Source organism: Ornithodoros turicata, chromosome 6 (assembly GCF_037126465.1).
Source record: "Ornithodoros turicata isolate Travis chromosome 6, ASM3712646v1, whole genome shotgun sequence".
Taxonomy (NCBI): Eukaryota; Metazoa; Arthropoda; class Arachnida; order Ixodida; family Argasidae; genus Ornithodoros; species Ornithodoros turicata.
This window is the reverse complement of record NC_088206.1, coordinates 62,411,957-62,667,869: the sequence shown is the minus strand read 5'-3', so window position 1 is coordinate 62,667,869 and position 255,913 is coordinate 62,411,957. Positions and strand designations below refer to the sequence as shown.

At 45.7% G+C, this 255,913-nt stretch overlaps 5 protein-coding genes and 1 long non-coding RNA gene across 6 annotated transcripts; 4 read left to right on the top strand and 2 right to left on the bottom strand.

Annotated features, from left to right (window-relative positions):
- Positions 1-3,721: 3,721 nt before the first annotated feature.
- Positions 3,722-5,010, bottom strand: LOC135396928 (large ribosomal subunit protein uL22m-like). Its single transcript, XM_064628167.1, has 2 exons — positions 4,875-5,010; positions 3,722-4,432 (listed from the first exon to the last, which is right to left on the bottom strand). Exon 2 carries the CDS (start codon positions 4,417-4,419, stop codon positions 3,766-3,768), a length of 654 nt encoding a protein of 217 aa, XP_064484237.1. The 5' UTR covers positions 4,420-4,432; positions 4,875-5,010; the 3' UTR covers positions 3,722-3,765.
- Positions 4,998-10,533, top strand: LOC135396927 (breast cancer metastasis-suppressor 1-like protein). The gene is made up of 9 exons (XM_064628166.1): positions 4,998-5,377; positions 5,809-5,899; positions 6,006-6,133; positions 6,207-6,286; positions 6,402-6,498; positions 6,671-6,760; positions 8,194-8,258; positions 8,481-8,511; positions 8,667-10,533. Exons 1-9 carry the CDS (start codon positions 5,248-5,250, stop codon positions 8,675-8,677), a joined length of 723 nt encoding a protein of 240 aa, XP_064484236.1. The 5' UTR covers positions 4,998-5,247; the 3' UTR covers positions 8,678-10,533.
- A 609-nt stretch (positions 10,534-11,142) lies between these two features.
- On the top strand, positions 11,143-12,741 carry LOC135396926 (alpha-ketoglutarate-dependent dioxygenase alkB homolog 4-like). Its single transcript, XM_064628165.1, has one exon. It carries the CDS (start codon positions 11,184-11,186, stop codon positions 12,129-12,131), a length of 948 nt encoding a protein of 315 aa, XP_064484235.1. The 5' UTR covers positions 11,143-11,183; the 3' UTR covers positions 12,132-12,741.
- A 16,041-nt stretch (positions 12,742-28,782) lies between these two features.
- Positions 28,783-98,581, top strand: LOC135396925 (protein phosphatase 1 regulatory subunit 37-like). Its single transcript, XM_064628164.1, has 12 exons — positions 28,783-28,901; positions 57,807-57,904; positions 74,052-74,097; positions 74,272-74,372; positions 76,822-76,941; positions 77,270-77,420; positions 79,201-79,346; positions 80,850-80,981; positions 82,305-82,446; positions 84,839-84,999; positions 87,895-88,771; positions 96,476-98,581. Exons 1-12 carry the CDS (start codon positions 28,877-28,879, stop codon positions 96,565-96,567), a joined length of 2,091 nt encoding a protein of 696 aa, XP_064484234.1. The 5' UTR covers positions 28,783-28,876; the 3' UTR covers positions 96,568-98,581.
- A 226-nt stretch (positions 98,582-98,807) lies between these two features.
- LOC135396924 (uncharacterized) lies at positions 98,808-104,096 on the bottom strand. The gene is made up of 3 exons (XR_010423563.1): positions 104,018-104,096; positions 100,254-100,480; positions 98,808-98,925 (listed from the first exon to the last, which is right to left on the bottom strand). It is a non-coding gene; the product is annotated as an uncharacterized LOC135396924 (long non-coding RNA).
- On the top strand, positions 99,277-220,165 carry LOC135396923 (beta-1,4-glucuronyltransferase 1-like). The gene is made up of 7 exons (XM_064628163.1): positions 99,277-99,383; positions 100,036-100,175; positions 100,273-100,465; positions 101,002-101,191; positions 101,257-101,911; positions 212,277-212,492; positions 218,302-220,165. Exons 2-6 carry the CDS (start codon positions 100,116-100,118, stop codon positions 212,469-212,471), a joined length of 1,293 nt encoding a protein of 430 aa, XP_064484233.1. The 5' UTR covers positions 99,277-99,383; positions 100,036-100,115; the 3' UTR covers positions 212,472-212,492; positions 218,302-220,165.
- The last annotated feature ends 35,748 nt before the right edge of the window (positions 220,166-255,913 follow it).

Sequence of the window (255,913 nt, the reverse complement as noted above, 5' to 3'; positions counted from 1 at the left end):
CACTTGGTAAGCAAAAATTACACTTAAAGACTGCTCATACAGTCTGTACAGAAGGTATGTGAGAGTGGAGCATACAATGAGCTTCAACAAGAAATCAAGCGAAATCACTCTCGAAAGTGCAGAATGAGTCTGCGTAAACAAAAATGTCATCTAAATAAGCACAGATACCGTATTTCCCTGTATGCAGCTGAAGGCCTTGGAAAATGGTTTGCATGATGTGCTGGAATGTCGAAGATGCGTTCCTCAGACCAAAAGGCATTAAATTGTTGTAGTGAGTTACTTGTAGTCTTCAGGCCGCAGGCTGACCTGGAAGAAGGCTAATTCTTGCCAGTAGTCTGGTGATGCAAACAATTCACGTCCGGTAATGTCACAGATTATGTTGTGTGCATGGGGTAGAGGTTGAATAACAGTGTCATCCATGGGCACTCTGTTTTCCGTTGACGGCGGCAACTGGAAAAGCCCAGGGGCCTGTAGCATTGTGCCTTGTTGTAATAGCTTCCTAGTTTGCTCTTCCAGAAATTTTCTGTCATCTGGAGCATAGCTATTAGGCAGTGAGGCAGGCTATCTGCAGCAGTGAGGAGTGGTGTTTTGCACGTGGTCAATATGATGCTGAATACTTGTGTGGTGTCCTATGTCACCTAGATAATGCACTTCCAAGACTGATTGAACTTCAGACCATTGGCTGTGTGACAGGTGAGCTCACAGAAAGAGTGGTGGAAGGTTGCTGCGGGCTCTAGTTGGGAAGGAAGAGAGGCTGTGCTGAAGACTGTGTTGGCAGGGAGTAATTCTTGATGAACGGCTTGCCCGATAGACTCCTGTTCAGAAAGCTGAGGATCTGGGAGACAATCTGTGATGCGCTCGTGCAGTAGCGCTGTAAGCAGCGTGGTGCACATGTTGGCTCTGGGGGTTCGAAAAAGCGAACCTGCCTTCACTTACGATGAGAAACAGGACTTTGTCAAGGACTTTGGCTGATCGAGGCAGCAGCACTTGCGATGGCGACCTCAAGCGTGTGCTCTGCCGATAGGGAAGACCGAAAGTGTGCCGACTTCGTCAAGCGGATGTTTTCCCTGAGCCCAAGACACGGGCTTTTTCAGCATGAGGTAAGTCCATAAACTCCTCCTGATCCACTCATCCAGACGGTGTTTCCAAGGCGGTTCGTACGTGTCACTCACTGAACGTTCTTTTCCTAGTTTTCTCTCCTGCGAAGTATGTACATATTTCTCTGTGTCGCATGTTTTGAGTTGCCTTATCAATTTTCCCGAGGGGCAAGAACTGGTTCCTCTCGACAACACTGAAAATATCGTCGACAGACGCTCTCCATGATGCATGAACGCGGGAGGAAATGGTGCCGTGACGTCTGCCTATGTAGTATGGCGTATGGCGACATGTTGCACGTGCCGCAGGATTCTTTTGACGTGCGCCGGAAATCTCCGACACACAGTGCTGGAAATACGGTGGAAGTAATGTTTATCTCCCCTACATTGCTATCGTCCTCGGCCGGGATTGAATCCGCAATCCTGAGCTCAGCAAGCCGACACGTACGTTACCGACATAGCTACCGAGGCCGGCGCGGCAGTTTTGAAGTGAGGTACGGCGATGCAATTGGAGACAGGGGTGTAGTTCCATAAACGGGATCATGGTTTATACGGTACAGTACCCGTTCCTTGCGGAATAGGAAGCAATCCAAGCACGCACACACACAGACGGAACGACAAAACAAACACACTTCGCATCACGCTTCACATACAGCGCGAAGCCAACGAAGCCCAGTGGGGGAAAAGAAAACACGACTTGGATTGGATTGGATACCCAAACCCAAGCTGCCCAAGCGGACTGTCCCCCCAAAATACGCAGAGTGCGCGCATACCACCATGGTGCGTGCGGTATTTCAGCGTTTAGTCAGTTTCGCCTTTTTAGCTTTTCCTGTGAATTTCCTACAGGTTTTGTATCTTTCCTTGACGCCGTTGATGCATTGGGCTCAGTGGCGTAGCCAGACCGCCAAGGTAAGGGGGGGGGGGGGGGGGGGTTCGATACGACCCCCCCCCCCCCCGCTGATACTGTGTGCGACAACAGGCACATACTTATGCACACTGCAAAGTGCGGACGAAAAAAAGAAATATTTGGACGTTCACAATACGATTACATGTATAGGTATAGGCTGCCATGACCAAGGAGATGGTGTCACGAGATTGGAAGTATTTTGAAAAGCTCATACATTGAACACTATTCAAGAGTGCTGCTTACATAGACGCCATGATATGCAAGAACTTTCGCGATTGTCACACTGCCCCCCCCCCCTCCCCCCTTTTATATTACGTTCTCTTCGGATTTGCACGATTTGCGTGAGTTGGTCCGTGGCAGATAGGGGGGCTCGAGAGCCCCCCCGTGGCTACGCCACTGATTGGGCTTGATATGCACGGTGGGTTGATGGTTGAAAGTGTCGCTGACAGAACCAGTGTTTTGGAAAGATTCCAGGCCAGACCACGTGCCCCAGACTTTGACTCTGGGAAAAGATATCGCTCCGTACAAGTATTTTGCTTTCCTCCATTACGCTTTCTCAGCTTTTCCTCTTGCCGGTCTAACCCTTCTATCCATGGGCCTACCGAGTGGGGGGCAAGTGCTGGGGGGAGGGGGGGGCATGCCCCCCCAGAGCCCCAAGGTGGCTTGTGAAAATGGTGCGCTCTTTAGTCGTAGGTCGTAATGATTACTCTCAGATGTCATAATGGGAACCTCTGACCACCCGTACAGTCCACCTACAGAACAAGTGGCGGTAGGGGAAGGGCGGGGCACGCTTGCCCCTCCCCCCCCTTCCTTGGAAAAAATCCTGGTAACAGCGATGCTTCTAGCGCTTCTAGCCTCTCTCCATGCTCTCTCCTTGGGCCATTTCGACCTCAGGTTCCATGCCATGCCTGGTTGTTGTTGTCCTGATGTGCTCGAATCATTCCAACAAAGGGTGGAAATTTTACCGTTTTTCAAGAAATCAGCAGAGGCGGCAACTCTGGATGACAAAAATTAAGAGAGTCGAATGGAACTAATGAAGACCTCATACGTCTTCAGCGTTCCTTTGCATGCTACTTATTTGTTGCTCGCATGTGCCCAAATTTTTTGAAACACGTGCAGCATGTTGTCTAGCTTTAAATACGATATTCGAACAACATTTTCAATGACACTCAAGGAAATATGAGCTGCAGAACTACTGACAGGCGATTTCAGACAACTGTGTCGCAAGAGCACATGAATGTGCACAGCATGTTGCAGAGGAGCCAAACTGAACTGCTCCAGCATCAAGTATATAACATGCTGATGTGAGCAGCAAAGTAACGTACACTGAATTCTTCTAGGAACACCACTGTACGGGGGTTGCCATTGCACCCCATGTGGAACTGAAAGTGCAACAGGGCATGCTCTGTGGTGGCAGCTCAAAAATTCTTTCTGGCTGATTGATACAACACTGTCAAAAAAGTTGTTCTTGGGGACATGGCTGAGGGGATCCACACTGTGTGCTTGTGACCTTTGTGTGAGTCAGTTCTTACATATGCCATGTTTTCTAAGCTATGGACTGGGCAGCAGTGCATACTAGGTTTAATCTCCAATGGAACGATGCAGTGTGGAACTATTAAAAAGTGAAGGTATGGGCAGTGCCAAAAATCTGTTCATCTACATTGTATCTATGTGTATGAATACATCTAATGTCATTCAAACAAAAATTAATGAACTCAACCCAAGCACAGAACCTGGTTTACTAAGCTACATTCCAAAATTGCCCTACATCCCGTGGGTAATGCGCCTATCTCGCAGCTCTTGCATGTACTCTTTCAGCTTATCTTCTGCAGTCTTGGGTGGGCTGTAAATGTACTCCGGTGGTTTGCCTTCCACCAGCCTCACAAAGTAGTGGCAGTACCTGTACTTCAAAATTGTGATCCTCCTCCGCGCATTTCTCCGCAATCCTTTTATGTACTGTCCTTTCCCCACAAACGAATCTGCAACCCACAAGTTTGACTTGTATTCTACGTGGTGGTCCCTCACGGCCATCTCCTGGGCTTCCTTCAAGACTTCTATCATGACTTTTGCACCTTTCTTGTGGATGAATTCAAGCTGCTTAATGGCCTCGTCTACAGACATGCCGCGGACGAACTGCGAGAGGGCGAGGAGCTTCTTTGGAGAATATTTGATCTGGTTTCTATAGTGGCATACCCAGGCCTCGCGTCGGGGTTCTCCGGGTTGTTGAGGAGGGTATACTATCTTGTTCTGCGAAGGCCATTTTCGAGGAGTCGGAATTGGTTCTTTGAAGGTGACAGGTGATGTCGCGAAGTTTGCGTTCAGAGTTTCTTGAACGAGATTAAATGATGGGCTGAGAGAGGTCTTCAGAGCGGGCGTGAAGATGACACGCTGAAGCGCCGACCGGCACAGTGAGAACATTGCACTTGTTGAGCTGGAATGCAATGAGATGATGGGTGTTAATAAACCTGCGCAAATATCACCAGCAAGGCAAGCCACATTCCAAGGCACCATTCGTAACCTCGCTGAGGTATGCTAACGACGAGGACGTTTCTATTAACGACATTAACGTCGACAAAAATACACGTCGTGCAATAAGTGCGTATATTAGTTCCCCCATCTGTTTTGTCAATGAAATTCATTTTCCCAAATGGTACGTTTTGCTTTCTCAAGAGATATGGTTCCTGCATTGTCCAGGATCCCTGGAAATCCTTGTTTTAATTGGAACACGGTTCATCTCGACATCGTGGCCGGCACGCACATGTGAATACTACCACGATCCGTGATACTATCCTTACATATCGAAAGAGAGAACTATGATTACAAAATGAAGTCATGCAATCAGGTTCACAAAGTTCACTCTGTTGAACACTTGCCTTCTTTTGTTAATATGACATTTTTTATGCCCCACTTTACTTGGGAGCCGTGGTTAGGAGCTAGAGTTTACTGTTTACTTCCAAGGGGGAAAAAAATACGATGCAGCCGCCATTAGCGGAAGTACAACTTTGCTAGGTGGCGCCAGCGGCTTCCGCCTCAAAATAACAGCGGTATTTCCGTGGTATGTTTCGTTGATTTTTTTGTATGAGCGCCTGTCTCGCGCCAGTATTCGTAACTTTGACTGGTTTAGAACCAATTTTGGTGTGAAACGACGACACTATCGTGTTATTTGTGGCGTATGGAAGGTCGATTCGCATCGGCACAACGCTTGAGCTTTTTAGGAGACGACGGCAGGCGGGCAGGTAGCCCAAGATGCCAAGTGTAAAAGGGGACTGCAACGACAGCGAAGGTGAAGAAATGGATCAAGAAACGCCCGAGAGCGAAAAGACTAGCAACGACGATTCTGAGTCGTCGTCCGGATCCGAGGATGAAGTTAGTTCAGGTATGCAAGCCTTTGAAACAGTGTTTCTGCATTGTGTTTAGGTCCCTTCAAATGGCATGTCAGTCCCATATTCAAACTGTCCCTGTGGTTTCCTTTACCACATTTCTGAAAGATCTTGTAGGGTACCATTGTGGATTTTGGGCTTGCTCCACTCTACAGACAGGAAAAAATCGAGTCAATCAAAACAATCATCCAGTAAAAGTGACAGCGATTGCCTTCCCCTAATCGCTCGTGTTCTTAAACGTCTAAATCGATACACAGCGAAGTTAAAACCCCTTTGTCACGCCAATCCTGTAAGGATTTTGCTACTGCGAGCTCTTTAAGGTAGTTGGCAAGTGTCCAACCACCTTAATAATGCAGTGTTACCTTATTGACGTTTAACTGCAAGGGGCTCACAAATGCATTCACTCACAATTGCGTTGCTGTTACAGAAATGGACGAGGAGGACTGCGAGAGGCGCAGGTCCGAGTGTCTCGATGACATGGCTGATCTTGAAAGACAGTTCATGCATTTGAAGGAGCAGTAAGTCTTAACCTAGACAGCTTTGTTTACATGCGTACTGTAAAACCATACGCTGCAGTAGTGAAAGCATTGGTATAACTTTACTCTTGTTCTTGGTAACTGTAAGGCTGTACCTGGAAAGGGCAAATCAAATTGAAGCTAAACTCGAAGAAGTTCGAGCTGGCCGAGCTCCTGAGTACCTGCAGCCTCTGGAGGACCTCCAGGATAACATGCGCATACGGATAGAAGTTGCCGGTAAGAGTGTTGGCGGCCGACCTTCCGTTAGATACCATTGCGTTGAAACCTTCTTCTTCCACGAATATTCCAGGGATACTTAAAGAAATGAAACTGAAGAACATTAGGAGGAAATATGATGCGGAAGAGACTGCAGCTTTACAAAACTTCCAGGTTTGTTTTTTTTATTTACGGCGCATATTGTTTTTAAGCTTTCTAGAAAAGGTCTCAGAAATGGTAGTTGCGACCTGCGGCTAATACGTGCCACCATATTTGCTTATGACATCAGAGTGAGCAAGCATTGCTTAGAGACTCAATTCAGTCTGAGCTGGAAGAGAAGATTCGAAGGTTGGAGGAGGACAGGAATAGCATCGACATCACATCAGGTAAGAGCCAGTTCATTCTAGTCCATTCTTTAGTGAACAGAGCGTGGAAAGGGAAGTCTGGTGAAGAGTTGCTAAAGGGTGTCCGAGACAATCTAGGAATGTGTCGTATAGCTTACTTGCAGTGTCATAGCTTTCTGCGCCGTCTAGTGAGTTTTGACCCATGTTTCTACAGATCTCTGGAGCGAACAGACCAGTCACAAAAAGAACAAGAGAAAAACAGAATTTGGTACAGACAGGCGGAAAAAGCCAGTCACTGTGTCAGATATCCTTTTCAGTGATGTGTTTTTCGTGTGTGTTCTTTAAACGAACAAGGTAGTGACATTGGCATTGCTCAAAATCCTGCTTTATTCATTGAGCATTCTGTCAGCAGCCACCATGCACACCACCATGAAACGCTTCTCCGTAAATTTACAAAGACTCCCTGAAAAGGCAGTGATGAGCAGTGTAGTGTGACGTTGGATGCCTGCCGCGATCTCCTGGCATGTCATGGCACCGCAGAAGTGAGCGGCCAGCCAAAAGGTCTCACATCCCACTGAAAATTGATTTTCTTTTTCGTTAATGTTTCTGCAGCAGGTGAAAATGCAATATGGAATTCTGCTCTGCAATGACTTCTTTGATCTTTTGGCATTTTGAAACAATGCCTTGCACCCCCATCCCCCTCGAATTTATGCGCTGTCTGCTGCTATGCCTTTTCACTTGTATCCCTAAACCAGACTTGTACCTTAACTTGAGTAGAGCATTTAAGGTACATATCTTAAATACTTTTGCGAGTAACTTGGTATCTTGCAAATACTTTCAAGGGTCGGTAATAGTAATCAAACCTAAATACTTTTTGCAACAACTTCTGCTCAGTTCCCAAGTTACTTTAAAGATACTTCTCTGTGCATGACACGGAGATCGTGCAAAAGATTCCCTTTTGTCTTGGCAATGTGCTTTGTGCTGTGCATATGCTTTAGCGTCTGAGATATTCGGGACATCTGCTTCCCTCTTGGGAAGGGGTAGCGTGCAGCGCCTCGGGTTTGGGAGCATGCATGAGGCGATGTGTTGTCCTGAAGGGTATGCGGGTAAACCATTGAGACCCCCGTCAGGCAGGATAGAAGACCGTGCTGAAAGCCGTAGCGAGAGGGGGCACATAAAATATTAGTAACTATTTACAACGTTAAAGCAATGATAAGGAGGAAAACGACAGTAAGTTTTGTTGTTTCTGTAGAGCATTTGTTTGTATCTTTAGAGCTGCTGTTGGGTATTGGAGGTAACGTGTTTAAAAAAAATGGGACAGGCTATGGGATAGTAATCTTGAAAAGCAGTTGTTCCTGCAAGCTAATAAAGCTTCTTGGTAATGCCATTTCCAACTTCACACTCTTCATATTTCTTTGACAGCGAATTCCAACTGTGACATCAAAGTATCTTGAAAATAACGAGATACTTTTAATAGTCTGTCTCAGGTATTTTTCAATGTTGAGTATTTAGTGCTCTATTCAGTTACATCTTTTTTTGCCCGGTACCCAGTAAGTTAACTTAAATACTTTTTTGTGAGCATCTTGTACAAGCCTGCTCTGTAGACTCATCTCTCCAGACTCATATCTTATCCCATATCTTTTCTTGTATCTTAAGACATACAGTATGTGTATTTCTGTGATTATCTGAAAAGTTGAGGCCAGCATTTTATGACACTTTCTTGACTGATAAATCTACGTCCATACATTGTGTACATGCTGCATGAAAATGAGATTCTCGAAGACTGGACAACCATCAGAAAGGTGAGTAGCTCAAATGTAGATCAAAGTTTTGTCTTTTTCTTTGTTCATCACAACAAATCGAGAGGTACAGACAGATAGGAGCGGACACTGGACAGCTCGTTGTGTTTAATGGTTTTTCTGTTCCTTTTGTTACCTATCAATGTAGCAATACCATGTTAACAGCATCCTCTCTCTCTCTGTTCTTTCTTGTGTTATTCTTACAGTCCTCCACTTTCATTTCAGGCTCTCAAGGTGGCCAGACAAAAGAGCGAGTGTAAGAGAAGCATTTTACACAAAAAATGCATGCTGCCATCAAGTGTTTGACGTATACTATCCACTAGTCTGCTGTATAATGTCTTCCTGTAGTGCCAAGTCCGTTATTCGCACCTTCTTTTTTTAAGTCATGGTTGCTAATTCTTTCTGTTGCAGTGTTCTTGTAAGGGATTATGAGACAGCCCTCCCCAGTCAGCCACATCATCATCATCCACCCATCCATCATCACCATCATCATCATCATCACCTGAATTGTCTGTACAGCACATCATTACTGTACATATGTAGCTTCTGAAACTGTTGCCTGATCAAAGGTACACGTTCTCAATCTAAGATGTGTCTTTTGTATGTTCGCCATGGAAAGAATAGAGCCCCTGCTCTGCGACACGAAAGAATGTGTTCTAAAGAGGACGGCTAAATTGCAAAAAATGTCTTACGTGGAGACTGTTGCCTATCATGTTATAAACAGTGAACTTTTGTATCTCATGGAGCATGTCTTCACACCTGACTCTGAACTCATTTTAGTTCTGTAGTGTTGACATCTCTTGCTTTTCTCGCACGGATGGGAAGGCTCAGTAGATGCTTCGGAGTTGAGGGAGTCTCAACTCCATGGGCAATATGGCCAAGTACAAAATGTGTAATGTTCGCCACAATTACAATAATATAGTGGAGAATTTATAGGTGGGAATGGGTGCCGAAGAAGATACCATCATTGAGTGAACCGGTGTCGCACAGTTAAATTTGGCTCGTCAAACAAAGACGTTTATGCTGCATTACGGTTAGCGACAAAAACATGGCTAAAGACTGAATAGATTCACCACATCTCTGCTATAGAAGCCTGAAGTTTACTTTATTTGTTTTTGCATATGGCAGCCCTCGCTTCAGTCATGAGGCCACAAAACAAAGGCAATTAGGTCCCATTCACCGGTTTTCTCAAGACTGCATGCTCTCGAAGCACGATGCACATAATTCGGACTGTACACAAGACAGCAAAAACATACAATTCTAACATATTTCGTAACAAGGTTGAAACTGATGGGGGAAGATATTTTCTTTCTGAGTATAATAGTAAGTACCCTTGCAACTTGTAGTCGCGGCCTGCATGTGGATCTACGACATGGACAGGAAAATTATGGATGCTTTTCGTGCACCATAGTCGTTGACCTCATTTTGAAGGTGAAGGTCAACTATCTTACCCACCCAATGACAAGGCTCTTACTCAAACATTATGATAAGCAGGAAAAAATATTTTTGTTGAGATCTTCGTGTGTATTGGGATCAGAGCTGTGTGGTTTGTTGTGTCCCGTAAAATGAAAACAACGTTCTAATAGTGAGAAGGAAGAACATTGCAGTCTGATCGTTGAAGCATATATGTTGGTAATGCATAGTGTGGCACATGCTACACCTTCCAGAATATCTTCTGGTGCAAGGGCTAGGTGATCACATTCAAAGCTGATGAACCAGACATTATCAGCTTGTAGGGTATGTAAAACTGAGGCGAGGAGCACTGGAGTGTGCAATGACCACACAGATCCTTCACGAGAGGGTACAGTGGTCAGTTCAGTTATTTCAAATCTTCTTGCATGGCTTAGTGCCACAATTGATAGCTTGACGGAGTATGCGATTGGTGCCATACAACAAGACATTGTCCTCATTTTGGTGTGAAATACGGGGAAGCATCCTCTGCTCAATCTTATTGTCCACTTTATTCCAAATGTCGTACTCCATTGACCATCCTGCTGTACTACTTCATGCAGAACTACAGTGAATACATGCTTAACGTTAGCACTATTTATTTCCTCACATCCTGCATTGTGCTGTCTTTTGCCAAGCAGGAAATAGTACTGCAAGACTTGCATTTTAATACAAACATCAGTTGACATGATTAAGCATTTGTTATTTGCGCATAGAATGGTGCTTGCAATAGGCAAAGCAAGTGTAATTCGAGGGCAATACCATGTCAACAGCATTTTTTAAGTGTACATATTTTGTAGAGCTAATAAAATTTGTATTTTATCATGCATTTCTTACTATACCTGTTTTAAGCTATTGCACTAGGAAGACGAACAGGTTTGCATGTGAGAAAGATGTTGCCAGCTAAACAGCTGAAATTTAGCGTGCTGTGTGTTTATGTGCTTTGATGAATGATGACACTAAGTTTGTTCACCGTGCTGGAAAGGTATTGGTGTCGAGAAACCTAATACATTCGTACAGTCATATTCGCATATCCTATGAGTTTGGAATGTTGAATAGAATTGTCTTTTCGGCAAGGCCTAGACTTCTGCATGTCCCTTGTTTTTACGTGTGAAACCCACGGCTTTGCCGGTGACGTGGTGGCGGTGGGTCACTTTCGTTACGTAGTCGCGGTATCTCCTGGTTCAACCAATCGCTGCGGCTGATGGCGTCCTGTCTCCATGGTTACAGCCGCTGAAAACATGGCTGTGATTGGTAAGACTACTTCACAGTCGGGCCTTTTTAAGTTGCGCCGTGTCGCTATATTTACTCACGCGATTTTCTCGCAGCAGAAAAGTTGGAAAGCAGCGCAGTTTCAATGTACCAATAAAAACGCGATTGTGGCGCCCTCCCGTTTGAAATTTGCGAAGGAGAGCACAGATGGCGCCACCATCTTGCATAATCCAGAGCCGCTGGCATAATCTCTTGAGCAGAAGTGTTATGGAGGCGAAATGTGCCTGCAAAGGCGTGAGAACCTGTCTCTTTTGTGAAAACTTCAGGGCACCTAGCAAACACGCGATTTCAAAATCTAAAGTACGACATCCTTTTGTATTTTGCCCTCTATGTGAACTCTGTTGGCCAGGATGGAGAGAGAACCCGACCACCGGGCTCGACGGAGTACCACTGCGAGTGCCGGGGATCGCGGTGTACGAAGATTTCCTCACACCCGAAGAAGAAAAGGACCTCGTAGAAGACATCGACCGTGGAACCTGGGTCATGTCTCAGTCGGGAAGACGCAAGCAAGACTACGGGCCCAAAGTGAATTTTAAAAAGAAGAAGGTGAAAGCAGATGGCTTCAAAGGATTGCCCAGATACTTCACCCATTTGGAAGACAAGATGCTTCAAACACGCTGCATATCAGACTTTAGAGCTGTTGAATTGTGCAATTTGGACTACGAGCCCGATAGAGGATCGTGTATTGACCCACACTACGATGACTGGTGGCTGTGGGGATCGAGATTAGTGACCTTCAACTTGCTTTCGGACACGGTGCTCACATTGTCGAAGTCTGAAGAACATTGGAAGCTGGCGAATGAAAATTTGATTGTTGAAAGTGATACGATATTTAATGATGCAGAGCAAGAAGTTTGCGAACGTACCGCTCATTCCGCGAACTGTGATCAGTGGAGTAAGGAATACAAAGATAGGGTTTCAGTCACAAATCCACCGCGGTTATCGGTGGTACAGATTGTCTTGCCGCGCAGATCCATGCTTGTCTTGTGGGATGATGCAAGATACAAATGGCATCACTCGATTTTACGGGAAGATGTGGAAAAGAGACGAATGGCGCTCACAGTGAGAGAACTTTCTGAAGAGTTTTTAGAGGATGGGGCATCGTACGGGGACGTGGGGGCAGAGTTACTAAGCATCGCCAAGATGCGCGTGTGACGTGCATTATTTAGGGCAAGGACACAGGGAAGATTTTGTGGAAAAGTTAGGTCGTGCGTGTTTCAAGGCTGATTTCTCCTCTGTTTGGCCTCCTAACTCATCTTGTTTTTTGTCCTTGATATAAGTCAGTTAGTCTTCAGTTCTTCTGTCGATAGAATTTGTATTGATCTGGACTTTAACTACGGTCATTGGACAAGTGTTTTATTACAGCACATTTCGGGAACTGTTATAACCAGTGTGATATTCAAGAAAAATTCAGTGTGATATTCAAGAAAAATTCTTCCAGTTGTGTGTTGATGTGTTACAGTGTCATTACAGTGTCATTACAGTGTTGCTCTTTGACGAATTGCATCTTTGTGCAAATTTGCCAAAGTTTTCCGTGCAGTGAAATAACGCAAATAGTTCAAAAAGCAAACTTATGTTACATTCCTCACCAAACGTGTCGTCTGCTACCGAAACGAAACGCAGGGTAGGCCCATTGTAGATGAGTGCTGAAGTTGTGCTAGACGAAAGAACCCGCTTCCCTTGGAATTCGTAGCCTTCTCTGTTTCTTTAAAGCTGCCGCTTCATATCGATGATGAGAGATAAAAATGGCTTCCGGAAACTGCCACTGTTTACTTTGTTTCTGTTCGCCCAGGTGGCGCGGCCACCGCCGCGCCTTGCGGCAATGATCGCGTTGACTTGCGGCATACTGCTGGAGCCGCGAAATCATTGAACAGCACCTGGATATCGTACGCGTCCAAGCGCTTGCAAGCAGGCAGCATGAATGAATACTGAGGGCATGTCTTCAATCTTCACTAGTATGGAGGAAGCCAGCGATGATTTCTTCATTTCTTATGAGAAATCTATGTCGGCTCCGACAACCCCGACTGAGACTTCAGTGATGCTCGCTCATGGCGTCTCGCACAAACGAAGAGGCAAGGGCCACCGGGTGAATTTCCCCGAAGACGACCGCATAGTCACAGGTTATGTTGAACCTCCAAACCCGTGGGGAAACAGTAAGTTGCCATGTGCTGTTATTGTTTTGCACCAGAGTCGATCTATCATTGCCGAGCGTTCTCTTTGCACCCTCTCTCTCGCGCGCGTCACAGCTGTAGCATCGCGGGTGTTTCTATTGATCGCCGATGAGCTTACAAACTTCACACAAGACGTTCAAGTCTTCACAGCGGAAGCGTAGTATTTTGAGCGCGGTCAACGTGTTATCGGAAGCCAAGAGAGGTTTTTATCAACATGGCTTCGTTATCAGTCAGGCGGGACACTCAACGGGGCTTGTCTTGTATGAGTTGGCAAACGACAAAAAGAAAAAGAAAAAAAAAAGATGCATATTCACAGATATTATTTTCTCGTACGACAATTTGGAAAGCTTCACAATGGGCGATATCTGTTTAATGTCAGCGAAAGTAGTGTTTGGTAGAACGCGAGCCACTGCTGGTTACGACTTATATGAGTAAGCCGAAGTGAATAGTCACGTTTGTGCAGTGCAGGCAAGATGTTCTGATGCACCTGGTTCTGTGCAAGTTGATGTTTATCCTTGCACAGCGTTCGAACGAGACGGCATTATAAAAGTACACTTCCCGAGTCACGTACAGCACTGCAGTATACGGATGAAGTCCCTGTGAAAAACACACTGCTGAATTACAATGACTTGTTGAGGTGCACCGAAAGTGCATGAGAAGCCTTGCAGGTCAGCATAGACAGTGTGCCACGTGCACGACAAAGTTGATTGATCGAACGGAAGCTACCGTTTGATTATTGTGTAATAAGCATTCTTAGATTCTCCATGGGTTCCCTCAAATCTTGGACGTGACCAACGGGCTGTTTGCAAAGACGTATGCATATAACAAAAAAAAAGAAATAAGAAAGACAAGTGTGCCGTGAGGCACCTGTGACAAAAGAGCATGTGGCATGAGTGAATGTGGGACAGAAGGAATAACAAATCACAAGCGCACGTTGTGGGGGGATGAATTGCATGTTATTTGCTGCGATATTTTCACGGGGTTTTCGTTCTGGCCTCTGAAACTGAATCGTAACTCAAATAGTACGTTCTGTTACTAATAAATGTATTCAATTATCAATTTTGCGAAATAAAAACGCGCTTGCGTGCCACAGGTTTTGTTCTCACCTTGATCCACAACAAATCCATCTGCAAACCGTCTACAAAGCAGACGAGTCGTCTGCTGCGACCCACATTCAGTGAGTTCAAGGGTGGTGACTTTTAAAATACCCAGGCTTGAAAAGGGGGTCCCGAAATACGTAGGACTACGAATTCCACAATTTTGTGTTTCAATTTTTCCGTTTCGCTGCTAGCAGCATCTTGTGAGCGATGATCTAACGCTTCATGGAAACTCTGGAGATATAAATACAGAAAGGCACCGCAGTGAAGTGCTATGTTTATGCTCGCAGTATACGTGACGTGAAAGCCCGATGCAGCTCGCGGAACGCTCGACACAATCCGAGTGCGAGCAGGAAATAACTGTGATGGGGAGCTTTATGTGATGACCGTAAATATTGTTAGGCGTCCGCCTTTAATTGGACGCACTTTTCTCGTGCACAATTGAGATGTGTTTGCTCGGGGAGAGCATGGTGCGAGAATATAATTTGGTCGATACTGTATAGTGTTTTCGCGCATAAGTGCTGGTTGTTGGATCATGTTGATTGCTCGTTGGCATGTTTGTTTGGAATTATCGAACCGGGTGTATCATGTGGTATATATACAGTAAAGAGTGCGTCGTAAATGTCAACAGCACGGTTTTACGTCAGGTCCAAAAATGTCGGTTACTTGGTAAATGCGTATCTTTTTGATCGCTGTAAGGTGATGTGCAGACATGGTACTTTTGAGATTTTGATGAAAGCTCGTTGCTCTTTGTAAGACACTGAGCAACAGGCTTTTAATTTGGGCTACTGCGAGAAGCGCCATGTGAATATGTTGCGAAAAAAACATTAGAGATAGGAAGTTTCCGGAAAGTTTGACCTGCTGAAAAGTGTTTAAGTGCCTCTTTTTTGTTGTTGTTGTTTTCTAAGGGAAAACATCTCTTCGTCTCATTCTTGTTCTACTTAGGTTTCTTGGTGAACAAATTAGAGAACAAATTATACAACACTCAAGAGCCACGCTTCTTCAGGTACCTGAAGTACCGGAAGAAGCGTGGTCCACCGCGCGAAAGCTAGTACTGTAAAAAAGCGTAGAAAGCTTCAGTGTCTACTGTTTTTGAGTGTTTGAAGTTGGAGGACCTGACGTTTCCCGTTGTGCCATAAAGCACCAAAACCACCTGATGTTTCCCTCCCTTCTACTCCGTCTACTTGGGAACAAATCGTAGTCTAATATAGTTTGCAAATATAGATTTTATTTGTTTAGCACATAAATATGAAATACAAGAAGTTTAGGTCGATGTGACCATTAGCGCGAAGCTTGAGCAGTATACAGCGAACGCATGAAGTTACTCTGGAGAGCGTTCATCGTAATAATAAAATGTGGAACAGATTTTGTTTCGCCTAGCTCAAGCATGTAAAATATAGGGTAGTATCAAAGACCAACTTATGACAAAGGATCGACCAGTGCAAGAGTTGACTAGAACGACTAAACAGATAATTTAAGCATAGTTTATGCATTTTATTTTGCCAGCACTTTATATTTCTTAATTTTCGGAATTAGAAATTTTCGGCAGTTTCCTTCTTTCTTTTTTTCAACAACAAACGAAGTAGGGAAAAGTCTCGTTTTCTTATTTTTCCCGTTTGTTTTTATTTTCTCGAGGTCCCGCATCTCTAGGTGGGGGGATGGAAGCGTTGAATGATGATGCGTCTGTTCATCATTTTGTTCCGCGCACAGACAGTCTTCTGCGCAGCCTGGAATGAAGGCGAGAACAGCTAAAAATAACCAATGAATGGGTGATGTATGGCTGCCCGGCGGCCCCGCAGTGTTGTCATTGGTCCCCAGCCGTGGTGGACGCTGGGAGCAAAGGTCTGTCGTCTGCTATGTAATGATTGCAGGATCGCGCTGCAGAGAGACACCGATTTGTGGGGTTTCTTCCGCTACCCCCGGTATTTACTTTGGATTATTAATGCTGCCAGAATTATTAACGCAGTCCAATATTTGTCACGTACAGCGGAAGTTCCACAGAGGTTCATAACCAAGCTTCGAAGTCGTCTGGCCCTTCCTTATTTGCATACCTATGCCCATAGAAGAAGGCCACTGCTTAACGGTGTAACAAAGAGCCCGTGAATAGCAGTGGAGGACGCATAACATTTACACGAGCGCGGCGAGGAAAATTCCATTACTCGACGATGTAGCTGCTGTATTATTTCCCGTTCTACGTTCTGACACTGAAGATCGTATATCGCGCCTATCATTTTGCACACTGTTGTCGTGCTTTTTGTTCTTCGCTATAGTAGCGATCCCGTTTACGTTTTTGTGCATATGATACCTGAACTTTCCTGGAGGGGTTAGGCAGACACGGAGAGCGTTTTCATCACATAGCGTGAGAAGGATTGGGAAGCTGGAATGTCGTTGAACTGTTTTCTGCAGACTCGAGAATTATTTAGAAATCATATGGGTGTGCTCTTTGCACTGAGGTTTTTTGGATGGTGTAAATACCACTCGGACTAGAATGGCATCTGGATTAAATATTTGACGCTTAAATTGTCTTAAGGTTAATTCGATTAGTTGAGCTTGCACTTGGATGAATATGAGTGGGGAAAAGTGTAGGAGTAAGCACGTTGGCGTCGTGTCTTTGCTTTAACTTTTTTTTAACTTTCACCTCGTCGATTGCTTCTGGAGGCTATAAAGGAATGATGACTGAGAAAGTGGGCTCCGACCAGTAATTTTTCTATTCATTGCTTGCCTCGGGGATGGGGGACTTAGGCAACGCTCTGCAGCTCTGTACGTCATGAGTGCAGCATTCTTCTACTGGAAAGTCTCGTACACGTGATCTTCTATCTCTGATGGCTTCTGCATCTTCCCTGAAAGGAGGGAGGCGAGAATTGCCCACGGAATATTCTAGTGGAAGGACAAGCAAAAAAACTGTTCATGCGGTTAAAAGTCTTCCGCCTGTTACGTTGCGCATTAGCCCGGTGCCGCAATATGGGGGGTGGCGTACTCGGAACTTAGCAGACGACACCATCTTTTCCTGTCGTCTGCTACGGAATATCTTGTGGCAGCGCCGTATGAGATTCGCTACGGCTAGCAGTGCACGAAAACGCATGACGTTAAGCGCTCGCGCTTACGTGACAACAGAAAGTTAGGACGTTTTTCGCATCTTCCGCTGGAGTATTCTGGGAACCGTCTCTGGAGTGAATATACGGTAAATCATCTTTCGTTTTCGCTGCGTCTATCGTTTTCCCACAGTCTCGCTAGATGGAGTGAATTTGTGAAAATGCCTAAAATATCGAACACAAGGAAATAGACCTGTGGAGCTAGTGGTGGCAGTTTAATTCCCTTTGTCGTGTCACATATCTGGCGGCGCTGATAAGCGTTACAGCTTTCTTTTTCCCTCAGTTAAAAAAAAAAAGGTGGCAACACTGATCTGCGTGCTGCCCGCTAATTTTCCTTCGCGTTGTCGAATTTTATAGGGATACATATGTACATTTAGCGATGCATACATATCTTTCCGCGATGCATAGCAGTCAACAGAGCGTGCGTGAGATCGTCACGGAAGCAGCCATGCATCGTATATTGCGGCGCCCGTTCGTTCTATCTGGAAAGCGGTGCTCGGAAGTGAGTAAATAGAGGCGTTGGGACGTAGACCCATTCGCGATGCATGGCCGACCGCCTTTGTTGCAAGTGGGAACGAACTGGCGGAAACATCTCGCGTTTTGTATACGAGCATGTGTGCGAACGCAAAATGTGATTGCGCGGCATTGAAAAGTGCTCAGCATGTTTGGGGAGCAGGGTATAGCAACGGTGGATTTTATTTCGGTGTGGTCAGGTTCGTGAAGAGCGTATTTAGCGCTTTAAATTTCTCGTGGAATAGGGCATTCTTGTCACTTGTCTCTCGGATTCCCCCTGTCTAGTATGAAGCGGTTTCTCTATGCTGTCACGGCAGCGCTGAGAATGAGCTTTAGACAAACACCGGCGTATAGTTCCCTAAGAAGTCAGCCCAGGACGCATGATTCCATTTACCTTTCTACAAGAGTAACTGTACCTAGTTACCGCTTTTCGTTAAAGTAACTGCGATATTTTCCATGTGTCAGTCCCCTGGTGTCACTTTGTTGAGACTTCAAATACCTACCGTTTTTTTTTTCGACCAGGAATACCGCATACTTTTTTAAATCTCATACGTAGCCACAGCTTGACCTTATAGACTAACTCACACAGTGCTGTTAGGCCCCGTGGGAAGTCCTGTGTATAAGCCGCAGCAGTGGTATAGCCCGCATGCTTGGACAGTACAAGTGCTAAAGCAAGCCTTTGAGTTACATTTATTCTGCTTTTGTTTTTCTTAGAAAGTAACTGTCAAGCAACTAAGTTACTTTAACGCAGTAACTGTAGATGTAATATATAGTTACATATTTAAAAAGGTAGCTGTGACTCAGTTGCTATTTGCGCAGACCAGTTGTAACTATAACAGAGTTACTTTTTGTGAGCGACTTTCCCATATGGCTGATTCCTTCGTTCCTTCCCTCGAGCAACATACCGCCCTGGCAACACTTTCTCTCATCGGAAATTAAATGACGCACCCAAACCGCAGCGTCGAACAGTTGCGATCCTAATTGGGGATCGACACGCAAACAATAAAAATAGGAAGAAGTTCTTCCCCACTTCTCCTTCTCTTCCCTGCAGATGAGCCACGAGCGCATTCTCTCTCTCTCTCATGAGCTTCTAATACCAACGTTATCCTAGACGAGAAGCAAGAGAGATCTTATACGACAACGGGGCCTTTCGAATGCGGCCATCCACTATCACATCATAGAGAACGATGGGCCGTGGATCGAGGATGGGATCCAGGATTTTCCTTAGAGGGAGGTCTAGCCTTGCGACACTGAGCGACGCCGGCGAGCGAGGCCGCCATCTTGGGTCCGGCGCGGCTGCGTCGCCTAGCAACGGCACACCAATCTCCCCCTTCTCCGCCGGAGAAACACGCGCTGCCGAGCCAGCTCGCAACCGAGGAAACCGGCTTTTGGATGGAGGGGACTCAACATGGACGGCGCGTTCTTCGAAGGAGAAACCACGTGACACGATCGGCCCAATCGCAGACACCGAACGGCGGCTCCGGCGCGGAAAAGGAATGCGATACTCTGTACCCATATTTAGTGACTCTAGTCCAGCCTTGCCAGCATCGCCGATACATGATATAGGTCAATCAAACACTATGTGAAGACAGAAATAAGGAGTGGGTCATGACATCCTGACCCCCATCTCGATCCGCCGGGCTGGGGTAAGTTGATGTCGAACGATGGCCTATGATGTCACAGGGGTGACACAAACCCGCCATTGTTGTAACTACCCTCAAGCGGGTCCTTTTGGCAAAACTGCCATCTTGTCCTGGTCGCACGTCATAGAAAACGTCATTTTGAGGTCATGTGACTTTGTTTACATGTCGTTTTGCCGCTTACCGACATATTTTCGCCGTCATAACACCAAGAGATGACCGTATTTTGCCAGCGTAAACTATGCGGTGCTTCTTCCGCAACATGGTAGCCCATTGGTACATCGCATCGGCTCGGTAAGTCTTAACGCGCAGTCGTCATCACATCTTTGGAAGTTGTCAACAATACGAGGCTTTATGTGTAAAATTGCGCGTTTTACTGCGAGATTATCGGATAAAAATAATTACCGTGATCGAAAAACATCCAAAACGTCGTCCAGAAACAACAACCGCATTGTTTACAAACGGTTTGGCCGCCGATCACGGGCGCCGCCATCTTTAAGGTCACGTGTGCCTAGACGTTTGCTGTGACGTGAGACCAGGACCTGTCCAGGATGCATTGCGTTCGCCCAGCACGCTTTCGTCTACGGAGCAATACATTGGATGCCATCCCTGTGTATGATGTGATGTGATGTGATGTGATGTTGAAGTCGAATGATGGATTTTGAAGTTAGTCCAAGGGTGGGTTGTGACGTTTTCAGTGACGTGATGTTGAATGAATTTCTAGAAAAGTGTCGACTTATGCATAAAGCCTGTATTGACGTGACGCAGCGTTCACTGTCTTTGTACCAAAATTTTAGGTGTGAAAAATATATATATATATATATATATATATATATTTTTTTTTGTGGTCTTCTCTCAGTTTTAATCATTCACGGCGCGTCTCGCGATGTTTTCATTTGCGCCCTCGACCGTCAGTGACTGAAATACCGCTGCTCGTTCACGTGTAACGCAATCCACTCACCGTATACGCTCCTACAAATGCGTAACGACTTCGCGAAACCCGAACCCTCGTTTTGCAACAAAAGCTCTTCGATGCGGACAGTGATGCTTTGGAAAGGCACGCTCGTAATGGCTGCGTAAATTTCGAGCACCGATTCCAGTTTCCTTTCTAATTATGCATTCCCTATCATATTTACCGCATTCCCGACGGCGACCCAATCTTCCTGGAAATGTCACGGCCCAAAATAGCAGAGTCGCGTTTCGTCGATGGTAAACAGAAGGTCTCAAGAGACCCGCTCTCGTGAAAAAAGGTGTATTCACACGGAATAAGCGAGTGAAGTAAAAGGGGGAAAAGGAATAAAAGGCGAAAAGAACTGTTTACGAGGACTTCCGCGCCGCGTCCCGAATATCGGGACCGGCGTGCAGTGCGCATGCAGACGACACCATCGGCGCTGTCGTCTGCTACGGAAGTAGAATATCTTGTGGCTGAGCCGCAGGGGATAATGGGGAGCTTTAGTATAGCGTTTGTTGGAAAGCGACGGACGCAAGCCAGCAGCTTTATTTCACGGAAACGGTATCCTAAAAGCACTGTGCGGTGCGGACAGATCCGTCGCGTCCGATATAGCGTTTACGTTTTGCGTTTCCAATAAACGCTATACTAAAGCTCCCCATTATCCCCTGCGGCTCAGCCACAAAATATTCCGTAGTTCCGCAGCAGGTGACACCACAGGCGCTGTCGTCTGCTGCGGAACTACAGAATATCTTACGGCTGAGCCGCAGGGGATAATGGGGAGCTTTAGTATAGCGTTTGTTAGAAACGGAAGACGTAAACGCTATATCGGACGCGACGGGTCTGTCTGCACCGCGCAGTGCTTTTAGGATAGTGTTTCCGTGACGTAAAGCTGCTGGCTAGCGTTCGTCGCTTGCAGCGCCGTTACGGCTAGAAGTGAACACTTTAAAAAATTGGGAAAATCAAAAACACATGGGAATTAATTTTTATAAGCGTGCTTTGTTATTCCTCATAAAAATATATGCCATCGCACGACAACTCACGATTTTCTTGTGAGTTACTTGGGAGACGTTTAGCAGACAACGGAGTATTCCTGCCATGTTCAAAATGCTCACCCAGTTTCTTGTCGGCCGCAGGAGCAACGCAGAGCCGCAAAGCCAGTTTTGCGTGGCCCCGCAATTTTCAATATATAGAGAGCTCGCGCAAAACGCAAAAGCTGAATTTACATTATGGGCATGCGCAATAGCGATAACGCTATTTCTCGCGCACGCAAAGCTCCTGAACCCGCTACTCTAAAACTCCCTATTACTATATGGTATAGGTTGTGATTGGATAACTCTTGGGTTGCATCCGTTTATTGAACTCTAGGAACTCCGGGTTCCAAAGTGTCTCCTCTAACTCTAAGTGGGCAAAAGACCCTTCACCACCCTGATGTCACTGCTTGAGGCGTGCATCTGTTCAGTGGTCTAAATCTCGCCAACTAGAACAAGTATTTTTTTCCCCTCAAGCATCTGGTGTGCAACTTGTAGCGTGCATGGTGTAATCATTCACATATACCGAAGTGTCACGACCCTTTTTGACTCCTTGGAAGCAAAATTGCGTGGCGCTTCAGAGACAGGCCCAGCACGACTGCGAAATTTAGCGACAAATTGGCTCTGTCGAGACGTGTGGGACGATACACACCTGTACGACTCGCTGGAACATATCCGTTGCGTGTCTGCCGGCTTCCGAGAAATGACGGGGGTTGAAAATAACGCGCTCGCGCGTGAGCGTAACCCATCCACACACGCGCCCGAGCGAGCGAGCGAGCGGTGAGCCCCGCAGTCGCCACGGCAGTTTGATGCTGGCGTGATCGACGCTCAGATAGTTGACGGGACGGACCCATCTGCACGCGACACAATTGCCGGGGGGGCCTAGCAAAGGACACTGCTTCCGTGTCGTTAGAGAATTGCGGGAAGAAATTTGTTTGAAGCGGCGCGTGTAGGTAATTTTCGTAAATGATTGATGTGCCGAGGGGCAGATCTTTCGGCGTGATGTTGTAACGGAAAATGATGCTGAAATGGCGTTTCCTATTTTTCTTTTTTTTTAACTGATAGGTTTATAGGGCCATTCCCAGCGAATTGCATGATATTTGTTCCGTGTCGCATGGTGAAACCAAATGACAATACATGCGAATGACATTCGCTTTTCCCTCTCGCACGGACTGCGTACCCTCTCGCAGTAGCGAGGTGGCAAAAAGAACGATACTACACTAATGAAAAGTTGTAGTTCAATATCTTGCAACGGATTTAATAGTTTTTGACACGAATGAAGGAAGGCTTAACGCCGTTTTTCGGAGAACTGCTCTCGTTTCCAGTCGCCACGTTGCCAAGTGTGGTGCAGGTTGGCTTAATTCTTACCGCTTCTTACTTATATTTACTTGTGATACTTAGCCAACTGAGCATCGTCGAAAACGCAACAATTTTGTGAAATTATCTAATGTTTCCCTAGTTTCGAGAAAAGGAAATAAAAATATACCGAATGTACCTATATACAGGGTGTCCACCGTAACTATAGAAGTCATTTTTAAAAATAGAAAAATCAATTTTCCCAGTTTTAACCAATGGCGATGTACTCTACGCATAACGGCCCACCTTAAGATGGCTCAGGCAAGCTTCTGTGGCGATGCATTAATTAACTTTCGTTAATTAACTTTTTAATTGTCAACGATAGAAGACTGGCCCAATGAGAACATCGGACCCCTTGGAGTCACTGGTAACGTTGCCGTTTTTAGAACAAAAAGTGAGGCAGTTATAACGCGAGGAAAGGGCCCTGAAATAAGGTGCTCTGGTGGTCATTTTTCGACGCTCAAGTAGAGACGCTCTCGTAGAGAGAGTAGAGAGGCATGTAGAGTTTCATGTCATAGGCACCCCTTCCCAGCGCCGCATTTGGAAGCTAGATCTGGCGCTATTGATCGGCCCGGTTATTGCTTACTCAATTTCTGCAATACTTGTTACTTCAGCTTACCTTAGTATTTTTATACAAGCGGTGGATGTCCCACGAGAGATGCGTCTTTCTAAAGTTGGTTATCATCATCATTCTACACGTTTTCATATGAGCTGTTTCTGTCGTCAGCTACGGTAGTCATACGTGGTGGTGGTGGTGATAGGGCTTGCCGTTGTCGGCCTCACGTATGTGGGCAACGTCACGACTGACGCCCTGGGGGAATGTGCGTCCTGGGCCGACTTCTAAGGGAACTGTGCCGACATATGTCTGAAAGCGTCTGAGGAAAACCCAGGAAAAACCCCAGACAGCACAGCCGGCACCGCGATTCGAACCCGGGTGCCTCCCAGTCTCGACGTGACATGGCCAGCACGCTAACCACTGAGCCACGGGAGCCACGGTAGTCATACGTCCGCTTCTGCGCGTTCAAAATTCAAATTTCTATTGTCCAATCACGATGCACGTCTCACGGGCCGGTGAGAAGCGCCCCTAGCGGATCGCTCAGACAGGCTTCTCCTGGGTTTTTCTCCTGCCGTTTACTAACATGGTCGTTATAATCTAGTAGGTTTACACGTAGGACTTTGACACGTTTATTCCGTGTATGCTAAAGGGAGTCTGGCCATTAGGAGGAGCCTAAAAAAGATGCTCGACCTGTCAATCAAACTTAGACTCTTTTCATTGGTTACCGTTTTCCATGGGAGCTGCCATGACACCAAATTTTCTCCAGGATAGAGGATGGTGCTTAGAACGGCGAAGCGGAGACTTCGTAACAAAAAATTTTCACAGACTACTTTAATTTCATACTGTGAGTATATATCCTCATGTACGCGTCTGCAAATTCAGCTTCAACTTTCGCTCCGCCATTATTATTTACGCGAAAATGGGATGTTTCATCGCTAACGTTAGGCCTACACTCTTAAAAATGAACTTCACTGCATAGCACGCTACAAGCCAACCAATGATATCGTTATCTGCCCTGATTTGTTGAAAACGGAAGGCGTACGCCGTTTTTGTGACACTTATGCTGTTCATAATTGTCACAAAAAAGGCGTGCACCTCCCGTTTTCAACAAATCGGGTCAGATAGCGATATCATTCGAGATGATGGTTGGCTAGGAGCGTGCTGTGCGGTGAAGTTCATTTTTAAGAGTGTAGTTAACACCGTGATACCATGAAAATAGCAAGAAGGACGACCCTCATACGTAGGATTTTGCATTATATAATTGCATTTTATTTATATATACAGCTGTGCTCATTTTTGATTCGATCTTCTTACATTACGTGATTTAAAACTTCATACCGGCAGCCGTGTGCTACGGTGGTGGTGGTGTTGATGGTGAAAGTACTCGCCGTTGTCGGCCTCTGCTACGAAGAAGCGGTTGTACCGCTTTCCTGGCCAATCACTTCTGCGAGCAACAATTTCTGCAATTCTGGGCCTTCCCAACATGCCTCACTCCATGCAGATGGCGTTGATAAAAGTGGGCGCAAAATCCGTCGGTTTGGTCTGTCGCCAGTGACATCCGAATCAATCGAGTTTCACCAAAATGGTGGCACCCAGTAAATAAGGGTGAGGTATAAGTACTGGGTGGATGTAATAATAGACAATCGTATTTCGACCTGTGATTGGCTAGATACTTCAAAAAGTGGGTGGAGCCTCAGGTATGGGCAGGTCCCATTAATGGCCAGACTCGCTTTGGCATACACGGCACTGCCGAACAGTATCGTACCATCGCGGCACAAGTGATCTTCCGGTGAATATAAGGGAGAATTACGGAAAATAACCACCAACTCCGAACATCGGCCGGCGTGTTATCCACACTAGAAAGGTGACTGTGTCGCCCCCTCTTAGTCGATCTCGCAGCTAATAAGATACAGCTATCGGAATTTTGCACCCGTTGTTAAGTGCTTTTAGTGCAGTCATTCACTCATAAGGACACGTTGAGAATCATTGGACGCTGAAAGCAGTTCATTCAGTCTAAGTGCTATATCACGTCATACATGCGTCAGTAGTGATATCTCACCTTACACTTCATACCGACAGTCTATAGGCGACAGGCCACCGGTGGTTTGAAGGGAAACACTCACGCGAAATAGGTAAACACACTCTTTCGATTGTAAATACCGGAAAAGTTTTCATGCCTGCACCTTTCAGAGCAGAGCAGAGTTTGGAAAACTTCCAAGCGAAGTTGTGAAGTCGGTTGCGAAAGTTTCCATATGCGATATTCTCTTCTGTCGCCCTTATTCGATTATATTTCCTGCAGCAGAGCTGCTCTTCTTCTTTTCTTTCCTTTTTCAGCTATATATCTCACTTTGGGTTTCTGTTTACCATAAGATTTACAACATCCGTCTGCTTTCTCAACATTTCATGACGACATGGTGCCTATCGGGTTTTCTGTGAGGAAAGAAGCTGCCATACGGGGCTTCGCTGTTTGCATGGGCAGGAAATGGTGGCAAACATGCAGTGTGCATGGTACGGTGTCTGGTATAGTTGTTAACAGGAAAGAAAGCTAGAATGTTTGCGTCATCAAGAGCTCACTCTGAGGAAAGAGGAGATCGGGAGAATAAACCTCTCATTTTTACTGTCCTCGCGTTCCCCTTCTCACCGGAATATTAGTCCAGTTACTACCCACGGGCCTTGAGGGTAAATAAATAAATTAGGGGTGTGCCAACCGAATCCGCGAATCCCAATGCAGGGATTCGAGATTCGCGAATCGGAATCCCTGATGCCCAAAACGGCGAATCGAAGCTTTCGAATCCACCAACCACGTTTGTTTGTTTCTTTTTCAAATTGACGCCTCCGCAGTCCGCCGAAAGCCTCATTGGCCGACACGTGTTTTCTTGTTTGTTTGTTTGCTTGTTTGCATTGCTCTGGTCTGAAAGAGTTCAGGCAGGAACTGTTACATTACAAGCTTACAAATAACCTGGTTTTGCTTTTGATTGTTGCTTAGTTTTATGGAAATAATTCAGACACGAGTATTTATGCATTTCTTGTAGTCGACGAACAACAGGTTAAATAAATTACGTTTAAGAGGAACTATATGGGTATATTTTCTCCTGACACTGAAGCATTATTTAATTTATTTTTCATTAAACAAGTGTATCATATTCTGCTTCAAAGCACTTTGCACTAGAAGTGTTTTTTTTTTTCTGGCTTTTTGATCTCTTTTTAAAGAAACGATTCGAAAGATTCGAGATTATTAAAATTCGTGGACTCGTAGAACCTTCCTTGGATTCGGGTTCGGATTCGAAAAAATTTGATTCCTTCCATCTCTAAAATAAATAAATGGATCCCTGTTGGCAAAAGTTGACAACAAGCTTATCATGATGTTCCAGGAGCAGACCATCCATCGTCCCTATACAGTGTCGACTGCTCGAAGAATCTCTCTCTCTCTCTCTCTCTATGTGACGTCCTCTTGAAGATATGCCAGCATCGTTCCAAGTTGAATAAGTTCTTTCTGTGTCTGCTGCTCCGTGTGCTGCTATGCAACTCACGCTCGATACTTTATTTCGGTCGGCAGAAGAAAGTACGTTGCTTCCATCGCGACTGTCACAGGTTAAAGACACTGGTCCGATAAACATCCGGAAGGTCGCGCATCGCAACGCAGTGTCAGAGTGCTCCCGGAAGAAAGCACAGCTACATAGTGGGCTGCCTGGTGTGTATACATGCTAAAGGGAACGCGCGTCAGCGAGAAAGAGCCGAGACCCGAGAGGCATAATGCATACATTTCCGCAATGGCGGAACATCAATGGCGGGCAATGGCGGGCACTGAAACATTGACAAGCAAACCCAGGGCGGGGCAATAGACCTCTTCCTGTTCGTAAACAAATGACGTCATAGTGTTCGACAGCGCCACCAATTTGGTAGACTTGGAACTACGCTCGAAGCTAGGGGACGAACAGGGTCGCGCCCTAAAGCCAGGGTCGGAGGGGGGGGGAGGGGGTTACGATCGTCCCTCAAAGGGACCTTCGGTCCTACGTTTCTTTCAATAGGAAGCAGCGAACAAGTGCCCATTCGTGGAACCCAGCCCTCCCTTTCCGGTTTGTTTCGGTTTCAGTCTGTCTACCACCGTCATGATGACGTTTCTTCATATCTGAGCCCACATACCCATTCACCAAATGCTGCTCCAGACGAAGTCAAACGGCATGCACGCTCATAGTATCCAAGACGACAGTGCAAGGGGCGATGCGGGGATAACTTGGGTGGGGAAGAAGCCTGACCAACGCTCGAGCCCTGATGTGAAAGACTGCAGCTGACGTCTTGGAGAAGTTGTCTGTTGTCTGCCTAAATAAGAATGAAACAACCCCTCGACAGTTCAACCTTTGTCCAATTTCCCGATACTTGCCTTGTCAGTGGCAACCGTGCGAGGGAAAATGTGGATGGTATGCAAGAAATATTGAGATGCTTTCGCTGCTCGCACTTAAAAATGAGCTTCACCACATGCTCTTAACCGTCTTTGTTATTTTTGATTCTGCATCGCCGGAAACTTGTACATTGTTTTTTCTTCACGTTCTACGACTTCACCACATACTAGTACGCTCCTAGCCAACCATCATCCCGAATGGTATCGTTATATGCCGTGATTTGTTGAAAACGGCAGGCGTGCGCCTTTTTTGTGACACTTATGACTTGTCACAAAAAAGGCGTGCACCTCCTGTTTTCAACAAATAAGTGCAGATGACGATATCATTCGAGATGATGGCTGGCTAGGAGCGTGCTATGCGGTGAAGTTCATTTCTCCTGGGTTTTCCTCACACTCTTTCAGACATATGTCGGCACAGTTCCCTTAGAAGTCAGCCCAGGACGCACATTCCCCAGGACGTGCTATGTGACGAAGTTCATTTCTAAGAGTGCCCAGTCCGTCCGTCTCTTTTTCTATGTGCGCGTGTATGTTTGCTTGCATGTTTGTTTCTTTGTTTTATTCGTTGGAGGGCAAGATGCGTGACTCACATCTAATTCGGTACTCGAGCTCATAACTGTTAGACATATCAAATCAAATTTTCGTCATCATCCTACGTGGCACAATCCACATTCATGTTCCCGACTCTTTACGCTGTCCTAACCCTATGTGCACAGTTGACAGCTCCGTGGCGTGTCCTTAGTGCCGCTTCACGCGAAGGTAGCTGCATATATTACGCACAAAGAGTTTAACTATTGATCACTTCTCAGTGTGGACTCGCAGACCTCTCCTCTCCATCTTATGCGACAGCGTGTGACACGAGTACGACGAAGAGGATGTGGAGGGGACCCTTTTGTTTTTCTCCCTTGCCACGAGGAGCTCTGTCTGCTCTTCGGAGAAGTACGTGTGCAATAGTACCTTATCGCCACGTACTCCAAAGGGGGGAGTCCAAGACGATAGAGGTGCACATAACAGCTTTTTTTGTATTCTGCTCGGTCTCTGTATAGACGAGTGCTCTTCTTCTGCTCGTGTGCGCCTATTAAGTTGGATTTTTCGCGCCATGGAAGTGCAGTTTGACGAGAGGGGTAAGTGGTGAGGGTGAGACGGAAAGAGGGATGGGCAGAGAATGATATATAACTGGGGTTCCGCGTTTTCGTTTTTTATTTTTGGGCGGATTCGGCGTATGTTTATTGATTTTCAGGAAATCGGCGTTTTTCGGTGTTTTTCCTGGCGTTTACACGGTTTATCCGACAGTTATCGCAGCATGAAGCTCATCCAACATGGCATTGCTCGCTGCGGTGGCGTTTTACGGCTAACGAAAAAAAGTAGACGGGCATTTTTCACATCCATCGTATTTCTGTATGGTATTCTGATCCCCATCAACAACTTGCTGGGCATGCGCAGCAACTTATCTCTGTCGTGTCCTGGAATGTCCCTCTGTATTCGGTGTTTTTCGAGTAAAACCGAATGAGGGAAAATTTACCCGGCGTATGTTTTTCGGTGTTTTTCGGTTAAAACCGAAAATGCGGAACCCTAGATATAAGGTACCTCGTTTTGCGTCGTGCTGCTAATTGTGCATGGAAACAGCACGATGTCTGCGTAAGGTTGTAGAGCGCACTTTGTTTGTTTGTTTGTAAGTTGTTGTTGTCGTTTACTGGAAGTTTTTGTGCACACGGCGGAAAGTAACTGTTGCGAGGCTGGAACAAACAGAAAACCAAACGCAACAGAAGCCTCAAATGCCTTAGGACATGGACAGCATAGAAATATGGTAGTCGTCGAAAAAAATCCCGGCGCTCTGTCGCTTTTGGACGACTGCCATATTTGCCATATTTCTACCGGAACTTTTTGTTTCAAAGTAGGTGTCGGAGCTTGGCGAAATGAATGTGAGTAAGCTTACGTGTTGCGCGCATGCGCCAATGGAGTCAGTTTGCTATGACACTCCGTTAAAACAGAAAATGAAAGCGGATCGTTTGGAACAAAAAATATTGCGTGCTATGTACAACAGAGCTGCAGTTTCTGGAACACGTATCTTTTCTTGACTATTTGCATGCGGTCCTCTCATTTTTGTGTAGTATTTAATGCTCTTAGTGTGTTATGAAAACACAAAAACTGGACGTTCTTACCATTCGTTCTTACCATTCTTACCATGCCGTGACCGAAATGGTTAATCCCAGGGGGAATAGAGCTTACGTTGTCTTGGGGGGTAGATGAAGTATGTTTTGTAGTCATTCCGCGCTCGTGGGCTAATATTTACTCTAGGCCTAGCCATCACTCTTCACGTGAGACGTCCTCACGATTATTGGTCTCTTTGAAAGGCAACGTTCAAGGCACGGATGTATGCAATATATACACCTTGGAAGAACAAAGAATTGCGTCGTATGTGTACATAGCGGCCGTGGCTCGCCAGGGGAGAGGTATGTAAATGTTGACGCAGCTCGTTAAGGGAAGCTATATAGTGGGGACCATGGACAACCAAGAAAACTGCCACGTGTCAGCCGCATCGTTATCAACATAAAAAAAAGAAAACGATAAAGATCATATAGCTGGGAAACGCATATGGTTGGTTGAATGGTGGCGCTTCTTATGACGATCGGTCTGCGCGTGCGCCAATATGACGCGGCATTATAGCGGCATGTTGCAATCGGGGGAGCCGTAGGTCTAGTGGGGGATCCAATTGGGGGAGGGAAATCACCCCTAAAACGACAATTTATACATTGAATTTCTCTCCCCCCCCTCACTACGGGCTCCCACAGAGGAACAGCCCCCTCCCCCCCAAACCGAGGGTCTGCACCCGCCCCTGCCTAGGTTGTCCTGATTTGTTGAAGACGGGATGAGTACGCCTTTTTTGTGACACTTATGCTGTTCATAATGAGGCTTGTGCAGTGACGTCATGTTTGGTCACGTGACATTGGAAAACATATTGCAGTCTGAAGTCACAGTAGGAGGGCATCCCGTGAGTTGTTGCGGTATGCGTGCAATTACGAGAGAAAATTGTAAAAACATACGCTGCTGCCTCATTCGGCCCGAAGAAAGACGCCTCTGAAGCATCCTCATGTTTTCCCATGTCACGTGGCTCCAAGGCGCGCAAAGGCTGCGCGTGACGTCACGTGCACAAGCCTCATTGTCAAAAAAAAAAAAGGGGGGGGGGAGAAGCATACGCCTCCAATTTTCAACAAATCAGGGCAGGTAACGATATCATTCGAGATGATGGTTGGCTAGGAGTGTGCTATATCTGGCGAAGTTCATGAGTTCATAAACAAAGCAGTGTGACTGGCGCGTATTATTTTTTAAGTAATAAAGCGTCAAGTCGGAAAATGGCACTTGTACGACTGCCCTTTGAAATATTTGTGGTAAAAAACAAAACAAAATTAAACGAAATGTGCAATATATATTACAATATATATATGACAATTTAGTACGAAAATAACCTACCCGCAAGCTATATAGAACGTTTGCACAGTTTGATGACAGCACAAACAAACGGCCTGCACCGCCTACACTCTTAAAAATGAACTTCACCGCATAGCACGCAACTAGCCAACCATCACCTCGGATGATATCTGTTCATAATTGTCACAGAAAAGGCGTACGCCTTCCGTTTTCAGCAAATCAGGGCAGATAACGATATCATCCGAGGTGATGGTTGGCTAGTTGCGTGCTATGCGGTGAAGTTCATTTTTAAGAGTGTATCGCTTGGAACTGAACCTCCCACGCCGGGGGCACAGAGGGACATGACAGAACCTGCGCTCTAAAAACGGAACTTCACCGCATAGCACGCACTGCGCCAACCACTGCCACGAATGATGGGTTATCGCTTCTGATTCGAGGACAGAGGGAGGTGTACGTCTTTTTGTGTCAATTATTATACTTCCAAATTGACACGAAAAGGCGTACGCCCCCTTTGTCTTCGAATAAAAGTCCATAACCCCATCATTCGTCTCAATGGTTGGTGCAGAGCGTGCTATGCGGTGAAGTTCAGCTTTTAGAGTGTATGGTAAACGGTCATCCCGAGTGACATATCGGTCATGCCCCCGATTTTCTGAAAACCAGGGGCGTGCGCCTTTTTTTTGTGGCATGATGCAGTTAACAATCTTATAATGTGTCCGGTAACGATCGGGATCGGATAACAATCTGGTAATTTGGATATATGAAAATTACCACAAAAAGGGTGTACGCCCCCCCCCCCCTTTCTGTCTTCCAATCACCAGCCATAACCCTATCATTCGAGGCAACGGGGTGTGTGGGGCGTACCCATTTTTGTGGCAATTTTCATAGTATATCCAAATTGCCACGAAAAGGCGTACGCCCCCATCTGTTTTCGAACCAGAAGCGATAACCCTATCATTCGTCGCAATGGTTGGCGTACAGCGTGCTATGCAGTGAAGTTCTGTTTTTAGAGTGTACGTCTTCTACCTTATTCTCACCCCTTCACTTTGACAAAATTGCCTGTTCCATGACCAAATCCAGCCCATCGAATATTTCTGACCTTTTTGGAAGACGCAAGATTAACTCTGCTTTTTTCTTTTCTTTTTTTTTCTATATAACGGCAACCCGTCTTACCCGGCGGACGTGGCGAAGAACGAGTGGCTGTTTCTTTGTTCTTCTTTTTTTTTTTCTGGGATGGAGATTACGTTTTAATTAACCGAGCAGCCCGCAGACTGCTCAGTGTCTATAATACAACGAAGCAGCGCTACCTACCCAGCCACTATACCGCGCTCCCACCTTTTGTTTATTTCACGAAGAGTAGAGGCGTTTAATTATGCAATACCCCAGAACGTATATAGTTGGCTGAAGCGCGTAGGCTATGTTGGTCGGGAATATGCTGCTTGTTTTTCGGCGATGCATGAATCGGTAAGGATAAGCGAGTCGGTGACAGCGCAGTTCGTTAGCAGGAGTACGTGGGATGTACTGGTCCAGCTGCAGCTGCTGTCTGCTAATTTATGGAGGATTTCTCGCATTAGCGTGTACAAAAGGGATTTGTTAGGCAACAGGTACAGGAAGCGTTAATACCTTTCGTTGCATGCTCTGTGGTGCATGATCAATGTGTCTTCCAGCGAACACCGGTTTTGTTATGTAAAGTCTAGTGTGGTAATAAGAATAGAACATGACGAGGCACCGAGGTACTACTAGGTGAACTGCTGCGACAGTTTGCTTTGTGATAACGTTCGGATGGCTGTAGGCTTTACTGATGTCAATACCACTTCGATAAGAGCAAAATGTTTTGGGAGTAGAATTTACATTGAAGGGTTTAATTACCTAACTTAATTAATTAAATAATTAAAAATGAAATTTCGTCTGATTAGAAGTTTTCGATTCAGGAAAAAAAAAAGCTTTCCATAGGGAACTTTTATAGTTGCTGTACGTTCTTAGTATGACAAAAATATTCACTTATGCGCCTGTGGAAATCACCATTATGAAAGTGATTAGTGAAAGGAGGATGAGTGAGAGAGAGTGGTTGGTTTGTCCCTTCAGATGACGCACCCTTGGAAGTCGCTGAGAAGGCGTGTTAGCTTAGCTAAATTGGTAGAGCCCTGGACCGGCAATCCAGAAGATGTGGGTTCGAGTCCTACAGCTGGCTAACCTTGTCAGTGACTTTCATCTTTCAACATTATATTGTTGTAGAATGAGACTACATCACCAGAAGACATTAATTAAGGCACCGAACGTTCTTGTCTTCGCACTCTCATGGAAATTTCAATGAAACTTCATAGAAAGTTTTACACACATCATCGTCTTGAAGATGGAATAACAATAACAACAACAACAAAATGTTCGATTCATTATCTCCGTGGAATATCCATAATCACATTGACGTAGACAAAAAAAAAAAAAAAAAAGAGAGAGAGAGAAAAGGTATGTGTTTGTGTGTTCCGTGCTTATACGTAGAGACCAGCATTTACCACAACCAAACGAAAGAGAGCACCCGCTGTCTTGCGCACAAATCCGTGAGAAGGCCCGAAACGCACCGATTTTCGTCGGTTTGAACCGGGATTATATTCAGCATGGCGTCCAGCGTAGCGACAACATCCAAAACGCGCACATGATTTATTTTTCAGCAATGTGTACTACTGTGTGCAAGTCTTCATAAACAATTCAACAACCCTCGTCCATATTTCTTAGATCTCACCAAGCTGTGTATACGCATGCTTCCTACACTGCACACGCAGAAAGCAACGCACGCTCTGCGAGACTCAATCTTCACAAATAACCCGCCATAGCAGTTTCCTCTTAGGCCATAAACGTCAGTCAGCGTTGTAGCAATTCTCGAGCGCCCCTTTCGAGCATTAGCAGCACTGCAAGGGACATTATTCGCCGCTTGATCTTCGCGAGAACGATAAATCAAATAGCTAACTTAAAGCGGACAAAAACAACAATAATAAAAATAAGAAGTGGGCAGCGATGCGTTGGAGAGGCTTCGGAACGTACGTTGCTCGTTTATCATCGTATTCGGTATGCGAGTGCATATGGGGTGGAAGAGGGGCGCGAGAACCCTGAACCCTGAGTACCCATAGTACACTAACCGTCTCGAAGCTCGCAATACTTTTCACGGCTTGCAACAGCGTTGTAATCGATTTTGAGCTTGGCCCACTAGGCTCCTCCCGCTCCCTCGCTTGCAGCGACTTATTTGGCCCAGTTTCGTTCTCGTCGTCTGCGATCGATGTTCGTGGTCTCGCGAGATTCTGCTGCTTCGTACCTATCGTTTTTTTTTTCGTTTTTTTTTTTAAAGATGTGTTTTTGCTTCTGCTGCATTTTTCTTTTGTGTGTGTGTGGGGGGGGGGGATTATTGTCGTCCTCCATTTTCTTCTTCTTTTTGATGCATGTAAAGGGAGAAGTATATTAACCAAAAGAGAAGCTAGTGCCGTCTGCTTGGTGAGTAGCCCACGAAAGGGGGAGTCTTCCTTCTGCAGGGATTTCAGCGGATTTTCGGCAGGTGCAAAGCAGGTGTCGAGTCTAGAAGGAGAAAGAGTATAAGTAATGCAGGACCCGCGCTTCAAATGTTCTGCGAAAAGCGAAGGCGCCACAGAGCAGCCATTTTGTTTCGTGTCTTTTCCAGAATGTTATTTGTTGCGTTGCTACAGCTCACCGGAAAACGGAAGATGCGCAAAACGTCATGGCTTTCTGCCACGCGAGTGCGAGCGCTGCACGTCGTGACTTTTCGTGCTCCTCTAACATAGCAGACGACGGGGCCGGTGGTGTCGTCTGCTATGTTCGCGGTATGTCACTCTCGATATTCAAGCGCATTGCGCACATATAAGACGCGACAGAACTTCCGCTCCATGGGCAAAATTTAGTTTTTTAACTTTTTCTTTTACTAGAATATTCCGAGTGGACGTCGCTCCTGAGAATACACGGTGAACGGGACAGATAGTAGCCTCGACGTCTTGCTTTCCTTTCTGAGTGGGTCGCATATCTTCCATGTGACGTGATGTATATCCCCCCCCTCCTCCCCCGTAATACATTCCCAGCTGACATCATAGGTCAGCATTGATTAGCGTTGATGCACGTGTTGCTGTTACAGGACATGATTAATGGAATCGTGGGCCAACATTGCGTCCTATGTTTTGGCTTCTAGCGATACGAAATGTCATCACTGGGTGAAATATCACGCGTCAATAACGTGATTCCTGACTGTTTCGCGTCGATAATATTGGACGTGGCTGGACGTTATCTCTTTAGCTCGGCTATGTTGTCTCGAAAGTATATCTAGAATGTGTCTGCTTCCAGGGAACTGACAAAAATTAAGAAGTTTAGTGTGGCTGGAAAGGTAGGACGGAAGTAACTGGAATCAAGCCTATGCTGTAAATAAATAAATAAATAAATAAATAAAAAAGTTTATTTTCATATTGTCACTTAAAGAAGAAGACACGAAGAAAAAAACGAATAACTTCCTGGACCTAAGCCATAATTTGTTGATCACAGGTTTATTGACTTCTTTGTGTTAATCGATGTAACGTAAGGACTAGTTGGCGTTTTTGAGGAGTTCCGAGGATGAAGAAGGAATAGGACGGACAAAACGCCGCGAGGGCTGCCTTTGTTCTTTGTTTCTTACCTTACCCGTGTTATCCCCATATGCCTTTGCCTTATGCATACCTGTTGACTGCGTTTTATTTATTTATGTATTTATTATTCGTACTTTTGTGTAGCAAGGTATGAAAGCTTACGATTTTGACGTTGGAGGGTGTATTGGCCATTCCACAGTTTAGATCCGCAGTAGTTTAGCGTGCACTCTTAAAAATGAACTTCACCGCATAGCACGCTCCTAGCCAACCATAATCTCGAATGATATCATTATCCGCCCTGGTTTGTTGTAAACGGGAGACGTACGCCTTTTTTGCGACAATTATGAACAGCACAAGTGTCACAAAAAAAGGCGTACGCCTCCAGTATTCAACAAATCAGGCCCGGTAACGATATCATTCGGGATGATTGTTGGATAGGAGCGTGTGCTATGTGGTGAAGTTCATTTCTAAGAGTGTGTGCGAAACACATGCCGAAGTGGTATGTCGTAATCAGAGCCGTCGCGACGCGAGTTTGCGTCCGGGGCAGGGCAAATCTGAAGCGCCCCCACCCCCTCCCTCCCTCCATCACTGCTGTCAGAAGCCTTGTAAACAAAGGAATGAAAACGCCCATTTACACTGCCGAGACCGTCAATTCAAATTCTCTTCACTCCTGCTTTATACTGTCCAATCAAACCTTCCAGGGCTTGCCGTTCGTCGCCCTCTCTGGCGAAGGCGGCTGCCCCTCTTGCACCCCCGTCGCTACGGCTCTGGCCGTAATATATTGAGAGACAAACGGAGAGTAAGTCATGAGACCGGGGTAATAGAAATTAGGATTACAAACCCTGAGGTATACTATATAAAGAAAGGATTTCAGAAAATCATCGAAAAAGCTTCGAAGTGTGGGAACTTGCTTATCAGAGAGGAGGAAAGGGTCTCCAAACTGTTTCGATTTCTCCTCACCCTGCCCTTTGTCCACGCGGTGTCAAGTTAGCGAAAACGGAACCTGAAGCACTGTTCTCCCTTCCTAATAATAATAATAATAACCTACCAGGATGCAGCGCATGCGCAAAGAGTTCTGGGATTTCCTGAATTCGTCTGTTCGCACAGAAAGTATACGAATGCAGCGAGCAAGCCTGGTGCCCAAGAGATGCTTTCAATCTCGCACGTCAGAAAAGCCCCTTTCTTCAGCTGCCAATCTGTGACGTAGCATCATCCGCCCAATAGTGAGGCACGACTCGCCCTCTTTTTCTTTCTTTCTTTTTGCGGATGTATTCGGCATCGCCCATCCTGCGTCTGACGCAGAGCAGTCGAGCCTTGCTCCCTCGCTGTAGCAGACGATTCTACAGGTAGTCAATAGAGGTGCTCGGATGATCTGACGTCACAAAACGTCAGAAGGAGCCGGTGGGTGTCGTCGCAGCTGTGTGCACTCCTGTTAGCTAATTTCTTCGGGAAAACCAAATAGCTGCGAATGCCGAAGCGAATAATTCTCGATTCGATTTCCGAATTGAATATGGAATTTTGTATACGAATTTCGAGTTTCTTCGAAACCGCATATATTCGAACAGCTTCGAAGCTGCACACGCCAATGCCGAAAGTGGCACAAGAAAAGGCTTAAAACAACGTGAGCGCTTCTTCATATTGTGATCCGAATGAATATACATCGCGCACACATGCTGTACACATGTTTGTGTTAATACATGTGCTGCGTATGTATACATATATCCAGTTCGATGTGATGTGATGTGATGTGAATAAAGAAAAAAATGGGGATGTAAGTTCCAGTTCCAGTTCCAGTTCGAGTAGACAGCTATTTGCTTCAGTTGTGTATCTTCTTGCTTCGTATTGGCTTCGGTTTTAAAATAACTATTAGCACACGCAACTTACAAAGGTATTATGGACTCATGTTAGTGGAATGCGCCCTTTATCACAACCCCATATGATGCCCACATGCGCATGATAATCGCTATTGCTGCGGTTGCATGACACAATTTGGCAGTCTAATAACGCTTGCGCGTCATGCGACAGAGGAACAGCGTATTAGCGTACGATATGGCAGTGATTTCTATCCGTGCTGCGCATATCGCCTCTTATCGTTCCTCAGTGACGCATTTGGCCATTAGCGATATCTCTGAGAGGCTATATGCGTGCAACCTGACGGCTCAATTCGTAAAGTGCCGGAGCGGTTTAGAAAATAAATAAATAAAATAAAAACCCCGCACACCCGCAAGTGGCAAATGCGTCCGTTATTTTACGATATATGACGCGAAAGGTTAATGCATCAAACGGAACCTTTGTTCAGCATTACATTTCCGCATTCCCGTTCTGTTGCATCGAGTAAACACAGAAATTACGGTGGAATCAAAGGTAACATTTCCTGTTTTTGATGAGCGTGCCGACCAACAGCTGATGCAGCCCATCCGTCTCGCTGTTTTCTATAGGCCGTTTTATTACATATTTATGTAAGGAAATAAAACTTCGACGGGGCTTGCCCCTCGAGCGTCGCAGTAAACGGACACTGCAGCCAGCGTACACTTCGTAGAACGTCACCGTCCACGATCTGTTTATTGTACACTATATACACTCGTCCCGAGGACGCAGCTTTTGGGAGACCTCAGTTCCCCGAAACGTCTGGGAACGGCGTCCACCCACACACCCGGCCAACGGGGTCCTTTCGCAGGCCATCTCGGCCGACTTGAAACAATTCCTCACATTTATATATCTATTACAGTCGAACTCCTTTACAACGAAACTCAGGGGACAGCGAAAAGAATTCGCAGTAAAAGTGTCTCGTTAAAGAGGATGTCCATTATTGGACCTATAGGGCTCCAGCGCGACCGCAAAAAAATTCGCTGTAGTGGTATTTTTGTTAAAAAGGTGTTCGCTATAAAGGAGTTTGACTGTATAGCGAAACAATTTCTGTTTTAATACGACATATATCGACATGTACAGGAGCGGGGAAGATGCAGACTGTGCATGCAGCTGGTTTTCCATCGCGTATTTTAAATGCGTATAAATAATGCACTTCTCCCCATTTCGAGCGAATGTTCGTGTTCGCTATGTGCTCTGTGTGGGTGTAGGATTTTATATCCCGTGCTGGTCGAATGTTCTCGGCTGTTTTTCGAGTGCCAGCCTATGTGCGTCGCTTAGTACCGTATCTGCACGCTTCTTCAATGCTACGGGTATATAGAACCCGGCCGGGGGGTCGCTAGCAATTTGGTAGCGCAGTGCTAGTTGCTTAGCAACGTCGCGGACGTTAGCTGTGGGATGCCGTGTTCCAAGCGTCGGAAACTTGTAGCACCTCACGTCACATCTCTGCGCAAAACGCGTTTCAGGGGTACTAGTATTTCGGTAAAGTCGCTTTTTTTTTTTTGTTCATACCAAAGAGAGCAGCCGGAGGTGATTGTTCCCTGTACCACTCTAAAAACAGAACTTCGCCATACACTCTTAGAAATGAACTTCACCACATAGCACGCTCCTAGCCAACCATCATCTCGAATGATATCGTCATCTGCCCTGATTTGTTGAAAACGGGGGGCGTACGCCTTTTCTGTGACACTTATGCTGTTCATAATTGTCACAAAAAATGGTTGATGATGGTTGGCTAGCAGCGTGCTATGCGGTGAAGTTCATTTTTAAGAGTCTATAGCACGGTGAAAGCCAGCCATTGCACAGAAGGATACCTTTATCACTCCCGATTTTGAGTGTCTGCACAGTTCCCCCTGAAGTCGGCCCAGGACGCACACTAACCCGCCCCCTGTCTCCCACTCCTTCCCGCTGTCCTCTCTCTCTCTCCATCTGTTCATACATCTCTACGCCGCTCACAGCCACAGTTGCTTCGCGGCGCTAACACGGGAACATAAAACAACAAACAAAAACATCACTCCCTATTTGTGGAAAGCGTGGGGCGTGCGCCTTTTTTTGGAACTGCGTAAGTGTTCCAAAAAAGGCGTACGCCTCCCGTTTTTAACCAATCATGGGGCAGAACGATGTCATTCGGGACGGTGATTGGCTAAGAGCGTGCTATGTGGTGAAGTTCTGTTTTTAGAGAGAGGCTGAGTGATTAGCGTGCTGGCCCATCTCGCGTCGAGACTGGGAGAGGTACCCGGGTTCGAATCCCGGTTGCCGGCCGTGTTGTCTGGGACGTTTTTGCTGGGTTTTCCTCAGACACTGTCAGGCATATGTCGGCACAGTTCCCTTAGAAGCCGGCCCGGGACGCACATTCCCCGCAGAGCGTTAGTCGTGACGTTGCCCACCTCTGTGAGGCCGACAACGGCGAGCTCTTTCACCACCACCACCACCACCACCATCTGTTTTTAGAGTGTAGATAGGATGGTTAGCCGGAAGTGAACAGCCGACTTTTTTTTTTTTTTTTCACTTTTTCTTTACTCGAAGAAATACACGCTGCCAACATCGTATTTATTTATTCCTTCATTTTCTTTCTTTCGAACACTGTCCTCTTTAATTTCTCACAGAGCACCATACAGTCTTAGAAAAAAGGGTGGAGCAGTTATACCTTTGTGGTGTACACACTTTTGAAAAGGGCTACCTACGAATGATGGGGTTCCCGCTTCTGATTCGGTGAGCGAGGGGGGCGAACGCCTTTTTGTAGCAATTTGGAAATATGCTATGTTGACCTAGGTAGTAACTATAGAAGTTACCACCTTTTCACACCCTTTTTTTCTTAGAGTGTACACAGTGAAACGATAATGTACGTACTATATGTCAGAAAACTTTTTTATGATGATAATGATTTGTGCGTTACATAAGCACAGGCAATACTCTACCCAATTCTCCGCGGCGTAATTTGATGAGAATAAGATGGACTAAATGAGGACTAAGTATCACGCAGTAAGGACGCAGTGATCACTAATAAGTCCTTACATTCTTCAGAAATGTTAGCAGTGCGTATATGTCGGAAATGCGCGAGTGACTGTACTGCCTCATTGGAGTGCCGGCCGGTTACTACTATCATTATCTTCTATATTCTGTGTTAGGTAATGTTTAGGTAATGTTTCTTAACTGCGTGCATAAGCATCATAATATGTTATTCCGAGGTCCAGCACAGGAATATAGAGAACAGCATTTATGGTGGACGATAACTTTGAGTAAGTGCTAAAGTGGTAGATTAGCTATGTTGTCGTTGCGCGCCAGTCTATCCTTCAACAAATGATAGATAAGCGTGTGCCTGGAAGTGTTGTGCATTTCATGCAAGTGAGGGCATTACCTGGAACAATTTTGGATAACGATTCGTGGACGTCGACATCTCGGGCTTTCTTATCTCGCGTTCCAATTCGTGAGTTCAGACACGTCTCCCGATAGTGATGATATAGCTTTACGTATACACGCGGAAAGATACATTTGTGGAGGTTATCGTAGAGCTCATCATAGTTACCGGGTTTATTTTGCGCGGAGAACACGCGAATGGACACGTGCATTTTGGATGGGCTGGCTTTTTCCGCTTCAATGCTTGCCACAAGTTCCGTGGTGTAATTCGTGTAAAAAGAGATAGAGTAAAATTTGCCTTTTTTTATTAATAAAAAAAGTCTAATTCGTGGTGGAATCATCGGTTACTTACGCATTTGGACATTTTTGAGTTGAGGTAACCTGAAACTTGCCGTATAGTTGCAGTCACACTCCCATGCACCTGTGTGAGTGAGAGTACGCTTTGGGTTTCGCGTGAAGAGTCGAATTTTGGAACATATACGGCAGCAGACAACGAGAGTAAGGAATGTAATATAGTATATGAGGCGGGTGGGCGGCGATGATTGAATAGCTTGGCGTAGTCGGCCACGCTTAGGTGGGTAACGTCACGACTATCGCATAACAGGGGGTACCGTGCGTCCTGGGCCGACTTCAGAGTCTTAAAGCGTCTGAGGAAAACCCAGGAGGAAACACCCAATCAGCAGAGGCGGTGCCCGGATTCGAACTCTGCTCACCTTTCAGTCTCGGCAAAATATATATAAGGATTTCTCTCTTTCTCTCTGTGTGCTCCACCCATTTCATTCCCATCTCGCTCACATCATAACCAGTTCCGTGCGAACGTTCCAATTTTTCGAATATATCGAAGCGAATACTTATATTCGAATTCCGAACCGAATACGAATTTCGATATTCGAGTTGCGAATCGAATCGAATGCCTCTTCCATGCGGAATATTTCCGAATACGTGCTGTTTTCATCGCTTCCGGTGCCAAAACGACATCCGGTTTCACAGCAGACAGGCTCTGCGCGAACCACTCTGCCGATTGATACAGCGATCGCTTCTGATTTCAGGAGAGAGGGGGTCATATACGCCTTTTTGTACTCCTAAAAAGCCTGTACCCTTTGTACCGTAGAAAGGCGTACTCCTCCCGTATGCAACAAATCAGGAAAGCGAAAGATATAGTTCTGAATGGCGGTTGGTTCCGAGCACCGGAAGTCTTCGTGGCACCGGAAGTTGTGGCGGGGACTTGTTTATGTTTGCCCGAGAATGTCATGTATAGTTGCCGCGCAAAATCTCACGCAACAACAAGCATTTACTATAGAGCAAAACCGCCAGAGTGCACCTACACTCTTAAAAATGAACTTCACCGCATAGCACAGTCCTAGCCAACCATTATCTCGAATGATATCGTTATCTGCCCTGATTTGTTGAAAACAGGGGGCGTACGCCTTTTCTGTGACAATTATGAACAGCATAAGTGTCACAGAAATGGCGTACGCCCCCCGTTTTCAACAAATCAGGGCAGATAACGATATCATTCGAGATAATGGTTGGCTAGTAGCGTGCTATGCGGTGAAGTTCATTTTTAAGAGTGTAGGACCTCGCATACCACGCTCCTAGCCAACTTTGATCTCGGATGATACCGTTATCTGCCCTGATTTGTTGAAAACGAGAGGCGTACGCCTTTTTTGTGACACTTATGCTGTTTATAATTGTCACAAAAAAAGGCGTATGCCTCCCGTTTTCAACAAATCAGATCAGATAACGATATCATTCGAGGTGATGGTTGGCTAGAATCGTGCTATGCGGTGAAGTTCATTTCTAAGAGTGTGGTGCAGGCGCAGCATTCTATTTCATCCTCGAATGCACCACGTTTCCTGTACGTTCGCCCTTTATTTCCACTCCGCCTCTGCGTGCAAACCGTCCCATTTTCCAACTGTTCGCTTCTTATTCGCTTCGGGTCTCCAGTTATTCGCTTCATATTCGCTTCGGCTTGCAAACCGCTATTCGCACGGGCCTAATAATAACGCACGTGAAATGGGGCAGCCTGCGGTGAAACACACCATCGTGTATCTGTTGTCGTTGCAATACACGTGCGTGCATGTGCCACATATTCCTATCGGCCCATCCTCCGGTCTTCAAAAGAAGGCACATTCGGAACAAATTCTCGTATATATTCCGAATGTGCCGTCTTTTGAAAACTGGATGATGGGCCACTAGGACACGCGCACGTGTATTGCAACGACAACAGATACATGATGAGGGTGATGATGTTTTTCTCCGCTGGCTACCCCATTTCACGTGGGTTATGGTACGAGTGAGATGCGAATGAAATGGGTGGAGCACACAGAGAGTAAGAGAGACACCTACATCATTGAAGAACGTGCTGTTGGCTATAGCACGGATATACAGCAAAATAAATTGTGTTCCCCGTGAGATTCGTTATATCGAGGTTTGACTGTATAACACTTTTATATATATATATATATGCGAGGGGCGTTCAAGTCAAATCGGGACTTTCTGTCTCCTGAGTGTACAAATGGCTCGCGCTACTTCTTTTTCATCATTTTCACACGCGACAGGCCTCGGCGTTCACCACGTAGTGGTCCAAAGTTTGTGCAAAACAGAAGACACGTGCTAGACAAGATGGCCGACAACGAGGTGAGCGCGCACATCGAACAGCGAATTGTCATGAAGTTTCTCGTGAATGAAGGCATAAAGTCATCTGAAATTCACAGAAGACTTCAGGCCCAGTATGGTCACGATACACTTAGCCGCAGCAAAGCGTTTGAGTGGTGCAAACGGTTCCGAGACGGCGCCGTACATCAGTGCAGGACGATCCCGGCCGGGGCGGCTCAGAGCCCTGTGTGAGAGTTCCTGAGAACATCCAACATGTGGAGCGCCTGATCCTCAAGGACCGACGGATAACATGTCTCGAACTGGCTGGAAAGACGGACCTTTCTGTGGGAACGTTGAACACTATCATTCATGGACACCTCCAGTTTCGGAAAGCCGGGCCTCATCACCAAAGGAGTCCTCCTCCTACAGGACGATGCACGCCCGCATACCGCGCATCTCACGACACGCACCTTACAGGAACTTGGGTGGGAGTTGCTGCCACATCCCCCTTACAGTCCAGACCTCGCCCCCCAGCGATTTCCATCTCTTCGTGCCACTGAAGGCATTCCTTGGGGTCCGCCACTTCAGCTGCGACGACGAGGTCAAGAATGCGGTCCGATCATGGCTGCTGGTAGGTGCTAGGATAATTGTATATATATATACAAGTAAGTGAGTGAGTAAGTGAAAAATGACGAAAAAGAAGTAGCGCGAGCCATTTTTACACTCAGGAGACAGAAAGTCCCGGTTTGACTTGAACACCCCTCGTATATATATATATATAAAGAGAGGGGGAAAGCTGAGTGACCCCTGGTTTGCCAATCCCGAACGATGCGCAGCTACCCAGGGCCGACGAGCCGCAAACACGGCGAAACACGTGTCCTCTGGTGCTGTCGCATCGTTCAATGAGTATCTATCTATATATATATATATAAAGAGGGAAAAAAAGCCATTAAAGAAATAAGTAAATGACGCTAGATTATGTAGTAAAGACAGTTATCTAGTAAAAACACTTCTAGCGTCATTTACTTATTTTTTAATGGCTTGTTTTTCCTCTTTATAATTCACTGGCTTGCACTGTGGCATTGAGGAGTGTTCAGTCACCCTCCCAGGTGTATATCGCTAGCTGAGTGACCCCTGGTTTGCCAATCCCGAATGATGCGCAGCTACCCAGGGCTGACGAGCCGCAAACACGGCGAAACACGTGTCCTCTGGTGCTGTCGCATCGTTCCATGAGTATCTATATATGTTTGTAACTCAAACGTTGCCATGCCAGTACTGGACAGCTGTTTCGGCCTTGTTGGGCCTCATCAACAGTACGCAGGCAGGCGCGCCTGCCTGCGTACTGTTGATGAGGCCCAACAAGGCCGAAACAGCTGTCCAGTACTGGCATGGCGACGTTTGAGTTATAAACATATGCTATACGTGCAGCCAAAGAGCTCTGGCTATTTTTTTCCTTTTATATATACATATATATACTCTTAAAAATGAACTTCACCGCACAGCACGCTCCTAGCCAACCATCAACTCGAATGCTATCGCTATGTGCCCTCATTTGTTCAAAACGGTGGGCGTACGCCATTTTTGTAACACTTATGCTGTTCATAATTGTCACAAAACTGGCGTACGCCCCACGTTTTCAGCAAATCAGAGCAGATAACGATATCATTCGAGGTGATGGTTGGCTAGGAGCGTGCTGTGCGGTGAAGTTCATTTTTAAGAGTGTAGAAGGTGTTACATGCAAGGTATGATACATAAAAATACGACGGAAGCCTTGCAGAACCCTTTGCATTACCGTTCACAAAGCCTGTGGTGACTTTACGCTGCAAGACAACACACTAAAAACCGAACTTCACCGCACAGCACGCTGTGCGCCACCCATTGCCACGGATGATGGGGTTATCTTTTCTGATTCGAAGGGAGAGGGGGCGTACGCCATTTTGTGGCAATTCGGATATATGAAAATTGCCACAAAAAGGCGTACGCCCCCTCTCTCTTCGAATCAGAAGAGATAGGCCTATCATCCGTGGGTGGCGGTTGGCGCACGGCGTGCTATGCGGTGAAGTTGTGTTTTTAGAGTGAAGTGTACCAGACATTGTACGCAAAAGAATCGGTATCGCCCGACTTGTGGTGCAGCTGGAAGTCTATCACGCTGAGTCCCCGTGGAGTTTCTTTTCCGTCCATTCAAGTAGAAGACGATGCACGCGAGACTCGAGAGATACACACACACTGAGCTCGATAATACAGCCTAGAATCTCTGCGCTTGTAAGGAAGGATAAAAGGACGAAGTGCAAGAGTAAGGCAAACAACTTGTGTATCTGGAGAGGCAAGGATATCTACCCTGCCAACGGCAGAGCGGCTAAAAGAGGCAGACCTTTCCGGCTAGGAAAAGAAAAAGCGAAGGAATGAAAAGAAACTAAATAGAGAGGGTGCGTCGGTTGCACTGTGGTTTTGACGGGTGGTGGCCTTGGTTATCTGAATGCGGTTGGGTAATCCTCTGCGCGTTGCGGCTCGAAGCCGATACGTTTCGGCAGCGGTTTTGTTCTTGGCAAGCGCGACTCAGAGGTGCAGTCAAGTTCAATGTGGGCGAGCTCGTTTTGACGCTGAGCAAAATGCACGTGGTGAAACGGAGGTGGACATGGCTGTCATTGTCTGCGTCATCTGCTGCTGAGAGGTGCACCGTTGTGTTTGGTGTATGTAAGGGATTTGCTAAATGGAACACCCGTTACCTTAAAATAATGTAGTTTGTGGTAGTCTGGGAGTTAGTTCGCACGACGTGTAGACCTCGACAAAGCAACATTGCACAATGAAATTAGGTCCGCGTGACTGCACCACACACACACACACACATGTGCGTATGACGTCACTGAAAGAGATAGATAACAAAAAAAGAGGACGCACAAGTGGCACAAAAAAGTGAGAAGAAATGACACCGCACGTTTGGTTAACAATAACATACATTTTTAATATATGTGTATATACACAATCGAAAGGTGACACTCATTGGCACTAAAACAATTACAATAACGTAGGACATAGAAGAAGTCACGTGGTAATGTGACAGTGAATGTGTAAATCCACTCGAGTCTGCCGAGTAACGGGACAGCGAGAAGTGGAAAAGATGGAGACAGGAATGATGTGTCTGTCATAGTTGTTGCACGTATAGCCGTACAATGTGGTTTTGGGGCTGCGTGTGATGATTACCCCACACGTATATCCAAGGCCCGTCTGATGTAGCACACAGCTGTCCTCAGCGAACCTGGCGTAAACACCGTATCCCCCTCGATTGTAGTAAGCAACACTCACGAAGAAAAAAGAAATTTCTATTTAGTTTTGATATAGACCTTTTCGACCATATTAGTATATTAAAATCCCCGTCCATATTATATCTTACCTTTCCCGGCGGTACGGCAGTACGCGCCTTACGCTCGTGACGTCGCCATAAGGTCAAAATCTTAGCCAATCGCGAAGCTTCTAGGCTCCTTGCACGCATTTTCGTGCGGAACGGTCAAGTGAAATGTCGTCTGCTACCACTGTCGTCTGCCAGGGGAGACGCCGCAAGCAATTATTTCGCCCTTTTTATTAACGTATTTCTAACTGCCTTGATACCCTGAGCACTGTGGGTACAGCTTTAACTTCATTCGCCGTTCACCAACTGTCTCGAACGTTTCCAGAGCACGCATTCCAGTTCCAGAGAAGTGATCCTGGCGCGCTCTTCCGCTTGTTTCCGCGTATAGCGAAACCAAGACCATTAGCATGGCACATATACCACCACATCCGGAGCTGCCACTAGACAGCGAAAAACAACTTTGGAGCGTTACACTGCTCGCTCGCTGATGGCGCTGCCCGTGATCTGCTCAGGCAGTGCACAAACGGAGGACACGTTGGCTTAGTTTGAACCTAAAACAACGTTGGAGGAGACGGCGGCGGTTGTGAAGCCTCTTCCTTGCGACAGCGAATGGAATGCAAAAGATGGGAATTTGTAAGAGACACCACAGTATGAGAAAAAAGGGTGTGAAAAGGTGGTAACGTCTATAGTTACCACCTAGGTCAACATAGCGTTTGATAAAGGGTTCAAAAGAGTGGTAAAAGCAGTTATCATATATCCAAATTGCTACAAAAGGGCGTAGGCCCCCCTCGCTCACCGAATCAGAAGTGGTAACCCGTGGGAGGGAGGGAGGTAGCAGGTAGAACTTTGCAACCTTTTAGGCACAACATATGCGACAAATATTACCTCCTGAAAGGTATAACTGCTCCACCTTTTTTTCCGAGAGTGCATAGGAGCTCTATACTGTGAAGATGGCTGCCTTAGAACACTTCATTTCCCGCGAACCCGCGAATAACTGCCCATATTCGCGTTGAAGTTGTCAAGTACTAGAAAAGCACGATAACAGTTGTAGAAATATTACAGCAAGACTTGCGCTTGTCTCATCCTACAGTTGGCAATACAACAGTTATAAAAATATTACAGTTTACTGCGATCGGAGCATTGGGTACCATACTTTGTCTGTATTTTGTTTCCGAGCCCACATTTCGAAGGTCGTCCTGCCAGCACCCAACAGGAAGTACGTCACGGAAAATCACAAGCACCCGGGCTCTTGTCGTCTGCTTCCATGCACCCATTTAAAACGGGAGCGCGAAAAGCGACTCGGAGTCTGACACCCTCGGGTGCGCGAGTGGCGCTTGTGTGAGGGCATACCAGCTCTCCGTCCCAGTGTATTTCCTATAGGGACGTTCGGCTGGAGTTTGGCACGGCGACACTGGCGCCGACTTTCTTCCCTGGTGGCGGGCGGAGGAAAAGTTTTCCAGTATATTCTACAAGCGTAGAAGACAATGTTGTCGATTTCACACGTCATCGCGTGAATTCTGCCCTGTGTTCGACTTATACTTTAGTGTATGTGTACAATGCCTGATGAAATTACTGCAGGAAACTGCGAAATAACTGAAATAAATGCCGGAAATAGCTTATCCTTGCCACCACAGGTCGCACTGATGGCAGTGAGCGAGGGCGCCCCCTGGGCAGCCGAACGGGCCAATGAAACATGTTTGCTGCCTTTTCTCGGTCACCACGGCGCAGATTTTAACGCCTATGGTTTCACTATAAAGAAGACGACGAGATGAATTAAATAACGTAAAAACAATTCTGAACCATGTCGCATGTATTTTACGGCAACGTCACAAATGTGAAAAAAATACACATTTTTTCTCGTCCCTCTTTGAACAGGTTTTTATTAAACTTCTATAGACATCGCAAAAAAAAAAAAAGCTCATTTATTTTTTCTCGAAAGATTTCAGGAATTTATGGACTGAAACACTCGTGCTCCGGGGCACTTAACGCACCCAATATTTCATCCTTCTATTCACACGAGCAACATCTCCACGGAATATTGCAGTGGAATCAAAAGCAAAAACTGCACACGGGGCAGAAGTTCCGCCGTGTCTTGTATTGTATTGAGCAATCGAATCGGAACTCCGGAAGTGGCGTACCGCGCACATAGACGCACCATAGCAGACGACATCGAGCCTGTCGTCTGCTACGAAATATCTTGCAGCCTATGCTTGCAGCTGAGCCTCAGGATATTCCCCATGGTTGGGACGAGCACGAAAAGACTGATTTGGAGCGCGGGACAACGGAAAGCTACGACGTATTGCGCATCTTCCACTGGGATATTCTGGGGAATGGCGCCTCTGCGAATACACGGAAAGGGGAACAGTCCTCCGGCATTGCCTCCAGTTATCCCGTTCTTTGGTAGTTTGCGAGTATACAAGCGCTCACCGTCGTCAACAAGCAAACCGGTGTCAAACGTGTTGAAAACTGCGCCAGGTCGTGTTCTCGTGGCAACGACGATGAAAGGAAAACTTTGTTCCGTAATCACCGACGAAACCGATATCATGCTGAGCAGCTCACCGGGAGGTCTTTGGGGGACGGCGGGCTTCATCGCACACAGATAATTATGGGATCAAGCTTTGCTTTGTGCGTCCGTACTACTTACCGTATAGATGGAGTGAGTTGTTTGCGTTCCGTCCTGCACTCACCCGTGCCGCATTGTGTGCGATGGAAGACATCCTGACGTAACTACGTAACGAGATAAGAATATGAGAGTGCTCGAGGCCATATATGAAAGAGAATACGTTTGAAGTTGCTCGTAGTATTGGGCGAAGACGTCTTCGATTTGTATTTTGCTTCTTTCCTTTGCTACGCTGTTACTCAATTACGATGGAAAACTGTTTAGTTGCGTTCTTCTCTTGGGACTAACGCGATAGTGTGATGTGATGTGATAAAGAAAAAAAAAGGGGGGGGGGGCGATATAGAGTGCTAGGGCCATGTCCTCGCTGAGGGCATTGATTGAATTACTCTGGGAACGCCCCTGGGTCTACGCCTTTTTGTGTCAATCATCCAAATTGACAAAACAAATGTGAGCGACCACCTTCCCTGGGGTCATTGTCTAAGAAGTGCACAATAGACAGGAAAAAAAAAAGGAAAGGGAAAAAATGTGTACGATTAAATTTGTGTTTTTTTCATTGTTGCGTAAATGATCTGCACATCAGCGCTGTAAAAAAAAAGAGAGAGAGAGAGAGAGAAAGAGAGAAAAAAGAAGGCTCTTCGCAAAACACAACAGTAGCTTTTTAGTTTCGCGTTAGCTCCGCGAAGCAACTGTGGTTGTGAGCGGCATACAGACGTGGACTGATGAAGAGAGGACAGGGGTGCTAGTATGCGTCCTGGGCCGGCTTCGGGGGGAACTGTGCCGGCATTTTTCAAAAAAAGAAAAAAGATCCGGAAAAGTGAGTGACATGAAATAAACAAATTAGGAAGGCGCTCATCCCGCGAGGATTTGGGCCTGTAATTTACACTGGTGACTTTTGATTCCTTTAATGAACTTTATTTTGATTAGCTTACACTACGTACTTCAAAACGTAACAAAACGTAACTTCAGTGCATGACACGCTGTGCGGCAACCGGCAACCGCGAGAGGGGTGTACTCCTCTTTTGCGGCAATTTGGACATACTATAATTGCCAGATTCGTGGAGCCTGTTTGAGTGTGTTAGATCTTCGTAGTGATCTATTGATCTACCAGCTGTTCATTGGTGTAAATCTCACGACACGCGTAAGCACTCTGTACACAAAAAACAGCTGGGGGCCCTCGAGCGGGGATAATTCTGCGCACGAAATATGCAAGCAGTTGCCCGTTAAGTTCCCGAAATCTTCTCCGACGTATCTTCTGTTTTCTTTTCTTGTATTTTTATTTATTTATTTTTGTTCTGCCGTAGCCAGGGGAAAATGGAAGGACAGTATACAGGCCGAAGGCTTCACACAGCGGTCTGTGACCAAAGCAGTTTTGACTTTCTTGAGCGATTCAGGTCTTATGGACAGCCTGTGAACTCCTGTCGTGCAATCTCATTCTTCACTGCCCCATGCACTCTCGCCCTCAACGCATTAACCTCATGTTTTTTCTTCTAAAGTCATCTTCTGTAATCCATCTCATCCTTGTTTCACGGTTCGTTAGTTTATCCTTTATTTCCTAATTCTTTTCTTTTTATTTATTTTCTTCTTTCATTTCTTTTCCTTTTTCTTTGCGGAATAGCAAGCCGACGTCCCGTTTGGCTGACCTTTCCCCGCTTTTTTTCCCTTTGGTCTAATAAATACATCCCCCCCCCCCCCACACACACACGAAGGCTCAGATTGGCCGTTCAGATTTGCTCTGTCACCAGGCATTGACTTTTGCCCATCTCACCCTGCTCTTCAAGGCAAAGAATATCTGAGACACACACTTGGGAGTACAAGATAGAAAATGTGAGTATAGCTGCACCCAACCTCTGTAGTGGATATCGCCACGCTACACTCTTAAAAATGAACTTCACCACATAGCACGCTCCAAGCCAACCATCATCCCGAGTGACATCGTTCTCTCACATGATTTGTGGAAAACGGGAGGCGTACGCCTTTTTGTGACAATTAACATTTCTGCATAAGTGTCACAAAAAGGCGTACGCCTCCCGTTTCCAACAAATCAAGGAAGGGAACGATATCATCCGGGATGATGGTTGGCTAGGAGCGTGCTATGTGGCGAAGTTCATTTTTAAGAGTACACTCTTAAAATGTTAAATGTTAATTGTCACAAAAAGGCGTACGCCTCCCGTTTTCCACAAATCATGTGCTTAAAATGAACTTCGCCGCATAGCACGCTCCTAGCCCACCGTCATGTCGAACGATATCGTTATCTGCCCTGATTTGTTGAAAACTGGAGGCGTAAGCCTTTTTGTGACACTTATTCTGTGCATAATTGTCACAAAAAAAGGCGTACGCCTCTCCGTTTTCAACAAATCAGGGCAGATAAGGATATCGTTCGGGATGATGGTTGGCTAGGAGCGTGCTATGCGGTGAATTTCATTTCTAAAAGTGTAGGGTAATCGCTTTCCACGTCGAGACTGGGAGGTGAGGCGGGTTCGAATCCCCGCACCGGCTGTATGCTGTCTGAGCTTTTCCCTGGGTTTTCCGGCAGATTTTTCAGACTAATGTCGGCACTGTTCCCCTGAAGTCGGCCCAGGATGGATACTAACCCCCACGTCCCTCACTCCTTCCTGCTACGCCCTCTCTCCATCTGCCCACGCCCGTATAACACCGCTCATACACTCTAAAAACAGAACTTCACCGCATAACACTCTGTGCGCCAACCATTGCCACGAATGATAGGGCTATCGCTAGTGATTGGAAGACAGATATATGGGAGCGTACGCCTTTTTGTGGCAATTTTCATATATCCAAATTGCCACAAAAAGGCGTACGCCCCCTTCTCTCTCTTCGAACCAGAAGCGATAACACTATCATTCGTTTCAATGGTTGGCGCATAGCGTGCTATGCGGTGAAGTTCTGTTTTTAGAGTGCAGCACCAGTCGCTTCGCGGCGCTAGCGCGGAAGGGAAAAAAAAGAAAAAGGGAAAAAGAAAAGAAAAGCACCAGTCGTTTCGCGGCGCTAGCGCGGAAAGGGAAAAAAAGAAAAAAGGGAAAAAAAGAAAAGAAGAAAAAGGGAAAAAAGAAAAGCACCAGTCGCTTCGCGGCGCTAGCGCGGAAGGGAAAAAAAAGAAAAAAAAATTCGCCACGCCTGTAGTCTTACCACTTGCCCCCTCTCTCGCTCTCTCCTTCGCGTTTCTTTTTCTTCTTCATTTTTTAAATTTTTTTTATTTGTGTCGTTTTAAGAAAAAGATAACATTGTACAGAAAAGAGACTGCAAGGACAAGCCAGTTAAGCCTTTTTTTTTTTAAATGCATATAGAGCGACAGTCGTAATAAATTCTGCTGAAGTGAGAGAAAGGGCGAATTATAAATGAAGAGAAGCTCATGAGGGAAGGCCACAATAGTGGCCAGAGAAACACAAAAAATTTATCCGCGTCGTTCGAGAGACAAAAGAAACGGAGGCTGCAATTCCGCCATCTTCCCGCGCCTCGTTCTCAATCCCCTAGACGAGGGGCTTAGACTTAAAAAGAAACTCGCGTATGACGTACGTGGGAGGCGACAGATGATATGCACTTCTCTAGCCTCTATGGCTTAGCGCTAAGACTTTCATAATTGAAAAGGTGCGCGCGGCTCGGTTAACGCGCTTGTGAAAGCTTTTCACGGAGCTGAGCGTTACTCTCGACGGCAGACGTTGTGCTGCACGGGAAGTTTCGGGTCTCACTTGACAGTGTTAAGCAGCGCGACATCGGAGTGAACCTGTTTCTTTTTCATTCGAATTATTTTTTTTTGTTTACTTTTCGTTTGCACGCTGCTCACGTTCGCCGTAACACTGCTGTCTTCTCGTTTTTATTTTTTATTTTATTTTCACTCTGTATAGTTACACTTTAAAGATGGCGTGATCTTTATGGAGGCTGCTTCACGTCTACATCCTCTCGTGGAGGAGTCGCTTTAGAAGGGGTTCGTTAGATGTAACAACACGACAGTGGTTCCCGGTCATTAGCGGTTGCACGGCTCGTAATTAAAGGACGCTCAATTAATTAAAAAAAAATTGCGGGGATAGGCTGCAGAGCGCGGCTTGGCAACCGTCTGACGTTCACGTGATATGAGTATGGCCATGCAACCGGTAGCAGACATACGACGTCGTCCTGCACGCAGAACGTTTTCTTTTTCCTTTTTTTTTCTTCTTCTTCTTATATCTGTTCTATTGATTGGTTTTCCTTTCGCCTCCTTTCTAACGTGCGTAGAATAGGGCAGCTGACATAGTAGTGGTTGGAATGCTTTTTACGAGCACAAGGAAAAAAAAAAAAAAAGAAACAGAAACGTTCATCTGCAATAGTCGCCGTCCTTGGTGCCAAAAATTTCACTATGGATCTTTTTCATATTTAGGCATAGCCGAATACACTCGGAGGAAAAATAAGTAATCTTTGTCCTTCTGGGGTCTGAGATGCATTGTGACAGTCATTTGCCCATTTCGGGACTGAATGATAAAGAGAGTCAAGATAGTAAAAGTCAAGATTAGGGTGTGATAGTTTGTCGACAAGGAGAGACCAGTTACGTTTGCAATTTTTAGGTAAGATTATTGTGATAAAACTGCAAGGATCGATACTTGGAACCTGCATCGTACATCTCACCGAGATTTGATCGTCACAGGAAAATTCAGCCCTATACAGATGTAGAACTGATGTCTTCAGACGTACTAATTACCTGAAATTCATTAATTAGCTCTTTAATTAGGGGATTTCGAGCAAAGGCGAGATAGCAGATTGAGAGACTATCCTCGTTGAACGCCATTCCACGTTTTAAAAATCCTGAAACAGGCACGCGCGTTAAAATATCAATCGCCGAATTTTGATACGCAACTGAGCCGAAACGGAGGCTTATCTGGGACGGAAAGCGGCTTATCAGGCCTGCTGAGCGGCACCTACTCCAATCATTTCCATCGCTCCAAAGCACGTGACCCTCTGACGTGATATGAGCGCTGTTCTCCCCGCGTTCCAGGTCGCCGCGGTTTCGGTTCATTTGCATATCAAAATTCGTAATTTATATTTTAACGCACGTTCGTGTTTCAGGATTTTTTTTTAAAACATTGATTGGCTTCAAACTACACTCTTAAAAATGAACTTCACCGCATAGCACAGTCCTAGCCAACCATCATCTAAAATGATATCGTTATCTGCCCTGATTTGTTGAAAACGGGGGGCGTACGCCTTTTCTGTGACACTTATGTTGTTCATAATTGTCACAAAAAAGGCGTACGCCCCCCGTTTTCAACAAATCAGGGCAGATAACGATATCATTCGAGATGATGGCTGGCTTGGAGCGTGCTATGCGGTGAAGTTCATTTTTAAGAGTACGGCAAGCCCTATCACCACCACCACCACCACCACCACCACCATCATTTTTAAGAGTGTAGGATAGTCTCTCAATCTGCCATCTCGCTTTTGCCCGCAATCCCCTAAGTAAAAAAGATAATTAATGAATTTTAAGTAATTATAGTCATCTTGTAGTTGCGCACTTTCTTCGAGAGGATGTCCGCCTGGGCCTTAGAACTCAATTGGAAAAACGACATCTACGCTGCTCTAATTAGTTTTTTTTTAATAAAAATTCTGTAAAGGCTAAAAATAAACACACTGTACGCTATCCCCGCTGGTAAAGTTCAAGGGCAAAGAGCTCCGAGTCTTGGTCTCAAAATACGGAGCCTTCTGGTGAGAGACGCAGTTCAACCTGCTGCATATAGGCGGGAGGTGCCGTATTGCGGCAACGCACTGCCCGCCGCGTAAGTGGCTACGTGAAATTAGCCGCACAGAGCGGTTAGCCCTAATTGCATCCCGCATGCATTTGAAAGGAAGGCTCGCCAGATTAGCCGGTCATTTCGTCGAAGAAGACGCGGGAGAGGCGCGAACGATCACGCGGCCTTAGTGAATAAGGCAATTAAATGTGTGACTAGGTAATGGCGTAATGTTTTTCAGTATTGACACGCGGAGGAAGGCGACGCAGGGTTAAATACAAGTTGGTTCAGACGCGGGATGTTTGCGGTTACGTGCGCATGTAGCCTGTGCATGTTTAATAAGTATAAATGCGTAGATTGTCAAGGTCGTTCGGCTGGATATACAGCGAAGGATTACAGCGGGCTCATTGGCACACCTGAGTAATGCGAACGATTCATTTTGTCATTAAGTGGTGAAAATAATCGTAGTTCATTATCCGTGTATCCACACGTGCCACACTACAGCGGAAGATGCGAAAAACGTCATGGCTTCCTGCTTTCACGTGATGCGCGAGAGCTCAACGTCGTGTCTTCACGTGCACTGCACCGTGGGGAATATCCTGCGACACAACCACAAGATATTCCGTAGCAGACGACAGGAAAAGACGCTGGCAGTGTCGTCTGCTAAGTTTGCAGTACGCCACTCCCGATATTCCGCACCGTGTGAATGCTCAACATGACGCGGGACGAAACTTCGGCTCTGTGAACGGTGTTTTCGCTTTTTTCTTCCACTAGAATATTCCGTGAGCATGTTGCTCTTGGGAGCACACGGTATTCGGAAGGTGTGCCGTATCCCGTATGCCGTGTATTCCGAAACGTGTCTGAGTGGATTACGTTCTAGTGGATTAAAAAAAGCCGTAGTCGGGGGGATATGAAGATTTATTAAAGAAAAAAGGAAAGGTCAGCCAAAGGTCAGGTGAGAGCGTGCGTGTTGGTAGATGATCGGAAGGTATTTCTTCAAGATAACAATTCGAAAACACGATAGGCAGATCGCCCGATTCCTTTCAAGCGGCTGAGATCACATTGATTGATTGATTGAGATATGAAAAAATGTGGAGATGTGAGACATCACACTGGTGAGCCCGTTTGACAGCTTCTTTTATCGTGTCGTTTTCGCAGAGTGCTTCTGATCTAGTAAAACCCGGTAATTATTTGATCTGCGGAAAGCATCTATGGAACATATTTTTGCGCAGACATGAAAGGATCACTGAAAGGGTGATCTTTGTTGTCTTGTCTACCCTTTAGTTTAAACGTTTTTGCGTCGAGTGAAATACCTCTGCGTAATTCACCTTGTTCCCTGCATGTTTCTCGATCAGGAAAAAATATTAAAAAATACGGGAAAGGTACATGCACGTGGGAGTCGCAAGCAAATAATAGGACAAGGGTAACGTGTCGGTCGTACTGAAACATAATTAGGCAGAACGCAAAGAAAACACGGCCGTGTCGTACTCTGTGGCCCGTCCGTGCTTTCGTTGCGTTCTGAGCAAATAGATCGTATACAGTCGTAGTACTTTGTTCTGCTACCCTGCATGAACGTGGAACTACACTCTTAGAAATGAACTTCACCGCATAGCACGCTCCTAGCCAACCATCATCTCGAATGATATCGCTATCTGCCCTGATTTGTTGAACAGTGGAGGCGTACGCCTTTTTTGTGACAATTATGAACAGCATAAGTGTCACAAAAAAGGCGTACGCCTCCCGTTTTCAACAAATCATGGCAGATAACGATATCATTCGGTTGGCTAATGAGCCAAGGATGGTTGGCTAAGGAGCGTGCTATGCGGTGAAGTTCATTTTTAAGAGTGTACCGAAGACAGCTTTCGCTACACCGGTATCCAAACTAGACTTGCGAATTCTCAGCAGTAACTCGTTAAGTGTATGCGTTGGAAATTCTTCTCGCATTACTTTCTATAGTATATATTGCACATACCCTTCCGTGATGCCAATTTTCTATGTAGGGAAAAAAATGAGGAAATTATTAGCAATTAGAATATGTTCTTCTGGACAGTCTTCTAAGTAGTCTTGAACTGGCGCATTGAAATTTGAAATTGAATGTTGTTGACTTCGAATACGCTCCGGTAAAGCGTGCATGCTGCGAGAGAGAGAGAGTGCCGTGTGAAATGGCCCGTATCAATGCCTGCTGTTTACCACATTCCCTTTCTAATTTGAAGCAAATAAGATTGCCATGAGAATGCTACACTTAAAATGCAGAGACTTAAAACAAGGCAAATTAAGAAAAGCCAGTGATCTGAGAGACCGCAGTGAACGAAAAGTCAGTGAGAGCCGCGCACTCGAGCCCGTACCTCTGTGATTGACGGTCAGGTGTGCTACCAATTGAATGATTTCACCAGTTACATGACACAGACGTCGCGCAGCCGACGCTCGTGTGTGTCGTGTTTTCCTCTGGAATGACGCTGTGTGTAAGGCACGCTCCCTTTCCTTTCTTTCAGCGTCCATGCTGACGTCAGATGATCTCTTGGAGGCGTACCGGAAGTCGTGTGTCAAACAGGGAGTCAAGCCCATACCCTGCGTGGTTTCGCAAGTGAAGGTAGGTGGTCTGTTTTCCTTCTTTTCCACGCTTTGTCCAAGGTTATTGCATCTGAATCACACACTCTCGCACAGGTCGTGCTTAGAGAAATTTCGCATCGCGGAGAGTAACTTCTCGGTCGTATAGATCGAACTGATCGATGAGGACACTTCTTGCCCTTTCTTTAATTTATAATGATCCGATACAGAATGTACTGGCTATACGCGTGTCCAACCTAAGAACGACAGGAAATGTAGTCCGGCAACCTTAACAGAGCTACTCCGCTGGGCCCTGGGAGTATAATGTACTACGCCACATGTCGGTTTATATCTTGTCGCGACGTGCAGCGATGCGGCTGCTATTTTCGGCCAATAGGAACAAGCGCAGGGCGGGGCTTAAACATGCCAAGCCAAGCCAAGCCAGAGCCCGTGTTGAGCCAACACCTTCTAGATAACAGAGAAGGCCTCTGCACTCTTTCAGTTGACGTCACGTACCTGGTCCTATACTGTGGCTGCTGGCGATAGATAGATGTGACGTCACCGAAAGAGCGAAGAACAGAAAAGCTTGCTCATCGAAAATGTATGGCAGCCGGGCCAGGCGTGTGACGTTAAACCGTGTTGAGGCTTTCTCTGTTATCTAGAAGGTGTTGGTTGAGCAATGTCTTGAAATGCAGAGATAAAATAAAATGAAGTGAAAATGACCAGCACTTCGTCCCGTATATTACGTATCAAATGTGTAGGTATATATATATATAAATTCATATTTTATACGCCTAGGTGATCTATGGGGTCACTTGTCGCCAACCCTAGTGTCTATAGTCTTCGCTTACCCGACATTAATTTTCCCATTCTCTCTCGCTTGTATCGATTTTATGTCCCGCAACACTTTTGCGATCGCGCAGCGCGCATTATACCGGAACTGGCGCCCGCTCGACCACTATACCGGGAGGGTGCCTCGAGAGCGTAGTGACATAAATCTTGGTTTATGCCAGTGGTTGAAGGGCAAAGTAAAGGAGTTGTTGCGGCCGCAGGCCGTGTTGGGGGCGTGCGGCATCGATCTTCTCTCTGCTATAAATGGCTTCGGTGGCAATGTTGCTGAAGATGTGTCCTCTGCTTCCGATTCGATTCGTGTCTTCTGCTCTGCGTGCACGGCAGTTCGGCCTTGAACTCGGGTAGTTGTTGCGAGATGAGTCCGTTTACGGTGTATCGGTTCCAGTTACAGCGATGGTGTGTTCTCGTAGCCGTCTGCTATAGATTGGCTTCTGAATCGAACATGCGGCAAAGCGTGCGCTGGATGGCGCTTACCCTTCGTGATGTAGCGCGATAGTCGTAGCTCATGCGGCCTTGAGGGCAAACGAAAGAAATAAACCGAGGACGCGTGCGTGGTTTAGAGTATAATTAGCTTATTAGTGCACGGTTTTATATTGCTTATTTCTTTCTGGTTTTCGTGGCTTATGTACGGTTGTGACTTCACTTTGTGTTTCAATGTAACCTATCCGTTGAACATGAGACAACTGATGTTCTGAGGCTGGGACACATAGAAAGGACAAATACAGTCATGTCTCGCTTATTCGGAGTTCAGATATCCGGAAACTTCGTTATCCAGACTACATTACCGGGAACGAACCTGCTACCATTGGATTTTGTCTCGGTTATCCGGAATTCGTTATCCATATCCGGCCAGCAAGTACGGGGAACAATCTTCCAGGACCGAGGATATTCTGATTCGCTTATCCGGAAAAGTGTCGACGTCCTCTGTCCCTGGCATGTGCTGTGTTCGAATTATTGCGGAAAAGGGTCACATCTCACGGGGCCATTCTGCAGTGCTTGACCTTTTCTTCTAGGATCACTCCTTTTTGGTGTGTGCGGGCACACTGTAGAGATAGTAGACGATAAGCTAAAGAGGTGCACCGCACCCACGGAGCGCAAGAAATCCACACGTCAATGTCCAGGCCGTCTGAAAGCATCGCCTGTCTTTTGGCCTATGCCAAAGGCATTTGCAAGAAGACAAAAACACATGCGCAGGACCAACTTTCTCAGACCTTGCCCTTAACCGAACTCCTCATGTAAATATCTCATTGTCACACTTGTAGATAGCTTTTAACTGCCATGCTCGCTTGTTATCGTCATCCCCCTCTCTCTCTTATCCTGGTCAATCTCATCGCTCATACCTCATACCTGTAGATAGGTTTTAACTATCACACACTCTCTCTCACATCATCTTTCCCATAATCATCTCCGACACACTCACCATGGGTTTGGCGCTCTATGGCCTTTGTTGCCTTTGTGCCATTAAACACATAATCAATCAATCAATTGAACAGCAAGGCGACGCAGCGGGTGCTGTAGCAATTACTAATATTATATCACACGCGTGCCTACTAATTTCAAGAAGCTCACTTCGCATGAATTTTTGAAGTAACGGTATTTTCCGTATTTTCTTTTCTTTTCTGGTGTATAAAGAGGTGTCCCAAGTTTTTCCACTTTCCGCGGAAGTATGCTTGGTCCGGTTATCCGGAAATTCGTTATCCGGACGGAAAGGGACGACTCCCGAAGTGTCCGGATAATCGAGACATGAGTACATACAAAACCTCAAGTGCCTAGGAAATTAACGATGAAAGATGGAAGTCACTGAAAAGGTTACCCAAATGTGGGTTCGAGTCCTACAGCTGGCTAACCTTTCAGTGACTTCCATCTTGCCTCGTTAACTTCCATCTTTTAAAGTATCCGTGTTGCTGCGACTTTAAATTCTCGGAGGCAGAAACGCTTCGTGCTCACCAGCACAATCCCAAATAAAATATATATTTCACGGTCGTATTTGTATATACGTTCAGGGTCAGACGTTTTCGGATTAAATGCCTTTCCCGGGTTCGGAGGGGATTGGGTGCTATTTTGAAATTTGTAATTCGTGGTGGAAGCGGATGCCACTGTAAGTCACATTCAGGTACATAACCGTGTTTTTCTTTTCATTCCGGCCAGCAAGACGGCTGCAGTTAAAAAGCATTTATTGGTCAAATATACGTTTACTTTTTGTAGCTTTTTACCTGTACTCCCCACCAACACTTTTGGTGAAATCAATTATTATTATACATACCTCGCCGCTTATAGTGACAAGCGCCACATGTTGTAACATCAAATGTGCTTGGCATAGTATATTTAGCACAAAATCATATTTACGTCAGACATGTACGTACAGATAACTACTAAATGTACTTGTTTCCAAATATTGTATTTGGTGTTATTTTTGTTAAGTGTGTGCATGTATATATGGGCGAATTGTTTATGTAATTCCACTTCTCCATGTAATGTATCTTGACCTTTGGGGTATCTCGAATAAATAAATAGATAAATAGTACACATGATACGTGATACAACGTGGCACGTGAGGTGGGATCCTAGGGGAAATCGGGTTTAACCCGAATCGCTCCTAAACTCGATTCGGGAGGAAATAATCAGGAGGAATCGGGTTTAGCCGGTAAAAAAGTGAGGCCCTATTCATATACCTTTTGCAACATCCAGCACCGTTTAGCTACAAGCCAAACGGACAAGAGCGACGTCTTCACAAAATCGACTCTAATATTTCGTATAGGTTACAACAACGGATGCACCTACCGCTGGAAGTACCAATTCACCGGGTCAGTACGTGAGAATGTTCCCATTCGCAAATGCGTTTCTTCGCAAAAAATGATGTTGCAACCTCGCCAATGTACTCCACCTGTGGCGCGAGAGAAGATTCCCATATTCTGATAGAATGCCAGCGCTACCGCACGAGCCGGCTGGCGCTCCGAAGAACCCCTGGACAGAATCGATAAAAAGACCTTTTGATGTCCTGAAAGTGTTGGATGATTGGCCCGCTCTCCGTCAATAGTGCGTTCGCTTACATTTTTTCTCGAGGTGATAGAGGAGGAGACATCATTGCAACGCCTCACCAGCCACGTGTGCTTTCGTTCTGGAGCAGCTGGTCTCACGCCAGGGGTGGATTCAGGGCCTCGCTTTCAGGAGGGAGGGGGGGCGGTTTCTTTGTTGAAGCACGTAACTGGGGATGATAGAGGGGGAAAAACTATATATAACTTAATGTTTTTTTTTTTTGGGGGTGGGGTGGGGGGGGAGGGAGGGCGATCGCCCAACCGCCCCCCACCCCTTGGATCCGCCACTGTCTCAGGCTAAGTGAGGCATACATCTCCATTGCTTTTCTCTATCATCGTCATCACGACCACAACGTCATCTCGTGGCTCGCGTACTGGTAGCGGGAGAGATCACGCTGCTGTTACTAAGCATATATTCTACGGGACGGCTGACTGTACTGTGCTGACCCCCTTGGTGAAAAGCAACCCAATCAGAGGAGCGAAACTGTGATTGACAGGTCGAGCCTCTTTTTGTGACTCCTCCCAATGGCCAGACTCCCTTTTAATATACAGCTCTGGTGAGACCCTCAGGCCAACGCCACCTAGATACACCTCGTCTCCTTCCTTCGCAACGTGGACACATCTAGTCAGAATTCGTCTGCTACTGCGATTTGCCGTTCTGCGAATTCAAGAACTCGCAAATAATCACACATTTATCCAGCCCCCCCCCCCCCCCATCCTTCCCCCTAACAACCCCCCAAAAGCTGGAGGAGATCCCCCTAAAATTTTGTGACATTGCACAATATTTCGTCAAAAGCATGTAAATCCCCCCCCCCCCCCCCCCCCCAATGACGAAATTCTGGGTAAACCACTGATCAAGCTAACTTCGCAAAGTTGTACGTATAGACTAAAAGTGAAACATACTTTCCAGAAAAGCATTGAGACCATTATGCGCTTTATTTTGTTTCCCGTATAGTACGCGGGGACGTTCACTACTCGCAGACGACAGTGGCTGTCCATGCGGCTGACGGTGGCTCGTCTCCATGGCTACGACCACTGAAAGCACGTTCGCGATTGGCTACGGCCGTTGAAAACACGATCCTCATTGGCTGACGCTTAGTTGTTACGTCACGGCGACGAGTAAGAAGGCTTCCTGTATCTAGGTGGTGTTGCTCAGACTCTTTCGCCGCCAATACTGAGATGCGAGTTTTTCTAACGAAATCTTATATGCCCTTGAAGGTGTGCAAAGCACTTCATGTTATACGGGCAACATTGTTGCCCCTGCGGCGCAAATGACCACAAGCCTCGCCTGTCGATATTTTCCGCGAAGGAACTCGACGACCTCACTTAGCGGTTGCAACGATTGCGCCCGTCTGCTTCAGCTAATTACCTCAAACGATTTCAGACACAGGCTTTTGTGGTTAGAGATGGCTGCCTCGCGGCTGACGGCGTCCCCACAGATCCGGCCAACGAAGCACAATCGTGATTGGCGGACTCCCAGTGGTTACGTCACAGCTTTTATGCGAATCAGCCTGTTTACTGTATATGTATGTGGTGGTGCAGTGGGACACCGCTGCTCAGCGCGAACGTCAGATCAAGTGGTGCGGACTCAATCAGGATGAGCCTTAGAGAAGAACGATTGCTACATCTGCGGGGGCTGCAAATAAATAATGCAGAAGGACGTTACGGGCATGATGAAAGGACAACGAGGAGCTTTTCCCGCTCAGAGCCATTGAACGTTTGCTTGTCCTTCGGGACGGCCTGTCTCCTCTCCATTTCTCTGGGGCCCTCGACAGCGACATCGTTAGCCTGCCGCGAAATTGATTCAGTCGTCGAAAGGGACATCCAGTAAGATAGTAGAGAGACAGTTATTTATAGATTTATTTATTTATGCATATAGCCAGAGGATAGAAATTGCAGAAAGAGAGAGATCGCTGTCTATTAGAGCTTGAAGTCACGTTCTTGGGAATATATTATTACGCACCCGACAACTCCGGATACCCTTGCGGAAGCCGAGCTTCCAGCATTCTGATCCATACTTAAAAAACGATAAAACCCCAGTGCCGGGGAGACAAAAGGACTATATACAATACAGTGCAGTATGTTTGTCGACCAGTCCTTTTTGTCTCCCCGGCACTGGGGTTTTATAGTTTTTTACGTATGAAAAAAAAACAAAAACCTTCAAACCGCGCAATTTTTAATCTTTTCTAATTCTGACTCAGCTGGGCCCCATGGCACAACCGCAGCGAACAGTAGGTAATATTTCCTCTTCTAGTGCCAACATCGATCATTACCAGTATCCAGGGATGGCCAATAACTACTTCTACAGTAGTTTAACTATAACTACTAACTACTTTGTGATTGAGTAGTTTAACTAGTAGTTCAACTACTTTTCAGAGGAGTAGTTAAAACTACTTTTTTAACTACTGCAATGTAGTTTAATTACATCTATAACTACTTAACGTTGTCCACCAACACCAATCCCTTGTAGTGTTCTTGGACACCTAAATATGAATCACGAGCAATAAGAAACTTTGGCGCAAGCCATTGCTACGATTGCCAAATACAAAGCTTGCGGCGGGATTCTTTCTGTGCCTACGCGATAAACTAAGTTGCAGAATTATTTCACAGCAAATGAGGCTTCACTAGACAAGCATTAAAAGTTAAGATTTAGTACACATGCACGACACAATTGCTGTGCACCTCCGTTCTCATCAAACAAGTAACTCAAGGTAAAGGTCGGAAGCACAATCGTGCCGTAAAGCTTGCGGCAAAATCGGAAGTAGTTGGCGCCTTCAGTAACCTAACTACTGTAGTTAAGTACTTAAAATAGTAGTTTAACTAGTAGTTGCCACTACATTTCTGCAAGTAGTTGATAACTACTTTTTAACTACAATCAGGTAGTTTAACTAGTAGTTTAACTACATGTAGTTAACTACTGGCCATCACTGCCAGTATCAATACCAGTCTCAATACCACTGTGCCAGAGTATACGTACCTGAAAATGGGTACATGGACAGCATATAGGACATGTCTTCCAGGACGGTACATGTTATCGAGCACGTGTTGCAAACAGGGCGACCTTGCTCGCGACCGGAAGAGTTCGATTTCTGCAAGGTTGTGGTTGAATTCGTGTGGTTTATAGGTGACTTTATTTTTTGTTTGACCGGTCATCGCTTATTCTCAAGCAGCATGCCATATTCATGGCAGTCGTAGAATTTCCAGGGTGGAGAAATTATCGATGCCATTTGTTCCTCAGCACATTTACGGTGCTTGGGTAGGAAAATGCTTCCCACAAGAAAGGAACCACCTGTCTATATGATTGGGGACACCCTTTCATGCAGTTTTCTGAAACCACTGCTAACATAAAATCAGCAGTTTGGACAAGCGTTAAAATATCGGGTTTTAGTATATATCGGAAGGTGTGCGCGATAACGGTTTCGAAAACTTGGTAAATCTATCGCCGTATAGGGTTTATTCACATGACGTCATCCGTAGGAGACCGCCACTGTCGCTAGTAGGTAGATGTGCTGCCATCGGCCGCCACATTTAGGTCTTATCTATCATCTTATCTATCATATTGTAGGTCGATATCTAGGGTTCCGCGCTTTCGGTTTTTATTTTAGGGCGGATTCGGCGTATGTTTTTCGGTGTTTACTTATGTTCGTGAAATCGGCGTTTTTCGGCGATTTTTCTGGCGTGTACTTGGATTACCCCGCAGTTATCGGCGAATATAAATCGAAAACGTAATTTTAAAACTGTGCGTCACAGCGGAGCCTTAAAACGACCAATACAAAATTAGTCCCCGCGAGACATCACTAAAGGAACACTTTATTGCTCCACAGCGAAGTGGTGGTAAACTAAATCGTGAAAGCAGAGTTAATTTAAGCTTATTGCAACGATTAATACCCCCTACCCTTTACTCAGACATTCATTTCCATTCGGTGTTTTCCGGTTAAAACCGAATGACGGAAAAGTTACCGGTGTATGTTTTTCGGTGTTTTTCGATTAAAACCGAAAACGCACAACCCTACCCATATCGCACTCACCGTATATTTGGTGTTTCAAAGTTATTGTGCTGTGTGATTTGTAGCATACCCAAAGTAATTTCCATGTTTTCGACGTTAATTCGACGTTTTTCATCCAAAAAGCATACGGCAGCGAACGAATGCGGGAACATAACTTGGAAGGACCTATACAGTATGGCGGCGAAGTGAAGTCAGTAAATAAACCTTATTCATTTGAAGTGGCTGACGTCACGTTGCTAATCTTTGATCCGACAGCTGCCTTTATCATATGGTTTCGGTATAGAGAGCGCTTATACGGTCTCGTATACTGAAAATCCCTTATGTGTCCGACTGTGCAAAGTCACGACACTTTTTATTCACCGGTGACAGCCCTTCGTTTTTTTGCAGGATCTTCGTAACCGTAACAAAGCGTATAGTAACTGGAAGGATCCCTATACAAACACAGTCATGCTTTACCCATGCACGATGGAAAGCAACAGTTCTGAGGCTGGAACAAAAATAGATGAACACAACACAAGCCCACACCAATACCATACCATACCATACCATACCATACCATACCAGCTTGCGTGGCGTAGTGGTCAGGATGGTCGCCTTCCACTCAGGGACTGGGAGGTGACTCGTGTTCGAATCACGGCACCGGCTGTGCTGTCTGAGGTTTTCCCTGGGTTTTCCGGCAGACTTTTCAGACGAAGTCGGCCCAGGACGCATAGTAACTCCCTCTGTCCCCCATTCCTTCCTGCTGTCCTCTCTCCATCTGTCAACGTCTGTAGGTCGCTCATAGCTATAAGCTTATAGCTATAGCTATATTCGTATAGCTCATAGCTATAAGCTATAAGCTTCGCGGCGCTAACGTGAAATAAAAAAACATGCATACAACACGAGGACGAGGCAGCGGCATCTGGTGAACACGAAGACGCACTCGGTTGGCAGTCGAGAGGTGCATGGTTCGATCCCCGCTCACTTTTTCGACGACTACCGTATTTCAATAGGGAGTTTTAGTACATAGGGAAACTTCGGAAGGTGTTCACGATGGCAGTTCCGAAAACCATGATAAGCCACTCACCCCCTTTCTTCTTCTACTTCTTCTTCCCAGGAAGATGGCCGCGATCCGCAAGGGAGATTGGCCAGGGCAAATTCATTATGACATGAGTATGATAGTGACACTAAGGGGTAGAACCGGTTGGAGCCGGCAACGAATGAAATGAGATTATCTGCGATGACGGGATTCCATTTGTCGGTATGGGACGCACCGAACGAGAGTAATGCGCGTAATGAGAGAGGCACGCTGAACCTTAGCAGTGGAAGGGTGAGGGACCGTAGGCGATGAAAGATGAAAGTCACTGAAAAGGTTAGCCATCTGTAGGGATCGAACCCACATCTTCTTCCAGCCTCAGAACATCAGTTTCTCTCTTGTTCGACTGTAGGCGAAGGCGGCGGTAGGTACTACAGTCGAGAACGAAATGTTGGAGGGTTTCGTGGTGACCGCATTCAGGACACCCTGGGGAAGGTTGCACCCCACCGCGATGGAGGTAAAAGTAACCCTCTTTCTTTGGAGCGAGTCACATCACATTGGATTTGATAACTTCTTTTATCGTATCGTTTTCGTAGAATTCTTTTGATGCACTAAAACTCCCTAATATTTCATACTTTATCCATCGGGGTCACGAAACCCCCCCCCCCCCCCCCCCCCCCCGTTTTTACGAAGAAGAAAAAGAAAGGCTGTTTCTCCGTTTGGAAAGGGGTGCGCCTCGAAATAAAGTGATCGAAATCCCCGCTGCAAAATAAACTACTGGAAATAAACGTTATCTGACTATAGAATGCACAGTCGCGCGCGGGAACCTGCCAACAACGAACTTAGACTAACTTGGACAGAAAGATGCAAACACCAAACTTGGACTAACCTAATAATAAACTAACCAACGTGGTATTCCGTCGTGTCTGCCCCGCTAAGCCTAACGGCCGCTAAAATTTGGCTTTCGTTCGCTAAAACGACTTGGACAGACATCGAAAACCCGTGAATTTGGGTGGTTAAATAGTGATGCCGTCTTTTTAAACACGGCATATACCATCTTACGAAGAAATCGAGCATTCTCCTCGGGAATTTCCAGATCGGGTATTTCGCAACCGGGAATATATCGAGGTCCACCCTTGGAAAGGTCCGCGATGTATTGGGCGCAAAATTTACTTCGATGGCTTCGAACTAATTTTATTTCCTCAATTAAATTATGTAATAAATTTGATTAAGCACAGTAATTCAGCCTCCCTACCTACACCTAACCGTCACGCCAAAATGTTACGTGAAATTTCTCATTTAAAGCCCTTTTTCTCTTGCATTAGATGGAGTAAATAAATATTGTCAAATATTTTACACCGAACTCTGTATGTCTCACTGTATGGCGCCTATATTTTATTAACAGTAATTTTCCCTGTCCAGGAAACTATAAAACGCCATACATTCGTCAAACCAGCCTGTCTAGGAGCACGAAGACATTATTACACCATGTGTAATACATAGAATAAGCTATCCTGCTCTTTACCAAATCTCATTTCGCTGAGGGCCTGCTTGTTCCATTTAGCTTTACGCCCAATTTCTTTCTGTTTCGTCCAATAACTACCTCAATTTATCTTATCGCTAACGCCTGACGGCCTTCTCCAGTCTCGACCTATTTCTCCTTATGTAACACCCACGTGGTAATAACATTCGTGGATCTATAGGTTACCGTTTTGTAGTGTGACTGTAAGCGTTGCTCTAATTAAGATAGCGCGCATAAAACGGCTTTTCTTGAGCCGGTAGAAATCGGATCCTTTCAGATTGGAGCGTTTAATGAACTGACTATCCTCTGTCGTCTGAAAAGGAAAAATCGAATATTGGACAGAGGATCCGTTTATATTGGTGTCGTCTCCTGGAAAAGGATCGGCCCAGGGGTGATGTTGTATTTTTTCTGTGCGCTAATTCATGGACAAGCGTGTTCTTCTACGAGGTCCCGTCTGTCGCAGTATAGCAAGCCATGTACTATTATAGTATCCGTATTGCAACTTTAGTTGGCAACAAAAGGGCTGATTTCCTAAAACGTCACAAACGAACTTGGCTCAGCAGAATCTGAAAGCCAACACACATCCAGTACCTGGACAGATATTGATGTACACTGTCAAGCATTATCTTCAAAGTTTCGTGGGTCACAGACGTAACACATTACAGTCGTATTGTGGTGTAACTGCTCTTTCTGTAGTGCGGAAGTACAGGCTCATTGTTATTTCAGGAGCATGGGCGGCGTACGTAGATATGATTTCTGCTGCATTGCATGTCATTGACCAGCTGCTTGAAATCACGATGGAACTAAGGGGGAACCCCTCCATGTCGGCCTTTTTATCACGAGCAGCGCGCGTTTCCGCTTTTCGATGAAACACAGTGCGTGAAATAACATCCGTGTGACTTTTGCGAAGCTGTAATAAAGATAGTCTACCCCCGTAGCTAAAGGTAAATATGCACTCCGAGAAAAAAAAAAGGGGGGGGGGTAAAAAATCTTGGGGACTAGGCACATCTCACGAGTAACATTCGCGAGAATACCTCAGCGGACGATACGCAAAACGTCATAACTTTCTGCCGTCACGTGAGCATGAGCGCTCAACGTCATGTCTTTTCGTGCTCCTCAATTCAAACCGTGGGGGATATCCTCGCAGCTCAGCCGCAAGACGCTCGGGGGCAGACGACAGGTGTCGTCTGCTATGCCCGCGGTACGTCTTCCCAATATTGCGGCGCGCTGTGTGCGCCGCCCTGTGGGCAGTTCCGTCCTTTTTCTTCCAGTAGAATATTCCGTGGGGATGTCGCTCGTTTGAATACACCACGGAATACTTCAAGTTCTGCGATTATATTCCCACACGACAAGCTCCCATTTACGCCCTACTTCCGCCGTCAAGACCGTCCGCGTTCACCTGGGCGGCAGCAGACGATTTATTTCGTAGCAGAGGTAAATGGGCGAAAGCAATGGCGGACATGGCTTCGGCTGGCAGGCAATAGCCCTGGGGTAGGGGTACGATTCGCGGCAAGCTATTTATCATATTGATTTTATACGCGGAACCATTAAGAGGGTAGTCGTCGACCCAAGTGCGGGACGAGGTGATTGCACTGCTCTGGCCTGCACGATTATGTCGTGTTAGCCGTATAGTGTGCCGTGAAAAGCTCTACTATGAAATGGCAGCGCAGCTGTGTTCGGGAGGAACGTATTTGGTTGTGCACGCAACTTTCTTGCATGATCATTAATTTTGTTGCTATTTCTGGAGATTCATTGCAATTTTAAACTGCTTACTGCTCCTGATACACTTTTCTGATGACTCTCTCATGTTTCATTCTATAGCCCGGAATGAATCTAAGCGACGTCAAAAGTGCAGTTTAATTGAACCCTGCTTAACTACGCGTTAGGTCCGCCTCATTCACTCCGCCCGTAATCCTGCGCTCACTCAGCCTTTCGTGCTGCTAATTAGCTAAAACGTCTGCGTATGTAAAGATAAGCCCTCTGTTACCTTTTACTCGCCGCTCCTGGCCCAATCACCGAGCTTGGCATATAAAATGCGATGCAAAAGAGAGGCGTGTGTTATCGTCTGCGCGCAAAGAAGGAGAACGCAGAGGGCGGAAACAGTTGTTTGAAGTAAGTACGCTTGACTCGCACAGATGTTCTCTCGTACGACGATCGGGTCGTTTCGAACTTTAGAAACATCGGCGAGTGAAGGAACACGGACATCGTTCCGAAGTTTTCCCGAGTTTAATATGCCAATCCAAATGATCTGCTAATTACTTTCCGGTTTTGGGAGGTTTTGTCGTTCTTACAGGAAGTAATAACCGCCCTTCGCGCGAATGGTTCAGCGGAAAGTCGAGTTCTCGTCTGCAAGAAAAAAAGAAAAAGAGAAACCGCCGTGGACAGAATCTTTACACTATTTCATCAAAAATGCAAGAACCAATTAAAGGAAGAACAAATAGCTTGCAGTGAAATGCAAGCTGGCTGAAGGTAAACGCAAAGAATTTTCGTGGGCCTCGTTTGGGAAGATGCAGACGACAACGCCATGGTATTTGGCAGTACTTTCCTGTCGTCTGCTTCGGAAAATGCAGGTCTCTACCCGTTATTGAGTTCATTTTTACTGCAATTTACTGATTGTTTAAAAGTAATTCCCCTTTGCGTGTGCAAAATTAACACAATAACGTTGAAAAGACTTCGCCGTCTGTTGGTATGTATTACAGAAGTGACATCAACTTGCAGTTACAAAACCGCGTCTATCTAAATATAACGACATAAGCACACATCTGCTGCCTCAAGTGAGTTCCTTGTAGCTTTCCTGCAACATTACTCTTGGCAGAAGTAGTACAGCATTGACCTTGAAGTCCACTCGCGTTGGCAGGAGTATAGTGATGTCGGAATTCCTGTTCCTTGCGTGCGGTCAGAGGATATCTGTTTTCTTTTGCTTATGAGCGTTTGCTTGACAGAATGGGCGTGTTCGAGACCCTCGAGGCGAAATGAAAGAGAACGGTGATTACCGTGTTTTCCATTGTGTAACGCTGAGCCTTCGCGCGAGATGCACTTGAATGAAGCAGTTGCGAACACAAGGAAAGGGATTGTGTTGCTGAGAGCAACGGGTTATTACTGAACATAGAAACTGTCGTTACTGATGTTGGCATTGTTCGTGAATCACAAGGCAAGAGGATGTCTGTGCGGCGAATGCATTTGGTACGTTTCGTGGTTGAGTTGGTTTTGCTGGAGATTCCGTGGAAATGTAGTGGGGCCGAACGTGCAGCCAAACCGAAACGGAACCAATGGCATGGCCAAGCGGGTTAAGGCAACACCTTCTAGATAGCAGAAGGCCTCTGCACTCTTTCAATTTACGTCACGCGTCTGACCCTGCGGTGGCTGTTGCAACACCGCTCAGGTAGAGAAAGCCTGCTTACGCGCCGACGTGACGTAACAATTAATAGTCAGCCAATCAGGATCGTGTTTTCAACGGCGGTAGCCAATCACGAACGAGCGTTTAGCGGTCGTAGCCATGGAGACGAACCACCGTCGTCTGCGAGCAGTGATGGAACGTCACCGCGTACTAAACGGGAAAATCTTATAATAAAGCTCAAAACGGTCCCATATCTTTCTCATGACTGATTTTCTGGGAAGCGTGTTGCACTTTTTGTCTACAGATTCATGTCTACAGGTTCCAAGTTAGCTGCAATCATTTCCGAGTTCTTGAATTCGCACTACGGCGAACCGCAATAGCAGACGAATTCTGACTGTATACGTATGTCCACGTTGCGAAGGAGAGGAAGGAAGGAAGGAGACGATGAGGCTGAAGGAAGGAGGAGGAGGAGCGGAGGAGGAGGCGAGATATATGTGACGTCACCGAAAGACGACGTCGTAGGTGGTGCCCCAGGTCGTGCTGAATACCAGGAGGTGGTGGGTTCGAATCCTACCACCTGCTGTGCTGTTTGAGATTTTCCCTGGGTTTTCCGAGATTTTCCAGACGAATGTCAGGACAGTTCCCCCTGAAGTCAGCCCAGGACGCATACCAACCCCCACTCCTTCCCGTTGTCCTCTCTCTATCTGTCCACATCTGTACGCCGCTCATAGCCGCAGTTGCTTCGTGGCGCTAACGCGGAATAAAAAAAGAAAAACTGAACGAAAGGAGCAGAAGAAAATGGTAGCTAGATACCTAAAAAAAGAGGCTTCCATACTGATTGTTGTCCCATAGTGGTTTCGTGGTTTTTGGTTGTAACTTTGGATTGCGACGTTAAATCGGCTTGAAATTTACCACGATGAAACGTGCCAATTAGAGTTCCACGCGGACACAGGAATTTTCCACCTGCGCCGAGAAAATGGGTAGCACGGCGCGCCGGCATGACACTGAAGGCGATGCGAGACAGCTTTGTTGTAGGGCAGACCTATCCAGCGCCGCAACAAAAAGCACGCCGCCATGCCTTGAATGAGGCATGAACGGTTTGACGAAGAGCCGTGTCTCGAATAGCTAATCACCTCCTGCCAGGAATATAAAAGCCGGCACAACAGCTACGCGTACAAGCAGCTTGTTAAGCGCAAAATGGTGACATATCGCTCATGTAACGACCCTCTTCCGTTCCTCTAACTTGCTTCAAAAGCAAACCGGTCAACTACGACGGCGTCACGACATCTATATTGTATATGAGCACGACACTCCCTTCACTACCGCAAGCGCAGCATCTCTTCTGCTGCGGCGCCAAGCTGTCTTCCAGAGACGATGTCGTCTGCAACCGGCATTTTCCAAGGTCGCTCCGAGGAACTAGGCCTAACTCGCCCCCTCGAGCAACCATTAATTTTTCCAGCGAATAGCGACGTCACACATTGTACCGCTTTCCTCGTGAGCTGTTTTCTTTTTTGGACCTCTTCTATGCTCCCTTGCATGATAACCCTTTGATGCCGCTCGAGGACGGTGGGAGGGGGCCTCGCAATTAAGGGAGAGGAGGAGCGTGTCGTTATCCCGAACGAGGTTTTCTGGGTACCGTGAGTAAGCTTAAAGGGTTGCATGCAGCATGCACATGATGAGGGGTGTGTGGAATAATTTTATGCCGGGCGTGATCTTTTTATGTATGGTGGCTTTGTAGCCGGGTGCAACGAACTCGTGTCGTCTGCTAAAGTGTGCTGGGGAAGCGCCCGCGCATGTTGCGTACCCTGCCAGGACTGCAGATTTGTGAATAAAAGTTTGATTAATCGTAGAGCACCACTTCTGGTGATGTAACACCCCAATCATCGTCGTAAAAATAAAGTAGTTACCTGTGTTTTTTATATTCATGTTGTCACAATAATTACTATGAAACGATTTCCTCACTTTCCTTTTCTTTTTTTCCCATGTGATTAGCCGAATGGTGTCACCGATAGTGTAATGAAGATGTAGCGATTGATATGTCTGGTAGGTAGTGATAGCGTTATGGATAGAGGGTTTCGTGCAAGTATTCCGCAACTACGTTGGCTCCTCATGGTTGAAGTACATTAAAGATATGCATTAATGACCTGCAGATTTGTTTGATATCGTACTTACTTTTATAATTTAGCGTCCGTTACTTATATTACTATTATTTAGAAGTAAGAGTTTATGAATTGCTTGTACAACAAAAAAATGCAATATTTCACTTTGATTCTTGTATGACTGTATTTGTTAACAAAACTCTAAGGTGCTACGTATTTCATAGCTTCCCCAGGTTTCAAGTATGATACCTGTTGCCATTGCTTCTACCATATTGTGCATTGATTGCAACTTGCAATACTTATGGTTTGCTCTCTCTTTCCAGTCTATGTCACTATATAACGACAGGACACAAGACTTAAATCTAAAAGGTAAGTTGTGGGTGAGACGGTGGCAGACCTTCTAGTTGTATGTTCGGCTAGCCACAATAATACATATTCGCCTGATGTTATGTATGTGTGTGCAGTATGTGTACATATATGTAGGGGGGAAAAAATAGGTAGAAATGAAAATTAGATTTAAAAAACAATGTCTTTGTTGAACAGGTGAGACGCTGAACGCCAAGCACTGCGAAGCAATGGAGGACATATTCAAGGCCGTACAATTCAACAACATCAGCCTCGAGTCATGTAACCTTGACGACGAGGCAAGTTAACGTTGCTCCATTATTAATTTCTTTGCAGGATTAATCTGGTGCCAACTGAGGTAAAAGTTAACAAATGAACACACTTATCGGCATTCATACTCATAAAAGCACTGAAACCTGCGAGACAAGGGCAAGGATGACATAAGATGGGAGCACTAAGTGCTGTGCTGTCTCTGTCCCCTTCTCAGAGGGAAAGGCGCTTCACTTTTAAATATTGATTTGTTCATTTTTGACAGCACTTCCACAACGGGGAAACAAATCCTCCTGAACAAACGTGAACAACTGACGCTGATTTAACCTTTTGAGTTCCTTCGACTGTCCCCAATCAATAGAGTCCCTCATCCACCAGCTTCGACTTTTCTGTCTGTCTGCTCTATATACGATTAGGGAAGCGGGGTCTTCTAGCTGCTCAGAGTGTGGTGCAACCAAAGACGCAGAAAATATCCTTATCAGAGCCGTCGCAATGCCAAAGTTTGCCCGGGGCACGATAAGCCTGAAGCGCTCCCCCCCCACGCCCTCCTACTTCAGACAAAATGCTCTTCCTAGGTGAAGACGAAAGAAAGGCGAAAGAAAGAACGTAGCACTCCGAAACGAAAATTTTTATCCGCGTGAATTGCAGTAGTTGGTCGCACAATTCCGGTGTGCTACGATGAGAATACATGTGCCGCTTTTTTATAACGCTGTCCCTTCTTCTTCTTCTTTTTTTTTTCTCAGTAATTTATCGGAGGAACACCGAACACAATTTTTTGGGGTGCGGGTGACACTGATGCGGGCTATTGCTTTTGCCCACCGTGCTGTGCAGGCTTGCCATCCGGCGCCCCGTTAGTGAAGGCGCCCGGGGCTGCTCCTCCTCTCGCACCCCCCTCGGAACGTCTCTGATGCGTATGTCATGTGTGCGGTACTCTGTCACTTGAAGTCACCTTCAGTCTTTGCTCGTGGCACCGTATAGCCGTCCATTTAACATTGTGGTGGCTTTGGGTGCTTGGCCCTTGCCCTATCATCTCCATATGGTTTTCTTTTTTCTTCCATTGTCATTTCCATGCATAAAACAGTCCCTATCCAGTACTGATAGCATAAGCGAGTGAAATGTTTGCATAATAATATGTGTTTGCAGAATGATTCTGAACGTAAAGGACAAATGAAATCAGTCCAGTTGTTATCTTGTTAAGATTTTGTCTCTGTTGCTTACATTCACTTGCTCGATGTTACTGCAATCCTTCGTTGCTGCGCCGATAAAATAGCACACAATCGTAGTAGGTTGATGACGCATAAACAAATGACAAATGAAGCATATGGTTGAAAAAGTGGATCAGGTGGTTCAAAGACAACCTGTTCGGTGATAAGATTCAAACACACCCGTTTTGCACCATCTATCAAGAAGAAACTGAGGAGTCTTCTTGATGAGGAACTCCTCAAAGAACCGGCTTCCGTGGCATATAGTGGCTAGGATGATCGCTTTCCACACCGAGACTGGGGGGTGACGTGGGTTCGAATCCCCGCACCAGCTGTGCTGTCTGAGGTTTTCCCTGGGTTTTCCGGCACACCTTCCAGGACAAATGTCAGCACAGTTCCCCCTGAAGTCGACCCAGGATGCATACTAACCCCCCCTGTCCCCCACTCCTTCCTGCTGTCCCGTCTCCATCTGGCCACGTCTGTATGCCGCTCATAGCCACAGTTGCTCCGCGGTGCTAACACATTAATTAAAAAAAAAATCTTCTTAAAGAACATTAGAATTCTGTGCTCTCTGAAAGGTTGACGCGTTACACGATTGGTGGTCAATCCATAGCCGTGTACTAGGCTCTGGTTCAATCCAATGTCCAATCCAGTCCAATGGCCATTGGCCTCAAGGATCATAGAAGACTGCCCGTGTGGTAGGTGTATTAAAGGTGTTGTAAAACGATTCTCCCACTTTTGCAAAGCCTTGTGGTCCGAAAATGTGACCTCGCATTCGAAAGTTATCACACTTCGAGAATCTGGCACTGTGAGACAGGCTGTGTCGCTCTCTAGCACAGTCTCCACATGTATTTATTGTAGAAAACGATTCACATGCTCGTTCTTCATGAGAGGCGTTGCATTTCCCGTGGTAACTGGCTGCTCCTCCACAGGCAAATTTTCCATTTGGGGTGGCGCTCTGTCTATAGAGCCTCCTAGAGAGTATTTTTTATAAATGTTATTACAAAAATGGTATGATTCAGAGACAAGTATGGCTTTGTATAGCGAATATGTGGACTACAGTGTTACACACAGTGCATTAAACAGACATCGTTACAGATGGTTCTTCAACTCCTTCAATTTAAAAATGTGTTTCATTGAGCTCTTTACTTTCATTGCATTATGGAGATCTCCAACATACGGTACAATGACGGTATTATAGAATCTTCAAATTTCCATGCAGCTTGCATATGTATGTCGCTAAAGAATGTCTAATGGAACTTTCTTTTTATTGCAGGGTGCAGCTACAGTCTTTGACATGATTGAATACTACGAATCGGCAAAACGACTGAATATCTCGCACAACAAAAGCATAGACTCTAGAGGCTGGCAAGCATGCTCAAGGATGCTCAAACGAGTAAGATTAATTCTGTGAAAAAGATTTACATGTCACAACGTTCTCATTGACGTGAAAGGTTGCCGAGGAATGAAGTACCAATGTATCGCATGAGCAGGCACTTTTTTTGCATTAGATCTCCTATGTATTTACTGTTCCACTGGCTACAAACACATTACTGTGAGACAGGCATTAGCACATTAGCTATTGCCACAACAACGCTAGTCTCCTCTGGCGCTAGCCTGACTTTTAAATTCGGATCTTTTATTGTACTAGAAGTACTAATTCTTTGGTATTATGTGGGCTTAATGAACTTCAGGATTTATTATATGCATTCCCTTTTCCACAGACATCGTGCTTACAACACCTAGACGCAAGAAGCACAGCACTAAGTGAACAGACGCTGTTGATTCTTGGAAGAGCTCTTCGTTTGGGGTCTCACCTACACTCATTACATCTGGAAAACTGCTCACTCACTGGCAGGTCATTAGTCATATTGGGTAAGTTCTCCAATAGCAAAAAAGAGATATGTACAAATGGGCCGTAAAACCAGTTAATTTTGCGGCCCGATTTTTTTAGAGAAATAGGTACTGTGCACATATTTGCGGCCACTAGATTTATCAAATTTCGAATGCTAAAAATTGTGTCATGATCGGTGATGAGCCTGAAACTGCCCGTACAACCATTTGATAAAGTGTTATTATACATGGTTGTTCTGCAGAGTATAGTTCAGATACCAGCATAGTTTTGGAAGCATCACTTCTAGCTCCAAATTTCTGCACACCATTAAAACTACTTGTGAAACTCCCGTTTGAACCCAACATTACCTTAACGGTGTTCGTGTAGAATGTGTAAAATAATTAAGATTTCTTGTTATTATCTTTGAGGAGCTCCTTTTCTGGGGCAGTCATGTACAGATGCTGTGCTGGGAGTTAGCGAAAGTAACAGGAATGTTAAACAAAGTCCGAATATTATTTCCAGTGCGAGTGAAGTTAAATATTTACTATGCTCTATTCTGCTTTAAGTTGGCTTACTCTCTCTTGATGTACGGTAAAACAACAGCAACAAACATCTCCTTCATTTTCATTTCACTTCACTTTTATTGAATGCCCATTAACAGCACAAAACCCTACTTAAATGGTGCAATAACAATTTCATAAACACACTACATGACTCATAACAGATATTTTTTTTTTTTTGCATTTTACTATTTCACATTAGTCTAAAAGACTTGCAAGTAGAAAAAAATATAAATTTCTGCGACTGCAGCAATATTGTACGTTCTCTGTAGGCGATCATCCGGTCTCTAAGACGAGCACAGTCAGATGCTTTGAAGACAGAAGGGTGTTGAGAGTGCCTTGTAGGAGCATTAAAACCGAGTGATTCAACCAAATTTGAGCAATTCAAAATTTCATACACAGTTTTCTACAAAAGTATGAGATCACGTCACTTCTTACGGTTCTAACGTACCGTGCCGTTTTAGTGCTTGGTAGCTGTTGGCATATTTTGTGTATGCTTACCTTTGTGTACTAGTGGATATCTTTCTTCAGTACTGTACTAAAGTGTCTCTTAACTCCCGGTGTGCCTTTGTCACGACGGAGATTAATTGCTGTTTTATGGAGACACATGGTAACTAAATAAATAAAATTATAAACTAGTAAGTTTTTCAATTTGTTAAGCTTGCAACAAATAGGGACTCGTGAACATTAAGGGTTTTACAGCATATATCAGAGATGTTACAAATGGTTATGTTTGTGAAAAGATGACCAATCAAGATGATGATGATGGGGAACCTTGTACGGAGGGCATCTGCTTTTACTGGAGTACTCTGTGATAAGGATTGCCTTTAACGGCAAAGATATAAGCACAGCAAGATTATATAGCTTTAATTTTTCCCATTTATGCTTATAGGCTCTTGTGTAGTCAGGTTTTATGTTTCTTGAAAATCTGGGAGTAAAAGTCAGGTTTTACACCAGAAGGTATAAAATAGGGCAAAATAGGGCTTATTAGGTGGAAATCATACATACTGGGTGGAAAAGCAAATTTTGGGGTGGAAAATAAATAAAGCAAAAGTTTCGAATTTTATGCCGAGTGGCTGTGCGGAATGTGCAGTGTTCCCCAGTTCCTGTATTTGTGGCTGAATTTGCACTTTAGCAAGCTCATTTTCTGAGTTTTTTCCCAAATTTATGATAATGTGCAAATAAGGTCTAAAAACGGGTTATACAGGGTTTAATAAACGTAAAACTCGAGGCTCTACTCATGTTCTTTGATTCTGTGCAGTTGCGGCACTAAAGCTCAACCCTGCCCTGAAGGAGCTGTACCTGGGCGAGAATGGGATGTGTTCAGCAGATGGCCTGCAGCTAGCCAACTTGCTGCGGGCAAACTCCCACCTTGAGTACCTCGACTTGCGGGGGAACCGCCTGCAGGTACCTGCAGTAGGCATATTGCTTAGGTAGAGACGTACATGCAGCATTCCAAACAAGAGCAACGTACTTACTAGGAGGGCAGCAACACACAGTGCAAGACATTCCCTTTGATGATGCTTTGCTAAAGTGTATTCTGCTAGAACCCAGCCAGTGGTTTATCTAGAATTGCAAGCATAGAGGGTGTTGCAGTTTTTGTTTGTTTTTTGTTTGTGTGTGTGTGTGGGGGGGGAGGGAGGCATTACATTCACTTGTAACAGCTTCGTGTAACATTACCGACTGACATTTTATACTGACTTGTATCTAAAACTGAAACAACAAAGGCACCCAGTAGAGGGTGTTGGAAAGAAAGGAAGGTGTGTAGGGTTGTGTACAGGGGTGTGTGGATAAATCACTTATCCAAGCATATTTTACCTCTGATATATTTTTGATATGTATTTACCATAATACAGCAAACTTCCACTAATTCGGTCCTGACAGGAACGCGAAATTTGATCGAATTATCCGAAAGGTTGAATTAAATAATAGGCGGAAAAATTAACGAGGTCAATGTCACTTTTGTTAGCAAAAATTGCCTGTGTCCATCTGCTGTCGTTTGTGCTTGAAATACGCATATGAAAATATGCCACGTAGAGCAGTGTTGATGTGATGGAACAGCGTGGACGGCGTCTTTCAGCGGCGTCTTTATAAGATGGGAGTTTCAGGGGTGCTGAGGCCGGCTTCAACGTTGGCCGCACTTGGTCACTCACACTGCACTCTCTCCGCGAAGTCGTCTTCAGTTTCGCTTCCGCCATCTTCCGCGCGGCAGGACACGTTACTCGCAATATCGGCGTCCGTAGGAGGCACAGTCACTTCAACGTTGTCCACCACAAAGTCATCGAACCTAACATCGCTAAGGGCACGCTGTACATCGGACTCTTCTTGCACCAACAGATTCTGAACTAAAAGCCCAGTGCAACGTGAAACAAAAAACAGAGAGAAAATAACAAGAAAGGGGACGTGTCCTCCTCACCTGTGACGCCGTAGGCTAGCTATTGGCTGTGCTGATGCAATGCCAGCATGTAGTTGGCAGTCTAAAACACTGATCCACAATGCCAGAACAGCCAGAACCGCCACCAAATGGATATTATCAGAACTGTTCAGTCAACATCTGCTACTGGAGCTTGTTGCTATGTGCGGTGCAAAACAGTTGACGCAGGTGCCTGGTTTTTGGACGCATCGGTCGAATTATGTGATGTCGACCGCTTTCATGTTCAAAATAACAAACTTTTTTGGAAACAGAAACATATGGGCGTTCATTTGACGGGGCTTTAGAATTCTATCAAATTAAGCGAAAAAAACAACGATGAATTATGTGAAGTCTTAACGGAAGTCTACTGTATACACACTAAAAACACAGCTACGTGCCTCTTAGCCTTCACCTGGCCAATGTTCTAGCACATGCAGCACCTAAAGGTCAATTAACACAACTGTAGGAGTCTTAACATAATGTTGTCTTATCTTTAGGATGTTGGTGTCTCGCACCTGGCCGATGGACTAGCACGACAGCCCGAAGGCTCAGGCGACGGACTCCAGACACTGGTGCTCTGGAACAACCACATCACACCGGCAGGGATGAGGCATGTTGCCCGGGCCCTGGTACGCTATGATTTTACTTAGGGCCCTGTGTTTTAGGGTAAAACCCGTTTCTACCCCCGGATTTGCATCATCATCACTTAGGGAAAAACCCGAAAAATCTTGAAAACAAACTTTGCAAAGTGCTAATTCAGCCACCAATACAGGCACACTAAGCATTGCACATTCAGCACATCTGTTCCTCATCTTATGTCAATCTAAAATTCGAGAATCCCTCTTTTTTTATGTTTCACCCAAAAATCTACTTTTCCACCCAATATCACCCGTTTTTACCTTGTTTTGCAGCTCCTGAAATCAAAACCCAATTTTTAAGTCCTAGTTTTGAAAAAAAAGAACATAAAACCCGAAAACACAGGGCCCTAATTATACACAAACTGCCTTCACAATGTGCTGATCACCTGAACATGGAAAAATTGGTTGCTAGGCCCCCCGAGCTGCTTTGTAATAGTATCAGTGCAGGAACTAATTTTGACTCTAATTTTGTACGGCAAGCTTTATGTCCAACTCAAACTCTTGCCCTGACACAAGTTTTGCCCCCAAATGTCTCTAATATTGCAAGCTACGCCAAAGAACCAGTCTACAAAGACATCTGTTTGTGTCCCTCATCTCATTTGTCACCTATGCTCGAGCTGCTCTAATCATGGAGTTTTATCTACAAGCGTGCCTGTGCTTATATACCCTGTTTTATCTACCCAGTGACATATCTTCTAAATATAGAGGCCTCTTGCAGAATTTTACAGCCCTGACCTTGATAGTCTCGATAATTTTACCCTGACATAACATTGTGTGTACACACGGGTGTTGTGGCAAATTTAGTTTCCTGGGCTCACCTCTGCTAATAGCACCAACACTCTACCCTAAGAGCTCTACTATCGTGGAAAACTGAAACAGGACTGAGGCTCATCATTTCTTGCCTTAACCAAATTACTGCAAGCAGTGGTGTAGAGCATAACGTGTGGCGACGAAACACCCCAATCACATAATCACTAAAATAAAGTTGTATTAAAAACAATTAAAAACTCCCAGTGCTGGGTAGGACGAGGACAGAGGATAAAAAGGACAAGGACCGGCACTGACGCTTGCTCTGCTACATGTGCGATAAAGTTGTAGTTGTTATTAGATGTCTATGACAAAGTTAATGGGGTAGGAAATCCAATAGGGAAAGTAGTCAAAGTGGTTTGGAACTTGCAGCCTGCAGGGTTTCTTTGTATACAGAGGCAAAGATGACTTCACACTTCATTAGGGTTGTGGATCCCATCAGGAGGGACACCCCTACTCAGTAAGCAGTGGATGACCTATGGATGTTCAATTGTTCCCATTTTCCAGATTGGCACAAGATCACTCATCACTCTCAACCTTGGCCATAATCACGTTGGAAATGAGGGAGTACACACACTCAAGGATGCACTTCTCAGAAACAAGACACTACACAATCTGGGTCTCCAATGCACAAAGATAACTTGTGAGGGTGAGTCATTCCCGTTGTGATACAGCATGCCTTATCTGTCTGAGAGCACTTGAGTCATTGCCTATCAGATATTTTAAGTGACAAACACCGAGTAGTCTGTCATTAATTCAAACCCTGAGGGACCACAAATTTGTGTTCGAATTATTGAAAGTTTGAATTAACAATATTTTGCCTATATTTTTGTTGCATGACAAAAGTATGCTTCCTCGTGTTTGTATCTGCCCACATAAAGTATCATCGAATGTCCTCACTTGAAGCTGAGGATGACATTTCAGTATTTCCGATACTCGTGGTCGAAGACACACATATTGAAAGATTAACTCTTTCAACGAACCTGAAGCAGGGCGTTTTGTTCGGATACGGTCGCGCGCAATGAAGTTCAGCCTTCCCGAACACCGCACTGTGCGTGCACTTGGGAGAGGGTAAGCTCCAAAACCCATACAGGTTTGAAGCGAGATGAGTTCAGCCCGTATTATTGGACGTGGAAATACATTGGTTCTAATGGCGTTTGACAGTGCCAACAGTTTTGTCGGAAAAATTTGAAAGTTCGAATTATCGTCTGGTGACTCTATTTCCTCCGCGAAGACATCATGTGCAGCATTCAAGTAACTCACATTCAGCAGCAGTGGACGATGTCTATGAACGGGCAACTCAACAGTTCAAGTTTTGTTTGCGCTTGCGCATTCGGCGCATGGTTCACAGAGCCCCAAGAAATGGCGCAACCAATCGAAAACAGCAGCTACTTCACACTTCGCGAGCTTCGTTTTTCTGCTTCCTGCGGGCAGAGACACTTTACGAGGGAACATAAAGTTCGAATTAAAGGAGCACTAAACAGCTCCAGGAATATTCTCCAGTTATTATGCTCTATGAAAGAACGTGGCTCACGATATCCAATTATGAAATTCATTTACTTCTAGCGAGCGCCTTTACCACGAAACAATGCCACTCAAAGAGCATAATCCGCGTGAGTCTCTCCTTCCTACTCGGAGAGCACCTACGTCACACGTCTCGCACGTGTAGCAAAGCTGCATTCCAGTCACTGGAGATGGGGGAGATTTCGGACTCCTAGCCAATGATGGGCCTCGTTGACACAAACAGCAGCGTGCGGGGAAAACCGGTTGTGAGAACACCGCTGTGACCTCGCGGAGCAATACGGCGCTGAAAACACAGTGTGCGCATGAAATGGAATATTGTGGGCTTTTGGTACCTTCTGATCTGGCTACCTTGGGTTTGACAAGTGTAAATATGTTTAGAATTGACCTCACTACCCGATATTAAAACAGAATCAGTTTATTTATAGGCGCCCCAGATTTTGAATGGTTGATGGTGCGCGACGTCAAAATGACGTGTGGCTATTGTCGCCAGGGCATCGCAGGGCGGGGCATGAGCGCGAAAGAGTGCAGTGAATATTCGGTTGGTTTGGAGCCATTATTTACTTTTTTGCGACAGAAGTTTTGCTAAACGCCACTGTAGGAAACGAATCACACTGCATTACAAAAAAGTGCACATTGCATACCTGTTTATTGCCCCTTTAAGCAAAGGTGGCATTCGAATTAAGGAGTATATCATTACACTGAAAACGTAGCGGGCCAAACAAACATTAGAAATGTGTTTGAATTAAGCAAACGTACGAAATATTGGGGGTTGGAATTAATGCGAGTCTACTGCATACAGTACTGCAAGAATTTGAAATGGTTTGCTTTTACAAAATACAGACGATTTGCATGTCTATTGTGTTATCACGAGCAGTGTGTACTATCTGTGCATTTATTTTATTTGATATTACGAGTACTTGCTCAGATACTCAATACAACAAATATGAATCCCGTCAGTCAACATTATGCGTTTTCACGAATTTTCGAAAAACGCCACAATTGCATAGATCTTGTAACATTCTGAAGACGCGAGATTTAATCTGTAGCGGCACTTTAAATGTGTGTTACAGCCCCAGTAAGGTATCCTCGTGAAAATATGTCATGTACGTGCACATTAAATAACACTGTAACTGATGAATAGAACCTGAAGTTTTAGGGTTTAACCCGATTCTTCCCCGAATTTGCACACCAAATTGAAGGTTCACTCTTTAGGGTGAAACCCGATTTTTACCAGGCAAATTTCCTTAACTGGGATGTCTGTAGGAATGCACTAACTTACTTGTTTGGCAGCAAATGCAGTTACATCACCGTTTGTACCAAACCACTACATTTAGTTTGAGTAACTGAGCCAGATTTCTCTCCGAATTTAGCATACTGGAAGTGTTTTCACCTGAATTCGCATGAATTTAGTGCACATGTTTATTTACCCGATTTTTACCCCCCCGAATTTAGAAAAAAATATTTCCCGAAAACTTCAGGCTCTACTAATGAAGCCTTGTTTGCCGGCATTGATGTAGGTGCAGTGGCACTGGCCGAAGTCATAGCCGACAGTCAAAACCTAACACGGCTGGACCTGAGGGAGAATGCAATTCGAATGGGAGGCGTCATGGCTCTGGCGCAGTCGCTGCGGCTGAGCAAGCACATCACGCGTCTTGACCTGGACCCAGTGAAAGCCAGTGTATGTTCCTTTTGCTTATATCAGTAATAATGACACATGGGTACTATAAATGCTGGAAAGATGTGGGTAGTGCACATGAAGAACTGAATAAGAAAATAGGAATCTGGTTTCAAACAGTTGATGAAATGAGTATGAAATGCAAAAGAAACGGGATTCTTCACTCGTGTCGTTCGTGATTTATGAGCAAAAGAAACCGCAGTTTATGCGTTCCTTCTCCCTCTCCTTCTCAAGAGGGCCGACAATGCGGAGCGGGCTCTCATTGGTCTCTTCAAACGATTTTGTCCAATCATAGCGGGAGATGGTTTGAGGAGACCAGTCCGAGGCCTCTCTGCGTTGTTGCGCTTCTTGAGAAGAAGAGCGATAGGGAAAGCATATATTGCGGTTTCTTTTGCTCATAAATTACAAACGACGTAACCAATGAATCCCATTCCTTTCGTGTTGTTGTGAAGGCAATGTCATCTTTCGTTCCACAGTGTGCTTTAGCGCCCCCTTTAACCTTTTTCCAGACAAGTTGCAGAGCACTAATAGTAGTAGTTCTGCAGACAATCTGGGATTTAAGAAGACTATAGGCTTTTTGAATTAGTGCATTAGTGTACCATAGAACTCGCTTTTCCCTAACACCCATCCCCACACAAGCAGAGGACAAACGTGTGGGCACTTCATTGGTATACATGTTGGGGACCAATGTGACGGCAGGCACAGGCAAGAAATGCACGACAGGCAAATAAGCTAATGCCTTTGGTTTCGCTGTTGGACAGCTTGTTTTAATGCACGCAGGTGAATAGTTTATGCAGTGTGTCATTGGGAGTTACTTGACAAGATTTGGGCAGGTTGGTACATGCTTATGTTGTGGGCGGGAGAAGACGATTAACAAGCACAAGGACATTCGCTGCTTTCAACCTCTTTACTTCACATACGAAAGACGAAATGAGGTAAAAGCAGGTTACCGTATTTATTCGATTCTCGGCCGATACTTTTTTCAAACTTTCTGGGTACGAAACTACAGGTCCGGCTTAGATTCGAGGACGCGGTCGGCGCGACTCCGTCCGGTTCCATCTGGTTCCGCCATCTCCGTGCGCCGCCAGTCATTATTGTGCTTCCAACGTGTTCACGACGGTGGTACCAGTCATGCGATGCCACGACATTGTGGCATTGAAACGCAAAGCCATTCTCGCTGCCGAGCAAACATTAAACTTCCGGCCACAGCGAGAATTCGGCGCCAATGAAAAGAACATGTGCTGCTGGAGAAAACAACGCGCTGCTGAGCCAACTTGCGAACTTGGTAGCGGCAGCTTGGCACGAAATTCGCGCAGAGCCGATCATATGATCAGTTTTGAAGTGTTAAATTTCCAATGCGCTGGACGGATCCCAAGACAGTGAGTGCGCTGTGGGTGGAGGACATCAACAAGGAGTCTAGTGATGATAACAGTGACGACGACAGTGAGTGACATGCCGAGTACCGATAATAAATGCGTGTTTGTTTACATTTGTTCATAACTTTGTGCGAATCGGCTTGCATTTGAGGAAGTTTTTTTTTTTTTTTTTGCCACCATCGGATTTCCAGGGGTCGGCCTAGAACTGGGACCAGCCTAGATTCGAGTAAATACAGTAATTGTCTTGTCTCGCCGCCCACAACACAAGCATTGAGACTTACTGATTGAAAAGCACTGATCCTAGGAACTGAACATTATGCAATGAGTAAAATTAACTCATGTGAATTCAAGGTAAAATATTATGCTGATTGTGTGATGTGTGTGATGTGATGTGTGCAGCTCATGCTGCCCTTGCTCATGGGGTAATATTTCATGCTCTCGTTGTGTTCACACTCGAGTGCTGCAATTGAACCTTCCAAAATTTGTACGAAGCAACATATACCTATAAAATTAATAGTCGCAAACGGTTAGTGGAAGATAAACAGGTTACAGTTGTCCCATTTCCTGCGATATTTAGATTGTCGAGATATCGCTACAATCCCATTCTTAAGGCCACTTCCCACATACTATAGCGATTTGCTACACAGAGCTATGTTTTCCTCCTCTCAGTGCTGCAAGCTTGTCGAAGTAGAGCCCTTGTCAACTTTTCTCGTGCTATTTTGAGTGCCAAGTCTGCGTTAACCAATCGGGAGCTTCTTTCAGCGGTGACATCGCGGAAGCTGGGGTTTCTTTGCTTCCAGCCACTCGAAGCAACAAGGCGGGAAGGCGACGTCGACGACGTGAAAATGGTCACAAGTTTCATCTGCCAATGCATGGCAATCACAGCATCAAAAGTGTCACCCGCCATGCTGCTGCGAATTCCCGATGTGGACAATAAATAGAGCCTGAAGTTTTAGGGTTTTACCCGATTCTTCCCCGAATTTGCACCCCGAATTGAAGCTTCACCCTTTAGGGTGAAACCCGATTTTTACCCGGCAAATTTCCTCACTGGGATGTCTCTAGGAATGCATTAACTTACTTGTTTGGCAGCAAATGCAGTTACATCACCGTTTGTACCAAACCATTACAGTTAGTTTGAGCAACTGAGCCAGATTTCTCCCCGAATTTAGCATACCAGGAATTTTTTTCACCCGAATTCGTGTGAATTTAGTGCGCATGTTTATTTACCCAATTTTTACCCCCCGAATTTAGAAAAAAATATTTCCCGAAAACTTCACGCTCTAACAATAAACAATCACAGTAGTACCGGTGCATCGCGTCGTAACGAGATTTCCCGTGACCCGAGCAGGATAGCGCCACGAGCTCGGTTGTATGTGGGAACGGAGCGCTGTGTGGGGGGACTGGCCCCTAGGTTGTACACAGAGATATATGCAATGTTTGGGCGGTTTAATCCAGCATTTTTAGCACTTAAGCTTCATCGTGCCAATATATCGTAACACGCCATTGCTGCCATGCTTTTCAGTTGGACAGCGAAGAAGATGCGGCAAGCTATGCCAAACTTTTCCACGAAATCTTAGACCACTGTCGCAAGAACCGGAGGCCGAGCCAAGCCGAGACCCCAACGTCGACCTTCTTCAACGGACAGCCACCCGAAGCACCAAAGACGACGGTGGCGGAAACGGTTACCACTTCCAGCAGCGCACCAACCACACAACGCCCACCGTTGAACAGCAGCCTCTCCATCAACACGGTCATCAACGGGAACCCCATTCCTCCGCCGAGTCCCAACAGCAGGTTCCGGGTCTCCAGGGTCTGCCTCGAAACAGACGCAGAACACAGCAGCGAATCGTCTGGCCGCCACAACGAGGAGAAACTCGAACGCTCTCACAGTGCTCCGGCGTCTGTGCCATCCAGGTTCACCGTCACACCCGTCAACGGATTCAGCGCAGTCGACGAAGAAAAGAAGGAAGGGAAAGACGATCAAGACTTCATGGGACACGAGGTGTCGGAACCAGTGCCAATACCGCACCAGCGATACGAAGGTTCCGCGGAAGATGCGGACAACTTTGACAAGGAAGAAGAAGAAGAAGAAATGGCGGCGGATTCTCCATCCTTTGGACGAACGAGTCCTCCCTGGTTCATGTATCCAGCAACGGCCCACCAGAAGAAAAACGGGGAGGAGAGAAAGAGGAAGATATCTTTCTTCCTCCCAGAAGGGGAGGAGGTGAGGTCTTCAGTAACAGGGATGCGGAACGATCGCAGGATGAGCACACCGGCGATGCCAGTGACTCGCTATGCGAGCAAGAAGAAGTTGACTCTGAAGTTGTGCAAGAGGCTGGAAAGCTTAGATCTGCGGAGTTCGGTGCCACTGTCGCCAACGAGGCTGCTGGAAAGCTGGGGTGAGTAATAACAGTACACAGAAATACACAGAAATACCGCGTGTTTTACGTAATGTGAAAAAAAATCTTACAAAAAATCTAGTTGTCTGAACACTACCGGGTCAACGCTGTTTATCTTGGGGGAGATTTTCCGGTGACTTCTGAGCACTTTTACGAAATTTAATTTCTGAGAAACTCAATTTTCCCAATTGATCTCCGAAAATCGCCAAGTCAACCTCACATTTACGACAATCTCCCATCTCCGCGTTACTATCTATGCATCTACCGTTTACCACATTCTGTTGCAAAATCCGTTGGCTACTACAGTGGTAATAGCTCCAAAAGAAAGCAAGAACGGTAGTTTAGAGGCGCGCTAATTGCCAGCTGTGCTCGATCTCCGGAAGAAGCCGAGGAGGCCATGTATAAGGCCCCTGGTTTTCTGCTGCGGCAAATTCAAAATTCTGCGGCATCGACTTGTAAATTCCGCGATTTTCCGCTGCAAGCAGTCAACGGCTGCCTCAAAAATGGGAAACACTTTATTTTCTTGGATAGCGTGGGGACAAAAATATTTAGTAAAATTACAGATTGAAAGCACTGTTGTGGCTCAGCATTACATACATGATATATTGTGTTCCCCTCTGACAAAGGCAAAGGTCTGTCACTTGCAATCATTTTATACCTGCTGAAAGATCTTTCAGCATCTACAGAGTTTATAGAAACTTTATAGGAAGATTATAGGAACGAGCTTACAATACATCCCCTGTGGAAGTTACAGGACGCCCTTTTTGCTTCTGGGCTGCAGGGATTATTTAAGAGTCTTTAAAGGCAAACTCCCAAACATCAAATCAAAATCTCCCACTGCCACCGGAACTGCACACGGGAGGAACGCCGCCCCTTCCTGAGGTGGAGTATGCACAATAAACTTGGGCTAACATTATCTTAAGCTAAACTACAATCTGTCTGTGCTGGTCCTGCAGCATGGGCGGTATCGTAAAGCAGGCTTCACCGCATGCAGGGAAGCTTCAGGTGAAGCCCACGTTTGGGAGGTGTCGTTCGTATAGTTGGATATTCGGAAATCCGAATATTGGGTATTCGATTCGCGAATGAAATACTTCAAATGATTGATATTTGACCCGAATTTGAGTACTCGAATATCCGCACACACCGAAAAATAAGGGATTCCGTGAAATTCCGTGCCAAACGAACGATTCCGCGATGAATTCCGGATTCCGCGATATTTCACGGAATCGTGGAAAACCTGGGGCCTTAACATGTACCTGCCCTTTCACTTTTCCTTTTCCAAGCTTCTGCTGATAACGGCAGCATGGTGGCAGCACAAAGTTATCTGAAAGAAGAGCGAGGAGGAAACAGGAAGGGGTGGATGATGCATTAAGTTGATGGAGAACTGAGCCTGGCCAACAATTTGCGGGCCTCGAAGCGACATATTTCGCGGTTTTTATTTATTTTTTTTCAAGCTATTTCCACAGCAGCAGGGAATGTATTTTACAAGGCAGTGGGGAAAATCCGACATGCGCTTTCTGTTTCCGTAAAAAAAAACGTGAGGTTGGCTTGGCAAATTTCAGAGATCAATTGGGAAAATTTGATTTCTCATGATTTAAATTTGATAAAGGTGCTCAGAAGTCATGGCAAAATCTCCCCCCCGAGATAAGTAATGTTGACCCTGGAATGTTAAGGCAAGTAGATTTTTAATACGATTTTCTTTTTATGCTAGGCGAAACATCCTGTATTTAATTTGAAACTGTGTGGCATGATAAGAAAGAAAACCGTGCCTTTTGTAGTGACCTGTGCACAGGTGTCATACAATGATACATTGTTATGCAGGACATTATTGATCCAACTTTTCTTATCTATAAGATAGTTTCGACTATCCAGCCTGGCTTGCCTGGTTGAAGTCGTACGATGTTACAGAACCCACAACTACAGTGAAATCGCAGTGATATTATCTTAGATGATATGACTTGTCACACAAGCCAATTCTTCCCATAGAAAGAACTTTTCGTCAACATACAGTCCACAAACAACATGACATTCCAGCATGAGAGCAGGAACTGCAAATGCTGCAGGTGTTGTTCAACCACTTTGTGCAACAATTACTATATACATTAGTTGTTTCAGAGGTCAATGGGCGTGTCAGTTTCAGGCGAAAATCTAAGATGTGGACAACACTGAGATCGATTTGAAAGATGCACTTCTTAGATGTGGTGTGGGAAGATATATCGCCACAAGCTGGACAAAACTGTTTTTGGAATTTAAGTGCTTATTAGGAAGGCGAATATATTATCTCTACACCAAAGGCTAATTGAGGTATCTTTTTAAACTGCTAGGAAATGTTTGGTAAACAGTGTGGGCACATTACATACTGGATGGTTTTTGCTAATAAATAGCCACTAGCCATTTATGAGATGACAGCATCTACCAAATGGAGCACAGGCTGCTTAAAGGGGCACTAAAATGCAAAACAACTTGCTCTCAAATGAAAGTCCGTGCTTCAATTAGTCCAGTTCAAACAAAATTAGTTCACACAACACTACCGTTTAGAAGAGAAACGCAATGAAAACAGAGTCGTCTTTGGTGGCAACGAATGGGATCTCCAGGAGGCAAAGTTTGGCGGCATCCAATGCGACAGCAGGAGGAGCGCGCGCATACCTGTCGTGGGCGTGTGGATTTGGAACAGGTCCGATATGGTGTGTTCCGATCGGGTGTTCCGTAGTATATGCGCGGCATGACGCGCACTGCTGCGTTTTCCAATACCGGTTCACTGAATTGTAGCCCACAACAGTTATTGCGAATGTTCCACTGACAACATTTATCTTCACATTTCCTTCGGACAGCGACGCCAGTCCGCTTCACAACGAGCACTTTGTTTTTCACCGGGACAGCTGCTTGGTGTGGCATGCGCAGCATAGACTAAAAGCACCGATGCACGAGCTGAAACGACGTTCTCTGCTTAGCGTCAAAGCAAGAAAGAGTGCAGTATAATTTTGATTGTAGCTTCACAACAGAATCAAAGTTTTGAATTATGATAACAAGTGCTAAATTAACTTAACGTGTAAAGTAATTTGAAGTGAACTTGTTTTTGCATTTAGTGCCCCTCTAACGAGGTTTAAAAGCACGAATCACACAAACATCGCACAGACTTAAGCGTCAATGTTTTCTTTCTCCAATGAAATCACATAATCGGGGTTTCAGTGCACAAAATTTGTTATCTGCGTTTATTATCTAAAAGCCTCAATTAATAAGCCTCACTCCCCCAAAGCAAGGCATAGCAATGTGAAGAGCGGAGGCACGACAAGCTCAATTAGTGACCAATATGGTCAACAATTGCAAGCAATGCCGTTTTACTGTGAACAGTTTTCTCCCTTTAATATTTGCCATGACACCCCTCCAAATGTTATTGTAACAAACAAACCAATTTTATTACAAAGAAATTAAATTAAATTACAAAGAAAGGAGAAGAGCACCCCATTAAGTAATACCTGCTACATGGGGAGCCTTTAACATACAAATAAATCAATGAATTAGGTTATTGTTCAGCACCTTTTAAGTAATTCTACCCCACGGTCTGTGCACATATTAGGAAAGGCAAAAACTGAAGTACATGGACTATGTAAGCTTGCTTCCAGGTCGCTATTTCTGCTGCTTGTTTGTGAATTTGTCCTGCCTTTCTGTCAGAAATGTTTGTCTATAAAAATCATGATTTTCACAAATTTTTATGTGCGGGGGCATTTAACAAAATCAGGGCTCTTGTTCCATGCATCTGCCTGTAAACTCTGAAAGGTGGACTGTAGCTGGTAACAGGTATTAAACTACTGGCTAGCATCATGTATAAAACGAAGTGAAACAAAACTACTATCTTTCTTTTTTTCATTACAACATTACACAATTATGGAGAATTAATTTTTTTCTAATTTTTTTTATGATGCATAGAGAAAGGGAACCAAAGCAAAAAAAGAAAGAAGGGGAAAAGATAAAAACCTTTCAGGGTTAAATGTAGCTAGCACCCAGAACAGTTCCATTAAAAAATGTCAGAACTAAAATTGGCATAACTGCTGCACATTTTAGTTTGAGTTTGAGGTGCTAAACGCAAAATCTTGCTGGACAAACAACGGTACGAGGGGTGATAAAAAAGTGTGGTGAATGTTTACGTACAAATATGTTTATTAGAGTGAGAGATAAGTTCAAATTAGTCCCCATTGAAATAGTCCCCGGTGCTGCAAACACACGTTGTCCCACCGTTCCTGCCACTTCCTTAGGCAGAACGGGATGTCCTCTTTTGTGAGTGCATTTAGCTGCGCTGTCGTGGCTGCCTCGATGTCATGAGCTGATGCGAAACGTGTGCCTTTCGGGGTCATCTTGATTTTCGGGAACAGCCAGAAGTCGCACAGCGCCAAATTGGGGGAGTGAGGTGGATGAGGGCACACGATAATGTTCTTATTCGAAAGAAACTGCCATATTATAACGTGCAACAGGGCGTATTGTCACGATGCAGGATGAAACCGGCTCACCTCGCCTCATCTTTAACTCTGCAGTCAAAATGTGTTGAATGGAGTCGTAAGACATGCCCAGATCCTAGGAAATTTTAAAAACAGTCAGTCGCTGGTTTGATTGAATCATTTCACTGACACTTTCAACATTTTCCTCAGTTGTTGATGTTGAGGAACATCCCGACCTCTCTTCGTCTTCAATCTATTTGCAACCATGACAAAATCGTTCAAACCATTTTTAGACAGTCTTAACGGTGATGGCAACTCCACCATAAACAAAACTGATCATTTCATGCTTTTTTGAAGTTTGAAGCAAAACTTCATGTTGACGTGTTGTTCCTCATCCATGACTTCCGACACGCTCTACAAAAAAGCGCCTGCTTCTTACCGGAGCACAAGACTGACTGACTGCAGTGAGCAAGTTCAGTCTTGTCACACATTGGCACTGATATACAATGCGTCACCACCCCAAAGCAGTTCGCGGAATCTCCCTAAGAGGTCACTCTCCGGCAACATTCACCATACTTCTTGATCACACATCGTATATAGTAGTATGTCCGAATTTTTCCAAATCTGAAAACTGCTTTTGAACACTTTTGAGGCTGATGCATGAAACATGTTTATTCCTGTGATGTTTCAGATCTAACTACTTAGCACATTTCCGTTACATTTGGTCTTCCTGCCTTCGGTAACGGAAGTCGTCTCTGTCTTTGCAGCGTTCCCTGAGCCTGCTGTGGACTTTAAGTTTCCGTCGGAGTGAAGTGCTTCCCCGGTGTGCTGTGTGACACTTTGCAAACTGTGTTATTTGCCTCCCACTGCAGTTCACCATCGTTCCTAGGCCAATCTTAAGTTATTCTTCCTATGATACATAACGGCTTTGTTGTTCACTTTGTTTGAGTTGCTTGCACGCACGTTGCCATGTTGCTCAGCTTTTGGTGCACTAAGACGCAATAATTTAAAAGTTACGTTGCAGTACATATGCAATGCTTCAGATGCCATTTTTTTGTGCAAAGGTGTTCGAGGTGATGTCATTATGATGTTCCTAAAAAGACTGAAACGCACAACTTCAATCATCACACAACTTATGAGTGGTCAAAAAATATTTAAAAAAAAGGCTCAACATGGTCTCACATTTATGCTTTTTCATGTTGGTGCACGCTGGCAAAATCGTTGCAGTTGGAGGAACAATTGTGACTTTGCCATTAATGTTTAGAAGGACCTTATGTATTCCAGATAAATATCACAAAAATGAGAGAAGAGGATAGCGTGTTTTCCCAAGAACAAAAGTAAAAAAATAAAATAAAAGTAACATGTGAGTACTATACAGATACCACATGCATACTATACAGATGTCACACTAAGCATGTTGTCAATCCGAAAGTTGAACTGTTGAGTCATACATCGCATGCACATAATATCACATTATTGCATATTTCAACTTGATCAATATCTCATAAACAGCTTTGTTTTTGTGAGCACTAAAAATTAATGCATACGTCTCATTCAGTGACAGTTTCACACACGGTGGGCTTAACCAGCGGCTTCCTTGTGGAAATTGTCAGCAGAGCAATTTCAATACAGCGAGAATATGATGCCTTCACGAAGAATGTTTGAATAGAAGCCCAAGTAACTTGCAATCCTGGAACTTGCGCGGTGCTGTGCAATTTTTTTGTCTGTACGCACTTTACATATCAAATTGCACATTATTTCTTAGTTCTGTTTCAACACAAACAGTGATGCTACCCTAATGTTATAATATGCGGAAGTGATGCATAGCTGAAAAGCTTATGGGAAGAAACATTCATGGTTTGTGGCCAAGACAGTACTTGTGTAGGGAACTTGTTTTACCTGTACAAGTAGTGGCTGACACAAGATCAAATAGTCAGAACTAGATACTCTACCTGCAATGTTGTTTTGTGTCTTACCTATCTGTCATGCTGCATCGTCTCCTCTGTGTCAGTATGGGCTGAATGCTGGAATTTTATTCGACTGAAAAATTTAATAGAGACTGAGTGGTGCGGAACAGCAGGACTTACACGGTTCAGTTGCAATAGATTATTGAAAAAGACGTGCCGTTGAGAAAGATTGTTGCGCATTTTGGCACTGATAACCTGTCTGCATTCCTCTACGGACACGAGCATGCTTTAAAGTTAGTGTTTGTGGCTGCTTTTGCTGCTGGGCATTAAGCTTCTGCTTGCTTGCATCAACATGTGCTCAAGTGTTAAGTTAGGTGTGTATGAAGCATTGTGTTTCCAGCAGACAGACACTGTTGGAAGCAGAGGTACTTATAATTAAATGCTTGTCGGTGATACTGCAGGCCTGTAACAAGCGCTGTACGCAGTTGATATCATCTTCACTATCACTGGTTACTGTTACTTCTATAGGCGGACCTATAACCATTACCCGTGATACGCTGAAAGTTATAGGGCATGTATTAGAGATCTATTTATAGAAGCAAGAACTGTGCAGCTTTTGAGCAAAGAACGTTAACTCTGATCTCAGAAGGCTTTGTTGAATTTTTATGTCAATGCTTCACCTTCTTTGAGCAGTGGACAGCTTGTCGTTAAAACCTTAGGTGTCTTAAGAGCTCCCAGGGCAGAATTTTGAAGCCCGCTTTTCCTTTCATTTTCATTTTCTTAGCTCTCAAACTGTCACTTCCTTGAACTTCGTACCTGCAGTTGTGTCTGTCCATGTATATTAGATGCAAGAGCCGGAATACAATTATTAATGGTTACTGGCCCTTAAACTCATAGGTTTGTTTCAGCACAAAATAAATAGCGAAAGGAATGGCGGGCTTAAGAATTCGATCGGCCTTCAGTATCTACCAACTTCCCAAAGGATATCCTCAGTCTTGTGTACCTCAACATGCACTGGAGTTCTGAATGGATAAAATGGCAACATGAAAGCCTTTCGCACCTCTGCGGGTGCTCTTGATTGACACAAAATTGAGGAACCCCCTACTGGAGGAAATCCCGAGGCGAGTTTGGGGACCCGGTGCCCAACTGTGCTAGAATACACGTTCCAGAACCTTTAATTTAAGACTACACCTTACACACGTTTTGCGTGCCGCATGAACTTCATGCTGAGCGCTCGCAGCACTCTCGATGTGACATATTTTCTAAATGTATGCTGTGTGTGTTCAACTGTCGTCCCCCCCCCCCCCCCCTCTTTACCCAGTCTTGCATTTACTAGACGAACAAACTTTATACCTGCGTTGCAGTGACAAGTTTGGTGTCTGAGGAACTCCTTACGGAAAACCTTCCAGACTGCTGTGGGTTTCTGCAGCAGTTAGCTCTCATGGACACCGGCTAAACTCGTATGACAGTGCTCAAGACGTTGCATGCCAGAGAGTAACAACAACACTACATTTCTGTTATGGGACACCTGTACATCTGTGTATACTCCTGTGCAGGGCTTGCAGCAACCGGACATGAACAGTTCCTGTACTTTCTGAGATCAAACTGTCTCCCGTGTGTCTTACGTGTGCCGAACCTAGAAAGGCTTTCACAAACTTTGATTGTGTTGCATAAGATACGCTCTATTTATTTATCGGAGTTTACTGTCAAGGTGTTATAGTTGACACTAAAACAAAGAAGTGAAGCTAAAAGTAAAGCTGATTATTGGAAAAATAACCGTGACACACCTCTTTTCAACCGAAGAAAAGAGAGTTCGGGTGTCATTAAAATAAATGATTATGTGAATGTTCTTAGACTAGTTCCGTGGCGTCAAGTAGTTAAGTCATCACACGCTCGTCACCCGTAGAAGAGACGAAATCCGTAAGCATGTTTTTCTGTAAAGTACTCCACACCGTCTCTGTATTTCCCTGGACTTGTAGCTGGTGGTGCCAAACAATGCAACTTAACGGAAGAAGTGCAAGGGCGCAGGCGAACTGGTACATGATAATACGAAGGGAACCCAGAGACAGGGGAAAGAAAATACGAAACACACACGATCTCAGCAGAGGTAGATCGTGTGTGTTTCGTGTTTTCTTTCCCCTGTCTCTGGGTTCCCTCCGTATTATAATGCAACTTAAGCATTCTCTGCAAGTGCATGTTGTCCTGTCACCTTGTGACCATTGTAGATTATGCTAAACTGTGTACATAGAGCACTTTAAGACACCTCGCTTTGGTGGGATCTTCTCTGGCAAGTTATGAGCGTCTAACCTGGACGATGCTTTGGAATGCTTGTTAAAATATTTTAGAGTTTATGCCGTGTTCACACAAACACCAAGACTGCCATGTCTACGGACTGCTTAGCTCTATAGAAGGCAGACAATTTGTCACAAGAGGCAAAAGGGATATTTTTACAGTCGGTTTCGAAGCATGCAATAGCAGGGCTTCGCATAGCATAGCTTTAGTACTTTTGTGCTCTTGCGAAGTCCTTTGCATTCCTAAAGACACATGTTTGTTGACATAAATTTTAATGATCAAATCTTGGAAAGAAAACTTATGTCTGCAGTCGTTCTCCAGCTGCAAAAATTAGAGATTTAGTATTTAAAAAAAATGCTCAGCATTGTTTGTTGCCGAAAGGCTGGTTAGATGACCTCAGGGGTCACCTTTGGGGTGCTAGGTGGTCAACCGTTGTTACAATGTGACTATTACCATATTACAAAATGTATGTGTGCTGAAAAGCATAACAGGTGATGCAGAGTGTGTTTTGCTCTGCCGTTTAACGATATGGTGTTAGAGTTTGTTAAGAGTTATTACGCAGCATAGGTAACTGTTGTAGAGGTAGCTCTATGTTTGTAAATAATGATGTAGTTAAGTATTGTGCAATACCTCTTATGGTTTTGTACATATAAGCCGGTTGGTTTTTTAAAAGCTTTCACGCTGTTATAGAACGGTGCTGGTTTGCTTTTTCGTAAATTAATTTTTCTTTCCAAGTGCAGCTCTTTTCGTTGCAGACATGAAGGAACAGAGAGTCAGTCTAATCTGGCGTACATGGCCAGTGATATATTGATGTACAGATGTAAATGAAACAAGAACGTGGTACCGGTGAAAATATGTGCCCCATGAAGGTTTTATCTTTTCAGGCAGACTCTTCCAGTTGTGATCTGAGAAAGGCTATGCCTGGAGTGTGGTCTAGTGTACAGGTTATGAAAGACGAGAAGGCCGTTTATTTTATGATGTGTGATCCATCATGCATTGTGAAGCTGTTGAACTACCTATCCTACAAGGATTAGAGCGTGTTTTTATTTTGTACAGATGAGGTGTTTGAACATTGTGAATACTTTAAGATAGTAGTTCCAATGCTGTTTTGTTGGAAATATTTTCTGTATGTAGTTTTTAAATTTGAACTGGAAAATATATATGTACATGTACGTGTAGATATGTTCAATAAATAAGCATAAATTGCAGAAGTGCTGTGAATCATTCATGTCAAATATGTTTGGGCTTTTTTTAAGTTGTGAATGTGTGTGTAAAATTCAAAACTTAAAGGTTATCCGGGTACATCGATAAAAATTGAGGTGATCGGGAATATTTCACAAAGCAATATTCTCATTGAAGATCTGATATTGAACCAATAAAAACAATATTGCTAGATTCCAGTACGCTAATGTTTGTTTCAATGCTGACCTCATCCTCTGCCTGAAGTTTACAGACCACTGAAGTTCTTCGCTTCTTCTGATAAGGGTAGGTCATTCTTAATCGTTGAAATCAGTTGTCGTCTCTGCAGTGAAAAAATAGTTAAAAAGAAGAGTAAAATCATTGCAATATATCTGTAAAGCTGTATTCACTGTACGACATGTCATGTTGCGGTAAAGAACCCTTTACAGGACCTCCCCGTTCCTCCGACAACGATGCGCTTCTATTCTTTGTTCTTCGGCGTCGCGACAGTAAAAAGTATCTCGTAAATTGCAAAATACCCTCAAATAATCAATCGCACAATTTCAAATAACGCGCGTTCTATCAAAATCGAAACAAATCTGATAATATCCGCGGCCGTCCCTCATGCGCATGCGCGAATGAGGCTGACTGACGCGCCACAGGACGTTCAATAACGTATTTACGCAGACGAAGGGCAACTACTCGTGTTTTGGCTGTCAAAATGCGCGGAGAGCGTCGGAGTTGGTGCATCTCCACGCCACCCGACAGTACCGACGCCGAAGGTCGTCTGATAAGCAATACGTGAGTGTTTTATATTCCTGTCGGGTCTCAAAGCAACGGATGAGCAAAGCAGACGCACGTATACGCTTATACTATCCGTGCCCAACCCATTTCGTGTCTCCGTGAGGAAACCTTATGATTGCAATTAAGCTCTGCTGCGCGACTTCGGAGTTTTCGCACGGCAACTACTCATCTAAATGAGTAAGGAAATGTTTTATTAATGTATGCATCTGTGCTTGCGTGCTCGTGGATGCAGACGAGAGACGGCTTTTGGTGGAACGCGCGATTCGTTAGTGAATGTCTTCGGTGGTGTTGCTCATTGTTATTCCATTTTATTCGTTGCCATTGGGTCACATTCTTATGATAATCAATTCCTGTTTGATAAGTCGTGCACGCATCTTTCGCGTTGAGTGTTAGGAACACTCAACGCGAAAGATGCGTGCACGACTTATATGGATAATTCATTCACGTTTTTGTGGTCACAAGTTTACATCTGCAACGAGTTGAACACTCAAACCTGATCAGCGACTCGCTTGCGAAACGGAATGCGAAATAAAAATAACCACAGTCGCAATAGTTTGAAATGAAGCGGTTTTGTGACTGGCTGACGCTTTTTCCGAGCAGCAATTCCATCACCAGGTTGTAAATACGAATTTTTCTTTGCATATCGTAGACTGAAAAGTTACATCGGCATGTGAGACTCATCAGCATAGCGCACCACTTGGTCAGTGCGACTGACATGAAACTGTCACAATGCCTGCAATCTGGAGGAGCATCATTGTTCTTCTTGTCCTCGTCATTGCCGTGCTGCAAGTAAGTTGACCCTCGTGTTCGCACATACGCTATCCTACTACACTATACACTCTGTCATATATACTATGTTATACCTACTACACTCTACACTATCCAGGTGGTGCACATCACTCTCCTTTCACGTCTGGAATCGCGCAAGGGCAGTGCTCGGATTGGTGAAACTCGGTCCCGTCGAGATGCGGATCAGGACCGTGCCGAGATGCAAGCTGTCATCCGACGCAGCTCCGTGCTCGATTCCAGCGGAGAATTCCACATCGTTAACTTCCTCATCCGTGCGGACAGCCTTCTTGGTGAGCTTCACATTCCTTTAATTGCAAATTACGCAAAAATGAGCTTTTGTAATTACACCAAGGCTCGAGCATGGAGCCGCAGGAAACAGGTGTCCATACTTGATAAAAACATATACTAGTTCTACAATCCATAATTCTATATGGATGTTGCTCTGTAATTCTGCATCCCAAGAGATGAGCACTGCATGAACTTTGTTGCGAGTTTAAATAATTGTAAAACATAATTATTTAAGTGATACTCGGTGCTGTACGTGCTGTCTAAATGTACTTTTACGGCGATGCCTTTTGGTACAGGAGCTCTCTGCAGCCTACCAGTTGGAGTAATTGGCGTCTCATAACAACGTTAATAAGATTTTACTGTTTTATATACTCGCCTCGGTCCAGTAGAAGAAAATAGCAACAGATTTATCGGGAAATTTTCACGAACACTCCGAGATACCGTCGATTAATTTCGTGTCTGACTGTACTGTGGTGGCAATCGTGCGTCCTCTACGAGTGCTCGTCATACCAGGCTCTCGTAAATACGTTTCTCGCAGGTTCCCGTAACCACGTGCGTCCCGACGTGACCCTCGTCACGCAGAGTACGGCCAATCACCTGCATTACTTGGAGGCGCTGACTTCGCGCTGGCGGGGACACACCACGGTTACGGTGTTCGCACTGCGATCCGACCTAGCAATCGTCGTCGAGATCTTGGTCCACCTCAGGAGGTGTTTTCCTGCACTCAGGTTAGTCCGTAAAGAATCTTTGTTACTCGTTGGACTACGCACTCACTCATTCATCCACTCCTCAGGTATAACACAAGCTTCCATCTAGTCTACCCGCTCAACAACGGTGCCCAAAACGATCCTCCGCCCCTCGACGGCGCCGAGTCCGACGGCGCCCAAGCGTCTCCCGACCCTCTCGGACCGTCTCCGCCGTGCGACGGGCTCTTGGATCAGTTGAGATCCCTACCTTTTCCCGAAAACTATGCTCACGGCATAGCATATCCCGTCAACCTGTTGAGGAACGTTGCCCGCCGGAATTCACTCACCGAGTTCGTACTCGTCCTCGACATCGACCTCCTCCCAAACGATGGACTCCACGAGGATTTCTTGCGTTTCGCAAACGAGAACAGGCTCTTTGTGGAGTCTCACAAGGACGACAAGACCGTTTATGTTGCTCCGGCGTTTGAGGTGCGGAGCGGTGTCCCGGTGCCGAGGGATAAGGTGGGATTGTTGAAGCGGCTCGAGTCTATGGAGGCTCGGCCGTTTTACTTGGAACTGTGTTGGAAGTGCCAGAAACACACGGACTACGAGGCGTGGCAGAGAGAGCCGCAGGCTGAAAAATTAGCCGTGCTCTTCGAGGTCCTGTGGAGGGACCCCTGGGAGCCGTTCTACTTTGGGAGAAATTCTGCTCCGTTCTACGACGAGAGGTTTCGGCAGTATGGATTCAACAGAATTAGTCAGGTGAGTGCACTTTGCATACACTGGCTCATTCGTTCCGGCACATTTTGTCATTAGTGGCGGCGCTGTCATTATTGGAAATCGGGTAAGGGAAATACAATAGTGAGTGCAAGCGGGTGCAATGTGTCATGGTCTTCTTCACTGTTGTATGGAAGTCACATCCATAATGGCACCAAAGGTATGGTGTCATGTGTTCTGTAACGGAGTTCTTATGCCAAGAAATACGCCGTATTTGCATTTGACATAATGGGCACAATAGTGCTTCACAGTAAGGTTGACGCCTGTCTAGTATGTGCGTACACGGCAGTGAACACAACAGTATATGTTTTTTTTCTTGCACTATGCAACCTGGCGAAATAATTTTGCTCTCTTTATGACATGTCTTGTAACTTTGGAGAATTTGCTGTCTGCCCGCTGAGAATTGGCGGCTTGGTGCACTAGGGGGGAGGGGGGAACGACTGAGAAGGAAAGATGATGGTGGTACCGGAAATGGAGTGGAGTGTAATTTCTCGTGCTTCGAGATGCAAGTAGTCCTCGCAGAACTGCCCACCACACAAAACGTGTGAGCATCTCTCAGTAACCATCATTGGGATGCTCACTGTATCACGATAACTGCCAGGATAATTGGCAAAGTTACCTGTTATATTCGCTGCGAGGTCGACCTATAGGGGGCGACACTGTCGCCTTTCCAGTGTGGATAACATGCCGGACGATGTTCAGAGTTGGTGGTTCTTTTCCGCAATTATTGTGTATATTCACCGGAAGATCACTTGTGCCGCGATGGTACGACACTCTTCGGTTCCCCAATGTTCCACCTACTGCACTGAACGCGGAACAAACATGTAAAAGCAGACAATGCGAGGAAGCTATCCACACTACGATAGTTCATAGTTCGTGCCTCCGCAGCGCGCCGTCACCGTTCAGTCTCGGAGCAAATAGTTCGGGGTCCAGCCCCGAACAGCACAACCGACATCTGCGTGAGATACTCTGCACTTTGTTGTACGTGCTTACTTGTAACACAAGTTTAGCCATGGAGGTCGAGGTGGGAGCTGCTATAACAAGCGTTATTCTAATCTGGCACTGGCCTACTGTCATTCTGAGTCATTGTTTCCCCAGTAGAGTTAGTTTCTATTCATGTCCATTATGTGTAATTAGTGTGGTGGGCATTCCTTCTAATGTAATGAGGCTTATCAGATGCATCACCTAAAATGACTCGGTTGATTTTGAACTTTTGAGGAATTTCAAGAAGTTAGAATTATTAAACACCGACATAACAGAGAAAAGGCATCTACGGCAACTTAAACAAACAAACGATTTGTGTGGCATGCAGCTTCTGCTTTAAATACAAATTTGTCATAAAAATGGTGACGACTATCAATAGTATGTGAAATACTATGTGACCGAGAAGAAATTGTGCAGTGACATAAAAATGAAAGCAGCAACATTGCCTGACACATTGTAAATAATCTGACTACCTAAAAGCCTAACATAGACATCCCTGGTGGTGCTTCTGAATAAGTTCTGGGGGAATGTGCATCCTGGGCTGACTTCTAAGGGAACTGTGCTGTATGTCTGACAGCGTCTGAGGAAAACCCAGGAAAATCCCCCAGGGCACAGCGGGCACCGGGATTCGAACCCGGGCACCTCCCAGCCTCGACGTGACATGGCCAGCACGGTAACCACTGAGCTACGCGAGCTGGATATCTGCCTGCGCAGATTGAAGCCAAATTCCGCATTAGTTTGGCCGCCGGACGAAATCTCTTGGTCAAAACAAGAAATTAAAGGCGCGCATACGAGTGTTCGACTTTCACTGTGCTGGTATCTTCAGAGCATCATCAGAGTATCAGTATCAGAGTGGCACCTTCAGAGAGGCACTTCAGAGTATTGCCTGTACGGTGATGAAACGCCCCATTCAACGTCATGAAAGTAAAGTTGTCGTCGTTGTTGTATGGAACGCCTTCCTAATCAGTTTTGTGAGCATAGCTCATCCGCGAATTATCTCGCGGGTTAGCAGAGTGCCGCTCCAAAAGCGAGAGTAAAAACAAAAGAAAAACGGAAAGAAGGCAAGAGAGAATGGATCAAAATAGTAAATGTAGAATGTAGAAGCACCTCGTCTGGTGTGTTAGCGGCTAATGGGGTTACGAAGCAGCGTGGGAGATTCTACATGACATTTACGAGACGCCGTCGCCATTACAAAGGCAGTCTGGTTAACCGAATAACGCCTTTTCTTTCGCCATGCAGACGACGCGCTGCCTGAAAGGTTGTCTCCATCTTTGGGCGTGAAACGCAAAATCTCACTCTAGAAGTCACACCTAACGGCCTTCGTGAAATGGCCGCCCTTTATGGTCTTAATTACATCGTCGTCGTCGTCCCCTTCAATTTGTGTCAGCCTGGGCACAGTGCGAAAATGAAAGGTGCGAGCCTGTGACAAATGAGATAGGCCTAAGAAGCAGAGCAGACGACAGGCTCTAATTTCGCGCGCTGTAAGGAGCTCGTAAGAAAATAGCAGAAACACGGGTAGTAGTCGTGCTCGGGATCTTGTAGTGCGAGGGGGATCAGGTAATGGAACGGCTGATTGCGTAGCGTATGAGCAAGTTTTACTGGGATAGGGGTGAGCGCTTGAAATGAACGGTTTCGGTTTCGACGCCGTTGATTGGTGTCAATTCCGCGTGGGGAAGATGCTGGCGAAGATAGTACAGAGATAGTAGACAGGGACTTGAAGATGCAGCAACGAAAGTTATTCTCACAGCCATCGGAGTGTGTCGCAATACTCTAAAATTTGGAAACAATGCTATTTTTTAAATATTCGTATATATATAGCGAATTTCGATATGGTAACACTCGAGCGGCGTACTTTTTCTTCAGTGCGGCACCCTAGCGGCTGGCGGAAGCGGGTGAGTTCACTGCTTCGAAGGGGTGGAAGCGTGCGCTGTTAGCGACACACAGTTGCACTTCCGGTGTCGTTTGGGTGTGTCTGCGCACCCTTCCACCCCTCCGAATAGTGGACTCACCCGCTTCCGGCGGACGCTGGGGTGTCGCACCCAAGAAAAGTACGTCGCTCGCGTGTTCCGTAAACTTTTGTCCCAACCTGTACATCTTACCTGCCACAAAAAGGCGTACGCCCCGATCTGTCCACAGGTCAGAAACGATAACTTATCATTCGAGCGTAACGGTTGATACAGATCGTATTATGCGGTTAAGTTCTGTTTTTAGAATGTAAGGTGATGTATCCTCCCCAAAATGGCGTCCTGCTTTTGGTGCTGCCTCCGACGCACGTTGGATTGAAGCGGCCGTGTAACATGCACGCTCGAGCCATCGTAACTACATCGACGCCGCGCTCTACACCGCATGAACAATACATAATAACGAAAATGTTTGTTGTATTTCTACATGTGCTACATGAACTATGTCGCGCAGTTTAGAACAATGCGCCTTCGAGGCGTGACCGCCACTGTCACCGCCAGCCCTTGCTGGCCACATTGGGCTACACGTATTTTACATGCTGCAGACCTGAGATTACTTAAACAACACACACACACACACACTCTCCAGACACGCACCACGAACAATGTGTCTTGTCGAGCTGTGTTCTAATAAAGCAAGATAGAGCAAGCAGGCTAGCTTGTTTGAAGTATCCATAGCTAGTACTCCTCGCTTGCGGTGCTGTTTCCAGGAATATTTTTTTCTAATTCACTAACTCTGTGACTCATCTAATCATCAACAGTGCAAGATTTTTGTCCTAAAACTCCTTGCGTTAAAAATCGTGTTGGCAAAACAACAATCGTGTTTGCTTCGTCCGACTTCACACTTCGGTCTCAATGATTATTAGCCATAGATCGAGGATTTACCCGTCAAAAACAACTCGTTACGAGTTAAGTTACCGTGTCAAAAATGTAACTACGAAGTTCTAAGTTCTTCGAAGTAACGAAGTTCTTCGGCCTGAAATGTAACTCGCAGTTACGGAGTTACTTAAAAAAAAAAAAGAACGAGTTACTTCCGAGTTACTTCGGGCACAAAATAGCACTACACAGGTGCAGCGCGCGTGAGCAGTTGAGTTAGACCTTGAGTTGCCTGCGGAGGAGTGCAACACGCTTAGATCGTTTTCGTTTTCGATGTCCAACAATTCGAGCGCTTTGCATCTTACTCCCTGTGGGCGCACAATGGCTCATTTCAATGGCAGCGGTTCCTACTTTCTGAATAGAATACTGGCATTGATTGAGCATCACGTTTCGTGGCATTTTATGCCACGAAAGAACCGGAGAGAAAGCAAGAAAATATGTGAACGTGAGTGAAAAGTGAATTAAAAGTAACTTCGCACTTAGCTTAAGTTACTTCGCCAAAGTTACCCGAAAAAGAAACGAGTTCCTCTGAAAGTTACCATGGCGCAAAAGTACCGAGTTAATTTGCAAGTTATCAAAAAAAAAAAAAAAAAAAGAACTTAGTTACAGTAACGAGTCACTTGTAACGAGTCACCTCGAACTCTGTTATTAGCTGTATGGTGTATTCGTATACAAGAAGTCCCACTGTGCAGCGACTGTGGCTAACAATTCCTCCATTTTGTTTATAAATCCGGCCATTTTATATTTGGACGTGGCGCACAGTCTCCTATTAAGCCCAGACACACACTTTAAATCTGACGTATTTCTCGTGATCGATCTCTCACAGGTTTGCTCTTCTTCTTCTTCTCCCCCCCCCCCCCCCCCCCCCGCTTCCTCCATCATCTGCTCCGCATTTTGGTGAACAACGATCTGCTTGACACGGTCTGCTGCTGTAAAACTGTCGTCTGCTATGCTTTTTCTTCTCCACCCATACTCTCTCTGTCTCTCTTCTTGTCTTTCCCGGAGTTTGTTGATTCGTTGTGACATAGAACGCCTTTCTTTCGTTCCTCCTTCCTGGCGTGCTTTCTGTTGTTGAATGAAGTGGCTACACATTACGGGTCATTTATCTGGGGAGCGAGGGCTACAACTGGCTCCGGGGAGATGTAGCCCTTTGATGGATTAACCATCGGGGGCACTCGGCAGCGTTCTTTGGAGGAGGAGGAGCCCCATGTACACCAGCAGCATCGTGTACGTTCTGTTTAGCTGCTTTCTTCCTTGCGTGCTGTACCACATCTGCAATATCACTGACGATATTTACTTCTCTCGGTACAGCTGCTTGACTTTGCTAGATGGGCACTTCTCCCGCTATTCGTCTCGCGTGTATGCGGGAGATGAGAGCAGGTGGGTTAGGGCCCACTCTCTGCGCCGGACATCACGGACATCACACACCATCACATCATTAAAAGTGATGTGATGTTTAATGATGTGCATTGATGTGATGTGATTCTACACTTAGCTCTTATTCTTTTTGCTTCATTATATATTTCATTAGCACGCAGCTCCAAGTTCTGTGTGGAGTAGCGGACATCCATGTTGATGCAGCCTACATAATCGCGTTTTCCTTTTTATTTATTTTTTTTAATTCACGTACAGGGAAACGTTGTTTATTGGTAAAAACGCACACCGGAATTACAACGTTAAAAACGACTCAAAGCTTGATGTTTCAGTACTGCTCCCATCGTCAGAAACAAGTGTGTTGGCTGAGTTGCTTACTTATCTATTAACGGTATGTAGTAGCCCCGAAGATGGCCTGAGTGCTTGTTGACAGAATGGTTTATCTTTTTGATGAACCATGATTCGAGTTGTTTAACAAACACCCAGGCCCTCTTCCGGACTACTATATACGTACCGTTAATACATAAGTAAGCAATTCAGCCAAGACACTTGTTTCTGATCATGGCAGCACTACTGTTCCCGAAACGTCAAGCTTTTAGTTGTTTTTAATGTTGTAATGGCAGTGTAATGGCGGTGATCTTGCGATATATTACACGGTCATCTTCTGTTTCACCGTGAGCCGATGGTGCAGAACGCGATCAAGTGCTTTAGAAAAAATACAGGGATGGATCATCAATTAACTTTCTCTCAAATGCTGCAAGAAGTATCCGAGCAGTCGGGTTTTTCACGATTGTCCTTTCGGAAAACCGCAACGACGTATTTGACAGAAATATGAGATGCGCTCAGGTGCCTAAATGCAGAAGATAAATTACCGCTAAGCAACGCGATTTTTTGGCGATCTTTCGCAGTTGCGCTGAATTTTGACATCATTAACGACAGGCGAAACCGTTTTGAACGTAACATATGCACTTTTACATCCTGTGCACAAATTTCGTAGTTTTATTTCAGACCTTATTTTTTACTTTTTCGGCAGCGTAAAGAAAAGAACTGCTTGGAAGTGTAAAACGCGTCATTTAAAAATGGAAGAGGGTTCTCAGTGAAGGAGTCCTGCATCACCTAGACAATTTTTGTAACGCCAGGTATTCTGTAGCTGTCGCTACTTCCTTTCCCATTGTTTGTCATTGTACGCTTTAAACAAAAAAGTATGTTTGCCCCCCTCTCCACGCGTAGGGAGGAAACGAGCGACGTAAAAAGCCCACGTAAAGCACGGGTGGCGCCACTGCGAGAATGGTTTTTGCAATCTACCGTTTGTATTTTGTATCTACCCATCGCTGTCCTTCACTCGTCCCTCTACACGCCTACCTTATACTTCCCCAACAACAATATAAGCTTTAAAGTTGACTTAAATTGATTTAATTTATTTCCATCATAAAAAAAAATTGCCTTACATCGTTCGAAAGACATGACAGAATCAAAATGTTTAGAAACGGTACATACGGGGAAAGACCCGTCCCGCGCTCTGGCCAGCAAACAGACATGAACTGCTTTAACTCGTTAATGCCATTCGTGCGTTGGTGCACGGATGGTTTTAATGCCATTTATCGTCCATTTTTTGTGTGCTTAAATTGCGAAAAAAAAAAAAGAAACGAATTACAGATTTATAAAATGGCTCCCAATTCCCCCGCATCCGGGAACGGAATTTATAACGGGAAAGACACACCCTATCTATACAGGGTGTCTTTTTTTTAATGGAGACAGATTTTTCATTAAAAAAACTATAAGGGCTATAGCCATGCTGTTTTCACTTCTATCCTCTCTGGGCAGGCGGACGTTCTTGGTCATATGTTGCTCAACCGTCAAATGACTAATTACCTAAAAATCGTTAATTAACTCTTTAATTATAAAGGCTACAAAGTTGTCCCAATGAGAACATCTGTTCCTTTCGGTGACCTGATATCGTAGCCGTTTTCAGAACAAAAATTCGTTCGGTAGATCGTCCGCAAAAAATTCGTGAAGGAACACCTTTTTTCTCTCTCTTTATTTTGTTCATTGCGCATCTTGGGAGACGCGTCTTTCCTTATTTTATATTCTGTATTTTGCCTACGGAATGTTTGAGAGACGTCGATTTATAATACGAAATAAAATAATTCTGCTTTTTTTTAGTCCGTAAACGTGTGCCACGGACTTATAGTAAATGATATCATTCGAGACTCGAATACCACTATAGACAATGCTGCCGTTCTCCGTGCCCGTGTGTCGCACGTATATATAAGACTGAAAAATCGCTTCGGATTGCCTATATATACCGAAATTCAGTTCCGCCGCATTTCGCGTCCACCCGAAGGGCTGCTTGCATTCCGACTTGAAACGTTATTGCTCCAGTTGAATCGCCTCGAAGACCGCGTCGTTGCCATGGCTCGAGCTTACCCCAAATGACCGGGGTTGACCAGGAATGCAGATGAGAACACTCCGTTCACTCTCTATGTATGTATGTGGCACTATACCGCATTTGGAAGAGAATCTACGAAAATGTTTTCCGCGAAATAATCCGATTGGGGAGCCGCAGATCGTTCCGAGAATTGCCCCGGGGCGCTCGATCGTTCGTGTTTTCCGACGAAATGTACTCGCATATAGCGACTGCAAAATTTACTATTCCCCCAGCTGTATGTGTAGATTTGGGACGCCGTTTGTATAATTTTTGGTTCGACCTGCTGCTCAATACGTGTCCGCACATGTGCTCAGCACCTAAAGGGTGCTGTTACAGAGACGCTGTGAAAGTGATCGGTAAAAATAGCCTGACATATCGATATGCGAAATCATTCACCGCACGTTTGGTGCCAGACTGACGTGGTTTGCGTGAAGTTTTGAACTTGTATACTTTGACTGGATCCGGCGAAGACAAACGCCTGCCATCCCTGATAGACATGCGAAAAACCGATGGTATTAGCTGGATTTTTTTTTTTTTCGTTATCTCTTTCCCTGTACTCACGCAGATGCGAAAGGTCTGTGTAATAACTTAGTGGCGAGATAACTACGTATACGTCGAGAGCTTTATGAGGGCTTTATGGTAGAAATTGTGATAGAGTAATAAGTGGCATACCCCTCGCCTGCTTCTAAAGCTCTGATACAAAAAGGTCGAGTCAAGTGAAGCAACACTGCGAAAAGAAGCTTTCTAATAATTATTTCTCGCGCACATTTTTGTCGGTGTATGACGAAAGCAAGTGACACAGCTCCCTAATCTTAAACATTTCACGTTCAATTATTATTTACTTGCGTTTACTTTTTATTATTTACATGTAACATGGTTAAAATACATTGCTCTTCACACGGATGTACGAAAAAGTATACAGTACACTACAGTGCAATAAATCAATCAACATACAGTAGTGTACAGTATATCGTAAGGAGAATTCGAAGCAGTCTTTTAATCTGACTGTCTAACTCACGATGGTCAGGTAAATGCCTTCTCGTAACCTTGTATTCACACGAGAGACATTCACCAGAATATTCCAGTGGAAGACGCACATAACTTCGTAGATTTCTGCTGCCGCGTCATGTCGTCGTGCTCTTCTAACCATGGGGAATTGCAGCTCGTATTTCGTAGCAGACGACCACGGTGCAGACGTCGTCTGCTATGTGCTGAATAGGCCATGCACGATATTCCGGCGCCGTGCGAATGCTCACCACAAGACGCAGCGGAACTTCCGTCTCTTGAACAGTTATTTTGCTTCCGCTAGAATATTCCGTGAGGATTCCGTCGCTTGTGTGAGGCTCGCTTTCTTTCAGCGGTCTCTGTAGTATGTATAAAGAAAAAAGAAACACTATACAGGTCTCACGAAATCGTCGTTTGAAAGCTTTCCATTTCGCACTGTTACTGTTGGCCTGCTTTCCCGTCGCAGAAATGTCTCCGAACACTTCACACCAGAAACAAGAAAGAAAACACGAAAAGAGGTAGATCTGGATAAGCGCCTATCGACCAATAGGATGAGAAAAGGTGTCGACACGCGTTGAGCGAAAGATCCTTTATTCATCCGAATTCATTTGAACGATGTCTCTTCAACACTCTCCACAAGTGCAGTACTTGAAATGCAAGCAGCAGGTGGTGGAGGATCCGACTCGTTTGTAGGGAAGACCTCGGTATGCCCTCCACGCGCACGCGTTGAATACTGAGCAGGCAGGTTAGACTCTGTTTTGTGTGCTTGCCGTGTTCGTATTTACAGCTATCTGTCTTTTACCTTGCTTCCTATTGCCTTCCGGCTCCTTTCTATTTGCTTGATTTGTTTGTCATTTCTTTCTTTCGTTCTAACTTTCTTTGTGTGAGTTCGGTCTTTTCTCTCTCTCTCTTTTCCCCCTCTCTTTTGTCTGCAGCACTCTGGCGATGTTTAGTGTGTAAGGATTCATTGAATACTGCGTGACTGCGTGGCTGAACTTTATGTTGGTCTCGGAGGTGTGTTTGTTTTTCTTCTTAGAGCCTCGATCGGTTTCCTGACCTTCCTTTTGTGAGCCTCTCGTGAACGGAATTCTTTTTTTTTTTCCCGTCTCTTTCTCTTTGCCTTTTTTTCTTCCCCTGTTGGAGAGCTTTCGTTTCAAACGGAATTGGCTGCGCCCGTTTGAAGTGCGCTCCGTCGAAATTATCATGCAAAAGGGTTGGAATTTATGTAAAAATTTCTGGTAGTTTCGATGGAGTCTTTTCCCGGTCTTAGTTATTTTTGTCTTATCTCTCCTTTCTTTTCCCCTGCTGCTTTTTTGTCACGGAAGTTCTTGGTCGCTTCTGGTATGTTCTTCACTGTTCGGGGATGTTATCAGTATTTAATAGTTGTCCTCGTGTTTTTTTGTCTCGTTTACCTCAAATTTTGTTTTGTTTGTCTGTCTTTGACACCTTGCGGACTTTAGCTGTTTCGAGTAAATTGGTTCAGTGATAATAGTCGCGATAATTTTTCTTTTTAACGTGTATATGCGTATATAGATTTTTGGTAACTTTGCTATACGTATCAACTTTGCTTTGGGTGCACCGCCATTGGCCATTTCCCGTATTGGCCTCCTGCGCTGCAGATAGTGTGTGCTGTCTGTAGCTTTGTGTCATTCACCTTGCTTTGTACAACAAATGAGTCTGTTCGTTGTGCTTTCCAACGAATTCATCTCAATGGGCGCACCTCTGCGTGGTCTGCCGTTTGGTGTTCATAGCTTCTGAACTGGGACCTGGTCAACTTCCACTAAGGCTGCGTTCACACCGGGCAACTTTTCCCAGCAACTATGAACAATTTTGTCGTGGTGTCGGTGGTGGTTGCTGGTCAGCCGAAACCAGCAACCACCACCGACACCAGTCGCTGGGAATCGCTCGCCGAGCGAAATGTTCACAAGTTGCTGGTGCATCGGCCAATCAGCGATAGGAGCACTGCGACGTGACTCCTGATGGCATGCCGTACTACTTGGTATGGGTTCAAATCCTGCAGGCGTAGCTGAGAAACAACTTTTTTTTTTTTAACTAACGCCACACAAACATATCAATAGGTGGCCGGTTTCACTTCAATTCAGGCAGGCAGGTCCCATCGACCTCTTGGATTTTCATTATTTTTTTTAATATATTTAGAAGCTCATCGTGCATGATGACCAACAGCGGTAAAATGAATAATTTCTACGGAATAGTGTTCGCGCAAAAAAATCCAGAAAATCCGGCCCTGAATTAGAGTGTTTCAGTTTTGCTGTGTTTGCACGCGTATATTTCCCGAGTCTTAAAAGATACTGCAGTGAAATTTTTTATGCTTTAGTATGCCTACAGGCCAGCAGTCCGAGCGCAAATTTTGGCGCGCAGGAGCAACGCTCTGTGATATAAAAAATGGCGAACATGCTCTCTCGTGCGGTTTTGTTCCAACTTCGACGCGTGCTTTCTCTGACTGTAGATATTCCTCACTACCCTATTAGGTATCACTTCACTCAGCTTTTAATGCTCTTTCATCTGGTATATATACCGTGCGTGTACCCCTACAGGTATCTGCTGAAACAGGCAAATGTCAAGGTATATTTCGAAAAAACAAGGATTTTGAGCGTCCGTTTCTCGAAAAGGCCCTTTTTTATTTCTTTTATATTTTGCCAGGACATGGCCCGATGTTAGACCTTTCATCTTACGTAAAAAAATTCTGCTTCAAAATGCGTACACTGGCGATTAGCGCGTTAAAACGCGGCCCTAGTCTGCGTGCGTACTTGTCGGAGCCCGGCTGCCGGTACCGCGGGATGGCGGGCCTCGTGTCGATGCTCCCTTTGTTTGAGCAAGGTTGTCTGGCCTTAGCCTTACCTGAACTATTCGTCGGCAAACTTTTGACGTCCTGCTGAAGAAACAATTCACTTCTGGGAGTTAGTGATTTCCAACAAAGCATCAGAATGAAATCCTACGTTGCCGTAAAGCCGTATTTCAAAGGCTAGGTCAAACTTAATGGTCAGCGAAGGTAAAACCTCACTCTTGCAAGCTTCGTACACGGTGATACCAATACTGTACAAATAAATATTGAGTTCGGAATTGCTTTTTTTGCAGGGTTCGCGCAAGTTCCTGCGAAGCTTGCTTTACTTCATTTTACGATATTTTTAAGTTATGCAGAGGGCTTTTAGCACGAAATGTGTATGCTGTGCTGAACTTGCAGCAGTACATTTCTTCTCAGAGCTAGGGAAGTGGGCGGGTTCTCGCATTTGTCATAGTTACATATATATATGTATTGGCATCATCGTGGAAAGACCAGCCATACATTAGATACGTTCACAGCAGAGTCATACAGGAGACACACCTAATGCACTTCGATTTCGCTCAAAACTGGACAGTAGCCATGCCTAACGAAATACAAGCGTGCCACTGCGGAAAACAGATTTCCATATTCACATGTGTGGTAACAGCTGGCACGGAAACGCACCGTTTTGGTGTGTGGTGAGCGAAGACTTCTGTCACGATTCAGCACAGTCACTGTTAGCTTCCATAGCTATTGAAGAATGTCTCGACGAGAATGTTCCTCTTGCAGCTAATGATTTACGTGTCAGATGGAGCGGCGAGCCATTCTAAAAATGGGCATAGGCTCTATGAGCTCTCCAAATCTACTTTTGCGAGCGCGACATGGCTATTCAGGAACAGGTCACGACAAAAGTGCGTGTGACAGGATCGGTGTGACAGGAATCAAGCACCATGCCACGAGACCTAACTTGCGTTCACTCGAGCAAGAGGTCATCTTTGAGTCACAAGATATGATAACGTGCTTGCCAAAACACCTAACGCGCGTCCATTTACTCCATGTACGGGCTGAGGACGTGGCTTCTTTCCGAATGCAAAAGAAAAAGCAATGGGTAAACCTATACCGCATCAAAGTGGCATACAGGGTTCGCATGCGTGGCAAAGGAAGACACCGGAAAGTCTAGGCCGAGAAACATTTATAGCTAGTACCGTGGACAGTGAGTGCAGAAGAGTGAAGTTTTCATAGAAAATAAGTGAAATCATTTGTCGCTGTCATTGCAGAATACTGCTTTTTCGCAGTCTTGTAAATATATCGACATAAATTACCACTTTTGATAACACAAAGTTGTCCCTTTCTTGTACGACATCGACAGGAGGCCCGCCATCCCGCGGTACCGGCAGCCGGGCTCCGACAAGTACGCACGCAGACTAGGGCCGCGTTTTAACGGGCTAATCGCCATTGTATGTCTTTTGAAGCAGAATTTTTTTACGTAAGATGAAAGGTCTAACATCGGGCCGTGTCCTGGTACAATATAAATGAAATAAAAAAAAGGCCTTTTTGAGAAACGGACGCTCAAAATCCTTGTTTTTTCGAAATATACCTTAACATTTGCCTATTTTAGCAGATACTTGTTGGCGGTATACGCACGCTATATATACCAGATGAAAGAGCATTAAAAGCTGAGTGAAGTGATACCTAATAGGGTAGTGAGGAATATCTTCGGTCAGAGAAATCACGCGTCGAAGTTGGAACAAAACCGCACGAGAGAGCATGTTCGCCATTTTTTATATCACAGAGCGTTGCTCCTGCGCGCCAAAATTTGCGCTTGCACTGCTGGCCTGTAGGCGTACTAAAGCATAAAAAACTTTCACTGCAGTATCTTTTAAGACTCGGGAGATATACGCGTGCAAACACGGCAAACCTGAAACACTCGAATTCAGGGCCGGATTTTCTGGATTTTTTTTTTTTTGCGCGAAAACTATTCCGTAGAAATTATTCATTTCACCGCTGTTGGTCATCATGCACGATGAGCTTCTAAATATATATAAAAAAAATAATAATGAAAATTCATGAGGTCGGTGGGACCTCCCTGCCTGAACTGACGTGAAACCGGCCAGGTATCTTTTTTTAAGATAATGATGATCTTTTGGCGAAATAGGCTGATTAGGTTTGAATAATGGCAGCGCAGTGGCGTTACCGCTTGAGGCAAGTTGGCTCTTCCCACTGCCGTGCTGTAGAAGATCTAGAGCACATTCTTCTCCATTGCCCACACTACCAACCTTCCCGAACAGTACTCTCCGGATCCCTTACCGAGCTAGACCCTCGCCCCTCTCTCTCTCTCACACACAAAACTGCTTGGTCCCTGGCCACATCCATCCCACCAACGCTCTGCCCTCAAAGCTCTCTTCACCTTTCTGTACACCATAGGACTTCGATCCTTATTGTGTTAAGGGGCTCATTATTTCATTCCCCGCATCACCGCCAGGAATGGGATAGAGTATCGCCCCTGGTGACGAAACTCCCCATTCATCATCTTGTAATAAAGTTGTTGTTGTTGTTGTTGTTTAATGGCAGCTAAAGATAAAGGCACCGTCAGCTGGATTTGAACCCGCATTCCTCCGATTGCCGTAAGGCTGCTTGTGGGTGGAGCAACCAAGTTGCTAGATGAGAACGCGGTCTCGAACTTGGTCATAAGACGTTTGTCCGAGTTGCCCCGCGTGAACGCAGCCTTAGCGTGTCTTCAGAGAAGAATGTGTGGACGGGACAGCATTGGCATCGTTCGGGGCTTTCTATGCAATCGTGTGAATAGACAGCAGTTATATATAGTGGCTGGCCTCGTCCTCTTCTGCTTCCCATTTAATAGACACTTCACTATGGGTCGTTACTGGGGGACCGAGTCTCCCATCCACGTATATATACGACGGCGCGGACAAACGCGTCTGTCTCTTCTTTTCCATGTAGATTCTATTAGATAAGACGTCAAATATGATTGACAAGTTCAATTTCTTGCTGTCAGCGCGTGTGCTACATGGGCGACGAATACCCCCATGCCTCTGAGGAGAGAGACATTCACCATGCCGGTTGTCTTTCGTTCGACTGTACGAAACCCAGAGCAGCGTCGAGGGGAAAAGGGTTTGCGAAAGGAAGTGGACTGTCGGATGCACTTAAGCCGAATCGGATGTGCCCTCTTGTTGGATGTTCCGGGGCTGTGGGAAAAAGGATGTTAGCTGCGATCTCTGGATGGACGAACTTTCGGTTGCGCTAAAAGCTTCGTGTGCGCTAATTTAGTTTTGCGGAAGGTGAATTCAACCCTGGGATTTTTAGGTCATGTTCCAGGAATGTTTCTTGGATTGGATTGGATTGGATTGGAAAGAAAAATAATATGGAGACTGTGGTTCCGGCAATGACCACTAGAGGTTGAAGTGACGGGAAGGAAAATAAACGAGTTAAAAAACAAAAGAAGAGTGGGATAATATTTTGCGTGTGCGTGGCTGCTATGGGCGTGACCGCTTAGTTCCACTTTCTTCCTGATAATCCTCGCAATACCTCTCAAGTAAGGATGGGCCAACCGAATCAGCGAATCCTATAGGCAGGGATTCTCAGATATTCAATTCTCAGTACCTAAAACGGCGAACCGAATCTTTCGAGTCCACCAACCACGTTCGTTTGTTGCTTTTTTTAAAATTGGCGCCCACGGAGTCCACCGAAAGCCCGATTGGCCGGCGGGCGTTTTCTTGTTTGTTTGTTTACATTTTGCTCTGGACTAAAAGAGTTCAAGCAGGAGCGCTCATTACATGCTCAGAGGTAACATGGTTTTGCGTTTGGTTGTTACTTAGTTTTACGGAAAGAATTCAGCCTCGAGAGTTAAATGTATTTCCTGCGGTCGATGACCAACATGTTAAATAAATTACATTTAGGAAGAAATACGGGTTTCCTCCTGAAAGTGAACTATTATTTAATTTGTTTTTCATTAAACAAATATATCAAATTCTGATTTAAAACACTTTCCAGTAGAAGTGTTTTTTTCCACTGACTTTGTATATTTTTTTAGAAAGGATTCGCAGGATTCCTTGGATTCAGATTCGGATTCAAAAAATTGTGGATTCGTCCTATCTCTACCCTCAAGCCTCTCAATGACCCCTGTCTCTTTCAAGTCTCTCTCTCTCTCTCTACTCTCTACTCTCAAGCCTCTCTCTCTCTCTCTACTCTCTCTACTCTCTACTTTCAAGCCTCTCTCTCTCTACTCTCAAGCCTCTCAATGACCCCTGTCTCTTTCAGTGATCGTTCAAGTGACAGGGGTATTGACTGAAGCTCCTAACGGCATGTATGTTCCATACTAACTGTACCGTATGTGGTACATGCCACCAATAAAAAAATTGCGAGTAATATAGTCCCATCAGAAATTAAATTGAGAATACGTTCTCTCCGATGGAGTGTCAGGAATATGACAAATTTGTGTCCTTCTATTAACACAGTTTGCAGTTTGGTTTTATCGATGATTACTTTCTTGCTATTTTATTGGCTTTGTTTTGTTTTCTTTCTTTCCTATTTTGAACGCTACCGTTCAGCGCCGCTTGCAACATCGTACCTAGTTGTCTGACATTGTTTTTTTTTTTTTTCTATTTCCTTCCGGAGACGTCATTTCCTGTTTTTGCCTCGTCCACTTCCGTCGAGCTCTTTACGCGGCACGCTCCCGTCGATGGACACGACATCCTCCGCCGGGAGGCGCTGCCGGCCGGAACCGGAAGCGGCCGTGAGTGACGTGACCCAATCGCATTTCCGTTGCTCATCCCAAATGGGAGGCGGTGGCGCACGAAAGTAACCCGATAGGAGAGGATAAAAAATGTGATGTGACCGGAAGTGAGCAGAATGGGGAAGGTCTGGATAACGGTTCCCAGCGTGCTCGTCTGTTCCGGTACGTGGAGAGGAGATAGGAGGGGTAAGCACCATCTCATGGCGGTCACACACTGATTAACACCCGGCAATGCGAGACGGTGTATCGATGGAAAACCCTGTTCGCAGGAGCGGATGCTTACCTCTTTTCCTCTTCTTTTTTTTTTTTTAACGTAGAAAGCTAGAGGGATCCGTGTTAATCGGTTCGGGCTGACCTCGGTTTGCGAGAAGCGGGTTTGGGTGTTTTTGTTTTTCACCTCGATAGTAAACTACAAAGGAAATTGTAGCACGTAAGTGTTTCTTTGCGGTGTTATGCGTTTGTCGACTCGAAGTTGAGGTTCGTCAGTTAGCGCTGAAGCTCGTACTGTCAGAGAGTTAAAGAAAACTACTGCCTTGCGTCAGTAAAGTGAGTTTTAGAAGCGACCGTTTCAGCACGAAACAAGACTCGATCCGAAACTGGTTCTTGCAAAGAATTGCGAAGTTTGCTTTTGCGAATAGAATGCAACTATTTCGGTGCGCAGTGGGCTTTCTTCCGTATTGACGAATAAATGTATAAATTTCAAAAATTCACAAATTAATTTGTAGATTTATAGATGCACCGCAGATTCACAGAATTTCACAACATCTGGTACGTCGCCTTGTAGCCAGGGTTATATAACTTTCATCACCACGGTACAGAGCTCCAGGAATTTTCGCGGCACCCAGACCCCTTATATATATATATATATCTTGCAACACCTCCCACAAATATCTTCGAGAAGGAAAAAAGACGCCCGAAAAACCAGCAGATATGGGTGCCCCCTCCCACGCACGCGCACACGTACATCCCCGAGACGAAACTCCCTGAAGAGCACTAAGGAAGTGCTGACCTCTCAGGATACTCGTTAAAGGAGTTTTCTCGTCAAGTGTCGACGTCTGGCAGCGAAAGTTCATTGTTTGAGCTGCAGTGGGCGAGAGAGCGCACGGTCTAGTTTCAGAACCAACACATGGTAGAGGGAGAGAGAGAGAGAGAAAGAAGGAAAGGGAATGCATATAGAAACGAGTGTGAGGCACGAAAATGGATGCCAATGCAGCCGTGGTGTCGCTGCTGCCACTGGAATGCAATGCAATTATAACTGGCGCCCGACTGCGTTGTCGGGTGTAGAGGCACCCACGTTTTTCTTTTGTGCGATAAAGTTAGCGTTAGATCGGAAAGGGAATTCGGCTCCAGTTGGAGAGTGTTTAGAAGAATGCGCTGTGTTCGGGCCTGGAATCTCGACTTCCGCAGGGCGGTACTTTTTGTAGTTCGGTGGCTGTGCATTGTTGTACAACATTCAGAGACGAGGAAACTGGGAAAGATAGTTACTGCGTAATGTTGTCCTTTATGTTGTTCTTTATAGTGTTGTTAAGAAGCCTTTTGTTGGCATAACGAAGCTACGTCGCTAAGAGCACCCAAAGTACCGGGGATAAAAAAGAAAACAATCGACCACAAGATACCCATAAACGTGCGGCCTCGCGTCCGTTGTGTAATTGGAATACCCAGAAATCCAGCCGTGCCGCAGGCGGTGTGCATTTGACAGCCGCTTGACAGAGTTTCCAATTGGAAACAACCAGAACATCGATAGCATATACATACATTCGATTCTGCCTCGATTCGGGGCTGCTACTCGAAACACATTAGAAATTATTGGCAGTATGGGCATTATCGGCTAATATAATCCGATATGTCGTCGTACATGCAAAGTCAGCCAACTTTCGCCCCCCCACCACCCGTGAAAGCCTGGTTTCCATTGTTGAACGTATCGTGACACCCGAGCGTGTGCAGTTCGTCACATCACGCATGCAATGCACTGCACGCAAGACTGCTGGAAAAAATAAATAAATAATTATTTTTCTACGTGTCGTACTTGGCCCTCGGTGCCCGTCATACTATGACGTCAGAGGCACGAGAGCTACGACAGTTCCCATTGGTAGTCGTAGGCACGTGACCCCTCTCGCCCTGCCTCAGTGGCGGAGATGGCAGTAGTGATATGAGAGCTGGATAAGTTTCAGTGTTCGCGCTCGATGAATTTTACTACTCGTATTGGATGAGTTTCAGTATTCACGCTGGATGAGTTTCAGTATTCGCGCTGCTGATTTTCTACCTCTTCACTGCGAAACTTGGGATGCAGGTTCGCATCGGTGCAAATATGTGTCTATCACACTTATTTGGCATAACTTTGGTCGAAGCGTCGCAACGCCCTTTAACTCACTGTAATAACTGCGAGCTTATGGTCTACAATATACGAATATAATTTTAAATTAATGACCACCACTCTCTCGAGATTCTAATGCAATATATACCCATCACTTCCCTGCGCAGATTAACCGCCAACGCATAAAAGGGGCTCGGTTGTGATAAATAGTCAGTTGTAATGGATGGTATCCGTTCGCCAAGCGCAGGGTCTCTTATTAAAGGAGAGGCCGAGATTCTTTGTTCAGCATCAGCGTTGTTCGTCCGCGTAATAATAGAGTGCAACAGAGAGAGAGAGAGAGAGAACAAAATGAAAGAAGCAGAGAGAGAAAAAAAAAGAACTAGAGAAAGGAATTCGCGAAAGAATTCTCTTGCCCCAACTTGGCGAAATATGAATATATGGGTTGGCAACATTACACGGGATTTATCTTTCGTGATATATTCCCGGAATTTTCGCCGGCGCTCGTTAAGCGGGAACGCACCTTTTGTGGAGGGAACGTCTAGTTTTTAGGTTTTTTACACGAAGGAGACGGTTATAAATGCGACTGTGTTTCTTCTTCTTTTTTTTTTTTGTCAGTAAGGTTATTACGTATGGAAAGAATGTAGGACAATTTCTTCTCCGTGAAGTCCGTGTTTTGTGGGGATGGGCGGAACGTTAGTTTTGGTTTCGGTTCCGCCACGCCTGCCTCAACGAGATAGGAGCCGCGCGCACAAGTTGAATAAAATGCGTAGAAAATTAGATTTTTTCCGTGTGCCTGTATTCTCACGCGATTTTTTGGGATGTTTATGGGTATTTATGTTGTTGCAGCGAGTTCTTTCGTAATGGAAATGCTGGTGCGCAGTTCATCTCTGTTCTTTTTTTTTAGGTACTTTTACGGGTTCTTTTTCTTCCACCTCTCTTGCGGTGAAGTGGGCTGTCAAAGAATTAACTACACTGTCTCTTCTTACGTGAAGGAAATATGCGGAAGAAATTCACTTTACTTTCTTTTTGGACACGGTAATTCGAATTCTTTACGCTTAGACCCTAGACTCTTGACATTGGGCGCGTTTTCTTATTCAGCTCTGGTAACTCCGAGTTACTGTAAGCGGACGAGAAATCCCAGAGTAGCGGAAATAAAGTCGTAACTTTGCGGCGAGAAATAGCCAGAGTAGCCGGAGGGTAGCAAATATTCTCTATACTCTGCTTCTAGGGAGGGTAAGTTGGGGTTACGACATTCACACACATGCGCGTGTGGCATTGTCGCCTGGTATACGCCACAGCTGAGACTTAACGGCCGCTTGAAAGTTTCACGTGCACGCTTTGGAATCGAGGGGGGACTGAATTCACACACTTGAACACTTCCACGGCGTGTCCGCGAAGCTTTTTAACTGTTGTATTACAGGACATGTTGCACAGCACGTGGTTATTGTTTCTAGGGTCGTTTTCGGGTTCCCCTAAACCCGATTCCGCCGCGAATTCCATCAGTCGTCAACTGGACTAGATGTACACTCTTTAGTAGCAGTCGGTATGCAAATTTTATTTTAAATAATATTGGAATGTAACGATAAATTATAGCGAGGCAACATTAAAATACGAGGCTTGTTGGAAAGCGGCGTTCGAAATATCGGTGTTATTCGCCCCGTCAGCCGTCTTGAACGTGGGTAGCTACTACCTTTCGAAAAAATCCTGCCGTAGCTGACCACTCTAGGGTCACGTGACGTTACGTCATAGCCCAACTAGCAGATTACTTGGAGTAGCCAGAGTCGAATAAGAAAACGCGCCGAAGTTTATTAGTGGCCGGGAATATTTGGGTCCGTAATTTCTGCCATAACAAAATGCCGTAATTTGGTGGGAAGTGACACGTATCAAAATAAAGCAAGTCAGTACTAACAATAGAAACAACTACGATTTCACTGCCATTACTGGCCTGAATTTGCGGAAGCTTATTCATGGGACGCGGTTGCAACGAAAAGCCCAGTCACGGACTTTACCGTGCAATAGGGATCGTGTTTATCTCTCTCTCGCTACACGTTTCTTGTTCTGTACGTCACGCATAAGGGCATATCAGTTACGCGTGATCTTTCCTGGTAGTTTGTGAGGGTTGTTGGTTATTAATGCGCGCCATAAAGTGTGATAGACGTTCGCGAGATTGACAGTTGATGTAGAGCAGGCTTTCCCGCAAGACACGGCTGTGTACGGTGAAGCACGCTTTACAGGCACTTCACGGATGGGCGTTGTGTGTGTGTGTGTGTGTGGAATTAATCGGTGTTTATGGGTATCGAGATATCCATCAGCAACGACACACGAACACATTATACAGTCGCGGGAAAGTAGCTCAAAGTAGCTCATAATATATGCACCATACTGTATTGTTCTAAACAATAAAAACTAACTGCATCTTTCGGGATTATGCCTAGGGCCCTGTGTTTTCGGGTTTTATATTTTTTTATTTAAATTGGGGAGGGGGGGGGGGGCATTGGGTGTTATTTCAGGGCAGCAAGCAGACAAGGACATAGAAAGAAGTAAATAGGACAACAGCAGATTATCAACAGAGGTTTAATCATAGGAAACAGCTTCTTAAATACAAGCATCAAGGTCACTGACTATCAACCCCCCCCCCCCCAACACACACACACTGATGGCGTGGACCTATCAATGCACCCAGCGGACAAAGGTTATGTAGTTGGCTGGGAGATTGCACGCGCGCGCACACACGCACGCACGAGATGATGATGAGGTGCGCGATTCACTGCCACAACAACTGTACAAAATCCATTTGCACATCTGTCAACGTAACTGGAGGGTAGCTGACGCATCTAGCTTTACGCAGGGTTATTTCAGGGGCCGTAGAACAGGGTAAAATCGGGCAATATGGGGTGGAGAAGCAGATTTTCGGGTGAAAATAAAATAACAAAAGAGTGCTTCTCGCGTTTTACGTGAACATGAGATGCGCAACATAGCTTCCTCTAGTGCCGGCATTTGCACTTTACCAAGTAATTTTCGGGGCTTTTTCGAGTTTTACCCTAAGTGACGATGATGCAAATCTGGGAGTAAAAACAGGTTCTACACCAAAACACAGGGCTCTAATTATGCTTAACGCGTTCAAAATCCGGTGACTTTATAGGACCATCATTGTTGGTCATACTCTGTGTGTCACGTGATCCCTGTGAAGCTACGGACGGACTTCACGGTGGCTCGTCCTGTAAAGCTTTAAAGCTCTCCAGAAAGTAAAAATAACGAAAAACACATGAAAAAAACAAAGAAAAAAGAAAAAACTCTGACGTACGATCGCTTATGACACTTTCCAGAACGAACGCACACCTAAAAAAAGAAAAACCCTCAAAATGTCATTTTGCACCTTTATGCTTTATTTCTACTAAAGGAAACGAACGCAAACAACGTTCACATATAGGCTGATTTTGACATAGCGTGCACCGGGGCTGTACCTCCTCGGCTGCTCGACGATGCCACGCGATGACTCCTGCCAGTTTTCGACCGCCGCTAATTCTGCCTTTGACGCCCGAGCTGTACAACGGATGAACACGCGCGTGCGGCTTCCTCGACCTGGCGTGCGCTCCTTTCGCGTGGAACCGACGAAATGAACAGTTCTCCTTTGATGTGGTTTGTGTGTGTGTGTGTGTGTGTGTATGTGCCTGCCTGCAGGTTGAAGGGGCCGCTGCATTGTCCGCAGTGTTGTCGCTTTGAATAAGTTATGCGTTGGAGGGGGTGAGTTGGGAGTTTTGAATGAACGCTTTTGTCGGGCGAGCTGGCGTGGCTGGGAGTGATTGTAGGGTGGGGCAGCACAGCGTCGGAGACGCGGCTTAATTGGTTCGGGATGGGAGTTTTGCTGGCACTTCAGGTGGTGTTCCTGTAACGACTTCGCTTTATATTGAAGTATAGAGAATAAATGAATCGCAATAAATATGAACGGGTGCTAATAAAAGGCGATAATGTTCGGTTGCGCGCGTATTCTCGTGCAGTATTTGCGATTTTATTGTATGTCGTGTCGTTGTACGTATTTTCAGTATTGTCGTGCAGTTTTATTGTATTTGTATTCGTCGTGGTGATTTCATAAAATATTCTTCTTGAAAAAGACAAAAAAAAAGAACGTGAAAGGACAATGCGCGACACTTTTAATAGAAGCTGTCTTTGTTGACAAAACGAAGAACGCTCATTCCTGTGAATCGACCAGGACGACGTTCATGTAACGGACCCGCGCAGTGTGAGGTTGACGATGGTACGCACATCATGCGCATTGCACGTGTTTCGCGTAGAGGCTTCTAGTTGCGCGTGCTTTAATGTACGACTGTAATTTCGGTATGTCGCTTAAAGCAAAAAAGTCCTCAGCGGTCCAGTGAATCCACTTGTCTGGTAACCAGCTCGCGTGACGTAGTGGTTAGGTTGATCGCCTTCCACGCCTAGACTGGGAGGTGACGCAGGTTCGAATACCGGCGCCGGCTGTGCTGTCTGAGGTTTTCCCTGGGTTTTCCGGCAGATGAATGTCGCCAGTGTTCCCCCTTGAAGTCGAACCAGGGCGCATAATGACCCCGTTGTCTCCCACGCTTCCCTGCCGTCCTCTCTCCATCTGTCCACGCCTGTTACGCCGCTCATAGCCACAGTTGCTTCGCGGCGCTAACCCGAAATTGAAAAAAAAAATCTTCTGATCAATGTTGCCGGTTCGGCCGCTGCCAAGGACGCCGAGTTCCTTGGCGTCTGTTTTGGTTGCATATGTCGTCCTCCCCGAAGAACGTTACATGTCCCCTGCACAACGAAATTGGGTAGTACACTCAAAGAGAACAGGAGTGCTTTTAGTCCCTTTTAGGACGAAATGCACGAAAACTCATGCGAAGCTCAGGAACTGTTTGCAGTTCCGAAGATCGAATTTCGGGGCCAATGGAGAACAATGCGGGGGACAATTGCTCTCTTGGGGACTAGAACGCCACACTGTCTTTCCCGTGAACAGTGATTTATCCAGGCCTCTCCCCCAATCCCCCAAGTTTAGGCGACCCCCCCCCCCCCCCCCGATGTTTGCGATTCTGGATACACATTGCCTGTGAAGGACCTCCTGAAGCGAGTCCTATGGGCCTGTTGCTCTGGGCCAGGTGGCGCGAGTGAGCAGCAACATCAGCGCCTCAAATCATGCAACACTCCCCAGTTTAGCAGACGACGCGGCACTTTCAAGTACACGGTTTCGAGTTGTTCGCGCTTTTCAAGAAGCACCGCTTTTTCTGTTGATTTCCTACAGGTTTTGTAGCTTCCTTGGCACCATACCGTTTGACACACCATGCAAAACCCGCTGATGGAACTCCTTACTGTTGGGATCCGCGGCCGTTTGGGCCCGAAATGGCGCTGTGCAAACTTCAGTGCAAAAGCCCTATACGAGCACCCCCTCTATGTCCTGCGAATGAGCAGACTATTCATCAGGTCTCCACACGTTACCTCCTCTCATGCAGAGAGACACACTGTCATCGCTTATATGTACGGTAGTAACCAGCTGATATGGGTATCACCCCCCTTCCCCCCTCCCCCCTTTCCGAATTGCAACGCCTGAGATCACAATCACGCGCAAATGCCTGGGTCGAATTATGAATCGGTCAACGAGGCCAACACAGCCGAATGTTTTCCATTCAGCAGAAAAGCTTCGCCTATTCGGGGGATTCCGCATGCCGACATCACTGCTCGCGGGATCAAGTTACACGCTGCTTTCAATGGAGAAATGCGACACGCAAGGACTGTGTACAATACGCATTTATCCCCTGCGGGATGTCTGCTTTTCAATTCCACCATTCCGCATTAAAAGTCATCCTCCGTTCCGTCCCTCGAACACGAGCCTTGAAATTCCGCATAAATTTATATTAGCGAGGGAATGCGAAAAAAAAAAAAAAAAAAAAGAGCGGGCGACGGAACATGTAGGGAGAAGATATCGGTTTATTACAAAGTAGTGGCCGGAAAGGAAAGCACATTACCGAAAACGGACAGCCGCTATTAAAAGCAGCTCTCTTTTACTTTATTTCATTTATTTTTTTGGCTCGGAGAAGCATCAAAGCTGTCTGAGAAGAAAGAGAGTCCAGTATTAAACATGCGAAAAGCCTGGATCCCGAAGGTTGTGCATTATTCATGGCTTCCTGGGCTTTGTCCCGACCGGAGAAATGACGAACGCGCCATGTACCTATTGGGTATTATAATATAATAGGAGGCAGTCCTTTTAGTTTGTGTTGTTTACGCGTTCTGGAGGGCGGTACGCCGGATATGTGTGTGTGTGTGTGTGTGTGTGTGTGTGTGTACAGGGTAATAAGAGCGGCTCTGGGAGAGACTTAATAAGATGAGTACATTGTTTTGCACCGCAGTAACCTTTCGGTGGAAACGGAAGTCATTGAATATTTTAACGGGCATTATGTCATAACTGTGCGTCGCAGGTTGATCTTTACCGTGCGTTGTTCGAATAATTGATGGGAACGTGACTTCGAACTCCCGTATGTAGATATGTGGTGCTATCGATAAGGTGATCGTTCATATATCTGGATAAGACTCTCTGATGTGCGTCAGTACAGGTAGTGATGATGATTTGTTTATATTCTTACCCGTTATTATGCGTTTGTAAGAATTCGCCACTGTGTGCACGGGGTAGTCTTTGTGGGGTTGTCTTGGTTGAGATACAAAGGACAAGACGAAGGGTATCGCAGCAGCTGAAGAGAATTGTTTTGTTGTCCTTCTCATTGTCTTAACGTCTTGGAGGCTCTCATGCAGGACGCTTTAAAAAATCGTTATACTGTCGTTTGAAAGAGTGAAAAAGAAGAAGAAGAAACGTCACTGAAAAAAAAAAAAAAAAACACGAAGAAAAAGTTTAGTGTTACAGTTTAGTTTTGGAGCACCTTACGTTTTTCACGCATAACTGTACTACTGAATACAAGGAATCCCTCGCGATGTATCGATGCACACTACAATCGTCGAATATCGTCGAAATAGTTTCAGCCGCTGGATCACGTCACGGGAACGTTTCCCTTTCAAGCGGCGGGTGGAAGACGCCGCATCATTGAGAGCTAGAGATCACAGGCGGCGAGCGCATTTTACGATGGAGCCCGCCCCAAAAGCTCATTTTCTCGTTAATTTGGTTTCTTCGCTGATTATTCTTTCCCACACTTCAGCCAATCAAATTTTCCGTACCTCCGGAAGACAAAATCTGGCCTGGGGCTTTGAGAACAAAATATCTTATCGTGTGCGCAGTGATATAAGGCTGCAGTCTGAGAGATGTGAACGTCTGTTTATTGAAGTGCCGGATTGTCCGAGTTTTCTTTGTCATGTCGCATAGCATACCCGCATTCCTTGTGTGCTTTTCCAAATCGTCCGCTCTTAATAGGATGTATCGACGGGGCTCCCTCAAATGCAATGACAATGTTCTTCTTCTTTTTTTTTTCGAGATGGAAATAATGTAATTAATCTCACGTCATCCCATCCGACGTCACCCAATGAGATAAAGTCTCTCGCAGGTAATCTCCGCGCTAAAAAATCAACCGTTCATAATAGCATTTTCCGTTCTGGGCCGTTTCCAATTTTGTCTGACCTCCTTAATAGAGAGTTTTAGTGCGTCGTACGCAAAGGCGATAGCGTACGTAACAGATAGCGTTGGTGGTTCTGCGCATGCGCGAAGCTCTCCTTACGTACGCAAAGGCGATTGCGCACGATGTACTAAAGCTCTCTAATGACATGTTTACTGAAGGGGTGTTTCCATCGAACCTGAAGATTGCAAAAGTTGTACCAATTGATAAGAAAGGCCGAAAACTGCATGCTGGTAATTATAGGCTTATCTCAGTTCTTTCATCTCTCAGTAAGGTGGTTTAAAAAGCGTGATATTGACTAGACTGCAAGGCTTCTTTGAAGATCAACAACTGACGTCCCCGATGCAGTTCGGTTTTAGAAAAGGCAAATCCACAGAACAGACACTCACTAATGTTACAGAACCAATTATGAAAGATATTGATTCATATTGATTGATTATGATAAACATTGATTCAAGGCTACATACAATTAGCTATTCAATTCAAGGCTACATACGCATTTAGAAGGCTCATGTCAAAGGAAAAACGGCGGTGTCGACGTGCGGACACGAGGAAGAAACGAGAAGGAAATATGAGAAAAGACGAGGAAAAAGATACTATCAGCTTGAACGAAAACAACGAAGACGGCGGGAAACGACACGCGAGTTATGTTATCTTTAGATATGGCCTCCTATATACTAGTATATAGGAGGCTATGCTTTAGATTCATCCTTTCATTGGAAGAAGAAGAAGATTCAGACTGCGGCTCCGACTCTAGACTCTCATACTCCTGACCAATCGCCCTGTGTGGCTAAGGGCCATATCCTTTGTGGCAGAAGAAGAAGAATAAGACTCTCAGAGACTGCGACTGATTCTGATGTGCCCATCCAAATCAAGGGCTTCTCCTACATCACTGAAGCCAAACGTCCTGGAAACCGAAAGGCCGGAGTTGCCATCTACGCTAAGGATGGCATCGGCGTTACACCTCGAGAGATTCGGAGCAACGTTCACGAATACGGTGAGTCCTGTCTCCTGTGTCGTATACGCCTTCCCACAGATCTCAACGTCGTTACTGTATACCTCCAGCCAGGGATTACACACAAGCAAGCGGCAACGGCTGTAAACCACGTGATGGACCGCGTTATGCTTACCCAGGAGTGGATCGTCATAGTAGGAGACTTCAACGAAGACGATGTGAAAGACTTCCAGTTCGCCTTAGATACGCGTTCGCTGTGCTTTCTCCGTTCTGCCGTCGCCAAAGGTTCCATGTCCACTGACCGAGGAACGTGCGGGGACCACGTCTACCAAACGACGCCTCTGGGTCGTTACTTAGAGCGGCGCAAGTCGTCAAAAAGCTTTAGGAAGATCCATTCGGGGATCCCTTGGAAATGCGTCAGCACAACCCTTTCGAAACGCCTTACGGTAACTCCTTAAGTTAAACGCTAACACGAACCTTGAAATGCAAAAAGAGGAAGAGAAAGAAGGAACTAAAGAAAAGAAGTAGAAGAGAAAAGAGGAAGCAAAAGAAGGAGCAAAAGAAAAAGAACAAGAAAAAAAGGAGAGAGAAAATGAGGAAAGAAAAGGACACAAAATGATAAAGAAAAGAAGCAAAACAGAAAGAAGGAAGCACAAGAACGGACCAAATGCCTATGATAACGCATTTCCAAACGATCCACCAATATGGATCTTTCTAAAGTTTTTGTTGTTGTTGTCGTTGTTGTTGTATACCTCGCAGTCCCACTTTGACATTCTTTAAAAAAACGTATATAACAGTATGTATAGTATAGTATGTATGTTTATGACAGTATCTATAACCTTGTGCCACGACTAATCTATTAAAACCACATAAAATCTATAATATCTACAATAAAATCTACCTTGTGGCTACCCGCGTATCTGCGTCCCATGGCTCACGCGCGGCAACAGTTTGGCGGTGCTCCGACGGCAGTGTTGCTAGCCGCTGCAAGAATCGATATGCAGAGGCGGCTGAATTGTGCCGGAAAGTCGCCGCTAACAAAATTACTGGCCGCCGCACGATGGGAAAGAAATAAAGGCGATCCAGTTGCTGACCCCCCTCCGAGGGGTCATTGCATTAAAGAACCCATTATCCCTTGGCACGCCCTTTCAAATGAGTGCGACCGAATATCCGATGAGATTGCGTGTCTTACTTTTCAAAACCGCAAGTTCGTTACGCTTTTCTTTCTTTCTTCCTCTCTCTCTCTCTCAATCATGTGTGGCGTGCATAAGAGGAGTGTTAGCAATTATAGCTTCAATTGTTGAAATAACTTGTGGAAGCTGAGTTTTTTGGAGAAGAACGGATAAGTACAGTAGTATACATTATATGTCTTTTTACACCTTTGGGATGTAGTTTTTGTCTTGTACCGCGGCATACACCTTTGGGTGTGTTGTGGTGTACATTTCATACTGCAGAGGACGATATTTTGTAAAACACCCTTCTCTATGGTGTATTCTATAGAAAACACCACTTCAAAGGGCATATCCTACAGAACATACAATTTCATTAGAGGGTATGCCATTCAAAGAACTGTTTCAGATTTTAATAGCACTCAATATTCCGTGGCAAATTCGCATGACGCCGTTGAATATGGTGACAGGTAGCCTTAGAAGAAAAAAAAAAAAAAAGTAGCGTGAACAAGGGGAGTCAAATCCGAGATGAAATGTGGAACACTCAGAAAACAACACTGAAGCTTTCTAAGTTTAATATATACAAGCTTTCGCGTAGTGGACCACGCCACGCTTCATGAGGTACAAGACAAGTAGTCCGCTCATACAAGCCCCTCAAGAGTCCAAGATGGTCGGAACTGGTTCCCTTGAAATTGCGTTCTCTGTATTTATCTTATTCTTTTCAGTATTTTCAGTATCCCCCCTTATTTTCCGATCTGTGCCCACGTGACATATTTAAGGTCTGACTTTTTCGGGTAAAACCCGATTCCGCCCAATTGGTCCCTCCCGAATCAGTTTCGGGCCAATTCGGGTTAAATCCGATTTCTCCCAGAGCCCTAATGACGTATTACGTTGTATCATGTATCACGTGCACTTCTTAGCAAACTGTGCACACATCTGATGAAAATATTATCTGACTGCAACAGTAAATTATGCGAAGCACATTTAATGTTACATCATGTGCTGTTTGTGCCTGTAAATCGCCAGGAATGCATGTTTGACCAATATGTGCACCTCAAACTATACCTCACCTCAAACGTTTAGTGGACCGAAAGAAAAAAGTAACCCGCGGATCCAGGAAAGGAAAGGCATTTAACCCTAGTCAGACCCTAAAACCCATTTAACCCTAAAAAGTCAGGCCCTAGACATATTGTAAACTCTATACTTGTATGAGGGGTGTACTCTTGTAGATGAAGCGTGATCTACCACGCGAAGGCTTGATACAGGGTGTTTACTTTTATTCGTTAGAATTTTTATTAAAAAAAACTAGCAGAGCAAAATAGATGCAGTTTTTGCAGTTGAGTTCTACGGCCAGGCTGACATCCGCTCGAAGAAAGTACGCAACTACAGAGATGACTAATTTCTTAAAATTAATTAATTAACTCTTTAATTAGGGGATTTCGGGCAAAAGCGGGAGATAAGAATTAGAGACCATTCCAGTTGAAAGCCATCCCACCTTAAAAAAAAAAAAAAAGAAGAACACCTGAAACACGCACCTGCGTTAAGATATCCATCCCCGAATTTTGATATGCGAACGAACCGTTACCATAAATGTTTGGTTACCGGTAACCGCAAGTATTAAAACGGCGAATCCCGCGTAACCGTAACCGAAACCGTTTTCAGAGTTCTGACACTGAACCGTAACCTTTGAGTCTTCGACAATGAAAAAAATAAATTAAAATAAATAAAAATAAAAAAGAAGAAGAAGAGCAAGCGAAGAAAGCTCATTTTCAGATTATAACCTCCGAAGATGGGAAGTTAAGCATGAAATGAAATGAAACGTTTATACTGTAGGCGCGGTAGAAGCTGTGTCTGCTCTCTTCGTGTTCGCGCTACGAAGCAACTGTGGCTATGCGTTTACGTACTCAGACTTCCTAATAATGCTTCCTCGTAACGTAAACCCTCAAAGTTATTATTTACATATGTGTGTTGTTAACATCACATATATTACGTAATATCCGTACAACGCAGAACATACGATTAACTGGACGCTGAGCGTTTAAGTCTTCCCTGATGCCTTCCGTTCGCTGTCTGGCTTTTTCGACGGCTGCCATATTTCGCTCTATATCTATCCGTCATAACTAACGTAACGTCGCGTCCCGCTACTCGACGGTAGACTGAAATTAAGACTGTCATAAACGCGTAAATAACTGCTTTGGCAACAACAATAACACCCGTTTCGTGAGTGCGCTGGTAACAACGTCTCTGCCAGCGCGTTTTTGTTGCTCTCTCTCTATATCTCTTCTCAGGAAAGCCTTTTGTGAGCGCGCTAATCCCATTAAAGGGAACCAGACCAGCGCGCCGAGAAACATGGGATTAAGAATAAATTCGAGCCAGTCCCACGTACACATGGGGATTCCGGGTTCCTGCCGAAAAAAAATATATGTATATATATATATATGCCGGTAGCTTTAAGTCAGTCGAAGTGGGGCGGTCGGATACAGCTGTACGAACGTTCCATTAAGAGATTACATTTGTTACAAAATGTACCGCCTCCTTCACTCTTCTCTGCCAGATGGAAGATTACCGTTGAGAACATCGTTAGTAGTGAGGGTAATCCGCTTAAGATTGGGGGCATGCACTACCTAGTTTGGGAGAAAGTAAGAAGAAGGTATGGCAACACTGAGCTTGTTTCCGTATATATATATATATACGAAGGAAGGTGTAATAATGAGAGGGGGCTTAGCGGGCCTAACGATGTGCGGTTTCTCGAGGTTTCTCTAATGACTGATGATCATGTCTGGACGCCATGTTCGAAATCGATAGCTGGAGATGGTCGAGGATGGTTGTCCGATTGAATAAAGGTGTTGAGACGATATGGTGGGTATCTTGCAGCTGTGCGCTACGTCGACGAAATGTATCGGGAATAAATAGGGAGCTTTATAGTAGAGGCACTCTATACGAAAACGGCACGGTAAACCGTGAAACCCACCAACAGCATTGTGATGCTACCCGTGTCACCTATACCATATCGTCATATCTAGTAAAACTCCCCGTTGTCGTAAGGTATGTTGTCTTTCGGAAAGGCTTTTGTTTCTCTTAGTGCGGGGAACCTGTTCGTCAGCCCCCTAACATCTGTTCAGACTTGTACAAAATACTGCGCAAAAGTATTTAAAATAAGATACTGAATACTCCACAAAAAAGTATTTTAAATACAGTAAAAAAATGCTCAAAACTGAAAATAATTTGAATAGAGTACTAAAGGCTCTAAGAAGTATTTAAGATACTCTTTAAAGTACTTTAGTATTAGCAGTAAGTGAAACGCGTATTCTGAACGTGTCCGTACAAATGAAAGGAATAAACTTCAACTGGAGGTCTTGGTGTCAAGTAACCTTTGGTGAAATTTGGTGAACCCAAGTAAACTTTGTTGACGTGTTCTGACCCAAAACTTCGTAATCCCTCGTGTATGCCGGCTTGAGACTTCCAACCTCTAGCTGGCGCGAGTTTATTGCTTTGGTGACCAAGGAAATAAATGCCGAGATTCGCTTGTACCTAATCCCCTGGGGATTCACCTAGCAATATGATTAGGAACCGTTTTCTGACGAAGTTGGCTATTGACAACAACGCTAAGTGCGGAACCAGCCTATTGTACAGGAGGATAAATGACAGATTCCCGAATGACAAAAAAAAAAAAAAAAAAAAAAAGAAAAAGAAAAAAGAAAGGGTGTTAAGTTCCAGCGAACTGAAAATCTGGACAGAGTGGGAAGTGTGCTTGATGAGGAAGGACAGTATTTTGAGTACGGAGTAGCAGATACCGAAGAATGCATTTTAAATACGTTAAAAATACTTGTCGCAAAAAGTATTGAGCAGAGTACCAAAATACCGGAAAGGGTATTTGAAATACTGTATTTTGAGTACGTACTCAAGATACGTACAAGTCTGGTTCTGTTCAGCTGACACTTGTAATATTACTTGGGTTATTGGGAGCAATCTAAGCAACATTTAGATTGGGAGTTTTTATATGGAAGGCGAAGAAACGATAGGGGACAGAACGATTAGGACACGCAGGGTTTACTTCCATGGAAGCTAATCCCGTGAAACTGGTTAATGGGGCAGTTTGAGTAGATTGTAAGCACTTCACTAAGGATACGATGCAATAGAGGAAGCTGTCAGATCAAAAGGCCATCGTGTCATCCACCGTCAAAGGAATAAAGCCATGGAGTTATCACGTTATCGGGAACACCTTCCGATCTTCAACAACTCCGCAATGTCTACGCTCGGAGCTCCGTCCACCTTGAAGAGGGTAGAATGGGATCACGCAGCTGTCATAATTCCAGCTCACTAGAAACGACTGCTATAAACAGACGGTCACGCAGGAAAAGAAGAAGTGGAAGAAAAAAGAGCTCTCGTTGGGAAAGTGTATCATACCCAGATTTATTTTGACTATAATCCTCCTCCCGTAATCCGAATGGAAATGTGCGTCCTCCTGTGCACCATTTCAGTAAAAGATATTTTGGGACGATAATCCCGTGACAAGAATAGTGAAAGTATGGTTTTCGTACACTCTAAACGAGCGCATTATCATGCAAAAAGAAAGAAAGAGAGAAAAAAATGCGGTTTTACGACGCGTTTTTGACCTTAGCGTCGTTAGCCGTTTTCCATTTGCCGTAAAATTTGGAGCCGCGGGCGACGATCCCATATAATGGTGGACACGCCGTATCCGGTTTGTAAGTTGCCTTAACGGTTATGGCCCACCCACCCTTTTAGTGGGGCAATACAAGGAAGAACAGCTGTTCAGACGAGAGTAAGCAGACGCAGCGCTGTTTCCTACCCGCGTCTTCTCTTTGTGCTTTGTTGAGATAACCCTTTTTACGACTACGACCTCGTGTTGCTCATTCAAGCACGACTGACGTGGCTGTAAAACATTATATATATATATATATATAGTATAAAAATATGCGAGCTCCTTCCGCTGGGGAGGTCCGCGAGGCTTCAAACGTATAGGATTCACTTTGGTGACTTTTAATTAGTGATGGGACGAATCCAGAATTTTCCGAATCCGAATTCGAAATCCGAATCCAAGGAAGGTACTGGGAATCCACGAATCTTACGAATCTCGAATTTTTCGAATCCTTTCTTAAGAGAGAGTTTAAAAAGCTATAAAAAAACGCTCCGACTGAAAAGTGCTGTGAAGCAGAATATGATAACTGTGTTTAATGAGAAACAAAATTAAATGATAGTTTACTTTCAGGAGAAAACATACCCATAACACATATACATACCCATACATACCCATAAACATACACATAAGAGAAATTTATGCGCTAAATAAATAAATGCCATTTATTACTTCCTCTTAAGTGCAATTTATTTAACAATGTTGTTCATCGACTACAGGAAACACGTAAATTCTCGAGCCCGAATAGTTTACATAAAACTCAGAAACAATCAAAAGCAAAGTTATGTTTCCTTCAAACTTGTCACGTAGGAGTCCCTCCCTGAACTCTTGCAGTCCAGAGCAATGTAGTGGTGGTGGTGGTGACGAAAGCTGGCTCCGGAGCAATGTAGGCAAACAAGAAAAGACCCGCCAGCCAATCAGGCTTTCGCCGAAGTCCGGAGGCGCCAATTTTTAAAAGAAACAGACAAACGTGCATGGTTGGTGGATTCGAAAGATTCGATTCACCGTTTTGGGCACTGGGATTCGGATTCCCAAACCTCGGATCCCTGCCTAGGATTCGCGGATTCGGTTGGCACATCCCTACTTTTAATTTGATATAACTAATTCATTTATATTATTAGTTTAGTGATTAATTAACTGGAAATTAATAATTGAAACATTAACTTAACCTAATTAATTTAGCCGTGCACTATATCGTAAGGCTAAAACGTCCCATGAAATTTCTAAAGCGTCACCCACACATACGACCCGAAAGTCGTCACTGCTCGCGTCAAGAAGCGTCCATTCTACACCGACTACGCCTTAATGCCGCCAGGACACCTCTACTTCTCTGCAAAATGGGTCTTCTCCAGTCGCCCAAATACCCCACTTGCGCTGTTGAAGCTGATGTGCCACACCTTCTCCTCGACTGTCACAGATTCGACACCCCTCGAGCCACGCTGAGACGACGCCTACTCGAGCTGCGGTGTACGGGCTTTTCTCTGGCCACTCTGCTCGGCCCAGTACGAGATCACACACAGCGGTCTGTGGCCAAAGCAGTTCTGACTTTCTTGAGAGATTCAGGTCTGATGAACAGCCTGTGAACTCAGTCGTGCAATCTCATTCTTCTCTGCCCCACTCTCACCCTCAACGCATTAATCTCATGCTATCCTTTTAAAGTCATCTTCTGTGATCCATCTCATCATTCTTTCACCGTTTGTTAGTCATCTTTTTTTTTTGTCATCTTTGTCTTTAATCTACCTCATCCTTCTTTCATCATTTGTTAGTTTTTCGTTATTTCCTAATTCTTTTTATTTATTTATTTATTTCTTATTCCTTCCTATTTCTTTCTTTAATTCTTATCTTTTCTTTTTATTTATTTATTATTATTTCTTATTTCTGGAATAGCAAGCCGACGTCTTGTTTGGCTGACCTTTCCCTCGTTTTTTTTTTCCTTTTCGTCTAATAAATATATCCCCCCCCCCCCCGAAAGTCATAAATTCGACGTTACAAAAAGAATGCACTTAATTTTCGGCTCTCTCACCCTCTCACTCACTCACTCACACACACACATGATTTCAAATTTGAGTGCAAAATATGGTTTAGTGATAAGGATGTTGTCGGCTCAAGACATAATAATAAGAAAATCTTTCCAGAGGGTTTCTGCGGGAACTTTACGTGGAGGAGGAGGAAGAGGATTTCACCCTCGTTTTCCATCTTCCAAATACACTACAATTTCGGGGAGGGATTTGAACCTTGTCTCCCCTCTAACAGGCTACGCCACTAAATCTGGAAATTGATTTTAAAATACAGTTATCGCAAAGAGATGTAGAAACCTTGTTCTAGGAATACACCGCATTTGTTTACCTCTATTCTGGAGGTAAAGCGACGTTTATTTATACTTGCATTGTAGTAACAGCGCAAAAAAAAAAAAAAAAAAAGGAACGAAAAAGGAAAACACAACACAAGACAACACAACACAGAGTGCTCACACTTTAACGCAGAAACACCCTCAGACGCCTGCACGTCTTATACGAACAAGCCCAAATGGACGTTTTAGTGAGCTTACTTATAGGTCCCCGATATTATAGTTTCGAGAACCCGTCCTTTTTGCGTGAGGCAATCCACTTTGATCCCTACCACTAATTCGTATTGCGCTGCAGGAGTGGTCGGGACGCTTGCCGACCTGACTCATGTGTCCAATCACGTCAGCATGTTCGGTCAGTGAACAGCAAACGAATGTGAAGAAAATGGCCGTGATGGGAATAGTGTTTCCGCGCAACCGCCTGTTTTTAATGAGGGAGAGCCAGTGTTTCCTTCGGCGGCGGAAATGGGGGGCTAAGTCGAATTGCTTCCGGAGAATTGATCGGACGTTTCCGGTCCCCTGACTCTGAGCAGGTAATATGGCGTGATGAATCTGCGGGCCCAAGATGAGTAGACGACACATATAAGTACGATGCATCTTGACCTTTGACAGATGAATCCGTGCTCTCGACGCAGATGGCATTGGCTGGGATTGAGTGGTGCAGTAAGCCTGTGCGAGAATGTTGTCTGTCGACGTTAAAATCCCACTACAGAGTAAAAAAAGGAGATTTATTTTGTAAATCAACCTCGCCCAAAGACAGAGTGTGCAAAATGAAAATGCCGTCAATGAAAATTATGCGCTTTCTAGACTTTTCGAATGAACCTGCAACACTTGATAGTTTCTGATTTCTGCAAAGGTAGGTGACGTCACCGGGTGCTCCGTCGTCTGCCTCTTACGTTGGATTCCAATGGCGGTTGGGAGCACTTCTGAAGCAACGCGGACTGCTCCGCCAAAGTGGGCAGATTTGACCGGAACTCCCGCGTCACGTGGCATGTGGTTTGTGCTTCCGGTTCCTGCCACTTCCCTCCTGTCGCTCTCGCTAACATGGCGGAAGCTCCTGCTGCAGATGTTGCTGACGACGCTGCTTGCTGCGCTCTGATGACGAGTCTGGGTGGCTACTTTCTCTGACTTTCTTATCCGGTCAACGCAGTGTGCGGTAGTGCTCGAGCTCTCCCACCACTCCTGCTCGCTCTAAAGGGTGTACCTATCCCAGATACAGGCTCTTGGAGCCTCTCCTCATAAAGTCGGCTGACTGCTCCAAATTTGCCATCGGAATTCAATGTTAGCAACAGCTCGGGTCTCCGCTCTCCGCTCCCCGTTTGAAGACCGCCAGCACCTATGGTGAGGCGGCAGAAATCGGCCTTCTAAAGAGCAGTGTTGCCGGACTCGTTGGTAGATTGGCCATTCCGTGACGTCATACTTCTCAAGGCTAGAAATTATGTATGAAGGTCAGCGATTGGTCCGTGAAGGAACATTTAGTCCGTAGTGGAGATCACTGTGTTTTAAGACCGAAGCAAGTGCACCGTGTGTGATATATGGGAAAATATAAATAATAATGTGGAGCACTTTTACAAGAAATAGATGCGGCTATATTCGTCTTCGTAATATTGTTACAAAGATTGGTTGCCTCTGGGCCAGTAATTTCGATGCAGACGACACTGTTTATTTGTCGTCTGCGTGTTATATATGTACTGCTTTTCGTTCATCTGCCCTGCGTACAGCCAATACAATGAAGCTGCGTTCGCACCATACGTCTGACTATACGCCGGAATACATTCTTATATCTCGTCGCGACGTCCACTATCGTTTTCCCTCTTACATGCCAGCAGTCCGGCAGACATCCCCGAGGAAATCACGAAACAGAATCTTTCATATGTCCTATGGCAAGCCGAGTGACGCTGTCTCTCAATCAGCAATGTCAACTCTCTATATAAGTGGGTGTGTCGACACGGAGACGTCGCTAATGTCACGCACGTAGACATACAGATTGAGAAAGTAGGTTGTGCTCCAGAACGCTCTCGTATCAATTCGAATCGAATCAACTTGTCACAGCTGAACCAGTCCTTGAGCCCTCATTGCCTGTTCCTAAAGTTATGTGATGTCACACAGCCATTGATAAAAATAAGTGTTGTTTGAACACAAGTCCACGAGGCAATGGATTCATGGTGCATCTGTGTGATATGCATGCGCTCAGTACGGTGCACCTTTTCCGGGCGCGCATCGCTGCGACGAGATGTAAAGGCTTTTGTAGGCTGTACTTAATATACGAAGGGTGTTCAAGTCAAACCGGGACTTTTCATTTTTCGCAAAAGTCCTTGTCCGGCACGTGTCTTCTGTTTTGCACAAACTTTGGACCACCACGTGGTGGACGCGGAGGCCTGTCGCGTGGGAAAATGACGAAAAAGAAGTAGCGCGAGCCATTTGTACACTCAGGAGACAGAAAGTCCCTGTTTGACTTGAACACCCATCCATCAGGCCTTTTTCGTTGCCATTAATGTTCCGATGTGCATGAAAGATATCGTATTACGGGCTTGTAATGACGCTCCACTCAAGCAATAATTATGTTTCACTTTTGGTTATAGGCACGCTCGTTCTTTCTCTTTCCCGTGTATTCGCGCGAGCAACATTTCCGAGAATACTCGAGAGGAAGATATGAAAAACGTCATAGCTTTCTGCTGCGGCGTAAGCACGAGCGCTCAACGCGTCATGTCCTTTCGTGCATTGCTCATCGTAGCAGACGACAGGAAAGCTTTCCTGTCGTCTGCTGCGGACACAGACGGTGTCGTTTGCTAACCGTGTATTCGCACGAGCGACATCCTCACGGAATACTCTAGTGGCATAAAAAAAGCAAAGCACTTCTCGCGCAGCCGAAGTTCCACCCCGTGTTATGTTGAGCATTCACACGGTGCCGGAATATCGGGAGTGGCGTACTGCGCACTTAGCAGACGACACTTAGCAGACGACGTCATCAGCGTGTTTTCCTGTCGTCTGCTACGGAATATCCTCTGGCTGTTTCGCATGATATTCCCCACAGTTAGCTGTGCACGTGAAGACACGACTTTGAGAGCTCGCGCTCACGTTACAGCAGAAACCTATGACGTTTTTCACATCTTCCGCCGGAGTATTCTGAGGAACGTCGTTCGTGTGAACACACGGTAAAAGTACGCTCTGGAACTTCTGCCCCGTGAGCGGTCCTTCCGCGTTTTTCTTCGTCTAGAATATTCCGTGGGTATGTGTACCTCGTATATCTCCCGGCGAATGAAGGTCAGGGTGCTGAGTGGCACGAAGTCTCGCGACATTTTGCAGAACAAGTTCAATAACGAAACTTCTTTGTTAGCATTTCTGGTTCCCTGCGGTGTGCGGTAATTTTCTCTTATACAACCCAACGGATGCGCGAGCTTCCTTCAGTGTCGAAACCCAACGGCTATTACTTTTGGCGTTGTCCAAAACAAACAAATAAACAAACAAAAAGTGCTCGCTTCGATCGTAACATGACTCTGCCAACCACAGCTGCTAACGTCCCTCTCTTGTTTCTTTTCTTTTTTTTTTCCTGTTTTTTCTTTCTCCTCCCCGCGGCGGCCATCAACTGTCAACCTGATTTGCATATCCGCAGCGGCGCCTAATATTGCTCTCATTCCCCCTCAAACGACGCCAACTCCAAATGGTGTGAAAGAAAGAAAGAAAGAAAGAAAGAAAAAGTACATCCGAAGCGCCGCGCAGTCGATATTAAACACGTGGCACGAAAGGAATACTATATATGCCTAACAGAATAAGGTGGAACGCGTGCGAGGAGATTCTATACCATGCTGTAGGATACTTCACATTCGAAATGTGCGGTCTTCTTTCCTTTCTTCTTCTTTTCCTTTTTATACCTATTCCGCGTTGTTTTTCTTTTGCGAAGAAAACTCCGTCTCGTTATATATTCGTTTTTCTTTCGGCGATCGTACAAAGCGCGAGGAACTTGACGCTCTGGCGCTGAAATTATTGAAACCTGTGTCCGGTATAGTAATAAACGGGATGGGATAAAATGTCGTGGAAAGAAACTGCAATAAGGCGAAAACATGGACGAAAGGCCTTCTCGCGAAATATTATACGATGTTCATCGCATCCTCCTTTCTTGGTCGTCTTTCTCAGAAGAAAAAGAAGTGGAAAGGGAGAGATGCGGAGATAGTGAATGTGGAAAAGTCTGTGACGAAAACTGGAACTATATATTGTAAACTTAATGGCGCTCAGCATGTTAGACCATCGCTGATTGTATACAGTTGTCCTTCCGCGTTTTTTACTGGTTCATATAGCTCTTGGAACGTTGCCAAATAACAGTTACTTTCCGTCATGTACTGGAATACGACAAATGTAAAGTACAAACATACGACAGTCCATAGTGATGGATCTGATCCCCACCACCGTTTCTTCCTTGCTTGCTTGTCAATGTGATAGCACGTGTATTATGCCATATTCTGCATGTGTCTCTGGGAAGGTGCCATTGGCATACGTGGCGCGGTTTGGCATTTTGTACCTCTGACTTATATGAGGTTAGCAACTCGCAGGTAGTGGTGGTAACGCTAGCTTTCCTTATTCCTCTTATTTCACAGTGTATGACAGTGCTCAACATCGCTAGCAGTTTCCAGGAAATAAAAAAAAAAAAAATTAAGAAGCTTCTTGTGATTGGGCCTTGGGCCCAATGACAATGACATGAATTGGGCCTTGTGATGTGCCCACGAGTCAGCTTTGCTCGCCAACGAATATTCCGTTGCAAAAACAGAATCTGTAGAAGCTGTCTTACGCTGTTCATACTCACGTCGCTCGAAAAAAAGAAAAAAAAAAAAAGAAAGAAAGAAATACAAAATTAAGGGGGCTTTCTTCGTTGGAGAAGTGCTCGAGGTTTTGTACCTAGAATTGACTTCGGTGACTCTTACACATTATTTTATTATTTTTATGCAATTTTAATTGAGACTAAATTAAGTAACGCAAGTATGATTTAACTCTACACCAAACTCTAACGCCAAAACGTTGCATGAAATTTCTTAAGTGCCCCGCCATATACATAAACGATAGGAAAGAAGCAAAGTCAAAGTAAAAAAGAAAAAAGAAAGGATCGTGATACTTGACGCTGTATTGATTCTAGCGGACACAAGGACGTTTTTCTCGTTACACGTGCGCGAATAATATTGTCCTTCGGGAACGAAAAAAAAAAAAAATGAAAAGGACCAGAAGGTGTCGCCTTTCTTCGGAAATATAATCTTTCCTCCATTCCTTAAGCGGTCATTTTCATATAATGTGGAAACGTGATGCAGTTTTTCGTAACAACTTGAAAAATGAGACATTCCCTCTCTCGTGGGGATTGCAACCTTCCTTCCTTCCTTTCTCTCTCTTTCCCTTTCCCTCATTCCTTCCTTTCTCTTTCTCTTTCCCTTTCCCTCTTTTTTTTTTTTTTAATTCAGTCTCGGGTTTTAGTTCCCCAGCATATTAAAAGTTAACGTTCGAAGCGGTTCAGCGAAGCTATGCTCTGAGTTCATGGACACCTGCTCCCGTGGCATAGTGTTTAGGCTGATCGCTTTCCAGGCCGAGACTGAGGGGAGGTGACACGGGTTCGAATCCTGTCACCGGCTGTGCTGTCTGAGGTTTCCCTGATGGGTTTTCCGAAGACATTCCAGACGAATGACGTCGCAGTTCCCCCTGAAGGCGGCCCAGGACGCATACTAACCCCCTGCCCCCGCTCCTTCCCGCTGTCCTCTCTCCATCTGTTCACGTCTGTACCCCGCTCATAGCCACAGTTGCTTCGCGGCGCTAACACGGAATTTAAAAACATTTAAAATCTAAAAATAGATTGGCATCAGTCGAACATAAACGTAATTTTGGAAGCGGAAACGTACGAAAAAATGATTTTATTGTCCAGCTTACCAATAATGGGGCGGGGATTCTCAGTGTAAAGTTAGCTCAAGAGATAATTAAAATTTGTCCAGCAGCGATGCCATCACCATGTGACATAGTATAGTAGGCCAGTGAAACATAGCTACCAATTGCCATTCTATATCATCACTGCAAAGTAAGTTTACTTTTACGCTTTTTAGCGTGCAAAAGGGACGTTTTTGCGAGCATGTACCTGTTTGTTTTTTATTCCGTCGACTCAACTGAAAGCTGTAATAACAGTGTTCGAAAAGATGTTTCGAGGTAATCCATTTGAAACAGCGTTTTAAACAGAATACAACCACTCCGAGGTGGTGCTTTGTGTAGACCCAAGCAGCACAATCTGTTGGCCCAATATTGGTCCAATATTGGCGATACCGGCCGAATATTGGACCAAGATTGGACCAATATCGTGTCTCTATTGCCAATATTGGACCAATATTGCGCCAAGATGTTGTGCTGGTTGGGGTATGAGCCTCTTCGAGTGGTGCTTTATGTTGAATACGCCATTTTTCGTGTATTCATACGAGTGCCATCCTTACGAAATGTTCTAGTGGAAGAAAAAGTAAAAAACTGCTCTCGGAGCAGTTTCACCGCGTGTTACACTGAGCATTCGCACGGTGCAGGAATATCGGGTGTTCCCAGTTAGCAGACGACACACTCTGCGTCTTTTCGTGTCGTCTGCTAAGCTTGATGATGAAGCTGATGAAGACACGGGTTGCGAAGCTGCAGCACATCCGGCCCACCTGGACATTCCATCATCGTCGGTCAGGGGCGCGTTGTTGACATCGCCTGAAGATCGCAGCATCGTAACGCTGTCCGTTCTCGTGCGATGGGCGGTGATCTTCATGCGATGCCAGCAACGCGCCCCTGGACTCATGTAGAGGAACAACATCTCCTCTACATTCAGTGTCCGGAACAATGAACACCTCAGTCCGGTGAACAATTCGACCCTTTTACCATCGCCATTCCAAATTTCGCACCAGCTTCGATAGCATGCCGCCGAGGATCAAACCCTGGAAGCCATCGAACTCAACGACGCCCTACATCTTCCCAACGACTCGACAACCCATCCACGATAACTCTCCTGCGACCCCGTTCGAGCACGTCGCTCCCGTGCCGATCATGGTACCGTCGCTGTTCCAACCTTCACTCGACTCGATTCGCTGTCAGACTCCTGCCTCGACACGCTTCAAACCCGGTGATGATCCACGCGCCTCGACGGCACATTTTTTTTCCCCACACTTCCTGCACTCGGCAAGTCAACAGTTATATTGCGAAGTACATCCACCGGCACGCAGGCAACTCCGCTGCATCGCCAGTGCCGGCCGTGACATTAGGGCCTCATGCTCGCCTACCGGTTCCGGTACGTCGCGGCAGCCGACGCCACGGCGCTATTTCTCTAGCGGGCGTCTCGGCACACACCACATCTATCGCAGCCCCCCCCCCCCCCCCGAGACATTTTGAGCTCTCGGCCCCGTGCCAGTTACGGCACAACAGGGATCGACTTCGACAGCGCCCTCCGCTCCTTCGCACCCAGATCTCTAGTATATCTCGCCACGTGCCAGCAGTCTTCCGCTACTTTCCTGCAGTATGACGCTATGGCGCTATGACGTGCCGCCAATGAGTGACGTGCTGTGTACGCCTTCGGTAGCGCGTCTCATCCTGGGTCATCCTCGCTTGCCTCCTGCGGTGGGGAGTGATCAGGCGGCCCGCGGATAACGACGAAGAACGCAGAAGAAGGCGCTGAGAACTATTCTAAATCTGGAACCCCGTCAGTCAGTTTCACATGAATTCCGGCTCTTGGGGATACATTCAGTATATAACCTTTTAAACTACAAGGTCGCTTTAATTATGCACAACGTGTTTTATGTCCCTACCAGTAGATATCAGCTGGCCATGCAGGTCTCTGAAACACCTTACTCTCTTCGACACGATGTAACCAGACTTCGGTACCCCACCTCACGAACTAACTGTGGGTATGTAGAGGAGGTGTTGTTCCTCTACATGAGTCCCGACCGACGGTGATGGTATGCCACGGAGAGGCGATGACGGTGGCCTGTCTCCATGACCGCGCCCGTGGAACTGAGGCAGGTGCTCCAGGCGCGTGGCCATCTTCGTCGTTGTCCACCGGCCGCTACATCACTCCCCCCTCAGACGCGGAGCGGCGATAAAGCAGATGATGTCCGCGACTTCACTGGAGGGGGGCAGCGAGGGCGACCGTGGTTAGCATGCACGGTTGAACAGGATGACGGTCCGGCAGACGGTGGCGAAGCATCACAGCTGGTGAGTGATCAGATCCGGTAGCCCGAGAAGAGCGAGGAAAAGAGTGAGGCGCTGGGGAAGTGGAGGTCCTGGGGTGCCGCTACCGGTACGGGAGCCGAAGCTCTGAGAGTCCCAGAGGAGGAGAGGGTGAGGTTGTGGGAGCCGTTGAGAGACGCCGGCTGAAGCGTGCCGTGGCGTCGACTGCCGCGACCGGCAGGTGAGCGCGAAGCTCGGGTGTCGCGGCCGGCAGTGAAGGAGCGCCGGGGTGCGGTGAACATCGGACTGAAGCGAAGGGTAATGAAGCTGTGATGCGCGTGTGTAGTGCGAAGGGAAATGAAGTGTGATGCGCGGTTGGTAGTGCTTTGTAGGAGCTAGAGGTCGCTATGCAGCAGTCTGCTTGTCGAGCGCAGGAAGTCATTCGAGAATGAGCAGATGATGCTGAATGCAAGGCACGGATGAGAGTCGTGGCAGCGGGTCTGGACAGCTGAGGTTGAGGGTACCGCCGTGTCATGGAGCTACCGTACCGGTCGGATAGGTAGTAGTAGAGCGGCTTCCAAGCTGCGCGGCAGCGTGCCATCAGTGCTGGACATGCGGGAAGGTTGCCAAATTTGGGATGGGAAAAGGGCCGAATTACATCGAACTTAATGTTCATGGTTCGGGTCACCAAATGTAGAGGAGGTGTTGTTCCTCTACATGAGTCCCGACCGACAGTGATGGTATGCCACGGAGAGGCGATGACGGTGGCCTATCTCCATGGCCGCGCCGGTGGAACTGAGGCAGGTACTCCAGGTACGGCGGCGCGTGGCGATCTTCGTCGGTCTCCACCGGCCGCTACAGGTACTTCTCGTTGATAACTTCTGGATGTCAGATCTGGAATGTACTTCTTGGCCCTGTGCCTCAGCACCAACAATGGGCCGTCACAAGTGCTTTATTGCACTTTCTGAAGTGCACTGGCCTGGCCTCCAAGCTCTGAGATGCGCGCTCCAGGAGTCTCACCTTTTCTCTCTCTCTTTTTTTAAATGGAATAGCATGCCGACCTTGGTCTGGCAGACCTATCCTTTTAATAAATGTATATCCCCCCCTTTTCGCGCAGAACCTCAGCTTTTCCTTTTCCCCTCGTGCACGTAGAACTGTCCGATTGGATTACTCTTAAATAAGGTACCACAACAACTGCCTGTGGGGTCCACGTGGCTTCGTCCTTTTCACCGCACTGTTGTGGCCCTTCTGCGAATGCTCCCTTATTGCTGCTTTCTCAGTGACAGACGCTTTGTCACGTGCTTTCTCTTCCTGCTGAAGACAGGCCTTGCTCATCGACCCATCTAATACTCTACTCTCCCCGATGAACTCCTGCACCTCACCGCATCCCCATCCTTCAACATCTTCTATCCTCCATCCGTCCGTCCTTCCTTTGTGTTTTGTTTTGCTTTGCGTTCTTCTGCTTTCCCTTTTTTTTTTTTTGCTATAGTGGTGACGACGCCCACTTCTGTGTGGCCAACAACGGCGAGGCTATCCTGCCATTACCCCCCCCCCCCCAACCTTTTCTTTCTCTCATGCGCAGTGACGTACTGTCGTAGCGTTCCCGTGCCCGACGTGCTTTGCGTCGTGGGAGCGAAATATACGGACGCCGTGGTGCTGCGATGTTTTACAGCCGACCACTAATGCATACCTTACCCATAGGGGCGAGAAAAAAAAAAGCATGAAAATGTGCGACACGGATGGGATAAATCAGCAGAAACATCACGTACGTCAACGAAGTAACCACAACATCGAGCACTTTGGTTACTCCGCGCCGACCGGAGAGCGGAGGAACGCTACCAACGGTGATTTCTCCGCCCATTTTCCCCTCCCCTGCGCAGAAGTTCAAATTACACAGAGTATCAAGAACGAGTCTGACACTCGCACTCAACTTTTATGCAAACGACTCCTGTAGGGGAACACCCTCTCTTCTACAAATGAAACATGTCTGTCTCTCAGTTCTGCTCGTGACACGTCTTCCAATGTTTGCAACTAAAGGGAAGAGAACAACTTATGCTAGATGAGTTTCCGTTTCAGGACGAGATCGTAGAAACGTTTGATTCGAGTCTCGAGACATGGTTTACTCGGTAGGCATTGGAAATACTGACCCGTGCTGCGCCTCGAAGGCATTACATTTATAACAGCGCATGTTCCGCCCGAACCGTTTCGCGAACCGGTAAGTGCTTTCGGAACCTGTTCCGGTTTTGCTGTGGCCTGATGCTGATGATGCAAAACAATATTAACAGGCACCGGATACTCGTGCTCCGGAGCTGTATAATAGACCTCTCCCTGTTTGCAAACAAATGACGTCATAGTGTTCGACAGCGCCGCCAATTTGGTGGAGTTGAACTGCGCTCGAAGCTCGGGGTTACGATGGTCATGCTGGAAAGGACGTGACCTTCGGTCCTACTTTTCTTTGAATAGGAGGCAGCGAGCAAGTGCCCATTGGTGGAATCCAGCCCTCCCCTTGCGATTTGTTTCGGTTTCAGCCTGTCTACCAACGTCATGATGACGTTTCTCGGGTAGACGTCTATTGCTCACAGCGGAGTTAGTGACAAGCTCCAGTTTGGAGACTACATCGCAAAACTGGGAAAATGGTTGCATAACACATCATTTGAGCCTTATCTCAATACTCGCTCGGCGTCTCCGCGAAGAACATCGTCGTTGGCAATTTGACGCATTTTTATTTACCTTCCTTTAAACGGGAATCGAAACCGCTCCTAACCGGAACACGAAAGAAATATCCTCCTCCAAACCACGGCTATAACCGAAAGTAAAAGGAATGGGGCCCTAGTGGAAATTGGACGTTTTCGCAGTTTGCGACTTCACCGATTTCCAGCTGTTTATTTTCCATTACCGTTCCTTCTTCGAGAACAGATAAGGGGTCGCGAAGTTTCAGAGTGGAGGAAAATAAAGGAACGAGTTGCCACGGATATTTCCGCACGTTCTGTCGGGAAGAGAAGACGAAGAAGAAGAAAAAAAAGCGTCTTTATTACGAGCAGGGAAAGCGTCTTAATTTATCGCTTTCTCTCTATAACGAAACGCTCTTATCTCGAAAGGATGTTTGAAAAAGCGCCTCTCTGCGGACGAAAGAGGAAAAAGTCATATTAAGACTAACGTTGCGTCGTCGCCGTCATTCGGGCTCCCTTTTTCTAATATCTCGATATATATATATATCTCGCTGGCTGTCTCAGCGCCAAGTCGTTAATAACGTGTCGAAATTTTGGAAAGGTTGCGCACGAGGAAAGATCGAAATTTTAGTTTATATGCAGCGTCGATGTAGCGAGAAGGAAAAGCACGAGAACGTTCGGGGGCATGGAGTGTCGTTATGCGAGACGGCTGTGAAAGGGATGTTCGACGACTCGCGAGATACAGAGACAGGGTATATGTTATGGGTTTCTCTCTCGTAATGAGCAGGCTTGTACAAGATACTCACAAAAAATATTTAAAGTAGCACAGAAGTCAATCTTAACACCCTCTTTTCTTTCTATAAACCTGTTAACTAGGCCAGTAAAACGCACCATGAGACGTAATTCACCCCACAGAGTCATAGTTGTCGCAGAAATTTAATTTAAAGTATACGCCGCAAAAAAAAAAAAAAAGGAAAAGGAAAAAAGAAAAAGCAACCGTGCGCAACGGTGGTGGAGAGCTGTACCAGCCTGTGACCTTGCGCTGACGCTACACCGTCCGCGCTCGCTGATTGGTTCAGAGTATCGTCTGCCAGCCAGCTCTTCAGGGCTCTGAAGAAGCATTGCCCACAGGGAAACTCCCGCGGGACAATGCAATCATCCATGCCTACGGTCACCCTTTCAATTCCAACCCCCCCCCCCCGAAGGAACAGGCTTACCGACTACAAAAAAATATCACACACAGGCACAAAATGAAAGACAGGCGCTGACCTCGACTGACCGCACAGACGTTATGACGTCATAGGTCGTCCCTCTCCTCCTCGTTACACCCCGGGTGGTGAGTCGATAGTGAACGAGCGGCGCTGTGTTTGTGTACGTTTTTTTTTTTTTTTTTCTGCGGGAAAAGAACTGCATGCATCAAAACTTTTTCTACCGTTCGGCAAATTCACCCATACACGTTTATCGGATGTCTTAAACTGAAAATATTTTGGATGGCCCTCTGTACTCCTCACGGTTAAGTTACTGAGTACCGGGCAAAAAAAGGTAGCCGAATAGAGTACTAAATACCCAATCTTGAAAAATATTTAAAATAGAGTATTAAATGCTCTTAAAAGTAACTCGTTACTTTCAAGATGCTTTGACGCCACAGTGGGAATTTGCATTAAAGAAACACGAAGAGCGTCAAGTTGAAAATGGCATTACCAAAAACCTTTATTAGCTCACAGTGGTAACTGCATTTCAAAATTGCTATCCGATAGCGTGCTCAGTGCTTTTTTTAAATACGTTACCCCCAATATTGAACAGGTGCTCCACAGATGCAAACGAATGCTCAACCGAAACGACAGAATTTACTGTAATTTAACTGAGTAACTGTAACTGAGTTTTGGTGCATCGTATACGCTATCGCCTTTGTGTACGTTAGAGATAGTGTTGGTGGTTCTGCGCGTGCGCAAAACATAGAGATCTTCGCGCAGTGCGCAGAACCACCACGCTATCCCTTACGTACGCAAAGGCGACAGCGTACGTTATACTAAAACTAACTAGTGTGGTGGTTCTGCGAAGCTCTCTTGATGTTCTGCGGACTGCGCGAAGCTCTCTTTCTGTTATGGGCGTGCGCAGAGCCACCAACGCTATCCCTTACGTACGCAAAAGCGATAGCGTGCGATGCGCTAAAACTCTCTATTATTTTTACGTGCCCTCTCTCGTTACGGCTTTCGACGCCGGTCTTCTATACTGCTTGATAGGGGTCTCAATGGTTTACCCGTATACCCTTCAGGGCAACGTGCTTCATGCGTGCTCCCAAACGCGAGGGGCTTCACGCTACCCCTTCCCAAGAGGGACGTGGATGTCCCAAATATCTCAGATACTAAAACACACGTACAGCACAAAGCGCATTGCCGAGACTAAAGATAATATTTCGCTCGACCTCCTTGTCACGCACAGAGAAGCATCTTCAAAGTAACTTGGAAAATGAGAAGGTATTGAAAAAAGTAAGTTATATTACTAAATACTGACTTTTGAAAGCTTTTGCAAGATAACAAGTTATTCACAGAAGTATTTAAGATGCGTAACTGAAATACTCTACTCAAGTTACTTTCCATCATCATCACTTTCTCATCCCTTCCACAAGCGCAATAGGGCAATGTACCGCCATAATGGCGGGGAATGACCCACCACTTCATCATCCCATTTATGTGTGTGTGTGTGTCAAGTTACTGTACAAGCCTGGTAATAAGCAGACTCTGCAGTTCTACGGACGAGGACGCCATGGTTGCTTCGGTATGCGCAGTGACGGTGTCTCTCTGCACATGAGTGGAGGTATACAGTGTGGAGAAAACACGTGATGTCTGTCCACTCACAGGGCAACAATGAGGGAGAGTTCCTGGGCCTCGCTTCAAGATGTCCTTTACTGGAAAGGCCGAGCGCATCTCACGTTGAGCCGTACGTTTATACCCTTATTTGGGGGAAGTACCAATGAGGTCGCTCCCCACGCACGCGGGGAAAGAGAGAAACTGCGGAGGTGCGTAGACGGTAGTCCTGATTGCGTAACGTACTGTACTTTACGACAAAGTGTCTGCACACTGTCAGTGCGTTTACTCGAGCGACATTCCCCACCGTGGGGAATATACTGCGGCGGAGCCAAAAGACACACGGTAGCAGACGACACAGGAAAAGACGCAAACGCTGTCGTCTGTTAAGTGCCTACTAATGGCGTGAGTATGCTGTAGTGATGCTCTGTAGGATGCTCCAGCTGTAGGGTGGGACAAGCGCAAGTCTTCATTCATTCATTTTATTCTTCAAGGCGCAGTAGACTTGTATTGTTGACTCTATGAGATGAGCCACAGAAGATTGTGTACTCATCTTCCTAAACTTTCCCTAACCATTTAGCCCGCTTGTTATCCGTATCTTGCCTGTTTCTATCATGGAGTCAACAACTTTTAGTCAACAACGCAGTAGACTTTTTTTTAGAAAGATCTAAGAAAAGATCTTCCCGGAACAGCACCGCAAGCGATACTGCCTCGGCGACCGTTTTATGGGCCGCGTATTCAAAGACACGGCCCACCCGGGGGCGGACCGTGTTATCAAAGGGCCCCTCTCCGCTATGTGAGGGACCGGCTCCCATTTGCCCCCCTCCACCGCTTAAGCGGATTTGAAGGGAGACCAGAGCATACAGAGTGGTCCGCCAACCATGATAGAAATTCATAGTAAAAAAAGTAGGCCCCGGAGAGACATACGGTGAAGGGATTTTTTTCTGCCAATAACTTTTGCCACATATTGGTAACATTTTTATTTCATGTCATTTGACGAAAAGTTAATTTCTTCAATTGAACTCCGAAATTTCCGAAGGCAACCTAACGTTTTCTTTGCGGAAATGGGTTCCCCGTGGTCATTTTACTCAGTATAGCACATAATCCCACTTGTTGCCACTCGTTACCATGGCAGTTGCCGAAATAAATTCGCCGAAAATCCGTGGAAATGAGCCTTTGGCTCCGCCTCTTTTTTGACGGCTCGTAGTTGGAGCGCAAAGCTGCGAAGAAAGGAGGTTACATTGACACGCCGCACTAGGGGGAAAGGGTTACAGGCCTTACCCACGGAACAAACACGCGCGGTGAATGCGGGAATCAGAGCTATCTTATAAAAAATGAGGTCACCCGACGGCTTGTAACCCCCTCGGGTGCGTTTTTTTTATTCTACTCGGGTAACCCCCGGGTTACGCACCACGTGACCCGAGTGAGATGTCACGTGACCTGTGGGTAGGTACCCCGGTTTAGAAATTTTCGCCCATTACGAGTTACGCCCGTCTCAGCGAACATGGCGGTAGAGGCAGACGACGTTTTTGACGGGGACATGATTGTAGAAGTTGCGCCACTTGTGCTGCTTGACGCATTTGACGAAGGGGAAGATGATGACGAAGGAAGAAAAAGGCATGCATCCAATGAAACAACAGCCGTGCTAAAGCCACCGAAATGTGCTCGGAATCCGAAAGTTAAAAGACGCGGGACTCTCACTTGACGTCGTGTGACGTCATAACCCTCTGCTACCCACCTGCTGAGCTGGGTCAGTGAGAGTAGGTACCCAGAGTAACCCTCGAGCGACGAGAGTTGAATTTTCACCGGTAGGTTATGACGTCACCTCCGTCACCCTCGATTTTTCGCCCAGAAAGGGTTACCCCCGAGTTACCCGGGTACAATAAAAAAACGCACCCCTCGTGTGGCGTGTCAATGTAACCTGCTTTCTTCGCAGCTTTGCGCTCAAACTACGAGCCGTCAAAAAAGAGGTGGAGCCAAGGGCTCATTTCCAATTTTGGCGAATTTATTTCGGCAATTGCCATTGCATTACGAGTGGGATTATGTGCTATACTGAGTAAAATGACCACGGGGAACCCATTTCCGCAAAGAAAACGTTAGGTTGCCTGTGGAAATTTCGGAGTTCAATTCAAGAAATTAACTTTCCGTCAATTGAAATGAAATAAAATGCTACATTGGGGTGGGGGGTCGAGGTAGCTTGCCGTTGGTGGCCGCACTCAAGTGGGCATCGTAACGACTATAGCAAAAAAAAAGGAAAGTGGGAGAGGGGAGTTGAGGACTTCAAAGTGATGCATAGGCAGGATGACCGACACTGACGGGACGGAGGCACACTGTAGGGGAGAGGTGCACTAGAGTGGTCTTTCCACTAGGCCCGTTTCTTGAAGAAAGCGCACGAGTCCGCGAGTTTTTGAAAGTCGTTCCGCACAAGAACCTTCGGGGAAGAGGACGTCCGTCAGTATGCCAGGCCTGGCGTGGGGAAGATGAGTTTCCCGCATAGTATGGTATGCACGGCATTCTGTCAGGATATGCGCGATACTCTCCGGATGGTTACAGTGTCCGCAACTGGAGTTCTCCCTGGAGCCGATCTTGAACAGTTGCGAGTTCGTGAACGCAGATCCCATGCGTAATCGATGGAGCATTGTCTGCATACCACGGGGAAGATCTTTCGTGGGGAGAGAGGGTCGGTGATTCTGCATGATGTCCTGTATGCCAGGATGACGCACCTCAACTAGCTGTTTGACGACCATGTGCCTGTCAGTGTCGGCCGGGACTCGTAAGGACGGGCTGCAGCTGTGGTGTGCTGCAGACAACTGCCATGGCGATGTGCAGCGAATCGCGAGTGCCGATCAGTTGCGGTGGAGCGGCCATGCTGCAGCAACGGTGCCGCGAGTAACAGTTAACCAATACGACAAGTTCAGGGGCAGAAAAGTAGGGCAGCATCACTAACGAGTGACCCTTAAAAAAAGAGAAAAAAGAAGTCGTTTTCACCGCTTCCGGTTTGGTACTAGAACGACATCCGGTTTCACAGCAAACACGCGCCAACCACTGCGCGATTTTTCTTATAACCGATTTTTTAAAAATAATTTTGCTTGATAACGATTGGTACAGTTATAGCTTCTGATTTGAGGAGAGGAAGGGTCGTATACGCCTTTTTGTGGCAGTTATTCAAATTGCCACAAAAAGGCGCACGCCTCCAGTTTTCAACAAATCAGGAGAGCGAAAGATATAATTCTGCACGGCGGCTGGTTCCGAGCGTCCTTAGTCGCGGGAGGACCGGAAGTTGTGACGGGGGCCTGTTTATGTTTACCCGAGAATGCCATGTATAATACAAGGGTCATAAATGGATGTCTCCCTACTGTAGGAGAAAAAAAAAACATGTATTTGTATGCTATTTGTTTGCATTCAATAAATGATCCGTATTATTCAATACATGGTCTGTTTTATGAGTGACCTGCATCAAAGTATAGGAGCAGACGCCAAGTTCCCTTTTGTTTTGGTCAGGGAATTCGCTTAAAATAGTCAGCGAAAACTTGGAAAAGTCAGGGAATTTGAAAGCTACAGTTTGGTAGACACCCTGGACAGCTACAAATAGGGCAACATGCAGGCACAGCTGAGTACAAGTTCGCCTTATTCATATAACCGACACTCCTCATGGGTAGCAATGCACGCCGGTATATCAGGATCTCGATTCTGGTAAAGAGAGTGCGATGCTCCATAGACGGGGGTGTGCAGCTGGTTGTGAACTGGAACACATTCATATCCATAACATGAGTCGTAAGTCAACTGCACTTACAAAGGGTCCCGTTCGCTATCATTTGGACACCACCTACACACATTTCCTCGCCCATTTGCAAACATGGCGCGCATAAATTACACCACGTTCCTCCAGGGAGCGAAAGGTCAAATTTCGTTATACTTTTTTTACTCCTGACATTTTCTAATCTCATGTTCCGCAAAGTTGTCTACGCGAAGGTCGTTTTATAATAACGGGCGTTTTCTCAGAAACTACTTCCTGACAATTTATCGCTACACGCAGGTAAGCGGATCATAACGTTCATGCAACCAGCGAGTCTATCCTCCATAAGCATATATAATACTCTACGAGCTTCTGAACATTCCTTTCTTTTTTAACGCCCAAACACACCTAGCCAAGCGTATAGCGACGAGGGAAAGAATGTCGGCTACACCTCTTTTATTATTATTATTATTATTTTTTAGAAGAACAAAGTTCGTGCTAAATTATATTCCAGCAGACGTCTCGCGGCCGTTGTGTAGGTATACGAAAACAAAGCAAACAGGTATTTGCCGCAATTTATACCAAGTTTTTTGTTTCGTAACTGGGGCCAACTGTTTGCCGTCCGCTATTTATGTCGTCCGCTTTTTTTCTGCAGTGTGCGCTCCGCACGTGTTTATGTCCTCTGCTTGTTTTTAGCAGTCTTTCGCACATATTTATATCGTCCGTTTATTATATTGCGGGACGCAAGACACGCGCGGGAAATGAAAGAAAGTGCCCGTATGTGTTTGCAAAGAAGACAGAGAAGTAAATAGCTGAACGTAATTTTGGAAACGGTGCTGGTATTGTGTGCGCGAAAAAGTTTCGGGCAGCGCTGGCGAGATGGATATTGGACGTGAAGGAGCGCTGAGGAAGTTTTAATAGGTTGCGACCTAATTTCGCGCACCTTACGGCTTTTTGAATTGCGCCGCAGCAGCGTTAGAGGAAGTCGGAGGGACGCGCTAATTGTAATATTAATGGGCGAAGTTTATGAGTTGTTTAATTTCGTTTCCCGGACATCTTTGAGGAGTGATTTCGCAGAGGAAAGCACGCCGGGAAATTGCAGGAAAGCGGACATGGAACAAGAGCTTTGGTTCTGGTCTAAGGGAAGCATCTTTGATAAGAATTGATTAACTGGCCGTGGTTTGATGAGTATGGCTGAGTGGGTCTGTTGGTGCATATCTATACGAAGAGATTGGAGCTGTAAGGACAAGGGACATAGAGAGCATACGCACAAGGGACCGGCTGCTCCACTACAACAAGAAGTTATTTATTTGCCGAGGCAGCTGCTTTTATACAGGTTTGTCATGTGAGCAAGCTATAATGTAGTCGATGTGGATGTAAACCAAAGCTGGAACAAACACTGGTAAAAAGCAGATTCAGGTCAGAAGATGAACGGGAAATTTTTTAAGCATTCCTAATTTGGAAAGGACAGTGAGAAAAATGTAACAGTGAACCCTCAATCGCACTTAGTCAAGATGAACTGATGTACGTAGATGGTAAGTACAGTGAATGAAGGAGATATGCAATCTGTTCTGTGTTGGTTCCAGTGTGTGTTTATTTGTTTCCCTCTGGTCACATGACAAACCTGTATAAAAGCAGCTGCCTCGACAAATCCCGTCCCGGTCCCGTGTACGTATGTTCTTTATGTCCCTTGTCCTTACAGCTCCAATTTCTTCGTATGGCCGTGGTTTCCAGCTAACTGTGTATGCCATCCGCAACGTAATTAACGCGCTTACAAAGTAAATGTATATGGAAAACTTCACGAGGCAGGCTTCGAAACATTTGCCAGACCGTCCGCCGGAAACAGCGACTGTGGTGCCACCTATAAATTTCGCTACATTATTTTGTTGGGGCCACATTAACTCCACAAAGAGCGTACTCTCCCTCTCCACTCTGCCCGGAGGAAGTGCGCCCTGTCAAAGAAACGCACCGCATTTTACTTCCGGTCAAGCTGGCACGTGGCGCCCTCTCGAGTCGTACGTCATGCGCTCACAAAGCGTCGTCTTCTGCCAGCGACTGGGCGCGGCCATTTTTCATTGGAAAAAATTTTTAAAACTGCGCTGCCGTCTGCGTTGGACGTTTCCAGCGTTCGTTTGCAGAGAGATATTACGTCGGGCGACCTGAGAGGGTGAATTGTTCGATCTTTGTATCTAACTTTCCCAGTTGAAAGAGGGAGAGAAAGAGAGAGAGAATGGGAGAAGCGGACGTGAGTTACGATTGCGATAAATTAATGACTTATTTTCAACTCCAGCCAGCTATGAGTTATATTTTTCTCGTATTTTTTAAATTTGTTTTTAAATTTTTTGGCAAGAGCAGATTTTAATCACACTGTCAGCCGCGTGTCAGGCTGAATAATTCGGGACTTTCCTTTTGCGTTTTAAAAGGTAACATAAATTAAAAATACCAATAAAAAGGAGCCCAACGTGAATGTAGCAGCTTGGAACAGCGGCCTGAATTACGACTCTAGTCTGATTCCTGTTTTTTTTTCTCTTTTTTTTGTTTGTTTTGCCTGTGTGTCTTTGCTGCAACTTTTCGGTCTTCCGGTAAGTTGTTCTGATGTTCCATTTCGTTATTTATTCTATTGTCTTTATATTCTTCTGCTTTCACCTTGGAGTATAAGCTTTATGGAAGCGCAGTGTCTCGTTTAATAATCGAGGCTTACTTATTACTTAAGTCATCTTTCTTTTGTTCCGTTTAGACTCATTTGCAAAATCAATGTAGTTTATTTCTGTCTTGTTTTTAATTACCCAATGTGTTGATCAGTTAGCCTGCTTTCCTGTGCGTACTGCAACTCACTTCCTGAGATGTAAAGATTAAGTTGCGCAGCAGTTGTGGTGTATGAATCTAATAATAATAATAATTTTATTTTTGTTTAGGCACCCAAAAGCAACCACTAGGGTCTTCTTATTGATGCACCACAAAATGTTATACATGAAAAAGACATTCAAATAGACAAAAAGGCAACAAAGTTAACAGTGAAACATCGAAGTTAAACAGAAACAATGGCATTAATACTTGTAAGAAACGCATGAGAAGGAGTGAAAATGTCACTGTCATAATGTTGTGACGCGGAGTTCAAGTTTAGTTGTAAACGGTTGATTGGATGAAGCTTTGCAAAAGAGTGAGGATAAAGAACTTCATTTCTTGGAGACGATAGCATAATTAAAGTTAAAGATTGTGTGCCCTGATTAGATAACACTGTTAAAGACTTTAACTAAAAACATAACGGAGACTGGTGAGTACTTTTGTCATTCGGAAGTGACGTTATACTGATCTAAAAACGTGACTACTTTAGAATTGCTGGAATGGAATCTTTGTGAAAATATTACGCCTAATATATCATCGCGAATACGCCCCAATTAAGAAAAATCCACGTTTTGATTATCTCCATATTCGTGAACCCATTTGAGGCTGACCTCATCGGCTGAAGCTCGCTTTGCCTATTCCTCCTCTTTGCATGCCCCGTTACCATGGCAACTCACGCTGTCGTGGATCCCGAATTCGCATCTTTCTTTCCCTCCCCTTGTAATCTGTTCTCTGTCTCCGTGATAAATGTTCCGTTACCAGCTCGCTACAGTCGTATTGAACGCGAAAAGAAACTGCATATCTGTTGCTTCCTCTCTCTCCCATGTGTCGCAATAATCGTCGAATGTATCGGCACCGCAGCGGTTGCAGCGCCTCCGTCTTCACCTTACAATTTTCTCCGCTTTTCTTTTCGTTTCATCTCGAAAGTGGCGCCATAGTTTTTCTCCTGTCAAACCCGCCCGTGGAAAAAGTGGGAGCAATATGTTCCCCCTTTGGGAAAAATTATCTCGAGTTTAAAAGATGACTTTTGGTTTTCTTTTTCTTCCGACTTCCCGTTCCATCGTAATTCCCTAATTATGCGCTTATTTCCAGATCTTGCTTCACACGAAATATTTTGTTTCGGTCATAAATGGTAGCGGGAGATTTTTGGTGTTTCCAATATGAGGCAGTTTTGTCCGTTTCTTCCGGCAAAGTGTTAGGTTATACCTCGCATTTCTCGGCGGCTTTGCTGGTGGGCGTAACAGCAGTTTTGCCTTCTGGTTATTCCCACTGCGCTTCTTGCATTGCAATTTGTACTTCAACCACTGATTGGCGTATCATGGTCAGGTGACCAGATCGCCTTTTCCATGTAGCTCTGCCAGTACATGGCTATAGCGGAAGCGCTTTCGCTAAAGAAGTAGCTTTTGCGTAAAAAAAAAAAGACTAATCATAATCGATTTTCAGCTATCTCACAGTCATCTGTTTGTCCGGGACTGTCCGCTTAACCACATTTTATCCACATTTCATTCTACATATTACGCCGATTCTCGCAGTCAGTATGGATACAGACGTTGTTTATATTTGTCTCTCATAACAGTATCCAATATCCCTCCATACTAATACCCCAAGGGGTTCTCGACCTCTACTGACACCTTTGATATCCCCCGTTCCTTCTTCGAATCTATTAGTAATACACCAGAGGTTGCATTCGCTCATCGATCGGTCTTCCTTGCCATTCGTCTCGCAGCGCCGCCTATTCGCAGCCTGGCTTATTATACCCAAGGTGCATGCGCCACTTGGCGTAGTCGTTCTTAATTATGTCTTCGTCCTGTTCCGTCGTTAATCAGGAGTGTCAAAGCAAGCTTTCGTGCTGCCGTGGCAAGTGTTGCAGCGACAACATTCGTTGGATTGGTGTCACGTAAGACGTTTGGTGAGGCTACATGCGTCGTGCTTAGAATGAGGCAGAAACATGAGGAATGCTTCCTCTTTCCATGTTCAACAACCTGTCATGTGTCACAAAGTTGATCAAAATGGTTTTGCTCCCTGTACAGCGTGCTCTGCTTGCATGGTCAGCGTGGTGTACGGGAAAGCTTATCTTCTCTTCGAGTTTGCTGTTAAAGGGGCACTAAAATACAAAAACATGTTCATTCCAAATTACGTTACACCTATATTAATTTCGTACTTGTTATCGTTATTCGAAACTTTGATTCCGTTACGAAACTGCAACCAAAATTATACCGAACTCATTCTTGCTTCGGCGCTGAGCAGTGAACGACGCTTCAGCTGGTGCATCGGTGTCTTTTAGTGCATGCTGCGCGTGCACGTGCGTGCCACGCCATGGAACAGTCCCGGTACAAAACATAGTGCGCGTTACGAAGTGGGCTGGCGTCGCTGTCCGAAGGAAGTGAAGATAAACGCTGTCAGTGGGAAAATTCGCAAGAACTGTTGTGGGCTGCAGTTCACTTAATCAGCATTGAAAAAGTCAGTGCGCATCAGGGCGCGCATACACGGAACGCTACGATCGGACCCGTTCCAAATCCACACGGCCACGATATGTATTCGTGCGCTTCTCCTGCTGTCTCATTGGATGCCGCGAATCTTTGCCTCCTGGGGATCCCATTCGTTGCTGCCAAAGACGGCTCTGTTCTCATTGCGTTTTTCTTCTATACGGTAGCGTTGTGTGAAATGATTTTGTTTGAATTATGCTAATTGAAACACGGACTTTCATTTGAGAGCAAGTTTTTTTTTTTTTTTTTTTCATTTTAGTGTTCCTTTAAAATTCAAAAGCACGAAACTAGAATTAATGCGGAAAACATATCCCCGAGTTTGAAGTGAAGGCAACGGAACGAACAAACAAACGTACAACACATGACATGTTATATGTTTGTTTGTTCGTTCCTTTGCCTTCACGTCTGATGATTTTCCTCCCTGTAGAGCGTGCTTTGCCGGCATGGCTAGCGTGGTGTGCGGGAAAGCGCAACTTCTCTTTGTGTCCGCTGTTTTTCGAATACACCCGACTGGAAGCAATGCTTTTGCTACAGTTGTCATCGTTTTCGTAACATTTTTAAAATGTTAGAATCGTGATGTCTAATTAAGTCAATTTTCTTATTTAAATCAATTCCTCCCACAGTATCCCTTTCTCGAATACTTGCGCATTGCTGAGGAGACAACTGTTCGTAACTGGTTTTCACACCAGTGGAATACTTGTTTAGTATTTCTCTGGTATTAATTCCCGAAGCCGCTCCAATTGAGTTATGCGACTACATACGACCACAACATGCCGCCACGCGTGCCACTAAACGGGACGTTAATCATTATTTCGGCTCGCGAACTTGTATTGATCTTTCGTTTAAACATTTACAACGGAACCGTACAACGAGAAAGAGTTGCCGCGTATTTCGCCAGCCCTTGCAGTGATTGGGAACGCTTTATAAGTAGAGCCGCGTGAATGACATTTCAGTGGCTCTTAAAAATTCAAACGGAAATCGAGGCTCACTGGAGGTCGCCCTCTCGAATCGTTCGAATTTGTCATTGACCTATTGTGTTCTATTTCTGCCCTTTTCTACGGCAAGGCGCGCTTCCAAAGCTTCGTGAGGATAAGCAACATCAAAGCACGAGAGCTGTGATAACTGTAACGTCAAGTTCTCGTGCTTCATCTTTTTTTTTTTTTTTTAATGTTATTTATTTCCGTTGCGAGACGGTAGGCTGTGACATTCGCTGTCTTTTCCCTCCTTTTCTCATTTTTCGACTTTCTCCTTCCTTTATTTATGTATTTATTTTTCTTTTACGAGCGTGCACTACTTGCGCCACTTCCCGCGCTACTTCACCCAAAAAGATTGACAATACTCTGCCTGTGGAGGGAGTCATCGTCGCGGAGAACTTGTCGCGGGATTTCAAAGAAATCCCCGAATGAAAAAGGGGAGGAATGGCGGGCGGCAGCGTAAAAAGCGGTCCCAATCTCAGCGGGAGAGGAGGGCATTTCTGAAAAGATGATGTTCTCCGCAAGCGTGGAATTGGAAACTTTAGAATTCGAACGGGCAATTTATGGGAGTTGTTTGAAGATAGTGGTCCTCTGGGCTTAAAAAGAAAAAGGGGGAGGGGGGGGGTGTCTCTTTCAAATAAGAAAGGGTCGCGCATTCTTGTTTGCTGAAGGTATCTTCAACGAGAGCGTCGTCGATAGTGCTCGCGTTTTGTGCCACGTCGTCTATTGTGTACTTTGTCGCTTATTAGGGCGCGCCTTCTGTTGCTCGTTAGGCGACGAATGTCGGCGAACTTATTGAGGTGCGGGGTTTAAGCTTTGTTCAGGCGGTGTGAACGCTGTATGTATCAGGGATAACGTGTGTAGCGATTGGAATTACTGTAAAAAGTATATAATGTTCGTGAATTTCGCGATCGCCGTTTGTAGGGTTCCTGGTAGGGTTCCTGGTAAGTTAGGGTACTGGTAACTATGGTATGTGACAGAAACGTACCGGTGTTTGAATTTACGACGTATGGGTTCCAACGAACTCAGGGTACAATTTGTTACCGCGCTCCCCTTCTTTCTGGTGCACGATAAGTAAGTACACCCGACAACATTTGCAACCATGCACCAGCTCCCGTGGCATAGCGTTTAAGATGATCGCTTTCCACGCCGAGCCTGGGAGGTGACACGGGTTCGAACCCTGTCACCGGCTGTGCTGTCTGGGGTTTTCCCTGGGGTTTCCGGATACTTTCCAGACAAATGTCGGCACAGTTCCCCCTGAAGTCGGCCCAGGACGCATACTAACCCCCCCTGTCCCCCACTCCTACCTGCTGTCCTCTCTCCATCTGTCCACGTCTGTGCGCCGCTCATAGCCACAGTTGCTTCGCGGCAACACGGACTTAAAAAAAAAAAAACATTTGCAACCGCTCAACGTCGATTCCATCCTCACTTCGGCATCACTTGGTCGTCTCACACTGGTTCTTGACTCTCGAATGTGTACGGGCTTGAACGTTTGTTCAGCAAGGAAAAGCTTCGTTGTACGGGATAGTGGGGGAACAGTTCTTAATGGATAGTCAAAGGCTCATACTTCGAGGATCTTAAAATAAGGTGCGCTGAGACCGGGCTAAGAAGCGCGCAACGGGGCATTCCGCGAGCATAAAACCCTCTGAAGTGAAACTACATATAGTTGCTTGGACCCGACCCCACTCCGTCAATCCGATTGTGTTCCGGAGGAATTTCGCTTAATTGTCTGCGTTCGTTCGTTCGTTCGTTCTTCCCGTTTTCGCTCGCCGGTCATCAGGGGAGAAGGGCGACGAGGAACAGGTTTACAAGGTTGCCAACCTGACTGCTAGGTGGTATCTTGTTACATCGAAGTACAGGTGTATTTTCGTCCGATATGTTGAGGTGTTATGCGCGGGTATAAGGTTCCACACCTTCTGCTCGTGTCTGCTGATACATAATTTATTTGTTTATGAACGTATCTCGAGGGTCCCCGTGGGGGAGGGAGGCGTTATATAAAGGCGGGGGGGGGGGGGGGCGGTCGAGTATTATTACGAATTACAGGTTTAACTCGAAAACGAGCTGTAGGCACATAATCAATCAACCCATCAATTAATCATTTAACTGACGCGTATTAGGCGGTGCGGTGTAACGCAGTGGGCCGATTCTGAGAAAAGAGAGTGAAGAAAAGAGAAATATGCTGTGCGCCCATTCACTTTTCGGCATACACGTAATGTTTCGCAAAAGAGAGTGCGAAACAATGCGGCATACGAAAGGGTTATAATAAACGTACTCTGGATAACGTAGCCACGTCAAGGCATCCCATTATGACACAGTCTACGTGTATTGGTCTCCGCGCTTTTAATCACGGCCCGTGTTACATAAAACGGCTTTACGCAAATAGCGGCGGGTTCCTTTCTTTCCAAACACGAATACAGAAAAAAAAATGTACGACTCTAGGAAAGGAGGTCAGAGTAAAAGAAATAAAGATAGACGAAGAAGGAGGGAAGGAGAAGAAAAGAGAGCATATAGTCTCTCGATAACGAATCGCTATCTTCCGCTAGAGTGCGTCGCATCGCAGTTAAGTCCCGATTTCGAAGCGAGAGGAATCCAGGATAAGGTCGATTGCCTGCATTGCGATACGAGTGCTTTCCAGAACGGGTATACTGTAGGGAAGAAAGGAAAGGGTAGTTTCGCTGTTTGTGTGGAAAGGAGGAAGGGAGGTACTTTCAACAGGAAGGCGTTTGGTCGCGTTTGGGAAAGCAGCTTGAAATGGAAGCGTTTAATTGCGTGGCACAGTGGCGTTCTTGACGGGGCGTTCTTCGCGCTAAAGCTTTGCTTGACTTGTTTCTGTTCCGGAGGTTGTCTGAGGTCTCCTTCTTTTGAGTTAGGTGGGCTGCCGAGGTTATTTTCGTCGTTATTAGTGGAGCGTTGGAGTAATTAGTTATTGTAATGTGATTTATCGTGTGGGTTATTGGATTAATCGAAGCTCAATGTCGCGCAGATTGGTAGGTTGAGTAATGCCTAGTTGGAACCTTTTGATTTCGTTGGGGGGGGGGGGGGGGGGTATGTTTATTAAGAAAGGAAAAGAGAAGATTGGGTTACTTTCGGTTGTTTGACTGAACTCTGTTTGCAATGTTTGGTTTGTTGAAAACTTAACGCGATTTGCTATTGAATTTCAGAAACTATACGAGTAAACGTGTTTCTGCTGGTGTTATTTCGGTTTTGTGCTTTGGATCACCGAGTCTCTTTGAAGTTCCTGACGTCCATTCTTATCTAGTTCGAAATCGAAATCTTAATGCGTCTCTTGCTGGCTAGTCATAACTGGCAAAAAGAAGAAGAAAACAAATCGTGTAGAACGTGTAGATGGCGCAGCGTGTGCGTTATATTGTTAGATGTTCCGATTTTAGGTACGTACTTTAACGTGATTATAGTGTTCGTTTCGGTTATCTTTATTTTATAAGTGATTAAAAGAGTGAACGCAGCTGGAAATGCAATTCTTGTCATCTTTTTGTGCGCTGTAGAACGATTCTATGGCGCCAATCGGACATTTTCCTCATTACGGACCAGTGATCACTAAAGTCTACCGGACAGACACATACACATGAGACATACTTCACGAAAATTGAACAATTCCTCGCAGCGCTATATACCATTTTGAAAATGGGTGGGGAATCCCATATAGATGCTGAATGTTGCCACGCCCCTTTGGCACCCACGCCAGGAAACACCTTCAAAGCAAACTTTGAAGTAACGTCTAGTTTTGAGTGGAGTCTACTTTGGAAGTGTAAACACCTTTTAAGTAAACTTTGGATTCCAGTTTGAAGTAAAGTTCACCTTGCAAGCACATACCTTCTGTTGCAGAACTCTCAGAGGGCAGCACAAGAACGGGGTTTTTCTTCTTCTTTGGGAAAACGTTTTAATGTAAGACACATTGTCATCGTGAATAAAGGTATGAGGTATGTTCGGAAAAGGAACGTGATACGACGAGGAGGCTTGGGGCTCTGGGAAAGACATCGCTGCGACAAAGCCAGGACATAAAAAATTGGTGCCGAAACCCGGGAACGCTTCACGAACGGAGTCTTTGTCTGTAGTGATCTACTGGTTGTTGGATAAAGAGAGCCCTACGATCGACTATGGAACGTCTCAAGGTGAAGAGGACGTCGCGAAGGAGACAAGCTACGAGGCTTGTGGGAGAAGCCAAGATGCACTGAGCAGCACTCCTAATGATCGGAAGACCGTCGAAAGCTTGTTGGAACGTCTACGCGTGAACCTTGAAGAGCTGAAAGAGATCAATTCCGAGTTTGAAGGACATCTCAAGGATGATGAATTAGAGGTGGAATATGAAATGGCTCTGGAATACGAAGAAAATTCTATAAAGGAAATGTCTAACCTACGTGTCGCCTTGCAAGAGCTCACCTCAGTGTCGACGCCTGCCACTCAGGTGGCCGCTCCAACGAATGTGGCACTACTTGGGACTCAGTCTGCCGCTCACACGCCGTCGCTTCATGGCAATCACGCTGGGACCCGCCTGCCAAAACTTCAACTGATGCGTTTCCGAGGTGACCTATCGGAGTGGCTTCCCTTTTGGGAACAATTCAAAGGAACCGTACATAACAATAATAACCTTTCACAACCAGAGAAGTTCTTCTACTTAAGGTCACTGTTGGATGGAGCAGCTGCAGCCGCCATATCAGGTCTACAAGCTTCGGAGGTGTGCTACAACGATGCCATTGAAATCTTGATGGAAAGATTTGGAGACAAGCGTCGCATTGAAAGGCAGTACCTTACCAAACTGAGGACATTGCCTCCAATTAAAACTCACAAAGATTTTCGAGGGCTTAGGAAGCTATATGATCAAGTCCAAGCAAACGTGCGAGGTCTCAAAGCACTGGGTGTGGAAAGCAGCTCCTTTGCAACAATGCTGACAGATACTATCCTTTCAGCGTTGCCTACTGAAATGGCCATGGAATATTATCGTACTGAGAAGAGAGGCCAGCAGCTTGGCACAGCAAGTTTGGAAGGCAATGGAGACGAGACCAATGCCGGAGTGAGTACCGCTGGAAGAGAGATTGTTGGAACTACGGAGTTAGATCGAATTCTAAAGTTTCTCCTAATTGAAATCGAAAGCTTTGAGCACCTCAAGTTCAATGGATGTGCCTATGACGACAACGAGATGAGAGGACATCAGAGGCAAGGTGATCGACAGAATTCAAACAATGGTGGATTCAAGACACGACCGGCAGCGTCAGTTCTCCACACCACTGCTCGGGAAATGACCAACGATTGCATATTTTGCAACACCTCGCGACACATAACGGAGCTGTGCGACGCAGACATCCCGCTGGCAGAGAAGAAAACTACTCTTGCAGCTCAAAAGCGATGCTTCCGTTGTACGAAACATGGACATCATGCAAGAATGTGTAGGAAGAAAATAACCTGCTCTGCATGCGGAGGAAGGCACGTAAGGACGATGTGCGATCCTTTGTGGAAACCAAGTGAACAGACAAAAGTGAAAGAAGTCGTCAGTACTAGCATGCACACGAGTGGGACTGGCGAAGATGTGAAGACAGGTACTGTCGTCTTACTTCAAACGTTCAGGGCATGGGCCGTAGCTGAAGGTCGCAGTCTATATCTCAGGGGAGTCATTGACGGCGGTAGTCAACGAACCTTCGTGCGCCAAGATATTGCCAGAGAACTGAATCTTCCTTCTGCCGGAGAAATAGACGTCACGATAAATACTTTCGGGAACAGGACTTCCAGAAGGGAGAAGCAGCGTCGGCGTTTGGTACAATCTTATCTCGCGTGGTCAAACTGTGCTTACGCAGTCAATACGGAGGGGAAGTACTTGTCTTTGAAGCAAGCGAGGTTCCATTCATTTGTGAAGATCTTGTGACATGCCCATTGGATAACGAGGACGTGCGTACTTTTCTTCTAAGTGAAGAGAAACTAGCCGATGAGTGTCGCTTCTCAGGGGTACGGACAGAAGATGGAATTGGCGTGCTTTTAGGCTCTGATCAAATGTGGAAGATCATGACGAGGCAGGTGCGGCAAAGCAATGCCCAGAATAATCTTGTTGCCATCAACACTGCTCTGGGTTGGACTTTTCAAGGACCGGTATCAGTTAGATCTTCACTCGAGAACAAAGACAGCACTCTAGTTTGTGTGCTTCGCACTGATGCCACTCACGAGGCGTCATTACAGATGTTCTGGGAAATTGAGCATCTGGGTATTACGGACGGAAATAGTAATGATGAAGGCGACGACAAAGTTCTTTGTCAATTTAAGGAAACCGTACAGAAGGTTGGCGGAAGATATGCCGTCACTCTACCTTGGAAGAACGATTTCGTCCTTAACGATAATTTGGAAGTAGCCGAGAGTCGGCTGAACGGACTCCTAAAAAAGCTAAAGAAAAATGGTTTGATGGCAGAGTACGACGCTGCGATGAGGAAGTACGCAAGTGACGGACATGCGGAGAAGGTACTCGTCGAGTCAGAGAACGGCAAACAACCTCAGCAAGTCTATTACATGCCGCATCAAGCTGTGGTCAAACAGGAATCAGAAACCACAAAGCTTCGTGTTGTCTTCGATGGATCCTCGCATGCACCTACCGTAGCTTCACTGAACGATTGCCTGGAAAAAGGACCCAGTCTGAATACGGATCTTCTGCCGGTCTTGATACGTTTCCGAATGTACCGTATCGGTCTGGCAGCAGACATTGAGAAAGCCTTTCTTCAGGTTGAGGTCCAAGAAAGGGACAGGGACGCTTTGAGATTTCTGTGGTGTCAAGATGGTCCTACGGAAGATATTTCTCAGAATCCGGTGGAAGTATGGAGAATGAAACGTGTACCCTTTGGAACGACAGGGAGCCCCTTTCTTTTGGCGGCCACACTGAGACATCACCTAGACAACGTCAAAGGGCATTTCCAACGGACGGCACGGCACATTGTCAATAGTTTCTACGTGGACGACCTATTGACGGGTTCATCAACGGTGGATGGAGCAATAACGATATACAACGACGCTTCATCTATCCTTCAGGAAGCTGGCATGAATTTACGAAAATGGATTTCAAACGCAGAAGAGGTACGAAAACAGTTTGGTGAGCAAGACACCAACAGTAGACAAGAGAGGACCCCGAGTTGCAGGGAGGATCGGAAAGTCCTCGGTATACTGTGGGACACGTACGGTGATACTCTCAAGGTATCAGGCAAACGCATGCTAGAGGATGGCGTAGCGCTCATTAGCAGTAAACGCGGAATTCTGAGCGCAGCAGCGAAGCTGTTTGACCCTCTGGGCATGCTCTCTCCGTTCAGCATTCGAATCAAAATGCTGTTTCAACGTTTGTGGGAGGAGAAGCTTGATTGGGACACGCCTTTGACCGGAAATATACAAGAGCTGTGGCATACCTGGTGGTCGGAGCTGCCAAAGTTGGACAACATCGCACTAAATAGGTGTCTCGTTCCAGACGGAAATTACAACTTCAAGTATGAGCTTCACATCTTCAGCGACGCTAGTCCTTATGCATACGGAGCCTGTTTGTATTTAAGAGCCATTGCAAATGGAAGAACAGCGAAGGTCGGGTTTGTGTTTGCAAAGGCTCGGGTGGCGCCTTTGAAGGCCCTAACTTTACCACGACTAGAGCTTATGGGCGCCCTGTTGGGAGTGAGGCTATCAAAGAAAATAACTGAAGCTTTGACGCGACTGAAAGAAGTGACCTGCGTATACTGGACAGATTCGTCAATCACCCTTTGTTGGGTACGAGGTTCTCCGTTACGTTGGAAACAATTTGTAAGAAATAGAGTTATTGAGATCCAGGAAAAAAGCGACGTATCAGCTTGGCGATTTTGTCCTGGGAAAGAAAACCCAGCTGACCTATTGACCAGGGGGGAGTCACTTGAAACGCTTGAGAAGTGTGACACATGGTGGAACGGACCAAAGTGGCTCGAACGGGACGAAGACGAATGGCCTGCTCAAACGGTGCTTCCGGAAATAAAGGACCTTACTGATCAAGAGGATGTGCACAATGACGCCACTACGTTGCAAAGTTCTGTCAATATAGGAGTTCCCGCTGTACTGGACCTCGACCGATTCAGCAGTTTGCGTAGAGCTCTCAGAGTGACAGCGTGGATCAAACGGTTCGTCGACAATAGCCGACCAGGTAACCCACGGGTCTTTGGGGCACTCTCAACAGAAGACATTAGTTGGGCAGAGAACTATTGGATGAAACGAGCTCAAGAGGAAAGGTATGGACTCGAGAAGCAAACCCTGAGTCTGGGAAAGGCGTTAGAGAAGAACTCGGCTGTAGTGAAGCTAGCACCTTTTCTTGACAACGAAGGAATCATGCGGATCTCCGGACGTCTTCATTTCTTGGAAATTTCAGGAACAGTAAAGCACCCGATTCTGCTTCCACCCGACCATCGATTTACGGTACTGACTGTGGAATCAGTGCACCTGAGGGTTCTGCACGGAGGAGTGCAAGATACCCTAACTGAACTTCGGGAGCGATTTTGGATTCCAAAAGGACGACAGATTGTGAAAAAAGTAATCTTTCACTGCAGGGGTTGTACCAGGTACCGCGCCAAAGCAGCGACAGCAAGAATGGCTCCATTACCACAGGATCGAGTAGAAGCCGGTACGCCATTTGAAGTCGTCGGGATTGATTTTGCCGGTCCTGTTTTCTTCAAAGGAGCAGTACGCGACGAAAAGTCCTACATTTTGCTCATCACATGTGCGACAACTCGAGCCATTCATTTAGAGCTCGTATCTAAAATGTCCACAGAATGCTTCCTGCTAGCCTTCTCCAGGTTCATTGCTCGGCGAGGCATACCTAAAGTGATATACACTGACAATGCACTAACCTTCAAGAAGGCGTCGAAAGACATAAATATTTTCTGCCACACTTTGCAAAGACAGCGTTTTCACGACTATTGTACAGAGAAAATGATAACATGGAAGTTTATCATGACATATGCTCCATGGTGGGGAGGGTTCTGGGAACGTTTGGTAAAAACAGTGAAAGGGACCCTCCGGAAGACACTGGGCCGTAACAGATATGGGTTTGAAGAACTGACTACAATCTTACAGCAAGTTGAAGCAGTTGTAAATTCAAGGCCACTTACCTATCTTGGTGACTGCCCAGAAGACCTTTCCCCTCTAACTCCCGCACATTTCCTGACGGGAAAGAGACTCACGTGTTTGCCAATGGCTCCTATACCAACGCCGCGATCAACGAGTGCACAAGTTAAAGCTAACTGGATAAAGCACGAGAGAGCTATTGACAGCTTCTGGAAGAGGTGGCTGAAAGAGTACTTGCTACAACTTCGTTCAGCTCATAGTTGGAGTGTACATAAGTCTTTGCCACTGAAGGAGGGCGATGTGGTGTTGATCAGCGAAGAAAAGGTTCCTCGACACATGTGGAAGATGGGAAGAGTTGCTACTGTGTTTTGGGGGCGGGACAAGGTGGTGCGGGCCTGCGCAGTGAAGCTGCCAGACAAAACAGTACTGCGACGACCGGTGCAGCTTCTGTATCCTCTCGAAATGGTGTAAGGGTCTCATTGTGCTTTTTCGGGGGGGAGTATGTTGCAGAACTCTCAGAGGGCAGCACAAGAACGGGGTTTTTCTTCTTCTTTGGGAAAACGTTTTAATGTAAGACACATTGTCATCGTGAATAAAGGTATGAGGTATGTTCGGAAAAGGAACGTGATACGACGAGGAGGCTCGGGGCTCTGGGAAAGACATCGCTGCGACAAAGCCAGGACACCTTCAAAGTACACTTTTGTTTAACTACCCAGTTTGGAGCATAGTCCGCTTTGGAAGTAAACAGCTTGTGATAAAAAGTTAACAACATCGTAGCGACTGTTCATTATCGTACGAGCATTCACGCAGCGGATTGCATTTCATCAGGTACTGGAACCCGATGAAATGCAGTCCATGGCCTGAAAGCGTGTACAGCTCCGGTCAATCTTAACAATAACACTGAAAAAATGTGGTCTCGTTCCCGAGCGCGATTACAGCAACCCTTGGGACCATGAGGAAATCTTAATTTAACAGAATTATTCTGTTAGCTTAACGCAAGTATTTTTGTCCACTTAACATTCCCCTAGTGCCCCAAGGGTGGCTGTTATCGCGCTGGGTAATGAGACTGGAATTTTTCCAGTGTTATTATTAAGGTTGACAGGTGCTGCACGATAATAAACAGTAGTTTCAATTTCTTTATCTTTTTATCACCTATGTTGACCGTACTTGACTCTGTTTCCACGTCCCCCGATTGCCGAAGTAAACAACTTCCAAGTAAATTTTGGAGTAACTTCCAGTTTTGAGTAAAGTCCACTTCGCAAGCAAACACGTTCGAGAATAATGCTTGCTCAAAGAGCGCAAGTGACTATGGAACCACCAGCTCCCGTGGCATAGTGATTAAGATGATCGCTTTCCACGCCGAGACTGGGAGGTGACTGGTTCGAATCCCATCACCGGCTGTGCTGTCTCAGGTTTTCCCTGGGTTTTCCGAAGACTTTCCAGACGAATGTCGGCGCAGTTCCTCTTGAAGTCGGCCCAGGACGCACACTAACCCCTCTGTCCCCCACTCTTTCCTACCGTCCTCTCTCCATCTGTTCACGTCTTACACCGCTCATAGCCACAGCTGCTTCGCGGCGCTAACACAGAATTAAAAAAACAACAACAATGGAACCTAGTTATATTACACCTCACGCATTATGTTTCCCTGTCGCTATTTTCCCCCGTTTCCTATCCTTATCAGTGACAACAACGCGTCCTTTCTTGCTCCTCCCTGTCACTCTCCTTATTTCCTTATCTTTCCCATAGGAATTTTATGGCGCGTCCCGCGCTAATATTGGCCTCCTGGGTTCGATTAGCTGTCTTCTTAGCACGGAGCGCTCTTTGAACGCACTCTACTTTGAACTGACACAGTTCGCTTTCTACTGCCTGAGACCTCTTTTGATGTCATATAGCGTGAAGACCGCGTTGGCCAGAAATGAACGCAGAAGGGCGAAAAAAAAAAAAAAAAAGGAGGCAGACTTTATTGAATTGAATTTCTGTTGATGCGTTTTCTTTCTTCGGCTCTGTCTTATTGCAGAAGGTATATTGTGTCTTCCCTTCGAAGGATGTGCGAGTTGTTTGGCTGCTGAAGGTAAGGTATTTCGAGGCTATGGGAGGAATCTGTAGAATTGGGACCTTCTACTCCTCCCTTTTCGTGTATACGTATATGTGTGTTGCCGAGAAGCCAGAAATGTGGCCGCTCAGTAGTTCTTATATCTTTTCTATTATTATCTTCTTTTTTGCTGTTTGCCTCTTCTGTTGTGTGGCTTCTCCGTTTTCTACCTTTCTTTTTTAATTGTTTCATCTGTAGTTGCTGTGGGTGAAGACGAAAGGAGTCGGAGAAAGTTTAGAGAATAAGCATTTTTCTCTAGTAATATATTCTGGACTATATAGGGCCAGAAAAGAGAAAGGGCGAAATGAGAGAGGAAAGCATAGGAAGAAGGAACCGGAAATTGTTTGTGCGATGGAAAGGATGTTTGCGCTCTTGGTTCTCTTTGTGTGCGGGAGAGGTTCATGCGGTTTTCTTTCCTTCTACTTCTTCTTTATTACTATTATTATTATAAAGAGCTACTTAATATTGATGCCCAGTTGCTGTTATTGACGTTTATTTCAGTGTTTACGGATTACGCTTTCTACTTTTCCTCGTGCTGGCACTCCCTCTAATTACTTATCACTGTTTATCCAGGTATATATTAGTGTTCATTGCGTTATTTTTAATCTTTGGTATTTTATACCTGTATTTGAATAGTGATAGCGATTTAACTGGATGCAATTTGCACGCTTACCTTTGTAACCATGTTTCGCAATGACTGCGTGACCCTGCTTACGCAAGCTTGTCCTTTTTTTCTTTCACTCTATTAAACATACCCCCCCCCCCCAACCCACTAGCTTATTAGCTATTTGCTCTAAACTATTTTTTGGTAAATGTACTTAGTAAAAAAAATTATGATTAATATTGTTATTACTTCTCCTGTCGATTCGTTAACGCATGAAATCGAGGTTTAATACATGGAGAGTTGTATACACGCACATATTTATACACGGGATGATGATGATGATGATGATGATGTGACGCGATGGTCGATTCACGACCGCTATGGCGGTTCACAGCCCCATTGTTTGAGCGATAGGGATGAGAGAGGGATGACTGATCAGAAGCGACCCGTTTTAGAGCCTGTCCTTTAGACGGCTGCGTGAATTTTTAACGCGGCGTTTCATACCATAACACGCGTACGTCTCGCTCGGCAGAAGCAATCCCTGTATCTTGCAGGTACTCTCGACAGTCCAACGCGCGGAAAAGAAAGCTAAGTGGGCACTAAATATATATAGAGAGAGGTGCAAAAAAACGGGAACGTTTCACTGCAGCGCTGTCGCTCTTCCTCGATGTATACTCCCTGAAGACATCCAGGCCAGCTAGCCTTCAATCAAAACGGCCGGCACTTCTTCCCCCCCATTCTGAGATATAAGCGCACAATGGCCGGCGTTCTCTTCCCTGAAAGCCAGCGGTATGGCATTTCCTGATCAAAGATTCACTACCTCTGCCATAACCAGTCTCCGCGCCTGACTCAATAATGGAAGACAGATGCGGCTGAATATATTACCTCGCGTTCGGGCCTAAGTAAACAGGCGTATATCGTCCCCCTGGCCACGCGCTCATGTATTCACTATGCGGCCTTTGAAGGCTTTCCTGGCTTATTGTCGCCTGTTGCGGAGAGAGACAGGTGCGGGGAACGAGGGTGTTGCTATCCGCAATTTGGGAAACGTCAGCGCGGGGGCAGTTTTTTTTGACAGAGTGAATGCAAAGTGGATGAAGCTGTCTCCAAAGGTTTTCGATCTTCTAAATCTGCACTTCTAGGTTGAGAAAAAGGAAATCGGTACGGCGAAAAGGTTTCCCGAAGACATGTCGTAATTGTGGTTGTACGTCGTCTTATAAATTCGCGCTTTGAAGTTGTGGAATAGTTCAAATTGCCTCAAAGAGTGCCGCAAAGAGTTCGAATGCAAGAGATAAAAAAAGATGTATATAGACGATTATTACGATGCACTTGCGAGGCTCGAGACCAGATGTTTGATGTTGTAAAAAGCGTGAATAAATCCTTTGGGACGCAATTAGCGTGATGAAATATATAGCGAGTCTAGTTATTTCCTCCAGTTCCCGTTTAAAAAAAAGTGAAAAACAGACGCACATCGTGATCAGTACGTCCTGTACATTCGAGGACGATTTCATTTAATTTCGCTCTTAAACTTTGAAGCAGCCGTGAAAATAAGGCCATATGCGTTTTACAAGTGTGTGTAGTAAAGTCCGACAACAACTGGCAACAACAACAACAACAACAACCTTATTTTAAGATGATGAATAATCGCCAACAGCTTTTGTCGGATCTCAAAAAAAGAAACATTATCAACGTTAGCAGACTGCTAGGCGAGAACGTTGCTAGGCGAACAGATACTTTGTGGGGATTGGAACTCGGGTGCTCGAAAAGGCGGAAATTCGTTTTTTTCAAATCGTGCGAAGCAGCCGCGAGAAATCTGGTGACGTCATACGGGGCGTCCATTAAAGGGGCAGTAAAGGCCCCCTCCATAACTTGTTTTCGTGTTTGGCTGCGGCGTATACGTACGCTATGACGGCTTGTCTCTGCACAGGCCAAGTTTGGAGGGGCCACGTCACAAAGTGTCTGCCCACTCACAAGGTAGCCATAAGGGAATATTCGTAAAGCGGCATAGGTCCACAGAGGGAACCACGTGCGGCTCAACCTTGAATTGTTACCCCGTATTTGGGAGAGGGACCAATCAGGTCGCTCCACGGGCCAATAGGGAAAGAGGGAAACTAGGAGGCTGCACAGACAGCTGACCTGTGTACATAGCGTATTGCGCAAAAACGATGGTGGTAGCTTACCTTTTACCTTAGTTTGAGAGAGAGAGAGAGAGAAAGAGATGCCTCTAGGCTGCAAACCCTTTGAAACCTTCCCCTCCTTCAGAGATCCCGAAAGTGATTGAGTGATGCTGGTGCCACGTCACCCGGTGACGTGGAGAGTCCCCGCTAATAGTGCCGCGCCGTATCCGAACGAATTTTCAGTAGGAAATGAGACCTCGCCGATGCTCACTACGATGATGGTACATCACATGGACTCAGAGATTTTCCATGCAGTTGCTGAAGCACGGTCTCGAGCAATGTTTAATGTCACTTCCTTGCAAGTACCGTATTTTACTGTGTATAACGCGCGCGTTATACAGTAAAAAAGTGCACCGAAGAGGTCCTGCTCGTTATCTAATGCTGGGCGTTATACACAGAAATATTTTCCTACAGAGTTCCTTTTTCTGGTCGGTGTCGTACAAATTCTAGCCTCTTCCAGGGTGTGCTGCGAGTTTCTCACAAATTTCTAAGGGTCAGTTGACAAAGCCGGCGAAAGCGCGCTCAACTTCATAAAAATTCATGATGCTGCTTAATGATGCTATTGAGCGGTCAGTAATCCTGAATTCAGTTCAGAAGGCTGGCGTGATTAAGGAGGGACGCGAAACTAAATATGTTACAAATGAAACATGTGCATATATTGTACACCGCCTTGGTTTATTGTGTATAGCGGTGGCAGTACAGAAGCTTGTAGCAACATTGCGATGCGCGTTATACATGGAATCTCTCTCTCTTTTTTTTTTTTTTTTTTCAAATTCGATCCGTTTTAGGGGTGCGCTTTATACACGAGTGCACGTTATACATCGGAAAATACGGTATATAGTTGCACTATAGTTTCGAGATCAACTAGTATGGGTGCGTCGTGCGAGAACTAGGACCATGAGCGACGCCACAGTGATTGGTCTGTGAATGCACCTTCGTATCCAAGCGGATCTCTGACGAACCACGCTCGGCGCGCGTCTAAACAAATCCACGTGGATAGCACAAAATACCAAAACCGGTCCGGAGTGGGGCCGACAGGGTCGCGCCATTCGTACAGTCTCCCCACTGGTCCCCACTTCTGTCAACCTCATACTGCGCCATATACTGAAGACGGAGACAACCCTCTCCGGCGCCTCAAGATCTCACGCATGCGCATAGGCCATTGTGAAAGAGGTGCATTAAAGCACATGAAGGGTTTTTACCATGCGCGGAAATCTCACCGTACACCGTATTTAACGTCCTTTGCGGAAGACGGCATGTCTGAGCATTTTGTACCCTGCCACAAGCTGCTGGCGTCTTCGGCCGGTCCCGAACCGGCAACCTTGGGATAAGGACACGCTTCCAACTGATCCATCGAGGCCTGTCGTCGTTTTGGAATTTTTATTTTAAATATATTTCCGCTTTTAAGTCGGGCGCAGAGCCGAAAAAAATGTCTTTATCAACCGCCGTATCTGGCATCAACCTATACGGACACTTGCACCCTCTTTATTATGTGTTCCACCAGCCGCGATTTTTTTCTCTCGGATAGCGTCTTCCTTTTTTTCTTGTCGACTCTAAATGGGCGCCTGGTGCCGAATAGGGAATCAAGACCTAATGAGGAGAGACATTAGGCCTAACGCTGGTGCCGTCACGCAAAAGAGAGATTCTCGAGTCCGCCAAGGCGGCCAATCGATCCGCAAATGTAAATAAGAAAGCCAAGTGGGGAGACAAAAGAAAGGAAATGAAAGAAAAAAGCAATAACAATGTGGAGGCAATCCAAAAGGGCGAAAGCAATACAGAATGCGAGAGTGGAGCCACCACCACCACCACGCCCACCTACTCTCGTGACGTCATAATCGTATTGATTATCACGCGACTTAAAAGTAATTTCGATTCGTACCTTGGGGGCCGTAGAAAATTGGAGTAGGAGTGCGCCACAGAAATGCCGTGCCACAAAATTAGACTGGAACGCGTTCGCCGTGGAAGTTATATTTCCCCAGCGTTCCCGGTGCGTCGACGCCCTAACTCACGCCGTCAAAATCTGAAATCTTCTCGGATTCTTCATACTAGTATGGTGTTCAATATTTACATGTTTCGTTAGAGATGCATGGAAGTGACATCAAACGTGGCTCGAGACCCTGCTTCAGTCGTGCGCAATGATTTTTGCCGTCACTGCGCAAGTAAATTTACAGCGAACGTCCTGAAAGAGAACTCATGAGGGAGCTCATGGTCCTAGTTCTCTCACGACGCATTCATACCAGTCGATCTCGAAACTACCAGCAGCATGGCCGCTCGTTGGTGGTAGCCAAGGTCGTGCTGAAGACAGGGAAGTCGTGGGTTCGAATCCTACCACCGACTGTGCTGTCTAAGGTTTTCCCCGAAGACTTTCCAGACGAATGTCGGCACAGTTCCCCCTGAAGTCGGCCCAGGACGCATACTAACCCCCCTGTCCCTTACTCTTTCCTGCTGTCCTCTCTCCATCTCTCCACATCTGTACGCCGCTCATAGCCACAGTTGCTTCGCGGCGCTAACACTGAATAATAATAATAATGACGATCTCGAAACTATAGCGTCATTTAATTCCGCGCGGACCACTCACCACGGTATCGAAAATACCCACACGCGAAATACTGGTGTAGTTTCACTGTTATTCGACGAAATACATGACAAGAGCAGACGCCGGATGTTGAACTCCCGCTCTGGAAAAACGAGAAAACGCCATTCTGTAACCGGTCAATGATGGCACGCCTTTAAGAAAAGGAATGCCGCGGCCGTGCGGGCGTCTCATTAGAGTTACGGGGCGTCTGGACGGCGCCTTTCCTCCTCCTCTGCGCGCCGCCTTCTCACTCCTTCGCGTACGGAGTGACGTCACGCCGCTGGAGCTTCCGCAGCCGCGGAGGCAACGCTGATCTTTAAAATTCGTTCAGTTAATATCTCAGCACTTTTGGAACGAAAAAAATAAAATAAAATAAATAACCAGGTAGAGTGTTGGCCGATGCCGAACACGGTGGCGTTGGTTTCATACGTGGGTATCCGGATGCGACCGTCCCTTTAAAGCAGAATGTTTTCTGCGTATAAGGAGTGAACTCCGAGTGTCCGTCCGTCTGTCCGTGGGGGTGTCACGTGATGCTTGTCGCTTTTTCCCACTTCTTTCGGAGCAGGGTGGTACCACGTGACGTCGTTCGCTTCGGGCGACCCAATCGCGTGCGCTGGGTAGCGACAACTAAAAGTGTACGCGTGCTAGCATGTCGTGATCAGCAGTTACTAGAAGGCATTTCTCCAGCCCGTAGATTACCTCTCTACAACACAACAAATATCCTTGTCAGCCTAGAAAGAACCATTCAAACAGCTATTCACAGGACCCGACTGGGACAACTATATATATACAAGAAAAACACTTCGCAAAATGAAGCCAGCAAACTCCCCACTCTGCAGAACTTGCAACGTCCCTGAAGATACGCATCACGTCATAATGCATTGCCCAGTGTTTGAGAAACATTGAAGAAAACTTCAAACGACACTGGAAAAACTTGACAACCGTCCATTCAGCTTCTACAAGATTCTTGGGCCTTGGCCCAGCCCTCAACAACAAGACAAGGCAATGAAAGCCTTCTGTGCATTCTTGAAATATAGCGTCATATCCTGCCGCTACTAAGGAACAAGTTGTAAACAAGACACGATAGTACATGTGATGCTCACTACAGAGTGTTACGTATGATAGTCACTGCCATATTGGTGAAACTCACAAGAAATGGAGCTGCAGGCGCCCTTTTGGGCAGCCACAAAGTTCCAACTCCCGTCCAGTTAGCTAAGAAGATGCAGATGGAGCACTGTTCTGTCTACATATGAAACTCCGAAGGCCATTAAATCCTGGTATGTTTCAAAGTGGTTGAGCATCGTGTAGCGGAAGGTATAACGCAAAATGTGCGAACCCGGTAGTCGAAACAATCCAAATGGCGGTGTTGAGAAGAGCAGTTCAGACGCTGCTCACCAGACGGCAACGTAACGCGCAACACTGAAGCGGGTGAGATCGCATTGAGCTGTCCTGCAATAACATTCGAACGATAGCAGTCGAAGAAGAGAAATTGCCTCGTCCACTACTACGCTGCAGTCACAACCGCTTCAGCGTTGAGCGTCTGGGGAGCAGTGTTTCAGCTGTTCTCTTTGCAGCACTGCCATCTTCACTGTTGTTTTGTTTGTTTTTTTGCCTATTGACACTGCGATGCTCCACCACGTCGAAAAAATTGCTCGAATTCAATCGCCTTGTTCCACCTGCGTCAACTCACGCTGAGTACAGGATGCAGACACGGGTACACTTTTACAGGTTGCTGCCCTGTAAAGGGGTAGGGTGCATTCTCCATACGCAGATTTGGTCGGGTTTGACCAAAGGACCTCTGCAATTTTTTATGAATACGTATCACGTTAGCTCCGATGCCCTCTATGGACTAAACAGTTCCGTCGATAGGCTTAAAGGGACCGAAAAGTGAATATAAACCTATAGAAACTATATGTTCAGCGAAAAGCTTGAACCTTCAAAAGTTCAAATATCAAAGAACTCCGCTGAAATCGTTGTAGTTTTTCTGTAATCGAATTTTCCATAATTGCATGTCCAGGGACCTAGTAGGAAACCGAGCAGTCTGTCAACAATTGCATGACCCCGCGCCATCTGTCGAGGACGCATGTAATACGCGCACTTCCGGGCGCTAATCCGGCGAAAACGAAAATGGCAGTGGGCATTTGTAACCATTTTCTACGTCGAGAATGTCGAGCCTCTTGAACATGAGTGCGCTGGAATTCCGCATTCGAGAACTGTCGCTCACACAGAACTGTTGTTCGTGCGTTAGCGTGCTGGAAAGTGTGTTCTTCGCAGCAGAAGATTCCTCGTCCAGAGATTAATCGGAGTCACATTCGTCCTCAGCAGTAGCTCACCGTGCCGTGAACATGGACTGCTTTGTGAAATTTCCATGTATCAGGCAGAAGCACTTGTGTAAGCCGAAACAAGCGCAGTTTTTTCGTCGTGCAGGTGTTAATGTGTGAAATGCAAACCGACGGATACTACGGATGGATACTACGTTTTTTGCTGCCGAGAGGTAGAGAATGCGTGTGAAAAGCAGACAGACGATTGTATCAGAACTAACGAATATTTCGAAATACTGTGCCTTGACACTGAAGTACTGCAAGTGTCTTTTACGTACATCCGAGAAACCGAAGAGCATGGCAACATACACGGCAGCGCCGTGTGGTCTTTACGCGCTACTTGAACGGCAAACTGGACGGAAAACCCTTATTTCTGCAGGAAATTCCGTTATACCACCTGTCGGCCATTCACAAGAAGGATATGGGGTGCTCCAAGAAAATACAGTAGAAAGTACTCCACTGGATCTCGATCTGCGTCATGCATGCTATTAGGGATGCTTTCCCATCAGTGCGCTGACCTGTAGAAATGCTGTCAGCATATTTTCATTTCTTGGTTGCTGCAAGTTTTTCTCATTGCTTTTTCTTTGCCGTCACAGCATATTATAATTACTAGTTTGTTCCTGGACGGTTAAGTAACCTGTGGGCATAGATGTATTTGTAGGTTATACTCATGTCTCAATTGAGTCTCATGTGTCATGTGAGGAGTAAGTAAGATAATTTTCATCAGTGTCATTCAGCTGAACTGTGTTCATAACATTTTAGTATACTTCTTAGTGACCATGTTTCCAAATGTCAACTAATAATTGAACCAAGATTGGAATTCAGCACTTAATTAACTCTGTTTTGCTAAATGGAGTACTTTTAACTGATTCATTATCACGTCACTAACTAACATTTGTAAAGGAAGACTTGAGGGCTGACTTCAAGTATTATTAACCCTTGATCTGGGTTCAAAGTTAATCATGCACCATTGGTGTGCATAGTACTCCAAAATGGCTAAATAATTTATTGCATAAGTTATCTGTTACTGTAATTGAGATGTACTTTTGTAAAGTACTTTTGACACCCCTGCAAATTGAAACTGGCTTCAGTGTACACTACAAATGCATCGTAACATTTAATTGAAATATAATATAAGGGCAGAAGCAACATTTTGTCACAACTCAAACTATATATTTCTTTTTTATTGTCCACGGATTTAGGAAACAGAGTAGGACTGCCTGCCCTCTGATGTTTTGACGTACTTGATAGAGTTGTAAAACCTGCAACAAAATAAACAAGAGAAGTATAAACAGTTTCGTCTTTCCCTTTTGAATTTAACAAGCTAGTTATATTTTACCATTTGTTCACGTTTGTATTCTCTGTTGGTGAAAAGGTTACAGGAACAATAATGCTGCAGATCGAACGACGACCTGTCATCTTGATGAAGATCAGAACATTTCTTCAGGCATGCTAAGTGAGACAAAAGAAATGTACAATGAAGGTTGTACAAAAACAGCAAATCTCCGTCGACTAAAACTTTACATATGTGGATGTTACCACATCGTGCAGTTTCCATCCAAAAGTAGGACTAGGCAAGGTTGTTTAGTAGGTCGTTGGCATGTTGATGTGCTATACCGTTACAGCACATCAATATAGATGAGGGGCAAACACAGTAGACAGCGTGATGGCTGCCAACTCAAGTGAAGATCTATTCAACAGAACAAGAAACTGAAAACATGAGTATAGAGAAAGGCAGTGCCCATGCAGTGTATGGTGAACCACATTAATCTCTGAGAAGGTAGGATCGGAAGAGCAATAAAGCGAAATGACAGTTGCGTCTGAGATAGGGGAACTCTGCAAATTTAGGACCAATATGATGTGGTAACCTTCACACTGTAGCTCTGACACACATTGAACAATTCCAGTAGTGGGGCTTCAAAGACCACGAACGTTTGCTGTTTCACTGGGCATCCAAGTGTAGAGGATGCATCTATAGAAAATTAATTAGCGTTCCTTAGTCATAAAGTCATGACTACATCTCAACAGGAAGTATTCTTGCACCCTTCAAACAAGCTAGTAGTTCTCATCGGTTTCTTCTCCCCTTGTTGACGTCATACTAATGTTCTGCACCTGTCCAAAGACTCAAAAAAAAAGTCACAAAGTCTGCAACACGTAACAAATCTAGTGCTTCAATCTGTGGACTTTGCATACCTGCTTTCAGCTATTTCTGTCATGTCAACTTGAGTGCCTTGATCACAGACACACCAAACAGTTTTGCGCCACTTCAACACTGGAAGGCCCCTAAAATTAAGTTTGTTGATGTTGACTATGTTGAGTACGGGACAAGTAGGATAACATAAGTTAAATGGAATACGTCGTCGCTATATTATAATTTATACATGTGTGACGCCTGTACATACCTAAGACGTTGTGTTGAACTCGTCACCTCGGTGAAGCAAAATCAATGGGTATTGAGCATCAGTATGCTTCGGACGTCTTCGCAATTCGCCTTCTACGGCATCTTCGTAGTCACGCCCGCCGCCGATGGTGAACATGATTTTTGCATCCCCGAACACCAAAACTACACCAGGCATATGTAGGTCTCTCGAATAATTGACACAACAACCACGAACATGTCATTCACTTCTCTTCGCGCGACGAACACGACCACCCACGACATAAACAATAAACGCGATAACACAGACGGCCTTGCGATGGCGCGGCGGATCGTAGCTCGTAGCGGCGAAGTAGCTGAATGCTTTGTTAACGTTTGTTAACGTAAAAGCTATGGAAGTGAGCGTCATTTTTAAAATGGCGTTGAGCTGTAAGATAATGTGCGTCAGCTTTGTGCTCTAAAAAATTAATTCTCACGTGGTAAGGGTTGACCAATCCCTGGGAGCCTTGGACCTGAAACCCAAGTTGCTCTTTTTCGCCGTTCGCTGGCAGCACCGTCCATGTTCCGGCAATCTTCAAAATATTTATACGTAAAAAATATGCGGAATTGAGAAGTAATGCTTTCTGTATCTTATCAAACAACGATGTTGTGCACGACAGTGGGCAGAAATATGGGGGTTATTTTTCACTTTTCGGTCCCTTTAAACAGTCCCAATTTTATGTCGTCTCGAAAATTTTCTCATTTCCGGAAGGAGGAATATCGTGATAATGACCATGCCGATTGCCCCCTATCTCTAACGAGACTTCGTCCCTTCACGGACGTTCCCCTTCCCAATCGACATTCGAAAGGACAAAGAAGGGACAGAGACATCCATAAAGATGAGCCAAGGTCTGAACCAGTGCCATCTGCCACCGATGGGACACGAGAAGGAAAAATACAAACCATCACCCTGGCGGCGATCTGCATTACTAAACGGTCGTGGCGCCACCATAGTACAGTTGCCTGCCTTCTGCTGGCAACAGCTGCGGTGGTTGGTGCCGTGTGCAGTGTGGATGTTGTTTTGTCCGACGCATTTGTGGCGCGCGTGCCTGTGGAATTACTGCTTTCGCGCTCCTTCTGATTGATCTTCCCTAACGATTTTCTCAGAGAGAGGGTGTTTTATGGCCAGTTTTTTTCATTGGGAAGTTTCTTATGGGAAAGTAGGGTCTGCTCTGGTGATCAGGCCAGTAATCACGGTTCACTGTTGCATCGACCGGAATGAGGATAGGAACTAAAAGGAAACGAGGTATATAAAAAATCATTTTATTTTTTTCCGCCACCAAACCTAACCAATGTGTAAGAAAGTGGAACAGGGATCGAAAGCTAAATGAGGTGCAATTGGAATGAGTCGGCCTTTAAGTGGATTTAAAAAAAAAAGAATATATATATATATATATATATACACACACGCGGGCGAAGTATGCAAAACATAATGACCAGGCTCCAGTGTAACATGTTGTAAGTGCGCTGCTATCACTGGAACTCATTTAGTTTGGAATTAGTTCCTGACGTTCTGACTAGGATACGAGGTGGCGCTGTACGCTGTAATTTTGAAATGATCAAGACGTGGACTAGGTCGTGGCAAAATTAGCATTTTCAGTACGTGTGTCGTGTCGGTTAACACGCAGAGACCACAAAGAAAGGAGAATCGTAGGAAGCGGAATTAAATCGTGTAATATGTGTTGCGACAGAGGCTCAATTGCTCTACTGCTATATGCTGAGGATGTACGATGACCTCGACGTCTCTTCGCGCAGTGACATTGTTAAATCACTTGATGTATTAGGTTTATAGGACGAAACAGCAACAATCTTTCAAATAACGTGTAAAACTGCGTACAAAAGACTCATTCAAATAGCGTGTAAGTGGGAGAGGGAAGTCGACGTCACCTCATGACGTTCCAGTCCCGATGGGAGGGCTGATCAGGTGACTCGTGACGTAGACCGGCGTGGCCGAAGTGGGCAGTGTCAATATCAGGAGCAGACGGCGACTCCTCAGCAGTGGCAGTAGCGAATTTTCCGTGGCCTATGAGAGCCACGCAGGGTCTGCTGACGTCACGCGAAGAGATCGTGCCGTAACAATGACTGCTTTCTCCGGGCGCTTTTGTAAATTTGATTGCGTAGCCACGTACAATACAGCGCACAGCGAAAATATTGTGCAGGGTGGGTCCTGATAGAATGCTTGATGAATGAAACAGGGCTTAGAGCCACGATATATGCCACATCGCTGCTCCTTAATGATATTTATTCGAGGGTTATTCGAACCAACATATGCCGTCGAAGTTTCGCAGCAACATCAATTGCCCAAGCGGGACACCTTCTCGGCCCTACATTGGCTGGATATTGGCATTGCTGGTCCAGTATTTTACTGGTATTGAACCAATATTGGGCCAACCACAGAAGCGACGAACAGGCGTTAAAGAGAGAGAGGGGGGGGGGAGGGGGAGAGAAACTTCAAAGGAAGGAAAGCGCTCGTGAGCTCCAATTTTTCGTGGCGACACAACAACTTTTGAATAGTCGTGTTCACTGTAAGAAGGGCAATTCGGGTGCTCCTGGAGAACTTTATAATGTCTTCTTGTTAACGTTTGAAAATAACGTAGGGGCCGAAGGAGTATCTGCCACGTTTCGTCCAGTATGCTTTCCGTTCCGATTCGGTTAAAACATAGACAGAAAATAGGCAACGCTGTTCTTGTGTTGAATACGGCGATAGGAAAATGATTTTAACCTGTTACGTTAGATGCCAAATACATTACTTGTAGGTAGACTGCTTGGATAGACTACGCTTGTATGCATATCTGCTCACCTCATCTCATAGTCATTCATGTAATTTTTGTTGTTGTTGCCCGTTGACTGTAATGGCTCGTTGTACGTAATGGCCGCGAACATTTGGCTAAAAAAGTGATATGAGTACACTGTAAATGTAACGGCAGTTTGGGCATAAAAGCTTACTGGATGTACTGTCTCGTTTTTGAATTGCAATGGAATAGAACCAGTTAATTGATGTAATGGAAGTGCGCGCTACAAAATTCAAACGGGCCCCTTTCTGAGCCTGGCGCAGCAACATAACGTTGTAGTGGATGAGGCAATTAAACATAGAAGGACAAACAGAACACCAGCCTCACAACGCCTAGTGTAATTTTTCGCGTAATTTTTGTGGCCTAGTGTAATTTTTGGCGTAGCACCCCTGGCCGGCAATCAGAGGGTTTGGGTTCGAATCCCGCTTCTGGTGCTCTTTCTTCAACTGTCATCATTCAATTGCAGCACCAAACCCTAACTGCTTCAGAACCAGAACGTCTCCTGAAGATCCTATTCGTTAACGTCAAGGTAACTATGGTGCAAGTGATGTGGAATTGCGGGCCTCAACTAGTGAAGCAAAAACCTCCGTTTTATTTATTTATTTATTTTTTTTTGTAATACCAAACCAAACCAACGGCTCTGTTTTCATTTCGTTTTTCTTCCAAACTGTAGCGTTGTATGAAATAATTTTTGTAATTGAAACGCGGACTTTCATTTAAGTTTTTTTTTTTTTTTTTTTTTGCATTTTAGTGCGCCTTTAAATGCGACGGGGCACATGAGCTGCGATGCGGTTTCTCGTTCGCACTGAAGGGCAAGGGAGAAAACGCATTTTGGCGTAGCGACAGAAGTGGCTTCAAAATTTGTTTCTTCTTTCTTTCTTCCTTATTTTTTCTTTTTTTGAGAGTGGGGGAGGGGCATTTCATCGCTCCACATTGACTGGACCCTTCTTTGGTTCAGCGCATCAGAAGGAACGGTTACAGTAGAAGGAACATACGTTGTTATTGTGTCTAACTTCTATATTTCATAATTGAGCAGTTCACTTGACTTAGAATACATCGCTATTTATTCTAATAAAAAAAAAGCATTTCCCTACTTTATAAAATTATGTCCGTAGTTAGCGTGGACACTATCGCACGTTTGTGGTTGAGAGGTTCAAACCGATTTCCGACGCCAATGCTAATTAATTAGTGGGCCGGATTGCGACATTTTTGCGAGGTCGCTCACAAACCGTCACACCTCGTGCGGAATTACCCCCGACCTCACACGCCCACGTCAGCAATGTTTTTCGACTCGGATTTCGTTTGAATACGTTTACGTCTTTCTATCAGAAGTTCGATTCCAGTTTTCATACAGTAAACATACGGTTCCCATTTCCTTTTTTGAAACTTTCATAATAATCCTCCATTTGTGCCTCCATAAATCCGCGCAATCTACGGCAGTCTGACTCCCCAAACGCGCTTTAAAATACGACGAGGCTTAGGAGAGAAGCTGCCCCGAAAAGCGCGCGCGCTAGCTGGCAGATTTCTCCAAATCTGGCGTATATTTGCATCAATAATCCTCCGCGCGCCTGCAAACCCTGTTTAGAATCCGCGATGGTCGACGCCGATTGTCGTTATCTCAGCGCTGCATACGAAGCGAGCGAATCTTCATTCCGTTGCATATATCGAACACAGTAAGCGTTCCTGCTGCTCAAAGCGCCCCGCCGCGGCAAATCCTCAGAGTAAACACTGGGGATGAGGGCATGCTGGTATGTACGCCAATTATGCTCTGGGGAATGTTTGTCTGACGTTGTCTTTGTTTGGATTTTGAGCCTTTCATTTCTCTTTGGGGGAAACCTGTACTTCTTTAACATGAGTAACGGAATGTTCTTTTTGTAAAAAAAGGGGGAAATTTGCCGCGATTTTGTGATACTTCTTGCGAAATGGATGAGGAGATATTCTGAACGTTGTGGCACCGGTGTTGCTCAGCTCTATAGGATTACGGCGCGCAAAACTTTTTTTTTTTTTTCATTTCGGGTCATTTGTTGCAGTAATTAATTGGTTTCGGTTTACATATTTGTCGCGGTTGGTAGCGGCGAAGTGCAAAAGGATGTAATTCATTGGTGTGATTCATTGGTGTAAGGACGTAATTCATTGTAGACATGAGAGTAGAAGAGCGTCCTTTTGCGCTTCACCGCGACCAGTCGCGCCAAAAATATGTGAACCGAAACTAATTAATTACTGCAACAAATGACCCGCTTCGGTGGCAGATTTTTCTCTAAAAGGTGTCTACTGAAGGTCCCAAAAGGGGTAGTACCCATTTTAATGCCGATGGCGCCCTGCTTTAGAAGTTATGTTTTTTCGCGAAACTCATTTGAATTTTTGTTTAAATAATGAGCGACTCCAACTCATTCACACGGCGCGCAGGTTGTAGGTAGTATTGGATAGATACTTGTAAAAAAGAAAGTTCTTCGATTGGTGCACCCGTTCGCGAATTATTTAGCCCGGTGATTTAGCTGAGGCACCCTGTAGAGCTGCTAACAAAATAAGATAATAACTTGAGGTCCCGGAATTAGAATTAACTATGGGACCTCTTTCTGTACAAACTGAGCCAAACTTTGTACCCCTGAACGTGTAAATAAATAAAATAAAAATAAAAATTTTCAAATTTGCTTTGTGCTCTAAAATTCGTTCACGGCTCTGCAGTTTTCGCCCCCCCCCCTTTTTTTTTGTTATTGCGAGTCTGCTTTAGCTGCGAAGCCGCCATAAAATATGCATGACGTGCTCGCAACTGTCACAAGCGGAAATGACGTCACTATACTTCAACTCCTTCATCTTCCAATTCTCAAAGCGCCGCGGCACTGGAATGTTTTTCCGTCAAACTTGGCGACTCAGAGAAGCGAAACCGAAACAAATGTTCCGCGTGGTTTTATATTCGTAGTGATCGCTTCTGAGACAAGAGTAGACTTTGACAAATGGTAGCAGCTGAACCGAAGGCTTACAACGCAACAAGAAGAAGTAGCAGAAGACGAAAAGAAAAAAACAAAGAGAGAAGGACCTAGAAGGAGGAAGGCAAAGAAAAGAGGTTGAGAGGCTACATGAGTGCCCTAGCGGCCGTGATTGGAACTAAAGGCAGTGCTTGGACTTTGGTGAAGGATCTTGGTTAGAGATTTTCCTCGTTTTGCTTTTCTGTATCTTGTGTTATTCCTTCTGGCTTCTTCTTTGAGCACCTGGGGAGATCTGCGGGAAACAAATAGTGTTACTCAAGGAGTATTTCTCTACTTTTTTATTGCCTCGTGTCTTACCTTTTTTTTTTTTTTTTCACTTCGTTTTCCCCCTAATCCAAATGTTAGTCGAGTGTGCTATCTCTCCCGTAGAGACTGCGAAAATCCGGAGAATTATGGTTGCCAGATAAAATGAAGATTAATGCCGTATTCGGATCAGCCGCTTCACGTCACGTCGGCCTCACGATTAGGAGTTTGGACGGGATATTTGTGTGAGGGTCTGCGGATATGATTAAATTGACCTCGCGGGCAAGAGGTGAAAGGGGATTTGGCGACAGAGGTGGAGAACTCGGAATGGAAGCGAGGATGATCAATACTTGACGTCGGCTAACAAGATTGATGTTTGCGCAAACGCGTTACTATTACGCGCCGTACAAGGGCGCGTTGTACAACCCATGGGCAAGGAGTGTTACGTTGAAGAACTATCATAGTTACCGGCCCCCCTCTGAAGCATTTTAAATGAGCTGCGGAATGCCCCTTCGTTTGTTTTTCAATTTTGACGGCGCAGCCAATAAAAATGAGCCTGTAGCGCGCTCGAGAGAGGAAACCCTCCACTCCTACAAAGAGCGCGTAAATGAACGAGGGAAGTGACGTCACGTTGTGACGTACTCTGTCCCGACTGGAGGGCCTATCAGGTGGAAGGATGGAAGCGACCTCGCGAAGTGACGTAGTATTATCTATATTATATTACATAGTATATCGACGTGTATTATCCACAAGTACCAGAAGATACTTTCCATTCCGAAATGGGCCTGCAAAGTCCATGGCAAGGTTTTCCGAAGGCCCGTCAGGCAGTGGAGTTGGAAGGAAGTTTTTATTTGCTTCCGGATGCCGAATTGTGAAAGAGTTCTTCTTAGCACTGCTATGGTTGATGACGCTGTGGTTGACCACAAAGCCTGCTTCGGAGGCTACGCATTCGATCGCAGAAGAAAAGTGAAGTGAGTTTGGGGAACTCACTAAATCGCTATTGCACTTTCTGCCGAGTGTCGCTAAAAGATTCCGTGTGACAGCACACGAATGCACTAAGCGCAAGTGTCACCTTCTTGAAGGTGACACTAAATTAGTTCGTCTGACAGAGGTATAAGTGTTTCTTCCTTGCTCCTTTGGGCGGGTTTATCCTGAAATCCCACAGTTAAGAACGGAGTTCGAGGTAACTCGTAAGTTCCTTTTTTCGGTAACTTCTAACTTAACTCGGTACTTTTGCACCGTGGTAACTTTCAATGGAACTCGTTTCTTTTTCAGGTAACTTTTCTAAAGTAACTTTTATAAATTCCAAGTTACTTTTAATTCGCTTTTCACTTTCGTCCACTTATTTTCTTGCTTTCTCTTCGGCTCTTTCATGGCAGTTTATGCCACAAAACGTGATATTCAATCAATGACAGTCAATGACAAGAACCGATGCCATTGAAATGAACCTGAACCATTGTGTGCCCGCAGGACGTAAGACGTGAAGTGTTCGAATTGATGGACATAAACGAAAACGACCTAAGCGGCTCGCACTCCTCCTCAGGCAACTCAAGGTCGAACTCAACTGTTCACGCGCGCTGCACCTGTGTAGTGCTATTTTGTGTCCCTAGTAACTTTGAAGTAACTCGTTCTTTTTTTTTTTTAAGTAACTCCGTAACTGCGAGTTACGTTTCAGGCTGAAGGACTTCGTTATTAACTTAGTTACATTTTTCACACGGTAACTTAACTCGTAACGAGTTCTTTTTGACGGGTAACTTCTCAATCTATGGTTAAGAATCCATAGGTTCTAAGCCTCTAATTAAATAGTTAATTAACGAATTTGGGATAATTAGTCAGCTAGTAGTTATCTACTCTCAGGGAGAGGATGTGCGCCTGGCCGTAAGTAAGTCAACCGCAAAAAACGGCATGTATGCTGCATCCCTAGAATTTTTAAAAATAAGATATCCTGGTGCCGCTAAAAAAAACAAAAATAAATAAACACCCTGTATATAGGTCTCACGTAACCATGAGGTAACCAACGTCGCTTCATTTTGTGTTGCTCCAGCGCGTCCGCCCTGTTAAGCCTAACCGTCACAAAAATATGCGTTCCACTCGCTTTTTTATTTCTTTAGATAAACGATAACCCCCCGCGAAACACGCGAAGCCGGCACATTGCTCAGTGATATCATGCTTTTGAAACACGATCATTTTCAGACCTCGCAGACGTGTAAGCTTTGATTGTTTGGGATTTCGGTATTGTGGATTTTGATATCTGGGATTTTGAACTCTGGAATACCGTGGCATGCCCCTTTCAGCGGATGCCTAAGAAGAACCGAGCCAATCAGTCTCCACCGACACCTCCATCTTTTAGGACAAGTGCTATTCCGTTCAGACATGGCGCGCATCGAAGCAAGGCGCACAGACGTACAGGGGGATTAGCACGGGAGTAGATTACGTGCAGGAATTAAAGCTGCACTTGAAGAATAATCCCCAACCCTTGTATTGAGCCGAGCGCTCGTGCTCGCTCTGGCGTTACCTCCTCGGAGCATTGAAGACGGATCTTCCCAAGTGCGCGCTCCTCTACAGGAAGAGGAAGGTGACACTGAGCCGGCCGTAATTTTATCCTGAAAGGCTCGTTCCCTGACGCCGGTGGGCACCAGGGTGGAAAAGAGAAAGGAAGTGAGTAAAAGAATGAAAAGGAGAGCTTGTGGTGAACATGCGATAAGTGGTGCTGTAATAGAGAGTGTCGTGCGCAGAGATATTTATGTGCAGGGACCGCTTTTGGACCTTTCCGCTCACCTTTAATGTATTTCTTTTTATTTTTAGGAGAAAGGAAAGAGAAAGTGACTGAGAGGAACGTTCAACGAAACAGATAGTAGAAAGATTAGGAGGATTACAGGTTGATTGATGAATGAAACGTGCGAAAGTGACGAGGAAAGTTTCTTTTTGCCTACATTGGACTAAAACGTGGATTTACACGAGCGACACCCCCTAGAATACTCCAGCGGAAGGTGCGTCATAGCTTTCTGTTGCCGCGTAAGGGCGAGCGCTGAACGTCATGACTTTTCGTGTACTCCTAACCGTGGGGCAGACGCAGCTCCTGTGGTGCAGCCACAACATATTCCGTAGCAGACGACAGGGAAAGAAGCAGACGGTGTCGACTGCTTTGTCTCATGAATCCTCTATTTTCCTCTGGCTTGAAACCCTGCCATGCCGTAGTATCTCGTAGTTATTCCGTAGCAGACGACAGGAAAAGACGCAGACGGGGTCGTCTGCTTCGCCTGATGCATCCTCCATTTTCCTCTTGCTTGAAGCCCTGCCATTCCGTAGTATTCCGTAGTTATTCCGTAGCAGACGACAGGAAATGATGCTGGCGGTGTCGTCTGCTTCGTCTGATGCGTCCTATATTGTCCTAATGAATGTGACAGACAAATGCAGTAGCATTAGGAATTTAAAATAAAAACAAATCCTCGTCCGCATTGTAAGCAAGCTTATAGATGTACAGTTTGAAGACAGCAGACTGGTACGAAGCACCTGAGAAATATACAGGGTGGGTGCTCTAAAAGGTCAGTCACATTTTCGTGCAAGACGTGATACCTCCTTGACGCACAGACTTCCTCTGCCTCAGAGTAAAGGATTTATGCCACAGAAACCTACGAAAGAATTGTGGTTACCACGCGCTGCGTAGGAAAATATATACGACCACGCAAACTTTCGTCTCCATCCATCGGTATAGCGCATAGGAAATACGAGGGGTGTTCAAGTCAAACCGGGGCTTTTCATTTTTCGCAAAAGTAAAATGAACTTACAGGCGAGAAATTAGTTTCATTTTTCAACGTAATCTCCAGCTACACTAATGCACTTGTCACCGCGTTTCACGAGGGCTTGGATGCCAGCAGCGTAGAAATCCTTACCGGCGCGTAGCAGCCATGATCGGATCGCATTCTTGACCTCGTCGTCGCAGCTGAAGTGGCGGCCCCAAAGGAACGCCTTCAGTGACCTGAAGCGATGGAAATCACTGGGGGCAAGGTCTGGACTGTAAGGGGGATGTGGCAGCAACTCCCAGCCAAGTTCCTGTAAGGTGCGTGTCGTGAGATGCGCGGTATGCGGGCGTGCATTGTCCTGTAGGAGGAGGACTCCTTTGGTGATGAGGCAGGGCCGCTTTTGCTTCAGCGCCTTATGCCCATCCCTGAGAGCCTGGCAGTAATATGCACTATTGATGGTGGTACCACTGGGCAGAAAATCAACACAAACAACGCCAGCCTTGTCCCAGAAAACCGTGGCCATGATCTTACCCGCAGACGGGGTGCGTCGGAACTTCTTGGGAGCTGGCGAGCCCGGATGCTTCCACTGTACGTTTTGATGCGCGTTTAGACTCAAGAGTGAAATGGTGCACCCACGTTTCATCGCACGTGATGGTCCGATCAAGGAACGGCTGTCCTTCAGTGTCGAAACGGTATCTTAGCTCTTGGGAGATTTACAGGTCTTCTGTGCCGGTCAAACACGGAGAGCTGCCTCGGGACCCAACGGGCACTAACTTTCCGAAACTGGAGGTGTTCATGAATGATAGTGTTCAACGTTCCCACAGAAGGTCCGTCTTTCGAGCCAGTTCGAGACATGTTATCCGTCGGTCCTTGAGGATCTTGCTCTCTACAAGTTGGATGTTCTCAGGAACTCTGACACTGGGCTCTGAGCCACCCCGGCCGGGATCGTCCTGCACTAATGTACGGCCGTCTCGGAACCGTTTGCACCACTCAAACGCTTTGCTGCGGCTGAGTGTACCGTGGCCATACTGAGCCTGAAGTCTTCTGTGAATTCCAGATGATTTTACACCTTCATTCGCGAGAAAGTCATAACAGTTCGCTGTTCGAAATGCGCGCTCACCTCGTTGTCGGCCATCTTGTCCAGAACGTGTCTTCTCTTTTGCACAAACTTTGGATCACCACGTGGTGAACGCGGAGGCCTGTCGCGTGTGAATATGTCGAAAAAGAAGCAGCGCGAGCCATTTGTGCACTCAGGAGACAGAAAGTCCCGGTTTGACTTGAACACCCCTCGTACATGAAGACGAAAGCTTGCGTGGCCGTATTTATTTAGTTACGCAGTGGCTGGTAACCACGACTTTTTCGTAGGTTTCTCTGGCATAAATTATTCACCGTGCGGTAGCGGAAGTCTGTCTGTCAGGAAGGTGGTGTAGCGTCAGTGACTGACTGAATGTGACTGACCTTTTATAGCACACGCCCTGTACTTGGAAGTAACTAGCTCAATCTCATATTCATATTTCTCTAAAAGAAACAGCAGACATGGGAACTGTTTATGCCCAACCCACAACAACTTCAATCGATGCGTCTGCGGTGTTTATCGGCGTCTTGGAAATCCATCTACAACATTTCCCTCCCTCCTCTTTTGGCATGCGACAGGCGAGGGTCGTCGTAATGTAAGGTTTTGCGCGGCTGTTGGAATTTTCAGGGAAGCGGTACAACTGCATGGCGAGCAACTGTCATCTGCACCTGCTGAAGCGGAAACTCTCGGGAAGGGCCGCTGAATGTCACTATGTGTATTATGCGGGCTGGAAATCCACGCTCGCTGGCTGAGCGGGCCGCACAATATACCGCGGCCCTAAATAGGGCTGGGAAGCTGAGTTCGGGGGAAAGGAGTGTCGGTGAAAGGTTATTTGCGCTAGCAGCGACATGACGTGGTGCTGGCCGTTCTGAGTTCTGGCGGACGCACCTAGTTTCGATGTTTCCGCAGTATAGTCTAAAAACTGGGTGATGTTTGAGCTTTCTGATTCCCAGGCCATCCGCGTTACCCAGTAGGATTTGGTTTGTGCAATTAGGTTTGTGCTTCCTTCGTTTTTGGCTTTCCGACATTTACGGCAGTAACGACATTTTACTGTTTATATTTTTCTGTTTTCAAATTTTTGAAAATCCTCGTGGGCTCTCTGCTTTATCCAAAGTTTGAATCCTTCTCGGGATTATTCATATAGTTATTTCTGACTTTTTCTTTTTATTGTTTTTTAAATATACTCTTTAAACTTGGGAGTAGTTAGGGGACGGATTAGTATTCTAGCGATGAGGTAAGGGCAAGGAATATGACCGCTCTTGTGTCAGTTCGAACCGCTTTTCGACAACAACACTACGTGGACACCAATATGTTATTATTATTACATATTTATACATACAACATCGAAACCACGCATAATTCTATATGGGAATCGGCGAAAGTAGATCCCAGAAAGATTCGGAGCCAAATCCTTCCACAAATATATGGCGCTTTTGATCCAAGTGGTATTCCAACATTATGTCTCGAATCCACGTGCATCCCTCGAAATCCCCATTCAAACAGGGAAATAAAAGGGACTTCATTTCGTTCCGTTTCAATCCGCCCCACATTTTCTTTTCCTTCCTGAACGACCGCAGGTATGTAATGACGGACATTGAAAGCGGTTTCTGCACAGCGCGCACATGATACGTACGTATGCATTAGCTCGTGTTTCCAAACACGGCTGCCAAGCGGAACGGAAAAGTGTAGGAATGAAAAAGCAAAAACCGCACTTTTGCCGGTACGAAAGCAAGCAATCGATGAATGCCCGTGCAACCAGTGTTGCTGGGCGAAAAGGAAAAAAAATCGCTGTTGTGCAAACATTGACACGAGTGCGGTGTTGGCGCCGCCGTGAAGGCGTCGTGGCTGCCCATTATGAATGCATAGTGTTTTTTTGTCTCTTTCCTCGGGGATTTTGTCCCTCCCTTTCTTCATCTCTCGGAGCTGTGTTTGTCGTCTTTAGCACGAGTTGAGGTGAAAACATAACGAATTCGCCTTATGGGAGTACGGATGGGATTTTCATTGGGTTGGCATCCCCTTTCCGCAATAAAAAAATAAAAATAAATAAATAAATAAAAACAAAAAAATAAAAAGGAAAGAAAAGAAGGGGGGGGGGGGGCTCTTTCTATTGCGAAGGTCCGCCGGATTTTTGGTGTGGAATTTGCACTGATGACTTTCGTGACGTTACTTGCGTTGATGTGTTGGTTTGACTGGTATACCTCGCAGCACTATACAGGGCGTCTCAGTTAAATCCCCGGGCTAAATAATTCGCGAACGGGCGCACCAATCGAATAATTTTATTTTTTACGAGTATCTGTCCGATACCATCTACAAGCTGCGCACCGTGTAAATGAGTGGGAGGTGCTCATTATTTAAATAAAAATTCTAATGAGTCTCATACGAAAAACATATACAACTTCTAAACCCAGGGCGCTGTCGGCGTTAAAATGGGTGCTACCCCTTTTTGGGACCTTCAGTGGACACCTTTTCGATAAAAATCTGTCACCGAAGCTAATTTCGCGGAAAAAATTAGTCCTTTGACGGAGTTGACGAGGAAAGGGGTGCTGAACAAATTGAGCTGGAGCCGCGAGCTCGCTCCGTGGCCAGATAAGGATTTCATTCTATCGACCGATGCTTCTGAAGTAGCTGTAGCAGCCGTCTTGTCGCAGGAAGGGGCAGGTTCAGAGAAACCTATTGCGTTCCTCAGTAAAAAGCTGTCACAGACCCAAACGAAGTGGGCGACAAACCGACAATAGAGCGCGAAGCATACACGATCGTGTGGGCGCGGAATTTGTTGCAGGAATTAACGTAACATGTCGCACATTTTTATCGAAAAGGTGTCCACTGAAGGTTCCAAAAAGGGGTAGTACCCATTTTAATGCCGACGGAACCCTGATTTAGAAGTTATATTTTTCGCGAAACTCATTTGAATGTTTATTTTAATAATGAGCGGCTCCAACTCATTCACACGGTGCGCAGGTTGTAAGCGGTATCGGACAGATACTAGTAAAAAAGAAAGTTATTCGATTGGTGCACCCGTTCGCCAATTATTTAGCCCGGGGATTTAACTGAGACACCCGGTATAGTAGACGGTTCAGAAACAGAGCTGGAGAACCTTACGCAGACGACATTGACGACTGCCGCTTGGTGAACGAACGTGTTTGAGAGAGTTGGGAAGAAATTGGTGGAAGACACGTAGACGCCGAAGGTCGTTCTGCCAACAACACAGTTCGAACAACACAGTTGTTGTTGCTGTTGTTGTTGTTGACAACGTGTGTAGTTGTCGACAACGTTCTGATGACTAACAAATGGCGGCCTGATTGACCTGCAGTGCGACGCACCGATATAAGAGGAAGTTCGCTGAAGTTGGTGCGGCTTCGTTTTATTCTTACGTTGTACGAAAGTATCTGGAGATACGTACGTTGTCGCCGACAAACCTGTCCATGTTCGGTACAACATACGTCTAATAATAATGATTCTTGGCGTTACGTCGCGAGATAACAGTGTCAGCATACGTCTGCGAGCTGGCGTTTTCTGTGATGATGACTCTGAGTGAATGATGCCACGTAATGCCATGCGTTGTGTTTGTCCTTCTGTGTTTAACTGAACCGCCTACAACGTTCTGACACTGACTGATGGATTGAGCTTCTAATTCATGGTGAAGTGGCATTTTGGTTCCCCTTTCATGTCTATGTTGAAAGGGTACTTGTAGAGTCTAAAAACGTTTCTATCCAGGTCTAAAAGGATAACCTCGTACAACAGGGTAACTCACTCAATCCGCCGTTGTTGATAGAGGTACTATATAACGAATGGCTACAGCGTGAGTATTTAACGAATAAATTAATAGGACTCGATAACAATTATCCCGGCTAATTAATAAAATCTCGAAGCCTTGGGTGACAGAGGCCATGCACACGCACACACACAATCACACATTCCTCGAACCAGTGGTTTACCCAGATTGCGTTCTTATGGGGGTGTTGTTCTCCGCAAGGGGATGTATTTACATGCTTTTGACGAAATACTGTGCAATGTCACAAAATTTTTCCAGTCACCACGTTCTCCAGATTTTGGGGGCGTGTTAGGGGTGTATGTGTTGGGGGGGGGGGGGGGTCTGGAAAAATGACTGCCTCGAACCCCCGTGGTTGATGTGATGCGTGACGTATTTCATGGTGCTGTTCAAGTGAGGTTCTCTCTCTCCCTGTAGTATTCCCTATTACTGTTCTGCGCGCTTATCGGGAACTGTGTTTCGGAAGCTCTCACAATCAGTGTTTCCATACCAGTCCTGTATGTAGTTTCAGATCAGTGCCGGACTATACAGTGTACAGGACTACTTTTAAGCACGGAGAATACCTGGCTCTTTGTATACATCAAACGTTGCTATGTGATATAGAATTCCACTATAGCCAAAATTGCGCTCTCTTTCGGCTGTAAGATAAGAGGATAGCTGCTTGCGCAACGAACGTCTGCTATATAACTGTTGCAATATTGCAATACACGAAGGCATTATTTTGAGAACAAGGCCGTTCGACCCATTTCGCTCAAGAACTAAACGAGATCATCTGTTACGTACTCGAACTATACCATATACACTCACAAGCGTACTCCGTATTTGATTATGATTTCTTTGTTCCTCGCACAGGCAATTGCGTGCACCACGCAATCTGTTGTCTAATGTTGAATGGCCAGGGGTGGCGTAACAGTATACGGCAGGGGTGCCGAAGTGGCCAGCGGGAAACAAATAGAAAAATATTCGACCCAGGTTTCATGAACGGTGGTGACATTATCACTAAGGCCTCTGTACATGCGTATTTTATCTTGCGCTAATTAGTGAAAAAGTAACACAAAGACAGCCAGGGAGCGTCGAACTTTCAACCTCAACAACAACAACATAATGATGATGAATAGGGAAATTGGCCACATGAGGTGCGGCCCACTACCCCAAGGCACAATAGGCAGTATGAGATGTGTCCTGATGATGAGGTGATGAACGATACTAAATAGAGGTCGATAGTCAGTGGAGTCAGTGAGACATCAAACAGAACGATCGATTGCAGGCGTCATTTTCGCGTCTGATTTTTACTTGATTGATATTACTAGTAGACATTCCTGCCCAAATTTCCAAGCCAACCCTACATGGCCGACTTGTAATATTGGTGTCTCCAATGCCACCCGAAACGGGTCGGTTCAGCCGAAGCGTTGGTGGTCTCCTGAATGAATACGAGCAAAGATTCTTCGAGTGCAGGAGACTTGAAACTGAGATTTTTGGCTCGCTGTTTTCCGCAGTTGTTGACAACGTTCCTGATGACTAACAAACGGCCTGATTGACCTGCAGTGCGACGCACCAAAAGAACAAGTTCGCTGGAGTTGGTGCGGCTTCGTTTTATTCTTACGTTGTACGAAAGTATCTGAAGATACGTATGTTGTCGCGGACAAACCTGTCCATGTTCGTTACAACATACGTCTAATAATAATGATTCTTGGCTTTACATCGCGAGACGACCGTGTCAACGTGCGTCTGCGAGAAGGCGTTTTCTGTGATGAACCTGAATAACTCCAGGTTACGCTCGCCACTGACAAACGAACAGGCAATCACTCTAACACGATCTTGAGGCAACAGTTAAGAACAAGAGGTGCAAAGTTTCCCATGACCGAGCAAATAAAAAGGATTGCTGACCCTGTGATTGAGCAACGCTAAGTAACCCAAATATATACGTTTTACGTCGTTCTGTGCTGTGTCATAGCGCTGTGCGTAAGGACGTAACGCCGCCGAAGCCCCCTGGTCTCTACAGATGCCACCCACCTTCGTAAGTCTTCCGAACCTTCTGGAACGAAGAGAGAGAGAGAGATCAGGTTCCCCCTCAAGTCCTTCGAGCCAATTTTTATGCTCTGGTAGACGAGAAGTTTTCTACGTCTGCGGCAGCATATGCAGATGGCGCATCCAGAAATGGCTAGTTCGCCTCGGCATTCGCCATACCATCCGAAGGCTTAGTGCAAGGACGACGCCTTTCGCATCGAACCTCACCAACAGCTGCGGAACTCTATGCCATACTTTTCTTTCCGCAGCACATCGTTCATTTTACCCGGCGGGAATGGGCTGTGTTCACTCACTCAAAAGCTGTACTGCAAACTATTGAAAATTGTGGCATACGAGGCCTATCCGCACCCCTAGTGATGGATGTGTTAATGGCTTACCACCTTGTCTACGAAGCAGGGCACAGGCTGGTTCTTCAGTGGGTTCCAGCCCATTGTGGTGTCGTATAGGGAATGAACAGGCCGACAGCTCTGCTGAAAGAGACCGTCGTTCCATAATTCGACGCTTCGTGACTCCCCTGGCTTTCCGCCAATGGACAACTGACATTCTCCCCCCCATCTATGCTGAGAAGAGTTGACCCAACGCTCGTTTTCCGCGAGCCACTAAACACCTCTCGTCAAGATGCTGCGTTAATTCATCGAGTGCGACTCGATGTGGCTTTTACAGCTCAGTGGCGTTACCGCTTCCGACAAGTTGACTCTCCCAGATGCTGTCACTGCGGTGCTCTAGATGCTAGAAGGTCTAGAGCACATTCTTCTTCATTGCCCACGCTGCCAACCTTCTCGAACAGCATTCTCCGGATCGGTTGCATCTTAATCGGTTGGACTCTCGCCCCCCAACCCCCTCTACGAAAATTGCTCGGACCCTGGCCAAATTCAGCCCACCAACGCTCTGCCCTCAAAGCCCTTTCGACCTCTTTGGACACCATAGGACTTCGATCCTTATTGAGGACGGGATCATTATTTCATTCCCCACATCACGACAAGCAATGGGGTAGTGTATCGCCCCTGGCGATTAATGTATTCATCATCTCACAATAAAGTTGTTGTTTGAAACAGGCTCCCCCGAAACCGTGGTATGCGACCCGCGTAGTTCCTCTATGGCTCAATGCGGCCCGCGAGCACGAATGAGTTCGGCACCCCTGGTATTCGGTAACAAGAAAATACCTCTCTTTTCTCGTTTCATTCTCCTTCTCTACTTTCTCTTCCTTTTTCTTTTTCTTTTTTGAGAAATGCGAACATCGCCACTACATCACGCAGGTGTGAAAGGAAAATGCGGTAAAAAAAAAAGGCTTTTCTTTGGGGGAAAAAATAGGGAAGTAGACCCTTTTCGAACGGTTCGTATATAGATATACTTTCTGTTGAGGTCTCTATCAAGATTGCAGCTGAAGAAGAGTGGTTGTGTGAAAATTCAAAATGCGTGTTTCCTGCACGCTATTTCGAAATGCATATTTTGGTGGCATGTTTTCTCTGTGTACGTCGTCCGCCTTCGTTCCCGTCGCAGTTCCTGCCTGTTTGTGGATATGGAAGAGACGTTTGGCGTGTTTGCATCTCAAGTTCGGGAGGCATCTGGCTAGTGTCGGTTTATGTATAGGAGAGGAGAAAGTGCACGGTGTCGTCATTGGGCACCCGAAATGTTCAACGGAAATTTGCAAGAAGATGATTTATCAATCTTTCTTTTTTTTTTTTTTCGAGAGTTTGGTAACAAGGTATTGCATTGTCAGGTGGTGACTTTTTGGTTAATCGCGGCTCCTGCCACCTACTGGTGGAAATAAAGTTCATTCATTCATTGTATTGTATTGTACTGTATCGAAAAAAAAAGGCATGGAGCTGTAGGCTCCACCTACATGAATGCCGGCTACACCATAGCAAGTATAGCTGGTAACAAAGAGCCTGAAGAGTATTAGAATATTTTCGTTTGTAGAGTAGTTTTCTTCGTGAAAAAATAAAATAAAATGAAATAAACTAGCCTACAAATGAAAATATTCTACTACTGGAAGAAGGACTGAGGCTTCCGACCCTGCCCTAATATAATAATAATAATTGGTTGTTTACGTCGCGAGACAACTGAGATCATGAGTGACGCCACAGCGGTCGGTCTGTGGATTGCTCTTTCCTTTAACGTGCCATGAAAGCTCACCACACGGCACCCCGTATTTAACGTCCCTCGCGGAAGACTGCGTATCTAAGCAAATTGTACCCTACCACCAAGTTGCTGGCGTCCTCAGCCAGGTTCGAACCCGCGATCTCGAGATCAGAAGCGAACACGCTACCGACAGAGCCACCGAGGCCGGTCCTGCCCGAGTCTAATTCGTTCTTTTCTTGTAAGCCGTGTACGCGAACTGCAGATCATCTCAGCACATCACTGCATCCCCATATCATCGTCATCATGTATTTCTCTCTCTCTCTCTCTCACTGCACACCCTCAGATATTCCGAGCTCGCGATATCCCATCGATATCGCGACAAAATATTTAAAAGAACAGCTAAATCGTAAATAATTTAATTACAAGAGCAATAATGTCGTTACGCATTTCTTTGTCGCTTGCATGAACAGGAAGGTGTGCCCTCATATGCACACTAAAACCACTTTGCAAAACAACTGGCAGAAGTCGTAATAACACTTTGTCTTTCGGCCTCACTTAACTCGAGAAACACCACCCTGTATATATCGAACGCCATTTCCTGGCAGTTAATGATTTTATCAATCAATCGTATACGGCTCGCTACTCTGTATTGATTGAGCACATGAACGCCAGCGCTGATAAAAACGCATCCTCGATTTATCAGCCACTCTGTCGTCGTTGCCTTCCCGGAAGGTTTCCTCTTCGGGGCCTCACACTGTTTATTGACTGACAGGATAGATAGTAAAGCGATAAAGTGAAGAGAGAGAGAAAAAAACTGGAATCGAAAGATCCTGGCAACAATTAAAAGGATGACCGGATACCCCCCGCGCGATTAAAGCATTCGTAAACGCACGAAAGTTCCCCATTGTGTTTTGAAGCTCGCCTTTAAAGCAATTAGAGTGGAAGTGCAATTACGCCAAGGAAGTTTTGGGATAATTGAAAGCGCGTGTTCCGCGTCGAACACCAGAAGGCGCTGTATGTGCGTTTGAAATATACTTTATCCATTAATTTTCTACTGTATCCAAATCGAAGCTTCATTCGCGCATGAAACAACGAAAAAAAAGAAAAAAAAAGAAAAGGAAATAAAGAAATCGGGGTAACGCTGCGTGGGAGTGATATGTGATTTAATAGGAATTGAGATTCGATTTCCAATTTGTGTGCACTGCCTTCCTGAGTGTTTTCAGTCGGTTACCCCTTTTGTTAATTGTAGTAATTAAGATTGAATTGCACTAATGAAGGTAGCTCGTCCGTGTCGGACACAGCTTTGTACAATGCACTGATTAACTTCTACTCTTTGCCTCCGCCTCCCCCCTCATTACATTCGGCATTTGTGCTTTCCTCATTACGTATATGGCTGATAAGTAAAATCACTTCATACAAGAATCAAGCGTGAGACAAAAAAGAAAAAAAAAACGACGTGATGTTAAGTGCGGGGAATACTGGCTGTTCAAATTTACCTCTTTCATAATTGCCTATGCGCATGCGCGTGGTGCCTGTGACCATGAACGCGCCACGGAACGTTTTATCCGCTCTCGAAAGATGGCATCTTACGCATCAAGGAGCTAGGGTGGCTGAGTACGAGCTATTTAGGCACCCTACAATGATTTATTCATAGCAAATATCTATATCATTCATGGGTAAATTTTTTAGAACCCGCTGTTGCTTTACGGTTTCTGGTTGACGCGCACTAGAATAGTGCTCTGGACTACCGCACAATCGCTTGCATCGCCTTGCAAGACCTTTTCGTGATCCCTCCGACAAAACCCATCGCAATTTTGTGGAAGAAGCTGTTGGAGAGGATGTTCACTTAAACAGCACCGTCTTGTTCTCTCTTCTGTGCAGTTAACGAGATTAGGAAGAAGAAGAAAAAAAGAAAAAGAAAACGGGTCTGAGAAAAATTCTCTCTGCAAAACCCCAGGTGCGCTACGATATATAATTTGAAGGGAATCAAGAAAGAAGAAACGAGAAGACAAAGGTTTCCTGGCCACGAGAGCGCCTCTGGCCTTTCTCGCGAGACTCCACGAGATCGAGCAAATTAGGTTAAACTGGTTAAAATAAATCGGCTCAAACGGGACGCAGGTGCCGCTCACTGGGGATATGTTTGAGTGGAGGGACAAAGAGAGACGGACGACTGGAGGTTTCAAGCAATGAATTGTGGATGAATGGGGCGGTTCCTTTGCCTCAGTTTTGAGCGCCGCGGACTCCTTTCAAAATGTCTCGTGGCGCACTCTGGAAACCTGAGAACAACAAATACGCGTTCAGTATCGCTTTGCCTTATGAGACTCAAAGGGCTAAACTTACGTTCAACTTCAACAGCTTCTAAATACTTTTCTTTTATTTTTTATTTTTTTTACGATTTCGTTCTGTAGGCTGCTAAGCATGCGGCAGTAGTTGTAAATGTGGTCGACGGAACAGAATTCTGTCTTGCACACAACCAAATAATATCTTCTATATTTGGCGTCTTCTATGAACAGCTCAGTACCGCTCTGGGCGCTATATCCACAAGGCCTACCAAAGTTCCCTTCGTCCATCATATATCGGCTTCCACGTCCTCCGCTTTTGAAAGGCCGTGCGAACTGAGAGGGACAAAGTGACCTCTTCAAACGCGTGTATCCAAAGTGGACGGTGTGTCCAAAGACAACCTCGTCGTAAAGAGGATTCCTCGTTCGAAGTGTCCCCCGGGCGCGCCTTCGGGTGCGTTTGTCAATTCGGTCGAATATTCTGTGTATATATAAATATTAGCCCAAAGCAAGTGTGCTAGTGTTAGGTGGATTAGTAGTGTGGTTGTCGCCGCAAAGTTTATGCTTCGGGAAAGGCAGGTGGACGTAAACCTCAATTTGCAGCTTCGTGGCTTTAAATAATGTGCGAAACTAAATTATTGCATTCGAAGGATGTTCGTGACAGCCACTTTGTAAAACAGGAACTATTAGTACAAAGCAACTGTTTTGCGAAGGGAGCACTAATTTGAACAGAGTCTGTAGCGGTGACAGCATATTGTGGTGCTAATTTCACTAACGATCGAGATTAGCATATTAATTATGCAAATATATACGAAGAAGAGGACATGTAATGGCGACGAGTGCGAAAATTCGCCAATTATTTTGTGGCTCACTAAGGCACACTAGTTAGTATGAGGTGCAATTCGAAATTTGGAATTTAATTTAAAAATTAAATGTAACGTTGAGGTGGTGGGGTGAATGATGAAATGAACACGCTTGTCCTTTGTATTACACGAGGCCCTCGCGGCCGAATAATGTCAGTACACAGTATGTAAAGAGAGTTTCATTGCTCATTTCCCTGCGTGCGAATGCGAGTCGAATTTGTTTTAAATGCCACTTCTTCGATGGCTTATTGATTGGAGATTATAATTGCAATTTGATTTTGAAATAAATTCGCGTCTTCATTCATTGTACTCTGTGATGCATAAACACTCTCAAAAATACGACTAAAAATTCCAACACTGCTGCAGTCAACAGTGGTTCAGACCATGACGGACAGCAGCTGTTCTGAGGCACGCAGAAACCAACGAACAGAACACAATCCTCCAAGTGCCTAAGAACCTGGTTCAGTTCATTCTATTGTCTCTTCGCACTACCCGTACTATAGTTTGTATATATATAGTTCGTTTATTCCGTTTCACTACAATGTGTTCAATGCCCACATAACCGTTAGTGCCGCTGTAGGGTTTTGATGAATTCAAAACGCCGGTCGCACACAGAATAGCACGACGCGAGTCTTCCTGTCAAGTGTCTGTCAAACTGTTATTTATTTATTTATTTATTGCTCTAATTTGTTTACCCTGCGAAGGTGTTGTGTGCCTTGACATGCTTTAGTCCGGAAACCGTCATTGGGATATTTAGCTGACGTAACGGCAAGCAAAAATCATTAAATTGAATCGGTGTTAAATTTCACTTCTTCGTTTTCCGGTTCCAGAAAATCGCTTCTTCGCGGAAAATATCGATTCAACAAATGTCTTGAGAAGTTTGCGAGCAATGTTGATTCATTTAGCTTGTCCTCCGGCGTCATGAAACGAAGGCCGCGCCAGAGGAATTCTTTCGGGGCACCGAAATGGTTACAACATTTAGAACCTAGCGCCCTTGTACAACGATGGGGGAAGAAATCTTGCTCGCGCAATAAATCATTCATAAACTGCTAACGCGACGTTTTCGAGTATATTTTACGATTCCCAGAGACCTCTTGAATTCCGAGTGAACATTTTCAAACGCGGACGTGATCGCGTTAAGAATTCACTAAAATGACTCTGGTTCCAAAACTGCCGTCCTTGTTCTCGAAAAGTTCCCGAGTTTTGAATCATATTCGGGGATAGCCTTTAGCATAACGTTATCTATTGATAAGAAAGGATTGGTATCACCCTTTCTAGCGGGTTGTTATGATCAGAGGGAACAGCGACAACCTTCTCCAGCTTTTGTATCCACGTCTCTTTGGTGCTTTCTACAGGGTTTCGGACAGAGTGCGTGATATAAATAAAATATGAAAAATGAAGCGGCACTTTCTTTGTCACCTAGAGTGCGCTTCAAGCGCCCGAGAGTACGGAGGGAATTGATGCGCTTCCCTGAAAGCGAAGACACGTCGTGCCTGCCAAGATATTTACTCGTTCTGCCGATGACGGCATGAAGTGCTGGCTGTGACATGATTCATGCACTCAATGCGTTACTGTTAAAGTTTTAGTTTACTCCACTGCTAAAGTGTTATTGTTTAAAGTTGTTTTCGCTACATCGTGTTGGCGAGAAGAAGCGCTTTTATAAGAACGATGTATCAATTTCCAAATGTGCATTTAACTTTGGAAACTGTTTCCTGAAATTATGGACTAATTAAAAAATCCGAAACGTCCTCCGACCTCTGGTTCTCTCACAACAGTAGCGAGGACGTCATTTTGACGTTTCATGCGGACCACCAGTTACATTGCTGCTTCCTTTTTTTTTTTCTTACTTATAAAAGGTCTTTAGAGGAGTGCCACTAGACTACGGCCCGCACTACACTACCGGGCTCTCTCCGGCTCACCTTGTGGGAGTCTGGGATTGGCTGGCGGCGCAAAACGTCATTCGGGACGGAGGAAATAAATGTTTTCGATACGTCGGGTTGTGTTTGGCGTAGCTCAGTGACGTTTCCTGACGCATTGGAGGATGGAGAGAGGTGCGCTGATTCAGCGTCACCTATATATACAGAAGGCTCGCCTAATGCCTCCGGTGGTGGTGGTGATGATGGTGAAAGGGCTAGCTGTTGTCGGCCTCACAGAGGTGGGCATCTTCACGACTGACGCCCTGGGGAATGTGCGTCCTGGGCCAACTTCTAAGGGAACTGTGCCGAATTCCTCCTCTCCCTCCTTCGTGCGCGGACATATAAAGTCGGGATGTTAGCCAAACCGCCGCGGACGATTTCAAACACAAGCCTTATGTGACTACTAGTGGTTGCCAGTGCGGCTCTCTGAAGTCGGCCCAGGTCGCACGACCCTTCTGCGATAATCGTGACGTTGCCCACCTTAGCGCGGCCGACTACGGCAAGTAGTTCCATCATCATCATCATCACCACCACCACCGTTCTGGGTCGTGTTGGTTCATTTCGTAATAACTTGGATTACAAAAAGTCTCGCACATATTTAGGTGCAATGAAAGCCCCGCGTTCACTCTGTGGAGTTGTTTTTCAAGCAAAGTGTGGCAACCAGTTTAATGCCCCTTTAAAGTATGTTCCCATTCCCTTTAACCGGCGAGGACAATCAGTTGTAAAAGCTTATTGATTCATTTTCACCGACACACTCTGCATCGAACCTTTCCATTGGCTCGACTGGCAACACTGTGTCCCAGCGCGTAAGCGCCGTGCACAAAAGATGCTCAGTCAATATCCACACGCTATACATAACCGCAGCCCAGTTATAGGGACATCGATTTTGCCCAGTTCAATTTGTTATGCAACTCCGTATTCAGCCAAGTTTGTTAGATGGCTCTGAGGTTTTCGTGTCAATGGTGCATCATTGTTCTCCTAACAATGCGGCCCAGGGTTGTCGGCAGCTCGGCGGGATATTCCGCTAGATTCAGCGGAGCCTCGTTTATAACGCGCCGAAGCTAATTATATTCACTGGTGCGTTACTGGCGCTCGAGGGTGTCGGTGCTGTTCGGAGGCTATTTAGGAGGCTATTAAAGGGAGATAGCGATATGCCGTTCGGACACGTGCCTCTCGTACGTGGCTTGTAAATTTCGTTATGGAAGACGAGCTTTCGGCTCTCTGCTATATGGCACGGTAGGTTTTGCTATATAGGTACATCGTTTAAGATGGAACTTGATGCGGATTCGGAGTGTGTTGTCGTTTATTTATTTACTTGCGTTACCCTCAAAGCTTATACGTCATTAGGCAGGGGGAGGGGGAATAACGACCGATACAGGCATCAGTGGATAAACATAGTGTAAGGGAAACAGTAGTAAGAGAGAGAGAGAGAAAGATGCTGCTGCAAATCGAGGCGCACTACAAAGCAAAACGTGTTGGAAACATGAATGAAGAAACAAGAAAGTCACTGAAAAGGTTAGCCAGCTGCAGGACTCGAACCCACAACTTCTGGATTGCCGGTCCAGGTTTGTCCCTTCAGATGACGCTACCTTGGAAGTGTTTGGAGAGGGCTGTTAGCTTAGCTCACTTGATAGAGCCCTGGACCGGCAGTCCAGAAGATGTGGGTTCGAGTCCTGGCTGGCTCACCTGCCAGCTGGCTAACCTTTTCAGTGACTTCCTTCTTTCTTCATTCATTGTTCTTAGGCACTTGAGGCTTTGTGTGCTTGTTCTTTCTTCTGTGTTCCAGCCTCAGAACATCAATTTCCATCGTTGTTGGAAACGTTCTGTTGCATGAGGGGGTCACATGATACTTTCTTGAACTGTGAAATATCGGTAATTATATGAGGAAATAAAAGAACTCGAAGCTCTTTGGCTGCACGTATAGTATACGAGTTTGTAACCCAAACGCCGCCATACCAGAACTGGACAGCTCGGCAGCTGTCCAGTGCTGCCGTTTGGGTTACCTAATCGTTAATTATAGTAATGTGAAATAATTGTGCATGCTAATTAATGACGGAACCAACGATATTAGGAGGCGAAATACGTGTGTCGCCAACCCTGATTTTAGACTTACGAATTATCCAACAGACAAGCTGCACATTCACCTCATCCTTTCAAAATGAGCCCTGCAGAGCACTAGAAAAAACAAGTTGTTTGAAGAATTTGTGTTTCAAGTGCCCAGGTACGTTAGACGGCATTCTCCATCTCTTTCGCTGAGCTGTAGGTTTCGGTTCTTAGGGTCTTGCAATGAATAGACCTCTACCCGAGAAACGTCATCATGACGTTGGTAGACAGACTGAAACTGAAACCGAAACAAATCTGAAAGGGAGGGCTGGGTTCCACGAATGGGTACTTGTTCGCTGCCTCCTATTGAAAGAAAAGTAGGACCGAAGGTCGCGTCCCTTTCAGGGACCATCGTAATCCCCTCAAGATCGTGGCTTTCGTGCGCGACCTTGTTTGCCCCCTAGCTTCGAGCGTAGTTCAACTCTACCAAACTGGTGGCGCTGTCGAACACTACGACGTCATTTGTTTACAGACAGGGAGATGTCTATTATACCAACGCCATCTGTCCACTTCTGACCTGGCAAGTAACGATCAAAACCGCATGTTTACAAATGGACAACCTTCCACTCTGCCGTTGCATCCGCGATACTCGCGTGTGTGCCTTCCATTTTCTCGAATCCGCTGTACAGAAGTGCTCTCAGACTATTAAAAAGTACGAAGTAGTATGTCTTCCGCTACAGATCTTCCTTTTGTAGCGAGCCTCTTGTAACGGGTGTTGTAGCAGACGACAACAGGCAAAGCAGACGACAAAGGTCAGGGTCTTCCCCAAAAAAAGTTCGCCACGTTTGTTAATCCTCTCGGAGACTCGACTGCGTCTAAAATCAAGTAATCCTTCCTGCGCTTAGTGATCCGTTCCCTGCCTAGCCTAAAACTCGGAAGCATCAAATTCACTTATAACGCAGACGACTTTGTGCGCGCTTTTACTGCGGATTTGGCAGACGAACTTCGCCATTTGCATGTTGATTAGGTCTGCCTTTTCTGCGCGCTTCCCATTAGTGACACGGATAAAGAAGAGAAAGCTGATTGGTTATTTGGTGAAGCTGCCGCCTCTGGTGGCGTCGAGCGTAATTACTTCGTATTGGAAGCAGAAACGCAGCCGCATGTCGAAGCGGATTCGAAGGCTCACTCGGGTTCGACAGCTGGTGCCAGTGCCTGAGAGTTAATACATGGCACCGCACGAAATATTTATTTGTAGAGGCAGAGAGAGTCGAGATTGGAGGACACTGATTGGGTGACGAGGGGTCTATGACGTTTTGCTTCCTGTGCTAGCGTGTGGAGAGCGACCACAGAGATGATTTGCTTGATTTGATTTGCAGAGGTCCTGTTGTTACGGAAACCGAAAATATTTTCAGTGCGATACGTATCTGTATCTGCAGCAATGACTGACTTTTGGAGAGGGAGCTTCGGTGTAGTTACTTAGATGGACTATAAGTTGACTTGCAGCATCGATGGCGTGTACGCTGCGGTCCATCCTTGGGAAGTAATTTGGTTATAAGTGCTGCCGAGGAAGTAACTGTAACTAATGACTCTTTCTCCGAGTATAATATGATCATTAACTAACTACTTACCCTCTTCAGTAACTATAGTTACAGTACTTTAACAACAACTTTATTTTCGGCCTTGGAGAGTGGGGAGTTTCATCGCAACAGGCGATACTCTACCCCATTGCTGGGTGGAATGGGGGGAATAAAATAACGAGCCCCTTCACAATAACGATCGAAGTCCGATGGTGTCCAGAAATGTCAGAAGAGCTTTGAGCGCAGAGCGTTGCTGGGCTGGATTGGGCCAGGGACCAAGCAATTTCGGTAGGGAGAAAGGGCGAGAGTCCAGCTGACGAAGAGACTCGGAGAGTGCGGTTCGGGATGGTTCGTAGTGAGGGCAATGAAGAAGAATGTGCTCCAGATCCTCAAGAGCACCACAGTGGCAGCAGGTGGGAGAATCAATTTGTCTCAAGCGGTAACGCCACTGAGCTGTAAAGGCCACATCGAGGCGCATGCGGTGGATTAACGCAGCATCCTGACGAGATGTGTTTCGTGGCATGCGGAAAGCGAGCGTGGGATCAACTCTGTTCAACATAGAGGGGGGAAGAATGTCGGTTGTCCGTTGGCGGGAAGCCAGGGGTGTCACTAGACGTCGCAGAATTGAACGGCGGTCTCCTCTGAGCAGAACAATACGGGTCCGGTTCCGATACGAGAGTGCTGCTTCTGCGGCGCTGTCGGCCTGCTCGTTCCCCACGACACCACAATGGGCTGGAACCCACTGGAGAACTAGCCTGTGGCCTGCGGCGTAGATAGTGTGGTAAGCCATTAACACGTCTGTGACTAGGGGTGCGGATGGGCCTCGTATGCCGGAATTTTCAATTGCTTGAAGTGCAGATTTGGAGTCTGTAAAGACTGCCCATTCCCGGGGTGGAAAATCAGCGATGTGTTGTAGAAAGAAAAGGATGGCATAGAGTTCCGTAGCTGTGGAGGAGGTTGGATGGGAAAGGCGTCTTCCGTGCACGACGCCTTCGGATGGAATGACGAAGGCTGAGGCGGACTTGCTGTTTCGGGATGCGCCATCAGTATATGCTGCCGTAAACGTAGAAAACTTCTCGTCTACCAGAGCATGAAAATGGGCTCGGAGGACTTGAGGGGGGACCTGATCTCTTCTTTGCAGAAGGTTTGGGAGGCGTACAAAAGTGGGCGGTACCGGTAGAGACCAGGGGGCTTCCAGCGGTATAGTGTCCTTAGTTATGAAGCCAGTGAGAGTCTGGCGTGTCCTCTGCGCTACTCGATAGAAGTCGCTTCCAGGGCGGTATCGAATTTTCCTGAGTAGCGGGTGGCGGGGAATGTGAGCACGCAAACGGAGGTAGTGCCGAGCCGTTTCCCGTTCACGGAGAACTTCAATCGGGAGCTCACCAGCTTTAGCCAGTATTTGCCGTGTTTCAGCCTTACAGTACTTTAGAATCGCATGTGTCCACTATAATTTCGCAAACCGCTTACATTTTCTTTCACTACTTAATATAACTATAACTTAACATGTTGCTACGCGCGCAGCGTAACTGTACGTGCAACTTCCTCACCTTTTTTGTGCAAAAACTGTAACTTAGCTGCCTTTTAAAGTAACTCTTCCCAAGACAACTGCGGACTATTAGAACGCGCGTAGTGCTCATACTGGCTACCAATTGCTTTTGAAATGTTTTAATATATATCTCTCAGGTACATCCTTCCTGAAATGATAACCTGACTTAACGCGGGGTTGTCCTAATTTCGATGTACGAGCATTTATCTCTCAATGTTCACCTGGGCGTGGTCTGCTTCGAAGTAGTGCATCGTTTATCGGAAGAACGGAACCCTACGATTGTTTTTGCTTCTTTATTTTCATTTAATGCGTATAGACTACGAATCGCACAGCTGCACAATCGTACCACGAAACAATAGGAACTTTTAGGATAACATACAAGTTTCACCATAACGTTTCCGAAAACATGATAAGTCAATCGCCTGATTCATTTGGAGCGACTGACATCACGTTGCTGATACCTGATTGACTGACAGTGATATAGAGTCTAAATCGGATAGCGCTTACGATTACCTAAAACTCCCTATTTGGGGAGTTACTATGTAAAAAACTCTCTATTTAGGGAGTACTAGTACAACGGAAGGTGTTCACGATGACAGTTTCGAAAATATGATAAGCCAATCACCTGATTCATTTGGAGCGGCTGACATTAGGTTGCTGATACCTGATTGACTGACAGCGATACGGAGTCTGTATCGGATAGCGCTTACGATTACCTAAAACTCCCTATCTAGGTATCTAAACGTGCTTTTTGGGGACCTGGAACTCCCTATTTAGGGAGTTTTAGTACATCGGGAGGTGTTCACGATGACAGTTCCGAAAACATGATAAGCCAATCACCCTCTTTCTTTGGAGCGGGTGACGTCACATTGCTATACTTGGATTTGATAACTATCGTGCCACACTCGTCATCCTGCTCATATATACTCGCGGCCTCGTGCGCTTTCTTCAAGCAACGGGCCTAACGGAGAGACCACTCTAGTGCACCTCTCACCTACAGTGTGCTTCCGTCCCATCAGTACCGGTCATCCTGCCTCTACATCACTTTGAAGTCCTCAACTCCCCTTTCTCCCACTTTCTTTTCCTTTTTTTTGGCTATAGTCGTGACGATGCCCACTTGAGTGCGGCCAACAACGGCAAGCTACCTCGACACCCCCCCCCCCCCCCCTGCTCATATATTATCCCACAATCACTGAGGTGTGGTAAGGCAATTGTTGCGGTGAAACACGTCATTTCATCGTCATTCATGTAGTAGTTGTTGTTAGTACCTTTCGATGCCTCTGCCTACCCTCGATGCCCATGACTAAAGTCAACTCCTTCCTCTCTTACAGGTGTGCGAGATGCACGTGGCGGGATATAAGTTCTCCGTGCTCAACAATGCCTTCGTGGTGCATCAGGGCCTCAAGACTGCTTCCACTTTCCACAAGGACAAGGACGCCGACCAGGAGCGCAATCGTGTCCTTTTCCGACAGTTTAAACTAGAGCTGCGGGAAAAGTACCCGGACTCCTCTCGACGATGCTACTGAGGAAGCAACGCATCATACCGTGTAAGGTCCGAGAAAAAAAAAAAAAAGAAAAACACCAAAATTCCAGAAATGGTTCGCGCTAATTTCGTATCTTTGTACGGTTCGGCTGACCACATGAACATGAATTTCTGCCTTGACTTCGCACTATTACGGCATTTATTTTTTTGTAAGTCCTGAGTGCTTCTTATCATTTCAAGCGTCACATCAGATTATCGCTTTTATCATATTTAGTTATCATATTCTCTATCGTATCAGATTATTATATACGTATCATATGATATATCACTGATATAACATGATATCATATTACCGTGATTATCTTGGTGTGGATTTGATCGATTTCTGATGATTGGGGTAAAAGGAAAAGGAGATGTTAGTTCCAAACTAGTCGGGGATGGCTACTCCAGTACGCGTTATTTAGGGCTGATTATATGTAAAACAAATGAAGGGAAAAGAAGGTGGTGAAAAAAAAAAAGGGAAAGGGAAAACTATACAAATGTATACACTTTTTGAGGCACACACGCTCAGACGCGAGCGCGGAAAACTCAATGAAGTGCGAATGTGCGAAAAACTAAATGCACGAAAAACAAACAAACGAACAAAGAGCGTTACGAGGTGTCAAAGAAGTCTGTCGAGACGAGGAATTGCACAAGGGTGTGCATGGCAGACTGTATGAGCTGATTTCCATGCCAGCACCCTAGAACCTTTTCGGTGGAGTATGGGCGATTATCCAGGTGGGGCAGCGATAACACAAGGGTACGACGGTGTGCACTGTACCTCGGGCAGTCTTGGAGCACGTGATCCACGTCTTCAACTACACCACACAGCACAGAACGCAGTTGGGGGAAGAAACCCTGCCGAGCTTAAACAATAGTCGGCCGCTGTATGGCACATTGAGGCGTAGCGTGTAGATGAGCGATGTATGCAGTCAATATGCATGGAAATCGGAATTTCTGATGAATTCTTCACGATTTCCATGCATATTGACTGGTTCTCCGATTTCGTTATTTTTACGGTTTTTTATGTGTTTCCGAATGTTGAGGTTTCGTTGCATTTCTAATGTGTTACAAGGGTCTTTCAAGGTTGACCGAGTGAGTAAATGTAATCGCATAAAACGTTCGGAGGAGGATGTGCAATCCCTCTCGCGTCAGCGGCACGTGCAGCAGCGGCAGCTATAATGGCGGCTAAAGCCGTGGAACAGAAATGCGTAATCAAGCTCCGTGTGAAGGAGAATGTCAAACCAGCTGAGACTTTGCAAAGATTACGGGCACAGTATGTGGAACAAACGATGTCAAGGGGAATAACGTACGAATGGTGCTCAGCAATCAGCGCGTTCCGCGAGCGAGGATGTTGGGACGGGAAAGCAGTCGCGTGGACAACGAACATGGCGGATGCGTCACCTGGTGTACGAAATTATAATCGAGGCTCTAAAGTAGCGCTAAATGTTGTACGACAGCAAACGCAAGAGGAGCCGAAACGTAGATATGAAGAGCGCATCATTGCAGCTGCTGAGAGAAGACGAGGAAGTAAGTGTGTCGACTATGTTGAGACCACGACCTACTAGATTATAACGACCATGTCACAATCAGCAACCCCTATGAGGAGCCCGTCCGCACGATCCGCCAGGGGCGCTACCCATCGGCACGCCACGATTGGACGATGGAAATTTGAATTCTGAACGCGCAGAAGCGTATGTACGACTACCGTAGCAGACGACAGCGATAGCTCCTATGAAAACGCGTAGAATGATGATGATAATCAACCTCAGAATAAAACATCTGTGGAACGTCCACCGCTTGTACAGAAATACTAAGGTAAGCTGAAGTACAAAGTATTGTAGAAGTTGAGGAAGCAATAACTGGGACGATGAGGAGCGCCACCGCTGGCTTCCAAAAATGCGGCGCTGGGAAGGGGTGCCCACGACGTGGTCGTTATAATCTAGCAGGTCGTGGTTGAGACATGTGTAGAGGCATGCCGTCTGCTGCTCGCAGCGGGCATCCCTTTTCAGGTTGCTGTATAAAACGCAATAAATACGTGCTTTGCCATTGTTATCTTGATTTATTACAACGACGTTATACGGAGCTCGAGTACAGTTCGAAGAATGAAACGGATCAGTTTTTGAAGCGGTGGACGGTAGTGCCACTAGTGCCGGCATTCCCGGCGTTTGGAGCACAGTGTGAACGCGAGGGTCGCGAAAGCCGCAAAAGCGGTGAATGAGTTCGCCGCGTTCGCGGCTTTCGATGTAGTGTGGACGTAGCAAAAAAGAGTTACCACAGCGATGGCAGCGGGGTCTATAGATGCGCACGGTGAATACTTTGAAAAACTGACGTGGTTTGGGCTTCCCGAAGTTTCCGTTGTATTTAAGGAAATAAAAGTCTCCGTCAACCACAATCGACCCTCGTATTTTGGATAGTGATAGAATATTGTTTCTTGGATTTTCATACATTCTTTTGAGCGTTTGTTGCAGTTTATTAGTTCCTCTTCCGCTTCGCTGGACTTGGTGGAATCTTCTGTATTCCCTCCGCTTAGTTAGTGTCCTTTAAAGGATATTTGCAGTTTTTGTTTGTTTTGAACGGATTTCAAAGTGGCTTCTCTTGGATTTTCTTGTGTTTCAATATTCTATTACAGATCGCATACTCATTACACATAATGCGTTCCTTCGACTTATTTTTTTATTTCAATTTTTTTCTCCACTTTTGACGTTTGCTGACAGATTTTCTTGGACTTTGTTGGATTTTGGCTCGATTTCCCCAGTGAATGATTCGTATTTAATTGGAGTCTTTATTTATTGGTTTCCGGTTGTGCTATTTCATCTTTCAGATTTCCTTCTAGCTTAGTCGCTTCGTTGGATTGTTTTTGGCTTTCGTCTAATTAATGGCTCGTTCTGCGTGTCGCTGGATTTCGATTGGGCGTTCTGCGATTAAGTAAATATCGCCGAAATTTCGCTGTTACAATAAAACCTGAGGTTATTATCGCTCTTTCCTCCCCAACACAACGCGAGAAACCAACGCATCGACCATTCCTGTCCCCTGAAACTAGGTCAGACGCACACGTCCTAAAATTTTGGCACCACATCGATAAAACCAACTTACGACGACGGAAACAACGTCGCTGTGTCCTTAAGTGTGCCTGCTGCATTTCATTGGGTCCTCGTTTTCGCAAGACGGGACGCTACCCTTGAACCGGGTACACAACCGACGAGCATGGCGAAGTCATTGGAATTAAACGGGAACGGATGTTCAATGGACCGAGTTTGTGAGGTCTTTCGAGATCAAATAAGAGCAGCCCAATATGCCTCCCCCGCTGACTTCTCATTATACCACCCACACGTAAGCTCACTTTCTTTGCTCGTCGTAGCGTAAACCGGCAGCACTACCAAAGCTTACGTCGTCCATGTACACAGAGAAAGACGGCCTCATTTGCATAAGCACCAAAGTTCCCTCCCTCCTTTGTTACAGTCGAGGGGAATTAATTAATATGGAAATGCGTGCTGCCCAGCTTAACTTCTTGGAGTGAGCTGCTTCGGGTTTAGTAGACAGCGTGCGCAATAGTGGTCAGCGCCTTTCTTTTCGCGTCCTATTATAGCAAGGTCGACGGCGAAATTTGCGTGTGCGCGTAAGCTTCCGTTATGGGTTCCTCCGCTTGTGGGTGCTTGTGTCTTATCCGTAATAAGCGTATATCCCTGCCCACAGTGTCTTAATGTGTACGGAATGTTTTCGTTCATATTGTCGTTCACATACAGAAATGTGTTGTTCGATGCGTTTGAATGCCTGCAGAATGCGTTCTACAGGTTTTCCCGCCCATTTTAGTCCAAGTGTCATCTGAATTAGTCCAGGTGCCGCCTGAAATAATCCAAGCGCCATTCAGTTTAATCCGGGTGCCATCTGAAATAATCCAGGCGCTATTCCATTTAATCTTGGTGCCATCTGAATTAATCCATGGTGTTTTTTAAGCACTATAATCGTGTATTCACACGTGGGAAATCCCCGTGGAATATTCTACAGACATGAAGTGACAGGAAAAGTAGAAAGCCGCTGACGGGACTGAAGTTCTACTGCGTCTTATGTTGAGCATTCGCACGGCGCCGAGATATTGGGAGTTGGCGAGCTGATGTATAGCAGGCGACACCATTGGTCATGTCGTCTGCCGCTGAATATCCTGTAACTCATCTGCAGGATATTCCCCGCGGTTAGCAGAGCGCGAAAAGACACGGTGCACATAGCAGACGACACCATTGGTCCTGTCGTCTGCGAAGGAATATATTGTGACTGATCTGCAGGGTATTACCCGCGGTTAGAAGATAACGAAAAGGCATGACCCACATAGCAGACGACACCATTGGTCCTGTCATTTGCTACGGAATATCTTGTGACTCTGCCGAAGGATATTCCATGAAAGACATGAAGCACATCCTGCAGCTGAGGTACACGATATTCCGCAGCAGACGACAGGACCAATGGTGTCGTCTGCGATATGCGTCGTCTTTTCATGCTCTTCTAACCCTGGTGAATATCCTGGAGATCCGGCACAAGACATTCCTTCACAGACGACAGGGCCAACGGTGTCGTCTGCTGTGTGCGTCATGTCCTTTCGCGCTCTTCTGCCCGCTGGGAATATCCTGCAGCTCAGTCACGAGATATTCCGTAGCAGACGACAGGACCAATTGTCGTCTGCTATGTGAGTCATGCCTTTTCGTGCTCTTCTAAGCGCGCGGAATATCCTGCAGCTCAGTCAGAAGATATTCTGTAGCAGACGACAGCTCCAATGGTCGTTTGCCATACTCCCGCTTTAACTCCCAATATGTCGGCGTCGTGGGAACGCTCCAGTGGGGACGCGGCAGAACTTCACTTCCATCAGCAGTTTTTCTTTTTTTTTTACTTTTCGTTCCTCTAGAATATTCTGCGGGAATGTCCCTCGTGTGAATACACGGTTATAGTGTTTAAAAACACCATGGCTTAATTCAGATGACACACAGATTAAATTGAATAGCACCTGGATTATTTCCGACGGCACCCGGATTAAACTGAATGGCGCATGGATTATTTCAGATGGCACCTGGATTAAATCAGACGGCACTTGGACTAAAATGGGCGGTAAAACCTGTAAAAATATGGCGTGAGGTCAGACAAAGCGTGTCCCTAACTCACTACGTCAGTCGTCCGTGGCGGTCTCCTGTAAAGCGTGCTTTCACTGCACAAGTTCGGTGTACGAAGGAGAAGTAACCTCTCTGCTAAGCTCTCTCAGCCCCCCCCCCCCCGATTTCTTTTTTTTTTTTTTTTTTTGTAATGAGCGCAGTTTTAATGAACAACCAGACAGAGCTGTAGAGCTAAAGAATTTGCATATTTAGATATTGTGAGCTAGGAAATTCTTCGGCGAACTGTTTACTGCGCCTTTAGCGGAAAGCCGTAACTCCGGAGCCTGTGTACAGTTCACGAGTTACTTCAGCTGCAATGAGCTCGTTCTCTGCGTCACCAGTTCAAACGCACACAGAGTGCAATGCACGGCTCAAGCCTAGATATTCCCGGTGGGATAACTCCTCCCAAGCTCGGGGGTACATCACCACCTGAACTGCGCAGAGAAAGGTTATCACGAGTGGGGTAAGAAATAAACCAGTTTTATTTTACGCAGGTTGATTACATCTCTTGGGACCGAGTTGCGTGCACAGTGCAATACAATATGCTGTGCAAATTGGGTGAGGATTACAAACAGACCAATTTTATGATCCTCACCTTCTATTTCGTTTTCTTCGTACTTGATCGAAGTCTCTGAAGTACACGGCTGTTCTACCAAGTCTTGCTAAACCATACGTGCCATCTTTCTTTTCCACCAGGTGTCTCCCTCCCGGGCATTCCCGGAAACAAGTTCATGACAATCGAGGATCCATGTGCTTCCATGTAATCCGGTGGCGTCCCCTGACACTTCTTCGATGACATCTCGCGTTCCCTGTCACGTGTTCCTCCTCGCCATCTGGAAAGCATCTGAACCATCAGAAAACAAAGCAGAAGGGAATGGCATTTCACCAGTACGTGAACAATGAAAAGTGGAAATGAAACGCCGCTACGCGTGGCTTTCGTCTGGCCATAATCGGAAAGTAAAAAAGAAAGAACGAAAAGAAAAAAAAAGAACATTGTTCGCTCCATTTGGTTCGTGTTTATATAACGGCACATAGATGGCGCAGCGTACCGATGCAGCCAAAAGCCAAACCAAGCCCAACAGGTGCACATTCGTCAGCTTAGCCAAGCCAAGTGTAGCGGCGTTCCATATCAACCTTCCCGCGATTCTACTTGAAACGATGTAACGCTGCGCTGGAAGTGAGAATCTACATGACAATGTACATGGAAGTGGAGATGGTTTGACGGCGTGACATGTGCGTTGACTGGTCTTGATCATGTTCTTTCCACGATGCGTGGTTGTGATTGTGTGGTCACGCTTGTTTTGTGATGTTGTATCTTACAAACGTTGCACAGGTTTGAAACGTTACATTGTCTCCGTCTTCTGAAATGCGATTGCCATAATGTATGTCTGTGCATAATCGTGTTTTCAACTGGAGATGTTGTAATTATTGTACAGAACGAAAGACATGATGTTCACTGGTTGAACAGAATTTGCTTTTTTGCAACTAAGAAAGGCTATGTAACTAAGCGTTCTGCGATATGATAGTTGTCATTTCGTGTGACCTGCCCCATGCGTGTCCTACAAATGCTCTGTGTGTTTCACGTGCGTACGTAAGCTGCAGAAATACCCTCTTCAGGTACAGCTCCCTGCAACGTTAACTTGAACGCGGCGACGGCTTGCGGAGCAGTTGGAGAGCCACCCTATCGCCGCTACGTAGAACTACAGGGAGAGCGCGTTCTGGGCTATCCCACTCGTGTTTGGGGGTGTTTGTCGAGAAGCCTCCTCCGCGCATCCGGAGCGGAGCGTCTCTTCTCGACAAACATCCCCAAGCATGAGTGGGCTAGCCCACAACGCTCTTTCTCTATAGTTCTACATAGCGCCGACAGGGCGGCGCTTCAACTGCTCGGCCAGCCGTCGCCGCCTTTCAAGTTAACGTTGCAGAGAGCTGTAAATGTATGCGTGGCCGTTCATTCTCGAATTTGCACATCCAGTACCGTGTTCAAACTCGTTTGGTATAGCAAGTTGATAGATTTTCTGCTTTTACAGATATGTGCTCGAAAATTAGCTGAAACTCGTTGAATCTGTACACGAACTGAGTCATCAAGTCAAAGTCACGAAGGTACCTGCTTTTGTTTCATACTATGTATATAGCATTTAGGTTATTACGGGACGGTTTACTGATTGTTGTTAAAGTTTATCTTTGTTTATGACATTATTTACACGAAATGTTGTCCTCATAACTCTCAGATGACATCGGAGTCAGATAGTCAAGAGATATGCCATGAAGTACGTATACGTATTTTTTAACGTTACTTCTTGAAGACTCATGTGCCATGTAAAGCTTCTGTTTGTTCCATTTATTGTTAAAGCAAGTTTAGCTCATTTTCGTAGCGTTCGATGCTTTCCTGGGAACGTTAGAGGCTTTAATACCACTGAGATTGATTCTCAATCTGCCTATGACAATATTTTTTTTTTCTCGTTGCAACTTATCTAGCCTATATTCACTTCACCCGAAGAAGTTTCCTTAAATTACTGACACGGATGTCTGCCTACATAAACTTCCGTTTCACGTACCGTCAGTTTTGTGTAGCCTCTTGCATCACGTCAGTGTCGTAACCAGCTCTACTCATTCTAGTCATATCACGTGGTTGACATCGTCAGTGACGTTACACATGATGTGTCGTTCGTAAGGTTTCTCTGCGAACGCTTCAATCCTGACGTTTCGGGCAAGAAGGAGCAGTACCAGCAAGAGCAAATCCTCGGTTTGGGGAGGGGGGGGGGGGTCTGTCGGAGCGCGTTGTGGGGGAGGGGAGAGAGGGAACTCCCCTGGATCCGCCACTGCGTGCAACATCCCGATCTTTGAAACAAGATCACTGTTATTGTCGAGAAGAGTTCTTACATTTCTTATTTTATATCGATGGTTTGGGACAAAGGGATGGGCGTTATTGTGGACGAAGAAGGCAACGTCTCCTTGAGCTTGAGGATCGTAGAGGGACCGGGACGTGAACAGAGAACCGGACGGGACTAAAGCCCCACAGGACAAGTTTCACTCCTCGCGTTCACTCTTTTCGTGTCCTCGTCCCTTTACGATCCTCAAGCTCAAGGACATGTTGTTTTCTTCACCGTCACACCAGCTCGCTTGCCTTCTTGTGTTATGTTCATTATTGTGGACGTGATGCTTTTCGTTTCTTGTTTTTCTTTTCTTCGTGTAACACGATGACGTAGATGGAGCTTCGTGTAACACACGACGTAGATGGCGCTGCCGTCTCCTAAGTTCTAGTGCCACCTATTAAAAGGGAGTCTGGCCATTAGGAGGAGCCCAAGACACCCAAATTTTCCTGAAAATGGCGGCGAAGGTTGGAAAGGTGAAGCGAGAATTTTGTGACATTTGTTTCTCCCCACAAATTACTTTAATCTTATTCCGTAAGTGTATATTGAAAATTAGTGAAAAGAATATGTTTCGTCGTCCTTGTTAGTCCTAGTGAAGACAGCGATCGCGAACAAATAGCAAGAAAAATGCTACGGAGGCCCAAAAATTTACATTTGATGACATACTTTTATTCATATACATACCTTTGCCCGTTCTTGATTCAATCTTGTTCATAGTTAAAATACGGATAATACCTGCGTCTTCCCGACATGCCTTTCTCCATCCAGAAGGCGTCGATAAAAGTGGCCGCAAAATCTACGTTGGTAGGTCGCCATACCCTATTCAATCCAATCCAGTTTCCCGAAAATGGCGGCACCCAGTGAAATATAGCTTGGGATTAATAGCGAAATTTTGGCTCGTGATTGGCCAGAGAGCTCAAAAAGTGGGTGGAGCTCCAGGTATAGGCAGGTCCCGTTAATGGCCAGACTCACTTTTGTATGCACGGCGCTGCTAAGTTCCGTGTCAAAACGTCTCATAAAGAGGCATTAAAGTGCAAAAATTTTTCCTCGGTAGAATGAAAGATGCAATTACATAGACATCAACACAAAATTAACCTTGCGTCGTTCGGGATTTATGATTCCGAAAAAAACGCAGTGTACACTTTCCCTTTCCCTCCCCTTCTCAGGAAGCGCGACAGTGCGAAGAGGCCTCTGATTGGTCTCCTCAACGGACCACCCGCGGTGATTGGACAAATCGTCTGAGGAGACCAATGGGAGTACGCAACGCATTGTTGGGGGGGGGGGATATGTTTATTAAAGATAGAGAGAGGGGGAAAGGTCAGACATTGTTGGCTATCTCAAGAAGGAGAGGAAGATGCAGTCCGCTGTTCGTACTCTGCTGGTGATGAAAGAAGATATGCAACGACAGCAAGATACACAAATGAAGCGAAACCGCCAGAAAGAACTCTTATCTCGATTGTGATTGTCATGTGGCAGATACGGGGCTGTTCCCTCTTAAGAATAGAGAGATTTAGAAAATCGTAAGCGCGCCCCGACTCCCCATTCGTCGTGCAGTTGGGATACGGAGCGCCCTTCGAAGTGTTTTAGTGGCCGCCACCCCATGGTTCGATTCCGACTACGCCGACGTGGCGGCACCTGTGAACGGTGGGACGAACTGAATTGGTCACTGACATTCCGGCCGCTTGGCTGTTTTGTTTAACTGCTGTGTCATCACTCTCTTTCGTGTATCAAGTGCTTGTCGTCCGCCGTTAAACACTTCCATATAATTCGTGAGGTTCCTGAAACAGTGGCCGAGCCTTGTCGGGTCGCCATATCGATTTCATGGGGCGGATTCGGAATGGGGCCCCCCTTTCACGCTTAGGGGACCCGCCACGAGTGTGTTCGTCTGTGTGAATGTGGGTGCGACTGGCAACAATGTACAGGGTCTTACGTTATAAAAGTCTACCCGCGCCGGCATGCCGTGCTCGCCAATTACTCAATGCAGGTGGCACATTGTGTTGTCTACATATAAAGTTCATAGGGACATTCAATCGTGGTAGATTTCGAAGTGATTGAGCATCCCAGTTATAACGCGAAACATGCGATTCCACTAGTCAAAACAATCAAGATGGCGGTGTTGCGAAGAGCAGTTGAGACGTTGCTCCCCAGACGGCGACGTGTCGCATATGCTGCCAGCGCATATGGAACTGCGGTTTTCATTGCGCTTTCGCGTAACTGTCGCATTTTGCTCCCGAAATGAGCGACGTGATGAATGAAATAGCCGACGTAATTAGCAGACGACAACCGAAAAGGATGTCGTAAGCTTTCTGACAGACAGTGAAATAGCATAACGCGCAGATGTCTCTGCCAAAGCGACAGCTGACAAGACGTGCTCTGGAGGGCAGCGTCTCTACTGCGTTTCGCAACGCCGCCATTTTGTTTGTTTTGACTACCGGCATCGCAACTTTCGCATTATAACTTTGCGCTGCGATACTCAATTACTTCGAATCCCACTGCTGTTGCCTTTTCTTCAGCCTCCGAATTGGCAGGCTGCGCTCTGATTGGCTGACAGCGATACGGAGGCGGAATCGGAGTGCTCTTACGATTCTCTAAAAGTGCCTACGAGGGAGTTTTTGTGGATCGGAAGCACTCAACGAACGATAAAAGAAGCTATTAAGTCACAGATCAGCAACGTGCCGTCAGCCGCGTACGTCGAAAGAATAAATCGATATGCTTTATCATGTTCTCGAAACCGTTATCGTCAACATGTTTCGATCTACTAAAGCTTGCTTAATGGGTCTCTCTCCATGCCATAACTGTTTCAAGACCTCATGGCTGTGATGGACTGCCCGCCACCAGAGTTTATCTTATCGAAGTGCCGGGGTTGTCGGTGGGACTGCGGATAAGTTTGCATATCAGTGTAATCGCAATATCCGGTCGAAAACCGCAGCCAGTGTGTAAATAAGATGTATTAACGGGAGTCGCTCCTAACTAAATGCGTGTTTCTTTTCCTTTCTCCACTAGTATTGTATAACATCGTCTTTCTGAATGTGATTTTCTTCTTTTTTATGGGAGTGCAAAGAAGAAACGCGCTCATAAATAAGGATGTTGTGCAAATTACTCAGAGTTACTCATGTTCCTGTATAATAAATTGTGAAAAAAAAAAAAAAAATGGCAACCCATGTTTCTGGATCACCCAGAAGACCATTAAAATGGGCAAGTGCGTGTGGAACTGAAGCTGTTTTCCATCAGCTCATCTCCGGAATGAATATCGTACTGTCTACGGAAATTGCCAGGTACGTTGGGTGAGGTTGCACGAGGGGCGGCTGAAAAGTAACGCATAGTTGCACGTAACTCTCAAATGAAAATAGATGTTCGGATGAAACCATGCGGGGATTAAAAGTGCATTCTATTGGCTGTAAAAGAGCGTACATTTACGCTCCGCTAGTCATTTCTCTCAGTCGTGAACCAGTTTTCTCATACTGTCATTGAAGAATTCCTGCACTTTTTCCTCGATCCACGACCTCAGTGCGTCCTTCATTTCGAAATTCGTGAAATGAAGAAAAACTATTTTATTGATGATCTTAGCATTGGATACACCGTACTTCAACCAGACTAATTTATTTGGTTTGATATGATAAGATCGTCTATTCTCTCTCTCTCTCTCTCTCTGATTCTGTGCTAGCGCCGAGAAGCGGCTGTAGCTATGAGCGTTAGTATGCGTCCTGGGCCGACTTCAAGGGGAACTGTGCCGGCATTCGTCTGGAGGTGATGGGTTCGAATCCCACCACCTGCTGTGCTGTCTGAGGTTTTCCCTGGATTTTCCGAAGTCTTTCCGGAAGAATGTCGGCACAGTTCCCCCTGAAGTCGGCCCAGGACGCATACTAACCCCCCTGTCACCCACTACTTCCTGCTGTCCTCTCTCCATCTGTCCACATGTGTACGCTGCTCATAGCCACTGTTGCTTCGCGGCGCTAACACGAAATTAAAACAAAAAAGAACCCACCACCTCCCAGTCTTCAGCACGCTCGACCATCCCGCTGGTCTCTCTCTCTCTCTCTCTCTCATCTCTTCATTCAGCATTGGAAGTCTGCCAGTAGCTCTGGTGACAAGGAAATCGACCTTGGGGGAACAATGTTGCCGGACTCATCGCAGGTCGCGCACCGCATGACGTCATACTTCTCAAAGCTAGAAATTAATTAGATGCTACTTCCACTTCACATAGACAAATAATATTTCGTGAGAATGAAGTGTGAGACACGTGGGTTGCAATGGCATAAATTCTGTGAGTTTCTGAAGGCATGAGATTTAATCGGTAGCGGAACTTTAAGCAGGCTTTCTTTATCTAAGACGGCGTTCGTACTCCTCGATCCAGTCTGGGCAGTAACTAAGTAACAAGAAACTGGTAACTAGCCACTTTTGCAGTAACTAGTTACTTTTCTTGAAAAGTAACCTCTAACTGTATCTGGTTGCCGCCTATGGTTACAGCAACTGCAAAATGTAACTAACCAAATTACTCAGGTATGGCAATATACGTATATCACGCGTAAGTTCCCTGGCGTCGTTTTGCCGAGACTTCAAGTATACGCTGCCGTTTTTCCCAACCTGGAATTCGAGGAATACTGTCACCTCATACGCATCCAGGATGACCTTAGGCTAACTCACATCATGCTGGTAGGGTCCATGGGAAATCATCCTCCTATAACACGGTATAAGTATCCTATAGGCCAGTACGAATGCAAAAACGAAGTTTCTGAGGGTTACATTTCTTCTACTTTTTTTCCTTCGAAGGTGACTATAAAGTAACTAAGTTGCTTTAACGGTGGTAACTGTAGCTGTAACTATTTACATTTCAAAAAGAGTAACTGTAACTCAGTTACAATTTTGCAGGCTAACCGTAACTTTAACCTAGTTACTTTTTTGTAGTGACTTACCCACGTCTGCTTCGGTCGTCTTGCTCGCCCTTCGAAAGTCATCGCAAAAGTAAGATCCGCATTGTTGTGTTTTTGCTTGTCTTCGTCATGATGATGAGTCTACCAGTACGGTTCTACTCCTGAAGGATCCTGATTCGGTTCTACTCCTGATGCTGATCTGAAGGATCTGGTGCTGAACATCACATGTTGGGATCGCCTTGTTGCCTCATGATTATTCCTTTTGCATCTCCTCCCTGTCAATGATATTTTTCTGTTGCTGCGTGTGGCAACTTTTGACGTGGTACCTTTCAGTACAGCACGCAAGAGTCAGAACCTAGACGGCATCGGATGGCACAGACGGCGCTGCAGGCCTCTTTGGACCAGCGGCATGGCCGAGCGGGTTAAGGCGTTCCGCTCGTTGGTGGTAGCCAAGGTCGTGCTGAGGACTGGGGGGTGGTGGGTTCGAATCCTACCCCCGTCTGTGATGTCTGAGATTTTCCCTGGGTTTTCCGAAGACTTTCCAGACGAATGTCGGCACAGTTCCACCTGAAGTCGGCCCAGGACGCATACTTGTCTCCCACTCCTTCCTACTCTCCTCTCTCCACCTGTCCACATCTGTACGCCGCTCACAGCCACAGTTGCTTCGCGGCACTAACACGGAATTTAAAAAAAAGACCTCCGGTCTTACGACTTGTTCCAAGGTTTGATGCTTCTGGAAGGGTTACTTTGACATACTCTCAGGAAGTCCCGACATCTGTGTTATTAATGTGTGCCGTCGGCCAGGTCCGGCAAAAGTTCGTTCCAGGACCGTTTACACTGGATACGGATGCGGTGCTGGTTACCAGCACCGCGTTCGTATCCAGTGTAAACGGTCGGAGCCTTGGCTCTGTAAATTCGGTCTTACTGAACTAGTAACTAGTTCGGAATCTAGGACTTTCTTTTTATCGGAGAAATGTTGCAATTCCGGGATGGATGGACGACATCCCTATCAGCTGGGCTACCGAAGCGTAGGTTGGTATAAAATATATTACTATTAGAAGAAAAAGGGTGTGTTGAGCTGAGAAAATATGTGGTAAAAGTGCACAGCGAAACATTCTTGGCGGCGTCGCGACAGACCAGCGTAGGAATGTCTGCGCTGTAGAGCATACGCACATATCATAGTCGATGTCAGCACTTCTGTGCTCTCGGTGAACGCGGCATATTGCTGACCTGTCGATTGCCAAGGCACTCCTCCTCCCACTAGCTGATTCAGGGGGTGCAAAAATGCTGAGAACCGCGGCAGAAATCTTTGCGGCAGAAACATTGCATATTGGCTGGAATTTGCAATGTTAGATAGCTTTGGAAATCTCTTACACTTTTCGGACGTGGAGGCACTGTAACAGCTTCCACCTTCCGAGACATTGACCGCAGCCTCACAGCATCGATTACGTGACCCAGGTACTGTGCCTGGTGCTTAAAAAATTATGGCGAATTCCGCTGGTCGTTTTCGTGCAGCGCAGTGTGCCTGTGAGGGTTCGGTGCAGTCTTCGGTAGCGCTTTAGTGACAAGTAACTTGTAACTGTAACCAGTTACCGGTTTTGGTTAAGGTAACTGTAAACTGTAACTAAGTTACTTAGGTACGACAATAGGTTCCACGCGTCATCTCAGTCCAGGGTTCGCCGAATGGACCCAGTTTAAAAAAAACCACCCGGATTTTTTGGGTCCACCCGGGCTGAAAAACCCAATAAAGCCCACACGCGGGTGAAATACAGAAACGAAGGAAAAAAAGAAAAGAAGGAAAAGGGACGACTGCTTCGGAGATTCCTTTACCGTAAATTCTACAGCGGCAAACAATTATTTCTTCCAGAAACATGAAAAATAGGTGGAGAACGGCTGTTGCGTGTCATATGCAGCAGTTCGAAAAAAAATCCCAGCACCCGAAAAACCCACCCGAAAAACCCGAAAAAACCCACTGGGGCGGGCTTTTTTAAAAAAACCCGGGTTTTTCCGAACCCTGTCTCAGTCAGTCATCTCATACGCAGCCAGGATGGCCTTTGACTATCTCCCATGGACTTACAGTGTACCATAGGAAATCATTTGTTTATAACACGGTATAACTATGCTGTACAGTACGAGCACTAAAACAAGTTTTTTAGTTCCATTTATTTTGCTTTTTTAAAATGTAATTGTAAAGTAACTAAGTTACCTTAATGTGGTCTATAGCTGTAACTACTTACATCTGAGAAGGTAACTGCAACTCAGTTACTATTTTTGGAGGATAACTGTATCAGTAACTTCGTTACTTTTTCTAGTAACTTACTCATGACTGGTTCGGTGTACGAGGGCCTTCAAGTCAAACCGGGAATTTCTGTCTCCTGGGTGTACAAATGGCTCGCGCTACTTTTTTTTTTCATCATTTTCACACGCGACAGGCCTCCGCGTTCACCACGTAGTGGTCCAAAGTTTGTGCAAAACAGAAGACACATGCTAGACAAGAAGGCCGACAACGAGGTGAGCGCGCACATCGAACAGCGAATTGTCATGAAGTTTCTCGTGAATGAAGGCGTAAACTCATCTGAAATTCACAGAAGACTTCAGGCCCTGTATGGCCACGATACACTTAGCCGCAGCAAAGCGTTTGAGTGGTGCAAACGGTTCCGAGACGGCCGTACATTAGTGCAGGACGACCCCAGCCGGGGTGGCTCAGAGCCCAGTGTCAGAGTTCCTGAGAACATCGAACTTGTGGAGCGCCTGACCCTCAAGGACCGACGGATAACATGTCTCGAACTGGCTCGAAAGACGGACCTTTCTGTGGGAACGTTGAACACTATCATTCATGGACATCTCCAGTTTCGGAAAGCCGGGCCTCATCACCAAAGGAGTCCTCCTACAGGACAATGCACGCCCGCATACCGCGCATCTCACGACACGCACATTACAGGAACTTGGCTGGAAGTTGCTGCCACATCCCCCTTACAGTCCAGACCTCGCCCCCAGCGATTTCCATCTCTTCGGGCCACTGAAGGCGTTCTTTGGGGGCCGCCACTTCAGCTGCGACGACGAGGTCAAGAATGCGGTCCGATCATGGCTGCTACGCGTCGATAAGGATTTCTACGCTGCTGGCATCCAAGCCCTCGGGAAACGCTGGGACAAGTGCATTAGTGCAGCTGGAGATTACGTTGAAAAATAAAACTAATTTCTCGCCTGTAAGTTCATTTTACTTTTGCGAAAAATGAAAAGTCCCGGTTTGACTTGAACGCCCCTCGTACAAACGAACGGAACGACCGACGAACCGCGACGCACGCTGTACTGAAGCGACCAGTGTAACATGCGCACTCAAACCAGTGTAAACTTTTCTGCGTTGTAACGACCACGGGAATTTACCATAACTTCAACTGCATTTCTGCTTCTTCCAATAACTGACACAAAAACGAGCTGTCAGGGAGAATTGGATCCAATGTTCTTTGCAAAGTTGACACAAACGACACCATTTGATGGCGACCCTCTTGATGGTGCTACGATAAATTACCATTGGTTTCAATGACCATTGAAGACTGCCCGTGTGGCACGTTTATAATACCATTGTCTCACCAGCTGTCTTCGATGATCATTGAAATCAATGGTCATTGAATATGCGCCTAGCGCCACCAAGCGGGTAACGTGTCAATTATCGGAAAGAACATTGGGTCCAATGCTTTCTGACAAGTTGACACGTGACCCACTTGGTGGCGCTACGCGCATGTTCAATGCCGATTGGTTTCAATGATCATTGAAGACTGCTCGTGCCGCACGTGTATAATACCCTTGTCTCACCGGCAGTCTTCGACGATAATTGAAACCATTGACCATTGAACATGTGCCTAGCGCCATCAAGCGGGTAACGTGTCAACTTGTCGGAGAACATTGGGTCCAATACTTTCCGACAAGTTGACACGTCACCCGCTTGATAGCTGTACGTGCATGTTCAATGGCCATTGGTTTCAATGATATTTGAAGACTGCCCGACTGGCACGTGTATAATACCCTCGTCTCACTGGCAACCTTCGATGATAATTGAAACCAATGACTATTGAACATGTGCCTAGCGCCATCAAGCGGGTAACGTGTCAACTTGTCGGAGAACATTGGGTCCAATGCTTTCCGACAAGTTGACACGTCATCCTCTTGATGGCTCTACGCGCATGTTCAATTGCCATTGGTTTCAATTATATTTGAAGACTGCCCGTGTGGCATGTGTATAATACCCTTGCCTCACCGGCGGTCTTCGATGATCATTGAATCCAATGGCCATTGAACACGCGCCTAGGCCACCAAGCGGGTAACGTCTCAACTTGTTGGAAAGCATTGGACCTAATGTTCTCCGACTAGTTGACACGTCACCCTCTTGATGGCTCTACGCGCATGTTCAATGGCCATTGGTTTCAATGATATTTGAAGACTGCCCGTGAGGCTACGGTATTATACACGTGCCTCATGGACAGTCTTCAATGATCATTGAAACCAATGGCCATTGCACAGAGGGAGCTAGTATTCAGGCACCCTAGTTCAATGGCCGTTGGTTTCAATGATCATCGAAGACTGCTGGTAAGACAAGGGTATTATACACGTGCCACACGGGCAGTCTTCAATTATCATTGAAACCAATGGACACTGAACATGCGCGTACAGCCATTAAGGGGGAAACGTGTCAAGTTGTTGGAAAGCATTGGACCTATGTTCTCCGACTAGGTGACACGTTACCCGCTTGGTGGCGCTAGGCGCCTGTTCAGTATCCATTGGTTTCAATGATAATTGAAGACTGCCCGTGTGGCACGTGTATAATACGCTTGTCTCACCGGCATTCTTCGATGATCGTTGAAACCAATGACGATTGAACATGCGCCTAGCGCCACCAAGTGGGTAACGTGTCAACTAGTCGGAGAACATTAGGTCCAATGCTTTCCAACAACTTGACACGTTACCCCCTTAATGGCTGTACGCGCATGTTAAGTATCCATTGGTTTCAATGATAATTGAAGACTGACCGTGTGGCACGTGTATAATACCCTTGTCTAACCGGCAGTCTTCGATGACCATTGAAACCAACGGCCATTGAACTAGCGTACCTGAATACTAGCTCCCTCTGTGCAATGGCCATTGGTTTCAATGATCGTTGAAGACTGCCCATGTGACAGGTGTAGTAGACTCCAATACACGCTTCCAAGCAAGTTGACTTTGAGCATAAGCCAATATCTCTGTTGCTGTCACTATTAGTAGCTTCCGGTGTTTACTCTGCCAGTCATCAAAGCCACAGACTCGAGACGAAATTTGCTGATTACGTTTTATCTTATCTCGCAACTGACGAGTCGAGACGTGGTATATCGCGTTTACGTCGCAGTGAAACCGAAACCAGATTGGACGTGTTTTTTCCTCGTGTTTCTTCAAATGTTGAAAGAAACTTTGCATATGCCATTTCCACATAACTAATAGTCGCATGCAAATTAATATAGAAAGCAGTCGACGCCTCTGGACAGCGCTCATTTCAAGAGCCAATAGGAGTTCCTGCACGCGCTGCAATTTTCCACTTCGTTTTATCTGCTTTTGCATCCTCCCCTACACCTTGTTATCGCTGGTTGCAACGGTACATTAGGTACACGTTGGAACGTACTAAAATTTGAATAAATCTCTTGAACGTGGCGGAACACTAGGGTGCCTGAATACTAGCTCCCTCTGTGCTCTGAGGGAGCTACTATTGAGGCACCCTACATCATCTGCTCTCTATCGGCGTCACTTTCAACATTGGAGGTTGAGATCATTTGTTTGTCCGTCAGATGGCAGCTCCGACTCGCAGCTAAGGCATGACTGATCACTAGCTCCCTCTCGGAGCTCACAGAGGGAGACAGTGTTCAGTTCAGGCACGGCACCCAGAAAAAAAGAAGAAATTTGCATTTTATTTGGAAAGGTGTAAGACACGCTATAGTGTGCGCAAATATAGATGCGTTCTATCCTTAGTGGAGACACAGACTGCAGAGGAGTGCTAGACGATTGGCGTTAGGTGCACATGGGTAGAGATGAGTGCGTGTATGAAAATTCGTTCCCGCACCCGCCGGCGCCCGACCCGCATCCGCACCAGCACCCGCAGCAATGTTCATTGGTGCAACCCGCACTCATATTTACACATGGGAATCAACGAAGAGGTTATGGGAGTATGGGGCATGTGAATGAATATTTTAAACAGTTTGAGCCAGGCACGCACTGGCATATTTTCACCGGAATAACCTACCTGAATAACGTAGTTATGAAATGGCGCAGAGTACCAGGCGTCTAACGGATCATGTATTTAACTTTGGACGAAGCAGGATGAAGTGCATTTAAGCTAGGTAAGGGAAGATGGAAACGAAAACATCACTCTGTATTTTTTTTGAGTGTAGACACGAAATATGCCCGGAAGGAATTTCCGAAAGTCCTGGAAGGAGTGCTCTGCTATCGAAGGTCATGCCAAGAACAAAAACCCACGTGGCTAAATATTCAGTAATATTAGACAACATGTATAATGTATTTGGGTAGGAAGTGTGAGAGTGTGCAATGTGTTGTGTTGAAATGTGAGGACATTAATGCAGATGGAAAGGTGACCATGTGGGAAGCATCGAGCACATCGAGTTTCCCAATCGACAGAGAGAGCCAAATACTGGTGTGTACCATGGACCCACTGATCAGTGTGTGGAAAAATTGGATAGGTGGCGCAATCTACCATTTGCGAGAAAGGGAACAGCCACGTGGGAACCACTGATCTGGACTGTAAAAGGCTGGATCGCGGATAGGGAGCGAGAGCGTGCGGAAACCGGCCGCCATCTTACTGTACCCAAAACAGTCGCCGCAACGATAGAGATCAGTGGTGGGAAGTCTAGAGCCCTGCGCGGATGAGATTTTTGGCATCCGCATCCGACCCGCATCCGCGCACACGTTATCCGCATCCGATCCGCATCCGCAGCATACACAACCGTTTACGTCCGCATCCGATCCGCTGAGCAAAACGCAACACCCGCATCCGATCCGCAAAATCCGCACGTTTCGAAGAACGCGTAAAGAGCGCCGGAAGCATGTTGGTATAATTTCAGATGCCTCCATGCTGTCACGGAAAGACTCACGACAACAAGCAAAGGTAAACCTTTCAACAAACGCGATATGGTGAGACTTCTGGAACGCGTGGAACGTTACCTCGCTGGTGCTCGCGTGGTTCGAGACGCCAGAATGCCTCCTCTCCCGTCTTTGCCGTGCATGGTCAAAGGTGAACCCGAGGATGCGCTCGCTGTCGGCGTGCAATACAAATAAATTACTGGTGGAAAAATTACAGCACGCGGTATATCCGCATCTGATCCGCTACCGATCCGCCCCTTCGCATCCGATCCGCGTCCGACCTCGAGCCATCCGCATCCGATCCGCACACCGCAGAAAGTGCTAAATTTTCATCCGAATCCGCAAGTATCTTGCGGATATCCGCTTCCATCCGCGGATGGTGCAGGGCTCTAGTGGGAACAGCCAACCAAGGTCCCACGACTCGTTCGCGTTCCTTGACGTGAAAACGACGAACGATACTGATGCCCAATACGAGCTACAAAATAAAAAATAGCACAGTGAATATGCAGTGAGCAAAAACAACTTGCTGACGCGTATGAGCTTCCTTTTTGCACCACCATGCGGCGAAACTGAACTTATCAATGGCGCTGATGATTTCAATATGTGAGTGGAGATGGCGCTAGCTTGGCAAAAAATCGATCCTTCCTCGCGCCCTTGGTCAGTCACTCGTGTTCTAGCGAAACTCAGGGGATGTTTTTAGCTGTTGAGGTACACCTCCCCCAAAGGAATAACAATAAAAATAAATTACATAAAAAGAAGAAGCGATTTGTTCAAGATGTTGCTGTCTTTTTTTCTCTGACGGTGTGACCTGTCCTCGTTCACGCTGTGTCCTGCCCTTGAAGAATTTATATTTTTGTAGTCGGACAACGGATTTTAAGTGTCTTTAGCTCTTACATAAGCACACTTGTTGCACGCAATTTACTCGTACTATAAAAAAAAAAGGAATTAATCGAAAATAAATAAAACTATGCTAAAAATAATAAAGAATTTACGTAATTACTTCCATCTGAGTAGTTAACGAAACCAGTACATCAAGCATTTTCAACGCAGCAATATGCGATTTGTTCGCACACTGCAACATTCCATTCGCGGGAACTTGGTTTGTTCCGCAATCTCCCGTCGTTCCAGCGACGCCCGCGCGGCGGCGCGACTAGCGGGTCCTACGCTCGCAGACGCCACAAAATAGGCCAATTGTAGCGTAACGGAGAATGAAAGAACGCCGTATGGCGGCTCACCATGCGGAAGCTTATAGATATAAGTGCCGCTACTGCTCTATACTGAACGATACACACACAAGAAAGAAAAAACAGAAACGAAAAGGAAGATGTAACACAAAGAACCAGCATAACGGGTCTCCTCGTAATGAAACGCAAAAGCGACTGTCGCCCCAACTGGCGGCCGTGGTACGGCGCTATCGGCTTTTTTTTGCCTGTTGTTTTTGAAGGTTTATGAACGGCGTTTATGGTTTACGCTCTCTTTACTTGTGGTGCTCTTTTATATCTGCCCTTTTGGCGTTTCTTTTTGGTTAGCCTGTGCGCTTTTGCGTTACGGTTCATCGGAAAAGGGTTCAGTGGCGTGGAAAGTGCTCGGCTAACCGCCATTTTGCTGGAGATATTGCGCCGGGATGTTGCATGCGGCTGCTTTTGGTTTTTATTGCTCTTGAAAGGTTAAAGTTACTATATTTTCTTTGCTATTTTGCGTGCAGCAACTTCTTCTAACAAGCTACTCGAAGTAATCGAGATGATGAGGAGCTAGCAGGGAAGAATCCTGCTATCCCTATAATGCTTGTCGTCCAAGGGATGCAAAAGAGAAAATGGGAAAACCGGAAAAAGTACATATATTATTAAGCATGCATCTTTCGTTCACTGTTCGTGTTGTTAGAGGGTTTATTGTAGTTTGGAAACTTGGGAGTCGGGACACGTTCAAATAGCACGAAATACGAAATCTCTCGCGATGTGCGTTACGGGCGCTTGGTGGCGTGTCAGCGGAGGATCTCAAAGAGGACGACACTCATTTCTGCACATCGTCTGCAAACTGAAAGTGAGTGATGCGCCAAAGTCTTCTACGTCGGGGCTGCACAAATGTAACTTCGTGAATTGTCGTAGTACACTTGTCACTCACAAGGCATTCGCTGGCGCTGCCTAGGTGTCGCTAGCGTAATCGCCCTGACCGTGCGCGTTCGAATACTTATCGGTGAAAATGCGCCTATGACGCACAAAAAGACTGCAGCTGTGGCCCACAAAACTTCGAACTTGACCGTGAACGTGATAAATGTGGTTCATTACATTATGCAGGCATTGTACAACACGCCACAAGTATCGAGGAATAAAAAAATAGTATTTTACATGTGTGAGTTTACACGTACAAACGTTGAACAAACTTCCGCGTCGAGCTCTGACGTCAGAAGAGCGAGAGGCTATAGGCCTTTCCTATAAGTTGTCGAAAGCACGTGACTTCGCCCGGTGGTGTTGCTCACTGGCGGAAATGCCTACAGGAACGTCGCAGCCGGGTGGGTTCCGCTATTCACAGTGCTGCTTTTCTACATATCTGTTAACCCACTGGTGTAAAACTTTGATGCAGCTTACGTCAATGCACATAACGGTCTTGTACCTTTACGCGACATACCTTGGGGGGATGTCATAGCCCCTTTAACGTTTCGTGCACCATATTCCCGTAATATGAGACATAATTTCGTGACAGGCACCTCGAAAGTAGGCTGGACTATGCAAGGCTTTTATAGTACACAACAGTACGTACTTGGCGGCTTCCACACGGGAAAGTGCTTCCAAAGCAATACTGCAACGTCGTCTGTCTCATCACTGTCTACAATTCTCATGCAGTGAATCTTACCCTCCCCTTGATTGTTTGCTTTCTAATGAACCTTTTTCACACTCGCGTCGTATCCTGGCGGCTGTCTAGCGAAACACGCTCGGTGCGCACCTAAACACAGCCGGTGCCATCTATTGAGTATGCAGGGAACCTTCTCTGGGGCCGTCAGGGTCACAGAGCATGCGCAGAAGCATTGTGAAAAAGTTCCATTATAGCCTTCTCATTACTCTGTAGCTTGCTTATCGTATACGTCAAGATATGCTTCGCTTTCTATACGCCCGTCTTATAGATTTTGGTTCTTTTTCTTCTTCAAGCAAACGCGTATGTACGATAATGTGTTAACTCATTCCTGGGAATAATAAGGACAAAAACCCGTCTACAGAAAGCAAGATAGGATCCCAAGAAGAATTCTCCAATGAAAGTTTTTTTTCTTCCCTTTTCCAACCAGCAGCTTTCTTCCCTTCTCTGCCGGCACTTGCAGGGCTGACATCTCCTTTTGTGTGAATAAACATATACCCCCCCTCCTTTCTCCGTATTTTTTTTTCTCCTTATGCCGCTGAGTCTGTTTTGTTTAGCCTGTAAATTATCAAACGCTGCATAGATCAATCGCATAATTCACAATGGACTGAATTTTCTAGCAACTGTAGTGAAAGTTAAACTGTCCTTTCTCACGCGTACAAGACTAGTTAGTGTTCATTGTGAAGCTCAACGCACTGCACTGCCCTAAAATAGGCACCTCAATATGTTGCCCATCTACACGCACGAAAAAAAGGAACGGTTGCAAAATTTTGCACAAAAGAAGCTTCCGTAACCTAACCTGCTTGAGAACCGAGCCCACTCATTTTCAAAAACCCATCTTGGTCTTTACTCGTACGTCAAGTGACTGTCACTTTTAACAACGGACCGCACTTCTGTGATTTTTAAACAACCTAGACTTGACACCCTCCCGTTACAAGCATATCCACGCAATCTAGCACCACCGTAGCTGTTAAACAACACCCCAATCCAACCATACAGCTCAATCAATGTGAATTGTTCCGCAGAAACCTAATCCCTGCCACCCGCCGCCGCGACACGAAGTCAAACACAAGATGGCGGCCGTCGCGCGGATCACGTGACCGGCACGCGTCAATCCCCTCCAGTGGTGAGCGCGGGAACTAGACTTTCACGGGTAATTCTCTCACGCTTGACTGCGCGAATAACGTGGAATAATAGCCGCGCACAGATATATGCGTTCGGTGGGATTCTAAATTAAACTGTGTGGACTGTAAATGGGTGCCATTTTTCTTCTTTCTTTTTCCCACGAGAGGTCGTTGGTGGCGTGATAAGGGAGATATACATTTGAAGGGAATATCCTAGTGGAAGTTGTCTTTAATGGAGGTTCGGAATAGGTTGGGGGGCGAGGAGGAGAGGCCTAGGCGCATATTTTTCAATTAGGGTGTGAATTGGTAGTGGAAACGGGGAGGGACGGCGCGAATGCGGTTTGGAGTGAGGAAAGATTGAGTTTTGTTTTGGGGAAGCGAGGTAGACGAGGGACAGTTAAGTGGGAATATTGGGAGTTCCATTCCATTTGGGTAGAAAGGGTGAGAATATTGAGGTCTACACGGGGCCAGTGCTACCGTGATATGTGTACGGTCCTAAGCGTGCAGGCCGTCCATCACTTCGTTGCACGCGTTTCGTTGACAGTTCGCGTGTATTATTGGTTTACGTTAGGTCATAGCAAGAGTGACTATGATCGATGCCGGGCGACTGCATGTATTTCCCTAAATTGAATCAACCTTGTGTCGCTGTACGGAGCACGTCAATTGTTGTAATGTCCTCTACACACCGATATTCAAAAATTCGTACGCCATATCTACGGTCGTATGCAACGATGAGAGAAATGTAGCATCACGTTCTGTGAAGCGTGTATCGTGTCATTACCTTGACAACATCGGAGATGTTCCACATGTATACAGGAATGATGGTTATCAGTGACGCTTACATGGCCTGCGCACAATTGCAACTCATTTGTTTCTCTCGACAGATTGTAAATTCTCATTCGTTGTCTGCGTGCAGAACTCAAATCGATGATGGCTATTTCTTTTTTCTTTTTTTGCCGATTTTGTGAATAACTAGAGTCCCCTGCCGTTCGCATGTGATTTGCGAATGAGTTGAGACATTTCTTTTACGGATTGAGACTGCGGACAATTCTTCTCCTTCTCTCCCCGTTTTTTTTAATTTTTTTATTCTGCCTGTGATGTACAGAGGTTCTAGCCAGCCATGTAAAGTTTCGAGGGTTACATGTTGTTCTTCGTGCTCCTGCTAAGATGGCGGAGGCACTGCAGCTTCCCATTTCAGTGTCTTCCTCTCTCGCAAGTGAGTCGTATCTCCTTCCACGTGTAACGGCAATAAAGTCATTATCGTCGTTCGAACATTTATTTTGGTCCCGGAAATAACTTTTAGATTTCTAAGGTTTGTGGACACATTGCATTTGTGATGTGTGCGCAACAAATTAAAAATGGAAAATGAGCACGTATATTCAAAGGCTGTTTCAAAAGGCAGTTTTGTGATTCGCAGTTGATGTCTTGTCATCGACATGGCATTGCGTATGTATCACATGCCGAGGAGGAAATATGCCTACATCTAAAATAACATGGTATGACGCGAATTCACATTCTATGCAGTGCAGTTCACACACCACTAAAAAGGGCCGGAACACAATATGACTCATATCTTAATTATATTACTAAAAGAACTGCGAAAACACGGACACACACGGATAAGTTCTCAATTGAGTGAGACTTTGTCCTTGTGCGTCTGTTTTCTTTCTATTCTGTTTCTTCTTTTTTTTTCCCATCACTTGTACTCCCTCCGCAACGAAAACGACCGTGCCAGCATCGAACTCGTGCCCAAGCGATCATTTAATCCAGCCACTTTCAAAATTTTCGATATTACACAACAAAGAGATTACTCCCCCCTTTTTTCTTCTTTCCCACTACTAAATTTGTACAGATGTTGTTCGGTCATGTAATCTAACGACCTTCCCCACCAGGCGTCACACGCAGCATGTTTACCCAAGTGGTATATTGACACATGTCGTGTATTGTACTTCATGCAGTAGTGAGACAGGCGCCCATTGAATATCGGTGATAAATTTATTATAGGTCTCTAAATGGCCTTCAACGACAGCTTTTTAATCCGGATACGGATTAAAAGAGACTTAGTAGCGGAACGGGCTGGCCGTATAAACGTCGCATGTGTGGGCAGTGCTCCAAGTTCGTGTTCCCCATTGTGATGTTTCCGGTTGTTCGCCCGGGTTGTAACATATTTTCCGTTATGAGGGGACGTCCTTCAGTGACGCCGTTCTGTGTCTTATTTCTTCATCATTAATCTTCTCAAAATTTAAGCGGGGGGAAAGAGATGGGTGGAAAGGGCGTGGTGTCGAGGAAGTATGTGTTCTTGCTGCTATGTGATTATAGCGGGAGTTGTCTCTCCATTTGATTTAAAAAATGTAGAAGAATAAACAAAAAAAGACTGAGAGAATGGCTCGACGTACACAGAAAATAGTTTTTTCTTCAACTATTCAGCTTGTGTGCCCTCAAAAGCAGGACAGACTCAGAGCAGGACATCATGACCCGCTCGCATAAAAGTTGGGTACGAGTCTCAGACTCATTCTCAATTACGCGTAAAATCGACTCGAATTATATTCATTCTCAATACTCTCGTGCTTCCACCCAGGGGAGGAAGACTTAGTTACTCTTTCGTCCTTCAAGATAGGAAAGGTTCAGAAATAGGTGCTTGCACCATAAAGAACTCTCGAAGAACGATTTTTTTTTTGCGTGTGTGTGTGTGTGCATTAATTGGGAACGCTCAGATTGGCGGGTTTTACTGCCAGATTTCCAAAAGTATATGTGTCCCACAGAGTCCCGAGGAAGGAGATTACAGAGTGGAACACACCTTGCTGATATAGATGTCTGGCCCGTGACAGAGTACTTTCTTGATGCCAAAGAGTCATCTGACTATCTGTCCAATGCAGTTCGTAGCATTTCACGACTTCTTATGTCTATCACTTGTAGCTGAGCAGAATGTGCTCCACGTCACTTGGCACGCTCCACATATATAGGATGCCGTTTTGTATGATGCGGCTATCCCGATACGATATAGGAACGCATGACCAAGGGAGACCGGTGAAGTAATGATTTCAGTACTCTACAGGCATCCTTGAAGGTATGCCATACGTGAGCTGCATGATATACCTTGTGGAGCTAGCTGCCGCGTCAGTTCCTCGCGTTCAACCAATCAGCTTTCGCTCAACCAGTTCAACCAACCAGTTCGCTCCGTGAACATACGCTGGTGATAATCTAAGCTTTGCAGTCATCTACCTCGTTGCCGCGGATGCTCACGTCATCCGGTATCCGCTATGTAGCCGGAGACCGCGCTCTCTGTCAAGAGCGAGTGTTAGTAGCCCGCTACCGGTAGCCCGGTAGGCCACCACGTCTACCGCACCCTATCATCAGATAAGATTCTGAGTCACGCCCTCTGTCATTGGTTCCGGTAGGCACGGTAAGTTAACGGCGACGTTATCAGCGGCCTACCAACACTCGCTAAGAGCTCCGGTAGCTTTCCATATGGTCATAGCTGTTTCTTTTTTTCTTTTTTTTTCGTGTTAGCGCGGCGAAGCAACTGTGGCGCTGAGCGGCGTCGAGATGTGGACAGGTGGAGAGAGGACAGCAGGAAGGAGGAGGGGATATAGGGGGTTAGTACGCGTCCTGGACCGACTTCAGGGGGAACTTGTGCCGACATTCGTCTGGAAAGTACTCGGGAAACCCAGGGAAAACCTCAGACAGCACAGTAGGTGGTAGGATTCGAACCCACCACCTCCAATAGTCTTCAGCATGACCTTGGCTACCACCAAGGAGCGGGACGCCTTAACCTGCTCGGCCATGCAGCTGATCCATTTATTTGGACTGATTTGTTATTTTTTAAGTGTCGTTTTTATCCGATATCATCTGAAGACAGCGCAGAAGCTCAAAGATTCCCTCCTGTCAATTCAGAGGCTTGCAATCTTTCACTTCCGCAAGTACAACCGGGGAACCGGAACCGGAACCAAAACACCGTGGGCCAGTACGTTGAAGACACTCACGCACATATACGAGCATTATATTTCCCTAAAACCCTACGCTTTTTTTTTTTGAGCCCTCTCCCCCGCTCAACCTCTTATATATAGTCTCTAAACTATCGTCGGCTCCTCTCAAGCGTGCCATATGGCCCTTATTTGTCTGTCCAGGTGGGCAGCTAGAGGTCGCCCTTATACCGGTTGCTATGGACACCGGATAATCCTGCTTTTTACCGCAGCTATACGCTGTGTGCCCAGGCAGATCGCTTTCAGTAAACAAATATTCCGATAAGCACCGTTGACGTCTGCGCCCATATTATGAATATGCAGACCCCTCTTCTGAGCGCGCGGCCATTTCATTTGGTGTTAGAGCTTTATTTTTTTCGTTCGCCATTGTCGAACGTAGGAGACCATCCGAGATTTTGTCGATTCAGTTTCGTGAATCGGGATTGAATGAGGGAATTAACGTTTTTTCTTTGTGATCGTGCGAATAAAGATATTCGAGGACTATTTTGCCTCTGTTAGGAAATCGTCTAGGAGTAGTCGTGGACTCATTCTCTCGGTGCCTTCCCCATTCAATGTTAGGAAGGGACATCGTCCAAAGACTTTGTTCCTGCCGTTCAAGGGATTTGATACCAACTATGTTGTGCCTAACAGAGTCCACCATGATCTGACTGCTTTGTACAATACTCGAATGCGCTCTGTACACCAATGAATAGGCATACAAAAAGTAGGAAGTAAATAGACGGAGTCTTCCTTACATTACAGCCAATCGGCCCTACAATGTTGTGGTCAACTCGCCAGGCTCTTGTGTCTGCTAGGACCTGCTAACTGCGAAACCATCGGCCTTATGCCCGATGTAAAATATTTTAAACACCCTCAACCCGAAGGGCCACTGTGACAGTCACCTCAGTAAGGCCGGCTGAAATACCTTGAAGAAGGTACTTGGTATCTTCTTGAATGTGAGGAGGACGAGAACGGTCCAGGCCTTTCGTTTTTCTGTCCCTCACTGTTTCTTCCTCGTCCCCCTCTCCTCTGACTCAAGGACATGATACCTTCCTTACATTAACACCAGCTCGCATGCTTACAGCTCCTATGTTCAATCTTCTTTCGATTGTCAAGAAAGCACCGCTAACACATCGCTTACCTGAGTTTAGTCACCTACCTTCGTAACACCATTTCGAACTCCAATCCGTGCCTGAGTCGGTACAGCATCCGCCAATTGCTGCTGCTTCCAACACCACGGTAAAGAGGCGGGAGGTTGAACTCCTACCACCAGCAGCACTGTCCCATGTCTTCCCTTGCTTCTCCGACATACCTTTCAGACAGCTCCTGGTCGAAGGCGGCCCAGGACGACACGCAAACCCTCTATCTTCTCACGCCTCCCAGCTGTCACCTCTCCATCTATCCACGTCTGTACGCCGCCAATAGTCTCAGTTGGTTCGCGGTGCTAATACCGAATAAAGGAAAGAAGTGTGAAAACCACGCCGATCACGCTGCGCTGCAGAGGGGGCACCCGATGCGAGGTCCTTCCGCTGTGTGATGTGGTAGGGTTTTCACTCGTATTTATAGGTTCGGACTAAAGTGGTCAAAGAAGTGCCACTCCAAGACGCGAGCCCCATAATCAGCCACACAAGTGCACAACTCCACTCAATACATGAAGGATCCACTTCGCACACGTTATGCGTATACAAACATACATAATGTACGCTATATGGATTTCGTCAGTCGTTGAGTCAGGTGTGTGTGTGGGAAGCATGTCTTGTTGGTCCTGCTTCCGGTCATCTGGCTAAATCGGGATATTTTTTCCTCTGAATAGTCGGCCATCGTGCAAACGTTGATGTGAAAACGGAAAGAGGTGTTAATAACTTTGAAGCGGATGAGCAAGTATCCACCGTACATGACATAAAGCAAGTAAGAGTAACAACCTAAAGACTCGAAATAAATCACCAACAGTGAAAAAATTGTAAAGATTCAGTGCACACATAAGGTAACAAATGGGACACTGTTTAATAATGGAATAAATATTTATATATATAATCAGATAGTTTCGCAGTTGCTGGAGCCACTTTTGACGTTGTATCTCCAACAGCACGACCTATACCGTGCGAGAGAAAGGTCCTTGACTTTGCGCGGCCTCTAGATACTCTTCCCCTCCTTCAGAGAGCACATAAGTGAATGAGTGATGTTGACGTCATTCTGTGACGTGGAGAGTCCGCCGCAAGTAGTGTCGCGCCGTGTCCGTAGCAAAACGAATTTGAGAAATGAGACCTCGCGTCTGCTTGCTATGGTGATGCTACTGTGACCAATTCCGTGTTTTTTGTCTGTTTGTTTCTTTCTTCGTTTTCTTTTCTCCTTTTTGCTGGGAATAGCGAGCCGCCGTAGCGCAGGCTAACCTTTCACTCCTTGTTATTTTCATAATAAACATATACCCCCCCCCCCCTCCTACGTCACACGCACCTGATTATATCACCCCAGGAGATCGAGCCTGAACTCAAAGGTGACGCTGCACGGCTCGTGACTGCCTTTTCAGGCTGTTTTTGTAAAACAGCCTGAAAGAGAGACACAACACAGCGTATACGTTGCGCATGATGGCTCCTGATATACTACTCGATTAATGATACAGGGTGTCGTGCAATTCGAAATCAGAGTTCGACTCAAGGACCTTTGCTTTCGAGATCTCCGAACAGAAGCCTGCACGTAGAATCTCTATACTCCACTCGTGAAACCCTTTAGAGACTATTATACCTCCATTTCTTCTTAACTTTCGAATTCCGGATCGCCTTGTGAGTTCTAAGCCGCGGATTTATTTGAAAGGCGAAATCCAGTTGAGCAAATAGGTGAAATTAATCCCTTTTAGTAGCAAACAGTGGGTTTGTCAGCAGAGGTGGACCGAGGGTGCCATGCCCACCGGGCGAGCGCGGCCCGCACAATGGGAGCGGAGCGGGCACGCATGCATACAAAAGGGGGAAGCAGTCGCCCAGCCAAAAAGGATCACCAGCAACACGCACCTGCGGGCAACTGATGGTGACTGACTGCGTGGCATGCATGACCCTATATCCCCCGGGGAGGAGGACTTGACCCCGCTCTTTTTGTTCGTGTGGCTGCGATAGGCGAAGGTGACGAAAGGATGGACAGGATGAAAGATAGGATGTGGCAAAGGGGGTTGAGAGGACGATATTGATATCTAACTCTGGACGATTCGCTTGCGAAGGCATTCTACTTGCCATAGGAGATTAGAGGACCAATAACAACAACAACAACAACTACATGAATGACGGTGGAATGAGGTGATTCACCGCAACAATTGCGATACCATACCTCGGTGCACGTAGGTTAATATACGAGTGGGATGACGATGAAAAACATGAGACGTACACACACGCACACACACACATGACAGAGCACATAGCAAATGAGACTGATGATGAGAGCAAATCAGAGGGGGCGTCGTAGCTGTAGGTGTTAGCAGCTCATGCAGTTACATGTGATGTAGTGCGGTGAGGTTAAAGCGAATCAATCAATCAATCAATCAGTCAATCAATAATTTATTTCATCTAGAACAGGTGAGGAGTTGGGAGAAAAAGCTGCAGAACAGCTTGACAGGCTCCCAGGCCGGTAGATGGTAGACGTAAAGAAGTTATGAAATAAGACCAGGCATTGGACGGTGCTGCGCAGGGTTAGAGGATTAGATGAATTCAATATAGCTCTGTGCTATAATGATATCGGTGGAGACAGGGAAAACTGGAATTATGGAAATAATTTTGGTAACTAGAATTTGCTGCACCAATTTTCGAAAGCAACAGTGCAGTTTTTTTTATGTAAAATGGGTCAGTATACTATTTACCGAGTTGGGTGGACTTATCTTGAAAGTGATGTAAATTAATTTGCATCGTTATTGCAGAGAGCCGTTTAAATAGTAATAGGTGATTAGAATCAGCGACGTCGTATGTGCGATGGGCTCTATTAACTGTATGTTTTTTATAATACTGCCAGGAAGGCAGGAACAGGAAGAGAAACCAAGCATTCAATTACTCGTAAACTTGTTGTGTCCCACTAACTACCAGCCCACATTCGAACACTATTGCAGAAACGCAAGAAGTTTCACAAGTTAGGTGCTCTGAATCCATTCTTTATGAGTAGAGGCAGTAATCAAGAAACGTAGAAACTTTACCAAGTGCGGTCAACACAAGTGATAAAAACACTGAACCTACTGTTCATTAACGTACGAGCGTTCTTGAAGTAGTCTGCATTTCGTCAGGTACAAAATCACTTTTGTATACCCGGCGGAATGCAGGCTGCTGCAAGAAAGCTTGTACCTTAATAAATAGAAGGTTCAGTGTTTGTATATTTTCATCACGAATAGAGGTATAATGTAAGGGATCAAAATAGATTTGGAATCATTAATTCACGGTAGAGTTCGAGGTAACTCGTTACAAGTAACTCGTTCATGTAACTAAGTTTCTTTTTTTGTTGTTGTTGGTAACTTGTAACTTAACTCGATACTTTTGCGACGGTAACTTTCAGAGGAACTCGTTTCTTTTTCAGCTAACTTTGCCAAAAGTAACTTAAGCTAAGTTCCAAGTTACTTTTAATTCGCTTTTCACTCACGTCCACTTATATTCTTGCTTTCTCTCCGGATCTTTCATGGCATTTTAGGCCATAAAACGTGATATTCAATCAATGACAGTATTCTGTTCAAGAAGTAAGAATCGCTGCCCTTGAAATGACGCTGAACCATTGTGCGCCCACAGGGACTGAGATGCAAAGCGTTTGAATTGTTGGACATAAACGAAAACGATCTAAGCGTGTTGCACTCCTCCGCAGGCAACTCAAGGTCGAACTCAACTGCTCACGCGCCCAGCACCTGTGTAGTGCTATTTTGTGTCCGAAATAACTTAGAAGTAACTCGTTCTTTTTTTTAAAGTAACTCCGTAACTGCGAGCTACGTTTCAGGCTGAAGAACTCCGTTATTAACTTCGTTACATTTTTCACGCGGTAACTTAACTCGTAACGAGTTCTTTTTGACGGGTAACTTCTCGATCTATGATTCACGGTTCTGTGCGGGTGAAGCCGTTCTAAATTTGTGTAGCACGACACATAAGGAAATGAATTGGTTGTCAATGAGTCGCCTCAATTTGTACGTATATTACAGTAATGCGTTCCAATTCACGCTCTGGTTTACAAAATTTTTCTGCTGGCTATTGCGTAGCCATGCCATTCTTATCCTTTTAAAAGGTGTCCAACTGTACGTAATTCTACCGCCGTTTTCTGGGGTTGTCACCTGAAAGCCAAAAGTAAGAAACGCAGCTCGGTATCAGTGATTATTATAATTTATATCATTAAATAAATAAACAGCTGTAAAAGCTTCCACGTACCATTAAATTCGAGGCAGTGCTCGCGCCGCGAAAGCTCTTCCCCACTTTTCCCCACTTACCCCTTTCTAGCCCTTTCTCTCGTCATATCTGAGGGCGAATATTTATCGATTAAGAAATTATTAATCTGCCCTCCATAACAGCCCAAGGCTAATTTAGACAACAGCAGCAGTGACACCAAACGGACGGTGACTCAACCCCTTGAGGTCACGGCAGCGTCAATTGAAAAGAAGGCTTATCCCTTTTATTCCCTCTTTTGGTCTCGTTTTCCCCGATCTTCCGAAAGCCCCGGGGCGAGATGAATGGCGGGCACAATAAACGGTTCGATGGTGAAATTAAAGCCTTCATGAATACCATCAGCAGCCGCTCAATAAAAGCCCCGCGACAAGAAAAATGTTTTCCAGCAATTTATGCGCCTCTGTCCTGGGCCGGGCTTGACTCTCGTATCGACTTTCATGACTGGCCGCAAGGGGGAGGTAATGTCGATGTCGATCCTGCTCGCTTCTAGTGCGTTTCTGATTTGTACTTTTTCTTTTTTTTTTTCGGAGAACTCCGTAAAAGCGCTGGGTATTGATTTTGTCTTTCAGAGCACAGTCACAAAGAAGAGAATGAAGAGGAAAATAAAAAGAGAGTCAAAGGGGGAAAAAGTAGGGGAAAACGGGGACTTGATTTTTCCCGCTGTTTATGGCGGAAATAACGAAAGTCGTTTCATATCACTTTGTGCTTTCTTTTTAGTATTGCCATTGGTTTTCGATGGTTACTGATTGTTACAAGGAAAAGGGATATATTTGACCCAGTTTGTGTGGAGTTCTTTCCGTATCGATGTGTTATGTGCAGGACATTGTAACGAGGTGTCTTTACTCTATAGTCCTTGCGTACAAAACTGCCACTTCAAGAATCACAACGCACAAATGTCCTTCCTTCGTTAGAAATCAGCCAATGCCAAGTTTCAAGCACCGTGTATCTCTGATAATTTATTGTCTCGCTCTTTTTTTTCCCGAACTATACTCTGGCAACAGCGGCTCTCTTCTTATGCCACGCATTTGTCAGTAGCTCGGAAATAAATCTCGCCTTATAGGATTACAACACTCGGCTTCAGTCAAAGGGTCGCTAATCCCACTTTTGTCCGCCGTTTTGGCTTCAACTTTCCCCCACTGTTGCTAACGTCTTCCGCCTTTCACGTCGTGATACCCTCTAGTGAGCAAAGCAGTTCTTCCACCCCCACCACCGGTCTCAATGGCGGAATGCACGGAATGTAATCCACCTGTGCCGCGGAGAATGCGGCCGCTCTGTTTGACTGGTCTTCTTTCTTCTTGCGGTCAGCAGCGAGCAAAGGGTCTTCCCCCATTGTTGCCGCCAAGCGCGTGGGGCGCATGGGTTGCCAGACTGCGTTGCGCCGTGTGCGAAACACGCTACTGTCGGCACTTCCTGATGCTTCTCGTTGCTTCTTCATTTTCTTTTTCTGCATAACCTCGTCGTTCGTCCGAACCCTCCTCTTATTACCGACATTCCCCGGAATACTCCAGCGGAAGATGCGCAAAACATCATAGCTTTCTGCTGCCACGTACGGCGCAGCCACAAGATATTCCGTAGCAGACGACACGGAAAGAAGGTGTCGTCTGCTAAGTGAGATGTATGTCATTCGCGACATTCCAGCACCGTGCTCAAAATAATGAAGAACGCTCATGATGCTCAACATAACATGCGGTGGAACCCTGGGAGCAGTTTGTTGCTTTTCCTTCCGCTAGGATTATTCCTCCGGGTTGTTGCTTGTGCGAATAGACTAGCTGCTTCTCTGACTATAAGGACACTAGTTTCGTTTTCCACGGAAGCTACAACCGTACGCCATCATCATCGTCATCATCATCAAAATAAAGTTATTGTTCGTAAGCCGTAGGTAACAACACGATATGGTCACTACAGGAATGCACTATAGAAGCGTACATGTGTATTCGTTACAGCAGACCGCAACGTTTCTTTGAGCAGAACGACGAACGTAAGAATCTTAACGCGAGGACTATGTGCTCCCAATGCATAAAATTAACGGATGACATTAACCACATTTCATTAGATACTGATTTTCTCCCAAAATTTTTAATGTTCCAGAATGTAATATGCCTGCCGCCTCGTTCTTTCAAGGTAAGACAACGTTACCGCCATTGCAGCGGTCATTATGCAATAACTATACAGGGTGTTTCAGTTAAATCCCCGGGCTAAATAATTCGCGAACGGGTGCACCAATCCACGAGCTTTCTTTTTTACAAGTATCTGTCCGATACCACCTACAAGCTGCACACCGTGTGGATTAGTGGGAGGCGCTCATTATTAAGATAAAAATGCAAATGAGTTAAGTAAAAAAGCGTAACTTCTAAAGCAGGGCGCTGTCGGCATTAAAATGGGTACTACCCCTTTTGGGATCTTCAGTGGACACCTTTTAGAGAAAAATCTGCCACCGAAGCGGGTCATTTGTTGCAGTAATTAATTAGTTTCGGTTTACGTATTTTTGTCGCGGCTTGTCGCTGCGAAGCGCAAAAGGACGCTCTTTCACTCCCTTATCCATCAATGAATTACGTCCTTACACCAATGAATTACACCAATGAATTACACCAATGAAATACGCCCTTTTGCGCTTCGCCGCGACCAGCCGAAAAAAAAAATACGTAAACCGAAACCAATTAATTACTGCAACAAATAACCCGCTTCGGTGGCAGATTTTTCTCTAAAAGGTGTCCACTAACGGTCCCAAAAGGGGTAGTACCCATTTTAATGCCGACAGCGCCCTGCTTTAGAAGTTACGCTTTTTTTACGAAACTCATTTGCAGTTTTATTTTAATAATGAGCGCCTCCCACTCATGCACACGGTATGCAGCTTGTACGTGGTATCGGACAGATACTTGTAAAAAAGAAAGCTCGTGGATTGGTGCACCCGTTCGCGAATTATTTAGCCCGGGGATTTAACTGAAACACCCTGTATAGTGCAGCAAGGCACTGTTGAGGCGATCGGAATGCGACGTAGTCCGAAGTCCGTCAACACCTGTGCCCCTAGTTTTGGTTAGTGATGTGTCAGACGCATTTATCAGTTTTCTCCGCCGGCTCCCAAGAATGTGCTCAAGGTGACATGGCGTCTCAACAGATAATGTGGCGGCATCTTCTGTCCGTCTGATAACCGTATCCAAGTGACTGTGTGTATGTCCGTGTGTGTGCGCGCGCGTGAGGCGATATACTTATAGTTGGGGTCATTATTTGATCGTTTGCCCCGATATTGGTTGCCTCATGTGCTTGACACATATCGGATAAGAGCTTACAAAATAGGATGGCTCAGCCCAGGAGCAAGGAGAACTCCTGTGAGTAAGACCTTCCTGTAAAAAGGAATATTAGCTTGGTAGTAACACCACTGTATACATATATGGGATGCAGGTGAAAGGAAGTCAAATGGCCAGTCAAAATCCAGTTTTGGCATTGGTTTGATGCCAAAACTGGACACCACTTTTGCGTGACCTCCCCATGCAAAGATGTTTTGTAATTGTCCTAGGAGAATCTGTTTGTTGTGTAAAACTAAAGTGGGCTACCGAAAACGAATTTTTTTGCATTTCGTTCGGACACTTCGCAAAAGGTAAAAACCACAAATGTACTACTTACTAAATAGGAACAGTGAAAAGAAAACGTGGCCAGTCTACACTTTTGGAAAATTTTGCGAAGTGCTATAACCTGGGAAGCTAAAATACTATTTCTGGGAATTAAATACCCTAATTAGGATGATCCGATATAGAAGACAGGTTCTGCGGCACATTCCTTGTTTACTTACCATAAACCTTGGGTAACACCGACGCCATTGCTGCCTGACGTGGTGACGTCATGTTTATTAAGAACTTTTGAGGATACCTTAAAAAAAAAGAAGAAAAAACAGAGATTTCTAACGGTTGAATCCTGCGCCACTATGGTTTGATATCATGATTAATGAGGTTATTGGACATCTACATTCTTTAAAAAAGGGTGTATTATAACCCCTTTTTGGGGGAGTACACCCTTGCCACATATATCACTCCCTTTCAAGTGTAGAATTGCTCTCCAGTAGGGAGTTGAGGGGGTCTTCTCACTCTCCGAAGGGAGTGAGGGGACTCCTTTTTGAGAGTAATTGTACACTCAAAAAGGGAGTGATGTATGTTTCAAGGGTTACTCCCAAAAAGGAGTACATTTTTTTTTAAGAGTGTAGGACATAGTCGAACATTGGCACTTTAAAGGTGCAATGAGGTGGCATTGAACGTGGTTGCAAACCTAGCTGTCTCATTCGTCAAGCTGTCGATCAGGAGTCACCATGCAAAATATTTTCACCGTGGGATGTAGTGCCACTGCGCAATCAGATTTACGAAAACCGTCTAGAAAGCTACCGCGGACGGGCGACACGATCCTCGCATGACGTCGAAAAGTCCCCGTGCCATATTCTACTCGGCGCACGTGCTGCTGGTCCGGTCAACGTCCCGAGTCACATGTTCGGCCCTGCCAGGTGGATAGTTGACGTCACGACGTACCCTCCTCCTGCCCTCATCCTTTCCTCTTTCGTCTGCTGTCATCGTTCTTTCTCAGGAGCTCATTGGGAGTGTTGCGAAAACACGCCGCAACAACAAAACTAAAATATAATAATGATAATAATACTATAGAGACCAGCCGCAAGCTCCCGTCCATTTTTGGTTTGCTGTTTCTGGCCTTGGCAGACCGAGACAGAGAAGAGCGCTTCTCGCATTTCAGAGGAACACGAGACGCCGAGCGACTGAGCTGAATGCGCAGTGCTTAGCATTCTCCACTGCCTGTATACGCTACGATAGTTTGCCTCTGCACTAGGGGTTGGTCTCTGGTAAAGTTTGGAGAACCACGTGACGAAGTCTGTCCACTCACGAGGCAGTAATAAGGGGGTATTCTTAGGCCGACGGGGGACCACAGAAGAGACGACATGCGCCTTGACCTTGAAATGTTACCCTCTTAATTGGGGTAGGGCAATGATGTCGCTCCACCTGCAGTATAGGGCTGTTGCAGCAAAGTTTGCACAACGCCACCCTACCTCCCCACTTCATCATCACAATATATATGTTGTTGTTGTTGTTGCACAACGCCATTTCGGGCCCGATCGGCCACGGATCCAAACAGTAGGGAGTTTCATCAGCGAGTTGTGCGTGGCGTTTCAAGCGGTATGCGTCAAGGAGAACTACAAAATCTGTAGGAAATCCACAGAAAAAGCGGTGCATCTCGCCAGATGCGAACAACTCGAGACCATGTGTTTCAAAGTGCCACGTCGTCTGCTAAACTATACCGCGCGTTGCATATTTTGGGGCGCTGATGTTGCTGCTCACTCGCGCCACCTGGCCCCCAGAAACAGGTCTATAGGGAGAGAGGGAAGCTGAGAAGCTGCGTAGATAGCTGACCTATTTGCCTGCTGTCTTCTCTCCATCTGTCCACGTCTGTACGCCGCTCATATAGCCACAGTTGCTTCGCGACGCTAACACGGAATTAAAAAAATATCTTGCATGAAAACACCCGCGCGGCGCATGTCGCATGCATCCCTAATGTTATACATGCACGCAGTTTCCCACTCGAAGCGGCGTACTATCTCTGGCTGCGCGTTATCAAGCAACCCGCCAACCGCAGTGGCAAACATCGTCCTCATCAACGCCTCCTCATTTCTAGTCCCCATGAAGACAATACAACCCTCTCATAAAAGAACGCGCTCATCTTTTTACGCCAAAGATAACGTCTGCCCAACTTTCTCTATCTCGCTCTCGGAGGAAATGTCCAACCAATCACGCGGCGAGATGGCGCGGCACTTCCGGTCTCGGCACCGGAAGTGCTCGTACGGCCGTCCAATCACCTCTCGGAACGCACGAGTGACTCTCCTGCCGGACACTTTAGCCGTCGCCTCGTAAAAGTAGGAGATACGCGTCTCATTTTATTGCCATCTGTTCTTGTTTTTCGTCCCCTTTTTACGAGTTTTACAGCCCGAAAGGGTTTCGCGAGAGGGATCAGTATTTTACGAGGGTCGTAAAGAATGTCGGGAGATGTTGGCGGGGTAGATGGCGTTGGTCGCTAACCCTTTTTACGCGTTGAGGTAGTAGGTAGTACGGGGGCGGTAATAAACTGGGGGCGAGAGACGGAAGACTGGTTAACAAGTTTGACGAGTTTGATGCTCTGGTCGACCAGCGCTCTCTTTGGGGTCGGTTCCGGAAGCAAGACGTTGTTTTCCGGTTCTATCTGGTCCTGTATCAACGTTCCCTTCTTTCCCTTTTCGGGAGGGAAATATGGGGCACGATATCATTGCGAGTTAGGTTAAATGCCTATCGATTGCACTGCGCTGATGCGATACCTCTGGGCTTCTGATTTTGGTTCGAGCTTTTGTAGCCCTACGGAGTATTAAAGGCGAAGTGCTTCTAGCAGATGTATGAAAACCCTTCCACCTTGAGAGTCGCCATTTTGGATCAACTCTTGGTCAGCTACGGCAACTTGAACGCAGTCATGGGAGGGTAGAACGGTGGTTGATGTAGACGAAGTGGAACGCCTGCTGTATGATTGCCTTGTACCTTTGATGTCGTCGGATATGCGTGCCCGATGAGCATGGCGATGGGGTTGACGGCGGGAGCGATGTCGAAAGTAAGGTGCATGGGCGAACGTTGGGCATTCTGTGCCGCGTGTTAAAGCTTACGTACCACCATCTCATCCGTTGCCCTTTATTAGTCTAATGGATATCCCTTCAACTCAGCGTTCAACTGTCATTAGTGTCATTAGTTTTGCACCTTGTCTGTGCGTCTGCATCAATACTCGCACACCCGCAACAATAGCGGCCCGCTGTTGCTCTCTATCTCGTTTTATTTAATTTCGATTTCGGGTATGGTCGCCGCCCTCAACGACTTCCTAAAAAAAGACAAACAGGTGAGAGAAAGGGGAAGCTGTGACGGCGCAGACCCACCCCATTTGCACCCGCAACCGGAAATTGCAAACCATGCCAGCCCGGAACTAGTATAACACGGATACCGGAAGTCAAGCCGAAGAAACGTCGATCGAGTGGTGGCGCTACTGTCTGTCCGCTTTCAGTGTCTTTTTATATATTTATTGAAACTGCTTCATGGAGAACACAATTGACGCTGCATCAATGCACAAAAGGCTGACATTTATTCGAGATTTTTTCTTTTTTTTCATTGTCAGGGCATAAATGTGTCATACATAGCGTGCACTTTTGTGTGAAGAATGCACGTGTCGCGCTATGTGCTTTGTGTATAGGTGTTATTAACAGGAGATGTTGGTCTAAGTGCACACTCGTGTGTGAAGCTCAACTTGTGAACAGCATCAACACTTAATGGCGTCTATATTTGTCACCTGTCAGATACAGCTTCGATGGAGTTCCGGTTGCTTTTGCTGTAAGTTCAGATGACTTAACTTCGGGGCCACGGCTAATCAAACAGACCCTTGTACGCTATTATTTTTGCTTGCAGAATTTAATGCGTATACTCGACTCTACGTAATGTACTGTTTTAATCGACGAATCAAATCAAGGTAATGATGTGAAAGGAGTGAATTTAATACCCCGCAGGGCAAATCTGCCCAGAGGTGATTGTGCAATGGAGCATCGTGTGTGGGTTAAATATCACAATGAAGATTCCGAAGCCAGGACTACGGTAAGCCATGATGACTTCGTCGACTCTGAAATTCGAAGCGTCATGGGAAGAAACGAACAGGAAGATTTTAAAGGGAAAGTTCGCTCACGGACATCGTTGGAATAAATATGACTGGCAAGAGTATCTGACTCGAAACAACGCCTCTTCTTCTTCTTCTTTTAGCTGGATGTTTGCTGGAGCTATGTGGTGACTTCATATGTCGCCTGCAGCTCCATTTCTTATAGGTGGTATAGGTGATATCCACAGAAAACTCTTTAGCATGTGTCACTCTTGAGTGAATGAAACGTGATACTTTTGCTTTGGGTCTCATGTTTTTGAGTTCTGGTTTAGAAGCGGTCTGCGATGCGGCTTTCTTTAAGAAAAACGAATTCCATTCGTAGTTAGTCGTGACAGTTGACGGTGGACCAGCGCCTATGGAGGAGCAACGGGAGAATCTCCTCATCGGCTCGCCATTTCGTGACGTGTCTGCATCCTCTCCCACACTTCCTCTTCGCGTATCCTCTGCTGCGGGACGCAAAGAATTCTGCAGCAAGAGAGAAGGAAGTCGCGAGCCAAGGCCACGCCCACAATTCCTTACCCTGACGTCGCGCGTACGTCTTTCTCCGCGCGAATTTCAAACCATGTGGATTTTATCTATATAATGCCGATAATAAATTATAGAGTTGGAGTCGGTGAACAGTGGAGCAGCGACTCTGTAGATCAAGGAGTACGTACACCACCCGTAAAAACAGATATACTTATATTCGAATTGACGCTTGAAAAGCGAATTATCCCTTTGATGAACTTGACATTTCGGGTCACTTTTCAGGTTTTGATTTGGTGAGGCTAACTGCGAGCAACATCCCCCAGAATACTCCAGCAGGATGCTCCAAGTACCTACTTCAAAGAATACACTTTATTCGCGGGCGCGGGCGATCAGTATTTTGTGTTCCTCTCTAACCATGGGCAATATCTCTGAGCTCAGCCACAAGATATTCCGTAGCAGACGATGCTGTCGTCTGCTATGTGTGCAGTGCGCCCAACATGAGACTCAGCGGACCTTCCGCACCGCGTGCAGTCTTTTTGTTCGACTAAAATATTTCGTGCGATGTCGCTCGTGTGTGCAAACGGTAGCCAGAGTAAAAATATTCCCTTGTCCCGACTCCCGAGACGAGATCGAATTCAGCTTACGTCTAATCGGATCGCGAAAACTCGCTTCAACGTATATTTGATAGATGCTCATGGCATTTTCATTCATATCTGCTTACAGTCCAGATTTTACGGCAAATGAGGTAACAACAGAAAATCAGATCCAAGTCGGCCGGTATCGGAAAGTCGGTACCGATGCTATTGTGACGTGACAGCAGGGTGCTACGCCAGTGAAGCTACAAGCTCCCCATGGGCAGCCATTTGAAAGTGGTCACGTGGTTCTGTAAACCAATAGGAACGGCCAAAGCTCCCCTGACGTCATCGCAATGTGCTCAAGAGTTTGTATCTGGTGAACGACTAGATCTTCCATCTCTATCACTCAATTTTATTAATCACGAGACGTTCCGACTCCGTCACTCGCAGTACCAGCAAATCACACGCTGCAAAATGTGCAGCCCGAATAAGAAAACCGTACACTGTCTACTTGACCGCTGTTTTGCTTCCGCGCCGCAGCAGGGCGCCTGCGTACGTCATCGATGACGTTGCGGCGGTCAGAATAAGTGAATAGTGAAGCATGCGAATAGACGCGGTTTTAAGGTGAATTGATTAAAACGAAACATAAACAATCAAGTGAAATCAAACGAAGACTACTATGTAATAGACCATCCAGACCTCCCGTCGGTCAATAAAGCATATTTCATTGTGTCCATCGTTGCCTGTTTCACCCTCCACCTGAAAATCGCTAAGTTGCCAACATTGTGGCAGACAAAGAAGCCGCGCCCGAAGCGCTACTGGAAACGGCTTATCAGTTAAGCTAACAAGATTTTGTCACACACGCCATATACGGAGGCTGTATTTGATCTAGACGTTAGATAAGGAAAGATTTGTTCTGGAGCCAGGAGTCTTATCGGTTTCGTGATAGCGAGTTCTGCAAGGGGGGTGGGGGGTATATGTTTATTCACACAAAAGGATGTGTCAGCCAGGCAAGTGCCGGCTTACTACTCCTCAAAAAAAAAAAAAAAAAGAACAGGTGCGGGAAAAGTTGCGATGGCAACGATGTGCTGCGGGCGGTGAGGCTTGCCGCCTGTGCTTCAGAGGGTGGTCATCATTTAGGTGGCCTTGGTAAAGTAGAATATGGCTGTAGGATATTGGCTATTCGAACGAATAACGATATTTCCTCACAAAGCTGCAACACATACGAATGCAATGAGTGGGAAAACAACTGTACAAGTTCCTCGTGTTATAAATTTTTTATCTGTGTTTTTTTTTTTTGGGGGGGGGGGGGAATGACGGAGCAAACCTATGAGTTTATTGTCAACTGAAACATAATGTATTTGTAACTTAGCCAAATGCTTCCATCGGC

What these genes read in the sequence shown, in the direction of transcription:
- LOC135396928 (XM_064628167.1), bottom strand. Translation starts at nt 4,419, where the DNA reads ATGTTCTCACTGTGCCGGTCGGCGCTTCAGCGTGTCATCTTCACGCCC.
- LOC135396923 (XM_064628163.1), top strand. Translation starts at nt 100,116, where the DNA reads ATGCCTGCAATCTGGAGGAGCATCATTGTTCTTCTTGTCCTCGTCATT. An exon ending in CCGTGCGGACAGCCTTCTTG is followed by an intron (nt 100,466 to 101,001) that starts GTGAGCTTCACA and finishes CGTTTCTCGCAG; the next exon opens with GTTCCCGTAACCACGTGCGT. An exon ending in GATTCAACAGAATTAGTCAG is followed by an intron (nt 101,912 to 212,276) that starts GTGAGTGCACTT and finishes CCTCTCTTACAG; the next exon opens with GTGTGCGAGATGCACGTGGC.
- LOC135396927 (XM_064628166.1), top strand. Translation starts at nt 5,248, where the DNA reads ATGCCAAGTGTAAAAGGGGACTGCAACGACAGCGAAGGTGAAGAAATG. An exon ending in CGAGGATGAAGTTAGTTCAG is followed by an intron (nt 5,378 to 5,808) that starts GTATGCAAGCCT and finishes TTGCTGTTACAG; the next exon opens with AAATGGACGAGGAGGACTGC. An exon ending in TTCATGCATTTGAAGGAGCA is followed by an intron (nt 5,900 to 6,005) that starts GTAAGTCTTAAC and finishes GGTAACTGTAAG; the next exon opens with GCTGTACCTGGAAAGGGCAA.
- LOC135396926 (XM_064628165.1), top strand. Translation starts at nt 11,184, where the DNA reads ATGGAGGCGAAATGTGCCTGCAAAGGCGTGAGAACCTGTCTCTTTTGT.
- LOC135396925 (XM_064628164.1), top strand. Translation starts at nt 28,877, where the DNA reads ATGGAAGTGCAGTTTGACGAGAGGG. An exon ending in ACAAGACTTAAATCTAAAAG is followed by an intron (nt 74,098 to 74,271) that starts GTAAGTTGTGGG and finishes TTTGTTGAACAG; the next exon opens with GTGAGACGCTGAACGCCAAG. An exon ending in CACAAAGATAACTTGTGAGG is followed by an intron (nt 82,447 to 84,838) that starts GTGAGTCATTCC and finishes GCATTGATGTAG; the next exon opens with GTGCAGTGGCACTGGCCGAA.